The sequence below is a fragment of the Plectropomus leopardus genome, chromosome 10 (assembly GCF_008729295.1).
Source record: "Plectropomus leopardus isolate mb chromosome 10, YSFRI_Pleo_2.0, whole genome shotgun sequence".
In the NCBI taxonomy this organism is placed as follows: domain Eukaryota; kingdom Metazoa; phylum Chordata; class Actinopteri; order Perciformes; family Serranidae; genus Plectropomus; species Plectropomus leopardus.
In genome coordinates, this window is record NC_056472.1 from 14,415,219 (window position 1) to 14,661,701 (window position 246,483).

Below are 246,483 nucleotides of genomic sequence, written 5' to 3' on the forward strand. Positions count from 1 at the left end.
TATACCCATCTCCTCCTCTGTGATTATTGAAAATTTAATGAGGAAAATCAATATGGGATGACAGATTTTGATTCAGTTAACGTCATCAATGAAATACCCCTCAATAATTTACAATATATGTACATAAATGGCATGATGTACCACACCTGTGCTGCTACCATTTTCTGAATATTGATACATGTATACTGAATATGCATGGGCGGATAATGAGATAGTGGATCCCTGGGCACAGAAATGCAAAAGGCACTTCTCCTACATAGGAGCAAGATGTACAGACATTGTGATGTTTTTGCCTCTTTTATTGTTTGCATCTCATTGTAATTGTAATCATGTTTTTGTGGTTTTGTGTCTCTTTGTGGTTATTATGTGTCTTTTTGTGGTTGTTTTAACCCATTTTTTATAGCTATTTTGTCTCACTTTGCAGTTCCTTTTCATGTCTGTGTTTGTTTTTTGTCTCTTTTTTTCAGTACCATAGACTGTATAAATAAGCGAAGAGTTACCATTATATCATACATTGGTTTTTGGGTTAGGCGGCCTTGAGTTTTGCATTTCAACCATCGCCATCTTGGGTTTTTTTTGGAGTCAGAACAGACCACGTTTGGATGAGATTGGAGTTATGGAGGTGCGAAGGGTGAATCTGACTCACAAACTGTGGTGACAACTCACAGACAGACTGTCACTGAAGCAATTCTGTCCTTAAATATGCGTAACTTTGAAACTTAAAATGCTAATGACTGAGTTATATAAAAAAATTGCTTTCAGTAAAGTTATCATGAAAATTGGCTAAAGAGACCAAAACTGTTTTTTGTAGTAGGCTGAAAACATGTCTATTTCTGTTGTGAAGTTGGACATTTTAACATGGGAGTCTATGGAGATTTACTCTGTTTTGGTACCAGCCTCAATTGGCCAGTCAGTGAACTGCAGTTTCTGGCACTTAAGTACTGGCTTCATTTTTCAGCCTCTGAGGTTGCTGCTTGGTCTGTATTTGTTTATTTGACTAACATTTTGCTGGTTAAGGCCTGGTGGGCCACTGACACTTAGGGGCCTGTGCCTAGTAGACAAGTGCAGTATGCATCCATGTTTATATGTCTCAGTATAAAACCATATAAATATTTTTAAGGTGTTTCAGTCAGGTACAAAATAGTGCAGTAAATTATCCAGAATTCACTGAATGCATTTTTTAATTGGGCTGTGTCCGTTGGATTTAACCTTTCACAGTGGGTCAAGTATGCCACAGATGTAACTTTATAATTTAAAATATTTTGTAGAGGTGAGTTTTTTTGACCGAGCTGCCTTGGGGACTGACAGGTGTTTCAAGTAAAAAAGCTATAGAATATCAGCTCTTAATCCTTACCCAGATAAAGGCCATAAACACATATTTGAACAAGGCAGGCCATAAGGTTGAGGTTGAAAAGATGCGTCTGGTTCCTTGTGGGAATACCTAATAAAGTGCTGGTCTTTTGGGTCTCAGTCAGTATGTGCTCAGACTGAATGTAGTCAGGCAGTGGCCCCTACGGGCTACCATCTGTAAAACAAAGTGGATGCTGCTCTGCAAAGCCTTACTGTATTTTCCTGTTGTTGTTGTTGTTGTTGTTGTTGTAGGGGGCTGACAAGTCAGACTCCCTTTTTTGCGTTATACCGTAGAATACAAATGGGTTTCTGTATGCTGTGCTGCAGATAATGAGTGACTCAGGGAAACATGCTGCGGGTCATGTGTGAAGACACTCAGGCGCGCGCGCACGCACATGCACAGGCGCATTATAACACAAACACAGGCGTTTACAGACACAAAAAGGCACTCACGCACATACCTCCAGCTGCTCGTATGGGGACATCTGTGACTACTAGCCACTTATTTCGTCATTTGACTTGATTTAGGCGTTTAACTCCTGCAGGAGCAGTTGGAGAAATGCAGTCGGTGTCCCCGGATCGTGGGATGTGAGCTGTTGTTGTGTCTGTGGGTGACGGAAGGGGGACGGGGGCGCTCTGCTCTGCTCTGCTCTGCTCTGCTCAGTGCAGGACGCAGGAGACAGTCGCTCTCCAAGGTGCTGAAAGTCGGAGCGCTCCCTCCTCAGTCTCGCCTCCTGACGATGAATGCGACCTCCGCCGAAAACCGAAAATCAAACAATGACTGGCTTCGATCCCGTTCGCTTTCATTTCCCATACTCTAACTTCTGCCCTTCTGGAATCTTATTTTTCATGCAACCGCTGGATGTACACACACATGCAACAAGACTGACTGCAGCTTTCTAACATTCACCTGCGTCGTTGGGAAATATTGAATTGATTCTCAGGGAACGCTACACAGGATTTTCTCGCTGTTTTCTCGGTCTCTCTCTCTCTCTCTCTCCGTACCGCATGCCTCTAACTGTTTGTCTCCAAAAAAAGGTGAGTCCGACGAGGATAATCATGAAGCAGACCTACTTTTACTCGGATATCGTTTTATTTCCACTGGAAAGGGGGAACCATTTCTCCAAAAGGCTGGTGTTTAATTGCTTTTAAACCCATCATCACAACCGGGAGGGAGGATTATAGTGTCTCGTGGAGTCTGGTGCATTTACCCTGTGGATAAAGTGAAGTTTCCAATAGGCTAGGGCGACTATCTTTAATCTGCTCTAGCCCCTCTATCTGTTGGGCTTCACACTAAGTGGATATCAGGCTATTTCAACGCGGTGAGTTTGCCCTGTCGTGTAATATATAAATACATCCCTGTTGTCACTGGCATTTCAATTGACCTGTCAAGACACGCTTCACTCAGAAATCAAACGGTTTCAAGCCAAAGGGGGTATTTATTTTTTAGCTATGTATTGCTTAACTGTCTAGATTCTGCTCTGTGGTTTTCCCCTTCCGAGTGAGGGATGCATTTGGGGTTAAATCATTGCGCATTTTTGATTCGGGACATTTGCATGTTACATGTATGGCTTAGTAAAAATGTGTTAATGTCAGAGAGTCGGAAGTGTAATTTGTATAATGATTGGCTTCAAAGAAAATAGACCAACCTGTTGTCTCTGGTCGCTCTCATAGAGTTTGAATGTATACAAAGATAGCACATAGGTTAATTTTTATTTAATGTGCAGATATTGTGAGGAGCCCACTCCACCTACTTCAGATAGTGGATGTTTTGACCTTTTTCTCTATAGTTGGACGTCTACCCATTGCTGAGATTTTGCACGAAGGGAATCATTTGAATCTGAGCCCCCCGCCCCCCGCCAACCCGCACCTCCACACGAGCGCACCGAGGCTATAGACTAACGCTTCTTATGTCAACATTGTTTTTTCCCTTCAGGAATAATGGCATTAGCCTGTTGAGTGCGCTGCACTGGAGAGTCATTTGTCTCGGCCAGATGATAACATTTTAATTAAAGAAACCTTAAATGATCCCTATAATGAAAACTGTTTGCAGCAGTACAATATAAACACAGGCCTGAGCAGTAATTAAAAGTATATGCAATGCAAGCATTATGAGGATGTGCAAAACAGCAGCAGTGGAATCATCATCCATCATCTCATCTCTTATTTCTCTCCACTGCAGTGTATTTCCTCATGATGCTGATAATGAAGCGCAGGACGGATCCGGAGAGGATACCGGGAGCCTAGGGATGACATCCACGGAATCTTGTTGAATGTGGATATCGATGCCGCGGCGAAGGATGGGCCCTCTGCTGTCGGCTGCCTTCGTCCTCCTTCTGGCCCTGCGCGCCGTGTCTCCGGCCTCAGTGGGTAACCCCGAGGATTACACCGCAGACGAGGCGGAGCGGACCGCCAGTGAAAACATTGTCTTCGATGACTACCGGGGGAAAGGATGCGTGGACGACAGTGGCTTCGTTTACAAACTCGGGGAGCGATTCTACCCGGGACACTCGAACTGTCCGTGCGTGTGCACGGAGGACGGGCCTGTGTGCGACCAGCCCGAGTGCCCTAAACTGCACCCCAAGTGCACCAAAGTGGAGCACAATGGATGCTGCCCCGAGTGCAAGGAGGTTAAAAACTTTTGTGAATATCGGGGGAAAACATACAAAATACTGGAAGAATTCAAGGTAAGATCTGACTTCTGAGATGTTTTCTTTTTATTAAAACAACAGCTTCAGTATATTTCTTACATTTTCACATCGAAAAAAGTTGTTTCAGATGCGTGATTTTGTAATAACTGGCTTAATTCTTGACATAAGTCGCCATCAGCACTTCCAATATGCTTCTGTCTAACACAAGAGCAGGAGCATTTATGAATTTTTAAAGATGCTCTGTCCAGTCTAATTAATGTCATCCCCTTTGATCTATGTCTTGCAGTATAAAACAGTTAATCCACTATAAGCTTCTTAAGGGGTTATAGTGCCCAACTGATGCCCAAGAGTTGGTTCCATCTTGCCAGGTCGATTCAGTCAAAGTCTGTATGCCACTAAAGCAACCATCTTACATGGCAATCTGTCTGGGCTATTCAGTTGTTGTGAAGTTTTTTTACAATAGCATGAACACCCCTAACTAGACTAGACAAAATCTAATGTCACAATGTCATTTTGATAGCAGCCACTGTCTCCGGAGAGGAGGAATATTAACACCCTTTTTGGTCTTGCAACTTGTTGACAGCAATCAACTCTGATATTTATGTTTTTTAAAATTCAAATAAAGCCCAACAAGAGCTTGAGCTATAGTGGCAGTTGTTAGGGTTTGGGTTAGTGAGGCTTCCTGTTAATGTGAGTTTATATCTTCTTCTTGGCAGACTGTAAAAGTATCATGAAAATGTGTTTATTGGCCAAGGGCACAAAGATGGCTGCTTCCCAGAGTGATGTCATCCCCCCCTCCTCCCTGCCCCATCAAGTGAACATTCACCCAGCATTACCACACTGACAGATGCTATAAGGATATTTAAATGCTTTGATTTGTGGACACTGAGTCATTGTTGGCAGATTCAGTATCCCTGTGTCTCCTGCGAAGGGAGCACTGTTTCTACCCATTTGACTAGTGTCTCAGCAGTTGTTATAGAGCATGACAGTACTGCTTTATTAGAAATAACACTATTAGAATGACAACTGCAGTCTGTGTTTAAACTGTTGCTGCCCATGAGGAAACTTCCTCATTCAAATTCCTCACAAGTGGATTGAGGCTGTAAGTGATTGAAATATAATATGACAATGCGGCTAAACAACGTTAAAGCTCTATTGCTAATAAAGGCATTTTATCATGTGCAAATACATCAGTAACCAGTTAGGATTAGTCTGTCCATTTTAGTTGTGTCAGCCAAATGCTTAAAACCTCTAATTGAAACCTGACTTATGTTTCGGATCCACTGATTTGAATTGCAAGTATTCAAGGATAATGATTAGGTTGAAGACTCCTTCACATTTTTATACATATGACATTGCTTCTGACATAATGTTAGAGGCCGAGGACACACACAGCGAGCCCATTGAATTAGACAGCAAACTTGTGTACGGTATGGTGACATGGCCAGTGTCCTCTCTATTATTCAGTGTGGGATTTTTCTAAAGCCAACCACATATATTCAGAAACTGATTTCTGTGGCTACATTTTTTCTTTTTACCATCAGCCACCAACAAACTAACAGCAGCTCTGCGACTAATGGATTATCTCAATCAGGTGTAGAAAGGAGAGAAGAAGAGCACTTTTCAATCATCTATTTTGTGCAGCAAACTCGAAATGAATAGCACTCCAGCACAAAATGAATACTCAAAGCCTTTTAAAACATCTTGGACATTAACTAGCATTCTCTGCCCTCTGCCTGTTTTTCCCTTTTTTAAAATTTTTTTGTATATTTTTTTTTTTTAAGATTTACTCAAATTATCAGACACAACAATGTGTCCATATGCATGTATTTGGCCATGCAGAGGCAGCGGACCAAGTTGTAAACACAGCGGTGACATATTCATTGTTAGGTTATGACCTTTAGTGGGTAAAGTATTTATGATGGGATCAAAGGAGGAAGTCAGGTGATGTATTATAAAGTGTGACAAAGTCCAATTACAGTGAGAGGACAGGGAGGTGGACAGATCATGCTAACACAGGATCTTACCTAGAAGACCACTGTTAGTTTCCTGTGAAAAACCAAAAGTCACATTGACTTATTTAAAGAATGTGACATTGTATGCCACATGATGTACATGATGTATGTCATGGGAGATATCTCATCTTAGATCTCTGTGGTAACAAACATATTTGAAGCCAAACCATGATCTTTATTCTTAACCTAACAACATAGTTTTGGTGAAACTGTGACTTTTTCACAATGTTAACCCCATGTTTAAAACTGCAACCCCAAATGTCGTCCACTGGTGGGTGGCAATTTTAGAAAAAAGCCTCTGTGGGTCATATTAAAGGGAAGGAACATACGACCTATGTGGTCGTATGGGTTGGAGGACTGGTTGTGAAGTCGTTATGGCATATTTGCAAACTTCTTCCTATTAACTAATTCCAGCAAACACAGAACAACATTAGCATTAACTTCATGTCATGTTCCATGCCACCTGATGAATGGAAGTCTCTTCTAGCTTTGTTTTTGGTCTTTACCAACAACTGGAGAAATATCTTATTCTTTAGATGCTAAGTGCTCCACTATGTTCACTAGCTAGCTGCAAACTGTGTCTGCTGTTTGGTGTTGCACAGGTAATGTGCAGTTGATACAACAGAGCTTTTCCATTATAGACTGCTGTCTGATGTGGCCTGAGGTGATGTTAGTCTGCATACCAAAACATATGGTTTTGGTGATAAAGCCAAAATCATTTGATGGTGAAATTCCATAGAGCTGGAGGAATCTGCTGCCTATTGTCTGTGCATGTGTCACCTCAAGCAACCCCTTTAATGATACACATAGTTGTGGACCCATTATTAATACACAAATATGATTATTGCAGCTTTAAAGTCAGGGAAATACAATAACTATGCTTCACTAAGTAAAATGTGAAGACTGACTTTTAGTAGCATGGGTTGCCCTCGTTGAAGGAAAACACTGATTATGCTTGTTTACAAACTGATATCACTTGTGCAGAATAGTTGGATACAAACATAATTTGAAGTGGACATTTACCCAAACAGTTTTTATTGACAATCTCATTGCAGTCTACCTGCTTTGCAAAGCTTCAACAGAATGCTTTGTAATTTGTTGTTACACAGTGCATTTACTCATTCAGAACCCAATTATGCTCCAAACACACAAAACATGTATATTGTAATGATGGATTTTCACTCCAAATGCACTTATAAACCATTAATTAATCTTCTTTCCCCCCTTTTTTTATAGGATACTGTATGTGGGTTTTTTTTACGGTGCATTTCAGTGGACGGACAATCTAAATGCAGGAACCACCTAATAGTAAAAATGACAATAAATGGTTTTAAAAGACCTTTTTTTTAAACAAAAAAAGATGTTTACTCATATTAATCATTACATGAGGCTTGAACCACATTTCATATATATATTTTGTATTGTATTTTTGATTACAACTCAAAATATTCTCCATTTCTGAATTACCTCCAGAAAACGGTGCTTTGAAAACCTTCTGAGGTTAATGTTCTGTGGACATAATTGATAGGATTCAGTATAAGCTGATTGTATCATTATGAAAAAATCCTGGGCTAAAGCTATTACTGAGCTATTAGTGATTTGCAAAGGTAATATAACATCTCATGTTCACTTTATTACATGAAGTAAATAATATAGCATCTCATGTTTACTTTAAAACACAAATTATGTAATTATAATACTATAATTATAATATAATATACATAATTATTACATTAAATTATGCCTTGTGTTTCCTCATGCCTCACTATCAGCCATTCTTGTTAGAAAAATAAGGGTGCGTGTCTCTACTGCAGTCCACCTTAGTTGATGTGATTGGCTTACAGACATCCTTTCAGATAAATTTGTATATTTGAGTTGAGTCAGATGCCAGTAATCATAGATCTAGACTCCCTAGAGAAAAGGTATACCTATAGGAATCGACAGGGAATCTGAATGAAGCATTAGCATTAATCATTCAGCTACAGTTTATCTGTGAAAATGCACCATTCAAAAACAGACAAAATCAAAAACAAGAAGGGGAAAAAACAGTCACTAGGAATTGTCTATCAGCTGTTAATGTAAAATCTCGCTTTGTTGCTTTTCAGTTGCTTTTCATTTTTCATGTGTCTGCCTCTGGTACATTATGCTAGTGCTAAATGTGAAACAATATAGATATGCAAGGAGTCAAGATATTTATTATTTTCTGTGATTTACTATCTAATTATAATACTAGTTATTATTATTATTTTAAATAGCATGCATTTGGGCTTTGTATTGTTAACTGGACAAAACAAACAGTTGGAAGACGGCCAGGCATTGTCTTTTTTTTTTTTACATTTATGTTCAATGATTTGTTTTCCAATCAAAAAAATAATCATAATATAAAAACTGATGATGAAAATAATTGTTTGTTGTGGCCTTGCATTATGCATTAGTACATCAGCATGACAGTGACATAGTGTTGCTGCTAATAAGGGGTGTGTGGGATCAGCCCATTTAAAACCTATGTACTTAATCTGTACTGATTGGTGTGTTTGCACGTCAGACAGTATCAAGCTCAGTCCTGCATTGGGATGCAAGCCCACAGATTTTGCAAGGGCCGCTGTGAGTGCATAAGCCTCGCAGTTTGATGTGAGATCAAGTCCATCAATAGTGCAGCTCACCCTCTTGCTAACCTTGACTGGAGGGGCCCAGAGAGGGAAGGACATTTATTTGCAATTGAGGGAGAAAAAAAACACATGAATTTGTTCTAATAGATCATCTCAGTAGAAATTACACAACAGAAATAAGGAGAGAGGAAATCTCTGAGGATCCGCTTCCCCTATCTTCGACCACACAAGTAACTCTGATGTCTTAGTCCGCATCATGTGGAAGGGCTGTCTCCTCAGTGAGAATATGAAAGCTGGGAACCCTGCAGTGTTCGAGGAAATCAAAGGCCGTCAGTTTCTGGTATACAGACCCCTGTTTAGAGATGCCGACAGGTTAACCTTTGGTGTGGGCCTCATTGGCATTTCCTTTGCATTGTGCAGACGTTTGCATTTATATTCAGTAGCACATGATGGAGAAGAAGTGCAGCATCACAGCATGATAAGAGGAGAGATGAGGTCAATTTTGAGCTTCTGGGATGCTTGGATGTTTAAGTCTGAATGAAGAATTGATGTAGGCGTAGTTTGGCAACACTTTTTAATGTCTCCAGTTTCATTCTGTTGAAAATCCCATCATGCAATAGATCAGTCATTAAGTTCCATGTAAGGAGAGTATGCAGTAATTTTCGGTGCAAGTGGTATTGGGCATTCATTCAACACAAAGCAGCTGACTGCAGTGCAATGTCAGCCTGTCATTTGTTGAATATAATGCTGGTATAACTCATGCATCAGCAACCTGACAATTAAATCTAAAGTATATTTCCCAATAACAACTCATCCACTGAGGTATTACAAAATAGAATTTAAACAATGCAGTTTTTTGTAGGTGCAGATTTACTACCAGTGGGTGTATTTTCTACTCTTTTGTTTTGTTGCCCTGTGAGAGAGTCATGCCACTCAACCTTAGTAGGTGTTTCACCTACAGGGTTCCCCATCAGATGAGGAAGGGACCAGTCTGCCCAGCATGGCTGCCGGCGTCCCTCTGGCCCCAGCACAGCTGCAATCAAGAACCAGGAGATATAGGGTGAGTTCAGATCCCAGATCGTCAGGCTAGGGCTGGGATGTGAACTCAAATGTGAACAATCCCGTCCGTGCTTCCTGCGATCCCGCTAGGGAAGGGATGCAGAGTTGAAAAAGGGGGCATTTTTGGTGACAAAGGCACACACAGTAGATTTCAACTGTCAGACTGTGTTGAATAATTTCTTTAATTCTTACAGGCAAGTAATGTTAATTGATTCATTTGCAAGAAATTTAACTGCTAAAACATGCAGCCTTAATACTTCACTCACCTTTCTTTAAATCCCCTAGAGACAGGTGCTAATCTATCCAGTGCAGTGCAGTTAAGGCATGAGTAAGGCTTAAATACTGAGGCAATTTTATTTTCACAGAAAAAAATTTAGCCTATACATACAAATAAAAGAAAATGCTATTGTTTTTTTGTGATTTGTCCATTTCTCATAACTTTTAATTGTTCTCTCATTACAACAAAAGTCTTTGCAGAACTCGATGCACCGCCATTGTGGAAACGTGCCGTGAAAGCACATCTACAGACAATCACGGCTGCCTACACAACACACACGACAGTAATTAGTGACTCCGCTTTTAAGCACTGACACCTATGAGACATAACAGCCATAAAAGCTGGAAAAAATGATTGCTCAAATTGGTTTTCCTATCCAATTTGCCAGAGGCAACAAGGGCCCTAATTAGTAGAAATTATTAAGTGAAAACAATTAGGCCACAAAGAATTTTCAAACTTTTTTTCTGGTTTGAACTTTGTTGCTCTTAAAGAATCCCTGTACACGTATAAAGGGTGTTTTTAGCATCCAGCTCCCCTCATCCACAAGTCCTCCTCTCTCTCTCTGTACTCCCTGACCACCAGTGAAATATTGCTTTGACTTGGACAACAGCTGCATGCAGTTTGACTGTCAACTCATTCCCGTCACTTCTATTTACCGCATGGGTGAGATTCCTGTGACCCTGATGTCCAGCCTCAAAGTATTTTACATTACCATTTGCCCCGCTGAAGGTTATTTGACTATTCATTGCTTCCATGCCCCATCTCCATTTGTCTCAGAGTGGGAATGAAAAGCATGACAGCCGATTCTCTCTAATACCCAGCCAATAAGACGGGGACAACAGGGGACTTTTCTTCACCTGAACATCTGGCAGCACGTCTAAGTTTGGTGCTGGTGCTCCATTTTCTTTTGTGAGTCTGGGCTAAGGCATGACTGATCCTCTTCACGGTAGACCTCACACAAAAGGACGCACTCAAAGCACCAGGCAACACTGAATACATTGAAGGAGTCTGCAATGTCTCATAGCTACATTGAGTAGGTTTCTCTTTCGAATTACATTTTTAACACACTTGTCAAAAATTATTTCTTTTAAAAGGCAAATTGCGAAATAAGTGGTAACACACATTCCTTTTGAATAAATTCACTTTTTTAGAACTGTTGAGACAGTTCTCTTTACAGACATGCAGCTCAGCACAGCAGTCACTCTAACACCTACAATGCATCAATGAAATCAAAACTCTTTGTACACACCTAAGAATCCACTCAAGTATTGTATTTAAGTAGACATTTTAGGTACTTGTACTTAGTATTTCCATTTGATGCTACATTTCACTTCTGCTTCATTGCATTTCAGGGAGAAATATTGCACTTTTTACTTCATTGCATTTATCTGGCAGCTGTAATTGTAACAGTTGCATTTCAGATTAAGATTGTATACCCAAAATAAATTATAAAAAGTAGCCCTACCTTGATATTTAGATGTTGCAAAATGGTAGTTTTGTCATTCAGATAATAGGTATAAAATAAATGGTGATAATATGCTGATGAAAACACAGTTATGAATATTTTATTCCATTTCTGTCAAGAGATGTCTCTGAACCCTACATACTGGAATTTTAAGTAAAATTAAAGGATTTGTACTTGAAGTAGTGTTTTTTTGTTTGATTGTGGTATTGCGATTTTTAAGTAAAAAATTGTCCACCTCTGTCATGATAAACTATTCTACCAGAACCCTGAAGATTTGTCTCTCAACTGTAACACTTACTCACTCATTACAAAATTAGCCCCCCATAAACTTATTTAAATACTTATGTATTTAAACTATAATTTATTAATTGTTTTTAGCATAAGCAAAGTTTCATTAAAACAAAAAGCATGCAAAATTTGACTTTAGGATGCATGGATTGTGCTGCCCCAAAGTATATGACATGGAAATAAACCACAAATGTTCTTCCAAAGAAGTCAATGTGGAATACTCTGTGGACACAAAATGCATTCATCATTCAAAATGACCACACTGTTAGTTGCTGTCTCAGAAACTCAACCACCATCAAAAGTATGTGTATTTACAGTCCATTCTGCCAATGTGTACTTACTATTGTAAAAAACAGTTGATTTTTTTTTATATAATATTCATGAATTACAAATTACTTTAGACAGCAGTTTGTTACATTCTGCTACATCTAAAAGTGGACCAAAAACATAAATAAAAAATAAAACACTGGGACCCAAAACACTGATCTCATTCCTCTATGACCCCCATTAAAGACTCGTGAGGGCAAGAGACATAAGTTGTGATGTAAATGCAGAAGACAGGTTTGACTAGCACTTCTGTATTTCTATCTATCTGTGGCTGTCCTATAAAAGTATGAATAGTAAATAGTAGGTTTGTACAGCATTACTCGAATTACTTTTGTGTCATTTTTTGCACTGCATGAAGAAAAATGAGTCAAGATGTGTGTATTACCAACTGTAAAAAAAAAAAAAAAAAAGAAAAAAGAAAAAACATCTGTAATACAACATGGATTAAGTGTAAGTTAGAGCTCAAGATACACCGTTAGATGACAAAACTCCTAACATTGCATTCAGAATGCAAAAAAAAGCCAGCTGCCCATTTCTTGCCAGTTTGACAACAATAAAAATTAATGTGAGCCATAAACAATAAATCTAAGCCTTAGTTCTGTTGTTTCTGGCACACATTCATTTTCAAATATATTGATTGCATTGCCTCAAACCACATGAATAATATATGTTAATTCTTATGTTGAGTTTAATTCCAATTTATCCGTACACTTTACCAGCAGCAACTATTCCAGACAATGCATTTTGCTGAGAAAAACAAATGAAAGGTTCAGCAGATTTACATTTTTACATCACTAATGTGTACTTTAAGAGCTGCTATATGATGTCTTATCGTCTGCTCTGCTATCCTCTAAAGATAGTAATATGCCTCATGGGGGAAATGGGAAGTTGTATCTGTGCCAGATGCAGACTCCAGTGAAACTGTGTCTAATTGTTCCCATTGTTATGTTTTAGAGTAATTTCCTTGCTGTGTGTTTGGCAGCTGATCAAATATTAATCAAAATTGGTGTAAGCTGGATCCTTACATCCACTTACCTAATTGTCCTGCTCCTAGAGTGAGTTCATGATTGTGCTGTGCTTTTACCCTTAATTAGATACTTCAAACTAACATGTAATTGACCATCATCTGCTAAGTGAAGGTTCTGTTAAGAAATGTTATGTTTTTGCGTTGATCCTGTTCATAGCTGCTTTTGTTATGAAGGACATGTTTGCATAGACATTAGTATCCTGGTACTGATATTAGGGATATAAACTCCCATCTAACACAACGAACCTGGTTATTCATATCCGTTTCATTTCAACTTTATCCAGGTCTTTGAATGTCAGCATCAATGCAGGTCTGTCTGACTCCTCCACACCCAGACATTCTCATTTCTGCACCAACTGAGCTTTTTCAGCATTTAAGAATGAGCCCATTTTTGTTTCTGGCTCCCAGGACTCTGCTGAATTCTGGTTTTATTTTCTCCATCTTATCAGCAGTAATAAAGGACGAGGGAGACACAATACAGTAAATTCTCCGCATTAGATTTTCAGACTTTCTTTGTAGGCGTTCGCTTTCTTCTCAGAAAGGGTTTTAATACATGGGCCAGACGTGACCATGGAACCCCACGTAGTTCTTACAGCACCTCATCTTCTTGCATTCTTCATATAGGATGGAAGTAGAGTAACGTTGGTTCAGCACATCAATCAGAGGTCTGTAGGTGTAAGGCAGGAGGCCATCCAGAATAAGGACATGAGTCAGCTCCTCCATATGGTCACACTTTGGATCAATTGGAATGCATCCCATTTTTGTGTTTCATTGACTAATAATTCAATGATTCAAGTTGAGGACATGTTTGTCTGTGATGAGGAAGATGAGGCCACAGAATATCTTTGGGTGGCGTACCAAAACCAAAAGGCATAAATGAATTTCAGGAATTCCATTTTTCTGTTGTAGTATGTAGGCCAGATTAAACTAGCTAACTCTCTTAAAACTGTCAGTATGAAGAGTTGAGAAATCAGATACTAATATACTGGGGTAGATACAGTTTATGTTTTTTTAATTATTTGCATAGACTAACACTGGTAAAGTTAACATTTTGAGTTCCACAGTTATCCCTTTTTTTATGTGTTAAGTGTCTGTATACATGTGTTAGTTGATTCATTGTTCTTAAAATAGGTTGCTGGTTGTCCTTTTCCTTAAAAAGACAAATGAACAGCTTTAATTTGAATTTAAGGATCAAAACATTTACTGGGAACAAGTCCTCTCAAGTTAAGGGGAGACTCGTGGATAGACATAGAACCCATTTTTATTCAGATATCTTGAGGTGAGAGTTCAAGGGACCACTTTGAAAATGGCCATGCCGGTTGTTTCCTTGCCAAAATTTAGCCCCCTCTCTGACAGCTATGCTGACATGGTTGATACCAAAGGATGGCTTTAGTCAGGCATGTTCAAAGTCCAATTAGGGGCCAATCATGGCTTGCAGTCAGATTTTGAATGGCCCGTGGCTCATCTTTCAATATGCGCGGCCCCCACCACACAATATTGGCTAATCAAGCAAGATCACTTTGCACTTTTTCCATGAGCAGTACTATCATACAGTTTGTAGACATGCATCAATTACTATGCAGACAAAATTAGGGTTTCTGTATAAACAGACAGTAAACAATAGACGAAAGTCGTCAAGTGAGGGCCACTGCTGTCAGGAACAGTGGATAGTTGAATACTTTTTCAGTGGAAGATGAAACAGTTTTGTTTTTTTTTTTTCCAAAATAACCTATTTGATAAAAGAAGAAGCTGGCCCCCAGGTATTTTTCTATTATCTAATCTGACCCCATTCAAAAAAGTTTAGACGCCCCTGCCTTAGGTTGTCTAATTTCACAAGATAACACTACCTTTTTGCTTGCTGAAAAAGAGCACCTCAGCATGTTAAAGACAGTGATATCAGCTTCCAGGTATTTTTGGTGGGGATGCAGCAAATGTATCAGCGGGCCATGGCCTCCCCTGGTCCCCCTTGGGGGTGCCAATAACTTTATCTCACTTTTTGTTGCAGAACTCCAGCTAGCATATTGGCTTTATCAAAAACAAGATAATTCAGATTTCTGAAACCAGGATAAGATGTTTGAATGCAAAAAACACTGGGATTCTAGAAAGGCCTAAAATGAATATCAGTATGCCTGTAAACACGTTAAGTAGGCTTCAGCCTCCATTTAAAGACTGTAATAAACACTCAGTTTGAAACTCATTATTACAAACTGCTGTTGCTTCAATTCCCTTGCGAGACATATTTATTATTACATAATCATGACTGAACCTGGGTTTCTGCTGCTGGAAGTGGTAATTTAAAGTGAGGTATAATTGATTTTTTATGTTGCTCATGGTTAAGGTATCTTCACTCAACCCAGAAAGCTCATGGACAGCAAAGCTAAGCAAGCTTTATATATTCATGATGCCAAGACAAGCCAAATACTCCTGTTAGAGCTATGACATCCTGAATGGAGATTGTATGTGTCAGACACGGCCCTATATGCTCCACTTCTGACCCTGAGTCCCACCTTGCCAGCCCCCACAGATTAAGTCTGTCAGGCTGGCAAAATGTAGTCCATCCTCCATATGTATGAGACAACAACTTGCTGTGTAATTGGAACGTTTCTGTTTGAGCGCTCAAACTGACAGAGGGGAAGATAGCTGTAAGGATGTTTAACTCTGCGAGAGGGAAATATTTTTGCCAGGGTTTATTTACATGAGCGCACTGGTGTCAACTACTTGTGTGGGTATGATTTAAAAAGAATTTCTGACAGGAATTTCTAATGAGAGGAGTTAAAGATGTTCAGGTTCTATCTATATGTGTATTTCTTCTTCTTTTTTTTCTTTCATTTCAGAGCAGCTTTACTACATTCGAAAAGGAAAAGCGTGCTTTTACATCAGGGAGCAGCAGCTCTAAAATATGCAACAGGCGAAATGAATGAGCAGATGAAATCTATCATCATTAACACCACTAAGAGTGTGAATCTTTTAACACTAGATACAAAACAAGTTTTTATACCAGCACACGAACAAGTTACAGATTTCCACACATATTTGCTGTCACAGTTCCTGTACTTATTAATTTTCTTTTAAAGAGTCTTATTTTTTACTTTTCGTTTCCATTTATAAACATCTTATCTGAGAGACAGTTTCACGTCTTAACTTTTACTCCCATCAGACATTTGTCTGACCTGTCAGGAAGTACAGCTGAGACATCATACATCAGACAACATACATCATACTATCTTTATTATCTTCTAGGAGGGGAATGATTGAGGTTTAACAGTCTCAAGTTGATTTCTGAATTGCCCTTGGAGATTTCATTTTACATATAGATATAGAGAGTTTGAAGATAAGGATGTATGGCCACAATCAGAGAATGGGTTATGCATTCACTTTAATTTCTACAGTGCCCCTCCCCACTCACCCGGCCTTCATCTTTTGATTCTGTTCGTATTCAATTTATGGCTGCAGAACATCCAGACTGCCATAAATTCAAATAAAAAAGACAAGCCTGGCCACTTCCCACTTTAAACCACTTAATGCATCCTGGCAAAAAATGGCTGATAAAAGTCGTTTTAAAGCATCCAGTATTACCACGGCCCTTTCATTTATGAACTATGGTACTATTGTCGTCGCTACAATTCAGCTTTACTAGCAAACTGTCTGGAAGTGATGTAGTTTGGGATAGTAGATAGCATAATGACAAAACGATCATTTATTCCACAGGACAACATCCAGCATTTAAAGGAGTATTTTGACATTTTGGGAAGTAGACTTTGTTACTTTCTTGCAGAGAGAGAGATAAAAAGTTTGACATCACTCCCTTGAATGTACATTAAGCTGGAGCAAGCGGCTGGTGAGCATAGTTTAGCATAAAGATGAAAAAAAAAGTGGGGAACAGCTAGCTTGGTTCCACCCCCAATTAAAAAGGGATGGGTATTTTGAGTAACTTCCATATATGAGTACCGGCATTAAATTACAAGTGCTCGCATAAAAAAATCTAACTATCTTCATCTATTTGACAACAATGCTTCAAGAAAAAAATCCATTACTTCCTGAGGGACTTTTTCCAAGGCGCTGTCCTCCCAGTCAGATTAACATCAGCATGGTAAGCATGCGCTAACACAGCAGCAGCGGCTGATATCTTACACCTAGCTGTTTAGCGGTTCCAGCAAACTCACAATAACACAGAAACAGCTCGGCTCTGTTCCAACAACAACTGTTAGGTAATGTTAGCCGTGTAATAGTACTCAAGTACCCTAATTATGCTCATCCCCACTCTAAAGCTCACTAATTAATATGTTAAATCTCATTTGTTAAATTCATACAGAAAATAACTGTATAAAATATTACTTTACCAGTTTATGCAGGGTTATGAGCCTCTGCTGTTTACCTAGCAGCAATTAGTGAGCTTTGGTAGACCTTTGGGCAGAGTTTCTCCCAGTTTTATGCAAAGCTTAGATAAAGCCTCTTTCCCAATGGACACACAAAAGAAAAAAACACTAACACCCGCTATAACGTCTGGCCGTCATATTTATTTGGAAAGGTAGCAATCAGCTTTTACTCCTGAGACAAATGTCTCTGCAGTAGTCATGGGTATTTATTGGATCCAGCTACAATCAGCTTTGACTCCCAGTGATGGAAATACAACACCCATGCTCATTTTAGCCTCTCTGCAGGCACAATGCAATGATGGGCCAAATAAAATACCTAGAAAATAATAAACTAGCAATCAGCACTCTTACATGTTTCAAACTTTAGTCGGGAGACAGAAAGAGCAAAGTATATAAATAACTAACTACCGTAACATTTTCACTGCCCTCCATGCTGCTGTTTGCTGACCTGTTTATCAGCCAGTCCTTGATGCTTAATGTGACACATCAGGAAAAAAAAAGAAAGAATACACAGAAAGGCCTACTCGTCTACTGCAGAGCCGTATACACAGCTCTTGTCTGCTGGCAATGGGAAAGCAGTCCATCGCATTTTTTAATGGGTTTTCCATGTTAAAGGAACCCGTAGACATGCAGTCATTTTGGTGGAAAAAAACTGGATTTGCCACACAGACCTCTGAGTGGTATCAATCTCCCAGCAAGAAAGTGAATGAGCACATATCCCAAAAATATCAAAATACTCATTTAAAAATGTTCGGAGTACATACCAGTATTACATAGCCTAATTAAAGCACATCATTAGTCACCTAAATGCCATTCACGAGTCAACATTTGCTCACAAAGTATCTGCTTTCTAATATAAACTGATATGCGTTAACACATTGACTGCAGCAGTCATTGTGGAATTCAAACCGATAACTCACCCAAATTATTATGACTCATCTAAACCATTTTTTTTCTTGTTGCTGCTCTCTACATACACTGACTTAACTAACCCCCCCAAAAATTTATATTTTATTAAATTTAAACAGCAATTGGTTATCAAATATGAAACATTTAACCTCAAAGATTAGTACAGCGTGCAGAGTTGCTGATAAAGCAGAGATGCCCTCAAAAGACTGTTTACCATGATGAGCAGAAAGAAAATCTAATATGATGAACAGTTGACCTTTCGTGATATGGAAACAGTTTGTGTTTTTCTACTCCATGTAATTGCATTACAGTTCATTTTCCGGTCAAGAGACTTTGTAAAGATAGAGTCAAGTAAGAGGCAGCAGCACGGAGAGAGCTGCATAGCGCTGATTTACATGTTGCAGAGGTGGTAAGATAAGCCTCTGAAGTGTTTCCTGAGGCAGGCCGCAGCAGAATGCAGCAAAATACTAAATATCATGAACACTACTTTATAGACTCCCTTATTAGTTATTTCTGGTGATTTTTATTCAACGTCAGCTACAGGCTCTGTTTGTTGAGATGCAAGAAGCCAAATAAAACTGGCCTTGTGAATAATTTATAAACTTGTTTCTTTGTTTATGAAGACAGCATGAGATGCATAAAATAAGAACACTTTTAACCAGGGGAACATCAGCCCAGGAGCAGGCTGTTTCTTCAGCTAACCAGTGGTAATCATATAAAGCACACACACTGATAAAGGTGAAACCTACTGAATCATCTAACCCAGATTTTCTCCCCCTCTCCCCACAGCCGTCACCCTGTGAATGGTGCCGCTGCGAACCAAATAATGAGGTGCACTGTGTGGTGTCCGACTGCGCCGTCCCAGAGTGTGTCAACCCTGTGTACGAGCCGGAGCAATGCTGCCCCATCTGTAAAAATGGTAAACACTCATCTCCTCTGCAATTCATCGCACACTCCTCAGAAGTCATTAAATTTTCATTAAACCAATGACGGCAAGTTTATCTGTGGTATCGCCATTTGATGGCCGCGCCTTTAGCGGATGAGGATGTAATTGATGTTTTATGAATTAAAATTATTACCTTGGGCCCGTTGGCCACTAATGAGCAGTACTAGTTTTAATTATAAATGACACACTAAGCAGAGTAAACATTAGCCCATTGATTAAAGGCATGGTAGGGGGGACTAATGGGTCCTGGGAGAGCCTTTTATCTCCTAGTGCCCTAACGCCCTTGTCACACACAGCCAATCCCTAAATTAGAATTATAGGATTCAAATGGTTCATTGGCTATTTACAAGGCGAGGTGGGAGATTTCCCCATGCCAGCACCAATCCTGAGGGACAGATGGAGCTTTATGACTGAAATACAGTAGCTGCACATCCGCAATGTGATCCTGGCTGGTACGTTCAACAGCACAGAGGGCTAGTGGGTAATATTAGATACAGTTGCAACACAGTGTTGCATTCTCTAATCAAAGATTTTTATTTTGTCGTGTTACACACCTCAAATGAAAGCTTTAGATCCTTTACGAGCAGTGAGACCTAGCGAAGAAAGTTTTCCTGAACTCAGATGAAAACCTGGTAAATAATAAGATGTGCTCTCTTGATTATAAGCCTTGTTATTGCATTCAGTCTTCTCGTTATGTTAAACTCCACACCAATAATATAGACATTGTTCATTCCAGCTGAAAGGTGGCAAAACAAATATCATGAAATATATTTTCTTTTCCTTTCAAAGGGTGGTTGACCTATTAATGTAATGAGAGGAATTTCATTTGAGGCAGATGCCAAATGGCTGTTTCACCACATCTACCCACATTTTCTTTCACACTTTCTCTCATTTCCTCTTTTATCCCCCTTGCTTTCTTTCTTTTATTTCAGCACACATACACACACACACACACACACACACACACACTAACACACAAACACCCACTCTAACAAGGCTGCAGAAGCTGCTAGGAGAGAGCTAATCCAGGCTGACAGGACACGGTGACACCCTTGGCATTTCAGGGTAGGCCTGCCGTTTCCAGGCTCCCCAAGGGTGCCTGGTCAGGCTCTGGCAGCTAGTTAAATCTCTATGGGAGCTGAGGGCTGTGGGGAGAGGACAATGAAGAAGGCTGTTTAGCTCTCATTTTTGGCCAAGGGACAGGGGGCTGTGAAAGAAAGACATCTACTTAGGCCTATGTGCTCCAGTTAGACATGCAATTGTGGAAGATAGTCACACATTTTGCTTTTTACTTTACCTGCTGTGTTTGGTTTCAAATCATTTTGTGACATTAGCACAAACTTTTTAAAATATCAATATGTTTTCTCACAAGGGAGCGATTTTAATGCTGTGTTTACACTATGAGCAACACAGCAACAGGCTTTGAGCAATTTTCAGTGGAAGCTGGTGACATGAAGCTACAAACTGATAGGCATGATGCGATACAAACGAATGCTGAGCTGGCCTTAACCTTTATCAGCGCTCAAATGACACATTGAATTGTCAGTTATTTATGTTTTTGTTTCAAGCTGTAGTATTTGGTTATGTAGCTTAGTTAGCTGACGCTGTGCTAGCTGTCTGTGTATTGCAGTGTACACAGGGGTGTAATGGGGTGGCAAATGTAATGTTAAAATAAGGCTCAGACATTGATCAAAAGATATTGTACAGTGATACTTTGATGTCTGAAATTATGTAAAAAAAAGTGATAGAAAAGTATATTATATTATGTTGTAAAACAAATCATTAAAAAGGCATATTATAATATGTTGTCAAAATCATAAAAAAGTCAAACTATATTGTGGCGTAAAAAAATAAATAGATAAAAATACAAAGTCATAGCATTGCATGTCAGCAAAAAGAATCAACAAATGGCCAAGTATAGTTCGTTGTCAAAAATGATAATAAAGGTATGTCATCCAAAATAAAAATTTAAAAAAAAGGTTATGATGAACCATGATGACCAAAATCACAAAAAAAGTCAAAGTATGACACGTTGTCCAAAATAGCATAATTAAGTCATAGTGTTGTATGTTCTTTAAATTCGCATTGAGAAGTCATGCTATAAAAAAAATATAAAATCGTTATTGTATACTGTGTCGAATAAAGGACCATGAAATAGTATAGTATAGTATGTCACCCAAAATCACATAGAAAAATGAATTGTTTAATGTGTCGTCCAAAATAGCATTAAAAAGTCATATACCTCTTCCAACGTGGCAATAAAAATCATAATATAGTATGGCACCCAGACTAGCATGAAAACATCATAGTATAGAATGTCGCCCAAAATCCTATAAAAAAGTCATACTGCAGTATGTAGTTCAAAGTCGCGTAAAAATAGTCATAGTATACTATGTCGTCCAAAATCCCAAAAAAGCCATAGTATAGTGTGGCGCCCAAAATTGCATAAAAAAGTTATACTATAGTATGTCTTCCAAAATATCATATTGAGAGGTAATTCTATAACAAAATATAAAATCCTCATTGTATAATGTGTCGAATAAAAGATCATGAAATGTCATAATATAGCATGTCATCCAAAATAGCATAAAAATGTCATACTGTAGTATGTCGTCTAAAATCACATAAAAAAGTAATACTATAGTATGTCATCCAAAGTAGCATCACAAAGTAATGCTATAGTGTGTCATCAAAAATACCATAAAAAAGTCATACTATAGTATGTCATCCAAAGTACCTTAAAAATGTCTTTTATATTATGTCATACAAAATAGCATCAAAGTGCCATAGTATACTATGGTGTCCAAAATAGCATAGACATGTTGTAGTATAGTATGTTGTCCGGAATAGCTTAAAAAAATCAATAGTATGGATTCCAAAATATGATAAAAAGCCATACTATAATATGTCATCCAAAATAGCATAAAAGTCATAGTATAAATATGCCATACTATGGTATGTCAAAATCCTGTAAATAAGCCATCAGCAGTTTACAGCTGCTTTTTTGTCATGTTTGGTCGTTTTGACCACTGACCACATTTTCATTAGGATGAAAAGGCGAACACCTAGGGATGGTGGAAAAAGGTTTAACCTGCTCGAGGCAGGCTTTATTCAAAGACAAAAATGTCACAAGCGTAAATCAAAAGCAACAGTTACCTCAGTCCCTTTGACAGGAGTTACAGATACTGTCTAACACAAGGTCTAGGCTAGATTAAGCAGAAGCACACAAGCACAAAAAGTCCCAAAAAGCCCACACAGTGATCTGTTGTTCCTCTTTATCTGGAGGTCCATTGCATTATCACTTACCCTTCTCTTCGTCTCCCCTCATTGGCTGGCCTTGGGGTGGCATATTCGAGTAGAAACGCCCGCCTGCTTCTTGGAGTGTCATGAATGGGTAGAAGCTTCCTTCTCCTGGTGCCAGCCAACCCTCCACATGTGGTTTCCTGTCCCTGATTGCTCAAACTGTTGCTGCTACTGCTGCTGGTTCATGAACATGTTAAACATGCTCATAAGCCAGGGTGCAGCTGCTTGCATGTTCATGAAGGGGTTAATTTCTCTTGGGTGGGAATGAACAGCTTGGATTAGGATGAAGGTGTGAGTTTCCACTCTTTGCTGGTCTCTCAAATCGCTTTTTCAGTTGTTTTTTTTTGTATGCTATATAATGATGTTTTTGGCCATTTCTCTGTTTTATGTGGTTTTTAGCTGTTGTTTTGACATGTCATATTTTGACATTTTTCGCCATACTGTATTATGGCAATTTCGCCATTTTTCAAAGTGCTATATAATGGTGTTTTGGGCCTTTTTTTGTAACATTCTATGCTGTGACATGTCTTGGCAAGCTATTTCACATGGTTTTCAGCTGTTTATGGGACATGTCATAATCTAACATTTTTTGCCTTTCTATAACCTTGCTTTGTGGGCAATTTTTTTTAAAGGACATTGTATTGTGTTTTTTGCCATTTTTGCAACATCTATGCTATGGCGTGTCTCAGCACGCTACTTCACGCAGTTTTCAGCTATTTTTGGGACATGTCATTTTTTGACATTTTTCACCATACAATAGCCTTCCATTTTTGGTCATTTTTTGAACATGACATATTATGTTGTTTTTTGCTGGTTTTGCAACATTCTGTGCTATGGAGTATCTCAGCATGCTATTTAATGCAATTTTCTGTTGTTTTTGGGACATGTCATTTTTTGACATTTTTCACCATACTATAGCCCAGCTTTTTGGGGCATTTTTTCGACATACCATATTATGGTGTTTTTGGCCGTTTTTGCAACATTCTACGCTATGGCGTGTCTCAGCATGCTATTTTATGTAGTTTACAGCTATTTTAAGCTGTTTTTGGGACATGTCATTTTTTAACATTTTTGCCATACTGTAGCCTTGCTTTCTGGGTCATTTTTTCAGCATTACATTTTCTGATGTTTTTGGTCATTTTTGCAACATTCTATTCTATGGTGTGTCTTAGCAAGCTATTTTACGCAGTTTCCAGCTGTTTTCAGCTGTTTTTGGGACATGTCATTTTTTGACGTTTTCGCCATACTATAGCCATACTTTTTATGTCATTTTTTCAACATGACATATTATCGTGTTTATGGCCATTTCAGCAAAATACTATGCTATGGCCTGTCTTAGCATGCTATTATTTTTGGTATCAAGCTGTTTTCAGTTGTTTTTGGGACATGTCATTTTTTTGCCATTCTTGCCATACTATATAGCCTTGCATTTTGGGTCATTTTTTCAACATGCCATATTATGGTGGTATGGCCGTTTCAGCAAAATACTATGCTATGGTGTGCCTGAGCACGCTATTTTATGCAGTTTCCAGCTGTTTTCAGCTGTATTTGGGACATGTCATTTTTTACATTTTCGCCTTGCTTTTTGGGTCATTTTTTCAGCATGCTATATTATGGTGGTTTTGGCCATGTTTGCAAAATTCTATGCTATTGCGTGTTTTGGCATATTATTTCATACAGTATCAAACTCTTTTCAGCTGTATTTGGGAGATGTCATTTTTTGATCTTTTCCCCATACTATAGCCTTACTTTTTGTGTCATTTTTTCAACATGCCATTTTATGGTGTTTATGGCTGTTTCAGCAAAATTCTATACTACGGCTGGTCTTAGCACACTATTTTACATGGTTTCCAGCTGTTTTCAGCTGTTTTGGGAGATGTCATTTTTTGCCATTTTTACCATACTATAGCCTTACTTTTTATGTCATTTTTTCAACATGCCATATTATGGCGGGGGTTTTTTTGCCATTTTTGCAAAATTCTAAACTATGGCTGGTCTGAGTACGCCATTTCATGCGGTTTCTGACTGTTTTCAGCTATTTTTGAGACATGTCATTTTATGACATTTTTGCCATCTATAGCCTTGCTTTTTGTGTCATTTTTTCAACATGCCATATTATGGTATTTTTGGACATTTTTTCACAATTCTATGCTATTGCATGTTTTAGCATGTTATTTCAACAGTATCAAGCTCTTTTCAGCTGTTTTTTGGACAAGTCATTTTTTGACATATTCGCCATACTATTGCCTTTATTTTTGGGTCATTTTTTCAACATGCTATATTTTGGTGTTTTGGGCCATATTTGCGAAGTTCTATGCTATGGCTGGTCTGAGTACGCTATTTTACGCAGTTTCTAACTGTTTTCAGTTATTTTTGGGACGTCTTTTTTTGACATTTTTGCCAAACTATAGCCTTGCTTTTTGGGTCATTTTTTCAACATACCATATTATGGTGTTAATGGCCGTTTCAACAAAATACTATGCTGTGGCATGTCTTAGCACGCTATTTTACATGGTATCCAGCTGTTTTCAGCTGTTTTTTTTTTCTAGCATGTCATTTTTTGACATTTTCGCCATACTATAGCCTTGCTTTTTGGGTAATTTTTTCAACATGCCGTATTATTGTGTTTATGGCCGTTTTAGTAAAATTCTATGCTATTGCGTGTTTTGCATATTATTTCATACAGTATCAAACTCTTTTCAGCTATTTTTGGGACATGTCATTTTTTGACATTTTCACCATACTATAGCCTTGCTTTTTGGGTCATTTTTTCAACATGCTGTTTTATGGTGTTTATGGACGTTTCAGCAAAATTCTATACGATGGCTGGGGTTAGCACACCATTTTAAATAGTTTCCAGCTGTTTCCAGCTGTGTTTGGGACATGTCATTTTTTGATATTTTTCACCATACTATATAGCCTTGCTTTTTGGGTCGTTTTTTCAGCATGCCATATTATTGTGTTTTTGGCTGTTTTTGCAAAATTCTATGCTATGTCAAATCTCAGCATGCTATTTTAGGGAATTGTCAGCTGTTTTCAGCTGTTTTTGGGACATGTCATTTTTTGACATTTTTGCCTTGCTGTTTTGGTCATTTTTTCAACACGCAATATAAAGATGTTTTGGGCTGTTTTTGCACGTTTTAATGCTATGGCGTTTCTCAGCACACTATTTTATGGAATTGTCAGCCTTTTTCAGCTGTTTTTGGGACATGTCAAATTTTGACATTTTTGCCATACTATAGCCTTGCTGTTTTTGTCAATTTTTCGACAAGCTATATTATGGTGTTTCCGGCCATACTTGCAGATTTCAATGCTATGGCGTGTCTCAGCACTCTACTTTATGCTGTTTTGAAGTGTTTCAGCTGTTTTTGGGAAATGTCAAATTTTGACATTTTTGCCATACTATAGCCTTGCTGTTTTCGTCAATTTTTTTCGACATGCTATATTATGATGTTTTTGGCTGTTTTTACACATTTTAATGCTATGGCGTTTCTTAGCACGTTATTCTATACTGTTTTGAGGTGTTTTCAGCTTTTTTTGGGAAATGTCAAATTTTACCATTTTTGCCATACTATAGCCTTGCTTTTTTGGTCATTTTTTCGACATTCAATAATATGTTGTTTTTGGCTGTTTTTACACATTTTAATGCTATGGCGTTTCTTAGCACATTATTCTATACTGTTTTGAGATGTTTTCAGCTGTTTTTGGGAAATGTCAAATTTCGACATTTTTGCCATACTATAGCCTTGCATTTTTGATCAATTTTTTTTGACATTCAATAATATGTTGTTTTGGGCTGTTTTGCATGTTTTAATGCCATGGCGTGACTTAACAAGTTATTATATGCTGTTTTGAGGTGTTATCAGCTGTTTTTGGGACATGTCAAATTTTGACATTTTTGCCATACTATAGCCTTGCTATTGTCGTCAATTTTTCGACATGCTATATTATGATGTTTTTGGCTGTTTTTACACATTTTAATGCTATGGCATTTCTTAGCACGTTATTTCATACTGTTTTGAGATGTTTTCAGCTGTTTTTGGGACATGTCAAATTCTGACATTTTTGCCATACTATAGCCTTGCTGTTTTGGTCAATATTTCGACATGCTATCTTATGATGTTTTTGGCTGTTTTTACACATTTTATTGCTATGGCGTTTTTTAGCACATTATTCTATACTGTTTTGAGATGTTTTCAGCTGTTTTTGGGAAATGTCAAATTTTGACATTTTTGCCATACTATAGCCTTGCTGTTTTCCTCAATTTTTTTCGACATGCTATATTATGATGTTTTTGGCTGTTTTTACACATTTTAATGCTATGGCGTTTCTTAGCACGTTATTCTATACTGTTTTGAGGTGTTTTCAGCTGTTTTTGGGAAATGTCAAATTTTGACATTTTTGCCATACTATAGCCTTGCTTTTTTGGTCATTTTTTCGACATTCAATAATATGTTGTTTTTGGCTGTTTTTACACATTTTAATGCTATGGCGTTTTTTAGCACGTTATTCTATACTGTTTTGAGATGTTTTCAGCTGTTTTTGGGAAATGTCAAATTTTGACATTTTTGCCATACTATAGCCTTGCTTTTTTGGTCATTTTTTCGACATTCAATAATATGTTGTTTTTGGCTGTTTTTACACATTTTAATGCTATGGCGTGTCTTAGCACGCTATTTTATACTGGTTTGAGGTTTCATCAGCTGTTTTTGGGACATGTCATATTTTGACATGTTTGCCATACTATAGCCTTGCTGTTTTCCTCAATTTTTTTTCGACATGCTATATTATGATGTTTTTGGCTGTTTTTACACATTTTAATGCTATGGCGTTTCTTAGCACGTTATTCTATACTGTTTTGAGGTGTTTTCAGCTGTTTTTGGGAAATGTCAAATTTTGACATTTTTGCCATACTATAGCCTTGCTGTTTTCGTCAATTTTTTTCGACATGCTATATTATGATGTTTTTGGCTGTTTTTACACGTTTTAATGCTATGGTGTTTCTTAGCACGTTATTCTATACTGTTTTGAGGTGTTTTCAGCTGTTTTTGGGAAATGTCAAATTTTGACATTTTTGCCATACTATAGCCTTGCTTTTTTGGTCATTTTTTCGACATTCAATAATATGTTGTTTTTGGCTGTTTTTACACATTTTAATGCTATGGCGTGTCTTAGCACGCTATTTTATACTGGTTTGAGGTTTCATCAGCTGTTTTTGGGACATGTCATATTTTGACATGTTTGCCATACTATAGCCTTGCTGTTTTCCTCAATTTTTTTTCGACATGCTATATTATGATGTTTTTGGCTGTTTTTACACATTTTAATGCTATGGCGTTTCTTAGCACGTTATTCTATACTGTTTTGAGGTGTTTTCAGCTGTTTTTGGGAAATGTCAAATTTTGACATTTTTGCCATACTATAGCCTTGCTTTTTTGGTCATTTTTTCGACATTCAATAATATGTTGTTTTTGGCTGTTTTTACACATTTTAATGCTATGGCGTGTCTTAGCACGCTATTTTATACTGGTTTGAGGTTTCATCAGCTGTTTTTGGGACATGTCATATTTTGACATGTTTGCCATACTATAGCCTTGCTGTTTTCCTCAATTTTTTTTCGACATGCTATATTATGATGTTTTTGGCTGTTTTTACACATTTTAATGCTATGGCGTTTCTTAGCACGTTATTCTATACTGTTTTGAGATGTTATCAGCTGTTTTTGGGAAATGTCAAATTTTGACATTTTTGCCATACTATAGCCTTGCTGTTTTCGTCAATTTTTTTCGACATGCTATATTATGATGTTTTTGGCTGTTTTTACACGTTTTAATGCTATGGTGTTTCTTAGCACGTTATTCTATACTGTTTTGAGGTGTTTTCAGCTGTTTTTGGGAAATGTCAAATTTTGACATTTTTGCCATACTATAGCCTTGCTTTTTTGGTCATTTTTTCGACATTCAATAATATGTTGTTTTTGGCTGTTTTTACACATTTTAATGCTATGGCGTGTCTTAGCACGCTATTTTATACTGGTTTGAGGTTTCATCAGCTGTTTTTGGGACATGTCATATTTTGACATGTTTGCCATACTATAGCCTTGCTGTTTTCCTCAATTTTTTTTCGACATGCTATATTATGATGTTTTTGGCTGTTTTTACACATTTTAATGCTATGGCGTTTCTTAGCACGTTATTCTATACTGTTTTGAGGTGTTTTCAGCTGTTTTTGGGAAATGTCAAATTTTGACATTTTTGCCATACTATAGCCTTGCTTTTTTGGTCATTTTTTCGACATTCAATAATATGTTGTTTTTGGCTGTTTTTACACATTTTAATGCTATGGCGTTTCTTAGCACATTATTCTATACTGTTTTGAGATGTTTTCAGCTGTTTTTGGGAAATGTCAAATTTTGAAATCTTTGCCATACTATAGCCTTGCTTTTTTGGTCAGTTTTTCGATAGGCTTCAATATGTTGTTTTGGGCTGTTTTTGCACATTTTAATGCTATGGCGTGTCTTAGCACGTTACTTTATACTGGTTTGAGGTTTCATCAGCTGTTTTTGGGAAATGTCAAATTTTGACATTTTTGCCATACTATAGCCTTGCTGTTTTCGTCAATTTTTTTCGACATGCTATATTATGATGTTTTTGGCTGTTTTTACACGTTTTAATGCTATGGTGTTTCTTAGCACGTTATTCTATACTGTTTTGAGGTGTTTTCAGCTGTTTTTGGGAAATGTCAAATTTTGACATTTTTGCCATACTATAGCCTTGCTTTTTTGGTCATTTTTTCGACATTCAATAATATGTTGTTTTTGGCTGTTTTTACACATTTTAATGCTATGGCGTTTCTTAGCACGCTATTTTATACTGGTTTGAGGTTTCATCAGCTGTTTTTGGGACATGTCATATTTTGACATGTTTGCCATACTATAGGCTTGCTGTTTTCCTCAATTTTTTTTCGACATGCTATATTACGATGTTTTTGGCTGTTTTTACACATTTTAATGCTATGGCGTTTCTTAGCACGTTATTCTATACTGTTTTGAGATGTTTTCAGCTGTTTTTGGGAAATGTCAAATTTTGACATCTTTGCCATACTATAGCCTTGCTTTTTTGGTCAGTTTTTCGATAGGCTTCAATATGTTGTTTTGGGCTGTTTTTGCACATTTTAATGCTATGGCGTGTCTTAGCACGTTATTTTATACTGTTTTGAGATGTATTTCAGCTGTTTTTTGGGACATGTCAAGTTTTGGATCATTTTTGCCAACTATAGCCGTTGGTTTTTGGTCATTTTTTCAACATGCTATATTATTGTGTTTTTGGACGTTTTTAACATTTTTAATGCTATGGCGTGTCTTAGCACGCTAGTTTATGCTGTTTTGAGGTGTTTTCAGCGTGTTTGGGACATGTCAAATTTTGACATTTTTGCAATACTATAGCCTTGCTTTTTTGGTCATTTTTTTCGATAGGCTTCAATATGTTGTTTTGAGCTGTTTTGCACATTTTAATTGCTATGGCATGTCTTAGCACGTTATTTTATACTGTTTTGAGATGTTTTCAGCTGTTTTTTGGACATGTCAAGTTTTGACAGTTTTGCCATACTATATAAGCCTTGGTTTTTGGTCATTTTTTCAACATGCTATATTTTTGTGTTTTTTGGCCGTTTTTACACATTTTAATGCTATGGCGTCTCTTAGGCATGTTATTATATGCTGTTTTGAGGCGTTTTCAGCTGTTTTTTGGGACATGTCTAAATTTTGACATTTTTGCCATACTATAGCCTTGCTTTTTTGATAATTTTTTCGAACATGCTATATTATGGTGTTTTGGCCATTTTTTACAGATTTTAACTACTACTATGGCGTGTCTCTAGCAACGTTATTTTAATACTGTTTTGAAGATGTTTTAAGCTGTTTTTGGGACATGTCAAATTTTGACATTTTTGCCTTGCTTTCTTGGTCATTTTTTTCGACATGCTATATTATGATGTTTTTGGCTGTTTTTACACATTTAAATGCTATGGCGTTTACTTAGCCCATATTTTATACTGTTTTGAGATGTTTTCAGCTGTTTTTTGGACATGTTCAATTTTTGACATTTTTGCCATTACTTTCGCCTTGCTTTTTTGGTCAGTTTTTTCCGACAAGGCTTATTATGTTCTATTTTGTGTGCTGTTTTGGAGATATTTGTGAGTCATGCCGTAGTGGCGTGTCTTAGCACGTTATTGTTTGCTGTTTTGATGTGTTTTCAGCTGTTTTTGGGACATGTCAATTTTTCACATTTTTTCCATACGTATAGCCGTGGTGTTTTGTTAAATTTTTTCGACATGCTACGTTATGGTGTTTTTGGCCATATTAAAACATTTTAATGACCTATGGTGTTTTCTTAGCATGTTGTTTTATACTGTTTGAGATTTTTTCAGCTGTTTTTGGGAAATGTCAAATTTTGACATTTTTTGCCATAGTATAGACTTGCTTTTTTGATTCATTTTTTTCATGCTATATTATGGTGTTTTTGACCATTTTTACAACATTTTAATGCTATGGTTTGTTCTCAGCAAGCTAGTTTATGCTGTTTTTGAGGTGTTTTCAGCTGTTTTTTGGGACATGTCAAAAATTTTCACATTTTTGCCATACTATAGGCCGATGCGTTTTTGATTCATTTTTTTCGACATTGCGAAGTATTATGAGGTGTTTTTGGCCAGTTTTTACAACAAATTTTAAATGCTATGGTGTGTCTCAGCATAGCTAGTTTATGCTGTATTTGAGTGTTTTTCCACCCAGCTATTTTTGGGACATGGTTCATTTTTCAAATTTTTGCCTTACTATAGTCTTGATGTTTTGGTCAATTTTTTCGACTTGCTATATTATGATGTTTTTTGGATGTTTTTACAAACATTTTAATGCTATGGCGTGTCTTAGCAAGTTTATTATATTGCTGTTTCAATGGTGTATTCAGCTTTTTTCGGAACATGTCATACATTTAGAGTACATTTTTGCCCTTACTATAGCCTTTGCTGTTTTGGTCAGTTTTTCGATATGCTTCCATATGTTGTTTTGGGCTGTTTTTGCACAAATTGGTAATGCTATGGCATGTCTCAGCACGCTAGTTTTTGCTGTTTTTGAGATGTTTTCATGTTGTTTGTGGGACATAGCAAATTTTAACATTTTTGCCTTTTGCTTTTTTTGATCAATTTTTCGACATGCTATATTATGATGTTTTTGGCTGTTTTGACAACATTTTAATGCAATGGCGTTTCTTTAGCACTTTATTTTTTTATGCTGTTTTGGGGTGTTTTCTGCTTTTTTTTGGAACATTGGGACATGTCAAATTTTGACATTTTTGCCATACTATAGCCTTGCTTTTTTGGTCATTTTTTCGATAGGCTTCAATATGTTGTTTTGAGCTGTTTTTGCACATTTTAATGCTATGGCATGTCTTAGCACGTTATTTTATACTGTTTTGAGATGTTTTCAGCTGTTTTTTGGACATGTCAAGTTTTGACAGTTTTGCCATACTATAGCCTTGGGTTTTTGGTCATTTTTTCAACATGCTATATTATTGTGTTTTTGGCCGTTTTTACACATTTTAATGCTATGGCGTCTCTTAGCATGTTATTATATGCTGTTTTGAGGCGTTTTCAGCTGTTTTTGGGACATGTCAAATTTTGACATTTTTGCCATACTATAGCCTTGCTTTTTTGATAATTTTTTCGACATGCTATATTATGGTGTTTTTGGCCATTTTTACAGATTTTAATACTATGGCGTGTCTCAGCACGTTATTTAATACTGTTTTGAGATGTTTTAGCTGTTTTTGGGACATGTCAAATTTTGACATTTTTGCCTTGCTTTCTTGGTCATTTTTTCGACATGCTATATTATGATGTTTTTGGCTGTTTTTACACATTTAAATGCTATGGCGTTTCTTAGCCCATTATTTTATACTGTTTTGAGATGTTTTCAGCTGTTTTTTGGACATGTCAATTTTTGACATTTTTGCCATACTTTCGCCTTGCTTTTTTGGTCAGTTTTTCGACAGGCTTTATTATGATATTTTTGGCTGTTTTGAGACATTTTAATGCTATGGCGTGTCTTAGCACGTTATTGTTTGCTGTTTTGATGTGTTTTCAGCTGTTTTTGGGACATGTCAATTTTTCACATTTTTTCCATACTATAGCCTTGGTGTTTTGTTAAATTTTTCGACATGCTACGTTATGGTGTTTTTGGCCATATTTAAACATTTTAATGCTATGGTGTTTCTTAGCATGTTGTTTTATACTGTTTTGAGATTTTTTCAGCTGTTTTTGGGAAATGTCAAATTTTGACATTTTTGCCATAGTATAGACTTGCTTTTTTGATCATTTTTTCATGCTATATTATGGTGTTTTTGACCATTTTTACACATTTTAATGCTATGGTTTGTCTCAGCAAGCTAGTTTATGCTGTTTTGAGGTGTTTTCAGCTGTTTTTGGGACATGTCAAATTTTCACATTTTTGCCATACTATAGCCTTGCGTTTTTGATCATTTTTTTCGACATGCTATATTATGGTGTTTTTGGCCATTTTTACACATTTTAATGCTATGGTGTGTCTCAGCAAGCTAGTTTATGCTGTTTTGAGGTGTTTTCAGCTATTTTTGGGACATGTCAATTTTTCAAATTTTTGCCTTACTATAGTCTTGATGTTTTGGTCAATTTTTCGACATGCTATATTATGATGTTTTTGGATGTTTTTACACATTTTAATGCTATGGCGTGTCTTAGCAAGTTATTATATGCTGTTTCAAGGTGTATTCAGCTTTTTTCGGAACATGTCAAATTTAGACATTTTTGCCATACTATAGCCTTGCTGTTTTGGTCAGTTTTTCGATATGCTTCAATATGTTGTTTTGGGCTGTTTTTGCACATTTTAATGCTATGGCATGTCTCAGCACGCTAGTTTATGCTGTTTTGAGATGTTTTCAGTTGTTTGTGGGACATAGCAAATTTTACATTTTTGCCTTGCTTTTTTGATCAATTTTTCGACATGCTATATTATGATGTTTTTGGCTGTTTTGACACATTTTAATGCAATGGCGTTTCTTAGCACTTTATTTTTTTATGCTGTTTTGGGGTGTTTTCTGCTTTTTTTGGAACATGTCAAATTTTCACATTTTTGCCATACTATAGCCTTGCTTTTATGATCATTTTCTCTACACACTATATTATGGTGTTTTGGGCCATTTTAACACATTTTAATGCTATGGCGTGTCTTAGCACGTTATTTTATACTGTTTTGGGATGTTTTCAGCTATTTTTTGGACATGTCAAATTTTGACATTTTTGCCTTGCTATTTTTTCATTTTTTCGACATGCTACAATATGGTGTTTTTGGCCATTTTTGCACATTTTAATGCTATTGCATGTTTTAGCAGGCTTTTTTTACACTGTTTTGAGGGGTTTTCATCTGTTTTTGGGACGTCAGATTTTTTGCAACATTCTATGCTGTGGGGTGTATTGACTCACTTTTCAATGCAGTTTACAGCTGTTTTTGGCACCAGTCATTTTTTGCCATACTATAGCCATGCTTTTTGGGTCATTTTTTCACTATGTCATATTATGGTGTTTTTTACTGTTTTTGCAACATTGTATTCGGTGGGGTGTCTCAGAATGCTATTTTATGCAGTTTACAGCTTTTTTTAAACTGTTTTTGGGACATGTCATTTTTGACAATGTTAGCCATACTATAGCCTTGCTGTTTTGGTCAATTTTTCGACATGCTATATTATGGTGTTTTAGGCTGTTGTTGAAACATTCCGTGCTATGGCGTGTCTTTGCACCCTATTTCATGGAGTTTACAGCTGTTTTCAGCTGTTTTTGGGACATGTTATTTTTCGACATTTTTAGCCATACTATAGCCTTGCTTGTTGGGTTATTTCTTCCGCATGTCATATGATGGTGTTCTTTGCCGTTTTTGCAACATTTTATTCCCTTGGGTGTCTCGGGACGCTATTTTATGTAGTTTACATCTTTTTTCAGCCATATTTGGGACATGTTATTTTTTGACATTTTATTTGCCATACTATAGCCTTGCTTTTTTGGGCATTTTTTGACATGCCATATTCCAGTGTTTTTGGCCATTTTTGCAACATTTTATGCTATGGCGTGTTTTCAGCTGTTTTTGGGACATTTCAAAAAGTCATACTATCATATGTTGTCCAAAATTGCATTAAAAAGTCATAGAATAGTGTGTAGTCCAAAATCCAATAAAAAAGTCCTAGAGATTGTTGTCCAAAATAGCATAAAAATGCCATTTTATAGTATGTCATCAAAAATAGCAAAAACAGTCATAGTATAGTATGTCACCAAAATAGCATGACAATGCCATACTGTAGTATGTTGTCCAAAATATTCAAAATAAATGCCATGTAGTCCAAAATAGCAAAAGAAAGTCATAGTATAGTATGTTGTCTAAAATCCTATGAAAAATAATACTTTAGTATGTCGTCCAAAATAGCAAAAAGGTCATACTATAGTATGCTGTCCAAAATAGCAAAAAAAAGTAATACCATAGTGTGTTCAAAGTAGCATAAAAAAGTATAAAATAGCATAAAATGTCGTTGACAGTTACACAACTAGATACTATAGTACATCGTCCAAATAGCATAAACATGCCATAACACAGTATGTCATCCGAAATAGCATAAAATGCCATACTATATTATGACGTCTAAAATCCCATAAAAAGTCATACTATTATATGTCATCCAAATTTGCATTAAAAGGTCATACTAGTTTGTCCTCCACAACACTAAAAAAATGTCATATTATAGTATGTTGTCCAAAATAGCATAAAAAAGTCATACTATAATATGTTGTCCTAAATAGTATTAAAAAAGTCATGTTATGTTGTCCACAATTACACAAATAGGTCATGCTATAGTACTTTGTCCAAATAGCATAAACACGCCATAATACAGTATGTTGTCCAAAATAGCATAAAAAAAGGTTATACTGTATTATGTCATCCAAAATTGCATAAAATACCATACCATAGTATGTTGTTTAAAATATCATAAAAAAGTCATAATATAGTATGTCACCCAAAATTCCATAAAAAGTCACAATTATCACATGTCGTCCAAAATTGCATAAGAAAGTCATACTATAGTATGTCATCCACAATACCCAAAAAAATGCCATACTATAGTTTTTCCTCCAAAATACCAGAAAAAATGTTATACTGTAGTTTGTCGTCCAAATTAGCATAAAAATGCCATGCTATAGTATATCGTTTAAAATTTCATTTAAAAAAGTCTTGTATGTAAGTATGTCCAAAATAGCATTAAATAGTAATATCGTAGTATGTACAAAAAAAGAAAAAAGCCATACTATATCATTGAAAAGAGGCATAGTATAGTTTGTGGAAAAAAAATGAAAAAAGCCATAGTATAGCATGTCAAGAAAACCAGTAATAAATGTCACCAAAAAATGTACTAGTATGACAAAAAAATAAATAAATTACAAAACTGCCATAGCATAGCATGGCAGCATTGTATAGTGTGTCAAAAACGTCATAGCATAGCCCTGAAAAAATGTCATGGTGCAGTTTGTTGAAAAGTCATATTGTTTGATGGAAATTTTGAAAAAAAAATGTTTTTTTGTTTTATGTCAAAAAATGGAAAATGTCAAAGCATTGCATGTTGAGAAACAGTCAAAGCATATTATGTCAAGCCATAGCTTGCCTACAAAAGTAAAAAATGTTATTAAAAATCCATAGTGTAGCATGTAAAAGCACATAAAAAGTTATGGTATAGCATGTCAAAAAAAATCATAGTATAGCATGCCAAGAAAGTATGTATAGCATGATAAAAATAGTCATTAAAAGTCATGGCAGTGCCTGTTTGAAAAAGTCCGAAAATAGCATGTCTGTAATAGTTTTTTAAAAAAGTTATAACATTTTTAGTATAGTAATTCGAAAGGAAAAGGAAGAGGTAGAAGGAGAAAGTCAGAAAAGGTCACAGTATAGCATGTATAAAAAGTCACAAAAAAAAAAAAATATTAGTGTATAATGTCATAATGTCAAAAAATGTCATAGTATGTCAACAAGTCCTAAAAACTCATAATATAGTACTTAATATACCATGTAAAAATATATATAGTATGTAAAATAAAAGGTTATAGCATAGCATGTCAAAACAATAATTTAAAATGTTTTGTATAGTCATAGAAAGTCATACAGTGTCTACAAAAGTTAATAAAAAATTTAAATGTATATATATATATTCTTTATTTTGTATGTTGGTAAAAAACAAAATATTTGAGTACTAGGTCACAAAACAAGTCATAGCATGTCTACAAAAAAAGTAAAGTTAAAAAAGTTAAAGTTAAAAAATAAAAAATAAGTCATAACATGTTGACAAAAATGTCAAAAAAGTAAACAAAATTGATGACAATAAAGTCATACTGTAGTACGATTAAAGTCATGGTATAGTTTGTCTATAAAGTCATAATAAAGCATGTCAAAAGGTCACAAAAAAATTTAAAAAGTCATTAAAAAGTCTTAGCAACATATGTCATAAAAAGTCATTAAAAAGTCCCAAAAGCTATTGAAGACTAGTAGAGTATAGTAAGAGTATAGTCTGACCAAAAAAAAGTCAAAGTATAGTATATTAAAAAAAATCACAGTATAGCATTTCTAAAAAGTCATAGTATAGCATAGCAATAAGTCATAAAACAATTACTAGCATAGCATGCCAATGAAGTCATTGTACAGCATGTCTGCAAAAGTAAAAAAAAAAAAAAAATTAAAGCTGCAAGCAGCTATGAAAGTGCCCTTGCACCCATACATATGTCCGGGTACTGGTGAACTCCAGCTAAAGCGGTCGTTCATTTCTGTGAAAGTTGGATACTGGACACAGAGAGTTTGGACCCTGGAGTGAAACATTTTACATAATATAGTACTTCCAGCACCCACTAGATGGCACTGGAGGGCACATAAATTCCACATCATCTTGGTGTACATCATTTGTAGACCAAACCATGAAAATTTCATGTACCTTAAAACATAACTGTCGCGCAAAGCTTACTTCCTTTTGCCAGTAAGTGGCACTATTACAACTAGTGAATATTGTCATACAGATGTGTTCAGGACGGGACCCTCATCAAATCAATACAGTTTCAGGCAGATCGGACAATGTACACCGAAGTTACAACAATTTCCTGTTTTATGGCGGAACGTTAAAATTCTACGCTGCGCCGCGGGAAAACCATAGAAATTTTGGTTTCACTTTTCACTTTTGGTCACTAAGGACTTAAGTTTGGACACACCGAATTTGAAGTTGATTGGATTCATCCTGTAGAACAGGTTTGTAATAGTACAAGAGGTGGAAAGTGCCAAAAGGGAGCACAAAATTCAAAATGTCCAACTTCCTGTTGGGTTTAGGGGGTGGGTCCAAGAGGATTTTTTTTTTTGTCTGGATATGATAGACACATGCACCAGATTTTATCGGCCTGACTCATATATCGGTTGAGTTTTTGCCCTAAGTACTGGCTCTAAAATATACTCAAGTAAAGAGAAGAAGATAAGTTTTTTTTTTCTTTCTTAAAAGGAACATGAAAAGGATCTTTCCGTCACCCGGTTAGTACCAACCACTGGTAACAGGCTGGTTATTTAAAGAAAATACATAGCCTTATGATACCCAGTGATTCAATGAAATATGTACGGATGTCTGGAAAAGCAATATCAGGGGATTGCCTTGGGTTATTGTTTCACTTAGACCAGGCAAGTCTGAAGGGGCATAATGATGATTAACCCTAAGGTATCGAGAAACCCCATGTTCAGACAAGGTAGCAGAATAAATATAAGACATACCTATAAAACAAATAAATGCATACAAACTGCATTGACATCTATTGCTTCTTCAGTTTTCTATCATCCAAAAAAGGGCACAGGCCTTGATGTGGCGTGAAGTACCTGTATGTGACAGTCTTGTCTATGATGTGTACCATGTCCACCTTCTTAAGTGAGCATGTTAGCATGCTAACATGTGCCAACATTAGCACTAAAAACTAATTACAGCTGAGGCTGATGAGCCATAAACCAAAGTATTGGACTTTTGGACCTTCTTTTATTTAAAATATGAAAGTGTCTAGCTTTCTATCATCCTCTTATAGTTCTCCCCACACTGCATTAGCAATGCCAAAGCATAGGTGAAAGGTCTGGCTGAACCCACTCATTCTGAAATAGTTAAAACAAAGCTTCTAGCTTGCTTGAATCTCAAAACCAATTATTTCTAAGAGCTGAAATATTATTGAGGTGGTTAATTAGCTCCCATTAAATATTGAGTTGGTGATTTGGAGGTTAAATAATGTCTCGGTACTTTGGTTAAAATAAGGCTAAATGTGAATAATTAGTGAGCATTTTTAATGACTATTTTAAGTTAAGGCAAGTACATACTGCATTTCAGCATCTGAAAATCTATCCAACTAAATGTACTCTGGTTACAACCTTGATGTGCAAATGTCCTTTGATCAGCAAATCACCAAATCAATGCTTATGGCTGCCAGTCGAACCTTTTTATTGCTAGGATGTAGCTTTTTAGCTCGTCTGCTTCTTGTTGTTTCACCCTGAAAACAGCGAGAAGAAGAGAAGAAGGCAGCACAATGGAATAGTCAGCCAGTGGGAGTGCTTATCTCCTAGAACCACGTTCGAGTCTGACTGATTCAGCTCTAATCTTTATCGTGAATTATATACAGTAAATTTATCAGGGGATACATGTAATTATATAATGCTCATGAAGAAAATGATAATGAGAAGTAGTGTGAAAATGGCCAGCGTTTCCTCACTGTGATGGGATTAAACCATTTATAGATCGGCTTATCTGTCTGAGGACTGTCATTGTGGGTTTTTTAACAGACATATCATGGAGAAGCAGTGCCACAGAGCTGGCTACAGTCAGGTGACATTCAGACTGACATTCCATGGGCAAGTTACAGATTTTTGTGAATTAGAGGTTTTTAGTTAGTTTGTGTGGATGCATTTCTTACCATTGGGCAAGAGCTACAATCATAGATAGAATAGAATGGACAATAATATGTATTTAGTCCCTAAGCCGCAGTCAGGGAAAGTATGATGTGCTGAGGGTTTTGACACAGGACAAACATTTTCTGACTTCACTAAATTTTATTGGCCATGAATCGATCACAAGTTCGGACGGGTGACAGTGTGTCCTTTGAGCGCTGACAGGTAGCTGAAACTGTGTCCTTGCGGCTCCAAGTCTGTCCAGCTATAAACAATCACACTTGGCAGCCAGAACCAGTCACCCTCTTCCCTCATCAACCTCTACCGAGTTTGTCCTGTAACCTGTGCCAGCTGTCCAGAGGCAGATCAATGAGAATTAAGACTTGGCAAGCGTTCTCAATGTCTCCTCTAAGCTCAGATCAAAGGGCTTTTATCAGGTCCGAATAGAGCATGGAACTCACCATGCCGAGGCAAAGGATGAGAATACTGGATAGCCAACACCTTATTTTGTCAGTGTCACAGGGATTTTTATGGCCTCCTGCAGAATTCTGCCCCCAGAAACTTTTTATAGGGGTGACTAGATTGGGGCCTCTGAAAATCTTGGGGCTGCATGCCAAAACCAAAAGCCATACTGGATTTAGAGAATTAAGGGATTCTTTGGAGCAGTCCTGTCACCTCTTGGCGCCACTGCTCCTAAATCTTGCAAAATCTTGTGAAATATTGGGATTTACTAGCCATCCCTTTTTGCATCTTTAAGCCATCGTAAAAGTACATTTACTCAAGTACTGCGGCATGTAAAAAGTTGAGGTACTCATACTTTGAGTATTTTCATTTTATATAAATGTATACTTCCACTACATTACACTTCAGTTGCAAGTTTGTACTTTTGACAGCTTTAGTTACAAGTTCCTTTGCAGATTGAAATTTTTTGGGTGAATGGTAGCATGCGAGACCAGCCCTATAAGCACAAAAGTCTGTGAGTGACTGAGTGATTAAGTTTAAGTAACATTACTCCTCATTCTCTGTAACTAGTGTAACATGGTAGCATGGTGGAAACAGCAAGCTAGACAGCTAATTAGCCATCCGCGGTCATTATGTCAGTATTGGACGGACGAGAGAGAGGATAGCTGTGTCTGCAAGTTACGAGCCATAGATTTATTTAGACGTTATTAATTAATATGTGTTACAGTGTCAGAATGGGTGGCGCTGCCGTGATAAAGAGAAGAAGAAAATCACTGATTGAAACTGAAGTTAATATAACCTGTTACAGTGTTGGACCGGGTGGCACCACAATGACAGAATTCTCAGTTTTTTTAATCAGCGACGATAGGACGATTCACTAACTATCAGCAGAGTTTGGCTCTGATATCGGTCAAAGGCAGCACAGCCTCCGCCAGTCACACAAGGACGTTTATCCCCGGGTCTGACCGGAGCTGCAGAGGGAGGATATGTTAAATGATCAGAGTAGAGCTCCAGAGAAAGCAGCAACCCTCTGCTGTGTGGCAGTAGGCGGGTTTCCATTACAGATTTGTACAAAAATGTAGCAATTTTTTCAAAATGTTGAAAAAACAAAATTGTGAGATGACTGCATATCCTTTGAGTGATGTTATGTACTTCATGCAAGCACTTTTTTGTGATAAATGGGAGTTTTTTCAAAATTGACATGTTTCTATAAAGCATATTATATATTCACAATGTCAAGTTGCACAGTTTGAGGGTTATGGATACCTGCCTAATGTCTTACATCAAAAAGTTTCAACAAATATCAGGAAAACTCATCTCTGATTTAACATTCACAGGAAATAATCTGCTCAAAATTAATAATTGCTAATCTAACAAAAACTTCCTGCAGTTAGGCATTTGGGTTAATTGTACAATTTATCAGTTGTTCTATACTGTTATTGTTATGAATTTGATATAATATGAAAAATCCCTAAAATATTTCATCAGTTTACTCAATGGTATTATAGAAGTCCCTGAAGGAGAAAGGTTGGGGACCAATGAACACGGTCCAGCCATACACTAGGATTTAACCCATTCTTGTTCATACCCCTCCTGTCTAATGAAAACCATATGATTTAAAAAAAAGAATTTTTCAGACATACTGAACAATTAGGTGTTGCTTTATGGGTTAAGAAAATTATCCAACTTCTAAAAAGAGCCCTGTAAAATATTCAGAGCATTAGTATAACAGCAAACAACTATTTGCTTTGTAAATATATATTGGAATAATGTTTCCCAAGTAAAGAATGAAGTAATGCTCCCTCTCTGTGCGTTGTAATCTGAACTTCTCTGTTTGTTGTTGTGGTAGAAACTCTGGCCATGCACGCATGTTAGTCCCTGTGCCTTTTCCACTGCTATTAGTAATCACCGCTGCTCTGCATCGTGCTATACGGCAGTTACTGCTAATATCAGGGCATTGTTTTAGCGGAAGTGTAGTGCCTACCCTTAAACCCCTCCCATAAACACTGTTAGCTCTGCCAGCACTGTTGCTGCTGTTAGCTGTTTGCTCAGCCACTTCCATGTTGAGAGCCATGTGTTGTGCAGAAAACCTCTGAATCATAGATATGCTCTGAATATCACATAGAGCTCCTTTAAGCTAAATCAACTATTTAAAAAGCCTCTTGGATCACTGGCAGAATGCATTTTCACAAAGCTGAAAACAAGGCTGCTTCTCTGAGTTCATGAAAAGTTGACTTTTTAGAGATATGTGGTTCTCACAGGACAGCGAGGCTACAAACATGATGAGCTCATAGCATATGATGCATTGCTGTAGATTAAACTACCCAACAGTATATAAAGCTCAAATGAGCACAACCATAAACATCTACAGCAGTGAAATTCAACATACACATTAATGCAGCAGTTATCCAAAAACATTATAGTAAAATACTAAATGGGTACATTTTACAGCAGAATGAGTACTTTTATTTTTGATACTTAAAATCACGCCAATAATACACACTTCTACATATGGTATTGTAATTCTTCCACCACTGACTTTAAGTTATTAAAAGTCATGTTCTTGTTTATATATTGAAAGAGTCAGTGTGACCTGCCTCGCATATAGTCAGTGTGACTTCCTGTATTTAACCAACACTATGATCTTCACCTAACCTTAATCGTGTCCTTTGAGTTGCCAAAACATTATCACAAATTAAATCAGCTGATTTTTTGACCTGAATAAAAAGCACCTGTGTTACTAATAACACAGGTCTGTCGCTGTACGCAGTGACAGTGAGCCAGCATGCACAACTCTGGGACCCTGAAATCAAAGCAGCTTAATTGAGGAGAGCTATCATTAATTTTAATAATTACACCTGTACCTTTCCTACCATGACATGTCAAACTGTCTCCTGTGAAAAAGGCCTCTGCTGTGCCCAGGTTGAGTAATTGTGCAGATTTGCATGCAGCTGGCCCGTGTCCCCAAATGCACCAGGTGTAAGTAGGCTCTGCAGGTAACTTAACTATACACTTTCACATTTACATTGCTGGCATGAAGTAAGCCCGTACTTAATCAAATTCACTGGGACACCAAGACTGTGTCTTCAAGAGTTATGAGACATATGAGTTTTTTATGACCACTCGTAGAGTCTTGAATCTAGCAGGTTTTACGGAGCTGAATGCTCAGAGCAATCCAAAGTCACCGTCGCACCAATTGAGCTACTGATTGCTTCATCTACATGATTAAAACTCGGAAGGATTCCAGGCACCTTCTGTGTGTGTTGTCTCAAGAAGTAGAGGAAGATGCACACCCCCTTAAGATGGGGAGAAACACATCACGTAATAACTTCATGTGGTATTTACCAATAATGAATGAACTGCATTCCCACAAAGGTAACAGCCTTTTTCAGCTTCCACAAGTACAGATCCTAAAATGTACCCAGGCTTAATCTGTCTATCTACTGAGATGATCAAATACATGGGTATGAGGTGTTCCAGTGGTACACAATCAAACACATTTTAGAATTAAAGGAATTTTATCAACAAAAAGGGATTCACGCAGGTAAATCCTACAGTGTTTCAAAGATAAATCAGACGTCAAATTTAATCTGAGTGCTTTATTGTTTTGGAAGTCAGCACTGAGCGCGCGTGTGTGTCTGCAGAGAAACCATGTAAGGAATTGCTAAGGAGTTCTGTGGCCTTTTCATACAGACTGAAGTGATTAACACCATCCTCCCTACTGCCTCTCAAAGCAGCTTTCTCTCCCTCTTCCTCTGTCTCTCTCTCTGTACTCCAGCCTCTCTGTACTGCCAAGCCAGCGCCTGGCAGGCTTCTCTGCTCGCAGCGCATTAGGATGCAAAGCGCTCCATGTCGAGGGAGAAGGGGAGACTAACAAAAGCGCTTTAGTGTTGCAAAAACAAGCCCATCGGTGCATGCCCGTGAAAAGATCTGTACGTCTGCTCTGACTCCCCTAACTCCCTGCAGCTCTCTGCATCACTCCACCACCCTTCCGAAAAGAGAAGCCCTCAGGAGAACCACATCCATTTCTTGTCGTTCTCATTCCTTCTTTCCTGTCTTTCTCCCCCTTCCCTTCCTTCCCATGCGGCAGGTCCAAATTGCTTTGCTGGAACAACGATCATCCCAGCCGGAATTGAAGTAAAGGTGGACGACTGCACCATCTGCCGCTGCCACAACGGAGATTGGTGGAAGCCGGCGCAGTGCTTGCGGCGGGAGTGCCTCAACGGCCAGACGTTGTCATAGAGAGACTCCACTGGGGATGGTGGAAAAGCTCAGGCAAGGCCCTGCCTACTGCACCATTTTGTATGATTGACAGGGCAGGAGCACAATTCCTAAGCAACCTGAGACAGCATTGCATCGCAAAGATGCTCTCACAAGCTTCACACAACACAAATTTAGCCACTGAGAAGAAGACAGAACTTGTCTCAAGGCTGTTTCCACCCTCCAGTTTTAATCGTCCTATATATTTTCAGAGGTTGACTTGCTTGACTCGCTGCTCTCTCACAAAAAGTTTCTAAGCTCCTTGAACTCTTTCCTAACCATTGGCAATGTTGAATTGCTCATGTTGATTTCTGTATGTATGCCATCTGCTTGTTGTACTTGTCTGTCACAATCACGCAGGTGTTGTAATATTCCAACAGCAGGAAAAACAAACCGTAAGCACACTTAACGGCACTTTTTCTTTCTGTCATACGAGGATTGACGGTGAAAGCACTGCAGAGGTGTGCTCGAGTTTCACGACTTCACTCTTAAGAGCTTGTTTACAAGATGCACATCACACATAAATGTTTGTGTCTTCATAAGACTTTAAGACTTTTTATCGCTATGGCAGGAACTCACTTCTAACACTTAGATGATGCTACTGTCAATTTTTTAAACTGCTACAAAACGCCAAAATGCTGGTTTTATTGATCAACACCACATGGTTGAGTCATGTCTCTGTACAGCAGCAGCACAGGGGAAGCTGGTATTATGGAATAAGGAAAGACAGACAACTATGAGGGGTTGGGGTAGATGTAAAATTCTGCAACGCTGCATCAAAACAACAACTTTGGGCAGCCTCTTCCGGCTTAATTGTCATTATTGTTTTCTCTCAGAGGTCCATATCCTCCAAAATATTCCCGCTAACTAACTGCTTGAACTTGTTATCAAAGCAATTAGCGAGCCAAGAGCAGCCTGCTTTAATTTCCCTTAATCAAGGAGTATTCTGTGATAAATCATCCAGCTGGGTGCTTGGCGCTGCCACAGCCTGCATGCTGGGCACACTCCACAAGAACCAGCAGACAAAGGGAGGAATTCTGCATATGTCTAAATGCTTTTAGGCAGCATTCACATGCACATTGTCCATCTGAGCTCACATAAGCACCCCATTCATCCACAGTCTCATAGCCACAGTATGTTGATCGGCACCCAGTGAGGCACTTAAACCTATAAGGCTCATTAAAATGCAGAGCTGTCACATTATCCCACTGTTATAGATTATGTAGTAGATTTTCAGCTTGTCCCCCTTCCTGATATGTTAGAACAGCTCCTTGGATGTGCTGTAGCCATATAGTCAGGGCCATAACATAGAGACAAGCTAATGTATTGCCTTGATATTTTCCCAGAGCAGAGTGGTCCTCAAGTGGTCCAGTCTGAAAGAAAAAGTACCCAACCAGGGCCCAAAACACGATATTTTTGAAATGATAAATACTAGTCATTAATTCAAAGGTGAATTCCAGTAAGCTTGTGCCATTCATCACTAGAATTTTTTCCATTTCCAAGAAATCCGTTCCCGTTAACCTTTTAGACCCTATTCCTGGGTGGTGATGGATGGGCTGCTTAATAGCAGCTCCCAGCACTCTGTAATGAGACAGAAATGAACATAGGATAAAGACCAACGTCTAAAGAGGTATATTACCTTAAAAGGCACTAAAACTAATTTTTGGAGGGATCTCATAGTGTGCAGCATATTCTACAGCTTCAGCACATGGTTGATGAAGGAATCACAGAAAGGGTGTGGGTGGGGTTCAATCCTAGGTGCAACAATAGAGCTGGGGTCATTTTCATCATTAAGCTACAGTGATTTAGTGTCTCTCGATGTGAAAAGACAGTCCTCATCTATCTGGCTTGAGGTCTGCAGACTCATAAAACAGAACTGACATCTACGGTTTATCAATCACAGCCTCCGTGCAGCAGACATTTTAGGATTAATAAAAGAGCTTCATTCATCTTAATTACCTCAGATGCCAAATAATTATTCAGGCTGCACATGTATCCAAAAATATATTGGAATTACTTAACTGGGTAGCAAAGACTGAAGTGAGGCTCAGAAGCAACGCTGCCGCCACAGATGCCTTATTGCTACTGTTCCTGATAAGATCCACAAAGTATGGCCTTTGGCTTCACAAAGTATGAACAACACTGACTGCTTAAGTGCTACCTTCTTTGCGATCCACGGTGCATTGGTTTAACATTACGGATTATCCAATACTAGTTATTGTTTTACCCTTCGACATTCCTCTAAAAACCAGGGTGACTTAGTAGGAGTACAATGACAAGGACAGACAGTTCTATCACAGCTGAAAATACAGAATTTACTTACCAGATAGATCTAAAATTACACTATTTTTTATAGAAGTAAATGTAGAAGCAGGTAAAACATCAGAGAGAAGTATCTAGGCAACTTGATCCAAATGACAGTGTGACATTGGAATTCATTTTCCTGTTTGGTCTGATTCAGTTTCACTCAATGCTTCTGAGGTATGTTACGTGTGCGAAACTAAACTGGGGTATCATTGCTGCTCATCTGCTTAATTTGCACACAAAGAGCTACTGCCATCAGCTAAGTGTGAAGATAGAAGTGCACAGGACGAAGTGGAGGTCAATGTAAAGTCAAACCATCCAGACCGAGCAAGGTTCAACACTGATGCTTTTTTTTCCACTTGCCTGGTCAGGCAAATGGGTAAAAAATGTACTTGCCCTCTAAGTGAATTTTTTTAGTTACTACTGGATATCAAAATTGTCACATTTATGATTTGTTTAAGAAAATAAATCAGCAGCTAATCTCCTGTTGCCAGGATAATTGAAATGCTCGCTTACACTTCAGCTCATAAACTTTGTCTTTACCCACTGCCTTTTTCTTGCGAGTGTCCGATTGGTACAGCGCGTGTGCAACTCTCAACAGAGATGAGAAGGAAGCTCTTGGAAAAAAACCACAATGTGTTTAATTCTTTTTTTCACCATTTGCCTGATTCGACATGTGATATGCTTGATTTACTAGCCTGACGTGGCATTTTTCTTGCCCTGGGCTATTCTTCACTCCCTCCAGGATGTTGCAATCACAACGATGCAACATCACAAATTCAGCCAATCCTCATGTATTTTTGTGAGAACTTGCAAATCTGTCAAATCACTGCAACTTGACCCCCAATTTGTCCATCTAAATGGATAAAATCTCATTTAACTGTAGAGCTACAGTTACACTCACACAATGACAGGGCTACCTATAAGCATCACATGGCTTATGTTACCCATCGGTTCTTAACAGGTTTAATGTCAGAGGAGAGCTGTGTCGGTGTCGGTGGGAGATTAACAGCTTGGTATCAGATGTTAACAGCTACTGTGGGGCTTCTGCTCAAGCAGTAAAAAATGACAAGTTGGAATAAGATCATGTTGTGCTGTGTTTGCTCGTGCTAAACGGTCAGAGAGATCAAGAAAAAGAGCGGTTCACTGACGTTCAGCACTGCGTCAAACGGCTGCAACAGCTGATTGGCAACTCCTCCACTACCACAAAAACACTGTAATTCTGTGAGAAACACTGAATACTTATAATAAGCTCCAAATCCATAATAGCAATACAATTAGGCAATTTTTTTGCAATTGTCACTTGTCCCTGCAATTTCATTGCATTAAAAATGCCTACAAACATTGCAACTTGCATCGCAACCATTAGAAAAGTTGCCCTGAAATCAGGCATCTTAGGTTACAATAATCCCAAAAACAGCCTGGGATATCCTGAGACTGATTCTTATTGTTGAGCCCTGCCAAGATCACGCTCAATTGCCCCTCCATACCTTTGAGCTAAGTTACAATGCAGGCTGCAAGGGAAGCAACAAAAGAAAACATGAAATTAAGCAGCAAGTATATTTTAAATATAATATATTTGCAGTAGCTAGTACAGTCAAAGAAGACTGTGGAAGGGTCTTTTTTTCACCCTAGCAAAGGTGATGCAGGCATGCAGTACGACTGTACTGGTGCAAACATTGCTCTGCACTGTAAGTAGGTTGACTCCTTGAACAGTTATCCTGAAAATTACTTTTATAGCTCTCATTGACAGCTAAACCGGATGAGTTAGGATCCACACGGATTAACATACTGTAGTTTCCTGTGTGTGCCATTTAAAGGAATGGGCTGTGTTCAAAAACACAATAAAAAAGGCATTTCACAGAGAACCTCTGCCTGGGCGAACCTGGGGAAATTACATTTCTCCTTGCAAATACGTGAAGCTGCACAGTTTCAAGGACAGGCCAGCAGCACAGTCTGTTTTTGTTCGTTTTCTGCCAAGAAACTTGAGTCTTTATGTCTATCTGTAAATGTCTATTCAGATTACCTCCATCTGTCCTCCATTCACACCGCAGGCTTGTACATGGGCATTTTGTAAAGGTATACCATTTGCTCTTTCCATGAGACACCGACTTACTGTAGCTGGAGACTACGAAAGATTTTTTTTTCTCACCTATGTTTTTTCAGCAACAAAACTGTTACATAAAGTGTGCCTGAAACCAACACAGAGTACTATGTGGAATACGAAGAGAGAAACACTGTTATTATACAATCAACTGTATTAGTTTTTGGGGCACCAAGGGTCTGTTCCTGAGGGACTCAAGGTGGGAGCGTATTATTTCTATATCAAATTTGAAATTTGTTAAAAGTTAAGAGCATCTTTGATTGTATATGACCACATGCTCTTACAGGTTCACCCTACACTGTACAAGAAATAAAAGGTCCACATTTTTAAAAATTAAACAACCCTTGGTGTTCCCCATGTTGTTCATATGTAAATATCTTCAAACGTATAATGTGTATTCTGAAATCTGAGGTGGAGTAAAAAAAAAAAAAAAAGACATAAAAAATGAGAAAATGTGTATTATTCATCGAGACAAAAACTATTTTGTTAAATAGACTTGAAAAGAAGTGTTATTCGGCAAAAAAGTGAGTGTGGATTTCTTTTTTAAAATGTTCTTAGTTTTTGTTTACTCAGAATTACACTGATGGTTCTGGACACGATCACTTTCGGTGTCATGAAAACATACCATTAACAACCACTGAAAAATGTGAAAGTCATCACTGTGGAAACCACAGCATTTCTTTGCATCTGAGTCTACTGTATGGTGAATGAAGCCTGTGAGGGGAAATTCTGTCGCACCCTGGAGGATGCTGCTGGGCAAATCTCTTTGAATTTAGCCTTTTTCTATGTTTTTAAACCATACAAGAAAACACAAACTATCAGCTGACCCAGGACACGGCCGGTTGAACAAACCACCATAAGTTACCCCAAGTATGACACTCAATTTCTTCTTAGCTGAGGGACTAACATCTCTCTCTCTCTTTCTCTCTCTTTCTCTCTTTCACACTTAAGCTGTCCTATCTCCAACAAAGGCAAAAGCCAAAAAATAATTTAAAAAAAAAAAACATTAAGGCATTTACATCATCAAAAGTGATTATACATCACTAAAATTTCTTGCACTTTTGCTGTTCACCTCACAAAGTTGGCCTTTATATAGTATAAAGAAAACAGCCTTTATATAGTATAAAGAAAATGGCATATGAAAAGAAAAAAAGGCCAAATACAGGAGGAATACAATAAAAGAAAGCACATACTAAAAGTAAATTTACAATTTGATCCCCTCTCTCCCCCGTCACACTCGAGCTGTGGAAGAAATTGAAACTAAATTGTATTTTGTCAAATCGACAGGATAAAATCACTTGATCATCGTAAAGAGTATCTATGTTTAGGGTTTTTTGTTTGTTTTGTCGTTACTTCCATGAACTTGGCAATGTTGTGGTTAAGACAGAGTGAGGATACCTTAAGTTTTTTTCCTTACTTTGGTTGGTCAGGTCTTTTCTACAATGACTGAACTAGCTTTAAGAAATTTCTTAAGTATAAAACAAGTATAAAATCTTAAATACTAAATACTACTAAGAGGAAACCTCAAGAGGAAGAATTGGTGTTTTGTGCAACCGATTCTATTTTAAGGAAACCTTAACTCAGCTCTTTTGCTGTTTTGTGCGACTGTAATATGTCTGTAAGCAGAACATTTCGGAATAAATCAAAAGTACCTTATTTTCCTGGGTCTGTTTGACAGAGAAAATAAGGAGATACCAGTGCTTAATGGTTTTGTAATGCTCAGCAAGTTCAAGGGCATTACTCACAGGTTGGTTCCTCCATTCTATTTCATTACAAGTCAGTCTGTGCTTCTATCTCGTCCGCACTACTAATTGCCTTCTCCCACCTCCCGCCGTGGACAAGAAAAGGGAAGCAATTTTATGCAGCACATAGCAATCAATAGCAATTAGGTGCATCCCTGACTAATCCTATTGAAAATGGCATCTTGGGAGATGGCCAGTGGAAGACCTCTTAAAGCACACATACCTTCAGGCCAGCATTGATGGTGGGGAACATACACACTCACCACTTGTGTACACAAAAGGTGGACACAGAAAGTGCCAGTGCTGTGACTGAACAATTAATCGCTTTGTTATTCCTATTCTGCACTTTATATTGAATCTCCATCGACCTTTTTCAGGGACCCACTCTCCCCATTTGTACCAAACAGGCATTCTCAATCAGATAATTAAATAATTAGATCTTCTGGGGTAAACCCATGCAAATTATGAAATGCAGTTCCACTCTTAAACCACATTAGATATTGCAGCAAAAAAGAAATTGTTTGAATGTGACACATATTTGGCAAACAAAATGCCAAAGGAACCAGAAATATGTGCGAAAGATAAAATTGCTATTTCTAATGCTGGATTGGTACAGGTTCTGACAGTTATGCAATGCACTGGGCTTTCAACATATTCTGACCCGAGGTCATCAAATACCGACAAATTTGTCAAGCCTTGTCCGTGTGTCATAGCAACGCGAAGGCCACAGAGCTGAAACACATCGCCAGTGAAACTGTCGGGGTAAGGTTAAGGCAACAAAAGTACTTGAGTATGTTAATAAAAAGATATTATTCTTTGGGTTAAAATAAGTATGTTGCGTGACATAAAAAATTGTGGTATCAGTTTTCGGTGACCATATGCATATTGACGATAAATGTTAAAAAAGTAGTGACTTTTGGTTTCACACTTGACACGAACTGTGGTGTCCTGGCTGTAAGGCTGGTTTTGTTTGACATATCCACCTCCCCTCCTGCCTGCCCTATGCAGACTTTCTCGCTCTTTGTACTATTTCAGTTGCTCACAGCTACAACTGTTGCCGCAGATGGGTTTACATCGTAGTTACTTGATGGGCTGTTACGTTTGATAAAGAAGTTGAAGGCTGCCTTCGGCATCGATAACACACAGACAGTGGCACTAAAGTGGCGCTATTGGATGCCATGACAATGAGAACGGGCTGGAGTTTCATGGTGAACAGGGAGTAATTAACCAGTTAAACTATTTTGCAACCTTCACCTGTGGCTAACAGCTTTGGGTAATGACCAAAAGAATCAGATCAAGACTACAAGCAATTAAAATTAATGTGGCTTCACGATGTGGCTGGATGAAAGAAGGTGGAGTGAGGTTGCTGCTTCTTTGCTTAGTCGATTAAGGTGGTTCAGGCCATCTAATAGGGATTCCTCCCCGTGAAGGATTTCTAGGCACGTCTAACCAGGTGGAACAACCTAAGCAGCCAGCATGTAGGAGACATTATCCTTCTAAGCTCTAAAAAAAATAAACAAACAACAAAGTGTGCAGATTACCACTTTAATTTTAGACTTTAAGAGTGACGTATTGCTACATTATTGTTTGTGATTCATGTAAACTTAATTATTGTGTATTTTAAAAAAAAACTCCAAGATGACCATACTCAACGAATAGATTTTGATTTTGTGAAAAAATGTTTAGATCGATGTTTGAGGATCCGGCACGGGGAGGAGGCGGAATGCTGTGATACAGTCAATGAGCCAGGTGGAGGGTGCTGACCACACCTTACCTCGCCTCACCACTGCCGGCCTGTGAGGTTCCTGAGGGTCATAGATGATGTACTGGGTGCAGAGGGCCTGGTCGGAGCCTGGCTGTGCGTGGTAGGCAGCGGCACTCAAGGTTTGTGTTACATCGCTGTCCGGCTTAGGCTGCCTGCTCAGAAATTGACCCCCTCCTTTCCGGAGCAGCTTGGTGAGCTCGTCTCTGGAAGGCGCCTTGAAGGAGCCAAGCAGGAAGAAGAAACAGCCATCGAAGAGCGGTGGGAGCTGCAAAAGATAAATTATCAGAAACAAAACATGTCAAGCATTAGTGAGAACCTTTAATAAAATCAAAACACAGTATCATATTCTTTCATTAAAACAAGTTAGTCACTTCAGCCAGCACCAGAAAAAACCTCAATCCTTGTGAACAGTGGCAAAAGAATCAAAGTCTCCTGTTTTGTTCATGATGAAGTTAAATGCTGATTCATTTCTTTTAAATCTAGGCGCTCAAATTACCAAGTGTCTGTGTGGATGCTTTGTATTTACTTCTTTGCGGCAGAGCCAAGAGATATTTTATCAGCGCCATTCTCCAGGCAACTCTGAACCACTTAGCACTGCTGTTTAAAGCAGCCGTGAATTAGGCCGCTGGAGACTGTTCTATTCACAGCATCAATGAACCCAACTGTTTTGTGGTGTAAACTGGCTCCCTCATGAGTTTCGAGTAAGAACGTTCTTTGACTACACTTTGGTTGGATTTCACTTTGGCTTGCATGCGCGAGTGTCCTTATTTTATGATGATTGATGAGACTGTGTTGTTCTAAAATGGACATTTTATTCTGCACAAGAGGGAAGCAAACAGAAGAAACATACAATCGGGACATCTTAGTGTGAATTAACAAACCCTGTATTAATCTGCTTGTTAAGCCTCACAAAGTGCTGGTATATTTCTGGAGAAAAAGAAGTATTTGCTCACAATTTAGTGTATACAAACAGCGCATGTAAGGAGTATTCAACCTCTGACTTTTTCATTACTTACTCCACAATGAATAGAAGTGGAATTTTTGACAATAATCAAAAGAAAAAGACATGAATGTCACATTACAATCAACTGTAATCTATCTAAACGAGGTACATTTAAAACAAAATTATTGACAGTGCAGGTATTCACCACCTTTGGTGTTAAGGAGCTTGTGTTTGTGTTAATAGGTCTGTATCCGCTTTGCCATCTACACAATGCAGTGTGTGCCCATTCTTTATTGTAAAACAGCAAACGCTCTGTCAAGTTTGACACCAGAGTTTGGTGAGGGAGCTGCGATGTTCAAGTCCTGCCACAAATTCTCGTTTAGACTTAGGTCATGACTCTGACTCGGCTATTGCAGGACATTAATGTTTTTTTGAAGTCATTTCTGTGTGGCTTTGTTTGGAGTTGCTGTCTTTCTGGAAAATAAATCCTCTCCCAAATCACAGTTCTCTTATAGACTGCAGTTTTCCTCCAGCCTTTTGCTAGTATTTTGCTGCATTTTACTCCCCAACCTCACAGGCCCTGCTGCAAAGAAGCATTCCCACAACATCATCCTGATAACACCAGGGGCCTGCACTATGAAGCAAGTCCAACATAACCAAGATATCTTTTCGTTATCTGGAGATATCCTAACACTGGCCGTCTGGATAACTGCCAACATGAAGCACGTTATCAACTCGCTCAGTCAGATCTGGGCTTTCGTATCCAGTCATGAGCGTGTTAATGTGAAGGAGGCGGGGTTTTTAATTATGAGCGAAATCATCAGAATCATGAAGTACTTCATATGCTATGAGATGAAACAGAGAAACTAATTACCTGAAAGAACTTAGGGACAGCAAACACTTATTGGAGTAGAATGTAAATGATAGCCAATATTCTTACAACAGAATAAGAAGATGTAGAGACACTAGGAATAATTTCCAGATGAAAAGAGGGCAATGGCTTAAATTCATGCAGGTATTGTTATGAATTAAGTATTATTTGTTTTAGTTGGATGATGAAGAAACTGTTCTGAATATGTCACATAAAAATACAAACTGATGGGAGACTGTTTCTGCTATCGAAGTAAAGAATGGATAAGTAGTTAATGACTGATGAGGTCTATCTGCCCAAAATGTTGCATTTATAATTGCCAGAGGCGATAGTGTGGGGTATTTTTCTATAAAAGACAAAAAAAAATGTAAAAGATCATACCACAGATCTTTTGTATTTTTCTAAGCTGCAGTGATGGAATCAGAATGGAAATTCAGCCACAATATCAGCTATCAGTGCAGGATAAAATACATTTTCCAGAATAAAAATAGATTTAGAGCAGAGCAGGTTAGCTATTCAGCATTAGTTACCACTGTGATTTATGTCAATCAAAAGTAAACCAGCTTCATAGTACTGAAAACCCAGAGCTAACTCTGAAGCTAACCCTCACTAACGTCAATTACTCCGTAGTGTAAGCATCCTTTTGGAATTGGGGATGTTGTTATGGTGAATGCAGTTTGGATAAAACTAAATATAGCCTTACACATCGTCTAAAACCAGAAAGGTACTTTTCTTTCTGTCTTTGTGAATACATCTATCTAAAACAGCTGGCTGCATGATCAGAGATGTACTGTATGTGTGAAGGAGTGAATACTCATGCTATCAGTTATTTTGTGTTTTATATTTCAGCAAATTGTGTATATAATGAATTTATTGAAACATTGTAAGTATTTTGTTTCTCTCAACTAATGTCCGAAAAGCCAAATTACACCAAGTTTTAAAACAAAACATGAAAAAGGTCCAAGGGAGTACTTTTAATGGCTGTCTATGCTACAATAACAATGCATCACTGTCTGGAATAGCAGATTTTCCCCAAGGACAGAGGGTCCAGACAATCTATACTCATCTATTTCATGTGTTTGTTTGTATGCCTCTCATTTACCAAGCTGCATCTGTTGACGCGACTGCGCTGGGGGCCTTCTCCCGCTTCGTGTTCAGTTTCGGGTATCCACTTGCCTGCCTGCAGACATGCCTCCACCCCTGGCATCAAAGGGAGAGAGAGAGAGAAAAAAAATTAAAGTAACAGCTAATTATGTTGACTTGAAAGAGTGTGACAAGGCAATTGCGAAGGGAGGATGACAAAGCTCATGTCTGTTTTATCGCGAGTTGGAAGATTTCAAGTATTGGCAGAGCTGCAGTTGTTGACAGAGAAAGATGCCCACAGCATGATGGAGTTAATGATGCAACCCTCGTTTTAAGTATCTCAAGCTTAAGCAGAATTCGAGCATCATCTCTTTCTCTCCGTCTCTTGAGCTTTTACAGAGTCAAATTAGAACTGTGTGACAGCCTGCATCCCAGCATTTTTTTGAGTTCGAAAAGAATCTTTTGTTCTAAATCCTTACATGAAGCATCTTGAAAGACAGAAAAGTTTCGTAAAAAAAAGTATAGGCAGATACGGAGAGAAAAAAGTCACACATTTTAATGACCCCTCACTGTCACAGATAAAAAATGCCTCTGAACATGACAGATCACAGTGCTGCTGCTCCCGTAAGCATTCTATTACTGAATATCATATGTTTGGGTATATTAAAAAAAACACAATTTAAAAGTTACACAACTGAACACACTGAAACTAGATTTGGTTAAAAATACTGCAGTTTGCTATAAAGGATGTGAAACAACACTGCCAACTGTGAAATGCAAACATTTCCACAGACCTACTACACATCTGCAAAAGCCTAATTTCCACTGAGCAGTCAGTTTACCTCAGTTAGGTACACATTTGAATGGTTATTTTTACAATTTCATTGTTAAAAGTTTAAGATTGTACCGATATAACTATTCCCTCCTTCTAAGTTTTTTCATTAACCCTCGTTGAGTTACCTAGCACACTGATCTGACATTAAAACATGGAAGTCCGTTTATTGATCAACAGGGAACGCCCATGGTTAAGTTGTGGCTTGTTTTTTAAAGTAACCACTGTTCCTACACAATGTTTTGCCACATTAGTTAACATTAACTGTGAAATAATGTTTTGCTGCCTTTTCATCTTAACTAGTTAACGGTTCGCAGCTATAGACTGGGGAAAATATTACTCAATTCACTGTACCATTTAAAGGCTATTGCCAGCAGCTACCATAAACTTTTATATTGTATACTGCATATTATTAAATGCATGGGTTGACAAGTGAATCAATCAAAACACCTTAAATGTCAATATAACAATTTGGACCATTCCATTTGTTTTTATTGTCTCTCTTACATGACATATGCTTTAGTGATGATTGGATTTTCAAGCGCTTCAAGTTTTTTTTTTTATTTCAACCAGTTTATGTGAACATTGAATATTTTATGTCTTCGCTTGGGAAAAAAATGGCAAAGCGCCTTTCCTCTGCACTCCAGCAGCACTATACTCATACTCCAAACACTCAAACTTGTTCTTTTTTTGTTCTAAAATGTCCCACAACACCATTCCACAAATGATCAACAAGGTGCAGACATTTCTTTGCATTGTTGGTGAGAACTTGTAGGTTCAGTAACGCGGCTATTGCTATCTGATACCAGCCTCACCTACATTGCCAGTACAGTCTGCTGAGGAAACACAGAACAGATCTTCATTTTAGGTACAAGTCCATACAGATTATGTATGGTTCTAAGATTACTATATCCAAAATGTTTGGTGAAAACATGGCTAAAGTATCTACATTTTGGCACACCCTCAAACATTGTTATTTATTTTACCATTAGCTGCAGTTTGGTGTTCCATATAGTTGTTCCCAGCTGTAAGATATGGTGACATGAACAGATGAGGGTGTGTGTGTGTGTGTGTGTGTGTGTGTGTGTGTGTGTGTGTGTGTGTGTGTGTGTGTGTGTGTGTGTGTGTGTGTGTGTGTGTGTGCGCGTGTGTGTCTGTGTACACCATGTCACAATACTACCATGAAACAGCACATAACACATACTGTACCCTATACGCTCAAAGTCTCCATAACTTTGGGTGGAGTATAATTACATTTCTTCATCCCTCTTAATTACAGCTTTCATTCACAGGGACCCTGACAGAGATTTGGGCAGAGAAGGGGGGAGATACCGGGGTTAATCGCTCCGGACGATGGCGCTCAGTACTGAAGAGCCATCAGCACATTTGCTAATTACTTTCACAAAGACTGAATGCAGAAACGTCTCAAACTCCTTCCTTCCTGAGTCAGTGAATGAATGAATGGCCAGATGAGCCCACTTCCTCGATTAACCACGAGACAAACTGGAGCAGTGCGGTTTGACTGATACAAAATTCCGAAGGTCTATACTTATGCGTCAGGATCAAGACGGCGTAAAATAGTTCATTCTTTATTGATTGTCAGCGTCCTAAAAACCAACCACTGTATTCAAGTGTGCACAGGTGGCATAATGGCAAAACACCGACCGACCGTTGAATCCCAGTTCAATCCCTAGTAGCATTGCCTCCGGCAGGGCTGTGTGTCTAATGGGGCAGGTGTTCGAGTGAAGCCTCTCACTGGCAGCAGAGAAGCAGCAGCTAAAACGTGTGTGTATTGGGAGGAAGCACATGGGTGCACACATCCTCCCTGGGCCAATGATGGGAGTAGCAGTGACAAGAACTAAAGTGCAGGGAAATTAGCCATCACAAATTGGGAAATAAAGAGAGCAGAGGAAGAAAAAATACATGTAAAGGCACAGTTCAACATTTTAGGTTACGCACTTTTTTGCTTTCTTTCCGAGCGTTAGATGAGACGATCAATAATTGCACTTCATGTCCGCATTAAGTGTGGAACTGCAGTCCGGACTTGTTTACCATTAAGACTCGAGGAAGGGGGAAACAGTTTGCCCAGCTCTGTCTAAAGTGGAGAAAGCATGCCTGCCAACACCTCTGAAACCGACTTAGTTACTCAATGTGTTTTATTTAACACATGAAAGGATGCAAATGTAAAAACCGTCAATCAATACAACACACCTCTGCAGCTATAGCGCAGTATACAGATGGCAAGCAAAAGCTTTTGGTTTCTGTATAGAAACCGGATAACTACAGCATAGTATTAGTACTAATTAGCTCCCTGCTAAAGCCACAAACTGTCTTTCTACTACATCTGTCAGCGATAACGAGTTAATCACAATGTTATTAAGGTCTGTATATAATGCATTATTTTTTGTTAATGGCGTTAATGGCTGGCCGACATTCCCGTCTTTCAGAGGCTGTACCAGGCTGAGTTTAAAAGCTAGTGATGATACAGGTATCATATGAAACTTGAAGACCTAAAGAATCTAGATATCCTGGTATCAACCATGTCATACTAGTTTCTCAGGAAGAGGGATGAATACTGCTCCAAAATTAGGCTAAATTTAGGCGATGGAATAACTGCATGGACACTTTTACAGGGACCTCTTGACCTCTAACCTCAAGATCTGAATGAAAATGGGTTCTGTGGGTACTCATGAGTCTCTTCTTTACAGAGATGAACACTAGTCTCATACAGTGTTTTGCTTGTCATTTGATTCCTAACCAAGACTCTATTTCTTAAGTCAACCTCCGCAATTGGACTCCATTTCTTAAGTCAAATGTTTCCAGAAAAATATTTTGGTGTACTGTTTAGATGTAAAATGAGAACATTTTGCTCAAGCTGGTGGGCAGTGCTTTGTTTCAGCTATTTTCAACATGGCAGCTAGGTCACAAACTTTCTCATTGTACAGCTAAACAGTATACTAAAATGTGTTTCTGAAAACATTTGAGGTGAGAAATACACAATGCAGTAAAAGAATCTTGATTCATGTTTGAGCAGTGCTGCCTAGTTTGATAGTTCAACTACAGTTCATGAGCAGGGATTGACAGCTGTGTTAGATACTCCTCGGCTCTGATTGTTTTTTTTTTTTTATTCACTTGTGGCAATGATATTAAAAGCACTACAAGGCAATAGCATACGCATGAGAGTATGATTTTGTTTAAAAAGAAATTCTGTCTCATTTAGAGCAGTGTGAATAGAGTGACATTTTTAGCAAATATGACAAAACCTTAGAGCCCTGATATGCAGGACGAAGTTGATTTTTTATGATAGGTTTCAAATATAACACTAAAGCTCCTTTTTAGAAAGAAAATGTGTTGCAATGACACAGAAAACCAATAAAGAGGTGAGCCTGAGTTTGGCCCAGATGACAGCGACAGCACACAAAAGCAGGTGACGGTGAGACTCAGCTGCACACACACAAAAACAAGGACAGAGACAGATAAGATGCCACAGTGATTGTCATGGGGGAGACAAGCTGTGTCAAGTGCTCAGCCTGCATGGAGAAAAGAGATGGGGAGGGGCTGAATATGGTCCCAAACACACAAAAATCTTATACAGTGACACAGCCACACGCCTAAACACACACATTCAAACTTGAAATGGCTTACTGGCAGAGAAAGAGACAAACGGCGCACTGTTTCACTCTACACACAAACACATGCACGCACACACTGAAGAGATGCTACTGACGGATACACCAGTCAAGGGCACGCCAAGGTGCCAGAAAACTCTTTGACAGCAAGTCTCTTTTTACTTCCCATAAAGCTGACTTCCTCTGAATATCTGCTTGTTGACTTGGTTCAAGGATGCCAGGGAGACTGGCTGGGAATACCTAAATTTCTGCTAAGTATTCATCTTGGTATAAATCACACAGGAAAAGAGAGTTAGCCATCTTTTCATCGCTGGCAATATTGAAGCCTTGAGGCGCATTGATTCTGAGACGCCTTCCCCCAGTCACCGACCCGCTCTTTTTGGCTGTCAGATATGTAATCAGGTGTGTGTGCACAGGTGTGCGCACAGCAGAAGGCACAAACAATTTATCTCAAAATTGCTCGCTGCAAAATGTTCCTAATGTTACCCAGGACATTTCATGTGTTGCAGGAAATAAAAAAAGTATTGCGTTTAGTTTGTATTCCAAACACAGAGCCCGATTTCACCTGAAAGGTTGCAGAGGAGAGGAAATACAAAATTGAATATACATGTCTTAAAGTAGTAAGGAGTAATTAATACTGGAGTCTCAATAGGATTTTACAATAAAGACAGCAGCAAATAGATACAGAACCCAAATAATAAAAATAACCTAATCTTTCCAGAAAAGTTTGCATGCCAAAGTCATATACTGCATATTACCCAACACAACCCCAACATAGGCGCTCCTGAGACAAAGATGGCAGGTCGAATGTTCTCTGGGATTCAGAGAAGAGCACAAAACCCATAAAATTACTCTAAACTGCTTGTGCAGCACAATCCATTTGTTCTGCACTGTGGTTCCAAGAGTCCAATATTTACCTCCTAGGTTTTTCATTTGTCCTACTGTATACTATGCCAAGTCACCTTACTGCAGCAAACATAACTTCAGATGCAGATGGAAATACTCTTTTTATGGTTACAGCAACCTTGACTGACTCAGTTAACTGAATAAAAACATGACCTTGCAAAAACTCATCAATGTACATCAATTGTAAAGCTGCTGCCAATGTAAACTGGTTATTGAGTTGTTCAGTTAGCTGGGTTGTCCAATCTTATTATGAATGTGTTTCCAAAAGGGGGTGACATTCTGAATTACAAGCCAATCAAATGTAGCATCAACAATTTAAATCTAAAATTATGTGCCAGACTATTTCCTACCTGAGAGCAGCTAAATCCACCACGTAACCCCACATAAACTGATAAACAGTCCCTTTTTAGTTTATTTTTTGTTTGGACTAAACAAGTAAGATGTACCGTGTTCATGAGTAGTAATTAATCTATCAATCTAATTAACTATTTTGGGACAGTGACAGGCTAGCTGTGTCCCCATTTCCAGTCCTCATGCTAAGCTATGCTACCCAGCTGCTGGCAGTAGCTCTGTAATGAACAGACATGAGAGTGGCATCGATCTTCTTCACTAAAGCCTTGGTCGGACAAAAAGATTTTTTAAATCGTAACAAATGTTGAAAATATAAGAGACCCCACACATGACAACACGTTATGATAAATTTAACAGTTTCAATTCCATACTATGTGGAAAGCTACAATTTAGCCAAAACAGCACGCCTCACACTAACAGATTCCATTCACAAACATCTAAAGTCCTGACTCTCAAAACTGGAAACAATCAAACGTGACTTTAAAGTAAACAAACACGGCAGACGAAAGGCAGAAATAACTAGCTTATTGTTTTTGCACAACTTCCTACAGAAAATTCACAAATAAAAGTGAAAAAAATATGAATAAGGTCATTGGGGCGGTGTGAACATGGACTGTACGTGTTACAGGGCGAGCTGGAAATATACATAACTACATACATAAGTCTGAGTTGAACCTAATCTGAAACTGCATTAAAACTGTCTGAGACCTGCCTGTCCATCAGCAATCCTTGGGCTTTCAAGATATCAAATCATAATTATTGAACATGTTTGATATTTGTGATTTAAAATCGGTGCAGCCAGGATGAACTTCCACTCAGATATGGAAATGCAAAGAACAATCTGGAAAGATGATCTTTAGAACCTTCAAAAAAATCAGAGCTTTGCTGACAATTGTCAGGAAGAGGCATCAGGGCAAAAATCCGATTGACTGTCATGCAGTGTATACCCAGCATAACTCTCTACAAGAAGGTAAATACACTCTTCTGAAATATCAAACTATTCATTTAAGGCAATAAATAAGTAGGCTTGTAAAGTAGCCTAGATTGCATGTAAAAAAATAAATTAACAACAAATAATAATAAATAACCAAAGCATTTCAAACACCAATAACAGTTTCTGACTGTGAAGAAAAGCTAAAGAAAAAGTTAGGGTGAGCAACATTTCCATCCACAGTTATGATGTCTGACTCATGTCATGTTATCCTCGGCTGCAGTGATGGAAAAATAATCTTCAAGCCATCTAAACTGAATTAATGACTGTCAGGAATGAAAGGAGCTCAGTGCAATACTCATCCAAACATAATTGTCATTCATTGTCATTCATTGTCAGAGCGAACTCTAATCTCTCCATTAGAAGCCTTTAAGTCTTAGAGATAATGAGGTAAATATTTGAGTTGTGGGTCTAAAGTAAAACAATTTAACTGAACAATACTTGGATTTACATGACATGAAGTGCAGGGATTTTCTTTACTTTTTAGAAAACATAAGGCCATGTTTGCAGCTGCAGCTGCTGCTTTAACGAAAGCCATCACTGTGTGATCATACACACTTCACTTGTGTTTTGATTGATGTAAAGGTCGGCACAGCATATAATAACAGAACCCATAATTTAAGGTTAACTTTTCCATTCAATTTTAAAACAGAAAGCCTGGCCAAGCATAGGCTACATTTAACATTCAGGATATTTTGGGAAAAAAATCTGCTTTGGTGTCAGTACAGTAGGAAGTTACTCAGGCTCCAACAGCAACATTGTTTAACATGACATCCCAAAATAGCCTCCGCAGAGAACTACTCCAGCTGACGGCTCACTCTATACTCACAGCTGAATCTGACAACCCAGCAGCCAGCAAGAAGACCCAGGAGGGTGGAGTTGGTGGTGGGCATGTGTCCTTCTGGCACCACGACATGGCTCACTGGAGGAAGACACAAACACACACAGCAGCCAAATTGAAAAGGTACAAATGAGTTGTGCTCCACATACACAAACACATGCTGCCTGCTGCTGTCCTTCTGTGACTCTCAGCGACTCAAGACCGAGTGGCAGACTGTCCTGCTACACAGTGTTTATACGCATGTTATCAGCACAGATTTAGATAGCCCAAGTGCTACAAAGTAATAAAGTTATAACATGGTCAAAAGCGTATTAAGCCTTAATTTCACATTTCAGATGCTGCATTGTAGACACTGCTTTGATTTCACTCCCAAGTTAAATGAGCCGTGAACAGACTTCTCTAGCTCGAGAGAAAAACATTAGAGCACATCCTAACTTGTTCCCTGACATGTCTGCAGTTAGATGACTTCCCTGGTGATACTAGCAAGAGCTATGGGCTGGAGAGGACACCGTCTGTGGAGACTACACCATAAGCAAAGGCTCATAGCCAGACACTTTGTTTAAGTGTAAAGGAGCTTTAACTGCATGAAGACACATTCAGGGTGATATAGCAAGGCAAGGGTGTCTAATATCAAGTTGTAATATATTTATCTTTTTAATCAAATACATTGTCTGATGTACTTGAGCATTTAAATCCTTCAATGAGAGACACTGCTGCACAGCTCATGTGGAAAAAGAGAGTTCTTGCTGTATACAGTGTCACTGTATTAGTTGTGTCAGCATGCTGTAAAGCTGAGGATGATGGAAATGTAGTTTTGAAGGTATTTACTCAGAAACCAAAGTGCAAAATTTTGGGTTGATATACATAGCAAGACATTAAATTTAGCCATACTGTATGTGTTCAGTCCAACTGTTGTGCATAAAGTCAGACAAAACTAAACACATTTGAATGCTCTGTCACTCATTTTGACAGTTTTGTAATAGGATAACCAACCCAACTGCAGAAAAAGACTCATACTTAGGGTTCTGATTCCTTTTTATGCCCCAAATATAGTGCATTTCCCACTCAGTTAATATTTTGCTTACTTTGCCTGGCTGAACAGGTAAGCATACTGAAAATCTGTCGAACAGTACATGGCAACACAACAAAGGCCAAGCAACAGCTTATTTCATTCAAATGCTTTAGATGATAATTAGAGGTTAATTAAAATTTAAATAGAAGCTTATTGCCATTTCATTCAACAAGTGAGCATAGTTGACAAGTACAAAATGAGCATAATTATATCTCCGGGGCAAAACCTTCTTACATTGCTCATTGACCGTGGATTTGCGTGGATTTGTAGCCTTGAGTTGAAAATGTAAAAAACATTTTCTGAAAGCACAAACTTTCACCCCTCCAGTCAGAGGCGGGAGACTTGTGAGAAACACTTCTGCTTTTCATTAGTGCTTATTCATCACCCTGACAGTACCTCCAAACATTTTATGAGGAATGATTTCAATTACTTTTGCTCTCTGGTGTTCTTCCAGCCATTACTATGCAACAGTGATGGAACTGCTGTATCACAATGATGTATACAGCTCTTAAAGCACTTGTTAGTTACTGTTGAACCGTCATGAGTGATAATGCTCAAGCACCTACTGTTGGCTTGTACAATACAAAGGGGTCTGTCTAAGGCAGTAAAGCCTGTAAGGCTTGGCTCTGTAGGAAAAGGATCACTCAGATAAAAATCCCATCTCTATGGTGGTAGAAAGTACTGTATATAACAAACAGCATGACCAGGGAAAGAGACTACCTCATGGCTACAGATCCCCTGGGTGCTTGAGCCTGTAATTTACCCATCTAATACATCTTTCAGTTGAACAAAGTATCCAAATGATGGTTGATTACCTATCAGAGTGTTTGGCAGTGAACCTACCAGCCATGGTCCCAATATACCAGTAGTTGGCTGGTAGCTGCTGTTAATTTGCACTGTTGCTGAGAGCCCATGTGTCTCAAACAACAGCATTAAAAAGCAATCATATGCGATCGGTATTCTAAGAGGCTTCGCCTGGAACATTAAGGAAGTTTAAGCCCCCCGAGGAGGTGTTTCTGCAGCACACAAACACTACCTGAGCCAGAGAAGGTGTCAGCCATACTCCCTCCCAGTAGCTCTCCCAGTTTGGCAACTTGAAGCTGCTCTGGCTGTGACAGCTTGCTGGCCAGAAACACCACCGTTTCATCCCTCCTCACACAGTCGCTCAACTAAGAAAGAACATAAAGACAAGGTTTAGAAATGTCTAGGCCTATGATGCAAAAATGTTAGCACTCTGGGGTTAACAATTTCTAGAGATGAGAAAAAAATAAAATAAAATCTTCATGTAGACGTACCTTAGAGAGACTGGCTGACGGGCTCAGAGATGTGTTAGCATATTGGGTTCCTTCTGAGGCTTCCTGGAAAATCTCCTGCATCTCCACACTCACTGCGTAATCTACAGGCCGCTTTCCATACAGATTACTGTGAAGAGGAAAATTCAGAAAGATATTGTGTCAGTGTCCCACAGGAAGCATACACATGTGTATTTGTGCATTTGTGGCAGTGAAGCCCATCTGGTGACCAAAGGGGACAGTTAGACATAAAACTGATAAGAAACACATGACAGCATACTGCCAAAAAAATAACAAAAAGAAACAAAACAGAGTGATGCAACAATCTATTGGCCAGTGAACAGAATCTATATTCAACTTGATCAACTGTGACCACTGAGTCGCCGCTCAGTCTAGCTGACTCTGTGCCACTCATCTTTACATGCACGGTACAAGTGGGGAACTTTCTCACTATAGATTCTGTGACTTTTCGGACCCCCTTAGCAACTTTATTTCTAAAAAGCAAATAACTGTGAATTAGGTTACTTATTAAGACCAGCAGGCAAAGGCTAGAAATATTTTTAAATAATATGAATTGAAATTAATTGCCAATCACGCTGCTCAGCATAATGATCGTAACCAGTTCTTCTGTCTCTTCTTGCACTGTGTGCAATGTGGGGCAGGCAGCAGTACATACACAGTATAATAGGTAAATAATTAATTTGAGCATATAGAGATCTGTTGTACTTTTTTCTCTTTTGGGAAAGTGAAAAGTGTTAGATGAAGAGGGATATGCTGCAATTTATTTTCAGTTGGATTTTTTTTGTACAAAAACTCTGTCCAGTAACCTGGGGCACTATTTCTTTATTTTGAGTCTTTGTTTGAGTGAGAAAAAGTCTACTGTTTTGGTCTTGGAGAAAATGTAAAAGTTATTTATAGTCTGAACAACATGTTTTATTATAAACAATTGAATTTCTATTTAATAGCACCTCTCTAGTCTTTTGACCACTTAAAGTGCTTTTATACACATTCACCCATTCATATACACATCCATACACTCGTGGCCGAGGCTACTGTACAAGGTGCCACATGCTACTCAGCTTTCGACATTCACACTCACTTAAACACTGATAGAACAGCCATAGGAAGCAATTTGTGGTTCAGTCTCTTGCCCAAGGATACTTGGACATGCGCACTGGATGAGCCGGGGATCAAACTGCCGATCTTCCTACACACTGGGCCTTTGGAGGTTAAGGCTTGAGACCTTTTTTTGACATGCACATGAGTAGTTTACTCCCACCTCTGTTATACTGGGCCAGATTAAAATAAATAAATAATAATGTTAAAGAATAGAAGATTTTAAAGGGGGTATTGACATAGCCAGGTCTTATTCTCTGCTCGGTGCATTCGTGAGTCTTGCGGCCGTGACAGCAATGGGCTGTTTTATGTCTCCTGCAGACGATGAGATTTTTTGCAATCTTTTAAGATGAGTGCAAGCTAGACAATGCGGCATGGATCTTCATAAACTTTGGTACAACATCAAGGTTAATGTATGCTGACTGTGTGATGACATCACCTATTGAATTGCAGACTGCCACCTAAGTTCATCCACATCAATACGCAAGAACAAAACGTAGTTGGCGTGCGTCCTCCATCTACACTGCTGTAGTGATAAGAGGATAATGTAATCAAACATGAATGGAGCCCTCGCTATAGTGGCTTTTATGTGTGTTGAAAAACATCTGAAGAAGAAGGGGAGGAAGAGAATGTGGAAGCTGTTGTTGCTGGAAAAAAGTGGCCAGCTTGGCATGTCGAGAGCTCAAAGTATTTATTTGCATCTACTAGCATTTCGCATTGTCGTCATTTCATGCTGGATTTCTATTGGTTATTTAGTAGACATAGGTCGTGAGAGCAGTCACACAAATTTTCATCCCAATCTTCTGACACTGTCAGAATTTTATCGCAGGCTGTCTTTGCTCGCGACAACAGCCATCCGTTTTAGAGACAGGACCAAAGATAACACATTTCTTTAATGATGGTCATCTTTTGTCTGAGACAGCCCAAGTGTATACCAGGCTTTACATATTTTGAATAAACTTTGGACGCCAGAACAGACAAAAGGTCTCTGCCCAAGGATCTCAAACAATCATCCATTTCATACATGGCAGAAATTAATGGAGGAAATCATGCCTTTAACCGCATCATAATGTGCCAAAGCACACTGTTCTGGCCAGTGAGCAGTTAAGCAATATTCCCTTTTCAAGTTGTATCCTCTTGTTCCCGTCTCTTAGCAACTAGCAGGAGACTTAAATATTTTAATCCTAAATCTAACTAATTAACCATACTAAAACCAAACTGTCTCTGTTCTGAATGACTGCCAATGTGACAAAGCTTTCACAGGCACTAGCGCAGCATTGATGGTACTATGTGATAAGTCCACAGCAAAGTTGTCTCCAACAAGATAATCATTCCCTTATATCAATTCATCACTTCAACAATCGGTGCAAATTTGGTTTGTTTTTTTAATCACCGACCAAGCAGAAAAAACAACAAAAAAAAAATCAATATTTGCCAGTCCAGAGCTCTGAGAAAAACAATTTGGCGATGTCACACCCTGCTTGTTCTGTGAAACTGTGCGCCCGTGTGTGTCATTCAGTGGAGTATAATTGTTTGATATGAGGACTGAGCTGAAATCTGTGTTTTTCCGGTCATGTCATATACAACACACCTGATTCCCTGCCAGCAAAAGAAAATCTCATGATAGCACAACGTTACTGAAAAGTGCTGACTTTTTTGCACATACGCTTTTTCAGTGACATATATTCAGGGGTGAAAAGACAACATTTAGCTTTGAGTACAGCTATTTAACTCTGATACAAAATAACCCCTCAGTACAGGTTTGTGTAACGGAGGCTTAGCATCATCATAAAAGAGTTTCAAAGAGATGAAATTGTGAGCATTCCCTGGTTACAATAAGTATATTGAAGAAACACTCAAGAATGAAAAATGTATGTTTAAGTTTGAGAGACCTGCATGAAACTGAGGTCACCTTGAGGAAAGAGAGAAAGGAGAAAGGAATGAAGAAAAGCACACAGAGGAGGAGAGGAGACAGAGAGAAGAACAGAACCCAGCAGGTCGTCTCTAAAAGATTAGGCGTCAGCAAAGATAACACCTGGGGGACAATTAATAGGTCCACTGGTCCATAAAATATTTCATTTGGATTCATACACCTCCCCTAACCCCATATACACACAAATACAAACAAACATAAAATGTCCCTGACACTTATACATATGCACACACACAAGCTGGTTTATGCAGCTGCACGTGAGAAGAATATCTGAGGAAGAAAAATAATAAAGCGTGGAAAATTGTGCTGGAGGTAAAGTCACAAACACTCTCCCACAAGCCTCTGCATTAAGTACACAAGTGGGAGGAAGGCGGTGGTGGTTCTAGAGGATACCCACTGTAACCGTGACTCTTATTCTAACTGGGAGGAGGAGATTCAAATATTCATTTCCAGCTGAACACAAGTACAGAGTTTAGTTCAACATAACATAAATGCTGATAATAACTGTAGCCTTTTATTCTGCTCAATTACACAAACTGCTGCTGTACCTGTACAGTATGCTTTGAACACATTTCTACATATATTTAATTATGAGAATATCTATATTTCTGTCTCCATTTACTTTTCATCAAAGAACACCATGTGTTAAGATTTTATGAGGTCAGTTCAAAATTCAAGCTAAGCTCATCCACACCCAACAGCTGACAGAGCTTTTGAACTGTCAGCTCAGCAGTGTGTCTTGAAAGGAGTCATAAGTCTAACGACGGAAACACGTGGCGAGCAACTGATGAGGCAGAGGGTGAGGCCTGAATGCATTTTTAATCAAAAGGTTCATTAGCTACATTTCCTTCTTAAACAATCCACTCTCAATTCTGCCCTGATGGTCGGATCAGCTGGGTGTTCCAGCATATAGTTGATAATGCAGTACGTGACTCACCCTGTGCTTCCATTTAACTCTGTAGAAGTACTGTGTATTGCATTATAATTGTTATGCAGATGTAAAACTGTGTAACATGATATAGTCAGGAGTAGCACTTACACTGTGCTTGATGCTTAATTAAAAAAACCTAACCAATGACAAAGTTTTAAACATTGTCATTGAGTAGAAAAAAAGGTTAAAGGTCCAGTGTTTAGGAATAAAATATATTAAATACAATTATTTCATGTTAACGGTGTTGTAACATTACAATAGTGCCCGAATTGCCCATGATTTCACCTTGTGAGGGAGCTACATAACATCCATCCCTGACATCGGAAATTCTGCCATGGAGGACGGCAAAAAGATAAAATATTGAACAGCAATAAGAGAAAAGTATATACCTAACCAATGACAAAGTTTTAAACATTGTCATTGAGTAGAAAAAAAGGTTATATAATATATATATATATATATATTTCAGAAGCACTCCTAATCAACAGTCTAGCTCCAAAAATAAAAAATGAATACATGGCGGGCTGCGACAAATAAATGAATGCATGGAAAACCCTGGTGATCAGTAAGATTCATTCATTTCCAATGACGACATCAACAACAATAATATCATTTATTTTGATTTTTATCATCATTATCATTATCATTATCACCATCGTTATCGTTATCGTTATCATTATCGTTGTCGTTGTTGTTATAACAACAATAATAATCATAATGTTAATAATCATAATAACAACACAGATAAGGAGGAAGACAGAGGAAGACCTTTAAAAAAAATTATATGCAATCAAATCATTAAATTGGCCTTAAAAAATAACATTATTTTCCCCCATGGTTCAGTCGTAGTGTGTAATAATATAAATGCAGGTGCTAATTGGTAAATGAAGTTACTATCGCTGCTAACATTTGGTGACTTGTTTGACTCAGTGTGTAGCATAATTAGATTTAGTGTATTAGATTGGCGTGCCAGTACGAGGCGCACAGGTGATGGTAATTAATGTCTGTATAGATTTAGTGCTTCGGGCTTTGGATGGTCATTAGGACTGAGCTAATTCAAATATGTCTTGTTTTTCACATCTCATCAGCACAAGTTAATTTGCATGCTGTACTCCATTTACATGAACTTTATTAGAGGTAATCTAAAAGCTATAGTATGATAAGGAAAACAGTTTGCAATAAAGTACACAAAACAGCAGTAAATGTATAAAAAAAAATAATAATAAATACCAGCATGGTCATTTAAGTTTGGAAACATATGCTACCTGCTAACACCTTGCAGGTCTCATCTTGGCTGTCCAAATGTGCTGCATTGGTAGATATTTATGCTTACAGGACTGAGACTTATAGTCAGGAGTCCCGCTGTGCATGCTGTGCAGCTTCTCAGGAAATGCTTAAACCTGTTGTTTTTGAGATAACAGGGAATCGTCTACTGCATAAAAAGCATTAGTATTCACTTGAGAATTAGTCTACATTAAGACTTCCGTCAGTACTTCTAATAGCCTGCACAGCAAGTCAAATACTTTCGCTTGATAGAAAGTGGACTCACAGCCACTGATTTAGAAGACAGGCCAGCCAAAACAATGAATAAATGCAGTCCAATCATTCAAACCTAATGTGCATACACACACATGCACAGAGGAACAATGGAAATCTGCAAAACCTGTATTTCCAAACCCCCGAGCTGTGTGCCAATCATTCCATTAGGGATTGCATTGGCAGATGTCTTGGTTTGCCTCTTGTGGGGGTATATGCTGTGTGTGTGTGTGTGTGTGTGTTGTGTGTGTGTGTGTGTGTGTGTGTGTGTGTGTGTGTGTGTGTGTGTGTGTGTGTGTTGCGTGTGTGTTTGCGGCTGGGGGCATGGATTGCATTCATCTTGCAGCGTCCTGACAGACAGTCCCAATCGCTGTCTCTTGTTTGCCTTGCAGACAAGCAACAAGGTAAAGAGGAGAAAATGTAAGACTAAGCAATCGGGAGCCATCAAAGCAACAACACAAGCACAATGAAATGAAGGAGGGAGAAGACAGAGATGATTGGCATAAATGATCGCAGGGAGCATTAACAGACCCAACATACCGACCCTGATCAACTACTCTATTGATCACACTTATTAACCAGCATCCTCTGCCTCATTATGGATATTTGTGCTACGCATCTACCCCGCCTCCGCAAGCCACAAATGCTGATACGGCATCAACTGATTGACCAGCAACTAATCAGCGTCAGTCGATTTTCCTACATCCATCCACCTACATACTGCACCAGTGTACGCCTGTCCTCAATAATAAATGGCTGAATGCCTGGAACACTGACCAGGAAACAGATGATTTCTTAAAGAAGTGCAAAATGAACACCAGTCTAGAATGACAGGAGCTTTTCTGATGTAATGCAATGAAAATACAAAAGCCGTGCAATAAATATGGACTTACCTTAAATGTTCAGTTTTTGTTAGGATTTTTTACTTGATCTCAGTTGAAACGTGTTTGTAATATTCTGTTCACCTCATTTATTTACACTATATCACAAATTAATGTGATCCAATGCAACGTCACATACTACCTCACTGACACAGTCCTAACAAAAGTACCCAGGCTATTCTATTACAAATTCAACAGGGCCAGATTTTGAAAATCAGAATTCAAATTTTATATGATTTATCCGCATTGTTGTTTTCTATTATGTGAAACAAATAAACTAAACTAAACTAAACCAGTGTCAAGCAAAGCATCTTTGTCATTCATTTGACTTGAAGTGACCCTGTATAAGTGTAACTCTCTGTCTGCAGTATTGTATGCGGTATACAAGTTGTTACAAGTAAAAGGCTTACAGAATCTAAAATGTAAAACCAATAAACTCTTAAACTCTAAACTAAACTCTTAAGAAATACTTCACCCACAAAATCACCATTTACTAATTATTGATGCCCTGTTACCTGGAATTGACTTGAAGTAAATGGCGAACACATTTACCAGCAGAACTATAAACAAAACATCCTTTTGCAACCTCTAACACAACACGTGTCTTGCCTTTTCTGAATGGGACTAAAAGTGAAAGCATAAGTTTCACTTTTAGTCTCAAAGAGGGCTAAAGGCAAGACTTGGTTTATACTGCACGAGTCATGTGAGAGTTTGTTGAATAGATGGTTTGATAAAGTTCTGCTGTTGTTAAACATGGTCCCCTGAAATGTTTGCTCTTTCTGGATTCTTGGTTCACCGGAGGCAAGCAAGAAAAACAAAGCTTTCTTCACGAATTCCAGGTGATACAGCATGAATAATTGATATTTAAATGGTCATTTTGTTGGTGTAAACTTTCTTTAAAGCAACTTACAGTACGTTCTGCGAGGCTCCAAGCTGTAGCAGCAGTTTAACAATGGCTGGGTGGCCGTTCCTCACAGCATCGTGGAGTGGTGAGTCATTTTCATAGCCAGGCGTATTCAACAGGGCTCCCCTAGAGACCAACACCTCCACAACCGCCAGGTAACCCAGGTTACATGCTTCATGCTGGAACAAAGAGGAGTAAGGCTCAGAAGTCATCCTGCTCTGCTTTGATCTGGTTTTTTCTGTCACACTAAAAACACAGCCTTACTCTCCATATGCATTTTAGATTCACATCCATTTTCCATCACTGTAATATTTATGTTTTTTTCTAGTTGATACTATTTTAGTTGAGGTGGGCGCTTTAAAGAGTTCAAGTGAATTTGAATCTTTGTTCTGAGATGTTTTAAATGCAATGTGTAGTTCTTTCTCAGAGTGTCTGTAATATATACCAATCAAATATTAAAGCTTAATCCCACTTCATTAGTTCTGCTGAATTCAACTCGTACCCAGAAAGATCTGAGAAGAAAACTTCAGTATTATCTCCACATTCTTTTCTAAAAATTAAAATGATTGAGGGGTGTAGCGTAATAAAGAGTGTTTTTAAAGGTTATGTTTTATACTTGAACCTGAAGTTAATTTGACAAGGTAAGAGTGTGAGAGCGACTCCCTCTGGAATGAGCGAATGCAAAAACTGCCCTCTGTATTAAAATTTAGCTGTGATTCTTTAGACAAAAAATAAAAATGTCATGTTCCCAGTCTTCTCAGATACAGGTCTGTCAAATATGAAGAGCTTATTGGAAACAATTAAGATCAGCTGCAAAATGTCAAGACTGAAGTTTGAGTAGAGCATTTCTCGACAACAGTAGCTACGCAAAGTGCTGCAATAACACAGAAGCACGGCTCTCATCTGTTAGTTCTCAAAGGAATAAATGGCTTAGAGAGGACTTCTACAGTCTGTCATTTGCAGGCAACTTTGGGCTAAATTAAAAGAGCATATGCCTACATGTTTTTGGGGAAGCCTAGCCTGCATAAAAATGGCTTATAGTACATGACACATTCTGGAGAGCTTGGATCCTGGCATGACATTTGGATTTTACCAGCTGAGCTTAAGTCAACTTAAAGTCTTTGTGGCTATGTTTCTCAACAGTACATATTATGGTATTGCTTTTGGTTGCAGTTTGACGCTATTACATCAAAAACAGCAAAAAAAGCCTCATGTGAAGGGATGAGACCATATATGATTTTATCACAAATTAGACATAGTCTGCCAGGAAGCAAATATATATATATATATTTGTGGTCATGAGTATCCTCATCACTGTGATTAAATTAAAGAAAGAACATAACTTTGGTATTTATTATAAGAAATGTAAGATAAAAAGGTTTGCTTTAAGCACATTTTGGTAATTATTGGGATATCATGAATCACACTTATTTGGGCCACTATAATTGTAACATGAAATGTCATACTGTCCTGTGCCTACTCACATAGCAGAAACAGGGGTTAGGATACAGAAAAAATAAATGAATAGAGCTATTTAGACAAGAAAATTAAGCCTGTGTGCATATTCATAAAAGCAAAATAATATGCAATGACTGAGCATGTTGCTTTACTGGAGAGGACAATACAATAATTAGTTAATGACAATATGCAAATGTTGGTAAGAGAAGAAAAGCTACAGTGAAAGAGCATTTGTGTGGAAATGTTTTGCCATCAGTCTGACAAAGCACAAAGTCATTGTGTGTAAAAAATGCCAATGTTATTGACACAAAAACAAATCAAAAAGGAAAGATAAAAGCCCACCAGTGTAGTAAAACAATGTGTGCATTCTGAGTCACACACTTTTTCTTTTTACTTTTAGTAAGTACTACGGCTTCCCTTACAAAGGATGTACTATTACGTGCTGTACACACAATTGCAAACAATCAAGACATACTACTTCTTCATAAAACTGCACCCTGAACTCTGACCCTCTTTCTCATTCATCAATTACCATGGAGACAAACACCAAACGCCAAATTTGGCAGGGACAGAGAGTGCTCTGCTGTTTTACTAGCAGTAGTTGCGACTGCGTACATTATGGATTCTAATATTTTATATTAATTTAATTAGCCTACATAGGCATTTCACTCTTTTCTTTTTATAATCTCTATGACTATTTTGTACAATTCATATTACTGTTATTACCATCAAACTGGTCAACAGTCACTTTAATGCACTGTCATCCATCACTGTGGCCTCTGTCAGCTTTAAACCAGAGCTCAAGAAGATGTGACATATCTGCTGCTACACAGAGGATTGTGGGTAAGAATATGCAGAAAAGCATGCTGGCTTGCATACTGCAAAACCAGATGTTGTAGAATATCCTAGTATCTGTGGCATACTGCACCTGACATACTATGTATTGGTACATACTAAATCTTTTTCTTGCACACAGTAAAGTAGAGTAGTGTGGGTATTGCAACACACAGTGTGTTCATTTAACTACAACTGTTTGGTTGATGAAACATTTTGTCACTGAGTTTTTGCACACAACGATTAAAGATCTATTACTTTAGTGTATTAGTCTTACCAGAGGTGTCCACCCAGCATTATCCTTCAGGTTTGGGTCAGCCCCCTGGTCCAGCAGTTCTTTGACAGCCTCTACATCCCCCTGCAGGACCCAGAGAGAACAACAAACCCGAGGTCAAAACTGTAGACCTGTAAACGCAACCCCTCAAACACAATAACTGATCCTAGTGTACCAAAGCTCCACTGTTTATCAATCACACTCCACAGTGGGCCATTGATTACCTTGTCAGGGATCCAGAGGGGGATTACAGCTGTGTTTACAAGGATTACTGCAAGACAGTTTATTCTCAGCAGACCTGAACATGGCTGTCAGATCATCTGAAGACTAATACGTACAACTGAGCGGGGGCAAGAGGATGGAAATTCATTTTAACAGGCAGATTTTTTATCTTAAATGCATTTTGAAAGTTTGCACCCTGCAACATATGCATTTGTCTTTTAGCTTTTAGTGCTGTCACCCCACTGCAGTCATATTTTAAAATGTGTATTTTTAGAATGCAACAGAAATAAGGTCAATTATTTAGACACCACTGAACCTTTATAGCAGCTAGATGCAGCAGGCTCTCTCCCTTGTGGTTCCTCTTCATCACCGCAGGGCTTCCTGAAGTGGGACGTCCAACAGATGCACCAGGAGAACAGGGAGATTTTCTATCAACAGTTGCTCGGGCAGAGGGGCTGTCTCCTTGCTCTCCTCTGGAGTTTTTGATTCTCTTATCAAACCTGGGGCTAGCAGAAGATGGGGGATTGAGAACGGCAGGAGACATCTGTGATTTCCTCCCCCTGCCTGGGGAAGCCCTGGGCCTTTTTGGTGTGGTCTCCAAGGTGGTGACCTTCTCCTCCAATCTGGATCTCTTGGAGGAAGACTTTGGGGGAGACACATTTCGGTGTTTTTCAGGCTTGTCAGTTTCACTCAGTTTGTCATGCTGGTCGACACTGTCTGACATTCTCTGACCAGGCTGGGTTTGGTCATTCAGTACAGTGGTGCTGCCTACTTGGAGACTCTCCCTCGTGGTGCTTCTGTTAGGGCTGAGTTCATTAGCACTCCCCTGTGGCACTACTGGCTGAGGCTCGTCAGACGTGACAGCGGGGCTTAGGAAGGAAACTCTTTTACTGGACCTCCTCGCCCCTTCAGCACAGGGCTGCTCCTTTTCCTTCAAGGCATCTGCCTCCTTGGTGATCCCCCATTGCTGGTTTATAGCCTCCAGCCTGTTCTTCTTCATCTCCTGCTTGGCCCGTTTTCGTGTGGTCCTAGTGGCTCCTTGCACCTTCCTGCTGGCGGCATTTTTCTTAGTTGACCTCTTCTTCCTGTTTTCATTCTTGCATGTTTGAGGGCAAGAAGAGCTAGAATCTTGGGAGGACAAAGTGAAATTGAAAACTGACAGGTCCTGGTGTTGAGCAGTGAGGGAGTCTGGCTGTGCCGCAGCTGTTTCTCCAGAAGACGTGCTCTCCAGTACAGTGACCTCTGAAGGCTTCTCCACCATGCAGCGCACCTTGCGGCTACGGGGGCTGAACCAGATCTTGAAGTTCTTTTTGTGTTTAAAGACGGGGCTCTTAGGTTGTGTTTGAACCTTATCTAGAGAGGAGTTAAAAAAAAATAAAAATAAAAATAGTTTCAATAATACAAAAGTTCACCAGCCGCATGTGCTTGATTTTTTTCCTGTCAAAAAGGCTCTTTGTGTTTTAATTACCTTGCAGCTGATGAGATGTTGTTGAGATGAAAAAAGAATAACAAACCTTAAAATGATGCACTCCCCACTAATAATAACAATATCTGACAAAAGTAGTGCCCAAAAGTGCCCATTCAATTCTTAAATATTTCAGTGTAAATTCAGAAAGCACAACAAGCTGCACATTTGTTCACATTTAAGCTACAGGGCTTAGAAAGTTGCCCTGTAGTTCTTTGTCAAAGCTGAGATCTACTCGCAAAACTAAACACCACCATGGTTAATTGCATTGCATAATGACTGTCATTACCAGGATGCTGGATGGGCGATAAAGATAATAGAGCACAGGAACAAGCCACTAATACTGTCATTCAGGGATTAGATTGGTGGAGGAAAATGTTAAATATTTCAGTCAACAATTGATAGAACGGGGTGTGGGCTGATGAGCGTGGGGAGAAATCTAATGCATAAGGCATCGATTTGAAAAGATAACTTGTTAATTATGCTTTCAAGAGGCTACATTACAGCGTCCATCTACCTGGATGTTTTATGGGATCAAGCAGAGACTCCAAACCACAGAAGAGCTGTATGATGCTGCTGAGCTGCCTGTTGATTTGGATGTCCTTCACCCACGCAGGACTCTGGCACACCACGCAGCCATCTCCTGCCCGGGGGCCAGCACAGGACCTGAGCAATAAACATATGGTGGATTAAAAGTTCACTCCACAGTTCAGTAAGAAGAAACACAATGAGCTTTATCGATTTACCTTTAAGGCCATTCAGTCATGAAGAGAAGGAATAAATTGAGGCCATAGTTTATGCCTAAAGGGACATTAATTGCTGTCAAGACTTTTAACACTGTAAACCAAGCTTTGTCGAGAATTCAGTATTTCATATGCACAATAAATAATAGCAACGTTTGCAACCAAATATCCTAACTAACAATATAAATTATTTATTTAAATAAATAAGAACACATTTTATTCATATTTAATTGATTTGTTTAATTTAATACATTTTATGTAAAATGAATCTTCCTTATTCCTCATATGTATGAAATGTCTGTGACAATATGCTATTAAAGTCGTCACTTTGGCCTTAACACTCACATATTATTACTGACTAGTTTAGAATATTAATCTACCAGTAGTATATACTTAAAATTGTGTAATTATCTTATTTCATTTTATTTCTATATGTAAGGCATAAAATCGTACTAAAAACAAAACATGTCTCAGTGTTAATATTTTGTTTTCTATACGCAGGATAAGCATGATGTTGGTGTTAAATACAAAAAATGTATTACGGCAACATTCCCTTTAATTGTGCCAGTGGACCAGCATGCAAAATCCTGGCAGTATCACACCGAAATGGAATGGAGCCACAAATAACATTATTAGTCACAAATGTGTTTGACAAATAAAACTGTCCACTGTGAGACAGGTCTGTTGCTAAGGAGCATGTCAGAGTAACGTCCATTTGGCTTAGGGTACATTACCTGCACAGCATATGCTCGCACATTCCTAGACACACAGGATCCGTCATTAAATTTGAGCTGGAACAAGAGGAAACATTTAAAGTGGTCAGTACAGTCACAGTAGACAAGACAACCTCCACCAAAACCTCCAGCACTGGTGGTGCCTCCAAGGATAAGCACAGAGTCCACTCCTGTTCACGTTCCATACCCACAAGTGGAGTAATAAAAAGATCCATAAGTAGCCATTCATAGGAAACTTTAAAGGAAACTAATCAGTATCTGTCAGTGCAACACATGCAACTACCCATTTATGATCTGCATGCAATTTATATGTGGAATGATGTTTCTTTTTGTAAAGCTTCTCCTTAACTAATCAAACTTAAGACAGAGTATGAATGAAAAGCCATCTCAGGCATTTTTTAATACATTTTGGGCTAAATGCAACAAGAATCAGAGTTTACAGATATGCTAGTGGTTATGTAAGGCTGGAGTTTGCCACAGCTGTGCTTTCAGTTAAATGCTAACTCAAGCATGCTAATACGCTCACAATGCTAGCATTTTTATATTTAGCAGCTATTGTTTTTGCCATGTTCACCTTCTTCGTTTAGTGTGTTAGCATGCTTGCTAATTAGCACTAAAAACAAAGAGTACGTTATGTCGATGGGAATGTTGTTTGAGTGGTAGTATTTCAACATGCAGCAAAGTATTTGATACATTTTGACCTAGTGATGATGCAAGATGAAAGGACAGAATTAATCCTCTGGCAACTATGAATGTCTATCAAATCGTCCATACAACAGTTGTTGGAATATTTTTAATAACCAAAAAACTTAAGCTCCCACTGTACATCAATTATTTACGATTTTTTTAAAAAAAAAAACAACTCACTTTTATTTTAGATATTTTCAAAAGGACAACATTTTATACATGCTTTCATTAATAAATGGTGTCAAGTCTTAATTATAGTGACTCTTTTTTTCAACCAAAACTAACTCTTCAGTTTTCATTCCTTTAAGGGTCATTTTGACTGATAATTATAATAATTCTTTAATAATGTGATAATGCGAAACCGCAATATTTTCCGAGATGGTTATTGTTCCATGAAAATCTCATAGTTGCAACTCTACCCAGTTTATGCTCTATTTCCTGCAGATGCTGAGGAGAGTTAACCTCACCGTCTGTCCTTCTATAGAGATCATCCTGAGCAGCCTGCACTACAGTCTGATTTGGCAATTGCATCAGGTAGTGGAGCCAGCAGGGTGCATCATTGAAGTCTCACACCCTACATAGAGTTCATTTAGCATAGACTTTGCATCTGAATAGCCACCAGCAGTGTGGCGGACCCCTCCTACACTTCTCTTATAGACTCTTTACCCTCTTGCCATCAGGCTGGAGTTAATGGAGCATCCTCGCATCCAGAATGTGTAACAGCATGTTCCTTAACACAGTCAGGTTCAACATCCTGCAATGTCCCATCACTAAACCTGCATTTAAGCAACTTACCATTACAAAATCACACAGTAACACACACCTTTATGTGACTAATTTCTTATTGGGCAGTATCCTCAATACACTTTGGCTTTTATGCAACCCTGTAAGCTCTATTATATCTAGGAAATGTTTACATCCAGCTTTCCCAACCTCAGGCTACTCAAGCTGTTACGTGGAGTGTGTACTTTGTTTATCACATTGTGTCTCATAAAATGCAGCATTACCAAGCACTTGGCTGTGCCGCTGTGTTATTGTCGCACAGTGGTTTTGAAAACCTGACCTACTATAGCACATGCATATAGTTGGATTAAACCTGAAAATGACAAGCAATACCAAGAAGTTAGCTAACATTAGGGACTGTACTTTTTTTTTTAAAACTAAAATGGGGGGGGGGGGGGGTACAAATATTTCTCCTTAAGCCCCCCTGCCCTGTATGATTTGGGGGAAAACAGGACTCTCCCTTCAACCATTTCACAGTTTCTGGCTACAATAAATATTGTTATTTCATTTCAGATATTTTTAACGCAAAACATGCCTTTCAAATACACTTGCAAGGATATTTAACATGAATACAGAAAACAACCATGCAAAGTTAAATGTCCTTCGCCAGGGCAAAATTATTATATATTGCCCCTCACAAAGTAGTTACAAAAAAAATATTTGACGTGCTTCCCCCCGTTTGACACCATCCCGCCCTTCTCAAAAATGACGAACAGTCCCTTAAGATAGAAACTTAGCGATCAACAGGCAGCATCATATTATCTTAAACTCTTAATTCTGCCTCTTTCAACTATCTGCAACGGTGATTGCAGAAGGTACAAGTTTTTTCAAACATCGTTTGAAAACGTTTTTCAGTGTCTTTGCTTTTATGCGATACGATTTGAGTTCCCATGTAAAGAGACTCGTAACCGTAGAAAGAATGATAACTACCATTAGCTGTGCATACGTGAAGCATCGTCCTCTTGCATTTATTAACCAGTAAGTTAGTCTGACAAACAAACGTGTAGGTTACGTTAGGTAACGTTGCTTGTTACACAACAACGGACTTTTTGCTCGCCTCTAACACTGACTTACCATTTGGAGCAAAGCAGCAGTCGTCGAAAGTTCGCCACCGCCTCCTTTGTATTCTTCCAGTCCTTTGTCTGCACGGGGACATCATTATCCATGATGAAAATAAAGGAAATATGTTTCCTTAGCCTCTTCTGTTATCAATTCGCTTATGAACTAAGACTGTGAAACAAACCGAGCTTGCTTCCTGGTTACTTGCATCTCCCGCCAAAGCTTTGCGGAAGTAGCCCGTGACGCCTGTCATAACCACGGCAATGACGTAGTTCGGCACACCCCTAAACATAGTGGTATCATGGATGTACTATAAGGAGGAGTTGTATACGTTTTAATTTATTCTAAAACTAATTGAAATATAGGCCTACGATTGAACATGTGAGGGGAGGGGCTGGTACAAAACGGGGAGGAACTTCAAATATTTTTTTTCACCACTGGAGAGGATATTATGTTCTTTGATTTGGTTTAGTGTGTGTGTGCGAGCGCGCGCCGGGGGGCTAACTTTAAATTGTTGCATTGTCTGTTAATCTAACTACTCTCAGAACCCCCAAATCTAGGTTTTAAAGAGCATGCTGTTTTATTTTTATTTTGTTTTTTAATTGACAATATTACACAATTTATAATAGTGAAAAATATTTATTTGGAATATAGTTATTTATGGTGAAGGGAGGGTTATGCATTTTCCCCCAAAAATATTTTAAGCTTCGAAAATACATTTTTATTTATTTATTTTTTAAAAGCACACCCCAGCTAACCCCTTTTCTGATAAATAAAGTACAGCCCCCACCCAGCTTGATTTTAGTTATTGTCATTCAGCATGTACAGATTTGGATTTAAGTATTCAATTTGATTCTGATCTGGTGCACTGCAATTTATTTCTGTGTGATAGCTTGCCCAAATGTTGACACTAGTTTAGTGCATTACCCAAATATAGTGACATAGTATAAATAAAGATGCTTTTATGTGCATTAATATTAGCTAGAATCAAAAAATGTGAAACAAAATTTATTTATCCTGTCAGGCTGAATGTCACAATGTGGCTTCCACTCTAACTGAATATCCTAGGCCCATCCAGGAAATATTATATTTGCCATCATGTCATCTGTGTAGCTTATGAACAGTAGTAATATTCTTCAAAAAGGAAATGATAATGTGTGTTTTATTGTATCATTTCTATTTTAAATGTGGCCTATGGCTGTATCTCATTGGCTGTCTTCGCCTTACATTTTTATGCTAGCCTGTTCTTCTCATCAGGACACCGACTATTAAGAAAATAACATGGAGCATGATGAACTCCTACTCAAACAATGAAAATGTCATAAAATAAACTGGAATGTCATTAAAATAAAACATTAAAGATCTTAAATGTGATCCAAGCTAAAACATCACATAGGCATGTACAATAGGGAAATGAACATAAGTTGCATTTGAAAAATAGCTTTATTAGAATAAAATATATGCTTGATACATTCAAGACAATGTGGAACTGGTCCATAAGAAGGAAAAAAAAGTCCATTAAATATTCAGTACTTTCATTCTAAAAAGTTAGGTATGCCCTTAGAGGAAGCATTAATGAGTAGGGAAAAAGTGCATATTGAAGATGTTCTTCTGAGTATGAATATTTCCTTTTGTTAGCTAAAAAAATAACATCTGTAGACACGTTATATATTTACTGTGAGTGCTTCAAGATGATGTAAAATCATGTTTTGCTAACTTTAATGTAAAATGAAAAAGATTCTATATAGAAAATAGTGCCTTTAATTTGCTATGGTACAACAATCAAATAGTCAATAGTGTCCCAACCACAAAGAGGAATGAATAGCCAACACAATTATATTTGTCCTTCATAAATAATAAGGCAGTATTAAAGGTACACAGGCGTGTCACCTGTTGGATAGAAAACTTTAAACGATCTACTTTTGTCATCTGTGCATGTATGCAAATCTGCATGTGTCCTTGTAATATAAGATATCTTTCATGTGATCAGTGAAGACACTTTCAACAAAAATGGTTTAAACTGTCATGTTGCAGGTATACAGTATATTAGAGGCAGATTGCTATGATCAGACATTGTGTTTCATTTATAAGGGCTGCAGACAAAACAAGATCACAGTCAGCTCTACGTTTCTACTGCCTTTATGGAGTCCAGGCCATCACATTCATCTTCGCAGTTAAGTGCTACAGGTTCCATGCCGATGTTTCCCATGGCAAAGTTGATGAAGACCTGTGAAGGTTCAGAAATAGTTTAAGTGCAATGCCAACAGAAAAGATTTTTCTCTGATCTCTAATTTTAGTTTATCCGCTGGTCAGTTTCCCTTCCCAATCCCCCTCTCTTTATTTGGCAATGGTTTCTTCCAATCCCAGAGCCCCAGAAGGGCAGAATAGTTGAAGAATATCAGCACTGGCTGCATATGAAGCTCATGGATTCTCTCCCTAACTCATATTCCATTTATTTTCCCTCAGGCATATCCTCTGTCAGTTTCCCTCTGCCTCTTTTAAACTTTTTCAACTCAGTCTTCCACTCCCACTCAGCTTTCTTCTGTCCCTGCTTCCCCTCCCACCCTCTCTCGTCTTGTCTCATCTCCTGTCCCTTTTTTTCTGTCCCTCGCTGCCATCCACCCACCCCTACAAAGCCTCACACTAGTCCCCCCTCTCTCTCTGTTTATGTCCTGTCTATTTCTCTCACCTCATCCAGTGTGGTCTGGCTCACAGAGAAGTGTTTGATCTGCAGAGCATTCTTGTTGGACTCCAGCTGGTCGAAGATGTCAGCCACCCCTCCTGGTGCAATTGGTACGTGGTACTCCACCATAGAGGAGTGCTGGTCCTGTGTATTGAGAATAAATTGCCGAAGTAGAAGGTTATATATTCTGATATATGTTGTCTGTGTAACCAAAATTCTGTAAAACACATTAAAAGCTGTTTCTAACCATTTGAGCAGACATCACATCTATCAAAAAAAAAAAAAATTCCCAGCTTGCCCAGTCTTCACGAAATATTTAGCAGAAAAAAACATACATACAACTACAATTTTTTGCAAACCAATATATACTAAGTCTTCCCTCTCTTCTCTTCCAAGTACTCTTAACTACGTTGGATAGCTGGCGAAGCTCACCTTGAGATAAGTGCTGGGAAATCGACGCTGCATGAAGCCAGTGATTGCCTCTGCATCACAGGAGGCCTTAGCCAAGTACATCTTCACAGTGAACCCGCTGCCGAACCTGCACAAAGGAGATTTTACAAACAAAGCACTGTGTTATTACATGTCTAAGAGGTGGGGGTTAGGTGCTGGCTGTCTGTGTGTGTGTGTGTGTGTGTATGCATGCGTGCGTGTGTCTGTGTGTGTGTGTGTGTGTGTGTGTGTGGAGCAGGGGGTTGCATTGTTACAAGTAAAGTTGAACAATCAGTTGCACAAAGTACCCCAGAGGGAGAAGAATACGAGGTTGTGAGCTCAGGGTGGGGAGAGCAGTAATGGCTGGATTGGAGGATGAGCAGAGGTCACTAACCTGTTCTTAATGTGCTGCAGGGAGCCCAGGCAACGGAACTGACCTTTCACCATGATGGCAAGACGGCTGCACAGTGCCTCACACTCCTCCATGCTGAGAGACAGAGACAAAGAAAGAAAGATAAAAGGTCACACGACGACCCTTTGAGCATACAGTAATTAGCCATGTCTGTCATCACACAGAAATAAAAAGAATACATTTAGTACATATCCTAGTTGTTATTTTGAGGGACACTCTGAAGGCACAGATATTCTCGAGGCCAATAGTCCAGTCTTCCATGATGCAAATTTGCGTGTGCAACTACTACATAGTCTGGATATAATTTCCAAAACTGTTGGAAAGATGTCAAAATATGGTTGTGCCTAGCTGAAGCCTCATATTCTCAGCTGTGCATTTTTTAAATACTTCTTAATAACAGATGGTATTAATGCTTGTTCTTGTGAATCGTAAATTGCAATCAATTTTCTTTAACATCTCAGGTAGAAATGATTGCAAACAATTCACATGTGGATCTGAGCGAAGTATTATTAGTTGCATGATATGAAAATGTGGATTGTGATATGGAGTTTGCGTATTTCTACAGTTGGCTATTGTTTAGTCACTACTGAACTTTACTACCATCTACTGGATGTTAAGATGTATAGCATTTGGGCCAAATGCCATACCTTGCAATTATAACAAAAGTGAAAAAAATGGGGAAAAAAGACATCCATTATAAAATTTGGATACCTTATGTAAACTTAATTGACAACCTTTGAATAATAGTGGATGAGGTCATTTGCCATTATGGGGCGTTGTTTGCAAATCTATCAATATTCACATGCTTTTATTATTATCATCATTTTTTCAGTTGCATTTGTAGCTATACCCCTAGCATTGTTTTGTTTGTCCTATTTGTTTTGCCCTGTCTGTCCGAGGGTATCCCAAATACATATCACATAGCAGTGATTCTTGCTCTGCACGGATGGCTTTGGGAGGTGGCATGGTCCTGTCAGTCCTCTCAACACTTTTTCAGATCCAAGGGAGTCTTGCAACATACTGTATTGTGCTGCATGCTGTCTTTCATGCTGTCTAAAAAATAAAAATGATGTATCTGCTCTTGGATTCAGATCTGTTCGAAAACTGAATGCGTTCTTCCCTGGGTTTTCCCCAATCCCGCTGACAAAGAAACCAAACCAAAAAACATAACTACTTTAGTGAAGGTAACTACAGTACTGTGGGGGCAAAAGCTCACCTTATGTTTTACCTGTAATTGTAGCCCTAATCCTATAAACAATATGTGTATACAAAATACTATAAAATAAAACAGAATTCGATCAGTGATGATGGACTGTAGCAGGTGTATGTATTTGGTACTAACCTGTGAGAGGTAAGGACCACAGCGCATTTTCCTTTCACTTCTTCAGAGATGATTTTCCACAGGTGACGCTTGGTCCGAGGGTCCATGCCAGAGCTTGGCTCATCCTGTGGAGAGAGAAGAGAATGAGAAGAGGAAAGAGGAAGGTTGAAATCAGGGTAGAGATATCAAGGGAAAACAAGCTGGGGCTAAATGAAAACAGTGTGTGGTACATACAGTAGAAGGAGGAGAAAACAAGGGGCAGGGTGAACAATAAAGAGTAAACACAAATGCACAGTTGCAAAACAGGAAAGGAGATGGAGGCCAAGTGTTACATACAAAGCAAAAAAAGGTAAAGGAAAAAGAAGAAATTAAGATGAAGACAACACCAGGCTGCTGAAAAGTTCAAGAGAGGATGTGGAAATTAAGATATACAGAAAAAACAAAATAGAAACCTGGTTGAGAACACAAGGAAGAAGAGAAGGGAAGAGAAGAGAGGATTTGATAGAGACATTAGGTAGAAGTAAAGTTAAAAGCTAACAGGGAAGGCCACCCCTGGGTGAGTCTGTGGAAACAGACTAATTAACTATATGAGATCTGTCAAGTCTCGGGGATCAATATCTATTTTACCTCAAGGACCTTTTCAGGAGGAACAGTAGTAAATAGTTAGTTTAATATTTGCTGTCTGGTGGCCAGTTAGGCCATTAAATGGACAGCGGCAGCAGTGTGAACAGGTGTTTCCTCACCAGGAGCAGGATCTGTGGATGCCCGATGAGAGCCAGCGCAGTTGAGAGCTTCCTGCGGGTGCCGCAACTGTAACCATCAGTTATGATGTTTCTGTGGTATCTCAACTCCAGTTTCTTCAGCAGGTAGTTCACCACCTTTAAAGGAAATATGCAGGGGATTATACAGTGAATGAACAAAATAATGAACACCAAATTATTTACATTTACAGTTAAGGTTTGTGGTTTGAAATGATAAAAAACTATAGTAGTCTGAGGTTTTGCTTTGTTTTCATGCAAATAGGCTTATATCTGAAGGTAGTCAATGGAAACCCCCTAACCTGTTTCTGCTGCAAACTGCTAATCAATGGAAGAGATATGTAATGGTCTTGCAGTCATATACTGGGAGTCAGTGGGTTTAATGACTGCTCTGCATGGCTCTATGACTATAAAGGAAAATGAGACAATTTCACAGACCAGTATCCCACTCCCTAATTTCATACGCAGGAGGATAAAGTCAACCCCCCAACTGTGGCTCAAACACAACAACACCGGACCTTTACAAGGAGTTGATTTTCCATCCCTTTAATCAATCAACTGGAAGACCTCTCTCTGGAGAAAAAATGTCCAATATCCCACAGCATACAGCAGGGAAAGCTGGATTTACAAAAAGCTGGCCCTACATCTTATTTGCTACTTTATATTCATGTTCATTTCTGCTATTGCCTCCTACTACTCTGTCCAGCTGCACTGCAAATAACTAAGGAATCTATCTGTCCCATGCCTATGCATATTTAATTTTGTTTGTACAACAATGATGATTTTACTTCGTGACTTTATTCTATCTAAACTCCATGCTGTCCCGGGGCTTTAGCTTAAGAGAACAGGAACTGACGCAGCATAATCTATTTGGTGAATATGAATTTATCCGGTGTGTTAAACCACACTGAAAGCACAGATGGAAGAAAAAAACCCTTAGTGGTTCATAACCATTTCAGTGGCTTAAATCTCTCTATGCTTGCCTATTAATCACATAAAATAGTGTGCTGTAAATACCAGTTCATTTTCAAATAGCTTGAGGTGATTTCCCATTGGTAAGCTTTGGCCTCTTTCCCATTAGTTGGCAAGTTTGAGAACCAGATCATTGAAGCAAGCAAATGCAGCTGATAGACTCTGTTCACTTAAGATTATCTGCTTGTTCTCTGTAAGGATTTACCTTTAGTGTTGATTTTTCAGTATGATTGTGAGTTTACTGATCCAGATTATTATTAGAACAGCGTAGGACATTACACAGGGTTTGTCTTGGCTCAAAATGAACATTTAATTCCTGGGTATTAAATGTTCATCTGTAGTTTTCTGCGGTCTCAGTAAGATTTGTTTGTGTAATGAAGTAGCACATCACATGACCTGGTTACATTTTATTTGAGACTGAGAATATAACCACAAATACTGATATACTGAATATCTTATAGAACTGTTTTATTCTGCTGTTAAAATATTAACACAAATGTGGATGCCCTCCTGTTTTTGAAGCATTTAAAAAAAACGTAACTAGAATTACTGCCTCTTGATTGTGTGCCATTGTGAACCAGTCAAGTTGCAATTACAGTTTACAATGATGTCTGTAAAAACATGGATGCTTCACACACATCTTCCCTCCAGCAGCGCAGAAGATCTATACAGTCAGCACAGTTTCAGGATTAGTTTCACAAATTCAGTACCTGATCAAATGTCTCCCCTTCTCTTACTGAGCTATAATGTTGAGTAATGGCCAGAGAAGGTTTTTTTGTAGAGCATTATTATGTTACAGAGAAGCTGACCTTTGACAAAGACGTTACTCGCAAAAACACTGTGGCGCACCAGACTGGACCCCTCATTGTTGTGGTCCTCAACAGACAGTTCATTTCTACTTCTTTGGCGATTTTGGTAGCGCCTGTCCTGGTGCATTGTGCTGATTACAACAGCGCCACAACATTGGCGTAACACCATAATTGCAGTTACAAACTACAGAAGTGCAGCACACCTAAATTATCACTCCTGTCAAATTAGTCTTGAGCTTGAGGTAGGACAAATTTTGATGGAGACTGTTGCCTCATAATTCTCTATGCAGGAAAAACCCTGTTACATACGTAAGTAAAAAACACAGAATCAGAAGCTAAAATCAAATTATCAGCACTGGCAACATGGCAATACCTGACTGGTTCACATCAAAATATGCTGTTTTTTTTTTTTTTTTACATTCCCTCATAAAAGCCACTTTCTATCACCTTTAATGTAACAGCTCATTAAGCCTGACAAAACCATGTCAATGCAAAATGACCCCATTAAGGCTTGTCTCATTATCCACAGCTAGGGGACTCTCAGTGGGAGACAACATAAGAGGAACTCTATATATAACCTCATCTTTGTGAATTAGCCCCACACCATTGCTGTGGCCATTATAACCATTGTTGTCGCTACCCAGACAAGAGATGAGGAGCTGTAACGACAGCAGCAATGCCGACTAGAGCCAGACAGATCCATTTCTCTGCCTCACTGCGTGTGTAAGTAAATGTGTGTCTGTGTTTCTACCAGCACCCTTGCTAATGTGTGTGTGTGAGCGCGATTCTGTTTGTAACATGACTGAGATTGTCGGAGGCAATCAATGTTTTATACTTCTGCATCCAAATATGGTGTAAAGAGAGAGACAAATATAGATAGATGTTTTTCTGCACACAATTTCAATTTGTCACGACGTTTTTGCACACATTTTTTGCACACCTCAGAGCTGTTTTTGTTCTGTTTCTTTTGGGGGGAAGAAAATCCAGATAGAAAATCAGAAATCACATCATGTGTTGATTGGTTGTTCTGTGGATTCTTCTCATGTCAGCAGCAGCAGCAGCAAAAGACAGGCACACTCAGTAATCACCACAGAGGCAAGATTGATTAGTTCTCAGAAAGATAAATGGGAAGAATGGGGCTAAAGTGACATGTCAAATGAGATCCTCTCATCATCAAAGTATCGTTTAAATGTAAATTTGTCTGCAGTGAAGCATACAGCATCAGCTTAATTCTGAAGTTTGGATTGCACAAGCTGACAACAAAAGCTTTTCCATTTTGCCCCAGATAGTACAGCTTTCAGCACACATCGCTCAACACTGCGCGCCCTCTCATTCAGTATGCATAGAAGCATCAACAGTTACTAGTCCTGCAGTGCGAGTGCACCTTTGAATTTATATCAGATCCTGTGTCATTTTGTGGATGGTGTTGTCACCACCCAGAGCTTTGAAAAGCAGCACAGAGTCTGCAGATCTTCCTTACCCTGTCTATCTCTCTCTTTGAGATGCCTCGAATGCGAGCGTAGAAGTACAAGTGTTCCTCTCCAGTGAGCAGACTGTCCAGCGCATCCACCTGGGGACAGTAGCCGATGTTAATTCCCTGGTTACGGCACTCCATGATGTCAACCAACCGCCTGGGAAGAAAGAATACCAAGAAAGACATATTCTCTTAAATGCCATCCAATGATCCTGCTGGGAATATCCACCAAACAGCTTAAAAACAGAGCTGTTATAAGTCTTGTGAGTACAGTGGTTTATACCCGTATAGTCTGAGATATGGGTATATGGTACAACTGCTACTTGCTAAAACCCAAACCATTTCCGTTAACATTTTGGCAGATAGGAGGCAATATCATTCCTCATTTGTGGGTATTTGTGCTATGCAAATTTAATCTAGCTCAGATTCATTAGACAGTGTGGCTCGGGCACCTGTAGAGATGAAATCAAAGCTATGTCCTCCTGTGATGGCTTCTGTTGTGTCCTCTATTGTGCTTTTCATAAATCAGGTTTGCAGGAATATATTTTAAGTAACCAAATATTTACCTGGTGTATTCAGGAGTGAGCATGGTATGCCACAATGGAAGGAAAAGCAAGAGGGCAACTGTGGCCTGTAGTCAGTTACCATAAAGCTTTACCAACAAACATATAAATAAAATTGATATTTGTTTTTACTCTAACATAAGTCTGACACCTTTATGTGTTTGATGTGCTGGTAGATTTATTTTGGACTAAAAAAGTCTGGGTAAGCTCTGTTGCAGAATCAGAGAAAGGGGATAGCAAAAACAAATCCATATCCTCAATAAGTAAAAGGCAAAAAACTTTGAGTTAATTTTTTTGCGCATTATATGTGTGTGATGATGAACAAATACATCCATAAACAGCTTACCCATCCCAATCCCTGATCTGTGCAGTGCCATCAGTGGGGCTAACATCTCCAGTCAGCATCTTGAAGGTGGTAGTTTTTCCTGCTCCATTCACTCCCAGCAGACCAAAGCACTGTAAGCGAACACTCATTGCTCAGTAATTCTGGAGCATTTGTCAACTTTACAGTGCTATAATGCTTTGGGCTTTTTCAAATATTATATTAACAAAATGGCCAGTATTCAGATCTACAGAGAGAAAAATCACCTAAGGATCTGTTGTTTTGGCTGAAGTGTTTCTACCAGGGAAATAAGGTGAAAAAAGTTCAACAGGCTGTTGATACTTTTTTGATTTATGGAATGTGCCTTCTAGTGGCACCTCCAGTATTGCAGGGGCATAGTTTGGCAGGTTATCAATGAATGTATCTATTCTGTGGAATAGTGACTCGTACCTATCTACAATAACAGTGATGCTGTTGTCACAGGATGTTGATAATAGTCATCAATTATGCAACGCCCCTTTCCTTATCCTTCTGACTTCCTACTAGGGGTAACGGCTTACCTCTCCCGCAGGGATGCCCACAGAGATCTTCTTGACAGCATGGATCTTCTTCTTGAGGTGTTGATAGACCTTAGACAGCTGGTTGACCTGCAGTATGTCCATGCTTGCTGCTCCACTGGACACCCGCAGGTGCTCAGCTGCTACATCCTCATCCTCGTCCTCACAGGTCAATTGTGGCACCTTCTTTTTGCTCCAAATCAAATTCCTGCAAAAAGTTGATTATTGTTATTTATTATTATTATTATTTTATAATACCTACACAGTGTTTTAAGGACCAGTGTGTAAGATTTAGAGGGACATATTGGCAGAAATAGAATATAATATAAGTTTGTTTTCTATAGTGTGTAATGACCTGAAAATAAGAATTGTTTTGTTCTCCTTACCTTGGAATAAGCCATTTATATCTACATAGGGAGTGGGTCCCTGGTTCTTGGAGATTGACAATTGCACTGCCATGTTTTGACAGTAGCTCATAATGATCAAACCAAACTCTGGCTCCAGGTAAGGCCATTTGCATTTTTACATTGCCCAACTGCAATAAGCAGCACTGGTTGCAATGTTTATAAAGTGAAAGTGCTTAATCCTGTTGCTTAAAACCTCCTAAAAGTCTGGATCTGAAGTTATCTGAGAAAAAAGGTGACTTCACATAAGCATGTGTTGGACTAGCAGCCCGCAGGGACATGCCAAATAAATTGAAAATGCTTTATTTTGTTTTTGATGAATTTAAACCACCGGGTCTGTTTGCTCTGGAAAAGAAGAAGTGTCTACAGATAATTTGGCTCACAGTAAAGACCTCCTGAATGTTTGGATCAGAAAAAGGTGAGCACACATAAACTTATGAGAGAAAAGGGGTGGGCATGTTGTGGAGTAGCAGGTGGTCACTGAGATGACAAACCGCACTGGAGATTCACTGATTTTACGTGAAACTGATTTATTCTGTGTTTATAGCTGTTTTAATTTCCTGCATTCTTTGTTTTGGAGAGAAAGAGACCTCTGTGGATTATTCAGTTCTCAATGAAAACCTCTTAAATAATGAACAATGAAAAAATTCTTGCCGGGGTAAGTTTTAGCTGGGTGTAGTCTACAATTCACAGCTAGACACCACAAAATCATCATAAATTTTACGCACTTCACCTTTATGTTAATGTGACTTGCAAAGACACAGAAAATGCCCCATTAAATATGTGATTGGCTGGTACTTTTTAAGAACATTCTTTTACTAAAGTGGTTCAAGAGTCTGCTATGTCTGGGCCTAAATATTCTTGGCATATACTTTTACAAAAGAGATTTCTGATATTGATCTTCATTAATTTAACCTTTTAAACACATGTATTTTCACTATGTATTTTATTTAAATACTTAAAGAGACTCATGGATATCAACTATTCAATTCCATATACTACTAAGAGAAAACAAAACTTCCAGATGTGCTAGAAAACCAAATGAAATTGATCTCAACCACACATTGTGTACATACAGAAGATTTACAATTCAATTACAAGGCTGGATGTGAATCACCACATCACGTCTGACTTATGTTTTCCTTACCTCACTTTGCGTATGAGGAACCTGTTGAGCAGGAGGCGTAGTGTGAAGAAGACTACGCCTTGGATGAAGGAGGAGATGAACATCCAGCCGAGGGCTTCGGTGGAGTATGGGTTCTTGTAGGCATCAATGCCATAGCCACTGAGCAGCTGGACCTCTATGTTCGTCCTGGCCAACTTTATCAGCCCGCCCCCAAAGTTGAACTGGGGGAAGATTAGGAAGGCATGGCTCAGCTGCTCGAAGACTTTCTGGACGAACTACAGCAGAAGACAGAAGAGAAGACATTGAGAAGGGGGAAGGATAAGAATAGAGGATATAAAACACTGCAGCGACCTGAGAGCTCATCCTGAATTGTAATCTTTCTCTGGATATGTAAGGTATGTTTGCCCTTCATACTCCTCTGTAACAATATCCCTGCATCTACAGGGAACGAACAGTCACACACTGAAGTGTGCATTTAGCTACTTCAGATATTCAGTTGCTAACAGAAGGCATCTTAACTCAGGTATGCTCACCTCCTGTTTAATCACTGTAATCTGACTAATGAAGTAAAGGACGGAGGTGGACATGATGGTGTTGACACTGATGAAGAGGTTGATGCACACATATGCGATGAAGGCCATCTCTGCATCCTTGAAGACGCCTGCTAACAGATACATCCAGGGGAAGGTAGAGAACCTAAAGAATTGACAATGACAGGACACTTTAAGCAAAACACACACTAGGGGTTGACTGATATCGGTTTTTCAGGGATGCTATCAATACAGATTATTAGTGACAATTTTTGGAACTTATTTTGCATTTACAATAAAAACGAAAATATTTCTGTCAAATTTAGAATTTGGTATATACAAACTCCAACACAAAACTTTGTTTAATTGCTTTTGGTAAATGTTTAATCAAAGTTTAAGCTTTCAACATTATTTAAAGCAAGTTCCCTGCAACTTTTTTTCTATAATGTTCAGTGAAAATGTACATAAAAAATGAATGAAAAAAAATAGCTCTCTGAGGTTTCACAAAGTAAAAGTTCCTCGCATGCTTGCATGTATTGCAAAATGCCAAACATCAGCCCCGATAATTGGCCGGGCCAATAATTTGTCAACCCCTACTAAGCACACACACACAACTTAAAATAGCACTGCTTTGATCTGGCTGGGTTGTTACCAACTACAGAAAACCCACAAAGACAAACACACAAAGTGGATATGGAAACTTCATACAGTCCTCCTCACAAATGCATCTTCTAAAATGACATGACCTTGCATTTCTTAACTGAAGTGGTTCAGTCCTTTCATAGACTAAACAGAGCAGCTGTGAGTCTGATGAAAATAGGCGCCAAAGAATACTGAAATGTAAGGGGGAAAATGCCACACCATGAGGAGGGTAAACATTCAGTCATCATGCCAAAAGAGAGGAAGATAAATTACTTCTCCCTTTATTCCCCTGGTGGTAGAACATCCTTTTCCTTTTTTTTCGTTCTCTCTTTTCTTTCACATAATCTGCTTGTTCATTTGATTGGGGTGTCTGGGTCAGCAAGACAGAGAAGGGAAAGAGAGGGAGGGAGAGTGAGATGAAGAAGAAAAAAGTAGTGGCGAAAGAAAGACACAGACACAAACTGAGTCGGACAGAGACAAAGCATCTGCGTGCAATGCCCAAAAAAAGGTGCTTGGTAGGCAGACTGCGGATGCCAAGCCATGACAAGGAACAGAAGCAAGAAGGCTGCAGACCAGACCAGGTGGGTGCCGCCTGACAGACTGTGATTATTCATTGCTTGGGAGGGAGACATCTGTCTGATAAATGAGAAGCAGAGTGCTGACTTGGCCCCCTAAGATCTGGGGCTCAGGACAAGGTTTGCGACAGCAAACGGAAACATAGGGGACTAAGTTTCAGCTACATTTAGGGAATGATGTAAACAATCTCAGTAATCCAGATGTGAGGAAACGTGGCGTGCCACTAGTTTGGCACCTATCCAAAAATCTAATTCTCAGTGTCAGATTCAATGTAAAATCGTGGTATCATGAAATCAGCCAAGTCATATTGTTGTTGTCATTAGCCCTGTTGCTTCCTGATCCCCCTCCATCCCTCTCTCTGGCGCCTTTGGCTTGAATACGATAAACATGTTGGAAGTGATTTTTCTATCATCCTTTCAGCCCTACCACCATCTGTCTTTGCAAGAAATTTGGAAAAAATTGAGCTGTGCTTGCATTTGAAGAACGGCAGCCACCGTATGCTCAGCGCTGTTAATCCAACCTGGTGGCACCCAAAGTAACACGCAGTGGAGGCTTGAAAATACAGTGGGCATGTGAGGACACACTTTTGAAAATTTAGAAGCCTTTCATTTAACAAATAACTTTGACTAAAACAAAAAAGTCCTTTGATTTGTTGGTGCATGGTGAGGATTATTGTCCTGCAGCATCAAATGGGCTTTGATGCATTCGATTGTTTCAGAGTCGATGAGATATTTTTAGTAGTTATTGAGATTTTGGTAGAAGGCATCATTGATACAAACATGTGCAATCCATCTTACTGGTTCAACTTTGATCCACCTGCAGTAGATGTGCTGTTGGAATCACTCCTGGCAATATAGGTGCATCCCCTTTAGTTTTACCATCAAAGTAAACTGTCAACTTGATTCAACCTGTATAACCATCTCACCACTGTGTTTGTTAAACAACTGGACCTATTTTTGTAACCTATTTTTATGTCAACTCTGGAGAGCAGTTTAAATAAATCGAGACAATGCACATCTATGCAAATCTGCAGCCGCTGTATATGCAGTTTTTCCCACAGAATAACAATCTATTTATGGCAGTAGCTGACGACGGAAGCACAGGCAGAGCTCCTCAAAAGTTATTTTTCCTAAGAATCCATTTGAGTCACAGAGTTAATTTATCTGCTGATCTGGTCGGAGCTGATCAGATCGATGAATGACAGAAGCAGCTGCTGCAGACGAACTGTTTGGTTCCCCTTTCACTGCACTTGGTGCTCTGCTGCTCTGTCTGTGCCCTGAGTACGCTCTGCACGCTGAGAGTGTGGTGGTAAGAATAACAATAGTCTATATATTGCACTAGCACTCCTAATTAATGGTCCAGCTCCAAAAATATGGAATCAATACGTGATGGCAGATGTTTAAATCATGTTAGACCACTAGAAATAAATTAATTTGTGGGACACTAGGGCTGAACCTGACTCAGAATTATGTCAGTCGAATCAGATTTGGCTGTTCAATACGAATATTTGATGATTCAGGGTTAATTTCATATAAAGTTTTAACGTTAGAACGATGTTATCAAGAGTAGTGTCAAAGTCAAGAGTGCTCGCTTCACTCCAAAATCTATGAACCAAACCATCCCCATAAATACTCTGCACAGCACAATGACAAGCAAAAAACAAAACAAAAAACTGCTCGACTTGAAGCAATCAAAGTCCACTGAGGGGTCTCTGACTGATGATTTGAATCTCCAACTTTCAGGCGGCAGCCCTATGGGAAACCCTGACATATTGTAAGTCCAAAATCACAGTGTGTCCATGTACAATATGGGAGGTATTAACTATTCTTTGCTTCTTGCTCCTAAGTCTCCCCATTGTTGTTGGCCCCTTGTAGGATTGTTTACATCGCACTGTTTTTGGTAGTTTGAGGCATTTACTATTGATGTTTTTCCTTAGGTTTAAAAAGCATGTAATCTTTTTTATTTTCTTATCCGTCCAGGCAGGGGAAAGGGACGGCAGTAGGAAAAAGCTTTTTTTTTGTAATGTGTCTTGAGATCTACACAATTGGTGAGTTCAATATCATCATAACTGATTGATCTGATGGCAAGGGCTACAGGACTAACACACCAGTTATAATAACACATAGTGTTCCTCTTACAAAGGACAAAACAGCTAATTTTGAAATAGTTCATTGGCTTTTGTCTCTGAATAATTCAGATGTTTCAGTCTCATGACAGCCTGATTCATCATCAAATCACTTTTGATCATGAACAAAACAAGCCAAAAGACCAACGATGCCATAAACTGACGGTCATTGTTCAGCAGGCTTTGAAAATCAATACCCCAAAGTGAAAACATTGTTAGACTGCAAAACACTCACACACGCAGTGAGGCCAAATTACTCACCCAAAGAGTACCAGAAGCAGGGTTACTGCACCCAAGTTTTGCCGATCTGTGAAGGCTGGAACCTGGAAGGCTGCGATCACACCAACAGTCAAGGTCACAGGGATCAAATACATGCCCTGTGGAAAAAGACACAATGGAGCACCATGAAGCATGTCATTTCATTGGTAAATTAGCTCCAAATCAATGTACTAATAATGATATAAACATATTTTGTTAAATGAATGAATGAATACATTATTAAGTAAGCCTGGGTATATTTTGCATTTACTACTGCAATCTAGAATCGAACATGGTAAAGCAATATATCATACATATGCTTGTGTTTTAGTGAGCATGATTTAAACACACAAGAGACTGACTATATTTAACTAGGGTTAGTGAGCTGTCCATTTGGGATGTTACCATGTCATAAAAGAAGTTCACAGCCCAGTAGAATGGCTCGCTGATGCCTGAGATGTGCTGGAGCCTCTTGGAGCCACTGTGGTGCTCAGAGACTTCATAGATGGCAAAGCTGGCGGTCGTGATCGAATAACCCGTCAGCACGCACATAGCCACGAGGATCTGGAGCATTCCCTGGACACTGCGAGGACAAAAATTGGATCATTCAGATGTCAGCGACAGCACTGGTGTCATTAATTACCAGCCATATCTGTAATTAGTGAATTATCATTCAACCACATCAACTCTATTAATGCCCATTATGTTACTGCAGTGCATGGTAATATGTGATGTACTCCTTAGAGGGGAGCTATTATGCCTTTCTGTATTTTCTGATATATAATGTTACAATGTTGGTTGTTCATATTAAACTGTAAAAGTGATCCCTGTGAGCACGACAGGGAAACATGTAATCTTGGTTGCTGATGTTCTTACTTTCTGTTTAGAAGCTTTTATTGGTGATTTTAATGGGAGGAAGTGTGTTGTACATATCCATTTCTCAGATTCAAGTACACTGCTACATGTAGCCAAATGCTAACATCAGGAAAACATATAATCTTGGATACTGATGTTTATTTCTTTCCAATTTTGAATCATATTTTTGCTGCATGTACATGTTGGCTTGTGTTTAGAAGCCTTTGATGGTGTTTTTTTTTCGCAGTAGAAAGTGTCTCTATTCTCCCCTGGCTGCAATAACAGTGCAGAGATGCCAAGATACAGCGAAAACGCTGACCAGAGGCGGCCTTTTTTGTGACAGGGACTGAAAGAGACAGGTTCTTGACTGGAGCCTTTTCAAACAGAGGGTGAGCGCAGGTGTTCCAACACAGACAGTATGAGGAAAATAAAGCGATTTTTGACTATTAAAGCATGTAAAACATGCTCTAGTAGAAACCCCAAATACAAGTATGAACCTGAAAATGCACATAAAAGGTATCCTTTGAATTCTAACTTTAAGGCGGTAGCTTTTTGGTAGCTGAAAGGTTTGATTCAATGACAACAAAGTGCACAAACAAATCAATATAGGCTACTCTGATGTGCTGAGTCACTCTGAGTGAGGCAACCTGGTTTAATTCCTTTCCAAAAACAATGGCCCATGATAAAGCCCTCCTACACACCATCATATCGTTCCCTTCTGGGACCTGACTCATTTGAACTACTGAAGTGGCTCGCAATAAATGCAATTCCATTAATAACAAACAGCTTCGTTAAAAGAGATGCTTGTGCCTCGCCTCTGACAAGATAATAACTGCAAAAGAAACAGATGGCTTCATGTTGAGAACATCTTCTTACTGCTTTTGCTGTAGAGTGAGAAGTGGTGCTGCCGCGAGGCTGCAGAGTCTATTGTCCAGTCGAGACCCCAGACAACCAGCTGAGGCTTTGATCCCTCAGTTACTCTTCAACCCAAGGCGCTCATTCAAACTTTCTTGATGCCACTACCTGTTCATCTCTCATGCTCTCTTTCCTACCCTGCATGCTACTGTAGTACTTTTACCTCTCGCCTCTGGCTGGGGCACACCACCAACCAAACAGAATAAGCTGCATGTGGCTGAAAGAGAGGACGAGGATGAAGCTGGCAGTGTGACCAAGTGGGAAGGAGAAAGAAAAGCACAGAGGGACGTGGTGGGCGTTTGAGGGCAGCATCAACTACAGAGGACAGCCAGCAGCAGCAGCTACTGAGCAGGTTGGTTACCAGTACGGACAACATAATTGTAGAATTTTTCCCGTGGGCAAAGCTACCAAGACAGTTGGAGTAATAAGCCTTTTGTATCTTTAACATATCTCAACCTGGATCAATACATCAAGTGAGGAAGCAGATACCACAGAGGGGTAATTGCAGCTGCTGCAGTACCTAGGCAGGCAAAAAGCTACGTAAATACTATACTCATAAAGAAATGTGGAGTATCTGGCGAAACTGAGGGGCAGTAAAAGCAGGGAAATAGCTAGTGAAATGGTTAGTGCTAATAAGGCTCAAGAGAGAACAGACCTCCATGAGGCCACGGCTTCAGTTCAATCCACTCTAGGAATTATGTGATTTGATCCTCTGGAACACGCACGATTGCAGACATACATGCAAGCACACACACGAGCACTAATTCCGCAGTCTGTGTCTCTAAAACAGAATGTGGAGTATTTTAAATAAACTCATTTTGGGAAGTAGGTTTAGAATCAATCCACCTCTGTGCCACCCTCAGGGTAAACACTCATTATATTGGGACTCTGATCAATAGTGCAAGCTCAGGGAAATCCATTTAGAAAATCAAATATGGGTAAATACTGCTGTCATGTACCTCCCTGCCCTGAGTCCACCCTGACTTTGATGTCCTGAATTGAAAAGTAGGATACTTCAATAATTCAACTTGGGCTCAGACAAACAACAGCCGAGAATATTCAGCATGACTTGACTAAATCTGGGATATTTAACCAATTTGAATGCTGATTTGAATTATTTTTGTCATAGTTGTTGTTGTTGTTGTTGTTGTTGTTGTTGTTGACATTGTTGAACATCAACAGTCAGCTCAGCAGAAGGAAGAATTTAAAGCACGGTCCTTACATTGATTCTTCATTATCTGCTCGGCCGAAGTAGGGGTGACTGGAAACCGAAATAGCTGTAATAGAAAGAAACACAGTATTGTGTTAGCAATAGAAAAAACAACAGCAAGTGGGCTATTTTTCAGCACAGGAACCAAATGAGCAATGATATTCTCTTAGCCTGAGACACAGTCAATTGAAAAATATAGAGCAAGATGATTTCATTTGCCAGTGCACACAAAGGAAATTGAATTTTCTTTATCATTTTTTTACAGGGTCTTCTAGATGCTCACAGACATGAACTGCTCTCCCACATGTCTCTGCTTACATTTCCTGAGATAGGAGAGTGTGAGTTAACCCAGAGCACAGCAGCCCCGGAGCAGGTCGGAGGCTCAGTGCTCAAGGGCACTTTGGTGGAATTGATGGGTTCTATCGACTTATCCAAATCTGACCTGTAATCATTAACACTTCATCACTAGTGCTCTAAGGTCGGATGTTCCCAGATCTAGCTTGTATCCTGTCCAATGGTGAATGGCTGCATCTGCAACGAGCTATAATTTTCATTTTCGATTAATGTGCTCATTTCTTGGGTGATCAATAAATTCTTTGGTCTGAAAATGGAAAAAAGAAAACAATAGGAAAAAAAACAGACAAATAGACCGAAAATATTTAATACACTATCGTGGACAGGGCTGGATATTGATACAAGATATCTTTAAGGTATCAACTGAAATAACCCAGACTCAGTTTTGCTCACAGCCAATCACAGCAAACATTCTTTAATTTAATACAACATGTGAACTGGCCCACCACTAAAACAGCAGCTACAATTCAAGCACTCCGCGATGATGTTGAGCACAGTGTATTTGACATTAGTTGGCAGTTCAGCATGCCGAGATGCCACCAGAATGTTTGAAATGAATGGCTATACAACACACCTGTGGCATCTCATGGTATCAAAGGTATCAAATGAAGAACTCTATTGGTATTGATATCACTTTAGGGGTACTTGCATTGGTTCTGCTATCATATTTTTTTAAACTGGGCCCAACTCAAATCATATAGGCCACCTAATACTCACATTGGAAAAGTTTAAAATTGGCTTAAACAATTAAATCATTACTAAAGTTGTTGCTTTTTCTGTTGATTCATTAAATTAAACAAATGTGTCATGATCCATAACATTTTTAGATTTTAGTTCTCACTGCTTCAAACTGAGGCTGTTTTCTTCCCTTTATCTTTAAAAGCATTAAATAAGCTTTCATTTCATTTCACGTCCTTTAAGGTTAGATTATTAAATGGTTGAGTAACTGTATATTTCCTCTGGGGATGAGGCAGACAGACATTCAATACAAAATATTTTTGCAGGTGGGAGCGATCAGAATCTCTCATGTGGAAAGTGGACAGGATTGTGATGGCACATCTGTGGCAGAGGGCAGTTCTGCCAAAGTGGCATAAAAACTGTTTGATGCAGATCTCTAAAGGTTCAGAACCCAGACTTGGAACTGCAGTACACAGTGCAAAGCTGGGGGCTTCAAAGTGGACAGATAAACCATCTCCTTGGATCTCCACCCCTGACACCACCCGCTACCTCTGTGAGTTGACTGGTATCATTCACTCCACCCTCAAGCACTTTTGTCATCCAGTGTGGAAGAAATGTGTGTGTCTGTGCGTATGCTTCTGTGTATGCACTGTATGTACCACATCATGTGTGTTTATGTGTATGCTCGTGTTCAGCTGCCTGCAGGCAGATGGTCAGGGCGATACAGATACAGCAGAAACAGCACTGAGAACATGGGCCAGCCTCTTTCTCTTTAGCACGGCTCCCCAGTGAGCAGCACTCATCAGTATTCATCAGACATACTGATGTGAGTCTAAGGACACACAGCACCCCCTGGCTTTAATCCAGTGAAATGAACCATGAGTAAACACACTGTTTACTGCTCTCCTTATATTTACTATACAAAATGCATTGGGTGTTCAAGCAGTAGCACCTTGCTGGGTCAATAGATTTTCGCAATACATGTGTGTGCATCCCCTCTACACAATTCCAGTCATGCCTTTTTTCCAGACCTTCTCCTCAGTTTATCGTCACCAAAAAACAATATGTACAGACGTTTTCTAAAATCACCAAAACATCACAAACTATGAGTGAAAGCAGCATATGTATATTGACATGGAAAACAATAAATCACAATGAGCTTTAGTATTAAATGTATATGTTGATAAATTAAACTGAAATCTCAGACCAAGTTATATATTTCACTCATAACTTTTTTTTCCAGCATTAACTCCAGCTTACCATATTTCCGTGGATCCTTGTCTGCTGGCAGATTGGAGCGCAGGATGATGTTGTTGATGCTGTTTAGGTATGCTGGCATTGTGTGATGGCCCTCTGGGTTGAACCAGACCTAAACCGATGTGAGCACAAACCCAGACATGCACAGAAACCATCATTCATGCAGCCACAGATCAGGATATTTGAGAATACTACATCACTACAATATATGTTCCAATGTTTTGAGGCTTTCAAGTTACAATAAATGCAGATGCCACCCATATGAGAATATGTACACAGTAAAACAGTGGCACGATTGCTCCAGTAAAGCACATTTATGATGACACTGATGCAATAAAAATGCAGCTCCTTCAGTGAGCCTGAATCATGAAGCCAAACAACTTAAGATAGGTTGTTGTGTTTTAACTCTCAGCTACTCAGCAGCACAGCCATTACGGTGATAACAAGACAGGCAGCAGGGAAGAAGGAGACGAAGTTACCTTAGCCAGAGTACGGTTTTTGGGCACCGCTGTTACATCCATGAGCAAGTCAGGAGGGAGGGGCATGCCAAAAGAAAAGCCACCATACCTGAAAAAAAAAAAACAAAAAACAAAACATATCGATAAAAACAGCAGAGGTCCGAATGCTGCTGAGAAATAAGATCTGGCACACTGTGTTGTTTGCTTGCTTGTTTTTCTTGTAATCAAAGCAAATTTCCACCTGCAGATAAGAAATTTTGGGTAAATTCTTAAGACCACACATTAAAAGCACAACTGCCGTGATTGACACAGTAGCGGAGGCTCATTCTTGTGAAATAGAGCAACTATGAGAACTAAGCTTTTGGTTGCAACTGATATTCTTGCGGTCAACAGCCAATTAGATTTACGCACAACCAAAACAATAGACTCTCCTTTCTCTCCAGCACTGCAAATTTTAACTATTTAAAGCTTCCTAGTCAACTGATGCCAATTTTTTCAATGACTGAAAGAAAGAAAAAAGTCGCACTTGGAGATACAAATACAATTTGTATTTGGGTCATTCGTCTACTCTGAATTAAACATATCGAAGAAAAAAAAAAGAACCCCATACATTATTTCAAACTTTCTCAAACTATGTTAATTCATCAAAATGATGTAATATTATGAAATGTAATTCTAAAATAGGAAATTATATGAATTAAGTACAACTAATTGGGTTCTCTTGGAATATTGCCTCATAGAGTTCACGCAATCAGTGTTAATTAGCACTCAGACTACAACAAACTATCAGTGAAGCCTGGGTTGAATTCTCAATGTGGTGACATTAACCAAATGTAAACACTGGCTGCATTCACCTATTCCTGATGAAGTCATTAGCTGTGGCAATCAGGTAGTCATCCAAATCGATACCAGTCACGTTATACATAATCTGAGACGAGGGGATCTGCTTATGGGGGGGCTGGAAGTTCTTCCCATCACAAATCTGCAGTGTGGGGAAGAGACAAACACATTATGCATGGCCTTTTTCAAACAATCGGCCACAGGATGACACATTCATGTGTACAAACGTAGATGCATGACTACAAATATCCACTCACGCACATACACATACAAACACACCGAGTGTTCTCAGTGACCAAGTCTCACCTGTTCCTGATGGGTACATTTACAGACACTAAATGGTTTGGAGCTGTTCCCTCTGGAACTCCACTTGCTTGTGCTTCTTGTGCAGACCCTTAAAATGAAACACTCACAAAGTGAAACAGTGGCTCAGTGAAATGATGAGAGTCTGCAGTGTGTGATAGTGCCACAAGACGATCCTTAGACACATCCCACAATACAACCTGAGACTGAGTTGAACTGATGGTCTGTAACAATGTTAAAAACCTGTTTACACATTGTGGCAAAATCTGCAGCCATTCACAGAGCAGCTGGGAGCTTGCAGGATTTTTGTGAGATCAGGACCCAAATATTTTCTCTGATATCGGGCGAAAACTGTTTTGAAAGCTGTTTAATATGTGTTATAATATCATATTGTGGGACATTTGCTTGTGTGGGTTGATGTTCAACTCCCCCACATTTTTGTTTTCAGCCAAATGCTTTCAGGGACATTTTGTGCAAATCACAAAGATAGTGTAGCAACAGACAAATCTTTGCATACTCACATGCACACCTGTTACTTTAGATATAATTTGGCCAACAACAATGAACCCAGTCATGGGACCATACGGTATATCATACTATTATTTATCTATTTAAATATATGTAAATGCTGCACTCTGCAATCCTTCAGTCATTGTCATGTTGTGAATATAAGACATCATGAGAGAAACATGCAGTCTCTTTTCTACCACAGGATCGTTGACTCTGTCTCTATTTCTTCTTCTTTTTTTTTTGGCAGAGCATTTTAAAATGCCTCCGAGGTCTGGTTCATGAGTGCCAACATTGATTTGAGTGCCTGTAAGGGGAAAATCTTCCCTATAAACATAGGGTGTTTATGGAATACAAATGATGCTCTCGAATTGCAGAGTCGCAGGCTTTCAGCCACATATGTTGAGCATAGCATCAGGAAAATAGAGAGAGGGACATAACAGACACCAAGGAGAGAGAGAATGAGAGAGAGAGAGAGCAGCATGAATTGGAGGGAGGCAGACTAGTAAAATGAAACAAGGTGAAGGAGGAGGCATGAAAAGCATGACAATGAGTGAAATATGAAAACACTGTACGTGTGGATAAGAGTGAACACAGACACTGAGCTGAGGTTCCCCAGGGAAATGCGGACAAATGTATCATTTTCGGAAAAAAAAAAAATACAGCTGGATTTGAGGTGTGATTACGTACGGGTTATTGGATCTGTCGATGCAGGTGTTATCGATCCCAGGGAATGACATCATGGTGTCCACCAGATGGGTGGAGTTGGGATTTTGGTTACTATGGAGACAGACAACAAACACTCAGTCTCAACTCAAAGGTTACACAGACATTTTAGTGAACTACAACGTATTTACAACAGTGATAACATGAAGTAACTCAAGAAGAAGGTTGGTTCATAACACTCTAACACGGCAGAGAGGTTTGGTTCTTGATTTATTCAAATCAATCTTGGTGGCTGGGGTTGCAAGGTTGGCATTTATCAAGGTTTTCTTAGTGGAGGAGCTGGTGTAAGAGCAATTCACTGACTCACAATATTGTCAATAAAGTGACCATGGGGGCGCAATCAGTGATTCTAATATCCTTGCTGTGGGGAGCTGGACAGATAAAAGGAGAGTGAGGACATTTGATTTGCCACTTTACATTTAAGAGGATTTCTTCCATCCTTCTCCTGCATTTTAACACATGCAGAGGTACACTTATAAATACAGATTCAAATGATTGCATTGTTCATACAGGCAAGTCTGAAACAGTGCTCTAAAAAAGTTCATAAAATGCAAGACTAGTTCCTATAACCTCCCTGAGCATCCCCAAAGATATCAGTGATAAATAGATAAATAACATTTTTCAATCTCTTTTGTATATCAAGCTGAAGAGGACTAGTGAGAGCATCCATTGGGTCTTTGATATGGATTGGCACCTCAGCACTTTCTCCCTTGCTACATATCCCCTTGATCAAACAACAGCATTTCTCAAGAATGAAGACATCTCGCAACCTCCTGACACTCTTAATCTCTCTCACTTTGATCTCACATCTCATCCGTCTTCATCATGATCATCTCTCTCCCTCGCGTTCTCTCTCGCTCCCTCTCCTTAAGGTCCGTCTGCCCTTCAACAAACTGCAGCTTCAAATTAGTTTTATAACAAGTGAGACATGTCATTCCCCTCTAACTGATAGAGGAACCCAACGGACCAATCAACGAGATGCATCAACCCTTCACAAAATGTTGCAGGGGTTTTGCAGCCAGCAACTCTGTGGTTAAAAAGTTTGATCTTTTACTACAGTGTGTTCTCAATGCTAGGGAAACACCAGAACATGGCATTGCAATACATCATCCTCCAAGCATTGCAACAAACCAAGTCAGTGGTATCAGCTGTATCATGATGATTTGTTCATAATATTTGCCATATTTCACCATGTTTATACATTAACCAGTTTCCAGGAATTGCTCAGAGAAATCACATCAAAATTTGCTTTGACAAGAACCAAGTGCCTTGGTGTGATTGCCACTTGAATCTTACTTGCATTTGTCTGACCTTGACCAAATAAAAGAGCAAAGCTGCAGAGTTCGATTGAATTGCTCCAAACATGCCTGAAGTAAAATCCCCCGAACAGTCTCGTTTACCCCTGGGCCGCCCCCCCTCCAATTGCTCTCTTGTATGTTCTTCACCATGGAGACTGACCTGAAGAAAGAGTAGCTTGGTCCAAACTTGTAAAGCGCTGGGCTGAGCTCCAGCTCTGGATAGTGCTGCAGGTCATTCTTGATGGAGCTCAGGCCCATAGCAGCCACCATGAACAGAACAGGGAGCAGGATCTGAGAGATCAGGCCCTTCCAGTCTCTGCGGCTGTGGTGGAACCTCTTGATCATTATGGCTGCCATCTGCTGCCAGGCTAGGGCCATGCCACGCACCATGGATAAACTGGTAAGCTCTGAAACACAAAGGAGGAGAAATGGAGACAGGATTTAATCATTTTTATACTAGGGCACTTGCCTTTTTACTGTCTTACTGCCTTGGTGTTGCCTGCTTTTTTTTTCTCAGGCAAACTGAGCTAAAGGTTAATGGGTAGAATGTATCACAAAAGATCGCAGTGCAATCCATCAGAATGTAAATGTTGTTGAACTAGATCAGCTGCATGTGTATTCTTTAAATATTTTAGGTTGAGAATCAAAATGTAAAATATGGGAAAAAAATGCAAATGTTTTGGTCGACTTGTGACCACAATGAGCACTACTGTTGATGTCACTGCACAAAAAGTAGTTATTGTATAACTGCTACGATATGGATAATAAAAACTTCATGCAAAATTTTCCTACATGCATCCTTTTACTCACTGATCTTGTCACCAAAGTTGGGGATGCTTCCACAGGAATCTGAAGAAAAACTGTCAATGGAATCAGTCTCAGAAATTGTCTCTGAGATAGACAGGGGGGTGTCCTCAGCCCCAGCTTCTGTGTTTCCATGAGTCAACTGGAGGAACACCTACGCAGATAAAAAAACAGAAACACTGGCATCTGTGCTTATAAATGAGACTGTAAGTATACTTTGACACTTGGTAATTATGCTTACATGTCAATATGATCACAAGAATGTTTTTATACAGGATATATTTAAATGTACCTCAGCATTTAAGCTATTTTTTATAGCTATTTTAATCTATTAAGTTATTAAGTTATTTTCTCCACTATGTCTGCAGTTTGAACCTGTGTTTTTGTGCGTGGGTGTGTTTGAGCTCACCTCTTCTAGGGTGGTGTCAGAGATACCATAGCCCCCCAGCTGCAGGGCGTCCAGGTTGGAGTCCAGCGCGGTCAGAAGGGAGCGGTATGAGGAGGCGTTGGATGAGGTGAAGGGGGGCAGTGAGTAGACCAGATCGCCGCCTTGGGCCTCCTTCAGTCGTGCGTCCGGTACATGAGCTTGGATGAAGGCCTTCATTTCAGCATTGTCAATAGGCTCAGATTCTAGGTTCTGCATCTGCAGACAGAAAAGCAGGAACAGGTTACAACATCTTTGTTCTCAGGATTTCACCAATTTACTTTGCACAGTTATAAATCAACTGCAAGTGGCTTAAAGGTATACTGTGCAGGATTAAAAAAATCCAATGTATAGACTCAGGGACGGTTTTTGCTATGGGCAATGTGGGCGACTGCCCAGGGCGCAATCTATTTGGGGGCGCACGAGCACCCGCAAAATAAATAAATAAATAAATAAATAAAAATCGCAAGTTTTCTACCGCTCATTTCCACGTCACGTTAGTGGAGTAGGTGCGGGGCGCCCTTACTATCATGTCAACTTTCTGCTGAGAGTCATGTCTACAGGTTGTGTGCGTCAGAAGAAAAGGCAGCAGGGAGACAGGAGGGCGATCAACTCACAACTGCAGAGGCTGAGAGCAGGCTGAGTTTAACTCTCAGAGGAAAAGCAAGGAGGGGGGTGAGGGATAGACTGACCTGTTATGATCCCAGCTGCTTCCAAATAAATTGTATTTCATTCATAAAATTAACATAGATACTTTTACATTTATTGCGCTATGTGAAAATGTAAAAACTGCCACAACTGTCGGGTTCGCCCAGGGCGCAAAACTACCCAGGACCGCCTCTGTATAGACTCAAACAAAAGTTATACCTCTCTGACTCTGCCCTCTGCCTGTATTTTTTTCTGACTTTGCTGAGTTAGGTACATCAATTGGCAAGTAAGTCACAGCCAAAAACAACAATGCACAGCAAAGGTTATGACTTTATAAAATGGTAGCGATTGTGAAGTAGCAGCAGACATCCAAGAGGGAGCTACTAAAATCACAGATAAAGCGCAGAAAAAGCTGCGGACTGGCGAGCACTAAAGGCGAGGTTGGAGAAAGACGTTGGGTGATTTTTCTGTTTGACTGTGCCAGCTGTTAGCTCAGTTAGCTTGCAAAAGTCCTGGCCTTTTCATTACAATACATGTGGCGTTTCTACAGTAGTAGCTTGCTGTGCAAGCAGTGCAGAGAGGACAGGCCAAGTTTGAACACTGTGTTTACAAACAGTAACTGACAATACCTGCATAGTAAACCTTTAAAATATTCTATGCTCCCCTGCTAACATCATACATGTCTGACTTTCAGTGCATATGGAGAGCATTGGATACGACCTGAAACAGATGTAGGAGACAGCCAAACACAGAACTTTAGGTTTGGCCGAAATAGTTAACAGGCATATAGGAAACCAAAAAGGACTATATTGTACACTGTATTCAGCAAGATTTCAGAAAAGAGCTTTCAATTGTTGCATTAGGAAAGCAGTTGAAGATATAGTGTGCTGAAAAAAGTCTAAGCCAGTTTGCAGCAGTCAGCAGAGCTTTATTTGTGTTGGATTTAGCCCGTTTAGCAGTTTTTCCAATGTATCAGATACAAATCATACTATTGCAATATGTATTGTGCAGCTCCAGTGTCCAATGTGGCAGAAATAAAACCTAGAATTTATTTAAACATGAGCAGGCCGGCTCCATTGGGAACACGTACAATTTATGCTGGCTGTGCTTTGTCCAAGATTGTTAAGAAAAAGTCTGAGTAAAGTGCATCAGTGATATGTTACTTTCTAACCTCTAAGATAAAGCCTGTGTCCTACATTCATATAATATTCACTTTATGCTAAAGGGTAAAGATAGTGCACTGGGAACCTTGAATTATTTGACCAGTTCAAAAGTGTCCAAAATGTGGTGACTAACTGAATATGAGGTTGAATACCTTCTTGGTGAGAGTGAGTTTGTAGCCTTGACCCAGCTTGTCCTTCAGGTGGAAGGGGGATCCGCAGCATTTTAATCCACCTCTCTCTAGGAAGGCAATGCGGTCGCTCAGTACTTCAGCCTCATCCAGGTGGTGGGTGGACATGATGACAGTGCGATCTGACAGGACACACACATATAACAATCTGAATTATTTGTTTATGCATTACAGAACCACTTCTTAACCTATAACTGTAACTCAACAGAAACTAAAAGAAACTGTATGAATATTTAGGGACTTGTGATTTGATGTCAGTGAAATGCGCACAGTGAGTTTATGTTTACCATCAAGCTAATCAGAAAAAAATTGATAGGAGTTTTAAAGTTTCAAAAGACATAAACAACACAGGCATACAGTAATTCTTAGAAGACTAAATATTACTACTTAAGTGTAGCTGCCGGCAATGCACGTCCAAAATAAACAACCAGACATCACAGAGACAAAAGTCACACACGAGCATCAACTGTATAAAAGAAGTGACAGAGTCTTCAGGTCTGAAGAGTGAAGCCAAGGCAGAAGTACCATATAGCTGCATTGGTTCTAATGGACAGCAGGGGGCGACTCCACAGGTTGCAAAAGGAAGTCAGAATGAATAAAATGACCATATTTGTCACTTGATTCATTATCACAGTACACATTTTTCTAATGATCTCAGGTATAAATTGCTAATTTCAAGTCTTCTTCAATCAGCAAGAGGTTCATTTTGTAAATATGAGTCCTATTTAGTGACAAACGGACAATTAAACAGGGTATGCTTTAGGGCTGGCTACCTTGTGATTGACAAGTTGCCACCACAGAGAACTGTCCATTAGGATCGAGGTGTAACAATGCTATCCTCCCAAGCTCCACTCTCTAATATAAATGTGGTCACTTTTGGGTGGCTACTTCCACTTCTTCTATACAATCTATGCATACAAGCTACCTTGTGCATATACAAATAATCAGAGAAGCAGGTGCACAAAAAGGAACCAATGCAAAATAAACCAAAGTTTATTTTGAAATAGACTCCCTTGGCACTAACATCAGAGACAGGGCCAATTACACAGGATATTTTTCCTCAGCTACAATTATATGACATTTAGCAGCCTCCCTGCCATTGCTGCTGCTACCCTAAGACAGCCTCCGGAAAAAAATACTGGATTTCTTTTAGATTAATTATATGCTAAATTTAAAGTCAAAAGTCTGAGCAGAGGAAAGCCCTCAAGGGGCGACTCCAGGGGGGGTAGGCGTCTTCAGTAATGTGAGAGTTTGCAATGTCTGTGCCATGTGAGTGTGAGCACTTTAGAATGTGAATTTCTGTGTCTGTACAAGGATGAGACTAATAATAAAAAATATATATCGATCCCCTTTATTGTTGTCCGTGTCTGATAGTATGAACATGATGCAATGTGATCATTTACACATTTAATGTGTAACTGTTAAATGTCATACTAGTTCTTTATGGAAACCCCCTACACTGAATAGCTTTGAATGTTACAAAGTGACGTACATAAACTTTATTTCTATACCTTTAAAAACCAGAGTTACAAGGTGCTTCACAGGAGCACATAAAATCCTAAAATACAATGAGAAGTTTGGGGACAGTCAAAACAAAACAAAACATAAAAGAACTACATAAAACCATTGAAGTAATACGTTTTAAAAATCATAGCCAACACCGGCAGGTTTTTAAATTTTTTTCAAAAATGAGACACAGACTTGTTGATTTCGCATGGTGCTGAAGGGGAGGTTGCTCCACAAAAGCATGAACTCCCTTTCTCCTAAGCTTCGACTGTGGAACTTGTCACAACATTTGGTTTGGGATCTTGGTGCAGAATGGTGAGTTACAAGATCATAAATATATAGCAGAGACAAACCATGGGGGGCTTAAAAAGTAATCAACAAAATCAGGAAACTGAATTCTAAAACAAATAGGGAATCAATGTAATTCAGCAAGTGCTGGTGAGATTTGCTCTCTGCATAGTGTTTGTCAGAAGCCTTGCTGATGCATTATGCACCAACTGTAGACGGGTAATTGCTGCATGATTGAGGTAAGTACATAATAAATTGCAGTAGTCAAGGTGAGACGATATTAAGGCGTGAAAAAGTTTGCTCGACTATGTTTTTGGGAAGCGCTACTTTGACTGTTAGTATTTCAGATTTATGTGAATATTTATTCTAGATTTCTAGCTTAAATCTTAAGCTTGTGGTTAGAGGGCATCTACTCCAGGGGTATTCAAATAAAATTCAGAGAGGTCCAGTCATTTAAATTTCCCCCCAGCAAAGGTCAGAACCTTCTAACATCCAAAATGCATCTATCTCTATGTCTATCAAATAAAGTCAATATACATTTCCAAATATTTCCTCCAAAACTGTCAATTTTCAAAGACGGATACATTTAACATACAGATACATTGAACTAGTTTGGAAAACAAATAGCTCTCTTTACCATACATAAAATTTGTCCTTACACAATAACCTTAAGACCTACATTCAACTAAATGAAAATATGACAGAATGCTTTGCATAACAAGCATTAAAAAAAGTGTATTCATCTCCTCCAGAGAGAGTGGGGCCTGTGACTTCCCTGCAATAGTGTTGTTCTCATGTACATATGTACGTGCTCACTGGTGAGCCTGGAACAGTTTCATTCATGTTTATAATGGAGAAAGCTGACTTGTGTAGTTTTATTTTGATTAGACCATGAAAATTGTGGGTGTGTGTGTGTGTGTGTGTGCGTGCGTGCGTGTGTGCGTGTGTGTAAGAGACTCACGTTGCTTGTTCTGAATAACAATGTCCCAGATGTTGCGCCTGGAACAGGGATCGACTCCTGTGGTGGGTTCATCCAGTACCACTAAGCGAGAGCCTCCTATGAAGGCGATGGAGATTGACAGCTTCCGCCTCATGCCGCCTGACAGGGTGCCCACTCGCTTGTGCCTGTGAGCATACATGTCTGTCTCCTCAAGGATCCTGGTAGGGGAGTAAATGAAAATCATTTAACATCAACTTCATGTTAACATACTTTTTCTTTGCATTACAACTCACTTTCTGAGTTTAAACTTCCATCAGCTCCATCAGTTACCCAGCAGGGGTTTCTGAACCACAGGAATAAATGGAGAGGTACAGTTTCTTGCCTTTAATTCCAGGCTGATTACTGCTCCTCTTGTTATGCAGAGACCCTCCAGAAATAGTCTCATGATGCAATTGGGGGTTCAACCCATAGCTTAATGATGCCATAGAATGAAAAATGATTTCTCTGATGCTTGCTCCCGTAAGCTTATCCGAGAGAAAAAAAATTAAATTCTTCAAGAACATGTAATCTTGAAACAGGGGAAAAATATTGTTCTAAATTTGTCCGAGCAAGCTCAGAGCTGAGCAGCACTCTCGCCCTGCGTTTCATGGTTATAGAAGAGTCTGATACATTTTACAGCTCTTCAGATGCTAAACTGGGGGCTTATTTTGAGAATACCAATTATTTTGTCCTTCCAGCATCAAGGCCTACATATATCTGTAATAGATTTCTCTTTTCTTTTTAAATAACCTTGTAGTCCAGTCACTGGTGTTAAGCAATGTCTACTTTTCACTGTTAAACTCTCATAACCCCTATCGAAATTTACTTTTTTATTGGTGAAACATGCCGTGAGCTGAACTATAGATACCTTTCCATGATGTCTTTAAAAAAATCAGGCCATAAAATATATCAAATGGCACTGCTATGCATTGCAAAACCCCAGACGTCATCTCAAATACATTAGCATTTGCACAAAAGCATTTTCCTTTAGTGCATCATGATATTGAGCATGCTCCCCATACTGGATGATTGGTCACTCACGTGTTGACTTGTTCGTGCAGCTCTTTGCGGGACCACTGTGGGGCCTTAATCTGACCGTACAGCAGCAGGTGCTCCTTGGCAGTCATGTGGTCAAAGAGGACGTCGTATTGCATGCACACTCCTAGCTCTCGGCGAACGTCATCAGTGTTGGTCTGCATGTCTTTGCCGTACACCTCAATGGAGCCCGAAGATGGTGCAAAAAGGCCAGTCAGGAGAGACCTAAGCACAAGGAACGATCATTTATTATGTGAGTGACATTACTGACTTGATTTAAATTAATTCTAAATTAACAGCGCATGTAGAATTATTTATGATTATCTTTGAGAATTTTTTCTTTTTGTTATTTCATGCTTCATAATTGGACAAAAAGTATATAATTTATATATATAGTTGACCTGTTTTTCCAAGTATTTCTGCTCATATTTGCTACCCAGGGCATTAAATGTTGAAAATACCCTTTGTTTTTTTTGTCCCATTAACTATATTTTGTACTTTCTTCCCAGCACATTCCTTTTAAATTATGATTTATTGGTCCCTGGAATATTGTAGGACATGAGATTGCCTCTTAGTTTAGGTTGTTTTTAACATTGTTGAACTTATTCTGCTGATGCACTCATTGTGTGTTGCTCTGGATAAGAGCATCAGCGAAATTAGTCACATTTAAAATGTAAATGTAAGTGCTCCAGTTGATGAAGACCTGTCAGGCTAATCTCTACTACGGGGCATTTGCTGTGCCAGATTTGGACAAAACAATCTCGCTGTCAGCAGCAGACCCTTTAAAAGGGCCTGTTGATTAAAAGGATGCACAAATCAAATTTAAAAGACACCTCATACAGTAAATGAATTGTCAAAATATATTTTGTATTCATCTTAGGACATGCTGATACAGTGAAAACAGAGAAAAATGGTGCCACACATACATGGTGGTGGTCTTGCCGGCTCCATTGTGACCAAGCAGTGAGGTGACATGTCCCTCGTAGAAGGAAACATTAAGGTTTTGAATAGCTACTTGGTCACCGTATATCTTGCTGAGGCCATGAAGGGCAACGCCCACTGGGAGCTCTGAGAAATCCTCACCAGCCTGAGAGGAAAGAGTGCTCTGGTCTGAGAGAAACATAGAGACAGAAGCAGCCTGTAAATCAGTCTCAAAGGGGACAGGAATTAAATGAAGAGCAAGGGTAAAATGTAAATATGGTATCAGGGTTAGAAAAAAAATGACAAGAGAGGAAAGACATCATGTTCTTCCTTCAAAACACAACACCGGAGGAGACAGCATTTCTTATTGTTATCTGCCACAAGATAGTAAAATGTCATTTCTTCCCCTATACCTTTTCCCTTGTCGTCAGAGAAGACAGGCTGGTTTTTCTGCATGATGTTGGAGAAGAGGAGTCCTCTGCCCACCTTACTCTTTGATTTAACGCAGCAGCACAGGTCAGACCAGAAGGAGGCTTTGAAGGGGAAGTACCATGGGGCAGGGATCCCATACTTTCCTGAAGGGTAAAAAAAAAAAAAAAAGATTTCTCATCATTACATGAAATGTATTTTAGAGATGAGTTTACCCAGCAATTGACAAACTGCTGCATTTGCTTGGATTCTCTAAAGCATAAACTTTAAGAGAAACATTGATTTTACTATGAAATAACAACACCTTAACACCCTGCAGTAATTCATTCAATCAGTGTTGGATTTTAATTTTGTCCAATCATCCATTTCAGGCATGTTTTCTCTCTTTTTTTTTTGTTTTAAGATAAAAGGTGAACAATAACTGTCACAGTCTTAGTAGGAAAAGAGTCGCTGTGTTTTGAAATAACTGACTTGACCTTTTGTGCTCTGTAATCATTTTGAGTATATATATGCAAACCACAGCATGGCCTGAGGAGGTCTATAACACTGGATTTGGAAATGGTTGTTAGAGACTCCATCTCTGTCACTGCAAGGCTAATGGCTGAGAGCTTATTTGAAATTGCCCGTGTTGGAATTAGAGCTTTGGATGTGTGGGTGATGAGGGTACTGGAGTGGTTGTGGATATGAGTTTGGAAAATGTTGTCCTCCTGTTGGTAATTCCTAATGGCAGGCTGATGAGAGCTATTGTGCTGTTCACACTTTCATTTGAACAGCAAATCAGCATACAAAAATCTTTGAATCATTACTGGAATTCTGTGGATGGATGTCCATCAAGACCAGTTTCCTCGAGTTTTTTAAGACTTCTCTGATTTTACAGTTTACCTGGGAATACCATGCGGATGTACCCCCCGATGACAAAGTAGAGTACAGAGTCGATGAGCATCAACCAGCACAGCCAACCGAATGAAGCTGTGTCTCCAGCTATTGGCGAGGTGTAAGAGTTGCTCCACTGAATGCCTGAATAAGCCAAAAGAAGATTTAATTTGCTTCCCTCTGACTAAAGTAGCGTCAAAGAGATCATATTTGATGCAAGTCAGATGTTTACATGCCCATACCTTCTCCTTGGGCTTCATACCGAGAGACGTATTGACTAGCATAACTAAAACAGGTCGGGGAAAACAATCCCTGTAGGAACATGGGAGACAAATTAGACAGGATACAGAAACAGGAACAGCAAAAAAAACCAGAACATCACAAAGGTATATCTTCTGTTTTTAGATGATGCCGTTCTGTATGGTAATTCCTCTCCTCTGTGCTCTTCAACTTTGTGTCCTGCGAAGTGATATACTTCAAAAGCCTTTTGCAATGTGCTTTTGTTCAAGGCAAAAAAGGCTTTTGATGTATGCAGTGATGTTATGTCTGACCTCCAATTAATGATTATATCAGGCAAAAAGCACCAAAATAAAAAAATAATAAATGACTGAAGTATATACTACGTCAATGTGCACAATTTATGTGTGCATAAGAAGGCAAGAAAACTGCTTTGCAAACAAAAACATTTGTAATCTGTCAGTTTATGCTCTACTGTGTTGCTACTTGTATGTCAAAATGAAAAATAAAACAAAACCTCACCATCGAAAACAACTGGAGGCAAAAGCCATTGTTTACTCTGACTATTTCATGAAGTAACTGCCTTTTTGAGGCTGCACTAATATATTTTGAATCATAATGGTAGTAAAATTGTTTTCTACAGTGGATTGAGTAAATAACATTTTGGAATAGGATGAAATGCCATTATATCGTCCTCTGGGTTCCTTATCTCTCCTTTCAATTCTTAGTATTTTCCAGAGCAAATAACAACATTTGCTGTTTAAATATATTACACATATCATAGAAGTACTAGTTTAACATATGTGAGTCATGACAGAGGGGGGTCAGAGGTGTCTCACCAGGGCGCTCTTCTGGGAAAAGGTGAGATTTGTCTCCACAGCCATGACCACAATGAAGGGGAAGAAGCACAGGATGTAAAGGAGACTGCCACTCAGGGCAGCGATGTAGGTCTGGTCAAAGAAGGAGCTGACCAGGTAACTGAAGGCCAGAATGCTCAAACCATAGTCGCAGAGGTACAAGAAAAGGAGGAAGCCATCACTCTGGGGCAGAATGCGGCCATACTTCAGCACCAGCGTAAGGATGAAGATGGTCACCACCAAGTAGAAGGCACACTCCAGGAACCAGGCGAAGAAGTGGCTGGCCGGGTTAACTCCCATCATTTTCATGTACTGTGGGAAAAGCATGAATATCAATAGATGGTAATATACAGGAATGTCGGTAAACAATACATTTTTTGTGTTTGCTTGCCACAGGTGCATATGAATGTTTACAGCAGAGAATAAACCTGGAGGTACAGAGTGAGGAAAAGTTCACATTTGTTGTGTTGAAAACTCAGAGAGGAAGGCTCTGCTTATCCTACAGCCAACTGTTCATTAGAAACAGTTTGAATATGTCAGTCGTGATGTAACAGTATGTGTATTTTTCCTGAACCTTTCCGTACAGGACGTTCAGTTCTGTATTTGACATATATGTTCAATATGCCTTGTGACCCAAACAGTCAAAACAGTCTGTTTATGTCTACTACTCACACAGACTCAAACAGTCAATTTCTGGAGTTTGAGTTTTCCCTGAAAAGGTTTGGCGGTGCACTAGTTCCTGTCTATCAACTGTTGCATGCTGGTCAGTTAAACCTGGTCAGCCGAGATAGTCAAGCTCAGCGGACAATGATTTGTGTCAACATTGTTCAACTTAAGTCAGGTATGTATGGGGAAACATTTTATTTAGGATAGCATCAAGTAAATGTGAGTTAATTAGCAGAATGAGACAAAAAACTGAGCAGATTGGGATCAGTATCTTGCCCAGGGATATTTCAACATGCGGACTGGAGGGGCCAGGGATTGAACCACCAATTTTCCCCAACCTGCTCTATCTCCTGAGCCACAGTCAAGGTACAATTCTGTGTACCCATTACACCGCTATTTGTCAATGAATGTAAGTGTATCTATTTGAATAGAAACAAAAACAATTACAAGAAAAGAAATGGAAAGTAACATTACAGGGCATGTTAGAAACGAAGACGTCAGTGTTCAATGCAAATACAGTAGCAAGTTTGATCATTTTTCATGTGAAATAAAAAAATGCTACCTCATGCAGCCTCAGCTCTCTCTCATGCACCAGCTTCTTCACAAAATCAGCCACAAACAGCACCCAGGCTATCATCAACATGAGTGGGAAGACAAAAGCAATGGCCTCCAGGTACCTGGGGAATACAGAGATGTCAACTGTCAGTCAAATTTCTAAGAAAACCTAACCTCCAATCACTGTCAACAACAGCACATTAAAAGGCCTATCATTCAGTCTCTGACAGAGAGACAGACACGCAGAGTGGAAGAGCAATATCGAAGTAGTGTTTGGAGATTGTTGGCAGCTGTGCTCTGATCCTGTTATTATTTACGCAAAATAAATGCCTCTGTGTTTTTTTTTAATATTTTGACCAAAAATCATTTCTGAAGCCTGATGCATAGGAATTTAGTGTTGCTGTTTTTCATACAACATTGCTATATTTCACAGCTTGTGTCTGAAAATGTGTTGCTGAGTAATAACTCAGAACGATCTAGAGGCGAAGCTCATCATATCTTATAGTTGGCCAGAGGCAGCCAGCCAGAGACCCATTGGTCCTTCTTAGATGAGATATCAGCACTCGAGGCCAAGCACAAACACAGGCATAACGGTCAGGCATGATTTATTGGAAACAATATAATGTATCGATGCACAAGTTAAAGCCCCATGTTTTGAATTGGATGGATACTGCAGAGATGAGTGGTGTTCCTGAAGAGCCTAAAGGCTGTTTGAGTGTATGCTTGTATGGTCTTCAAAAATGAATGCACAATAATGAATACGAGTGAATATTCATGCACATGGTTCCATGCTAGTTATAATGTGAAAGTCCCTGTGAATGACTACTTACTGTCAATCCCAAGTGGCAAATGAATAATGAGAAAGCATGCATTATTCCACATCAATGACTGTACTCCCCCTCAGATACACTATAGATACTTTCACATTTCTATGCAAGCATCGTTACTGTTCATACTACATGTTTGTGCTTGCATGTATGTGTGTGACAGTGAATCCATGCATTCAGGCAACTCACTCATCCCGGTAGCTGCAGGGGTAGGAGAAGGGCTGCAGCTGGACGGCCAGCTCTGTAACCCTCTGTCCAGTCTGGGTCTCGATGATAGCCCGCTCGATGTTCTCCTGCAGGTAGATAAAGCCCCGGCTGTAGCGTAGCGCCTGCTGGGACCAGATGTGGTTGTCCTTCACATAAATGGGGTCTCGGACTTTGTCAGTGCGCATGACGTTGTCCATATGCATGCGGATAGTGTAGCTGACATTGGGAGGAAGGGAGGATGTGGAGGAGGAAAAACTGTCCCTACGCTTCCTGGATGAGTCCTCATCTTTGGGAAGCTTGAAGATGACACCTTGAAGACAGATTTAATCATCTCAGTATACCCACTTTGTACTTGAGGACAAAATTCAAAAACCAGACTAGCTTTTATGTTCCTTGCCCTAGATAAACTGTTGCAGAGTCAGATCTCCTGCAAGTGTCCTCACCTCAACTCATTATCAACGGAGAAGACCCCTTTGGAGGAAGCACCACAGATTAAAATTATGTAAATGAGTATATGCTTAATGAGGTGGATGCTGAATGTACCTTTGAAGCTGCCAGCCTCTGTCAAAGGCTGGGCTTACACCATAGACTGTATTTAAAGACGGACGACATGTCAGCTTCTTTAAAGTGAAGCCAAAATATTGCGGTTTTCCCCTGCTGGCTGCAGTATATGTCATAAACCAAGCCCCCTTTATGGTAGCGAATGGGACATGGGCAAAACTAAAGAAGTGGCGTGCTCACTCAAAAATCCTTTTTAAAGTGTTTTGGGTGCCAACCTTAAAATCACAATAAAAAGAAGTCAGCACTCACCGATAAGTATTTAATACTGTTTATTAACGCACAGCAGCAGACAGACACAGAGATGTCTGTCTGCTGCTAATTAATCAACCAGTCAATAAATTCAGACAAAAAATTAATTACCAGCCTCTTTGATAAAAATGTAAGTCTTTTTGCCATTTTTTAAAATAATTTGAGGTTTTGGAAGGTTTTCTACTATTTTTTATATTTTTATATTATTTATATATATATATATATATATATATTTTTTTTTTTTTTTGCTTTTTTTGTCTTTTTTTTCTAAACAATTTAATTATTTGGGGGTGGGGTGTTTTTTTTCTTTCTACAACTTTAAGTTTTGGGGTGTTTTTTATATTATTTATTTATTTTCTTTTCAGTTTTTATTTTATCATTTAGATTTGTTTTTTTAAAGATTTTTTCTGGTTTGGATACGTTCCCTTTTAATACATACAGTATATTTTCCTGATTATACTTACTTACTTTTTCTTAGGTTACATTTCCAGTGCAGGACTTTTTCTTGAAACAAAGTATTTTCACAGGGTGGTATTAGTACTTTTACTTAAGTAAAGATTCTGCATACTTCTTCCACCACTGGTCATTTGATGCTATAAAAATGGGATATATCATCCTCATTGACAGCGGTGCGTGTCAAGCCATGTGCTCACGATCAAAGGCACTGCTTGTGATTGTTCAGATGGGTGTTGAGTGATCTTAAGTTCCTTCAAGATCACTATTGTGCAGACTCTGGCTCCAGCTCTGCGTCACCAGCACAAGATGGCAATAACAGTATCCGGGATATTTTGGCTTCATTTTTGTATAGCGTGGAATGTAGGAGACGCGTTGTTTATCTTTATATGCAGTTTATGGCTTATAGTCATGAAACTGATTATTTACCCACAAAATAAAGTTTAGTATAAGGGGGAAGATGAATCAGTATCAGAAATCATAGCAGGCCGTGGATGCGTACTTCTCTATCCAAATAAACCTGGAGGACAGAATGAGTCAGCTTATTTTACATAAAGTTCACCTATTACACTCAATATTTACTCACTTGCATAGAGATTGCGGTTTTTGGCGAGGTCCTCTGCTGCACTGTTAAGCTGGTCAGCAGAGTTGTAGCCACGGTAACGGTCAAACTTGATGCAGGAGGACAGGTTCACCATCAGGGTGGACAAGGTGGTGATCTGATTCATTATGTGTTTGTTTTTCTCCAGCATGACCGTCATGTTAGCTTTGGAAGAAAAAAAACACATTTAGAAATTTCCTGACAGGGTTGGAGCAACTTCATATTTGACTGCTCTAAAGCCAAATTAAAATAATGACATTTGTTTTGTCTGTTTAGTGTCATGCCCCGTTATGTTATGTGGTAACCAAGACAGATATATGGTCTGACAATACAAGGTAATCTAATTAAATACCTGTACGTCAAAGTCAGACCTTGTGGAGGAAATGACTGACATGTATAATCATATCAAGGGGAGACGCCCCAAGAAATTCATGTTAAAATGAGTGTAATGCTTCCTGTAAACCTGAGGAGCAGCCCTATTTTCTGACAGCGTGGATATTTTATAGGCAATAAGTGAGCTAGGAATATAAAGGTAAGCCTGGTATCTGCAGCTTACAAAAGTAAGACCTTCAAATGCTCACTCACAGAAGTTGCTGAGCGTCTCCTTCATTCTGCCGACATTGATGTCTGTCTGCATCTCAATGAAATTCTCAACAAAGGAATTGCCGAGGGAATTCTGATAGGAGGGAGGAGGGAGAGGGAGAGAGAGAGAGAGAGTAAGAGAGACGATGCACAACATCAAGATTCGGCTGCTGCAACTCGTCGCAGACCACTGCAAAGTTTATCTACAGAATTTCACATGATAGCGAGCCAGCTAGGATAATTAGATATAGAGGAGTTTTCACACCTGCAGCATTGGCAACGTGTGGCTGAGTAGTTCAGCAGACTTTATGATGTAGTTGGAGGAATCAATCCAGTCCTCTGAGTGCTTTCTTAGATCTGCAAAAACCTGCAACGTGTCGTTGGCCTAGACAAGGAGAGGACAAGGACGAGAACATGTGATATCTCTAGGTATCAGCAAGATTTCACAACCTGCTGTGTTTGAGTGAGTGTGTGTGCGCGTGTGTGTCTGTCTGTCTGTCTGTCTTTCATTCTGTGAAGGCAGCAGTATACTAAAAACAAAGTCAAACTTGCACAAAATAGAACCACTGTAGAATATGATGGTGCATGCAAATATGTGTACAGCCTCTATATTTCTTTTTTACTACATGCCAGCCAGGGTTGCATAAACATTGCACAGGTAACTAACGCCTAGAAGAGGCAGAAATAGCAGCGACAAGAAATATCTGTAAAAGTGTAGCAAAGTTAGAGGAGAGATTTCGGAGGATTTGGAACAGAGGTCAGCAACCCTGGTTACACATACCACCATTTGAACACTGTAGCTTAACCCTTTGGATTTCTTTAAAAGGTAAGGAGGGAAAAAAACGTAAAATAATATCAATACTTATAATAACAACTGAGTAACATTAAAATATGTAATTATTGCAATTGTAACTATAATTTTCTGGAAAAATTTCCCGGCTTTTATAGTAAAATGTTTATAAATTTACTCATTTTTATATCTAATGCCAAGTTGCTCACTGACTTTGATTTTGATTTTTTTCAAATCAAACCAATTTGCTCAGGTTCAAAGGTTTTAAAACTTGTGAACGGCCTCTGAGGGCAGCACAAGAAAACTAATTTCAATCCAGGTTTCAAAGGGTTAACATATGGCATAAAAGCAATAGGTTGATGAGTCGAGAAGTGCAGGGTTTCTCACACAGTCATTTACTTGGGGCCCGCCACAATAACAACAGCTGCCACCAGGAGTTTGTGTTTCTGGAGCTGGAGCGCTTATAAGGAGTGCTTTTGCAATGTATACAGCCTACTTTTTGGTTATTCATTGTAGCCTATGTGTGCCTACTCTGGGTACAGCTGGAGCAGCAGAACACCAGGCACAATGAAAGTTGACCGTATATTGTGCTGGGTCTAAAAGTTTGCTTTCACTCCCTCTGCAGCAGCTGCCTTTCACATCCATCAATCTGACCTGATTAGCTCTTGTCAGATTGACAGATCAATTATTACCCTGTGACTCAAACTCCTCAAACTACTGCTGAGGAAAAAAAGAAATCATGATAAGTTCTACCAGTTCATGAACCTGCAACAAGATCCAGATTTAAAAAGGGGAAACACAGAATTACACAAAGGGAAAGACACACACATACACACACACACACACACACACAAACAGAGAGTTTTCGGCTTTAGCATTGCACTGGATGAGAGCATGAATGTAAATGACATGCTGCGTTTGGCGGTCATAGCAAGATGCTCTGATTTCACTGTAAAGGAGGCACTGTGCTGCTTAAAAGCAATGTCTCAAACAGTTACATGGAGCATTTTGAGGAGCAAAGGATTTACATTATATTGATATGGCACACTGATTAACAAGAAATTTTAGAAGTGACACTTTATATAATAAAAAGCTTCCTGACTCCTAATTTAAAACATTGAGTTTATAAAAGGTAATGAATATGCTAAACCTGAGACAAGTTGGCTATAACATGTTTGGGTATGAACTGTATACCTTCTTCATTATGGCCCTGGTGACGGGTGTGTCAGGGGTATAAAGAATTTCTCCCATCAGCATTGGTTTGAGGAAGGCCCAGGCGATGGCTCCTCCTGTGGTGTTGACCATATCCAGGTACATATTCATACAGAAGGGAGCTTCACAAGAATGAAAGACAAGAACAATTAAAAAAACAGTAATCACAAGGGTGAAATGATTCAAATGTCCAACAGCTATCTAGTTTTTCTGTTAAAATATTTAGAGTTTAAGGGATCATGTTTTAACTGGTGTTATTTGATATTTTTCACATTGTCAACAAACCCCATGAAAAGACCAACAAAATCAGTCTCTGAATGCTTTCTCTACACTGTCTTTAGCACTCATGCCACAGCCCATTCATCCCTAACAGTACTGTATAATCTTTCACAATGGTCACAGATATGTCATTCCAACAATACAGGATGGTAGGATCAGTGAATTTGTAATTTGGGTCTGTTAATTGGATTTGCTGATGATAGGAAAAATATCACCACAAGCCTTATCCTTTAATCCTTATTGCTTTATGAATTGTGAAGTGAGCAAACTAAACTATACTGGAAGTGTCCACACATTTTCAAATTCACGTCAGGACAAATAGTTAGGGGGGTGGGTTACTCTACTCTGTTACTTCCAACTGTGTGACGTAGGCTGCGAACATCAACAGAATCTCTACTTTATAAACCAAGTTCTTTTTGATTGTCTATATTTTTTGGCTGTTTTATTACTTCAATGAAAAGATATAACATAATACTTAACATAAATGCTTTCTATCAAAAGGGAATTGAAGACCGAACATACAGTTAAGAATGACAACTGCACTGACAATAACAATTCTTTTGCAAAAGCCCCAAATTTTTCCTCCTACGAACATACAGGCGTTTTCTGGAATCTTGAACCTCTCGATCATCTCCTGCCTGTGGTCGTCGGGGAAGTATGAGTCAGAGTCCGGCATCGCAGGGAGTTTGGAGATTCCAAGCAGAGCCACGATACCTTTACTACACAACGCTCGAGACAGGGTGACAAATGTAGCTTTGCTAGACATTTGGGCCTTCCGTCCTTTTGCCATCTGGGAAAAGAAGGTTTAAAACTTTTAATACTTTATGATTGTCATGTATTTAAAATAGATGATTTGTCATGCAAATGTAATATCCTCAAAAAGGCCCCAAAAAACATTTAAAACAAGCCTAGGCAAAACAATTTGATGTTGCCTGTTCTTGTTTTGTGTTTGCAGTATGCTCAAAGGAGTTTTTTTGACCACTGAAATGTTTGCATTCCTTATTATTTTATATATTTTTGGTTAAGTGATCACATAAACATAGACACACATAAATTATGGGCAAAGTGCTGTACAGAGGCAAAGACAACATACTTGGTCAAATTCCTGTTCAGAAGCCAGGTTTAGGTTTTGGATGGAGTCCATGTAGTTGTGAAGCTGATCGATGGCAGGAAGAATCGTGTCCATCATGTTGGTTAGAACCTTAGCCATCTGGATCATGATTCCCACCAGACTCTGTATTTCTTCACTCAACACCACCTGAAAGACAGGAACCAACATTCAGACATGTTTCTATAGTTTAAACTTTGTCACTGTGACTCTTACTTTTTATTTCCTCTGTAGTCTTTACATCCAACAAGTTCATATTTCCAATGAACATATTTTTCTTTTGAGCATACTGCAGCATTTGCAACAAAACATACACCACATTGCTAACTTGCTGCTTGGAGCTGAACAGACAGTGGATAGTTGGTTTTTGAGAGCTTTTTCACTGAAAACTGCCAACTGCATCTATAAACTGACAAGAGCATTTAAGCAAACTACAACAGGTAAGATGCTGGCCATAAAAAGTAAAAATAACAATTAACTGAAACATGCTAAAAGCTTAACAGAACTAAGTTCATCTAATTTTCTGTTGGTTCATCTTTATCAGCGATGCCTTTTACATTACAATCAGTTGTTTGATCCATTCTTATAAAAATGTTGATTGCAGTAGCTTTAAATACAGCTGGAAATCAACAAATCAGTGATTAAAGTTTAAAAAAAAAATACATGTTTTATGTCCTTCCAACATATATTGGAGTAGTTATGTATAAATGTATGAAACAGGCACGGCTATTTACTGTAAGAGTTTCAACTGCAGCTTGATTTTTACTGTGTTGAAAGGACTCCACACCAGCAAGGTTTAAGCATGCTACTTTTTTATCTATGACTGCGGGAATTTGAATTTTGAATCAAAAGGCTTTTCAAAACCCAAATCAGTAAATTTAAAGAAATCCCAGGATAAAAATCATTCAAATGACCTTTTTATGGATTAACAAATAAAATGCTGCACTTGAAACAGAAAAGAGGGCTTTTCAAGAAACCTGTAGACATGTTTTTTTTAAAGACTGTACATAGGTAACTACATTAGTTTTTGGGATGGACAGATCAAATGTAAAAACATCAATTATGAAATACATGCTTTGAAATGTGCGAGTGAGGCAGAGCTTTGTCTAGTAATCAAACATCTTCTTGTCCAAAAGCATTTTTCTGTCTCACATGTTCCTCAAACAAACACACTGAAGCATAGACTTGTTTTCTGACTGCCCAACAGAAACAGTTTCTTTGGCCATTTAGCCATGACTGAAGAGATCACCACATTCTCACATTTTCCGGTATGTTTTACAAGTAAAGAAAAACACATTGACTTCTGAAGAAAATTTAACACATTATTTTTCTTTTGACGAAAGACTCAGTGTTGCTATGACAACGGCAGCACAGAAGCAGCAGCCAGTAGCTCCTCAAATCCTTGCTATTTTATTGCTATATTTTGTTATATTTTGCTATTTTTTCGACTCCATGACCCCTTGTGCTGAGGCACAACTTTTCTCTGATAGAGAAGCACTTATCAACATCAAGAAAAGTTATTTGGAGTTCGGACTAGATGCAGCAGACCATGAGAGGATCTCAACCAACGGCATACACCAAGCGGCCAGTCAGACCAGGGGGCAGAAACGAAATGGAAAGCGCCAGATGAAGAGTGGGAGGAGAACCAGCATCAGGGCGGGGCTCACTCAGCAATGGGGAATCAGAGACTGCTCTGCACACATCTTCACAAAGCCATGGTTAACCCCAAACATCCTGGACCAAGCTGTTGCACTGGACGGACGGACCTTGCTGGCAGCCAAAAGGACTCAAAACTTTGATGCAAATTCAAAAAATGCACTGCAGTAATTGAATGATGACATCAGCAGCAACATGTCCAAGCCACCGGATGGAATCTTCACAGTAGCTGCTGATTTTATCAACTCATCCTTCAACTCCAAAGATGTAGCGGGATCAAGGACAAATGTAATTTAATTTTTTAAACTTTGTTTAATAAATAAATCTACCTTCTACCTTCTAATATGAATGCAACCTTACTCTGTAGATGAGTTTCTCCATGTTGAGATGGCGAGCCATCAGCAGTGAGAAGCTGTACCACTGTTCAACAGACAAGGAGCAGAAGGTCTTTAAAATGGCCACATCTGTCTCTTTCATTTCCAAGGCTGCTGTGGAGCCGCAATGACGAAGGTTGAACAACCAGGACAGGATCTGTTTCAAAAGCATTAAAAGAGTATGGAAACAGTTGTTACTAACAACAGAAGCACGGGAGAAGGTACGTCATGAATAGAACAACAGACATATGATCCATATTCTGTCAGTGCATTTACATCACTGATATATCTTCTTTTAAAGTTTTTGCCTGAGGTTTTATACAGTAAATTGGCTTCTAAATTCCTGTTTTCATGCACGATTTTAGAACCAGCTGGATTTGATTTCTCCTCCATTTAGTGAAAACAACATGTATTATGTTAGTGGACAAATTAGTCTTGCTACTCTGAATGCTTGGCAAGAATGGTGTGCAATCAAGCATACATGCTGAGACAATGGTGAAGATTTGGAATGGTAAAACAGTGAAAAGACAGGTGTTATCCAGGCTTAACTGTTATTAAAGTTGGCAATCATGGAAATGTGTTTGTTCCAATTCAAGGGACGTGCATGAGTCACATCGGTCAACTACTATACAAACATATCCACCGCTGTTTTTCCTGTGAAGTGTGCACAGTATTGTGTTACCAGGAACTCTTTTAAAATATTTGTATGTGTACTTTTTTGCAAAATAATCTGAAGTGTGTGAGCAAAGACATAAAGAGGATTGCCTTTTATTCCACTAGGTCATGTCGGTTCTGCAGAAATGGTCCATGTACAGTGACAGTGTACAAACTGATTTTGATTTAGGCTTATAATTCAGTATCCACTGTAATGAAATGTTATTACACAAAACAAGCCTGCTTTATGAAATGCAACTTCTGTATCATTAGCTGAAGGTTACAGGGTTATCCTCCATTGTAAGTTACATTTAATGTAGGTTGCACCATGTAACACCAGCCTAAGGCAGAGTATATATGCTACAGAGGATGAGGATGAGAATGATGCAAGTCCACATTATATGCTACTTTATAAAGGGAAATATGGCACAGATTTGTGGGTATGGAAGCACGTCTCTTCAAATAATACAATAAGGACTTTGTTCCACATTATACAATCTTATATGTATACCCTGGCTCACCTCTAAGTTGTTGTTAGGCAGTGTGGTTTCCATCAGGAGGTGGAGAGCGACTGGATCAAAGTCCATGTGTTGTTGAACATCCATGATGAAGGCTGTTTTATCCCTCAGCATCTCACCAACTGTTACAACTCCTGGGAAATACAGAGATGTTAGTGTTTTTTTTTATTATGACATTGACAGTGTACTGTTGTGTGTTCAGATGTAGCTTTCTGTTTTTCATTCTCAATAACTGTTTACTACAAAAATGCTCCTTGCAAAGAGCTGCTGTTTTGTCAGTAGGGCTGTACAATTGAAATAAAAAAAAATATATAAATATATATATCACAGTCTCGATGTTAACGTTTATGCAATCTTGTTTCTAAATGACAAAAATTAATTCGCTACTATTTCCCTATGCATTGATGTCATGCTGCATTCACTTGTTGACTTATTTGCTACGGAACAATCCCACTTGTCTTTAAGTGTTTCCTCCACCAATGGGCTCCACCACCTCTCTGAAAGAAACAATATTTTATTCATGCTATTTACCAAATTCATGTGCACTAGTTTTATTTTAGTTCAGTGTGAAAGCTTTCACTGTCTTTTCCTGTTGCTCGGCTGCCTTTGGAGTAAGAGAAATGCAACCAACACAAGTTATGTTACTGGAGTTAACAACCTCTCGTCCCACTAATGTAAGTGCAAAAAAATCTAATTTATTGGTTTAATCCACCCGAAACCAAAGACAGACACATGTCAACCCCAAACTAGATGAGCCGAAGGTGGCGGGCTTCTCCCCCACTAACAAGTGTGTGTTGTGGCTCAACTCTTGTGTGTGCTGCAGCCCAGAGTTTTAAAGGTGTCTGTGTACAGAGGTTTTAAAGCTTTTGAATGACTCTTAGTGGTTTGAAGTTTTAAGTGTCTCTCCTGCACTGTTGTATGTACTTGCAAATATTTGCCCTAATTTACCGTATAATGTTCACTTTTAGATGGATAGGATTCATGTTAAGTCACTGCAGATGAAAAGCCAATATTTCCTGTTTTGACTGCTTCACATAAAAACAATTATATAACTACAATATGACAATGTGGGACTTTTATTGTGAAGAATGTAAAGGAAATAAAACGTTGACTGTTTTACAGCCGCTTAACTCAAAACAAGCACGTCATAGGGTCAGTGTGTGTGTTATTAATTGTAAAGCATTCAGCAGCATTTCAGTTAATAACTTTAATGCTCTGAACTAAAACATAAAATGAGACTTGTATTAAAAGCGACTTTTAAGTTTATGTCCAGCACTTTGATATATGTTATACTTAAGACAAGCAATTTGATATATCTCACGTTAATGCAATCTGTTTAAAGCTCTGTAAATATTTTTGATGAAAAATAAAAATCTTGTGAGAGAATCATGATCTCTTTTCTTTGGGAAAAAAAATCATGATTCACATTTTAGCAAGAATTGTGCAGCCCTATTTGGCAGAAAGGACACTGTCAAAAGCAAATGACATTAATTGTTTTCTCAGGCGGCAAATTACAATGAATGAGACACTGGTGCAATGTTCATTAGAGGAACAATCATGGACTAAGTGACAGTGCAGAAATTGCCCACAGTAGTAAGTTATTATTGATAGATAATCCAGCAACATGGACAGTGCTGTTATCAGGCAAGAGTGAGCGACAGGTAAGCTGAAATGAGTAGTCTGTTGCTATGGAAACAAGGTTTGTGATCTGCTTTTTTTCTGCTGCTAGCACACCATGAATTACCCTTTTAATACAAAAGTGACCACAGACCTTAATCTGAATTTAGAACAGTTCAAACCTTTCTTTATGGACTAAGTACTTGTTGTTCTCCTGAAAATATCTATAAATCAAATTTCTGCAAATTGGATTGTTATTATCAAATTGTTATTTTGGATATGAACTGTCATATGTGACTGTCTTTTCCTTATTCATAATTAGCCAGCCAAGAAAGCAAATAAAAACAATAGTAGAAGCGAGGAGTACAATTTGTTTGTCAGAAAACACAGAAAAGAGGGTGGTAGGTCTATGAAACAGTGTAGTGGTGGAGAAGGAATATATTATATATATTATCATCATATTGTGAAATACAGACGCTGTTGTGATATGAAGAAATGTCTCACCTGGGGAGGTGACGTTAATGTTTAAAGAGCTTAGGCTGCTGGTGTTGAAGCCCAGACCTTGACTCAACACAGAGGACCTGTAAACACAGACACAAACAGACAAATGCACTTAAATCAAGAAATACTAAAATACTTCTTGAGAGGAAACATTGCCTTTATTTCAATAAAATAAAATGCCGCCAGGCGTCCTGCAGGCTAAATGGGCTGAGGTGTAAATTCAGTTAAACCAAGTCGAGGAAACTTTGCCTATTGGCTCCACACGGCAGCAAGATCAAAATACTGGGAGCTGAGTTATGTAAAGTGCAACAGCCCAGACCACTCTGTGACACTATTGATCAAAATATTAAAAAGGTATAAGAGAAGTAAAGATCTAGACAATGGTGAGAGCAGCTTTCCCTGTATAAAGTGCTGCTCATTTCTATAGAAACCATTAAAAGACAAACTTTTAAGAAGAAAGAAAATGTTGTACCAGTCTGACTGGACATTGTAGGTTTTAGGGTCTCCGATGACGGCCTGGAAGATGGCATCTGTCAGAGAGGATGTGTCCATCAACAGACCCTCAACCAAGGTCTTCAGGCTGGGTAGATAAGTGTGACACAGCTGACCAGGCCCAATGGAGAGGGACGACATCAGCAGACGCACAGTCTCTGTTCCTTCGACCTTGCACACCTACAATAAATCAATCATGTAAGCACCAAATCTGGCAAAATCTAAATATCAAACACATGCAACACAGATTGGCTGGTTGGACATACGTGGCTGCCTACTGTGGCTTGGAAATGTTTTACTAGATTTAATTTTAAGGATTTAAGGGTTAAAGTCTGTCTCACTGTGACTGAAAGGACTCCAGGCCAACTAAAGAATTTGATCAGGTTTTTCTGAAAAGTTTTACTGGTGATGATTCTGTCTGGGCAAAACATTGAATGATTTTGATTTATGATTTGTGGCTTTTTTGGCACTGGCAACAAATAACAGCTTTTAGCATTTAATCAAAAACATATCATTGTCAACCAATGAAAATAAACAATTTTGTTCCAAACTGTCATTTAAGTCTCCAATCTGACCACAACAATAGTGTCATAACCACAACATAGCATGACCACCCTGACAACACTACAGCAACACTTTGAGCATGGGCACATACAGTTATGAGCTGGTCTAAACCCTGACAACATAAGTGTCATGTTGTATGAATTCTACACTATCAAAATCATCTTATTTCTAAGTATTTCTAATAATGTTACTGATTAAAACACTAAATGAACCCTTGCAGTCATTTTCAGATATTCTGAAGCACTATTCTTTTCTCTTTTGATGAATGTTTAATGTGTGAAAGTGGCTGGGTTAATAGAGAGACCTTGGATTCCAGGTGGCTTAGTTGCTCTATGAATCTTGGGTCTGTCGGGCTGATCTGGAAGAGCTCAGCTGCTGTTTCGATAGTCTCTTGCATGAGCATCAGGTTCTCTGTGAAGAGAGGTAGACAGTGAAGGAGAAAGGGGGGAAAAGTGAGGGTAAGAGAGAGGTTATTAGAGTTAGACAGGAAGATGGGATAGGAGAGAGAAAAGAGGGCAATAAGGTCTGTAAGGTGACAGAATAACATGACATCCCACTGGGTTTCATTACGACTCGCACCATTACGAAGCGGCGGCATCAGCCAGCGAGCAGCAAATGATGTGCTTAAAGTGAAGCCCAGTGCGGGACTGATGGGGCCAGAAGGGCCAGCGGTACTAGACGCTGTCGTGCATTAAAACACATCTGACAAGCCCTAAGAAAGGCTCCACCTCAGGCAGCAAGATGTGATGACAGAATATTTAATTAGGCCAAAATTAGACAATGGTGATGTTTAATCTCAGGGTGCTCAACACCTAGAGGCCTTTGCAATTACAACAGTTCACTCTGGATGTGTGTGTGAAGAATATGAGTGAGGTTGTGGACAAGTGAAGCTTCTGCAGCTGCTTACAAAGTGATTCTATGCACTAAAAACATTATCACACAAGCACAGACGCCAATTAAAAGGAGGTCATAGATGTCCACTTGTGTGAGTGCGAGGGGAGACGTTTAGCGAGGGCGGACAGGATAAGTGATTGAATTCTACTTTGCTAATGAGATTTAAAAAGGTGCTGAGTGGCTTTCTGCTGGAGAAGGGCCATATGGCCTTGGGCTCTTTGGGAGCTCAAGCTAAGCTGATGTGAAGCCTTATTCCTCATATCTCCAGAATGAATTATGCCGCACTAATCATGTATACAATAACAACAGCGTTAACAAAACCTTTTATGGTCTTCTCATGGTCCCGTAATAGCTATGAAGGTCAGAGAAAAGGGGTGGCATTCTTCCATGCTGTGCAGCTTTTAATGGCATGGGCTGGCAGATTGTTTATACATACATACTGTCACAGCAGGTTTGTAAACACAAGCTGCAGCAACAGTGTGAGCTCTACATTACAGCAACAATTAAGTATGAGTGGGAGGAAATTCACTGAGGAGTCAGTAGGTAAAGTTAATTTGGAAAAACTAAAAGGATAAAGCATCATTCATTTGGGGATTCTCTATTTAACTAATGGCTGCATTTCTCATTATAAAGCTGCCCTTGGTTAAAGAAGCCTCTGAGTGTCAAGACTGAAATAGTAGATCTGAACTGTTAAGTTACCTTGAGATTCAGTGGCAAGCATTCTGGCAATATTTTTAAGCATTGAGGAAAATGGAAAGTCGTCAGGAAGCATACTGACAGCATTCGTCAGGAGATTCATTGATGACCTAGGAAAGATAAAACAAAGATTGCTCATGAAACGGAGGCCAACAAAGCTGCATTATGGTGAAAAACAAGGCAAAAGGTGAAATTCAAAGCAGCTGTTTTTAGATGTTAGGGGCAAACAGATATCTGAATCAAGATTCTGATTTTACAAAACAAGAGAAAAAAAACATTTTTTTTAGTCTTTAAGGCATATTTAGGAAGATGCAAATAAGACTTACATCTGAAACGTGCCAGGGAGAGTGAGGAAGGAAAGCACCCCAAGGGTGGCATCAATGGTCTCTTCTCGAGAGGCTTCCAAGCCCCATGGCATGCCCCTTGTCGCTCCTTTCATCACAACATTCAGGTCACGATTGGCAAAGAACACGTGGACTGTCTCCATAATTTCTGCTGTGGTAACAGGGACAGAGATGGCTTTGAACATGGCAGGGTAGTCAATGTAGAGCAGGTCTATGAAGTCATCCATAGGCGTCCTTGCCAGCATCAATGGGGCCTCACGTCTGCTTCGAACCCTCATTGTATGGTTACCGCCTATGGTTTCCTGCCGAAACATACTCGGTGGGTTGTCCATGGAGATCAGAGGACCACTGCTGTTTACCAACTGTGTCAGCATTTCAATTATGTTTTCAGGGATATCTTCCAACAGCTCCATGTTTGCTGGCATGTCCATACTCATCTCGGTCAGAACAGACAAGAGACGGCTAAGGATGTCCCAGATTTTGGGCAAAGCCTGAGTCAGCAGATCCAGTCCAGATGCTTCAGTGGAGACCAACCATGCCAACATCTCCACCACCTCCTGCACGATCACCCCTGACTCATTGGATATCAAATATTTCTCCAAGGCATGGTAAACCATAGGTGCATCCCCAAACATCTTCATGTCCATCATCAGTTTCACAGCTTCTTGCATCATATCATAAATAGATGCTGCATCCAGTCCAGACACTTCAGTGGAGGCAAACCATTCAGACATCTCAGCCACCTTCTGCACGATCAAGCTTGAGCTGTTGGATGCCAGAAACTGTTCCAAGGCTTGGTAAACCATAGGTGCGTCCCCAAATATCTTCATGTCAATCACCAGTTTCAGAGCTTCTTTTATCATACTGGTAATAGATGCTTCCTGCGGTCCTCCAGAAAATGTCATGTCGTCTGACATGATGTTTGCAGAGGAAAGGAAGATCATCGCTGCTTCTCTGAAGAGCTCATGGGATACGCTGCTGTCTTGTATGAGATGGTAGTTGTCCAGGATGTGGCTCAGTGCTTTCTCCAGAGCTTCAGTGTAATGCTTCAGGAATGGAGCCACGCTTACCAACTCATCTGCGAGCATTTTGAAGTAAGACAAACTGAAGAGGGGAGAAAGTCAGTGAATGTTAAGTTCATTCTATACATAATGTAAAAAATGTCAATATAAATGAGAAAAATTTGAGACATCTGAAAGACCTAAGGGACCTCTAATTCTCACCCACCTCATTCGAGCAATGCAAGCCATGATTTTGAATTCATTTCCTGAATAGTGATTCCACAGAATTCTAATTTCTCAGCTTTAACCAGAAGTAATTTTTCTTCATCGTCTTGCCCTATACTTATTCGCATAGTTTCCAATTTTATCCTTTATAATAGTAGTCAGACCTGATTGATTCCCTGCAATATGCAAAATGCGATCCTTATCACCATGCCCGACTCATTATTGCAGCTGGTGTGTAAAGGGAAATCAATTTTAAGAGGATGTCTCAGCTAGCTGAATCATGATTAAGGTGCTATGTGTGAAGGCCTACCTGTTTTCAGGCAGAATCACATTAAATCAATTAAGTTGAACACAAATATGATACCTCCAATTCCTTGTACAATTAGGTATGAATTACATTGGCCTGACTGATGCATTATGGATAATGTAACAACAAAGGGAGAGTTCATGTATACATGGGTCTATTTAGAGATGCAACTGACTGTGAAATGTAAAGAACATTTCTACAGTCAAATAAAACACTGTCAAATATGACCAGACTGTGGATTTTGTTCTGTGGCTGCACTATTTTTGATATGATTGCATCATTGTCCTCATATCCTGTGGCTTCAGAGCTGTCTGGTCTGTCTGATCTACTAAGGCCTCTATTGGTGGCTGGATTTCTCCTCACGCAACTTATGAATGCTGCAAAGAAGCTGTTGCTCTTTTGTTCTAATGTACTGATCCATGCATATGTACGTTTTGAGAGCCTAAGGTTAATCTGATGTGATGTCAGTAATTACTTAATAATAACATTGATTTGGGATGCCAGATTTGATGACAAATAACTTTTTATAATAGATTTTCCTGTTTAGCACAGTATTTTATGACCAAAGTTGAGGGCACATCTTGTAAGCGATAACATGATGTTATTGCAGCTGTAAATAGTCACCTGTTTTGCATCTGCATGTCTTGGAGCTGGTTGTACCAGTGAAGCTGTGCCTCAGGGCTCAGTGGCTGGCCTGCAAGCTCAGAGAGCTGGCTGAAGAAAGCCTCGATGAGCTGCGCCGTTACAAGTGTGCTGTTAATGTTGACTTGGTAGAGAGACTGTATACTCCTGACAATCCTGGCAGCTGTGGCACTCACAGTCATTGGTCCCACACCCATGTGCTGTACAGAAAATATACAGGACACATGGACCATTAGCAATGTGTCAACTGTCAACTGTGTGTCAACACTGCCACCAAGTGGTCACATTGTGAATTGTACTTAAATATGGCACACATTTAATATTTCAGTGTGGTCTGAGATAAAATTGTGTAATATCCTTCCATCTAATTTGTTTGTTTGCAATTTCCTATTTAATTGGAAGTGCATCTACTCACACTCATATTCATGTGGGCATAGACATTCCCAGCAGCAGAATAGGCCTCAAAAACAGGTTTCAGGTTGATGTTGCACCACATAGCCATGGTGGCATGGCTTAAACCCGCTGCCTCTCTTATTGGCTCCCATGCTTTGAGAACTTCACTGCACTCCAATGTGCCATTAGCCTAGAGGGGAAAAATGTCAACATCTTATCGCGTTACATACCTATTGTTCACAGAAAACCAGTTCAGTTTGCAAGACAGAGATGCAAATAGAACAAAGTGTCTAGAAGACAAAAGGTAAAGGCACTAGGGAAATATCATGATCTCTGTTCATGCAGTTTGCAGAGAGGCAAAGAAAAGGCCATGAGTCTCACACAGGTATCATTGCTTCTTACAGACTGACAGACCAGGCACACACCCACACATACTGTATATGCATACACAATGTATCTAAACCAACAATGAGCTCACTATAGAGTTTAGATAGATTGTATCAGTGTTCCCTCTATGGAACACACAGGAAAAAGAATAATTTCCTATAACAATAAGAATGAAAATTACAGTAAATGTCAGAGCACATTTTGAACAGTGTACTAAGGTAAATGATACGAGTACTGATAATATATTTAAAGTCATAGTTTGACATTTTGGCAAACACGACTACTGGATTGGCGTCTATGCAGTTAATAAAATAGCACCAAAGGCTGGTTAGCTTAGCAATGCATGATTTTTGGGTTTAATTGGTCATTTTTGCCCTTTCAGGTTTTTCTTTTACAATTAAACAAAAGAGATACAACATGTTAGTAAATGAGCTTTAGAGGTTCTGGTATATGTATTTTGTTACCTTTGGACAGAGCCAGTCTAACTGTTTCTCCCTGTTTGCTTTGTGTTAAGCCAAGATAAGCTAAGCTACCAGCTGCTGATGGCATTTTGGCTTTATATTAACTATACAGGCATTAGAGTGGAATTAATCTTCTCATCGAACAATCAGCAATAGGTGTATTTTCCAGCATGTCAAATTATTCCTTTATGTAAAACACAAAAGATACCAAAGTTACCAGTTGACTAGATACAACTGCACAATCGAATGTGATCTTACAAAACAGCCCTGCAGTAAATCATATACTTCTTATCAACTTTTGTTGACACTAAAAATGTGATGATTTAACTTTATAGTATTTTTTAAACAATGTTTTACATTTTTTACACTGCATGAAAAAAATGACATTTTTTTGCATGCTAAACCACTTGCTGACTCTTGTGTATCTGTGATACATATCATTTTTATGTAATCCAAAGCAAAGCTTCAACAACATTGTTTTATTTCATTTTCAATTTCATCCACTGATAATTTAAGCACATTGTGAAGGCCTACAGAACACATGACTGTGATATATCAAGAGATAATGTTGTTGTTTTTGGTTTGTCTGTCTATGATGATTACAGGTACTACATTAAAATACCCACATAACTGTCTAATAGACATGAGTGTCATGCGTTTGTTTGTTTTTTTCCTGAATGCCAACATGCGCACTGTTACTGATATATCTTTGATAAATTAACATAGGTGGATAATATCAGCCTACCCATGGCTCACACTCTAGTTTGGTGAGTTTGTGACTCAAATCTGCCTAGCATTTAAGTTGGTTTTGCTTGTCCGTTGGTTCTTTCATATTGTAAGAAGACGTTTCAGCATCACCAAAAGCAACACGTTTTTAATAATGACTTCTTATCACTATCTGAGGTATATTCTTAACTTTTGGATGAGGCATAAATAACTAAAGTGACAAATTCCAGTCAACATCCAGTTGACAGCTACTTCATGATAATGTAATTCTAAGTGCTAACTAGCGAAGTCAAACCCACATGCTATTTGTGTCCTGTTCTGAGAATGTCAAAACCCCTTTGAGGGGGTAAATAAACACGCAAATGGCTATGCAGGCAGGTGGAACAGACAGATTTTAAAGAAGAACACACCCTGACTCTTACGTCAGCTCTTACATCAGTCAAGTGTTTGGACACTACTGATAATTTGGTGTGACACCGATATGAGAGATAGGTATTGTTAATTGCAGTAACGCATGAAGATTAATGCATTGGTACAGTAGCTCCCCTTCCCTTCTCAGACACGCAAACATGTACCAGCAAATGACTGTGAAGACACTCAACCATAATGATAAAGTATGAACAAAGGCCATCCCAAAGAAAAGACTAACCTGTTCAGCTGCCTGCAACGTGTGTTCAATGGCACGCTGCATTCTTTTCGAGACTTCAGTCAAGTTAAAATGACTGCTGTTGACAGAGTGTGCAAATTCTCTCATCAGGATAACCACAGGCGTCTGAAGGCTTAGTATCAGCACTGGGAGAAAGAAAAGACAGAGGGTTCGACCAGTATAAATGGCTTTCCAAAAATGCTAGGTATAGACAACAAAATTAGTTATATTATTTAAACAGGAGACACTTTTGAATAGTTGTACCTGATGTGTTTAAGGTATGTCATGCAGTAAAGGTTGTGGTTTGTAAGGTGTAACTAAATCAAGTTTAAAGGTTACATTTAATTATCCAATTATCTAATTATCTAATTATCTTATATGTGCTGAACATGGTAAACATTCTTCCTTCAGTCAACAAGTCTTGTTGTTTCTTGCTGTGTAACAGTCAGTGCATCTACATGCACAAACATTTTTCACTATCATTCTGATTATAACAGTATCATTATGATTTTTTTTCTAAAAATCTTTTTTGATGCAAAGAAGCAAGATGGCACAAGTGGCTCAAGCCATTATAAAAAATGTTGTGTCCTCACCATTCTGCGCTTGAATGCTGTTCACCGTACTTCCTACGATTTTCTCAAACGCTGGAATAACAGATGGGACGCTGTCCCATATCTCTGTTCCTTTGAGGGTTGACAGTAAGGCCTCTAGTATCTTTTCAAGTCTGTCAAAACACACATGACATTTGGTTTAGGGCAATCACAAATGCAACTAAACAGCAGTTATGAAATTTAAAAAATAATATTTTCATCTCGTACAGACATGCAAGCCATTCAGTGAAATACTTACCTCCTCAATTGATATCAAACAATAATTACCTTTTGGTTTGTTTCCATTAAAACTGGTAATCAAACTTACTTGTTCCATGTGTCTTCGTCTGCTTCTCCAGTCATAAGCTGCTCCAGGACTGTAGCAAGATATGCAAAGCCCTCCAGAGATGGAGCAATTGTTTGTGAGTCTGGGCCTCCCATGAAAAGTGGCCAAATTATGTTTAAGAGTTTGCCCATCTAACAACAAAAAAAGGGGAAAGAAAAAAGGGAGGGGACAGGGTTACATTTTTCACATACTAATTTTATGTGTCTGGATGCAAAACTTCCACTACGAGGGTTGTTTCATGTAGCATGAGGTATGATGAAAACACAATACAAAACAATGAGTTCAGGACAACAACAGCTTATCTGATAAAAGATAAGATTTTTTTTTTGCTTTGTCTGTCTATGATGATAAATGAAACTGCCTTTCAATAACATCAAACACGCCTTTAGACATTAGCGTTTTGGAATTGGGTATTGGCCAATAGCTTATCTGCATTTTATTTTGAATGTAATGTAATTTTTAACTTGTAGAACTTTTGAATGCTTAATTTTAATTAAAACATAACTGAATCGAAAGGAGTAAAACCAAACAAACATAATAAACTTCTCATGTGGTAGCTTTTTAAGTCTTACCTGACCAAAAATGAAAGGCAAATTTTCTTCTGACGGACTCTCAAAACTTGCCCAGAGACTCATGTTGCCTGAGATGACAAGAAATATTGTTAAGAATGTGGACCTTGATTTTAACACCATACATACAAGCATAACAAAAAATGGCTGAACCTGGAACGAAGCATCTTATTGTTACAAACAAACAGAAACATTGCTCTACTTGGATCCAGAGCTCTTAGCCTGTCTGGCATTAATGCTTGAATAATGAAGTGCACAATGCGACCTCCACTCCATCAGAGTTCATCAGAATCCAACATCTTGTCTACCTACAGTGACACAAAGAAGCTGACTTGCCTTGGCCAGACTCCAAGATAAAGCGAGTGATGTTAATGAGGACAGAGATGTAGGCCTGGACTGGGCTGTTTGGCGGCAGGAGGCTCTGGACTGTCTGCATCTCATCCAGAATCCTTAAGAAACAAAGAGCATCAATATTTCACATCTGACCATGTCTCATCAAAAGGTCATCAAGTCTCATCTGATATTATCAATAGATAGCAGGACTGCATGAACTTCATCTTTCTGTTTGGTTTCAGTTATCCATCTGGACTAGTAGTTGTTAATTATGATCCCTGAAATGCAGAATCCTGCAGATTTTTATTATAGGTACCTGGTTAGTGCTGCAGGAAAGATGTTAATTTGTAGGCAAATCATGAAGTTATAATATGATTATTTTTTCTTTTTTTTTGTCAGTGCAAATTTGCATCAACATTTGCTAATTTTCAATCCTTTTTCAACTGCATAATGTAACATTCAACAATCTAGTAATTTGGTCTAATAGAGTTTTAGAAAAATAACAGCATCACTCACAACTGGTTCAAGCTGTCTGGTCCACCACTTGCAGAGACGCTCTCAAAATATGTGGTTGCTATTTTGAGTCCAGCGAGCAGGTATTCAGCAAACATTTCTGGTACTGTCTCTTGGATGATGCTTTTAGCCCTCTTGAGGATGAGGAGGGAGACGTTACGTGATGAGGCGAAACTCATATCTGGTTGGACAATGAGACTAAGTGAGTCCTGTACGATTGCCAAGATATTCTGCTGCACAGAGAGTGGCGGGGTCATGAATATGGACAGGATCTGCATGGCACTTTGGACTCCTTCCAAGATTGCACCTGAGAAGTGGGGACTCTGTAGGCCACCTGGTTGCTCTGCCACCATTAGGGCTTTGCTCAGCGGCATGGTGATATTGTGAATAATGGAGAGGTAAGCCAGTTGATCATCACTGAGAAAATTAACCATTGTTTCCATCAGCTCTTGGATGTCTTTCACAGGAGTGGAGACATTTATGGATTGGTTTCCCCATTGGAGCATACTACTGAGGACTGACTGGACATTAGGCTGTTTCAGCCATTTCTCTATGATGTCGAGGTAAAGCTTAATTTGGCGCTCATATTCATGCAGAGTGCTTGTGTTAAACAGGAGATTACCAAAGAGTTTATTCTGAGCCTCCAGGTTGACCTTTATGAGTTCATATTGATGCCTGAGAATCTCAACTGTTGTCTGGCCAATTTTACTCACCCCTGTACCATCTATTGGGTACCTGAGGTTGTTCATCAGAAACTCAACCTGCTTACTGACAAACAAAGAGAAATCCCCCTGTGCCAGCTGCAATGTCACTTGCATTTGTGTGATGAAGTAAAAGGGTTGGAGGAGCTCTGAGACAGAACTTGCACTGGTGATGTTTTCCAGCTTTTTCAAGTACCATTCCACAATCTCCAGATATACTTTCTGAGCTTGAATGGGATCTGCAAGCAAGTTGGGGTTCAAATTGTTAAATGGTTCCATGTTGGTGACCAGCTGTATCAGACCCTCTACCACTTTGATTTCATTCATGATCTCTGGAGTGTCCAGCTGGTTCATCTGGAGGGTCATCTTAATATTGGCCAGGGTACTGTTCAAGGTGTGTGCAAGAGCAATGTTTGGGTTTGAGCTGAAGTTCACTTGAAGGACATCACTGATTGTGTTATTGACGATGATCGGGATGAGTGAGATGATAGCTGCCTCATTACGGAGAGCAGGTATGTGTGTCAAGAAACTGCTGACACCATCAATTAAACCCATAACACACTGGGCTGTCACCATCTGGCTGCGCTGTGGTTTGAAACACTCGCGAGCATCGATAATCTGTATTATATTTACCACCAAGTCATTTACATTGGCAGCTCCAGCCAGTGCAGTAATGTTGTTTAGCTCCTCAATTGTTAGGTTCGACTGTCGCAGAGCATTCATGACATCCGACACAGTAACATTTGGTTTAGCCATGATTAATCTGGCAAAATGAAGAGCCTGTTTAAATGTTTCCACGTTGGCAGCATCATTTGAAGGAAGGAGGAGAGGGAAGAACAGCGATGCAATTTCCTCATATTCCTGTCCCAGCAGAGTAGAGTTGGTTGCAGCTATTTTGATGGTGACATCACCATTGGCTGAGAGTACTTTGTCTAATATCTGATCCAGGAACGTGAAGAGTTCTGAGATTCCAGCCAAACAGTTTTCTCCTGCTGCGCATTTGTTAACCTGATTAAGCAGAGCATTGAAATCCTGAAGAAAGTGAGCAGCTTCCTCTTGGACCTCAGCTGGTAGGAATGCTATAAATTTCTGTGCAATGAAGGACAGGGCAGCATCTGGTCCAGCCTGGACAAGGTTCTGAAGGGCCTCTGGGGTGAGAAGGCTAAGAAAGTCCTTGGAAAGCAAATGGAGGTCAGTGACTTGGGCCGGGCTAAGCTGCCCACCTGGTAACTGGATATGTTGGATTCTTCGCAGTCTGTACAGAGATATTATGAATTCTTGAAGCTGACGTAAACAAGCAAAAATGATGTCAGCTGGGTCACCGTTTGGAGAATCCATTACTTCTTTCAGTAGCTCCATGGCATGAAGGATGGCTTCTACAGAGCCTGCTGAGGTCTGGTTGGTGAAAGGCCGGATGGCTTCTCTGAGACGAGCCACATCATCAGGGTAGAAGTAGTTTGAATAGGTAAGCAGAGTGTGTCCCATGATATGGCTTAGAGACATGGTGAGGTTGCCCTCCAAGGAGAGAAACTGCACTATCAACCGTTCCAGTTCAGGCAATGTTGGGTCTGTCTCATTGAAGGTAAAAATGTGCTGGTTGAGCCTGCCAACCTTGGAGGCAACATCGATCACTGTGGAGACATTGACAGGACCTTCACTGACAAGCAGAGGCAGCAGTGGACCTAGACCTACGGACTGTAACATGTTGCTAATGTGGGGAAGCATGACATTAGGGTCAGCGATGTTTTGGTCAGGAAGCCTGGAGATCATGTTGACAAAGTCAGCCAGGTTTTGCATCAGGTTTATCAGGTAGGCAGAGAGCGCATCTCCACCGTTGATTTCTTGTTTCAAATATGATCCTATCATTTGTTGAAAGATGTCACCGTAAACATGCTGCAACAGATTCACAGCTCCTTTGAGAGACCTAAAGGAGAAATGTGGAAAAGAACATGTCAGAACTTTGGATATTGCTATGAGTAATTTGCAATTGGTTGTTTTTTTGTTAGTTTGATGAGCATCTTGATAGCATTCTCAGATATAAGAGTGGTTTATATATAATCATATGAGCCTAAATAGTTGTTTTAATAGGCCAACATTCTATCAACAATTGAAAGTCAATCAGTGTGCTTCCATTGACATGAATAACCCATTTATGATGGGGTTTTGGACTATTCATCTATTTATGTGTTTGAGCATGTAAACAGCATATTCCGTTTGTGAGAAACCTGAAGATGATAGCTGGAGTACTCTGAAAGAAACTGGAGCGTATACACAGAATGTGAAAATCCCAATTTCTCTGTGCTCATGTAAACACCATACTCTGCATATGATCATAACCAGTATAGTTCTCATAAAGGGGTTATTTATGTCCATTTAACCACTGTCAATGATAGGACAATAAATTCTGTTCCAGAGCATACACAATACTTGCATCATCTCCATGTTAAAAAGACATCATTCATTTAAACAAACATACTACAAGCACGTACTTCACTAGGACATCTTGGCTTGGTGACATCAGAGCCCGAGTCATTGCTTGAACAAACTGTGGCCAGTTCAAACCGGTATCACAATCCAAGTCTTGGTTGTAGATGTTAACAGAACCTAGAGTAGGAGGTAAGCATATCATATACATATGTGAGAACTGGTTTTGTCTGTTCTGCTTTCTTAAATAAATCATTACTCTGTTTTGGGTGAACTGGTTTTGGCACTTACTGACTATGTGTTGAATCATTTGTAGAAATATTTACTTCACATATTCACCCTACACATGTTCCAGTGAGCTGCACTGTAGCATACCAGTGACATCCTCTATTAATTAATTTGCACATGACCATGTGAAGAAAAAAACACTGATAAAATAAATCTGGTCATATATTTTTTTTGGTCATGGTTTACTGGAAAAGGAACAAATCAAGGACTTAATCCTTCAATTGATTTTTAGTTGCTGTGCAAAGACGATGACAAGACTTTACTGACTAAAGGAGTACACAGACTATGGATAAGTACCTCATATCACCCAATTTCAAAATCCATTTACAAAGCTAGATATAAACACTATTACACCCAGGTTTTTTATGTGCCAAGGTCTATTTAAGTAGCATGTTGTGGTTTTCCTTTGTTGTCCTTATTTTCTACAAGAGCGTGTCACTGTTTTTTATCACCCACACAAAAAGGGCTTTTATTTATATTCTATAAAGAAACCATACAGTTAATGACAGTCAGTGCATGCCCTATTTGGAGAAGTAGGATACAGCAACGCCACAGAAAAAACTATATTTGACAGTACAGAACACAGGAACTGCTGTCTACTGTTGCCCTCATTCCTTGTTTTATTGTGTGACATTGTTGGTGGTTAGTTTGGATTCACACAAAATCTCACAATCACACAAACAAACTCACTGATGAGCTAAAAGTACTGCTTTTGTCTATGGAGTCTGGCTTTGACAAGAGCTTAGATGGGGAACTGAAACAATTTCCAGCTGAGTAGTACTTTCACAAGGTGTTTATTGGAAGAAAAAAAAAGGACAAAGGTTGGACCAGACCAAACTGAAATTCAGCTTGGCTGGCTTACACCCAGGGGCTTCTCTTGTTCATGTTATTACGCAAGGAGTTGACTTGCGCTGGCTGAATGAGATTTAAAAAATGTCTTTTTGTGCTTCCCATTTGATATTTTAAAGTCTCTGCAGCGGAAGCATTGTAAACACCACCAGGAGTACAAGACCTAAAATATCTGTCTGAAAAATGCAAGCGGCACGAAAGCAGTATGGCCAATGGTAAAAGTGTAATTATTTTTGGCAGGCTTTGCATTACTGAACAGCTGTCAGTAAGTGAATGCATGGATTACTGAATGCAACACTTTTTTCCTATTTTGCTGCCCTATGTAATACCAAAGCTTTCTGTCGATTGTTTTTAAGCTGTGTTTTTTTGTAAATATTAGAGGTAGCTTTAACCTGTTTCTCATTTGTGGTTAAGAGAAGTGTATTTTGTTGATGTTTTTTTGGCTTTCTAGTGTACATGAGCTGTACATCCTGTGATGTTGAGATCCAGGTGAGTTTATTTCTAGTTATTTTGCTTTTGGCTTTGAGGATTCCTGTACTATAAATCCTGTTAAGATACAGGTTAATGTATGTCTTGATGTACCGTTTGCGTTAATTGTGTGAAAATCCTATTGAACTTATTTATTGTGCTATTTGCTGGAAATCAGTGTATCTACCCTTAGGCTAAATGCATTGTTCATGCTGTCAATGCAAAAGAGACTAGTGACTGAGATGATTAACTTTAACCGGACAGGCACTGAGAAATCTGGAGGCCAAAGAAAAAGTTAAGCTTCTTTTTTAGAAAGAAAGGAAAAGAAAAGAAAAAACTCACAGTTTGCTGGCTGAGTTGTGACACCAGGGCTGTAGTTCAAAATCCAGTAAAGTGCATTGAAAGAGTCCTTTACCTCAGGCCACAGTTGACTCTTTTCAATTCTTTCTCCCAAATTCACCATGGAAAAGAAAACACTACAAGCAAAGCAAAGGACAACACTGTTAAGACAATGGAATGATAACAGATGCATGAACTGAGACATTGCGCACTAGACATTGAGACAACACGCAACTTTTTTTTCTATTAAATTAACTAAAATGGGCCATTCGACTAGCGTTGTCTATCTTAAAATAAATTTTGTCTCCTTAAAGTGTTTAAGTTAAAAGCATTAAATGACTGTGATATTTTCCATCACTTGTTCACATCAATATGTAGAGCACTGCAGCGCTCTGGAATGAAACCGTGCAGGTAAATATTCAATGCTCTTTCAAGACCTTTTTTGAAGAGTCTCTGTAACACTATGATTGCTGTCGTCTGGCATCCAGTTCATCCAGTACGCTCCACTTAGCTCTGTGGCCACTCTGTCCAAAAGCACAGCCAACTGTAGACTGTTATTGCTCAGCTTATGCCACTCAGAGAGAATCATGGGAAGTGTCACATTGTAGTCTTTTTGGTCAGTGATTGTGTTGTACACCTCTTGTGCCTGTGGAAACATATGAAACAAGATCTAAATCTGGAGCAATTATTCATAACAATAATATTTATATGTGATTATTTAGGACATCATGGACACCTGTAAATTTCTACAATACAAACAATCTGACCCTAAATGAAAGCAATATGTCCCGAGAGTGATGCATTAAGTTTTTATATAACAACTGAATATCAGTCTGCACATCTCTATTGAGTAACACTCTCTAAATGCAGTTAAGTAACTTTTACCTTCTGAACAAACGAAAGCCGGCCCATCTGTAGCGCCTGTTCTAGAGGGGCGATGTCCTGACAGACCGCTGATCTCCACACCTCAATCGTTACGCTCTCTGTTGTTAAGAGCCACTCAAAGGGACCCAACACGTCCTCACATGTAACCGGTGCATTTGACAGTATCTAGCAAAACAGAGGTAAAACAGCACCAACTGAGACGTGTTTGATACTTAATTGTTTTTCATACTGTTATCATAAACCTCAAACATGACACAACTGACAGTGAGCTGTGAGAGGACCATTTGTTAAAATAAATATGGCAGACAGGTGTTCAGTAAGTCGTCTCAAAATTCTTGCATATAGTTTCATAATAAAGCTGTCTGAGTCTGTACAATGCTTAGCTCTGAGCATGTTCTTGAAAAACTAAAATAATAGTGAGCAAAAACAGCTTTAAGTAAAATTTTGTTTCGTTGTATTGTTGCAATCTGGGTCTAGTTTTTTTGCTTTGTTTTTTCTTTTTGGATTTAGCCCCATTTTCCTGTTTATGATAGCAATTTACACTGAGATTTCAATCCTGAGAAATGTGAGTGTGGAAATAGCCTCACAGCCACTGTTCATTAACAGTCAAACAATCATGCAGTATTAAAACCAAGCCCACCTTCAGCAAATTACATAAGGCGCAGTGAAATTAAATCTAATTTTCTATCATAACCATGAATTACATTGTAAATTTGAGTGCACAAACAACCATGGGAAGTACAAAATGTTGGAAATTCCTTTCCATTCCTTGTCTGGCCATCTCCACACACCAATGACACTAAGTTATTGCCTTAACTATGATGCCTGAAACTACAAGAATAAGATCTAGGCTGTAAAATAACATCATTGCTCTTTAAGGGCCATGAAACACAGGGCTGACGGATGGCTGTTGGTCAATCAATATTGGTCCATCGTTAAGCGTCTTACTCCCTAGCTTTTGTTGTGTGTCCTGCACCACTGGCACTAGTCTGCCCCTTTCACCTTTTTTTGACACATTCAGCATGTTGATTTGGCTTTTGTGACAACAGATGAGAAACAGATGTGAGGAAAGCAAACAAATAATTTATGTCAAGAGTGTGTAAGGTCAAGACATACTTGTTATGAAAGGTATGAATTAGTTCTTCAGCAGAAATGGTTTTCTAATTGTTTGTGTTATTGTTCACTAGCGCATGGTAATTATCATTTGTTCTGTATATATAATCGGTTACATTGTTTATGTGCTAACTGTCTGACTAGTATCTTGAATCTGTCCAGTCGGTCTTTTGGTTCTCTTTGTCAATATCAAATACAGACTAACACCGCCTGCTGGAGTTATTTCCTCTCAGGCAGGCACAGAACGCACGTGCCAATCAGCTGTTGGCTGTAGTCTCTGCAGTGTGTTCATATGCAACTTTTTGAAAGATTAATAGCCAAAGGTGTATAATTAGCTGAAATACTACGAGCATACCTTCATAATCACTTCCATCGCACTGTCCATGACACGACCAGTCCAAACGCTTGCCTCAGATTGGTTTGTCAGCAACGTTAGGTAATTCATTTGGAGTTGATCCGCATCCTTCAGGACACTACCCATTATTTCTGCAAACCAGGGAGAGTTAAGACAACAAATACACAACATACACAAAGCCTGGTCATTCAACTACAGCCATATTCAATGATATGCCGAAAAACAAAATATTCAACACAATTTTAAAAAAGTAATGCACGCTTGGACACTGTTAAGACACCAAACTGTCACACAATTTCTGATGTACAATACTTTCTAGGGGATTTTTATAAAGTGCTATAATTTTCTGTTTTGTGTGTGTTTCCATTTCCCACATGGTAACACCTCTTGTCCTACTTCAACATCTTCCATCAGTCCCCTGAGAGAGGGTGTGAACTCTTTCCACTACCTCTGGCTTACACAGTACGTGGATTCAAAAGTAGAGAAAACAAAAGTGACAGCAGAAGTATTTGAAAAAAGTATGTCATATTTCTTGCACTAAAAAACAATATGCTCTGTGAATGGGTCAACTTTTAGATTTAGTCTCTTTGCTCTTACTCAGCCATCATGAGGACTAACAACAAAAGCTCATGTTTACTGTTTTAGATCAGGTCTCTGAAAAAAAAATCTGTTAAATTCTAACTTATCTTGACAGGAAAAAATGTTGTTAACTTGCGTGAGTGAAAAATAGTAGAAATAACAATAACACTTTTAAATTGTGTTGAAAGTATTTTTTAATTAGGCTTCACTGTGAGCAGGGTGTTTTGTAGTCTTACCTTCTACAGCATCAAGTGCCAGTATCGCTGACTTCATGCACTGAAAACCACTTCTGAGGACAATCTGTGCAACCATATCCACCTCCGGCACAATTTTTATGATCTCCATCACCACTTTACCGGCCTCCAAAAACCTGCAAAAGCAAAAGACAAGACTGAAAACAAGGCACAAACTGTTCACATCACATTGGACGCTAGACTATGTGTACAGTTCTCTGATATTTAGCCTGATGTGTGAAAAGAGATTTTTAAAATAAAACACAATTTGGTTCCCAGTTTGTTCTATTTAGGTATAATTTATAAAACAAGAAAGGTTGAATGGACAAGAACAACTTCTACAACACAAGTTAAAGAATCATATAAAAATGGCTCTATTATATAATATAAGAAATTGTTTCATTTTTTTACCAACACATTTTTACTGAAAATTCCTTCCACTTGTATGAACATGTTTGTGTCATTTACAAAATCCATTCAGGTGCTTCAGTCTAATTTGCTTTATTGTTTGTGCAGCATTAAAAAAATGGGTAGCCTTTAATGGATTTGCTTCATAGCTGATTGTTAATGTATGGTACTGTACTTACAGCTCTTCCTCGATGTTTTGTGGTTGTGTATCCATGCTAGTCATGGTGTTGGAGCCTCCCTTTCCTCCGGGGAAAGAACCTCCCATCAGACTGTATAGCAGCCCTTTGGCGAAGGACACGTCATGTGGAGCAACATGCTTACTCCATGCCAAGAGAACCTGAGAAAAACATATAGGAGGAGAAGGCGTGTCAAGTTATTTTACTCGCTAAATCCAACAGTTTTTCTGTTTTACTGCTGTCTATTTCGGCCTCTAAAGAATTATCAATACATGTCTCCAAATATCTCTACAAAGTGTTGTCAGGGCAAACATGTAGCAAAATTTTTAAAAATACATGGTTATTTCTTTCACATCTTCATTTCTCTATTTGTTTTGAAATCATATGACAGTAGAACTTCAGTGTTGGAACTCAAAAAACAGTCACTTTTATGGCAAATCTTTTGTGCTGTCATAAGATTTAAAAATGATTTAAGTACAACATTGTGCGATTTAAAAAAAAAAAAAAATTTTGTACACTTTGTTAGTAAGAAATATTTTGTGTTATGTACATTAAGTGCTAAATGTTAAGCATGCTAATTGTAACAGTTGCTACGTTATGTCACTTTAATCTATAACACTAAAGTTAATCACAGGTATATAAATAATCAATGAAGTTACGCTGCTCCTTGTGCGTAAATGCACAATGTTTTATTTCACACCCCATTTGCATGTAGACGCATGTAGATGCATGTAGACACATCTTACTATCTCCATAATGCAGCCTTTACATAGCAGAAAAATACTGTGCCATGGACTAAAGATCAAGTTTTTGTTGGTCAGCACTTTTTTTATAATATTTTCTCATTTTTTTCTATTTTATTTTATTTTATTTTATTTTTATCAGTTGCAGCACTTGCATTTTTTCTCTTATTTTATAGTTTACCATCATGCACCAAAATACCAAGGCAAATACCTAAATGTGACAACTTCCTGGCAGTGAACCTGGTTCTGATTTTAATATGTCTGTCTGATTGATGTCCGGCTGACTGAGCGAATACACAACGTGATGACAGTTTTAGCTAACAGCCTCTGATTGGGAATTATCTCATCAAAACACGTCTACCATAGCGGCAGCGCTAATTGGATGTCTTTGAGGTTTCTGTTCCCCAGGTGCGACCCAGGAGTCGCAGTTACTTGTTGCTACGGCTACTTGTAGACTAATTATTTGGTACTCTCTGAATCTAATTAAAAGTGAAGGTGGCACTTGAGAATGTAAATTAAGAGCAAGGACAGAAGAGCAGAGATAAGTTACATGAAAGAATGTGAGTGAAAGACAGTGAGAGGAAAAAAAATCTCCAACACACATTAAGTAGCTGACTCATTTCTGTTGTCAGTGATTGTCTCTCTTGATGACGCTAACATTCATATCACTCTAACCTACCTGCTTTGCTACCTCCTCAGGATCGATCCAGCCCAGAAGCATGTCCACTGTGCCGGTGCTGCATGCTGCTGTTAGCCACAGTGGGTTACTGCTTTTGTTACACACATACATGTGCACCATGTTTCTGTCCAGTGTCAGGCCGATAGCCTAGAGAGGAGAAATACAGAAAATGTACAGAAATGATCTGGTAACCTTATCTTAGCATATACTTGAGACTTTGATAAAAGGAAGAATATCAAAACCAAATCATACGGGAGTTTCAGACTTACTTTCCTGCATGCTGGTGACTTTTAAAGAATGAAAATAACAAAAAAAACTTCACTGCATCAGCATTTTTATGTTAAATACATTATATTTTGTTTTTGGATCATGTTCCTGGTACTCAAGCAGAGCATCAGGAGTAGGGAAGGGGGCCAGGCTGTGGGCTTTTGCATGTACCAGGTACCACAGCCGGCCCTCTTCCGTGGGCCCAGACACACCCAGGTTCTTGATGCCTACACGAGGCGTAACGGGAGGCTCATGGTATCTACATACAGCTATGTATCTTGTTGCTGCAGTTAATATTTAGTGCAAAAGCGTGAGAGCGGCATTGCTCTTATCATCTATCTCTTGGCAAGAAAGGTAAAAAAGAGTAACTGGTAATTCCCAATGTTAAACTAGTCTTTTAAGTTATTCAGCTGAATTTGACTTTCCTGTTTCAAATCTGGTTTCTTGACTCAAAATGAAGCTCACATGAGGCACAAGAGACTTACACCACATGCTGGCAGAGTTGAAATCAGTTTGGTAACCCTGAAGACTAGAGCTGTTGTGCTTTAATAGCAGTCTTGAAATTGGCAATATGTCATGAATTTACACAAATCAAAAATATGTATGAAAAGGCATCAAATTCAGATTAATATAAAAGTTTTGCCACCACCATTTTGCTATGTTACGCCATCTCTTATTACTGTGTTCAACACCTACCTTGTCCAGTGGTATTTCGACTCCCTGTAGAACAGGTTTCACCATTTCAATAAGTGAGTCATTCTGCAATGTGACAACCGCTCCGAGAGAAATGGACACAGCTAGGCAGAAACAAAATCAAAAGGTCAGATTTTAAACTCTAATTACGTATCAGCACAAAACTTGACTGACAGTATTTCTACAATGTTTCCATATCATTGCGGCTTCCCTAAAAAAGCAGGACTTCATGCCTTCATTGTAATCATTTTAGTAGCATTTTAACAATCCACACTGTAAAATAAACGTCTATTAGGTTATCAGCAGTTTATTTACCTGAATAGTTCTAAATTAAAAATGACACTTAATGTGCATTAATGCCATTTAATTTGAATTTGTATGTTTTAGGCTGACATATGTTGTGTTCAGTATAACTGAGGAACAGTTACCTTTGCCTGGCCAGTTTTGAGCATAGTGGATCACGTTGATGCCTCCAGCGAAGACGGGATACACCGCAGAGAGTGAGTCACTGGCTTCAGGGAAATTGGTCTGGATGACATGCATTGCACTAGAGAGACCACAGGAGGGAAAAATGACTGCCAAAAACAAGACAGAACCTGCAGTAATCGCTTGACAGAACTACTAATTAAACAAGCACACAGTTTGACCTCCTGCTGTTCTAAATCCTTAAGTCTCATATATTGTGGGTTTCAAACAAGACAAGACCAAGTCTTTGAAAGCCAAAACCAATAGAATATTCTGAATTGAAATCGCCATGGTTCAATTTAATTGTACCTTAGTTCAGTCATTTTTAAACTGGAAGCTATTTATACCAAAACAGCCCTTGGCACTCATGTTTCCCACAAATCTTTAATAAAGGTCAAAAATGTTGAAACCATAATATGAAAATAAAGCTATTGTCTAGCAGCTCTTCAAAGATTCCACCATAACACTAACAGACAACGCGCTGTGGCCTGTATCAAATATTCAATATAACGCGGCATACTTCAACTGCTCCCATCAGAAGCTTTTTTTTCTAAACTTACTAAATAAATAAACACATTCATGCATCTGCCCCTCATTTATTTTGCATTGCTCCATCATTGACAGTACATTACCTCTGTATGTTGGTGAGCAGGTCCTCTGCAGTGGTCAGCGCTTGGTCAACAGAACCAGAAGTAAAGAGCTGGGGAATGGCAAGAAGGCTTTCCCACAGTGATGTCTGATTTTGCAGATAATCGAACAACAACACTGCCGTCCCAGCCACCGTCATTGTCTCATTTGGTTTTGTCAGCAACAGATCCTTCAGTATCTGACAACCAGAGGAGATTTCAGGGTCAACAACATCAATGTGACAGCATTCATTTGGAATATTTAGAGATGTGCATTTTCTTTTTTTTTCTTTATAGTTTAAAGTTAGCATGCAAGCAATCAAACACACACCTGGTTGAATGCGTTGAGCGACACTTCAAACAAAGTGTTGTTGGACTTGCAGAAAGAGACCACAGCATAGGAGAGGGCATCGGGTGAGGTTGTGTTCATCATGGGCAGCGTCATGGAGCAGATGGCTCTCTTCAGCAGGTTCACTGACTCTAGCATTTCGTTCAAGGTCTCCTGGATTTAGGTTATTAACATTAAACATTAAATCAAGAGATTCATTCAAAAAGTACATAAGTTGTAACTATTACCTTCACATCACACTGTTTACATTTTCAATGTCAACTAATGAAGTATTTAAGAGACTAATCCTATCTATGCTCAAATATGCAATCTACCATATATTGTTCAATTCTAACATATACTGTTCAACTTTTATGATATACCATTTAATTGTACGATATACCTTACATTTTTACCATGAAACATTACATTTTTACCAAATAGTATTCAATTTTTACTATATACCATACGATTTTATCATTAACCATTATGTTTTTGCCATATACTATACAGTTGTATCATGTACAATTACATTTTTACCATATACCATTCAATTTTACCATAAACCATACCATTTTTTTATGATATTCAATTCAATATTTACCATGTAGGCCTACCATACAATTTTCCCCTATATTTAATTCTATTTTTACTGTATACCATGTTTTTTTTTACCATATACAATTACATTTTTACCATATAGCATACAAAGTTTATTTGATTTTATGCCTTATCAGTGTTGGTGTTAATGCTTTAATAAGTGGCTTGAATACTTTATACCAGAAAAGAATCTTTATTGGCTACTGCTGCAATAACACCTTTTCCATTTTACTGAAACTATGAATTACCACAGTGTTGCTTACAAAAGGGGAAATAGAATAAAGATACATTGACATTTTAAATAAACTTTCAAGTTATTCCTATGAGTGCTTTTTAAGTCAGAGAATGAGAGCTCATCTGCTGACAATGACCCACACAGAAGAGGCCAAACAGGCTGTTCCTTATTCTGAGCAGTTTTGTTCCTCCCATTATATTTTAACAATACCCACCTCATCTCCCAGAAGAGTTGTATTCATGGTGTTCATGAGAGTGGCATTATAAGAGCTTCCTTGGTAGGATGAACCTTTAACAAAAGAACACACTGTTGAAATGTAGCACACTGGCTGAATGTGGTTTTAGTCATGCCTAATATCGTAGTCACCTTATAATTTAAACATGATAAGGCACTTGAGTAAATGTCTACATTTTTTGGACCAATAGTCAAAAAATAGTCAAAAAAAAGACCATGAAGTGTGGTTCTAAACCTTCAACATTTGGGGAGATGTTTTTATTTGCATTCTCACAGAGTTAGAAGAAAATATTATTGAATGACCTCTCTTATATGTGTGTTAAATATGAACAGGAGACAGTTAACTTAGATTAGCATAAAGACTGCTGATTGTCATCAATCAGACCAGCTGTCATTGGTCGGAAGGCGGGATACACCCTGGACCGTTCGCCAGACCATCGCAGGGCTGACACATATAGACAGACAATAAGGATAACATACCCACAAATTTGTTTAAGGCTTCAATCAGTGCTGCAGGATCATCCCTGGAGTCCTTGGAGAGGTTGAAAAACTCTGCCCCCTTGATCAAGGTAGCTAACGGGTGGCTTGACCTGTCATACACAGTCAAAAGGATCAGATGAGGCGATTTCACATTCAAATTCTCTTTTTTAGGATGTCCAGATCTGTGATTGCTGTCATCTGACATCCAAATGCACAAAATTATTTGATGGGATGTCAGTAAGCCAATTACAGTCCTCTACATAAACTAAAGTGGACCACATTCGAGCCAGGACTCATTTTTAACAGGCATGGTCGACAGTGAGGCAAGGAAGGGGAGCAAGGCATGTTTCAGTCTATTAATCATATTGTTAAAGAATATACTTTTTGTTTAAACTCTATTGGAAGCAAGCATGAGATGTTATATAACTTAAACAAATCAAAAAAATCAAACCATAAGAAACACGTACAGAGTTTAATGAGGAGTTTTTCAAAAAACAACTCACAGAATATTAATCTCCAGAAATTTTCAAACAAATTTTGAATATACTGTTTGAGGAAATACGTCAGATATTGAGGAGATATATATGTATATATATATATATATATATGCAATGTGTTTTAAATCATCCCTTTAGTCATTAAAATTTGTAAAATTTGTAAAGTTCAAATGTCTGTTAAGATTATTTATTGTCATTTTTACTATGAGGTGATTACTTGCATTCAAATTCTCTTTTACACTTACATGCGTGAAATGGTTTATTAATGCATTTAGAATACAAATCCACTATTCCAATATTTTTTATTCTTGAAGTATAATTGGTTTTTAAATAAGTTAAATGATGCTCAACCAAATGTATGTGATTTTTATTAACACAAGACTGTCTTCAAGGTTTTTTTTTTCTCAAAAATAAGCTGAAGATTTGTGTAAAACAACACTCATCATCAGGCTGAGGGCTGCACAAACAGGTTTTTCTACCAGCTTCATTCCTGAGTCTGGAATTTATATTTCTGTGACAGCACAAAAGCTTCCGTAACAAAAGTAAAGGAAACAATTCTCCGCTTTTCCCACCAACTGAGCTATAAACACTTGAACCAAAACAAAAGTAGACATGTTTCCATCAACAAAGAGTCTGCGTTAAGATTGCACAGCTCCAAGTTGTTGTTTTCCAAGAGTTGTTTTAAGGGAAAATGCAATGAAAAAGTTACCAGTCATCTACTGATTTGTAAAAAAAGGGGGAAAAAAAGCCAAACAAAGAAAAAGAAACATTCAAAACAGACTATGCTAAATAAAGATAGAATATGGTCATTATATTAATTTATTTTCATATTTATGACTGAAATTAAACTGTAGTGGGTTATTAATAGGCTAAGAAGACTTCCCTTCCTCCACAGGGCGATATCTGTTGTTTGTACATTTCCATGCTCACAATGACAAATCATCTCATGTGATGCTGCTACACTGAGGTGTGTCCTTCCTTTATACCTCAGTGGACTTTTGGAAACTGTTTTCTTTAATTATTATTATCATTATTCATAATTATTATTATTATCAGCAGAGCCAACTGAGACATTCAAATAATATGTGGAAGTTTTATAAAGCTTTACTACTACAATCAATATTTGGTATATCTGCAGTATGGGTAAGATAATAGATTTTATACAATATGTACTGCTGAGTGGTGGTACCTTGCAGCCCTTGACGTTCTCTTAGGTGACCTTGATGCAGCTGAGCTCACCAGGTGGGATTTGTTGTGACAGTTGCTATCTGTGTTGCACATGAGGGTCTGCAGGAAAGGAAAGAAGCCTGTGCTGGGTAGGTTTCGGGCTCGCGCATAACCTGGAGGAGAAGTAACAAAATTGTTGTTGTAGTTACTATGCTTGAGAACACAACTTCCATTTCAGATGGAAAATTTAGAATTCCCTCGAGGTCATCCTTAATTATGTAGATTTAGCAAGAAAATGATTGCATCAGGGCTATTTGAAGTGAGTTACTGGTTGATTACAAGCTTAAACATTACCTAAAAGTAAATGTCATATCATTAACTATATGTAGGAAGTAGAAGAATATCATTAACATAAACTGTTCAGCAACAATGTTAAAGAGAGGCTAAAAAAGAATAACCCTACTGCTTCAGAAATACACTCACAAAACACACTTTTTAGTGCTCTGTGTTTGGGCTAAGATTGTTACTCATGACATGGCCTAATTTGTTATTTGTTCTGTTTGACAAGATGTTGGCTTGTTCTGTATATCTGACCAGAAGATCAAGAGAATGACCTGATTTCCATTTCCCTGTATCAGCTTTTATCAGGAACTGATCTCTGCTAATGCTTTAAGTTAATAAATATATGCACCCTGTATATATATATATATATATATATATATATATATATATATATATATATATATATATATATATATATATATATATATATATATATATATATATATATATATATATATATATATATATTATGAGATGAGCCATTTGAGATGAGCCAGACATCGCCAAATAACTTGCAGCCTACAACAAAGCAATCTAGATTGCTATGTAGCACTACAGGTAGGACAAAAATATGTATTGTTGAGTTTGTAGTAAACTGGTCCTTTAACTTCAGAACAAACAGAAATCAAGATATCAGCTATCAAGATCAAGTTCAGCACAGTCGCTGTGACTAGACTGACTGCATGGTACAAAATGGTACATGGTACAGAATGGTATAAATACCATTCTGGTATTTATTATGATTATATCAGAAAGCAATTTGACACACCACATTTCTCTGAAAGAGAATAATAGCCTTGCAAACAATGTTTGAATGAGCTCATTAGAGAAAGAATGAAATGAAACCTATAGCATCTAAACTAACTTTGAAGAATTGAATTACGTCAAACCTTGAAGTTAACACATCCACTCTCACTGCCAATTACATAGGATTTTAACGGTTTACATATCAAGAGAGAAAAAAGTGAAATTGTAAACTTGGCTCATTAGAGATAACTGAAGTGAATAAAAAGGCAAGTTGAACAAGGCAAACAACTAAGTATCCATTCATTCACACAAAATGGAACTGCAAGAGGTGCGAATCTCATAATGGGAACAGCTTTATATACTTCATTAATCACAGTGAAAACTAAATCTAACAGGGTGCATATATTATTATTACTGACCAACAATAGCATTTAACAGGGAAGGGAAGGTCCTATTGTTCACATCCACTGGATAGTTTCTTTATTCAAGGATGCTATTAAGTTACATGTGCCTTGCTGCATCCACAGAATCTGAGCTGTGAAAAAAACACTAAACAAACAAAAGTGGGAGAGTTAACATGTTACCCTTAATGCAAGATCTAAGTCAGATGGTCCTAATTACAATGCTGATTTCACTGATGCTGCATTTAAGAAGAAGATAAACATCACTTAAAATTTTGCTAAAGCTGTTATCAAAACGTACTTTTGTGAGATGGCCATTTATTTGATGCAAAATCAAGCTTAGTGGTAAGTGAAAAGCTTTGGATATGTCTTTTTTTCTTTTTTCCCCAAACAAAATGTTTGTAATTTCTATCCCCATTCTCTACAACCAACTACTCATCTCTCATCTTCGACAATCTGCAATGGCGACACAAAGGCAGAAAAAATGTATGTGACACTCCCTCTTTGAACGCCTTTACCCACATTTATTGCAGCTAAATAAGTGTGCTCTCACTCAGCTGGATTTTAAAAATAAAGGAGTACAAACACCATGTCAACAGTGTAGGGATAGGCTCAGTTCTGAAAGACCATTCATGTTTGAGTTTAACTTTCCATTTGTTTGCTTCGATTGTGAAATTGGAGTGTCTCCATTTGTTCACCTGCTATTCTTTAAGATGCCAAACAAAACCCCTTGCAGCCCATGTCAAATGTCAAGAGTTAATGCAAACTTTAGCCAATTGGATTTTTTCCCTTTAGGTCCCCAGTTTCAGATTTTGCTTTAATTTTTCATGAAAATAAAGTTTCCGATGTTTTCAAAGAGACGACAGCCATTTTTTGTTTTTTTTACTGTAAGGTCTGAAAGTACATCATATAAATTAAGATTCATAAAATGTAATGCTTTGTTTGAGCTTATACACTCATCAGGGCTGTGACTCCTTTTCAGCACTTGTTGAAAGCTTTATTCTGTTTGCTTGCAGTTTATTTTGTTTGCACAGAGTCATCTGTCCACGATTGATTATGCAATGGTAAGCTTGTCTTTGTAAAGACAGTTGCGATGAAAGGCTTACACATACACATTGTACGTAACGTGGACCTTGATTAAAGCACTTTTACACTTACATGTGTCTTTCAGCACTGGAGGGAACTGGTCGCGGGTGACAGCAATGATGATGAAGATGATCAGAGGCCAGATGATCAGAGTCAGGGACCATAGCTATAACAGAAGATACAATGAAACAGTAATAATCAGTTTATGAACAGTATATAAAGGCTATATACTACACATTTTGACTGATACATGGTTTAATATGTTACTGAAATATGGAGTATCCCAGCTGTAAAGGTACTGTTACTAATGTGATCTATTCCCCACAATTTCTATTAAAAATCTGTGTGCTTATATGGAAATAAAATTTTAGCTCCCACTGCAGTTGAAAATCACTCTTGTGGCTCCCCATGTACAGAGTCTACGTCTTCGCCGCAGCGGCTGTAGGTTCAGTTCTGACCTTGGCCCTTTGCTGCACGTCATCCCCTGCCTCTCCCCCTTTTACACTTAAGCTGTCCTATCTAATAAAGGCAAAAGCCCAAAAAATAATCTTAAAAAAAAAAAAGAAAAGAAAAAGAAAGTCACTCACTGGCTGTCTGATGATCGCCAGCCCATTCTTCCAGAGAAGAAGTTTCAGCTGCCGGAAGAAGGCCATCAGTAAAGGAGGCTAAAATGAAAACACAATTATGAGATTTTGTCTATTCACCTCTTAACTGCATGTATACTAAGCAATAAAAATTAAGCAATATAAGCAGTTGCTTGGGGCCTCCTGGTGTAGACTAGAGGAAAGATTTAAACTGTATGCCCCATTTCTTTGCCATTTGCTTTATTGTATTTTAGGAAGCCTCATGTAACACCTTGGCAAGGGGACTACAGATGAAAAAAAGCCTCCTGGCTAAATCTGGCATTTTTATACCTTTGTATATTTATTAATTGGCACTGTCCCTTATTAAATAAGCTAAAAAAAATTAATGAGCAAGAGCGATAAAAGAAATTGAACTTCATTTTATGCCGTATTTGCCAACAAATAGCGGCAAAAAATAAACAAACAATAAGACCAGAGACAGGCAAATTGGACAATCTAGGCAGACTAAGTAAGTAATTTCCATTCCACACTTAACATGCAATATAGTACTCGTAGAAAAATAAATGTATTAACTGTAGCCTGTTTAAAAGACGGTGTTGCAGCTAACAGGTCTCTCTTCAGTCTTTACATACTTATTAAAACATTATGTGTGTAAACTATTTTTTTTTTTTAAATACAAAAGTTGGTTCAGTGGCATATTGATACAACAAAGGGGGACCTCAAACTTAATCTAGCCTTGGGCCCCCAGTGGTCTAGGGCCAGCCCTGGATGTAACAGATAAATATAAAATGTTTTACAGGGAGAAAAAAAAGCAATAAAAAACTACATATCTACATATGACCTGATTTTGTTTTAGTTTTTTAATCAAACTACAACTAACATTAACTGTAGGTCCTTCCTAACTATATGGTGCCACAAGCCCACAAACCCACATGCATAAAGCCATAGAATGCCAGAAAAAAAGGAGTTAATTCTTTATAATAATAATAATAATAATAATAAAGTAAAAATGTACCAATAAACCATGAGACTTACCTGGTTGCGTTTGTCCTCTAAACTGGTCAAATTATCTGACTGTAGCTCGCAAGTTAACGAAGGACATGGCGCTAGGTGCCCCCTAGCAGGATGCCCTTTCCATCAGTCGATTAATGGAGTAAAACGGAGTAAATTCACAGCTCAAAATCAGATATAACGCCGCCGTAATGGTCAATTGAACAATAGCCCTCACCTCTCCTTTGCTTGCCTCGCGCACTGTGAGTAGCTCCACCTGTTTGCATCAAGGTACATCTGTGAGGAAGGGCGTGTACTCTGGCTGCAACGTGCACTGCCCAAAACAAAGGAGAGCCGCGTGAGTTCTGGGAAGAATAAACTGTACTGAATGTAGGCACGAGCAGTTATGAAATGTCACGGGATTTTATCTCTGTTAGCTCCGTTATCATTTAAAACAGACAGCAACAAACAAACAAACAGCTTCAGGCTCATCATAATTAACTTGGGCAGCAAATATTATAAGTTTACAATAAATAATAACAAGCAAATAATAAATAATAAGCATATCTATGATAAATCAAGGTCTATGAAAGAAGTTTTGCAATATTTTTTTGCTCTACTGACCTGATACCTCCAAACGGTGGTATTAATGGTCTTAAATTTGCATTTACATGAGTTTTACACATTGTCTAATATATTCTTTAAGACTTACGACTTCTTCTTTTTTTACACAATGACCCATAATTGCAATAATTAATCACTTATTGTATGTTTGGAGGCTTTTCACATACCTTTTTAATACAAGATAAAAAATACAGAGTAAGTTGAGGAATGACTGTACAAAGACCAGGGCCGTGCACAGGAATGTCAGGGGGCAGGAGCACATGCAAGAAAAAAGGGCACCCCTCTAAAAATTAATATAGTTACATACAATAGCATATCTTTTACTTACTTTTATATTCATTTATTTAAATACCCATACACAACAGTGACAAAAAAAATGCCAGGCATAGGTCTAACACTGTTGTTACCTGGGTGGATGGCCCGTTCTCGTTCTGAATTGGTCAAATGGCATCGTTCTGTCAGTGCTTTTGGCATAAGTGCGCAATGCCAAAAAGGCTCCTTTCACATATGCATGGAATGCTGCCAGATAGCGTCAGGTGAGCACCAGACAAACCAGACACAACTTGTCACGTTGTTATTATACTCCAGCTGATGGCCTTACGGCACCTGCTGCATCTGTCTGATTCGTGCACGGGGGGCATCAATTGAGAATGCGGCCAGATGGAACCTGCCCTGTGTGCATGAAACGCATTGGGACGGCGTTATGGCGGCGTCAGGTTGTGATCTGCCAATAACAACATTATAGAAGGAGCGCAACGGTGCCTACAGGGCAGGTGGAAGGGGGAGTCTGGTATTTGCTTCCTGTTTGAATGTGATGTTTATTTCTACAGCTTACCATGTGCCTCCTTGCCCTTAACCAAACCATCTGTGACTTTGTCACCTATACCTAACCAATCTGTGCTGTCATTGCATGTTGCCTAAACACAACCACAGCACGTCATCCCACCATGTGCATTTGTTGACATCACAGTAGTGTCATTCCAGAGCATAAACAACAGATGCAGAAGGATATATAAATTGTAATGCGTAGACACAGAAGTCCGCTGACAAAGCTGCAATATGTGACAAGTTGGGATGAGAATGTGTTGGATTGGCTGTCAAAAATCAAAGCAGGTCAGGAAGACGAAGATGCGCCCTCAATTTTTGTGTGTCAACTGTAGTGGCTGTGACGGGAGGAGTGAAAGTCGGAGTGGTATTGGCTCGTCAGGTCTCGCAGAGTTAGACCTTAAACCCTAAGTATAAAATTAAAAAAGGAAATGCATAAAAAATTCCTGCAAAAAGGGCACATATCTAGTTAGCAGCCAAGAGGGCAGGTGCATGTGCCTAACAAAGACAAAGAATAAAATTTCACTACAGTTATGGAAATGATGCTACAACACAATCAAATACAAAAAGGGACAAAAGAGGTTCCATTATAGAAAATCAAGAGAGAAAAGCCTTTTGTTTGAAAAACAAAAGGCAGGCTTTTCATAAACTACCTGAAGTAGTAGTATACAGTAGTTCTATATCAGAGTGTATTTCTGGGTAATAAAGTGATCAATGGAGAGAAAAATTACCTTTTGATTAAGATTATATGTGAAAAGGTTTCAAAATATGTTACACAAGGTAGAGCAGGGAGGGGGGCAGGGCACACTCAATGACTCAGGTTTGTATGGTGTTGTTGGGGAAGGTCTCCACAGGGAAAAAAAATCACACTGATATCACAAGGGGGATCCACAGGGAAATGTAAGAACAATGCAGTAATAATTCTCTTGACGCTGCATATCGTGTGACTATGTTGAAAGGACAAAGAGAAAAAAAGAAATCCAAGTTACACTGACAGAAAATTAATTATGTAACCAACAAAAGGTGTAAAGATCCTATGGTGTAAAGAATAAAAATTACTTTTAAAATGACCATCTCAAGTGGTCAACACTGAAGCCAGAAAATGTAAGCTTTTTATGTTACTAAAGATGATGTGGCTGAGCCTACACACACATTAATACATAACAATATTTTCCATTCAGAGCCTGAACCTCTGCGCTAAGTACAAGTATTCAGCAACATGACACACAAGTCTGCAAATGCCTTTGTTTGACAGTAACATCTGCCAGTCAGGCAAAGTAACTATATGCAGATTCTTTCCATTGCCACACTTTTAAAAAAGGACAGTAGAAAGCATCAGGGTTGGGCCAAAACAATAGCAGGGGTGACATTGACACTTTTGTATTGTTAAACATCAATAAGAATTCCATCATCAAGGTAGTCCTACTGGTTTTTCATCTTGATAAGAACTTGTGGGGGAAAAAGTGAGTGCTGCTGGTGAGCACAACGCAGTTAAACCACAAGAGTCAATTCATCAGGCCGCAGAAGCTGATCTCCAAAATGGCTCTGAGAACCAGTGGGGCTGTGAGGGATTTCCAGGAGTTCTTAAATGCTTAAAATGGACTTTTCTCTGCATGACAAGAGGAAACTAAAAAGAACATAAAATAAAAACTTCCTCATAGTACACTTAGCACTTTTTCACACACATTTGGCATACATAAACAAGTAATACTAGAAATGTCTACTGCTGTTCCCAAGGACTACATCTCCAGATTATATAAATGTCATTTTCCTCAGCATGTGAACTGCCTCAAGCAAATGCACTTCTTTTTGACTTGACTTCTTCTTAGCTACCACTTAGTGAGTACATAGACATGTTCAGCAATACTCAATATATGGGAATATATCAATGAGTCTGAATTTAAGCAAAGAAATTAGTTTCTCTGTATCTTAAAGCATTATGTTTGGTAGTACAGGGACTCTGAGTGGTAAATTTAACAAACCTAAGATATATCCTCTTACAATCATGACATCATTATAAGATTAAAGGCACACTAAACTCAATTGATTGCTTCTTGTTTCTTAACAATCAAACTTGGCACCCCCTTCTTGGCTCAACCAGAGGCTGTCAAGCAAGCTACAGAGTGAATTATAAGAGGGAGCAGTAGTGATTCAGAGGGATAATATTTTCTGATTAATTACCAGCAGTTCCGTCATAAAGCACAAAGAAACACACCCACACTTCTACACAACCCTGTCTATGGCTTCCCTACTGGATGTGTGTCAATCAAACAAATAACTAGACACATGGACACAGACACACAGAGTTGCAGCTTGCATCCAGTGGTGTAAACTGGTCACCCTGTTTTTATAGACTCCCAACCTTGTGCTGCTATTGGCTGGGGGCTACACACAGCTAACCCAGAGCTGACAAGCAGAAACATCTTAAGACCAAATTAGACAGATATAAGAAAACACAGGTGGAGAGCTGATTCTCTGCAGATACAGACACTGACACACACTGCTAAATGGGTCATGAGTGATGATGAGAGGGATTACTTTGGTGTGAGTCAAACTTTGTATTTAAAAAAACTTCACAAAACTGCTTTCTGCCATGTTTAGAGTGTGCTAAAATCTTTTATTCAACACTAAAATTCTTGCTGTACAAAGACGGTGAGGAGATAATGTTCATACCAGTAATCAGATGGGCATCCTCAACAATGAAAAAAGACAGCAGCTTTAAAGCTGGCTAGTGTTGACAAGACACACTGGCTCCTTTGTGGCATTTGAATTCCTTTCAGTGGTTATAGCAACACTATTATGGTTGATGCCAAATGAACAATATATAATCTATAGCTTACAGAAAAAAAGGCTGACAGATTTAAGCAGCATTAAACTTCATTGTGATATTGTTATTTACAAAGCCTGTCATACTTCTTTAATATCATTTGTACTGTAGTCCCATGTAACAAATGTTAATACTGGCACTGCATAAGATATGAAATAAGGGAGGAAAGTCATGTCACTCAAATACTGAAATACAATGAAAGCAGAGGCAAAGATGCACCTCATTTTAACAATTTGTGAGCTGGGAATCATTCGCTTCTTTCTGTTTTCTATTCTTAAAGGCACCCTGTGGAGTTTTTGGCCACTAACTGTGCTGTGCAGCAATGTTTTTGTGAGCTGATCCACTTTTCATGTGGATCTCGAGCAAAGGCACAAAGAAGCATGTGCTTTAGAGTGTGGCGATGCAATTCACATTACTCTAGCAGGTTTAATGCTAATCCACTGATCAACAGTTAGTGGCAGTAACGCTACGAAACTAAGCTAAGACTGTAAGACTGCAAGCAAACATGAATTAAAACACTGTAGGTTTCAGAGTACTTCAAAAATAACGGCTGCAAATGTCTGAGGAAGGAAATTCATTCAACATGTGCTTTGCTTTTTGGTAAGAAACACGGAAATGTAAACAAACCTTTACTTATTTACAAAAAAAACTCCAAAGAGTCCCTTTACTAATTAAAAACATCATCTTCACAGTATGTTTATGATCTCTGAATGCCCTTTGATTCTTATCTGGTGTTATTTTTTAATCCTCAATAAAGGATTATCTTATCTTATTTTTGAAAACAAAATCAGATATTTAAAAAATAACAAAGTTTAGATGCTCAACATCTTTCAATCTCACAAAATGTTAAACTGAGAATACTTCCTTTCTGCCACAGCCATTCCTAGATACTTTCTCACCAGTGGTGCTGGTCATAAATATCAGAAATCATTATTATTATTCAACATACAACCTAAAAATATATCCGCAGATTTACTTGTTGAACATAACAGTAATATGTGTTTGGCAGCCCTGTCGTGGCCTTTGGAGGTTCAGTCACAGTGGTCACTACGGGACCTGATTGCACAACTCTGAAACCATAAAACGTAAAAAATACACCATAAAATACAGCCATTAAAATATATATTCCATAGAAATAAATGTCACTTTAAACACAGCTTTTGGCACTTGTGTGTGTCAGGAAAGTGAGAGGTCACATCAGTAAACTATTTTCCAGTGTGTGGGCTGTTCACATTCTTTTTCAGTGTCCCCACAGAAACGATTGTATGTAGTTTTAGGGTCAAAGCCCAGGATCTCCCTCTCTTCATGAATCCGGAAAGAGAAGGTGGACACTGACGTTCCTATGAAGAATCTAAAAAATATATAATAAATAAATAAATAAATACATACATAGATACATAGATACATAAAGCAAACAGTTATGAAAGAGATGAGTTGGAAAATTACCACAGTCACATGAGAGTTGAAAAACTATTCAGGGTTACTGTACCCTGACTAGTTTTTCAACTCTCATATGACTTCATCTTAAGGTATTTTCAGTAGGTGAGATTAAAAGTGACAAGGCTCTTATTTAGTGTTAAAAATCTTTCTGTCCAAGCTGGCCATGGAAGAGTAACTGGCATACGTCCTCAATAATTACCTTTTTGAAAATAAAAGTCAGCAAAAATGCATGTTTTTTTATATTATTCTATAATGCTTTCGGAAAAAAAACACTTAACTATTTCATATAATTTGTCCTGTTGTTTTCTTTTTATGTGAAACTGCTATGAATTACGTGTTTAAAAAAACAATTTCATGTATATAGAATATAGAATTATCCAAAATGATAAAGCAACAACAATTTAAGCAGCTGGCTAAACTTTGGCACAGTGGTGCTTTAAGCTAAACACTAATATTTATGCATGCTAGCATATTCACTGCAGGCCACTATCTTAGTTTAATGTGTTAGGATGCACCAAACACAAAGTAGAGCTAAGGGTGACTGGAGTGCTGTTAGTTTAACAGTTTTTTGTGGTTGTAAACCAAAATATTGGACAACTGACTTTGATCCGATCATTGTGCAAGATGAAGGGTTTGAAGGGTGTGGCTAACTTTTTGGGAACACATTTCTGAAGGCAGAAGTCACACTTAATCACATGGAGCTGAACAGAGCTGTTAAAACCTAAAAGACCTGGGTTTGACTGGAAACCCAGCTTAGAACTAGCGTGCAAAATAGTCTTATACCAACTGAAAAACTGTTTTGTTAATTATCACATAGAACAAAACTGTGAGAATTAAATAACCTGGCATGGGCACATATCCACTGGTCAATGATGGCCACCCCTCCATCTTTAAAGAGCTCCAGGTCTTCTGTGGATGGCTCATACCGCACCATGTCTGGCAACAACCTTTTCAGCTCCTTTAATTCTACAAAATAGCACAGATTAAACAGAGTTATAAAAGTATTCATAGTGACAATGATTTTATTGATACATGACTACTACTTACTAATATTATTTCTACTACTAGGTGTTTTATTATAGCATAATTCTTTATTATAATGCTAAATTCTTGTGTTATTGTGTCAGTGCCATTCGGTTTTAGATCTAAATATTTTTCCCAGATTAAAAAAAGCTTCAGGTATATATTTATGTAATATATCTTTCGCAGTATCGCCGTTCATAGCAATGTTTCATAAAGCTGCAAAATTCTGAAGCACTTTATGTCAATATTACAAATGAAATTTCTCCATGCCATTGGGTTATTTAAGTGTACAACAAATAGGAATTTGTCTCTGAATGTGCCAGTATATCATTACCTTCCTCGTCTGCATCTGTAGCGACAAACACTTTGTCGAGTTTGTGCTTCTTCATCAAGCTGCGCATTTTTTTCACTGCCCCTTTAAGGCTGGGTACATCCTCCCTGTGACCCCAGATGAAGTCCTTCCTGCGTAGGTGGACTCCCAGATATGGGCCACCTTTAGCTAAGCCCAGCTTGACCTAAAGAGAAAATAATGATGATTGCTGTTTAATTATTGCTGGAAACTGAATAAGGTTGAAATGAAGGGTTCTTTTCATAATGAAGTGAATGCAATATCAATCTATTACAAATTTAGAATCAACAAATGCAAACAGCACATACTTATACACAAATGATTCGATAGCAACTATGGGAGCTTTTCACAACACTACAATACAAGAGAACTCAGAAGGTGAAAATTCAAGTGTTTGAAACCACAATAAAATTTGACAGTAAAGAGGTACTGAGCAGTTAAAGGGTATGACTGACTGATCTGATGGCACGATTAACACACAAATTCAATATATTCTCAAATATGCAAGAGCCAGAACTTAAATGATGCACATGCAATCACATGATGAATACTGAAATATCTACTGTACTTTTACAGTCTTAATTCCACCCGTGCAATCACATAATCATGCCATAATCAGATGCACTGACTCACTTTCATGCGAGTCCAGTCTTCACTGTAAACAGTATGGTCTCTGTCATCTGTAGAGTTCAAGTTTTTTGCTCTGAAGTCATCTCCAATAAGTCTCAGGTGCTTGGCAAAAACCATACTGCGGCGCGTCTATGTCAAACACAGACAATTACAGAGACTCCCACATCAGGTTACGGGAAAAAAAAATAGGCCAATAATACCCGACACCAACATTACAAAAAAAAAAAAAGGCATGACATTAGCCAGTTGTTTGACTTACATCCCAGTAATCCTTCCCAGCATAGTGATCATGGAGGAGTGTCTCTGCTCGGTCAAGCATAACAGACCTGTGAAATGGCACCGTACAAACAAGATTATCCATGTCAGCATCGCTAAGATCTAAAAGAACAATCTGTAAGTAATACCACACTTAGACAACAATGGAGTTAGATCATTTTTCAGCTATTCACAGAGAGATGAATCAGCGACTTCACTAACTTACAGAGGATGTGTGCTTACACCACGGCTGTTTGAAGAGGAGACTGACAAGTTTGAAAACATATGATCAATGTTGTGTCTACATAGTGTCATCTTTCTAGTTTAACTCATTTTGCTACATATTTCATCTTGTGAGCACAATGGAATCAGTAATGGTTAAAGTGCCATATTAAATTTAACTTCAGTCAGTTAAAGGGACAGTTCACCCTCAAATCAGGAACTATTTTCTTTCTACAGAACTACATCCATCAACAGTATCACCTCGCAAAAGGTAGCGTGCATCAACTGTATGAAAGGCTCGCACAAGTGACAGCACAGTATTTAAACATTAATGGCGTCCTGCTCGGCTGAGCTGTAATGTCACCTAGCTTAGTGATGCTATGTGAGAATTATATGCACGCCTCCTTCTGCGCAGTGATACAGATGGTGGGTGTAGTTTGATAGAAAGAAATTAGCTCCTACATGAAACTAGTCACAATAAGGCCTGCAGATTATTTTGAGTAACTGGGTCATTATTTCTGGAAAGAGACATTGGTGCTGAGTTTTTCAAATGTATTCTTCTGGCGCTTTGAGAACCATAAATGCCATATAGTTCCATTATATTTGAGAGAAGGCAGACACAACATTAATGAGCAAAAACATTAGGGGTTCAGAAGCGTGTGATGCTGCTTGTACCTCTATGAATAGTTTGGATTTATCTGCCGCAGACACGCTTTACCAGTCACTGGCATGTGACAAATGTCCACATGTATGTACTGTATGCTTGTGTAGAGTCAGTGCGTTTCATATCAGCATGTTGCTCTGTAGACTTACGTCACTGTGATGTTTTTCTGGAGAACCGGGGCCATGATGGAGGCATGGCCTTGTGCTGATATGCACGTTACATTTCGAGCTCTTGTCTCCTCATAGCCCCAAAACCAGCCCCTTGGAAACACACACAAAAAAGATAAATGACACAGTTGATGATGGCTGGAGAGGAGAGAGGTGTGCGAGCTGGAAGGTAGAGATGGATATCATTAATGAAGAAATACTGGGAATGTGATCCATCACTGTCTGAAGTGGCTCTACTGAGTTATTCAACTATAATTACAATTCATTTTCTTTGGCACTTAAGCTTAATAAATCTCTTTCATGCAGGGACAATAAACAAAGCAAAAATATGCTTCCACAGGAGGGCATGACAGAAAAAGGATTTAGGTCATGAAAACTAGGATATGTTAGAAAAGAAGGAACATGAAACCTGTCAAGACAGGATAAAAACTCAGTCTCTGGCTTTAAACTATTTCTTCACATAGCAGCCACATGAACTCCTCATCCTTCCTTTTCACTGTCCTAGAAAAATTTTAAACATTACATTCTTTACATTATAACTACTTCAAATTTATTGTGTATGAGGTGAAATTGTATACTTTTTTTTTTTTTTAAATAGCGGGGCATTGTGCATTGTGTTGCTTTACCTGTAGTAGCCATGTTTATCTTTGGAGTACATCAACTTGTCGATGCACGGCCGCTCGTCAACTTTTTCCTCCCATTTTCCATCAGCCCATCCCTCAGCGTAGTTTTGAAGTACTAGAACCTGGTCTATGAATGGACCTCCGTTCTCTAGATCCAAAAGAGGAACGATACATACATTACACTGTAAAAAAAGTCATAGTATAGCATCTTAAATAAATTGTTTAGAAAAAGTAATTGTACAGTATGTTAAAAAGTACAGTATGACAAGCTATGAATAGCTTGTCATACTCAATACTCAATAAAACTGTACAAATGGCATATTTGAAAAAACTTGGACAGTATGTCGACAAAAAGAATCATACAATAGCATGTCAAAAAACTGTAAAAATTAAATCAATAGTATAGCATGTTAATAAAACAGTAAATGGTTACAGTATAACATGTCAATAAAACTGTAAAGAACAATTATAGCATTTTATGAGGTTTCTGTAGGCTTAAATGCCAGATAATGAAAAACTTCAGAAAATGTAACTCTAGTTTGGCTCACCCAAATTAAGAGCTTACCAGCAATGAATTCCTCATACTCTATGACAGGCACATTGGCCTGCAGGCTTGTGAGGCTGAAGAATTCTCCCCATGGGATGCGAATCTGGTGGATATTGGAGCTCTGCCAGTGGTAGAGGCGACCCCATGGGGGCAACACCAATACCCAGTCATCCCCCTCCTTCCTCAAAGTCTTTACCAGGGAGGCCATGCGGATATAGACATCTCTCCGCAGATTGAACCCCTCTGGTGGGTTCACGTCATACAGGAGGTACCTGAGATGACGAGAGAGGACAGGGGATCTTGAAGTTTAAAAAACACTTTGGAAAGATAAACAGTAGCATCAAGCTCTTTAGTTAGTAAACACAAGTGATGGCTGGCTGTCTTTACAATACATCAAGCCTAACACATACAGTAACAAAGCAATCATCTGTAGAACAAAAATTGGACTTCATCTTCACAATGCATCAAATAGGATATACCGTTGAAATTATGTTTATTCTAGGACTGGTAAAGCCTCATATAAATCTGTTCCTACTGTGGTTCCTACTATACTGCAGCTTAAATAATCTAGCCTTTGGCTACCCAGGCACTTCACATCCTGTGCCAACATTTTTGGAGTGGTTTGTTGTTGGAGTTAGATGATGGCAACCGTCCAACCAGAAACAGTATACTGGAGCTTCATAAAACATCGAAAAAAAACAGTGCCACGACATGATATGAGGTCAGAGAATTGAGTGAAGCATTAGCATTATACCAATAGGTGTATTTTGTGCTGTAAACTATATACTGTGGTCATTTTTATTATTTATTCAATACTATCAATATTTATTTTTTTTTTTTGGTCCCACTTGCTGCAGTTGTGCTATATTTTTGTTATATGTCCAGAGCACAATGACATTAATCATTATTCCAGTTGTAAACTAATGATGAAAAATGCATAGGACAATGCATATGAAAAAAAGAGCACAAACAGTTGTTTCGGGGAGACCACTACAAGATGTTGGATCAGCATTCATACTGCAAAAATGCTGCAAACAAAAGCCCATGTACCACCATATGTCAACAAACCTCAAAATTCCTTTTGATAGTGACATCAGACACAATGTCGTTACAGGTGAAGGCCTGCATACCACATCCCCTGACAAATTGTTGTATAACTTTGACCTGAGAAAATTGGTGGCATTCCTTTCAAAAACACAGGAAATAAAGGCAACTTGGTAAGAAATGATCCACAAATTGCAAAAAAAGAGAAAAAAAAGTAGATTTACAAAATTGTTTTTAAAAGAAGCTGGGGAAAATATCTACGGAAAAAAGAAAAAGCTAGGGAAACTATATTACTAGTTATCACAATTACCTATTTAAAATTATGTTACAGAATTATCATAATATTTTAAAGCATTTTTTCCAAGTCTTGTTCATCTTCTTTTTTAACAGTGCTGCTTAGGCTGCTCATTGCCTTCTTCCCATGTTTTTGAAAGAAATCAAGGCCAATTGCTCAGGTTTCAGAGGGTTAAACACGAATTTGGTGCATCATTTCTCACTACCACAATCGTCGAAAAAAACGACCTTTTTAAATCATATAACATTTCTGTCCTGATCAGATGAGCCGCATACACCCAAATTCTCAAACAGAGAACATCGTTATTCCTGCGCTTTCAGCGGGAGGTAAAACAAGAGATTCAAGTGCTGCTGAATGAACCATTACACGCCGAAATCCTCTACAGCACGCGAGCGTTTTGCAAATTGATACTGGGACAGATCTGCAAACAGTGTGCGGTCCTAATACGCAAAATCTAATTAAACTGACAACTTTTTGAATGGAGTCAGGTAACGTTACACCAGATGCGATGCCACTCATGAAGAATACAGAGTTTATAAAACAAGCAGTCGAGTCTGGCACACGGGATAGAAATATAGTCTTAAAAGGGCAAACCAGTTACCTGAAGATGTAGTTACTACACACATAAACAAAACATAACAGTTAAACAGAACCTGATAACTGTAACGTGTCTCACTTGTTAGCATAGAGAAGCTAGCTTACAGTAAGTGAACATGTCAGGAAACTCACCGTAGATCCCGAGCGGCAGCGATGGGGACAGTCGCCGTGTGGCTTGCACTAAAGACATTGTCGGCGTTTACTGTTTCAAATGCTGCAAAAACGACAAAAACAGACGAGCAAAATGCGATAAACGAGTAGACTGAAGCAATGAATACCGCTGGTACATGCACTGGTCCGTGCGCCATATTTCCTCAGAGCCACGCACTTCCGGAAGGGTAACAAGCGTCTGTTCGGTTGCCAAGCAACCGTTAGGGACATGCAGCTAGCACCAGAACCCTTTAAGAGATTTTGGCCTGTTTATTCTAGTGCACTAGCTAGCACCAATGATGTCTGAGGTGACATTATTGTGCAGATAGGTTTAAAACCATAGCCTACTGTCTGTACGTATGAACGTGAAAGCAAAAATTTATTTTGAAAATGAAATATTTAATTTCATATTTTTATCTATGACAACAACCCAGTAGATAAGAGACTCAAATGACTGTGAGCATACTTGAAAATTAATAAATGAAAATTAAAGCAATAGTACTATTACAATCTCAACCCCTTAATTCCTTAATAAGAAAAAAAAAGCAATGTGAAAAAAATCTTTTTTTTTCCTTTGGGCAATACTAACAAAAAAAAATTAATATTCTTCTCTTTAAATCCCCTTAGACCCCTTAGTTTTTTTTTTAATGTAGGTGTTTTTGTCTAGATAATTACCATTAAGTACTTTGAAATATCTTAGAAATGTTGGAAAAAATCATACTGTTATCTTATATATTTATATATATATATATATATATATATATATAATATATATATATATATATATATATATATATATATATATATATATATATATATATATATATACAAATTGCTTGGGATAATAAAAAATCATCCAATACATACATACATACATACATATACATACACATATATAAACAAAAACATGAAATATATCATTTAACAACAATGACTGATCAGAAGTTTATTTATTTAGTTTAGTATTTTAGCAAATAGTCATTTTTTAATAACAGTAGCTTACCTTCTACACCTTTACCATAAAAAGCCAAATCGACCATTTGGTAGAGAATGTTTTTTAAAATTTTTGACCCCTACTAGATTTGTATTTTGTGAACTGAATCCAAGAGGGAACTTTTTTCCGATTTTGTGATTCTGCATGCTGAAGAACAAGTCCCTAGCTGTCAATGAGAGGCATCACTGGATGTTATCCTGCTCATATGTCACTCCCAGCTGTCTTCTGGCCTCATCTATAAGTTCTGCCGCCAGGCTGGAGTGAGCCCACGGCATCCCCGGACTCTCCTTCAATCCTAGAGAGGAACAAGTGATGACAAACAGTTATGAGAAACCAAGAAACCACAACATCAGACATTCTAGATTCAAATCGTTTTAAAATTATACTCGAATATAACAAAGGGCAGAAAATGTTAAAACTGATCAGATCAATACAGATCAAAAGTAAACGCGACAAGTATTCTACTTGTATGTATTAGAGCTTCTTACCTTTCAGCAGACAGTGGCGGACCTCCTCCGCTTCATATCGTAGACCTGTGCTGTTTTTGAGGTTGAGTGGCATGCCAGGCTCTGGCAGGGAGAACTGCATCTCCTTCCCATTCAGTTCCAAGGATGTTGGGCACCACATATTATTGGGTACCTGATGATGAAATCAGTTCTATGTAATTCACCTTGCGTGAAGTTTAGAGACATTCATACAAAGCACAAATATTTGTAAATAGTTTATATTTTACATTAGCTCAATAATGTTAACTATGTATGTATCTTTATTTGCCATCAGGTTTTTCTGTTGTATTAAATATACAAGTCTCTGTAAAATCCTATTAACAATCCACCTTACTATGCAATACTATAATATACCTGCATTAAACAGCTTAAGTGGGCAATTTCAAACAATAGAGCAGCATCGCTAAACAAGGTATGAAAAAACTCACTTTTCTATCACTTTAAATAATTATGTAATAAATCTACCAGACTAAAAGTCTAAGGCAAACAAGCAGCTACACTGACTGCAAAACTCTTAACACACCACAAAACAATAATGGATAAAAACATAGAGATTTCGCTGTTCCTGCTCATCAGTTGTATTGCAAAAAGCTAAAGTTTGACTGTGGTTCGTCAGTTTCAGCTGCACTTGGGTTTAACTGTGTTTGGAGCTCAATGCTAACACGAGTAACGCAAACAACAGCCTACTGTTAACACTGATGTTAGCCAATATTATCAGTATATTAAAATACTTGTGTTATTCAGTGTTTTGATTGCATGCTGTTACCTTAATGGTGCCTTTGGTCCCAGTGATAACCGCTTCACAGCTCAGCATCATGGTGATTGAGCAAGTGGAAATGGCAAGTCTGTTTCCAGAAAACTTTAGGACCAAAACTGCTGTTCCATCAACACCTGGGCAAAGGTGAGGGATTTGATAAAGCTCTTAAGAGCTTTGTTATAGCCTTCATAAAAGGATCTCTGGATTCAATAGTTATTCATCAAGAAATACAGGTTATCATTTACTGAAATATTTTCTTGTAAAATTGACTTCTTCAGATCACCTGTGTCTATGCAATGCCCTGTGGTGTGGATGGACTCAGGCCTCTCCCCATTAAAAACCATGAGGATAAACTGCAGAGAGTAGATGCCCAGGTCCAGCAGCGCCCCCCCTCCCAGATTCTTCTCAGAAAAGCGAGGAATGTGGGTGAGCGGAGCCCCGAGGTCAGCCCTCACCATCTGAACTTCACCCACCTCACCCTGGCCTAGCAGTCTCCTGACTTCAAGGGATACAGGAAAGAAACGCGTCCAAATTGCCTGGATGGAGACATGGAATAGTTTTAACAGCTAAATGGTAGATGTGATCTTAGTTTAAAAAAATAAATAAATAATTACTGCATCATGGTTGTATGCCTCCACGAACCAGTCAAGTTGTACTCACGGTTTACATCCATGTCTGTGAAAAACATGGATGCTTCACACACATCTAAAACCTGGGAGCACAGAAAATCTATATAATCAGCACAGTTTTAAGGTGGGCACCCAAGATAGGTGTCACCAATGTCTCCCCTTCTGTTCCTGAGTTATGATGATGAGTAATGGACAGAAACGTGTTTTTGCAGAACATTATGAAATCAATGTGAAGTTGATCTTTTATGTCATCACTTCATCATTATATCATATTAGACATGTGTGTAAGTTTGTCATAATGCCAGGATGAATTCTAAAGTTGTAGCCAAAAACATGTTTTGTGAAGTCACAGTGACCCTGACCTTTTACCTTCGACCACAAAATTTGAATCAGTTCCTTCTTGAGTCCAATTTGACATTTGTGCCAAATTTGAAAAAAAAAAACAAATCCTCCAGGAATTTGGGATATCATATTAATAAGAATGAGACAGACAAGGTCGCAGTGACCTTGACCATTGACCTATGACCATTACAATTGTATCAGGTCAACCTTGACTAAAAGTGGACGTTTGTGCCAAATTTGAAATAACAAGGATGCAAGATCACAGTGACCTTGACCTGTGACGGCCAAAATTGAATAACTTCATTACTGAGTCATAATTACAGCATTAATTATAGAGTTACAGCCAAAAACATGTTTTGTGAGGTCACAGTGACCTTGACCTTTGATCACCAAAATCTAATCAGTTCATTGTTGAGTCTAAGTGGACATTTGTGCCAAATTTGAAGAAATTCTCTGAAGGCATTCTTTAAATATCATGTTCACGAAAATGAGACCTACATAAGGAGAACCTGATGACATAATGCCTTCAGTCAAAGTTACTGCTGGCGCGAAGACATAAAAAAGACCTTTAGGTACCTCCATGAGAAAGACACTGTTGTCTCGGGCTGCAGTGATGAGTTCCTCCACCTCCCTTGAATTCATGGCCAAAGGCTTCTCAATCAGCACATTCTTTTTAGACTTCATAAAGAGCTTGCCAGCAGTCAGGTGGTACGGGTGGATGGTGCCAACATACACCACATCTAGAGAGAGTGTGAGAGATAGCAGTGTTTTAGAAATATTATTTAAATACTCCACTTATCCAGGTAAGGGAAGTATGTAATGCAGAGTGCAATAAAGATCAGCAGTTTAGACGCTGGTTGAGATTCAGTGATTGCCCTAAAGACACTTCAGCTGAGAGATAGAAATTGTTGAATCAATTTAGACAGAAACATTGCACCATATTCTGACAAAAGAACCCACCGATGTCTGGAGCATTTGCCAACTCATCATAACTTCCATATGCTCGAGGGATGTTGTGCTTTTTGGCAAATTCTTCAGCATGCTGTAGGTCCCTCGCTGCAACAGCCACTATCTGAGGATGAATACAGTTTCAGTAATGCAGCATGTATTTGCAGTTATTTATACTGAATGAATATTTACCCAAATCCAATATGAATAACTATGTGTGCATGTTGACACGTAAGCACAACCATAATATGAAAAATGAGTAAAGCAACAAACATAGGATGATAATTTTACTTATCACCTGATTTCTGGACACATTTTTTGTACTCCCTGTTTAATGATGCAAACAACACAATTAACAACAAGAACAAGGTTTAATTGTATTTGTGGGAAGTGGCTGCAAGGAGCATCTACTGCACATTTCCTCTTTCTGGTATATGAGGCTCTGTTATGCAAAAACACATTCAGAAGTGTGCAGTGGTCAAAGGGTGACCTCTGTGTCAGCTGCAGACAGAAGTTAAAAGGCAAGCCATTTTAACATTAACTGAACTTCACCCCTATCTGTACTTGCAGTTTAGATATCTATAATAGCATTTCTCCTCATCAAAATTGTGTTCTTACGAGTCAAAAGGACAATTAAACATATCAGCAGTAACATTCTTCCAGTTAGAAACTGTATGTCAAGATATCTACAACTTTGATAGTACTAAAACTAAATGTGTATATGTAAATACTTAAAAAAAGGTATGAGTGGAAGTTTTAACATTCAACAGATAGACTGGATATTGAAGAAATCTGTAATTCAGTTCCTCCTTTCAGATATCTACAATGACATTCTTCCTAGGGAAACACTTATATATGTGTCTTCAGCTTTTAATTTCAGATATCCACAAATGCATTTTCTATGCCCAGAATAATGTCTTGATATCTGAAATATCATTCTTACCATAAAAGACGTCCATTTCAGTTATCCACTGCCCAGCTGTTACTTGTCATAATTTTAATTTCAGATGGCCAAAATGAAAAACCATTCCAGATATCCATGATGTAATTTTGAATATCCAAAATATATATATTTTTTTACTGGCAACTGTTACTGTGTTTTTTTTACTGGCAAAAATGTCATAATCCATATTCACAATTGCCATTATGACCAGTAAAAATGCATTTAAAGATACCGGCAATTAGAATTATGACTAGAAACAATGCAATTACAGATATCCACAAATGTATTGTGGGAGTTCTTCTTTATATGAATTCCTCTGGTGAGTTTCCTGACATGTTCACTTATTGCAGATATCCATAAAAAATAATAGCAAAAGTGGCTTAATTTCTCCATGTAACAATGACATTTTGGACTCGCATTCCTTTTTTTGACCAGGAAGAATTGAATCACGGATTTCTGTAAATTTAGATTATTCGGAGGGTTATATTGTATCAGACAGGTAGCCATCCACATTAGGCCACTCTTTACACTTGTTTCTCTCAGTCTCACAAAGGCTGGTGACCTCTGGGTTAGCTAACGGGGACAGTGGTTGATGTCTCTCTGTGTGTGCATGTTTACATTTTTATTACATTAATCAAAGCTTAGTCCACCGTTAAAACGCACAGTTTACGAGGAATTATTTACTCCCTTGTGACACAACCTACTCGCAAAGAACACACATATGCACAATCGACACTTTATGCACCGTGTTTGCAGAAGTGTAGCTGCATTAGCCGAAATAAAGCTACTTAGTCAAAAGTTACCTCGTGGTCTTCCGGAGACAGTGTCCGTAAAGCAACCGAAAAGTCATGACTAATTTTGCCTGCACTGCATATTCCCCAGCGTGTGGCCATTGCAAGTCAGCTATTAGTAACAAAGTGAGTGAAATTCGGCCAGTTTAGGGCAAACCCGGCGTCCTGTTGAACTCTGCACTTCTGAGAATCTCATCACAGCCTCTTCGACCTCAACAGCCTCCACTAGAGGGCGCCTCTACACTGTATACTCTACATTGTATGTCAATATGCAGATATAAAGCCTGTTATATTTATATTTTATAAGATTTCAAAATGACAGAAAATGACTTCACTGTAGCACCACGTGTTGATAAAGCACAATAGTTAGATTATTTATTTAATATTTAAATACTGGGGGAAATCTGTATCCGTCATTATGTATTATAATTACTGCCTAGGTAAAGCATATAAGCTTTATAGATTGTGTTATAGTGCAGTATATAGGTATGCAAAGGATATGCCTTTATGTTTTAATATATACACATCAATTTCCAATGAGGAGGCTGCATAATTAAGCATAAATGGCATTAATTATATAAAATAAAAATTTGGCATACAGACTAAGTGGGAAAGAAATACATACTGAATTTGTTATTGGAAGTCCTAGAAAACAGTTCCTTCTTAGGTGTCTTTATAAACTAGACTTTACTGAGCTCTAGTGGCCAAGCCGTGAAACTATAGACAATTGAACAATTTTTCCAGCAATGACACACTTGCTCAACACTATTTGTAAATAGTTATATATATATATATATTTCATACGAATTCAGTGTGTACAAAATATGATACAGATGATAATTTTTTTATCATCAAAATATTTTTAAAAATTATTAATAACTTACAGATTTGACAGATAAATTTAAAATTTGGGCCTACTTAAAGTAGAAAACAAACAACAAAAAACAACAGGCAATATATTTAGGGGAAATATTTATTGAGCAACAACACAGGTTTCAAACTTATAAAAATTAGGTTACTGCTGCGCTCTCTCTTTTCGATAAAACAAATTAATAAACAGATACAAACCAACACAAAAGCTGTAGCATCTAATAATTCTTATGGCTCAACAAAGAACCTGTGCAGGTAGGTACATTTTTTATTTAAAAGGGTAAAAATAAACTAATATTTTTAAATTTGAAACAAAGCGATATTGTCTATTAAAAAATAGACCAGTTTTATCCCTGAAAATTACTGATGCCACCTAAGCCTGTCTAGTATTCCTCTCCTTCCTCATCTGAGTCAAAGGAATCAATCCCAACCTCTTCATAATCCTTCTCCAGGGCAGCCATGTCTTCTCTGGCCTCTGAGAACTCTCCCTCCTCCATGCCCTCTCCAACATACCAGTGGACAAAGGCTCTCTTGGCATACATGAGGTCAAACTTGTGGTCAAGACGGGCCCAGGCCTCAGCGATGGCGGTGGTGTTGCTCAGCATGCACACGGCCCTCTGTACCTTGGCCAGGTCTCCTCCGGGAACCACTGTTGGAGGCTGGTAGTTGATGCCCACCTTGAAGCCAGTAGGGCACCAGTCCACAAACTGGATGGTGCGTTTGGTCTTGATAGATGCAATGGCAGAGTTGACATCTTTGGGCACCACATCACCACGATACAGCAGACAGCAGGCCATGTATTTACCATGACGAGGATCACACTTCACCATCTGGTTGGCTGGCTCAAAGCAGGCGTTTGTGATCTCAGCAACAGACAGCTGCTCATGGTAGGCTTTCTCAGCAGAGATGACCGGAGCATAGGTGGCCAGAGGGAAGTGGATACGAGGGTAGGGCACCAAGTTGGTCTGGAACTCGGTCAGGTCAACATTCAGGGCTCCATCGAAGCGTAGGGAGGCTGTGATTGAAGACACAATCTGGCTGATGAGCCTGTTCAGGTTGGTGTATGAAGGGCGTTCAATATCAAGGTTCCTGCGGCAGATATCGTAGATGGCCTCGTTGTCCACCATGAAGGCGCAGTCGGAGTGCTCCAGGGTGGTGTGGGTGGTCAGGATGGAGTTATAAGGCTCAACTACTGCGGTAGAAACCTGGGGGGCTGGGTAGACGGCAAATTCAAGCTTTGACTTTTTGCCAAAGTCAACAGAAAGTCTCTCCATCAGTAAGGAGGTGAAGCCTGAGCCAGTGCCTCCACCGAAGGAGTGGAAGACCAGAAAACCCTGGAGACCAGTGCACTGATCAGCCTACAGATACAGAGAAACAATTAAAAGGACTGTTAAAAAAACAAAAAAAAGCAATAGAAATAAAGTATTAATTTGCATCCATGATCAAGCTCTTTCACTGATGTCTGATGTATTTGAGTTCATAAAATTTTATTGTTTGGAGCCATGAAAATCAGCTGTTAACTAGATGGAGCACTGTTAGGGCCCTGACACACCAAGCTGACTGTTGACCGTCTGTCAGACTGTCGCCCTCATTTTTGTAGTGTGTCCAGCACTGTTCACACCAGTTTGAGAAAAAAAAGAAAACAAACAGCTAAAGTCAAAAGGGCAGAAGACAACCTTCAGGTAAGATTATTTTTTCTAACCACTGAACTCTTTAGTAGAAACGGGTCGTATTTATTTAATTGTTCACTAGCGCATGTTGAATATCCACTGTTCTTTCAAGACTGAGTTGTGTTGTTGATGTGCTATCTGGCTAACTAGCATCTTGAATCCATCAGTCTTCTGGTCTCCCTTTTTGAGGATCAATTCAGACTACCCCCGCCTGTTGGTATGGAAAGTTACTTCCTCTCACGCAGGCACAGAATGTACATGCTTTTTGGCTGTTGGCTGTAGTCTTTGCGTTGTGTTCAAGTTTTGGCCGAGACACAAGCAACATAAGGTGACGTAATGGCCTTCATTGCCACTTGTCTTTTAATGTCTGTTTTGTATGTCTAGGCCTTATAGGACAAAGCAAGTATAAATGTGAATTAAAACGACATTTACTGCTTAAATTCCTTACCAGTTTGCGGATTCTGTCTAGGACAAAGTCAATGATCTCTTTGCCGATGGTGTAGTGTCCACGGGCATAGTTGTTAGCTGCATCTTCTTTTCCCGAGATCAGCTGTTCAGGGTGAAATAGCTGACGGTACGTTCCTGTGCGCACCTCATCTGACAAATGAAAAGACAAAAGCGACAGTTGAGCAAACAAATTCACCATTTATATAAAGTGCTACAGTATGAGTGAATCATTTCAGAGACTCGCTAAGACATCTGAATCTTTAAGCTACCACGCCATGCAGATGAAATTTTGTGTGGTTTGGTAAAATATATGAAAAGGTAAAAAGACACAACCTCATCTTCAATAGATAGTTCAACATAACCTATGTTGTGTATACTATTGACAACTGAATGGACAATGTCCAGAGAGAATGATCAATAATTGCAAAACATCAAAACACTCTCTTGTTATGGTGATGCACTGAACTTATTTGTGCCACAACGGAAGATACTACCATCTTCTGAAATTTCTCATTCTTCATAAAAACCTACCAAGCTCCATATCAAAGACAGTACTGACCAATGACAGTGGGCTCCAGGTCAACTAAGATTGCTCTGGGGACATATTTCCCTGTCCCAGTCTTGCTGAAGAAAGTGACAAAGGACTCGTCGGTTAATTGATTCTGTGTGTCGGGCATGAGGCCGTCAGGCTGGATGCCGTGTTCCAGACAGTAGAGCTCCCAGCAGGCATTCCCCATCTGGACACCAGCCTGGCCTACGTGGACAGAGATGCATTCACGCTGGAAGATAAGAAGAGGAGAAGGTGAAAAAAGGGGCAGAAAAAAGGAGCTAGGGGAAATAAAAATAAGGGTAGATAAAGATGCAGTGAAGGGAAAGGCTTGCATACTATCAGAAACTGTGTGTTGTTTTGCTTTGCAGAATTGTATCAGTGGCAAATTGTTTATAATCAGAAAATATCCAAAGGAGTCATTCTGAAACTTCGCCACTAGGTGGAAGTAAAGAGATATATGGAGGAAAGAAGGCTTAGGAACAAGCAAAACAGATTCTCTGCAGCTGTCACTTGGTCTCATGTGACTGTGAGCGAGGGTCATGAGCTGAAATAGAGGTTGAGTTCAGAGAACCGCATTCACACTACAAAGATGACCCAAAAAAAAAAAGAAAAAAAAAAGACGGCACCAATGGAATGACAAAAAAATTAATGCAGTACATTAACCACACATAGTGTTGTGTTTGGTTACTATGTTGAAAGCAGTATCTAACATTAGATAACTGGGATTGCAGTATTTGACAGATCTCCCAGGGCTTCCAAATGAGGCACTGGAGGATTTAGAAAGCCCAACAGTACTGACACAAATTTATCAAACAATTCTGATAACCTGAAAAACACTGATTAAATATAAGCTATGGCATCTATACGAGTTGTAGGATCTAATTACATTTGTATCTCTGTGTCTGCATTAGCCTTTTGCTACAGAATTTGCCCAAAGATATACTACAAGCCTGATAGTCTATACAGTGCACATTGTGTGAGTAAGGCACTGACAAAGAAACTCATATGAAAGTCTTACAATAAGCTACAATTTTTATACTTGACTGTTTCTGTAACGCTGTAAAAGCTTTGGTAGTATCATAATTAAATCTAAACTTTAAAAAAAAAAAACAAACCCAAATCCATTAATTTTCCTTAATTTTGGATATTGCTAGACATAACTTAGAACTCTAAGGCTCAGAATAAGTTTGGGCAAAGGAACTACATTCCTGAAATGAAAGAAATTAGTCACCCATCAGAATTACACAATTATCAGGATTATCGTAAATATCATACTCAGCAACACCCAGACTGCTGGGCAATCAACAATAAAAGAGACTGAGCCAGAGAAAAACGTAGTAAATATTTGCATTCAAAAAGACGCAAGGTACAAGAACGCATCATAAAACTATCTACCCATGACTTTATTCCACATCAGTAACTACCTTTGACACACTATATATTCCCACCTTGCTTCATGTCAGGCTGCTATTTTTATCCTTGCCCCAACTCTCTTCTTCTCAGTGATCAGACTGATGAGGGAAGGCGCTGCTGGGTGAGGGCTGGGGGGACTGTGTGGCTGGAGGGTTTTAAAGTATCACGCTGTATAATTTTAGAGTCTGTAAAATCTCCCGAAACCCATGTTGATTGATAGGGATTTTTTTTAAAAAAAGATATATTTAATACTTCATCACCAGAAGCTATCCAAAGCAGAGGTGACCCTGCACAGACTGGCCTGCGTATCCAGGTTAGCAGAGCGCTGTGCAGCAGCTATTTTGGGTTCCCCACTAACCTGACACCTCTCAGCAAAGGCTGACTGTTTCAGTAAACACCGCCTGGCAGTCCCGAAAATAGTGGCCACTACCAGGTTGGTTTTTACACCTGATCTGCTGAAAGTTTGCTGCAGTCTACAAACTATTTATTAATGTTGCAGCTGAAAATGAAAAATGTAAAGTCTGCAGATATTTTCTGTCAAAACTAGGTTGTCACTTATTTTTCATCTCCATAAGTCAAAGTAAATTCAAGATTTAAGACGAAGTACTGTCAAACCAAACCTCTCCTGCCCCTGGAACCTGTTAGGGTGTGTCTGTATATGACGTAAACAAGGGCACGTCTGAGCCCACATGGACTTGAGATACCAGTTTTGTTGGTGACTTAAACTAACAGAATGAACACTCTACGCAGATAGAGAGATAGAGGGAGAGAGAGAGGAAAAGTGAACACAAAAAGAGAGCAATCAATTTGTTAAAAGCTTTTTCAGGTCAGCAGACATGAGAACAGAGATCCCTTAATACCCCATCATCACAGTGCATTCTGCCTCTATAACAGGAAAATAGACATGATGTATCACAGAGACAAGCTGAGAGTGGATCATGATTTCATGGAATCTTGTCCACACCCAAACTGCCATGTATTTAGTTTATGACACAGATGTAACCATTATTCCAGAGAAAAAGCAGTGATATTGAGTCATATCTTCAATTTTGCATGGTAATACTTAGTTTATTGTCTTTTTTCATTCATTCGATTGTTCTGTCTGACCCTTTAGTCTGGTCCAGAACGTGTTGACATCTGTAGGCCAGATTGACATGATATTTGTTATGGATTTTCTTGGATTTTAAGGATGATAACTATTGAATTTAGAGATGCTTACCACTTCACAGACATCAGCCTGAAATCTGCCACCCAAAGACCAAATCGGCATGAACTTATTTATCTTATTGTAGATTAAGTCTCCAACTAATGATTATTTTCATCACTGACTAATCTACAGATTATTTGCATAATCAACCTATTAATCATTTAGTCTATAAAATGTCGACAAAAAATATAAATGCTCATTACAACATCCTCACCTTGCTTCCTTTTCCCACACTACACTCCAAATCTCTAAAATTATTCATGTACCATGAGAAATGACAAAGAAAAGCAGCCAATTCTCACTTTTAAGAAGCTGGAACCAGCAAATGTTTGATATTTTGACTTGAAAATTAAACAGTTATCAAAAATGCTTTAGATTTCTTCTGTTACCATCCTCAGCCCGAATCACCCCTTGAATATGTTTAAAAACTATAATTAAAGCATATTGTGTTGCTGGAGAATTACTGCCAAGAGCGCCAGACAACTAAATAACACTGAGTCTTTCCTGTGTTGGTGCCCCAGTCTTACTCAGTTGATATGTACCAACCTGATAGGCACTGACTCGCTGACTGTTTTACATCTGTCACTCTTACAGTTTCCGTTTGTAAACTGGACAAAAAAGTGGTCAAACAAGCTAAAAAGCAAAATGCTAAAGATGGAAAAGTTAGCCAAACAAGTTTAATTGTGCCATAGACAGCTAGGTTATGCAATAAAAGACTAGATCCACTATTGCACGCAATATAAGGTAACTGATTGGCTGTCATGTCATCTGCAGAGCACATTCATGATCCCAAGGTAAGCCTCTCTGTTGAATTTAGTGCATAATGTGTCATTCTGAGGTTGTACAACAGGCATTATGACAATACTAAAAACAACATCTTGCACAATGAGTGGAACAGTTGTGTGAATTTAGTAGTGATCTTAGGTGTTTTCAATTTAAACCTTTACTTTATGTATAAATTATTATTTACAGCCACTGATCAGCTTAAATAACTATTATAGGCTAACTCCACACCATGTATTTGGTGTAGCTCTTCAGTGTAGCTCTAAGATTTGATTTCTAACATTAACAGTATGATCTAAATTATAGAGATCAGGATTATTTGATCAGGGCGGGTATGCTGTAGTCTTGTTCTTAGTAATGATACCAGTTGTTTTTTTTATGAGCTCATTGTACTGACAGTGCTAACAGCCTGTGTTTATCCTACACCGTGCAAACAGGACACAGGTTAGTGGTGTGTATGTGTGTGTCAGTTCAACTCCTCAAGCAGTCGTAAGACTAACCATGGCGTATGTCAAAAACCGATACAGTCAACTTCACCAGTAACATTCCATTCACAGAGGCTGCAAGGTTATCTTGGTTTCATTTGACAGAGATAAACTGTCAGTCCTATGTTACACTGAATAACAAGTGGGGGGGGTTGCTTTTTACTGCATACAAGCAAGTTTAACGTTGTTAAGTTACTAAAGGCTTGGGTCACTGTTATACCATCCATAACTGTTTAATTTTGGAGGGAAAAGTTTCAGTCCTGCCCTGCAGAAACACTTGTCTCAATCTGAACTGACTTGTTGATATTTGTACTAAGGGACACACCTAAATTCCTTACTATACTGACGCAGAACTCACTGAACTACTTAGCAGCCTAGCAAAAGGCATTATGAATATTACAACAGTATTTTTTAGAGAATATATTTCACTTTATCTGAAAAAAATACTGGACTATTGATCCAATAAATGTTAAAACAAAAAAAAAAAACACATCACACTGGGCTATACATCATAATTATCTGTGTTTAATGTCTTTCTCCTGATGTGCTGCAAATGTAGACTGATCATCACCACCTGCTCATCCAGGCCAGCAGCCAGCTCAGCTTTACTGCCAGTCACTGAGTCTATTTCTGACTGAAGAGTCCTACAGGAGGGCTCATAGGGAGCAGCTCTGAGTTGCTACATCGCACCTTCAATCTGCCTCATTTCCCAGCACATTTAAATCAGATTCACTGAGTCACGATGTAAACACTTAAGTGCACAAGCTATATTTACTGTTTTAAGAGTTTTCACAACAAACAACCTTTAAGTGAAAATTCCTCTCGAACCAAAACTGAAACTATACTTACCATTGTGGGTTCTTTGTAGAGTTTCCTTTAAGAGAAGAGTAACTTGCAGCTGGAGTTTTGTTTTGGATCTGGAGCTTCTCACAGCGGCCGTCAATGTGGTCGGGGTGAGTGAGTAATGCCAGGTGGGTGAGGAGCTGCCACGCTATATTCAACTGCAAACCACTCCCACCCGTCTCTTTGACGTGACGCGCACTGTGAGCACGCAGACCACTTTATATATTGCAAGATATTGTTTGTTAATATAGAAATCCGTCATTACAAAAATGTTGAGAGGCCATGAGTCCCACTTTTAACATAAACCTATATCAACAAAGTAACTATATGGAAGCTCCGATATGCGAATTCAAAAAAAAATGTAATCAATTTTCTAATGTTTTAAATAAGGTGCTTTCTTTCCTGTGTTAATGATTTAGATAAAAGCCTTGAGAGGCAAGTGAGAAAAATAATTAGTGATCAATTTTCGAAAACATAATATTTTTTCATTTTCAGGTGATTATGAACAAATGAATACATGGTTATGAATTTTATATATCATCCCTGCCAATAGATGTCACTAAATCCAACGCTTGGAACCTCGGAAGAACAGGCGAAAATGAGAGGGAAATTTGCTTTCTGCGCCCTCGCAACACAGTGTAAAATAGACAGTTCTTACAGACATGGGTTTCTTTTTTGTTTATGGACCAGTTGTGCAGGTTCTGGGGTTGCAAATGTTTATTCTCAGTTATCTTGTTAGCCTGGTTAACCTCCTGGATCACCTTGTTCTGTGTTTAACTAAGAGGTTCCAGCACCAGGAGAAAATGTTAAGGGAGAAAATACTCTGAGAGATAGGCCTGCAGACCATGGCCAGGGTGTAGCTATTTGCTGGCACCAAAACTCCAAAGTTTCCTAAGGAGAGAGAGATGCTGCTTTGCCTTTTTGTCTGCATTTGCCTCAGGGGTTTGGTTTGTCTACTCTGGGCTACTGTACACTGTACTCTACACTATGTATGTAGACATAAACAGCTCCTTTAAGTCATAAACAGAGAGAGAAAATGATTTAGATCAGGAGCAGGGACCCTCTGCTACATATATAGTATAAAATTGCATTGCATAACCACAGTCTGGAGGTCTTCAGGCAGAAAGCCATATCGGCCTCTGGCTGCAGTCTTGACCTACATTCTTTTAGGTGAGGAAGGACACTCCACTTTCACAAAGTTGTTGCAAAAGGCAAAACAAGTTGGATTCATATTAACGTGTATTTTTAAACATATTTTAATCTTTAAAAAGAAAAGAAAAAGAAATCAAACAATACTTTGGCACCCTCCCTGCAGTAACCTACATGACCCCCTAGAGGTCCCTGTTGAAGACCCAGTGGAAATGTGTGGCAGGTGAAGGGGAATCCTTTAGGTTTGGGGCAGCTTTTGAGAAAACCACAGTGCGAAGTAATGTACAGTGCAAACAGGCATTTTTTAATTTTTTTTTAATTATGAGGGCTGTGTTTCATGGTTAGAAAAGGGTTAGGCAGATTTTTAAGATTATAATTCAAAGTATTTCTAAAATAAATCATCTTATTATTTCACATCTTCCAGACACGCTGCTCCACTGTTAAAGCTCCTACCTGATTAATCACCAAATTCAAATTGCTATGAATTTCTATTTTGTTTTTGGAATCTTTCTTGTTTATTTAACTAATCCATTACATTGCCTTACAGATTGTTTAATTCATATCCACCAATAGGCCTATGTCTCGGAGTTTCCTCACATGATGGTAGTCCAAATTAGGTTAAAGTCATCTCCACACTGTAGCCTAAATGATTACACTTGGGTAGGGAGACACCAAATCCCCCTCTTTCTGCAATTACATACATCCATTTTATTTCCCAATATATTACTTAATCAAGATTGTAATGCCCTGCTGTAATTTCAAAACTTTTGGTGCTAAGGAAATTCTATCCCACCCAGCCATCAATTCAAACTGGCCCTCTTGCCACTTGTATGCATGTGTATGTAAGGGTCAGGCCCACAGTCAGTTATCTTGTGGGTGGGACAAACATCCTGCAAACCAATCCCAGACTGTCATGCTGTCAGTGTAGTCAAATGAAAGCTAGAGGTCGTAGTTGCTTCACCATGAGTCACTGAATGAGTAAAAAAGTGCAACAGACAATCCATGTGACATCTTATGAAGAAGCCAGTATTTTTCACCACTACAGAAGCTCCTGCAGAGTATCTCTGTATTTATGTCACCCTTCAAAGACTGCTTTCTGTGTAAACTAATTTCTAATGTTATATACCATATGTGGCTAATTTATTAAAACCTAAAATATTTTTGCTGCATTTTTCCAAAATATTTATTTACTGTCACTTCAAAAAAGTATCTCTTTATCTTACTTTTTGTTCTGCCCTGGGTCTCTTTCTTTCTTGCCAGCACTAGCATTATCCCAAGTGAAAAGACTTAATTGTGGGGCGTTGTTTGAGACTTACACTCTCAAACAATGGAAGTGGGACATAGCTTTATGTCTCAGGAAACGGCGAAAAATGACAGCAGTAAGATGTGAGCTTTCCTGGTAAAAGCTGACAGTACTCACAGATTATGAACCAGACTTACAGTTTGGGGGAAAACGTTTTTAAAATTTGCTATAATTTGTGTTTTTACAGTATAAAAACAGATAATTATTATCATCCAGTCATCTGTACCATGTACTACAACACACTGCAGGTACATGTGTGAAGCACCAATGTGGAATCAACATGTTTTAAATTGACATAAAATTTCAAATAACACCATAGAGCTTTGTGAGTCTGACATCAGTACTGATACTGACATCAGCTTTCTTTGTGTTACAGATGAGTCTCACAGCCTCAGGAGAGAAGCTCATTGACATATAATGAACAGCGGTGCAGTTGACAGTGTGGCATGACTTGTAGCTTTCTGGCTGCCACAAATATGTTCACTACCAACAGACTTAAAGGTCTAATTCTACTTTTGCCTGGCATCCACTGCTTTTTTTGTGTGAAAATAACTCAGCATGTGGTGAGAAATAATGATCGTCACAGCAAGTAAGAAGTCCACATGACATTTTCTGAACAAAGAAGCCACAGTTTGCCACAGTGTTGTATCTCAAAACAGTGGATTACACTGAATCAACATTTCCATATTACAGTGGAAGCCTGTTGTCCTGAAAGTGGTTTGACTTGTTTTATATATAACAGAGCATTCTGCCTTTGACCATTGGAGTTGTATCATTAGATTAGGTTATTCCTGCCAACTGAAACAGGCTGTTCTGCCTCTGCCAGCCAATTTCAACTCATGTTAAGCAGAATTGTAAACATGTGAACTGTACAACCTATTTGGTGTGAATAGTTTTCTGGGCTTAGAAGTATGAATGGAGTGAATAGGAAACCCATGGTAGACTTAGTACGCATGATTTTGCTCCATGTTTGCTTTAGTTGTGCAGTTTCTGTGGTAGACTTTTATGTGGCACAGTGGAACCAATCTGGCACACAGTTGCTGTTTACTCCTCTTGGTCAGCTGACGCCTTATAAGGCGGTTCACTTGTATTGAGTTTCTCTACACTCCCAAGAGGCTGAAGAACTACGGAAGGAGGAGCAGGTCTCATGTATATTGTATTGCTTAATAAAGACTGACAGTTCATTCCAGCTTAGGTAGAGGAGTGTGGGAAAGTGGCATGCTTGACAAACAAGGTGTATCATTTCAATAAAACGGTATATTTTAGTTCAATAAAGGCGCCATCAGGGTTCAGAACAGCTGTTACCTGTTTGGAGGATTTTGTCTTTCCATTAAAATACATGTTAACCAAAAATTTGAAGTCATTTTTTATTTTTAGCATAAATTTTGCATAAGTATCCATGCAATTCTCTAGAAGAATACAATAATTAATGGCACGGTCTATTTTTTTTTTTTTGCAATTTTTTTGTTTAAGTTCATGAGTTTAAATGATCAAATTCAATTATATTAACACATAAAAGTAATAAAACATGAAAATAAAAATAATCTCCAATTAACAAGATTTTTTTTTTTATCCTTACATGAGCTACATCACACATAAGCAACTGCCAAGTGAAACTACTTTAGGTTACTTTGCCCTCATCTGGGTTTCAGCTTCTGCCCTCTGAAATATGAGGTGCACATACACACCAGTGCTCATAGATTCACACAATGAATAGGGTGGTGACCTGCTTTTGCATTGTGTCTATGTCTGTCAAGCGGATGATCTTATCCTGGTCACATCAGTAGGTTCTCTGATTACAGCTCAGATCAAATCACGGTTCACCTTAAGCTGCAGGTAGCCTATAAAAAAGCAGAGTAGCACAGCTGTCTCCAGCACTGCATCTTCTTACCGATACCTGGACATTGGAGAAGAGAGATTAACTATGGTAAGATCTGGTTTGATAGTATATATCTTGTGTGTATGTATTTGCTAAAAATTGTGAGATATAATGTATTTGTTGAAATAATACATTGATTTTCTAATTTAAGTGTGAGATATTGTGCATTTAAACATTGAATGAAATGTTTTTTTCTACATCCATGTAGACAATATTATATGATAGCTGGGTTTCAGCAGTTAAATTCTGCGCAGCAAAAATATGGAAAGCAAACAGATGTTTCTGGCAATTGAAGTGTTGCTCACTCTCTACAGCGTGAATGTATCTCTATTCATGTGGGCCAAGCTGGGGCTCAGATTGGCAATGCATGTTGGGAGCTGTACTGTCTGGAACATGGGATCCAGCCAGATGGACAGATGCCCAGCGACAAGACCATTGGAGGAGGAGATGACTCCTTCAACACCTTCTTCAGCGAAACAGGGGCAGGAAAGCATGTTCCCAGAGCCATCTTTGTTGACCTGGAACCTACTGTCATCGGTCAGTGCCTGTTATAATGCTGATGTCAGATAACTTAGATTGAATTTTTCATGTATGTATGCAGTTTCATCATGAACAAAGCTATATCTGTTATTGGAGAATGAACATCAGACTTGATGCATTTTTTATCAATATAAATTTACAGCTCCGTCTGTTAAAAGTAATTTTATGTAACAGAACAATGTATTTTGTATGATACAAGGATCACAACTTCAATAACAAAGTCTGTTCTTTACAAAAAATATATATGGGTTAACATTTTGACAAGAAATAAAATCCAAGGATAGCATAGTAATTAAGATTTTCACTACACTAAAAAAAATGTGAATTTATGCAGATGATAATTTTGTCTTTGAAAAAAAAAATTGCTAGAGTAACGTTTTCTTTTCCATTGTAGAGATATTTTAATGTCAAGCTCTTGATAGTGATTCAGCTTTAGAATGACTTATTCAATAAATCTTTTGTACCATTTTTCTTTCTCCAGACGAGGTGCGAACTGGAACTTACCGTCAACTGTTCCACCCTGAGCAGCTGATTACAGGAAAGGAAGATGCTGCCAACAACTACGCCCGAGGACACTACACAATTGGCAAAGAGATAATTGATCTGGTTCTTGACAGGACTCGCAAACTGGTGAGACAATCTGGGAGTGCTGAGGATGCATGTTTCTAGTATATTAAAAATGTGTTTTGCTAGATTCAATGATTTGCAAATTGCTTTTTTACAGGCTGATCAGTGCACTGGTCTGCAGGGATTCCTCATCTTCCACTCTTTTGGTGGAGGCACTGGCTCAGGGTTTACCTCCCTGCTGATGGAGAGACTCTCTGTTGACTATGGTAAAAAGTCTAAGCTTGAGTTCGCCATCTACCCAGCCCCCCAGGTCTCCACAGCCGTAGTGGAGCCTTACAACTCAATCCTGACCACCCACACCACCCTGGAGCACTCTGACTGTGCCTTTATGGTGGACAATGAAGCCATCTATGACATTTGCCGCAGGAACCTTGATATTGAAAGGCCGACTTACACCAACCTGAACAGGCTCATCGGTCAGATTGTGTCTTCAATCACAGCCTCCCTACGCTTCGATGGAGCCCTGAATGTTGACCTGACTGAGTTCCAGACCAACTTGGTGCCCTACCCTCGTATCCACTTCCCTCTGGCCACCTATGCTCCGGTCATCTCTGCTGAGAAAGCCTACCATGAGCAGCTGTCAGTTGCTGACATTACCAACACTTGCTTTGAGCCAGCCAACCAGATGGTGAAGTGTGATCCTCGTCATGGTAAATACATGGCCTGCTGTCTGCTGTATCGTGGTGATGTGGTGCCCAAAGATGTCAACTCCGCCATTGCATCTATCAAGACCAAACGCAGCATCCAGTTTGTGGACTGGTGCCCTACTGGCTTCAAGGTGGGCATCAACTACCAGCCTCCAACAGTGGTTCCTGGAGGAGACCTGGCCAAGGTGCAGAGGGCTGTGTGCATGCTGAGCAACACCACCGCCATCGCTGAGGCCTGGGCCCGTCTTGACCACAAGTTTGACCTCATGTATGCCAAGAGAGCCTTTGTCCACTGGTATGTTGGGGAGGGCATGGAGGAGGGAGAGTTTGCAGAGGCCAGAGAAGACATGGCTGCCCTGGAGAAGGATTATGAGGAGGTGGGTACTGACAACATAGGGGAGGAGGATGAAGGAGAGGAATACTAAATTTTGTCAGGCCTGATTTTAACTCAAAGTTAATTGGTGTTTAATCCTGGTTTTAAAATGGTATATTTTGTTTTTTAGTGAGGAGAATGTAGAGTCAGATGTATGGATAAACAAACAATTGGGTTAAGAAAATAACACATTTAATTATCCTTATTATTATCAATATCTCGTGACAGAGCACAATGGTGACTTAAAAAATATCTTCTTTAAATATGTTGTACCATGGGGAACTCGGTACTATGTTCTACTTACTATGAAACACATTCACAAAACAAACCTACTCCTGAACATTTTAAAGTTTTAAAAAAAGAGACTTACATTTTACAGAATAATTGGTTATGGTACTGTGTAAAAACATCATTTGTATTCAACAACTACAAACTTGTGGTTAACATACCTTGTTTTGGGCCTATATAGATCTTTTCTTTCTGCTGTATCAGACTGAGAAACTTAGACCAAACCCTCTTTTTTGTGCACCTCCCCCCACTATCCTCTCCCATGAGGAATGTAAGTTATGAAAGGGCTCCTATGTCAGTTTCTATATGCCATTCAGCTGTGACTGTGTGAGAGCGGCAGGGAGAGAAACTAAGAGACTAACTCACTGACTGGTGTTGTTTGTGTAGCTCATGCTCAGACAGTGGCCTGCAGCAACAATAGGATCCTAGTTGTGTATGAATCACAGCTCTGTGATCCTAAGAGGGCTGTTGAAAAGTTGTAGTGAGGATAAGCAGAAAACTGGCCGTGAGATTTCATAAAGTTTTGTTTGTTTTGAAACTTTTACATTTCAGTGGTGTGTTCATTTACAATGTGATTTTTCTCTGTGTATTCTGAATTAGCTCATTAAACTGTAACACTGCATAATGCCATGTCATTTGTGTCATCTCACAGTACTTGTAAGGACTCTTACTGCTCACCATTTACTTTTGCTACCTTTCATGCATATATCTTCAATGTTTGATTATTGAGAATAAAAAATTTACTGAAAAAGACTGTTCCTTTTTTTCTGGATCAGTATTGTGTTATTATTTATTTATTTATTTAAAGTAGCTGTATGCGACACTGAGAGCATAACTATAAGACATTGTCTGAGTCAGGGATTGCCTGCACATGGCTCTCAACCAAGTAGCAACCTCCGAGGCTGAAAAATGAAGCCATTCAAAAGAACTGTTGTTCATTGCATAGCCACTTGAGGCTGGCTTCAAATAGAGTCAATCCCCATGATAAATGCCTGACTTCACATCAGAAATAGGCATGTTTGCAGTCTAGTACAAAAAATGGTTTTGATCTATCTCTAGCTATTTTTAACTTTCATGAAAACTGTACAGGGGGTGATTTCTTCAGTCAAATTTATCATTTATCATTTAAATTTATCAAGGCCCAAAGTTACACATATTTAAGGGTGGGGCTGCTTGACTGACAGGGTGTCTGCCGATAGTGATCTCGGCTTCTCAGTCAGATCCACCCTTCGTTCCTCCACAGCTCCACCCTTTCATCCAGATATGGTCATTTCTGGCTCCATCCAGAATGGCAGTGCACAAGAAAGTAGGTGATGTCACTGCAGCTACATCCATTATTTATACAGTCACCTTCAACTGGAGGTGGAAAGCAGCTTACAGTGTTAATGTTGCCAAAAGTGCTAACAGCATCAACAATTCTGACAGAGCAAAAATTGTGAATATGTGGGAGAAACCAGAGGGCAAGCTTTGCATTTTTGCTCCTACGCAGTTCTGCCACCGTGGGTTGGGACAGCGTTAACAGTAATTTCCATATAAGCACAGTGCAAAGAGGTGTTAATTAGCTAGCCAGAGAGATACACACACATGGACTCACATGCACTAACATGCATGTACAGCTCGAATAATTAGCACAACAAAAAACAGAGAAGCTCAGATTACGACAAAGCACAGTGGTGGTGCGACTTCATTCCCACTCAGGACTCTATTCCATTATATCTTTACAAAGCAAATAGTTGTTGGCTATTATCCTAATGTTCTGAATGTCTCCTAAAGCACCTCTAATGATTTAATAGAGACAAAGTATGTTTGCATGATGATGAGTGTGTGGGTGCAGATGCATGCATAAAATAAGCATAATCATTCTCTTAGTCCACAGTCCTTATTAACTAGATATACTGTATATTATATGTTGAGAGATCTTCAGGAGTGAACATTTAAGCTTTGTATTTACTTAAACTAAAGAAAGAACTTAAGAAAACAGAAGATAAGTGATTATAGATAAAATGAAAGAGGGTTATTGTTGCAGACATGAGCACTTAATCTTAAACTGACAGACAAAGCAGATAAATGTTAGGGCGGATAACATGACACACTGCATTAGGGACTTCCCTCTTTTTTTTTTTAAACTGCTGCTCCCTCCCGCCAATGAGCTATGCAGCTGCTTGCGGTGGTTTCCTGCCTGCCCCCTCCACATCCTTGCCTATATAAACCCTGACTCTCCCTCTCCTCCGCACTTCTGCCTTTGTATCTGAATCCTCAACGTCAGTCGAAGGACGAGCAGACAAAATGGTGAGTAACAGCCTGGCTGATGACGTAGCCTTGAAATTTCCACTCTCTCTTCCCTTCAGCCTCCCTTTGTCTCTGTGTCTTAGCATTAGATGGATTAAACAGCCGGGCCTCCTTAATGCTCAAAAGGCCTTTGCTGTGGAGTTGAAGGTTACTGATACAAAAGCATCTTTATCCTATTAAGTTAGAATAGTTTTGAGCTGAATTTATGTAATGAAACTTTTTAGGGCATGTCTGGTGAGAATGCGAGGAGAAGAATGCCATGGGATTGTTAGTTAGGACTATGATCTGTACTCTTGGACAATCTAGGTCAGATAACACTTTATGACTTAGACTGCTTTGTCATTTTCATACTTGTTTGCTGAACTACATATGGTCATACAGTAGGAAACGTGTTACTAAAGGGAAGGAGACTTAATCATGTGCTTGTTGAGGAATTAAAGTAATCTTTAGTAAGTAAGAGTGATCAGGGTAATCGTGGCAGTGGGTGGATGGTCAGAAAGAACAGAGAAAAGAGGAGTGGTCTGGCCTAAGCAGTATGAGTTTGTTGGCAGCCATTTTGCAGCTGTTAGGAGTTTTTGGTTGGGGAGAGATGTGGAGAGAGGGAGAGGGAGACATCCCTGACTGTTACATAGCACTATGCAGCTGGACAGGATGGGGGTGGAGAGAGACACAAAAGGGGAGGGGATGAGGAAAAGGGAGGAGGTACAGGATGGAGAAGTGGGGGAAGGTTTTTCCCATCTTCTTGAGGCATGGACTTCCCGTCTGCCACATAGTGCTTTATTTGAGATGTTCATTTTTTTCTTTGGAAAAACTCCATGAAATGGGCTCTCAGGACTTTTAAAACTGCATTTCATTTGTGGCTGCATTTCCTGCCCACATTTGCTGGATTATTCTGTCCAGCAACCCTAGTGCAGACTATGGACTATCTAGTAGCTGTTTTCATTTAAATGCAGGCTTGTTTGTATGCACTTTGGGCAGCTGGAGGCTTCAGCAGTCTGCTTTGGCACGCAGCATTCAGCAGTCAATATTTTTTGTCAGCAGAGCTAGTTCCTCTCCAAACTGAGTGCAGACAGTTCAAAGAAAGAAAGGGTGCAATAAAGCGATAATGAAGTACAATATATATTCTTTGTTCTTTTTTGCCTTTTTTATAACAGCATGAAACCACTCAGCTGAGCATACTCATGAGCTAAGCTGACATACAGTGATGCACACTATAAAAGTCATCAATTATTTGTAACCAGGTAGTGCTGGATCAGGAAATACTTCAAGTGTATACAGTAATACATGAATTTAGACAGAGATATAGTGATAATATATTAGTTGGCAGCCTCCTTTAACTTACCTCTCTCTTACCTCAGCGTGAGTGTATTTCCATGCACGTCGGCCAAGCCGGAGCCCAGATGGGCAATGCATGCTGGGAGTTGTACTGTCTGGAACATGGGATCCAGCCAGATGGACAGATGCCCAGTGACAAGACCATCGGAGGTGGAGATGACTCCTTCAACACCTTCTTCAGCGAAACAGGGGCAGGAAAGCATGTTCCCAGAGCCATCTTTGTCGACCTGGAACCCACTGTCATTGGTCAGTAATGTGTGAATAGTGTGTAAATAACCATAAATGTATACATTTGACTCTGCTACAAATGCTGTACAGTAAATGCATATTTGGTAACATTTTCACAGGAAATTTAACAAGAAGATAGCTTACAATTATTACGATTTTCATTACACAAAAAATGTTCATTTATGTAGATGTTAATCATCTCTTTATTAAGAGATTTACAAAGTTTTCTGCTGCCAAAAAGTGAACAAAAAAATTACATTCAACATATCTATTTTGTCTTTCTTCAGATGAGGTGCGTACTGGAACTTACCGTCAGCTGTTCCACCCTGAGCAGCTGATTACAGGAAAGGAAGATGCTGCCAACAACTACGCCCGAGGACACTACACCATTGGCAAGGAGATCATCGATCTGGTTCTGGACAGGACTCGTAAACTGGTAAGAGCTTCATGAGTTTGCGAGGCAGGTTTATTTCTTTGGCAGTTTTGGGTAAACATGATTTAATGCTCCTAAAAACCATATTTGCCCAGCTGATTTCAGGGAAAAAAAAGAAATTAATCCAGTTTGGAATAAAATGTATAGAATAGTGACTTTTTTGTGTGTAATTTCTTACCTTTTGATTTTGCACAACTGAAGTGGGATTTCAAATAATCAAGGCAAATTTTCCTTTCAGGCTGATCAGTGCACTGGCCTGCAAGGATTCCTCATCTTCCACTCCTTTGGTGGAGGCACTGGCTCAGGGTTTACCTCCCTGTTGATGGAGAGACTGTCTGTTGATTATGGAAAGAAATCAAAACTTGAATTTGCTGTGTACCCAGCCCCCCAGGTCTCCACCGCAGTGGTGGAGCCTTACAACTCCATCCTGACCACCCACACCACCCTGGAACACTCCGACTGTGCCTTCATGGTCGACAATGAAGCCATCTACGACATTTGCCGCAGGAACCTTGATATTGAAAGGCCGACTTACACCAACCTGAACAGGCTCATCGGTCAGATTGTGTCTTCAATCACAGCCTCCCTACGCTTTGATGGAGCCCTGAATGTTGACCTGACTGAGTTCCAGACCAACTTGGTGCCCTACCCTCGTATCCACTTCCCTCTGGCCACCTATGCTCCGGTCATCTCTGCTGAGAAAGCCTACCATGAGCAGCTGTCTGTTGCTGACATTACCAATGCTTGCTTTGAGCCAGCCAACCAGATGGTGAAGTGTGATCCTCGTCATGGTAAATACATGGCCTGCTGTCTGCTGTATCGTGGTGATGTGGTGCCCAAAGACGTCAACTCTGCCATTGCTGCCATCAAGACCAAACGCACCATCCAGTTTGTGGACTGGTGCCCTACTGGCTTCAAGGTGGGCATCAACTACCAGCCTCCAACAGTGGTTCCCGGAGGAGACCTGGCCAAGGTGCAGAGGGCTGTGTGCATGCTGAGCAACACCACCGCCATCGCTGAGGCCTGGGCCCGTCTTGACCACAAGTTTGACCTCATGTATGCCAAGAGAGCCTTTGTCCACTGGTATGTTGGGGAGGGCATGGAGGAGGGAGAGTTCTCAGAGGCCAGAGAAGACATGGCTGCCCTGGAGAAGGATTATGAAGAAGTCGGCACTGACAGCATGGGAGAGGAAGATGAAGAGGGTGAGGAGTATTGAAGGGCCAAACATCATCCAGGCTTTGTCATCACACATTCCGAAAGTTATCATGAATGTAACACATTCCCAACAACACTCTGATAACCTGTGGTGGTGATCAATATCAGTATTATCAATAAAATGTTCTCATGAACCTTTTAAATGATGAATTGTGGTTATTTCTGAACTTGTCCAGCATAGCCATATTTATATTGTAAATTATTACAACAACAATAGCTAAACACCTTGCTAGCTGATAATAAACCTTTTATACTGAATAATCTGGAATGATCTCAGACTATAGACCTTTGCATTTAACATTTACAACTGCCACAGATCATACCCAGCCTTCAGAGGCAACCCGTAATATCGTTAGCACTGTGATGAAATTTATAAAGACCGCTGTCTTTAAAAAGTAAACATACACAATATTTGAGCAAGATCAAATCAATAGTAGCGCCCAAATAAATATATTTATCAGAGTAAACATAGATTAAAAAAATCTTCACTACGTATTTTGTTAAATTTCCATTAGACAGGACTTCAGAATGTGTGCTTACATGCAGTTCCCATTAATATACAAAGGAAAGTCCAACTTCCTGCCTTTTTGTGCCTTGTTGATGATTAGCCACAAAGTATACAATGGGGCCAGACAGGCCTTGAACCCGCAGTTACTTCCCTCAGCCACCAGATGGGAGAAATGTAACCAGTTGGTAAAGTTTGAGTTACTTTGGTCCACTGACGCAGCATGCAAAGAAATTTAGAGTTTAAACATGACTGACCAGTCCATGAGCTCATCATGTGATCCTGATGACACACACACTGAACTACAGACCTACTTTCTGGTGAGCTACACTTCTCTGGTCAACTAACTTTGATGTACTTTATACTGTACTTTGCTCTCACTGAACAGTGAGTTTATAAAGGGCTAATACTCTTCTATCACTACAATATGTTCCTCCTTCATATACTCCTTTATAAGGACACTTAACTGTAGTTATAAACAGCAAAAAGTTCTCAGCTCCTTTACCCAAGTAAGAACATTAGTAACCACTAGGTAAAAACACTTCATTATAATTAACTGTTTAACTGTGTTCAAAGTCTTAAGAGCAGAAAAACTGTATTTAAAGAACTCATGCAGCAGAATCGTCCTTTTAGAATTATAATAAAGATTGTAGGTTGAATGAATAATTACTGAATGATTATTGAAACATTGTAGCTGGTCCATGTTGACTTATTTTTGACTGAAGATTTATAGAAACTGTCCTTATGCATGTATTAATCTGCATAGTAGCTATGGCTGTCAAATAAATGAAGTACCCATAAAGGAAAATACTTAAGTGAAGTATACCTAAAAAATTGAACTTAGTTGCCTCCTTGAGTAAACTGTTCATTTCCCCACTGCATTTGTAACACTATAATTAGCATTTATCTAAATAGTTATTTTTAAGATGACATGAAATTAAAGTGTTTCCGGTTAAAAATTCATAAAAAATTATACATTCATAAAAATTCATAATAAACATAGATATATTTTTTTTCAAAATACTTATAATAAATGACTATTCTTACTATTCTTCTTCTTCTTCTTCTTCTTCTTCTTCTTCTTATTATTATTATTATTATTAATGTATGTATTTGTTTGTATATTTATTATGTTAATTTTTTCTAATTTGTTTACTTTTTGGGTGTCTGGGGAGTATGGAATATGTGTGTTTTTATGTTTGTGAGAATATTTACTAAAAAAAAAAAAAAAAAAAAAAGTTTAAACAGAAAAGAAAAAAATATGTTAACAGCTCTTGTAGGCCTAATAATTTGCTCCATGTGTCTATCCTGAATGGTCGGCCATAGTAGGTTTCCGTGACTACCATGAGAAGTTGCTGGTCTTATGGGTTAAGCCACATTATGCATTAGCATGCAGAGCAACAGGCGGTTGTTGAGGCAGGGCGGGTCTGACGACGCTTCCAGTCTCTTCCAGACGCTCTATTTTTTTGCTCTCAGCTGATAATGACGTAGCGCGTGCAGCTTAGACCAGCACACGAGACAAACAGGGCTGTAACTGTCCACTTGCTTGCCAGATAGGGGGGCAGTGGAGCAGGGCGCAGAAGTATAGCGGTACACTGCAGACATATCGTGTAGTTAGAAAATATTTGTGTCGTGGAGGCGGAGAGGAGGACTAAAGGAGGAGGCTGACTGTGCGGCCGTCACGAAAAGAGGGGGAGCGCATACCAGAGGCACCGCTACAATAATAACTAATTCATTGTCGCTCCAAACCGGTGGACAAACGTAGGCCAAAAGACTCACACGGTAGGTCCTTATATCTTTGGCTAGTCTGGATAAGTTGTGGCTATCAATCCACCATGTAGCTTAGCTTCTACAGTTTATTGACGCTCAACTTTACCATAATATGTGGGATGTGTGAATCGAAATACCAAATAATGCAAATGGTACCCATAATGTTAATGCTACGTAATTTTTACAGCAATAAAGACAGCACCCGTGCCTGCAACTGCATCTGTCCGTGTATGTAAGTTTGTGTAGGCCCACAGTCATGTCAGCAGCAGTTGTCAGATGCCATGACGCTAGAAATAACATAGTTATAATATTCGTGTCAGCACATGACTGTTCCCGAGGGGACACAGAAAGTTAAGTTTAGTTATTTTACCTCGGTTTGGAAATCCCCCTCAGACCTAAAACTGTTGATGTCCACTAATGCGATTGGCATGGGGCTGACTAATTGAACAACTGACTGTACTAAGGTCTAATCATTTTAAGGTTACACTTTATATTAGCCTACTTATTTAAAAAAAAAAAAAAGGTTAAAAATTAAAAACATTTTGTACAGCATTTTAATCTAAGTAATACATAAATAATACTTGGGCATCCATCCAGCCCAATCCAAAACTTCTTTTGCTGAACATGAAAATATGTTTTTCCCTATAAAACACAACTACTACACCATAAAGCCTTATTATGATTCACTGAATTAAAATTATCTGTGTTATTACATCAGTGTATCAATAAGTATGTCACATTAACTAGAACTTTCTAGTTAGCTTGTGAAAACAGTTTTATAAATTGTATTAATACATAAAAACAAACACTGTTGTCATAGCAGGATAGTCTACAGCAAACACTGGGTATGCTAATGGCCATTTAATGGGCTGATAATGCCTAAGAACCTTATAGTAGGTGTGGCAAGTCCCTTCTAACCCATATCTTTGAGTCAAATAGCGGCCTTTCAGTGGGCTGATAACATCCATATTGGGTGACAATATGCTTCATATTTGGGCTAAAATTAAAATACATAATTGCATAATTGGGTAGTGTCGTGTCTCTGAGAGTTCACGGATTGCTTAATGAAACACTAATTGTTTTTAAATTATGGCCATAGATTTGAGACTTGAGTACAGTATTGATTCTGGTCTAAATCAATATGGCAGTCAACATCTAATTACTCATTGCTTGTGTGAATCATGATGGCTTATCTTGTCAGTGCAGATCACGTGTTGGTTCAACTTAATGTGACTTTAATGGCATTACATTGAATTATTTGGCAAAATGTATTTTAGATTAATTTTGTGGGAACTTTTGATCAGGCAAAAGATCAGTTGAGGTAAATTTCAATTACTGTGAAATGGAGATAAACACATTATTGTCACAACTCTAATAAATTCAGATGTTGGCAGTTACTCTGGCAGATTAGTGCTCTGCTTTGGTTAAAGCTGTATTTTGGTAACTTTTATTAAAATAATAAGTCATATTTGCTGAAACTGTCACTATATTTTTAAAGAAGTACATGAAGTGGTCTGTGAAAAATCATGGCCCTCCTCCTCTTCCTACTGCTCAAATGTTTTCAGAAAAACATTTTAGTGGTCTGTTTAGTTGTAAAATGAGAAGTAGCGAGTGTGAGAGGCAATACAGTAACAGAATCTTGATTCATATTGGATCAACGCTGCTGAGTTTGACAGTTTGACCACAGCTCATGAGCAGTGACTGACATGATTAACAGCTGTGTTAGGCCATTAGAAGCACTAAAACACAATACATTAGGCAGATGAATATGATTTTTTTTTCCAGAGATTATCTGTCTCATTTAGTGCTGTTTTAATATAGTAACAGTTTTAGCTTAATGATTTTTACCACCTACAGCTTAAATGTTGGGCAGAGCATGTTTGGAATTACATGATGTTATCAAACCACATGTACAAATAGCCGATCATAACAGATATAACAAAACTAACAAGCTAGTGAGGGAGATGTCCTCGTTAGTTTTGTGTGCACACGCCCACACAGTCCTGAGAAAAGGTCTAAAGAGACAAAGAAAGTGGAGGCGCTTGTGTGTGGGATCTAGATCTAAAAACGGAAATTATGCTTTTCCAAAATCTGTTTTTGTCAACACTTTAGAGTGTACAGAAGGAAAACATCCGTTTACTTTACATATTCCCATCTTTAGCCATTTCTCACTCAGCCCATGCTGTAGTTTTGTGTGAAAATTAAATAAATAAGTATAAAGCTGTTTCTTTTCCTTTTTTGGATTTTAGAACATACCACAGATTCCAAGGATTTATAAACTCTTTGGCATCAGAGACTGTAATTTGAAAAATGCAGAATGTGTGTATCCAATTAGAGTTGAGTATGTTCTGTGTTTAAAAGAAATCTTATTTGTATTTTCTTTCCAAGGGTGGTGTGGTGAGGAGTGAAAGGAGGCAACATGGTGGATTACTATAACATCCTGGGAGTGCCCAAAACAGCTTCTCAGGATGACATAAAGAAGGCGTGAGTATTCTAGTTCAAGTCTTTATAATTATTCATAAAAAATACAGAAATATTCCTCCTGAATATAATTTTAGATGCAACATCCGTTTTAAAACTGCCAGGTTATATAAGCCTTAAAAAATGGAGTTTGCTTCAAAAATAAGCAGTTTCTTAGTTTTATGTGTCTGGGTTTTATGGACTTCAGACCAAATTTGAATTGGATTTCAAAGAAAAATGTTTTCAGTCAGAACATGTGTAAAAGAAAAAAACACTAAATATATAATAACTCATTCTACATTGTAACTAAACCCATAAATAGAGGGTTGAGAACCACTGGTTTGAAAAATACAGACTTCTCTGAAGCATGAAATGGTCTTAGTTGGCTGGTGTCTTTTTTCTCAAAGGTTCTCCACAATGCATTGTCTGCTGTTGTAGTAGAGACCATAGTACAATGTCACTTTTATGTATGAGTCAGTGTTTTTGTTTGTGTGCTCAGGTACAGGAAACTGGCACTTAAATGGCATCCAGACAAAAATCCAGACAACAAGGAGGCAGCAGAGAAAAAGTTTAAAGAACTGGCCGAGGCCTATGAAGTCCTATCTGACAGTAAGTCGGGGCGTTTCAAACATGACAACATAAACTTTCTAAATGGGTCCAAGTGTATTTCAGTGTTTGTTTATGCATTAGTTGACAGGAAGAAAACAGGGACCAAAGCTGTTGCCATAGCAACAGAATAGCAGTGAAACAGTCTATATATTTATGTGTGTGTGTGTGTGTGTGTGTGTGTGTGTGTGTTTGTTAGATGAGTGGCATTTATCGAGTGTCTGTTGGAGGCTGATCTTATGTGTTATGAATCTGAATCTTAACTTCATTCTTAAACAGTTTTTTGTTTGTCTACTGCTGCACAGAGAGTAAGCGTGACGAATACGACAGATTTGGAAGTGAAAAAATGCGATACACAGGTAAATAAACCTTGCTTCAGTGAGATACTGAGATGTTACTGCATCTGTTACCACTCATTCTTCCCTCCTCACTCTGCTCGATTGCTCTTTACCTACCTAACCCCTACGACTTTATTTTCCAGGTTCCTCCAGCTCAGACTTTTCATCAGATTTCCCGGGATTCACCTTCACATTCCGCAACCCAGATGAGGTGTTCAGAGAGTTTTTTGGCAGCCAGGATCCTTTCAGTAACTTCTTTGGTAAGTCAATATTCATGTGGGGTTTAATCAGCACTTTTTATTATTTTTGTACAAATATATCGTGCAGGGTGGTGGTGGTGGGGCATTGCTATAATCGAAGTAATCGATCATGACTTTGGGAGTCAGCTTATCCTACTAAGAGTCTTTGTATTCATTAACTCATGGGGCAATATTTACAAATACCAGTAAAAACAGAAGATCCCATTCTTCTTCGTGAGTTGGCATCACAAACACTCACTGTAATATTACACCTAACTTAACAGCAGAGTATTTAAGACATTTTAAGTCTCTCTTTCTCTCATCCAGATGATTTCTCATCGTTTGGAGGCTCATCGTCTCGCCTCGGCCCTGGCCGGTTCTTTTCTTTTCCATCAGCAGGAGGTAAACAGTTACATGCTGAAAGTTGCATGGGGAATACAGTATCCTGTGTAGCTGTTGAATTAGGTATCATGGCATATTATACTGTGGCATTGTGCATGTCTACCAATGTTCTCAGTGAAAATCACACACGGTTGGTATTAGTGAGATTCCTAAATGAAATAAATCTCCTTTCCTCTCATCATCTGCAGCTGATTTTACCTCCTTCTCCTCTTCCTTTGGTGGTTTGAATGGGATGGACAGCCTGGGAGGAGGCATGGGCAACTTTAAATCAGTTTCCACCTCCACTCGCATTATAAATGGCAAACGCACCACCACCAAGAAGTATGTAAAGCTGTCCTTAGGAAATTTACACATCCTGGCAGATGTAGTACTTTCAAATTTTTTATGATTTTTTATACCACTAGGAGCACATGGTCAAGAGAGTATTTTTTAGAAAATCATCCGAAATCTGTCATTATTGCACAGTTTTGTTTCCTACACTTTCAAAACTCTTTTAATGTGATACGTCACTGAAACTACATTAAAATTATCATTAATACAGGTTTTCAGCATAGTACACTGGTTTGATTTTTTATTTTGAGCGTATTCTCAAATTCCTAGGTTTTTCTTTGCTTAGGACATCATACATGTTATATAACTGCAAACCTGAAGATAAAAGTGCAAACCAAGTGCTAACTATTCTTTCTCATTGTGTTTTGAATTATACATAAATGCAACTTGATATTTGGGTAATTTTTCTTTTCTCAGGATGCAATTTGCTTTTCTTTTTTTCAAATACAAGGTACAAGGTAGATTTATTAGTCATTTTAACATAGTTATAAAATAACTACAATGTATGGCTGTAGAGCTTTCATAGTAGCTCTTTTTGTTGGTGCTATTTTCTAAACTGACTTATAGTAACCCACACAGATAAACAAATAATTCTTCTGTGCATTTCCTTTCTAACAGGATAAAAGAGAACGGACAGGAAAGAACAGAGATTGAGGAGGATGGGGTGTTAAAGACTGTCCTAATTAATGGTAAGGTCACACACACACACACACACACACACACACACACACACACACACACACACAAGTGTAACAAAGAAACTTATGCAATATTTTCTACCCCTTCACTGTTTTCAAATTGCTTTTGTCAAGAAAAGTTCAGCCTTGCTGCATGTGTGTACATACCGTATGTAAGTTGTGTTGTTGTGTGTATTGTTCCAGGTGTGGAGGACGAGATGGCTCTCGCACTGGAGCTGAGTCGACGAGAGGGACAAACGCCTCAGAAGCCACATATCCAAAACAAATCATCTGCCGAGTCTGACAGATCTCGCTCCAGCTCTGAAGCCACACGTCGATCATTTAGCTCCGCCCCCTTCTACAACTACGGCGTTGCGGGCAGCAGCGAGGATGACGAAGACGATGAGGAACTGCAGATGGCTTTGGCATGCAGCCTGTCGGAAATGGAAGCCCAGCAGAGAGCAGCTGTTACCAACATCATAAAAGGTGCTGTGCGTCAGGGCAAAGCCATGAGTAACAAAACCATGAGTGACAAAACTGGAGATAAAGTTTTTAAGACTACAAATATTAATGCGGTTCGCACTGAAAGGGTTGTTAATGGGGGGAATGTTGAGGAGAGGAAGTTTAAAATGGGCTCTGACGGTAGGTGGGAAGAGGTGAAAAAGGAAACCAGGGAAGAGGTGGGAAACGAAACCAGGGAAGAGGTGGGAAAGGAAACCAGGAAACCAGACTTGTCTCCCGAGTCTTCTACAACCGCCACCACTACACCATTAAGCCAAAGCACTGAAGAAGAGTTTGAACCTGCCATGAAAAATAGTGATGGCAGTACAAAAAAGAAAAAGAAGTGCGGGTGCATTGTGTGCTAATGCAGTGTGTGTGTGCCTTATTTTTTATACTTACCTCAGTGTTCTGCCTACAGTCAGACTAATGTGATGTGGTGTGCAGACTCTTAATTTGAGGCAGTGCCGTAGCTGATCACACAGCTTTCAGGCTTCTTAACACCTCCAAAAGAGACTGAGTTTGACAGGGTGCCAACACAGTCCTTTCCATATAATTAGCCAGTACAGCTAAAAGATAAAACAGAATGTGAAGCAGTATAGAGGACTGTATCTGAACATACTGTATATAAATTTGCCAAATATTTACATCGACTGAAAAGAGAGGGATTAACATGGAGTTCGATGTGGCCAAGTTGGGACAGAGAGTGGTGTGTGCACGTACATGTTTTCTGTCTGCGTCTCTGTGTGTTTGGGACAGTGGAGACCGTGCCATAGAAGTTTCTCATTCTGACTCTCTGGCAAAGGGAATGTATCAGAACTGACTCCGCCCGGTCTGAAACAATAGATAGATCGAAATCTAAAGCAGGCCGCAGAACCTTCTCTGGTGATTTTCATCATGACAGAAAAACTAGTTTAATTAAAAAAGACCTCTGTTAATTGGCCTGCTGAGACACACACACACACACACACACACACACACACACACACACACACACACACACACACACACACACACACACACACACACACACACACACACACACACACACACACACACACACAGAGAACACTCGCTCCCCAGTCAGAATTGTTCAAACTGGTAGCTTTCTAACTTTCACACTGTTGCAAAGCTGCAATGCACTGCTATCACGTATCCCTGAATGCAAGTCTTGGCATTTATACACTTTTACTAAAATATCATGACCGTATTTGGTGTGATTGAAGATTAGGGAAAAGGAGGAATTCATGAAGCTGGAAGGCAAAGCACAATGCAGAATGTATGCAGCATCATAAGTGATTGTAAACCACAGTTGCAAATCATTATTATATAAATCTTTCATACTTAGATCCTTTTGGTGCCTTACTCCATTTGAACTACTTTACTATGTTTGTATTTTGCTTACATGAACACCACAAATGTGCCAAGTCAGAAAAACAAGCTATACATTTGTGACTGGGTGTTTTGAGTGAGAGTGGTTTAATTCGATTGCATTGTGATGGTTGTGTGAATGTTTAAAAACATGGAGCTTCATCATCAAGTCAGTGCTAGGTATGATTGGGCTTGGACTGGTTTGAACTGCTAGGGAAAGGGCTGTAGCTTGCTTTTCCTTCTATCAGCATCTGTTGATCAAGTGCAGCGTGAAAAAACCTAATCTCAGCCTAACCTAATCCTGAGCTGCTTAATGTGCAAAATTACACAGACTGTTAGCTGCTGAACTTGGAATACATTGATACTTAAAAATAATTAGCAAAAATGCCAAAATTAAGAACATAGCTTGAGATTAAATCTTAATAGTTCCTGTTTTGGTTTTAGATTCTGATGTGATATTTTTGCATTCAACAGTTTTTCATTTTGCCATGTCAGCCACAGCTGGGATGAGTTTTGTGTCGTATTAATATCATATTGTGTGTTTGTTGCCATATACAGTGTGTCCCCACCCTTATATCAGAGCAAGACATACTTTCAAAGTGACAGTGTAGTGAATTGTTTTAGGAACAGTTGTCTTTGCAAAGTCCGTGCTGGTGTGTTATTTGGACAGAGAGACTTCAATGAAGTGAAAAGAACTTTCTGAATTTAGTCTTATTATAAGGCCAATCCAATATGTGAGCTACCCTACCCAACACATGCATACATATTTTTGGGATAGAATAATAATAACTGCTGTAAATGTAACCATTTTCTGTGAAATAAGTTTGGAAGTCACAAAAAAGTCCTGTTGGTGCCAAAACACAAAAGGGTAAAAGAAAAAAGACTAGTGCCAGTAACGTGTTTAAAAAAATAGTTTTTTTTACTAATGTTCAAATACGCATCTGTCTTAATAAGTACCTAACAGCATTACAGGCAGTGTCCCTACCCCTTCCCTGCTTTTAATTGCTCATAGAGCACAACTATAGGGTGGCAGTGGTGTGAGATTTTCAGGGTACAAAAAATGTCCTCGAAAATATCACGGGTTCACAGTGTCACATTTTATTATTATTATTATTATTATTAATTACTATGACCCTTAAAATAATAAAATCAAGATTTTGGGGATTAAGCAAAGGTTTTATTATAACTGGAATGTGAAACTATTTTTTAATGGAGTTTGTGCAAAATGTTTAACAGGCAGTTGAGGAGGAAATGAAACATGCATGTAAGATTTTCCATCCTCTGTCATTTATTTTTCAATACCATAGATCTGCAAATGTACATGGTATAATGACCGTCAATCTTTATACAACAGTATACTGTGAAACTGGAATACTACTGCAACCCTATAGTTTATGTGAGTGTATTTTTGAGCACTTGATTTATTTTGCATTGCATGAGTTTTGCTCTCACTTTAAAGGATAACCATCTTCACTGGCAAAAATGACGCACAGCTGCGAGAACACATCATCAGTTGAGACAGATTCAAAAAATGTTATTGTCTCTGAGTTGTTTATCATTTCTCCTCTCCAAAGTGTTATTGCGTGTGGAGAGGGAATAAGAAAGAGGCAGATGGTTTCTTTTATAAATATATATCTGCCTGTATTATTTGTACTACACTGAACTGAGTTTTTTTTGTTATTTTTATTTCAAGATTGTTAAAAAGGAAATAACAAAATAAAGATTGAGCCCAAGAGGATATTTGGAATATTTGACTTATTTCAGAATATGGCAGTAGGTTTTGCATTTTCCACAAAATGTCACTCATTTCTTGCTATCCTTGTACTGCCATTATTATTTCAACTGACGATACATAAAACAAACTGCAGTTCTGCTTGCCCTCGTATTGAATTGTTCTTCATTCATGTAGATCAGTCATTTTAAAAGTAATGAAAATATTTAATTAGTTTATTTACATTTTTTAGGACCAACAAAACATGATCAGTATGATCACATATAATTTCACCTAGTATGTTGTCCAAACCGATGTGTCTCTATTTACTTACTCAGTTTTTAGTGATACTGACTCTTTACACTTCCTTTAAAAGCTGATCATCAAAAATCTGCCCGTTTCTCATTTATTTATCTCTTTGCTCACCATGACCCAAACCTTATTTAATGCCATTAGCTTTCACCTGTTTTCACTACAAACTTAACTGTTTTAAGATTTTTATAACTATTATTTTAATGTCATCCAAACCATTCGAAACAAAAAATCCCACGAACAGTAGATGTCCATGTATAGCTATCCTACACCAATCATCACACATTTTATTTGACAATTTGTTATCAAACATCGTTTGCTAATATCTTCTGCTTACATTTTAGTTTTATCCCTCAGCTAACAATATGCCACTCTTACCTTTTAATGCCTCTCGCGCTGTCAGGTTGTGAGCTCTTACTTTCTGTGTCTAGATCTCACTGTGACATAGAAATAAAACGTTATTTGTTAAATTGGTAGTGTGAAAAATGCACTTGATTGTAAGCACACCATTTGGCCTTCAACTGGAATTTATTGTCTTACACTTCCTGCTTCCTGTTTCAGACTCAGACTTCGAGGCCTTCACAAGCTAACCTGATTGGCTCATGCTGTGCTGTGCCCTAAGCCCTGCCCTGAGGTAACGACCCAGTGTTCACCTGAAGCACCTTGAAAGTCTCCACATAAACCACATGCAGATGATGAAGTCCCATCTTTCATAGAAGTCACATTTATACCTGGTGATTTTTGCAGTATCTGCAATATTGTTAACATGTCCTTGTACATTTACTCCTACAGGTGAAAGGTCAATTCCCCATGATGCACTTGTCTATCTCTGCCCACCACAGCTTCTACCTGCTGAATGACACTTAAAAAAAAGATAAAAATGTGTATTTTATATTTATGTGTGTGAATGTGTGTACATAGCTCATGTGGAGTAAAAGACTGGAAACTTTGTATTTTGAAACCCAAGGAAATAGTTCTAATCATCTCTGCATTAACATACACTGTGTCAGCTGAATTTTGAGTCATGCCTGGAAGTAAAAACTGATCAATAAGATATATAAAGCAGAGAAAATAAAACATTTCTTGCTGACTTCTCTGCATCAGTCCGTGATAGTTTATCTCTGCAACAGGCAATGTCAGATCTAAAGGAGCTGCATGAAATATTCAGAGCATATGATTTAGATTGATTTAGAGTCTGGAGCAAGATTATCTGCACACTGTTCATGGAGATAACAGAGTCTGTGGCAATTCAATAAACAGTGCTAACAACAGTCCTGACAGAGCTAACAGGGTTACCTGGGGGAAAACTGGAAGCTGGGCGCTACACTTCCAAAGGGATGTTGTCCCGGTACCAACAGTAACCACCGTATGAGCCCAGTGCAGAGTGGCGGCGATTAGCTAGCCGCTCAGAAACACACACAGGGACTCACATGCACTAAAATGCACGCATGGCTGGATTGTCTGACACAACAAAGAACAGAGAAGCTGAGATGTAACACACACACATGAAGCGTGACTTCATTCTCAGCTCAGGAAGCCACTACTCCACTACACTCCTATCTCCTATCCTCCACTACACTCCTATCTCCTCCACTACACTCCTATCTCCTATCCTCCACTACACTCCTATCTCCAAAATTGCTATTTTTTGGGAATTAGAAAAAAATGCTGTGTTTTTAAAAGGATCCAATGGAGATAGGAGATTTAGTCACAAGCTTTTTTAAATACATTTCATTGGTTGAGAAATAGTAAAACCCACAGATAGACTTGGAGAACCAACAGAATTAATTTATGAAAAAAAGAGATGTTTGCGCCCAACAATGACGATATCTTTATACAGCAAATAGTTGTTTGCTTCTGTGGAAATGCTGAGTGTCCCATGTTGTTACTTTTATATCCAAGAATTAAAAATAAAGCAGAGAGCACTGTCTGAAAAGGTGTTGCTACTACTAAACTACTGTGTTAACTTTTTTTTAAAAGATAAAGAAAAAGTAAACCCGCTGAACAACACTTTGGTTTTGAAAATGAGAACTTGAGGCTTTTTTTTTTTTTTAGTTTTTTTGCTGCATCACGTCACAAATTTATTCAGGTCAAGTCAAAAATACATTTTTATAGATATTTTCTATCTGTCTGCTACATGAAGTAAACACAATCATTGGGATGAATTATTTACATTAATCACAGGGTCATACGCTGAGTAAGACGATAAAAGGACCCAAACAATGTCACTTTGTGTGCGGAAAGAGCGAGGGAAGGCGAGGTGTACTTGGTGGTCAACACACAGCATCCGTAACAAAAAGACCGGTGCTTAAAGCCAACAATCATGATGTCAAGGCAAAGACGAGCCTCACAAATAAAAATCTGCTGGAAACCAACACACACTAGACAGTAGCATACAGTATTCTGGTGGAAATGAAACAACACATTCTGAGAGTTAAAAAATACATTGAAACCTTACTGTGTCTCAGCCAGATGGATGTCTTACAAATTGGATAAGTTTGTGAAGCGACTTAACAATATTTTAACATTGGTCCAAGACAATTGTAATGTTTAACAAAATTGTTGGTGGTTAATTATCTTGTGATATTGATTGATCAATTGAGGTATTCATGTCATCAGGTCCAGTGAAAGGGCAAATGAGGCAAAGATGTAATATATTATTGTAAGGACATTATGTCATTACAACCATTGACAGAAGTGTAGTCTCTCCTGTCAGACTCAGGCAAAAGTTAATGTGGCTAGGGCACAGTATATTCTTTAGTCTTTTAGTCTTTAGTCTTTACTTTTTGTAATGGCCTCACTGTTGTCTAATTAGATAGAAAGTTGAGACAGAAAAGACCAAATTTATGCCATATTTGTGAAAAAAAGATCTTTTGTCCATATTAACATCCTGTCATAAATCATTTAATTATGTTCCAGAAATGTCAAAAACCCAGACAATGACGAGAAGGTAAAATACTGCATGCTGAAAACGAGCAGTTACTGCTCCAAGTGTGGTAGAGCAAATTCTTATCTACAGTGATGGCCAGACATACATGACTGGATGGTATGTGGGTGTCCTCACGAGTATTTCTTTCAGTGTGCCTGCAGATGTCCTCACTGCGTCCTCAGATCACTGTGGCAGGGCTTTCAAGATGGCATTCACCTCCTCTGCTACTGCTGTCAACGCAAACTCAAACTGGTCCTGGTCAGGAGGAGAGGTGGGGAGAAAAAACAGTGAGATGGGAACATAAGAGTGAAAGGTTTGACGGGGTTGGTTACAGGTAGGAGGGAGACAGTTGGATTATGATGTACGTCATTAAAAGTGCTCCATCAGTGCTTTACCTTGATCCCTGACTCCTTGAAATTGACGTTTAAGTGGGTGTGGGAACACTTAAAAACAAACACACACACACACACAATTGATGGTACCTTGGTGCGGACCAAGCCAGGCCTCTGGTCTCTGATGTGCTCCAGTGCGGCTGCGATGTCGATCTCCTTCACTCCTGACAGCAACAACAGGAACAGTGAAAGCGTCACGACTACAGTTTTTGAGGTATATTCACACTGCTTTTGTGCCATGAAACACAAGACTCCTCTGTCTAAATCCACTCAACCGATAAAACAGTAAGTAGGGAAAAAAGGATTACAAATGTATCCTGACAACTGAGAAAACAATTATTATGCTAGCCTGCTGATTTTAGGTTGAAACACTGAAATAAACCTTCAATGTGAAGATTTTAGATTTGGTTATACATGTTGAAATTTAGTTGTAAAACTTTATGAAATAACTGTCATGACTGATTGTGATTTTGTCCTTATCTCAGAGTGGAATAACACTTCAAATAAGCAGAGGTATTTAACTACATTGAGACTATAGCTCCCTCTGCTGTCCATGATAGGTAATGTATCAGTGAGCTCCCCTGAGCAAATGTTGACATAATTCCACCCTCACCCCAAAACAGTGATCTTGTTGACCATCTAAAAATGTTTAGGCACTAATTTAAACCCTGTCTGTGTGTGTGTGTGTGTGTGTGTGTGTGTGTGTGTGTGTGTGTGTTAGTGACTCACCCTTGGCCATGCGGTTCAGCACCATGTCAATGAGGATGTAAGTGCCAGTCCTGCCAGTGCCATCACTGTAGGAGTGCAACAGAGAATCAATGCACATGGAATTTTTCAAAGTTTTTCACCTCAATCTCCTTTCCAAAGACATATTATTCATAATAATTATAGGGCATGATTCAAATTCTGCTGTTCCACAATAATCTGACACACTTTGGATTATTTAAATTTCTTTTTACCCGCAGTGAACGATGATTGGGCAGGAACGACCTCTGTAGCATTTATTCACCTTCCTGAAAAGCAGAAACAAGGGACAGCAGAGAAGGAAAGGAGAACAAGGAACAGAAAAAAAGGCTTTATTATAAATGATTTATTAGAAACATTGTCATTGCAGGTAACCTTGGTCACATATTATAATTACTCAATGTCAGTAATCAAGACATTAATAAATGCATAAAACACATATTAATGTCCCTTTTGCAGCTTCAGGTACTTGGAGGTTGTGAGTCAATTAAAGGCAATGAGAGGAAAGCAGAGCAAGTAGGAGGAATAAGGGATAAAATGATAAACGACAGACAAAACAGCAAGATCAGGAATGAGGTAATGGATGTCTGGACAGGAAAAAATGGAAACTGCATGAGGAGTTGGAGGACAGCGGGATGGTAAAACAGGAAAGAATAGGTGGAGAGGAAGCCACAGATTCACTGTCCCTCTTGCAGTAGCCAGTCACACCTGCCAATGCTCATTTTTGTGACTATGCAACTGGAGCCAGAGTACTAGCTGCAAACCACAAAAATGACACTGGGAGATGTTCAAATACAAACCCATCAACCTGCACACTGGGAGAGAGGGAGAGAGAGACAGAGCTAGGATGACGGTATGAAATGTAGAACACACTGTGCAGAATGACGGTGAAGACTGGAAAAAGAGAAAAAAGATGGATGTGATGAAGGCGAGCAGGAGGATTCAGGCCCGTTGGTGTGTCAGGGTACCAGTGAGTCATTGCAACATTACACACACGCCATCTGTTTGCTTCATTTTGGGCTTACTTAGTGAGAATGACTAAATCTTTGTGGCACCTGTAATAACCAAGGGAACGTGGGGATAGCGTGTGTAACTGTGTAGTTTTTTACCTGCGGAAGTCGAGCAGCGGTCGTGTGGAGGTGGGGATGCCGTCAGCCGGCCAGCTCAGCAGGTGAAACTGCGTCAAGGTTCTGGTCTCCTGCGTCTGCACATTTTTCAGGTAGAAGCTGCGCACCAGGAAGTCCTTACACCAGATGTGCTCTGACACCAGGTTCACCTGATGAACACAAAGAGATAGAAAGGGAACGAAATAAAGGGGGGAGGGGCAGAAAAACGACATGGACAAGAGGGTAAAAAAAAAAGGTGAGCATTTCAACTTGCAAGGTCGTTCGGTTCCTTCGTCAGGCAAACATCCATGTGAAAATAAAGCCAGCTGTGTATTGTCAGGACTCAATACAATGAGAAGATCACATGATACAAAATACCTGATTGACTGACAGGATTCCAAAATGATTTACTATGCACATATAAAGCACAACTAAAGGGGATTCTAGCATATACAGGCCATACATGATACTATTTTCTTTTCTGAAACCTAATTTTAAGGTCATATACCATTAAAGAGGAGGGAATTGAAATTTTTGTTTGCTGTTTTTATAGAGAGGATTTTATGTCATATGAAATGGATATGTCAAAGTATTTGTTTAATCTACAAATTTTGACTCAAAGATGGAGTACAAGAGTTTTTCATCGAAATGAACAAATAAATGAATATGTTTTGTTGTTAACTTTACCATGCAAATGTTTTTTTCTATTAACCAGCTTCCATTCAAAGGGGCAGAAAGACGACAGAGCTTAATTTATTTATTTTACATTAGATAAAATGTTTTGTCTGTTTCTGTTTGGAACTGCGCTTCATTTTGTTTTCTCAAAGCTTCATCTGCATGTGTGTGATTCCAGTGTTTTCTTTCGATAGTAAGCATGTTAACAGGAAGGGAGGGGAGTGATCATAGCAACAGTAGCTAGGAGTAGGGCGGAAAACCCTGCGAAAGATCAAAAAACAAAAGTGTCTGGAGTGGAACTCCAGATAAAAAAGAAACTTGGCGTTCAGAGGAAGGATTAAAGTCAAGCCATACATTATAGTCACCAATTGATGGTATTTGTGTAATTACTGTTACTGCCAGAAAAATTCTGCACTCAAGCTTTAAATATCTTTTTAATATCTTTTCTTCTTTAATACATGACCCTGCCCTTTCACAAGAAGCAAATCATAAAAAGACGCTTTGCTAAATGTGAAATGAAAGGTTGTGAGTTACGATAGGAAATTAACCTCATAAATGTGGTAGAGCGATGAGCCCTCATCAGGCCAGTATCGCTCGCACTGTTTCTCTCCGTCCTCCACCAGAGCTGTCATCATCACTATCACCGTGCAGCCGTTCTCCCACACCATCTGTGGAATGTAGAGAACATGCACGCACATAGATGTACACACACACACACACACACACACACACACACACACACACACACACACACACATCTGAGTTCCACATTAAAACATATCTGTAAGTCACAAGGCAGATTTCCTGCAGATAAGCTGAATGGTCCTACAGCCGACATGTTTCAATTTGTCCAAAACAGTAATTAAAGCGAGAACACAGGGAGAAGATGGCACTGACCTGCCAGAAATCAGCAACAGTGTGAGCCAGTGGTCCCTGTGTGGCAATATAAGATGGCTGGCGAGGGTCGTGATCGAACTGGGTTAAAAGGGAGAAAAAAGAGAGCGAGAGAAACTTTATTATTATTGAAATGTTTGAACCCTGAACCAATTTGTGCAATTTCTTTCAAAAACGTGAAAAAAGGCAATGGGCAACTTGGGATGAGAAATGCCAAAAAATGCAAGCGTAACTAACTGGTAACTAAAGCACCAATTATCAATATCACCACACAGTGGAAATGTTTTTAAAAGCTTGAAGAATTCTTACAATTACGCTGGCATTGACGTAGTCCTGTTTATTGGGGTTTACTTCAGTCTTCAGCTTCACCCGAGAGTGATCATCTGTAAGAGAAAACCCGGTGTCCAGAATGAGTCACTGAATGTATGAGTAAGCAGGTTGATCTATGATTGATGTATTCACGATACCACCACAGAGAAACACAGCGACACATTGATGAACTAACAGGGGAGGGATTCAGCGTGTCTGTTTTTGTCCATGTTGCTTGGGAGTTGAGCCACAGCCACTGAACTGGGTTCAGCCTGGTAGGAGCACAAAGCCTCCCACTCCCTCTGAAGGCGATCTTTATTACGCAGGTGATCCTCCATATACGCCTGATGAGAGATGACAAACAAATTGTAAGTGTAGGAGGTAAATATCTAAGAAACAAGGATGCTTTTTTAACAGCAGGCGCCTCATTCGCTACACCAGGAAGCACTTTTTCTCTCCACTGTGATATTAACTCACCAGTATCATGTGACCAGTAGAGATGTCCATGTTAGACTGGGCTGGCTCTTCGCTCCAGGATGGGGTGGAGCTGTGGGTGGAGGACGGGCTGTGCTGGGGACCGTCGCTGAACTGGGAAGAAACGCTGCTGACGCGGGACGTGTCTGTACCCCTTCGACCGCCAGCACCTGTGCCAATGGCGGAACCCGCCATGCCGGTGCTCACCCCACCCACACAGTCCTGACGGCATAGGGAGGATTTGGATGCCATGTGCTGCCGACACAGCTCCTAAGTGGAAAGTAAAGAGAGGGAGCGATAGTTAGGAAAAAAAATGTAATCAATTGTTGACAGGGCTGCAAATAGTAATAGTAGTAATATTTAATAACTGAAGTATCAGTTACTGTAAGGTTTTGTGTTGAATTAAACTGTTTAGTGTTGATAACTCTGATTAAAACATTAATCATGTTGCAGTATTACTTTAGGCATGTTATGCTTGCTGCATGTCATTAACATTCTAGGCATAACATGCATAACCTGTACTCATTCATCTGCCTGATCTAAGAGACGTTTCTCCGTCCTAGCTTTTATGCTCTAAATAATCCTTTTCTTTTAAAACATACCCTTGCACCCCTATCGATAAACTTAAGCACCCCTTCATCGCCACCACTAATCAGATTCCAAAGATACTTAAAATATTTTACAATCTTGTTTTTTTTTTTTCAAACAATAAAAGTGTCAGGTTAGAGTAAGTTTGGATATATACACTACTTATGGCAAACATGAGAGCTTTAGCCATTATTACCTGTAGTTAACTATTTGAACTGTAAATTCATTATTTTTTGCATTTTTTAAAACCATTTACTTCACTTCTAGATAATTTTTACAGGATCGTTTCCCTCTTGCTAACTACTTTTCAGGCACTCTCAGTTGCAACACACTGTGTTCAGGTCACAGCTGACTCAATATGTGTATTTATTTATTCTTTATTACGTCTGCAAAGCAGGTTAAGTTTTCAATTTGGTTTGCTTGTTTGTCAAAAGGATTACAGAAAAAAACAGAAGGCTGATTTCTATGAAACTTCATGAAAAGGTGTAGCAGGGGCAAAAGAGGAACCCACTACATTTTGGAGTTGATCTGAATCACGGGACAGATACACAAATTATTTATCACATTTTTTAACATTGCAAGATTGGAGAGGGCGTTCAGTCTTGGTGGAGGTCTGTGCTTTTTTTGTCCTTTTAGTTTTGTTATCATATTGTTTTTTAAATTTCTTTCAAATTAGTTGAGCTACACCATAATATTTCCATGTACCCCTTGGTAACTGCACCAATAAAACTACCCCGAGTTGGGAATAACTGGATTATACCATCAAGACACTGACACCAAGGTAAAAATAAAGAAACAAAACCTCTGGAAAAAATAGCCTTTTCTCAGTCCTGAGTCTCTTAATGCTGCCTTACCTGGTAGTCAAAGTGTGTCTCTGCTCCTCCCTCTGGCCCCAGTCCAAGCTTGCCATTGGCCACTTGCTGAGCGTAGTGCCTGAGACAAGCTACAGCCATGGCCAATACCAGCACGCCTCCTACGACTGCCATGGAAACAAGGGTGATGACTGTGCCACTGGAGCCCTGGGAAACCCTGGATACCTGAGGGAGACCCCGTGCATCTGTCCTCTGGGATAAACACATCAGAAAGAGCAGAAAGTAAGATAGGAAGGAACACAAAGAAAACAATATTATCTCACCAAAGGGCTACCTCACTGTGTTGACATGCACATCTTGCCCTAGGAGAGTACTATCCGAGCTAAGCTACTCCGGGGAATCTACCCTCACCGCTGAAATTCAAAGGTCACTCAATTCAATTTAACAACATGTTTGTTTCTGTGTAATTGTACATGACAGGTGAGAGGCTGATGGTGAGTTTTAAAAACAGAGGTCTCAGAAGTCGAGGTACTGTGAACCAGGAGTCCACTAACATGACAGCAGAGGCTCCTCTGGGATCAGTGAACCATGATAAAATACAAGTCACACATCCATGCTTTATGCTCTAGATTGCCACAGTGTGTCATTCCACCTCCTTTTCATCTGATAAAACAGTTCTCACTATGCTGCCAAGAACCATATACAGCAGAAGAAAATTTAAAGTTGTAATGCTTTTTTCCACAGGAACACACTGCCCCTGAATCACCACACTCAATGTCACTCAAAAAAAAATGCATAAAAAGTTAAATAAACTGACTAACTGACCAAAAAAAATTATTCATTTCCTTATCTAGAGCTGTAAGTAAACAGATGACCTGAACACAAAGAATGTGAAGAATCGTGTAAAACCTAAACCATCTATAGCATCAACAGCTTTTAAATAGTTTGTTAAAAGCAAAATAAATTGTCCCGTGCTTTATCATCAATTTGGAAAAAAATCTTTCAGCTTTACTAGCACATGTTTAAAAACATTTTGTACCTTGAAGGTCTAGTGTGTAGGATTTAGTGGCATCTAGTGGTGAGATTGCAGAACTGAAACTTCTCCAGTGTGCAAAGTGTTTAGCAGAACTATGTCCCTATCTGAAACCATCCGATTTCTCTGTTCGGGCCACTTTATGGGAGAGGACCCGCCCAATTTTCATGTGAGCAAACAGCCACTGCCATGTGATGCCCTGTGGCCATTTTCCCATTGACTGAAATGAAATCAGTGGATACATTCTTTTGAATGTCAGAACACCAAAAAATGACTCATTTCAGTATCAGGATTTGATCTATTTGGCCTTCAAACATTTGGAAAGTCTAGAGGAGCTGCGCAAATTAACAATTTTATCCCAATTTAAGTTAGCGGGGGGCTAAAATGAAAGCATCCTGCTTGACCTGATGAAGTCTCTAGTGCACCTGCTCTATGAACCACATGATGCTTATCACGCTGGTAATTTTACATGCAGCAGTTGAACTTTTTTGGCTTAATGCACAACTGAGCAACTTTCACTGGAATGAACGGCCAGCTTCAACTGCTGTATCTGGTTTTCTTTATACACCCATGAAGTGGAGCTGCTCTGTATGTAAATATAAACAGCTCATTCTAAGGTAATGAAAACAATTATTATTTTCACATGATTATAAACAAATAAAAGCATTGGTACTACTATATACTATTTCTGCTATCATAGATGCCTCTAAATCCTACAAACTAGAAATTTCAGTTAATATAAGAACAGAGTTTATTGGAAAGATAATGACATTTCTGAATGAATTAACCAAAACTTACACACGTGTTCCAGTTATGTATTAACTGCAGCACTGAGTTCAGTTAGAGTGTGTGTGTGTGTGTGTTTTATCCTTATATTCAGTCATTATGGGCATTTTGCTATCAGTCCACTATAGACAAAGTGTGAGATGCAGGCGACGATTCAGAGACCTAAAATCAGCGCTGTTTGTGTGAACAGCGGATAATGAGGTTAATGACACCTGTGACTGTTGCCATAGCACCTGGGATCTGGGAGCCACAGTAGTGGATGGGGGGTTGGGGAGATAAAGCACCATGGCAACAAGTGAAATGATGGTTGTAATGAGGTGTTGACTCACTGATTTGCTGTGGCCACTTGCCCTCCAGGTGGCCCACACTCACAGGGGTTTACGCGTAGAGACAAACACCCACACACTCAATGTTATTACAGCACAGCAAGTGTAGTGCTGGACGGAAAATGAGCTTTTTAACTGAGATGGATGTGCTGCCTTTGTCTGTGCTGCATCACAGAACAGTATGCTGCTTGTGCTCATAAAGTAATTATTCTTACAAGCTGGGCTCATTTTCATCACTGACACATTCTGTTGATGGTATTTGATGATGGAGCCAGCCAGTGTAGATGTTTGTATAACCTCCAATTCAGAATTGGATGTGAAATGTCCACATCTTTACCACAGTAGGGTTAGTATGTGTGAAAGTCTACTGACAGTAATAAGAATCGAGTTAATCAAAATATTTCCACTGAGCAATACCAAGTACACACTCTAAATCAGCAAACACACCATATCTGAACCAGTCCTTAATCCTGTGCCGTGTGTTGGGTTATTTGTAGTCTTCCTCAACACTAACACACCCGACCATTTCACAAGCGACCATTTTATAGTGCTGTACCAGCAATATGACCCGATGCAAATCACTTAAAGGGAAAGTTCACACCAAAATCAAAAATACGTATTTTTCCTCTGACCTGTAGTGCTATTTATCAATAGAGATTGTTTTGGTGTGAGCTGCCGAGTGTTAAAGTTATTGATCTGTTGAGATGCAAGAGTGTAGGAACTATTTTCCTTCTGCAAGCTGGATTATTACACAGGAGGAACTGTGTTCCTACTATATATTTTAACCAGTAGTTCGATACTTCCAGCTCCACTGAGCTAGCTCATATCACAACTCAGCCTTGGAGGACGCCATTAATATTTACATCTCTCGTCCATGAGTAGATTAGGGGTGGGGGAAAGAAAATCATTACAGCATAGTATTGTTTTTTTGGATGGCAATATTATATCAATGCACGGATGCTCGATGCGAAGTATCAATTTTGTAAAATATCAATTATTCATAAAGCAAATACAAATTCAAATTTTGGTAGCCTACTAAGATAATAAATCAATAGCTTTTTCAGTCCACTAGATGCATTTTGCCGAAATAAAAAGGATTAAATGAGATGAACAGATTGATCATACTAGATAAAACAGAAAGTTTATCTTTGGGACATAATTTGCAGTTGAAAAACGTAATAAGTCACATTAAATTGCAAAATATTTTACTGCAATACTCATCAGTATATCAGAAAATGTTTAAAACTGCAATAGCATTGTATTGTGACTTAAGTATCATGATAATATCGTATCGTAGGTCGTAGGTAGTAAGCAGGTGCATGTCAGTAAAACATAAAAAGAGATATCTACCTCAAACTGCTGACAACAAGGTTTGTAGTTGATCTTGAGTAACCAGGTTATGATTTCTGGAAAGAGATGTAGCTGTTGAGTTTTTCAAATGTATTTTTTGATACTATAAGCCTAATGCCATCTAGTTTCATTATACTGAAGAGAAGGCAGTCATCTCTATGGCTGATATTTCCAACACTCTGCATCTCACACAAAACAATCTAGACTGATAAAAAGCAATACAGGTAAGAGGAGAAAAGGTGTATTCTTAACTTTGGGGGGGGGGGGACTGTCCCTTTAGCATGCTTGTGTCAATATATAGAATCAAGGCACACTAACAACAAAAGACAGCCACAATAAAGTAAGGAAGATCCAGACCAAAAATACAGTAACAAGCTGGGGGTCTGTCAGTAGTCTAATTTGACACCAGCAAGTCTGATAATCTGTCGAGACACGGTCCATGAATGAATACATGGGAAATGGAGAGGAATACAGGGGAGTGATTATATCTTTGTTGCCTTGACAACTGCTTCATATGTCACTGATAGGAGGGAGTTACAAAGGAAATTTTCCTCAGAGGCTAAGTGAGTTGGTGTGTATCAGTTACCTCTCCCACACCAGTCTGCACAATCTTCAGGCCTGTCTCAGACTCCAGGAAGTTTTTCTCAGATACTGTCGGGGCGGAAAAAAAACATTTTATTATTGATGTGAGAAAAATGCAAGTTGTGAGAGCGACAGCACCATGCACCCACAAACTTTTCACTTCATGCTTGTGTGTATGTGTGGGCAGATAGGTGTCTGTGTTTCTTTGTGTGCTTTTGAGGCTCACCAGCTTTAGCAGCCACCTCTGCAGCCGTCATGTTGTGTTCATTCTGGCGGATACGGAATGTCAGCGCAGGGCCCACCACACTGGCAATGCAAAACCACAGCAACATACATGTGGATGCTTCGAAACTGTGATATATATTCTCATTGTTTAGAGTAAAATAATAACATTTACCACTCTCTCACAAACTGATGTTGTTACCTGATGTTGATGAAGCTGCTGGTTGTCAGATGAATCTTGTCAGCCAGTAGCTCCAACAGCTTCACTCCATCATACAAACTCAGAGGACTGCAAATGAAAAACACCAATATCTTTGAAAACATGTTTAATAAATGTCCTATTTGCTGCTCTTTAGTGGCAGTTAATGTTGTGATAGTGCTTTCAGCTATCACTTAACTGAGCCTTTCATGGTACTGATTATTGGCTCCACAGGAAAAGACGTGCTTCATCTTTTAACTGTTTATTTGCAATAAACAGATGAGCTGAAATTTTGATTGAGTGCTGACCTCTGGTTGGTGACAATGTACCCATACTCCTCCTTCGCTCCTGTGCCCTCAACCAGTGGCGGTCCCGTCTCCTTCAAGCCTTGTCCAGCTGCAGCAGGAGCTGCCTGCGGAGGCTGGGAGGCAGAAGGGGGGGCGCTGTTGGCTGGAGGTGTAGCTTGGGCTGAGGCAGACGAGGGGGCAGCAGGGACGTCAGGGGGACCGGGAACAGGGGCAGGCTTCTCTGGTTTGTGGGACACACTGTCTGTTTTTAATAGCTGCGTCTAAAGGGGAGTGACAGAACACCTGTCAGTGATTAAGGTCTGTGATTGCTTCTTGTGAACACTGCTGACAATAGAAGCTGACATACCTCCTTGAGGGTGATGAGGTCTTTTGCAATTGGATCTGTGTTGAGAGAGACAAGCTGATGTTTTTAAACAATTACTACAATAAAACTGAATGCGAAATCTGCATAATTTGTTTTCCCTGTTTACTCAAGGGTCAGCTATCAAATGTTTTGGGATATTTATAAGGTTTTATTCCAAATTTAGATCTCCACCATCTTAAAATAACAACACTTGCTTGACTGGCACATGATGGTTAAAAGAATGAAATCATAAAGGAATAATAGTCATTTCCAAAGGTAGCATGCTGGGGTGGGCCACATCATAGTGTTCACAATTATACCACTATAATTTAAAATGTGATGAGAAAAATTAATATTGCAATAATATCCCAAATTGTTGACATAATGACATCATACCGTTGCGCAGGGCAACAACAACCATGTCTGAAAGTGAATTGCCACCAGCTCCACATTGATGCAAAGTTCAGAGCAACTTCTGTCATGTAGAATCAGTGGCGTCTTTAGGCCTGGGTGTCCTAAATATTTTATGAACAGCCCCAGATTTTTCAGTGTCTTTAAAGACTTATCGCTCAGAATAAACTCTGTCAGCAGTTGAGTGACACATGCTCTATACATACTATTTATAGATTCAAGGGTACTCTTTCTGTATTTGGTAACTATTTAGATGTGTAATTTGTGGTTGATTTTATCCCCTTTGTACCGTTTATACGGAACCTGAATCTAATTCCGAGTTACAGTTACTGTTATAAAATAAAGAACTGAGAGATAACTTTTATTTGGTAATTAGTGAATATTTGAAGTGACTTTGTTATATTTATGCTGACATGTCAACTTACTTTGCTGCAATTGTATGTTTTTGATATGAGTGTCATCAATCAATTTTTCATTGTTTTGTCATATCATCAAGAATATTGTTATCGCAATAATACGCTGAAAGATCATGATATTATTTTAGGGCTATATTGCCCACCCCTATTAGCAGACTGCAGATTTTTTACCTCAAACCCTCCGTATATACAGATATAGATGTTAAAACTCAATATAGTAGCTTCGTAATCCTAAATTTATGTATAGGACTCTATTTAGTTGTCTATCTGAAATGAGCGACAGCTTACCTGTTTTGTCTTGGGGCTGCATCAGCTGCAGAATGAGGGCTAGCTTATAGAGTTGCTCTTGACTGAGCTCTCTGGGGTCAACTCCATACCTCTGCAAGACTCCTGACATCCTCTGCAGCAGGCCATCTAACACAGGACAGCAACGTTAGCACTCTCTTTGCAATGCCCAACTTAGAAATGATGGATGTTCTATATGTGCACACTGTGTAAGCATAGCCATATCTTAAATCTGTAGAAGCATTTATTTTAACTTGTTGCAAAGAAATTGTGTAATACATCAATACAAATTTGTTTTCCTCACCGTTGTTTCCAGACAGAGTGCTGATGTCCTGAACAACTTTTTTATTCTGTGGCGATTGTTGTCTGCCAGCAGTGCCAAGTCTCTCCTCTAGCGTGTAGTCTTCCACATAGTCCACTGGTATCTCCAGCTCCAGGTCCTCATAATAAGGCAGACCTGCTCATAGCATTATCAGTTTTAATGGTTAAGATTATTGTTTAGTTATTATTCATTTATTAGTTTTGACAAAAAATTTGTGTCATGTTTCTATTTTTCCTGAGCAGCTTTTATCCTCTGTTTTATTTTGGGAAAACAGAAAGTCCTGTTTACCTGCAGGAGCCATTGACGCAGCTCCTCTGTGGCGATAAGAGGGTTGTGCAGATGCAAGGTACAGAGACAAGGCTTCCTGTAGCAGCTGCCTGTCACGCTCTCGCTCTCTCTGATTGGCTTGGGACCTTGAGGAGGGGCGGGCATAACCACCTCCTGCACCAATGAGTGATCTCTCTACTTCATCTTGATATCTATGCTGAAATTAGGAGACACATTACACTGATTTAGTACTGTGTACATGCATGGGTGATATCTGCAATTTTTTTCACATTCTTCATATTTATCTGTGTCTTCTCTTCTTTGATAATACAATAATAATCTTTTAACACAGAAACCTGATATATATACCACTATTATAATGTTCTAGGGTGATTTACAATGTGTTAAATTCTAGATTGTGATGCCGTTCTATAAAATTGACACACAAAAAAAATGTGTGTGAGTTTGTGTGTGTGTGTGTGTGTGTGTGTGTGTGTGTGTATGTGTACCTGGTGGTATGTGTATGGATCCATGGAGGCTGTCTGCATGCGTAGCGGGGACTGAGGAGGCTCCAAAATCATGTAGTCCACATAGTTGCCACCAGGAGGTGCGGACCCCGACTTAGAGCTGTGGTGGTGGGGGATGTTCTGTTTGGACCTGGCAACGCAGAGAGACACAAAGAGAGGATATGGATGGATATGCAGGAGTTGAAAGGAGGGAAGGATAAAGGACCAGGTCCAGAGGGAAATAAACGGTGAATCAGTGTGAAATGAATGGATGGCTCTGACTCCGTCCTTTGACTCATGTGTTTTGTGTGAGTGGTGCATTCCTCATTGGATATCACTGTAACTGTAGCGTACTTACGGAGACGAATGAGAAGAGGAGGAAGAGTTTGGCTTAGAAGGTTGAGTGGTGTGAGGAACTCTCTTCAGCTCCTTTGATAAAATGTATTGGGTGATGTCATCTTGCCAGGAAAGACCTGCATACACACACACACACCCACACCCACACACACACACACACACACACACACAGTAATTAAAGAAGCTGCGGGTGCAAGACTGAGGTGTGTGTGGAGAGACACATTCTCTGAAATCAATACTGTTTCTTATAGGAGTTGTGTTAAAGTGCTTGTACAGTTAATGGATTTTAGTGGTGGTGTTTAGTGGTCTTAAGTGGCAGCATGCTTACACGCTAAACTAAGATTCATTGTAAACATCAGCCTGTTAGCAGGGTAACATTAGCATTTAGCTCACAGCACATTGACTAAGCAGGCTGTAATCTCACAGAGCTGCTGGTATGGCTGTAGAGTATTACTCTTATTTTGTATTGACTGTCTTTAAATAAGACCAATAGTAGACTGAAATTTAAATTCTAGGCACATTAAAGCACGAAAGCTGCAAGGATGACTTTTTTTGTCTGGTCTAACCCAGAAGTTTGCGTTGCCCTAGTTCCCTCAACAAAACTCAATGCTACTTTTCCATTGGATTTTGGGTTATTCCAGAAAATGAGATCTTTGGCAAAGAAAAATGTATGATACTTACACATTATGTTCAACAAGATAATCTTCACAAATGAACACCACTTATAGAATTTTTGAAGTGTAAATGCAATCAACCAAAAAAAAAGCAAACATACTACAAGACATTATTATCACTGACAGTCTCCGTTGTCTCATTTAGCCACTTTTTAGCAACCACCTTTTAAGACATAAAAGCTTCAAAATTAACAAGTGGGGGATTTATTGACCGCTTTTATGTCATAAAACAAAACATGAAAGTCTTTTAAACTTGTGTTAACCACAGACCTTATTTCAGGCATCTAAGCAAAAACTACTGATTTTAAGACGAGGGAACCCGAAAGTGCAATGTTAATTAATTGCCAGGTTTTTTGAGTAATTCCTGCACCACACTATGATGCAGATGGAATGGACTTGTAATTCACAAAAAAACCTGTTAAAACTGATTAATAAAGGAGATACACACAACCACACACAACTATATTAACATTTGACTTCCTTCACAGAGCAATGAGGTATTTACTCTGACAGTTTTAGCTTCATCAAGGAATGCTGCTGACTCTTTCCATGTATCACCTCACCTTGTAGCATGAGCTGTTTGAGGACTTCCTGCATCCTCTTCAGAACGGGAACGGACACCTGGTACTGGACCAGGTCCTGCTTAGAGCTACGGCACTGACCAAACAGCCCATCTGGAATGAACACACACACACACGCACGTTCACACACACACACACACACACACACACACACACACACACACACACACACACACACACTTAACTCTTGCCAGTATAGTTTAGATTTCAAAACAGTTAGTTCCGGGTCACTACAATAGAGCTGAGCCATTGCTATGTCATAAATAACACCTGTCTTTTCATACTAATTCCAAATTCCTGTTGTAAAATAAGGCCCAGAGAAAATACAGTCTCTTAGAACAAATTAACCAAACATCAACTATTTTTCATTTTCTCTGATTTTCAGTGAAACTGCCCTTGAGGTACAATACAGAACTTTGCAATAACATCAGTAATTCTTCTGGTAGCCCACACCATACAAGCCCACAGCAGTGAGTCATAGTTTTAAAGTGCAGCCCACACACTTACAGCGCTTGTCACTACTTTTGACAGTGTCAGTGTTTGCTTTAGAAATTTCCTTTGAAATAGTTGCTAACCTGCAGGCAGCCTCATGGCAACAGAGGTAATGATAGCATTGATTCAGCATTGTTTTCTAAGAACTGTTCTCATTGCAAGATCACAAAATAATACATTTTTTGAACTTCAGTACATAAAAAAGTACCGATTCTGAACATTATGTCAGTTGTAGACCACACAATTTTCTGCATTCGATCTTAAACCTGGAACACGTTGATTGGGTACATGATTTAGATGGTTCATCACTTCTCAATGATAAATGAATGACTTAAATAACTACTTTGGAAATTAAAGCCAGAATGAAAAGTGGCAGCAGCCACGGGATCAAGTGGTTCATACTAGAAAACTTTTGACCAACACAGTGTTCTGCTTCTGCATCAAATACAAAAGATTCAAGTGGAAAGAACCAGAAAGAACTTTGTACATTTCAAAGTGGTTAAACAAGTGAATTATACTGCAAAATCTTATATTTCTTACTTTATGAAGAGCGTTTATTATTGATATCACATCAGCAAAAACTGTCTTTCACCTCAAATCTCAGCGACTGAAAATGAGTTTGTTTCTGAAGAAAAAGATAGCTTTGCGATGTGATGGGAATAATGACAAGGCAGAGCAGACTATGTATTATCTGGTGCACTGATGAGTCACCACAGTCTTTCACCACACCGGCTAAATCTCACACATCACGACCTGTCACAGTGAAACGATGAATTGTTCCACACAACACTGCTACTTGATGTACTCAACAGTACTTTATCTCTGTTTTGCAGAGAGTGGGTACACAATCAGGTAAATGTTTTAGCCTTGTGTTGGTGTTATGGTTTAACCAAGCTGATCCTCAGTCTGAAAAGACACACAGAATACTGATTACAGATACAAACCTGTGCATCTTTTCCCCACTGTTTTACTATCTATCTGAGTCAGTTAAAACCCAAAATCAAATTACAAACAGTTGATGCTGATGATGTGGGGATATTGTATCCTGGCGATGGATTGCGCTGTTAGGGTGGGGATACAGTAGCTCGTTGTATTCCTGGTGGTGAACTGACTGATGACAGAGAGGAGAGGAACATGAGGAGGAGGAAATGGAAGATGAATGGGGAGAAGACAGCAAACTGCATGGATTGATTGGATTGGGACTATTCCTAGAGCTTGGGTTATTTCTGCAGATACCACTTTTGTGCAGGGAGAATACCATAGTTTTCAGTTTTTGACATCTGTTATATGTGAAAGAAAAAGCAATATATTATTGTCAAATTAATTATGATGACAAGCATTGGTAGGTCTAAACGTAGGTGAAGGTTCAGCCCTCGGTGAAAAAGGGTAAGTAATCACAATAAAGTCATAGGGACATAAATAAGTGGTATACCAGATGGTTTCTTGATTATTTTTTTATTCATTTCAGCTCTTATTGATTTCAATTGACAGCTAAACAACACCATCCATCTGACGTTCTCACAGACTTGCCCACTCACTTATGTGGAGCACCACACACATGTGCTGCTGCTGTATGGCCAATTATGTCATTCCCACCAATCCTTCTGTAGTGGGCAGCCAAGATACAGGCTACATATCAACCTCATATCCTCCAAATCAGGACCTCAAGGAGCAGCTGGCTGACAAGGTGCTACACCTGTGCACAAAAGGTATAGATAATTTGGATGAGATGCTTCACTTAAAGGGATACTATCATAAAAATGTGGGTATTTGTGTAAATGAACTGTGGTAAACTTCCTTTAATCTAACCAGCACCAAGATCTCACTGCTCATCTGTCAACTCCTTCTCTTTGCATGGCTTTAAGTCTGTTGCTACAGATTATACTCCATTTATATTATACTCGAATTTTCGAATGTCCGCCACCACAGACACAAAGAGTAAAAAAACAGATTGAGACAGAAGCCCCCCCTCTCAAACTCTGATGAAACGGTAAAACTCATCAGTGCTAAATAAATTTAAACCAATATTCTGTTACTATATTGTCTTTTTCTCCCCTAATATGTCTTCATAAACATATTTTAGTGCACCGTTTGGCTATAATATGAGAATTTGTGAGCAGGAAGTGGCAGCCATATTGTTTCCATTGTTGTGAAAAACAGTAGCTGAAAATACTGAGATCAAACTAAGCAAATATTAACCAAGACTCTGTTACTGCTTTGCCTGGTTCTCGCCTCAAATGTTTTCAGAAACATACTTTATCTTACTGTTTTACTGTGATCTGAGATAGTCTGTAACAAGCAGGTCACCATAGTGTTTCTTGTGTCAAAACAAATAAGCTGCATTACATCACCCACCAGCAGGATTGTTTATTGGTCCAGTGCGGCGCAGTGCATTCTTTTTTCTAGCTCTTGAGCAAAAGCAGATGCCGCAACCCTTTTTCTGTTTTCTCTGGTCATATAGCACCAATTTAAAATAGCTTTTGCCTACTGCAGACAGCCTAGCTCTTTCCAGCAGTGAAACAGACCTTTAATTAAGACCCAAAAGACTATTAATGTTCTCAACTGATTGAACTGTTGCTCCGAGTTGTTTCATGCACTCAAACGCATCTTCAATCTCTTTATCTAAACTCAACACGGTTACTGCTTATTATGTATGTGGGGCACCTGTGTGTATCCATGGAGACTGCTGGTGCTTGCAGTGTGTGTGGACTTTAATAGTTTACAAGCTAGAAAAAAGCTACAAAATTCGGTCAATTAGTGTTTGTTGGTGTCTAACAAACACATGAATTTACATCTTATTTGGCATTGAAGGCACTATAATTACCTGTTGTACTTTGACCTAGTATCCCCCAAGTATGCACCTCAAGGGGCAGATAACTGACATGGTCATGGTGCTACACATGTGCAAACAGAACTCAGGTGAAAATGTATGACCTTGTTCTGTCTGAAACAGGCCTTGCACTCTAACAGACTATAAAAGCTGACAGGGGGGATGCCTGCAACAACATAAAAACGTGACCTTGGCCCAGGTTTAATTAAATTATAACCCAAGATGGCAAAAACAAACAGCTCCACCTGTGACTGGGGTGGAACAGCTCCATGCCAAACATTGCACGCTCCACTGCCTCTACCAAATGTATTAAAACTGTGGGCAGTCTCAACCCGAAATTTTTCTATCTGCCTGTCCCAGATACAGATAAACAACTGCTAAAAGCAAAACATGCTGTGCATTACATACAGCACACCAATACACACAGAACATAATCCATCTTCCATTTGATGAGAAAGTATCATTTGAGATTTTTCACAGAGGCTTTTTTTAAAAAAAAAAAAAAAAATCTCTCCTAATTTCTTGCAAAATTCCTTCCAATGTTTTTTTTTCAAAGAAATCAAACCAATTTACTCAGGTATAAAAGGGTTAAAGACAGCTTACAGCAATGCACTCATTGTGTAATACTATTTGGTTAAAAGGGACTATAATGAGCACAGACAGACATTAATTATTTGGACGTGATACTGTTGCTTCAGTTAATTAAGACCCAAAAGAGCCTGAATGTTTTCTATTGATTGTGCTGTTGCTCCTCGTTGTCTCAAGCAGTCAAACACATCTTCGACCTCTTTTAAACTCAACACTAGCTGCTTATTCTTTATGTGGGAGACCTTTGTGTGTCTATGGAGACTGCTGGTGGGTATTCTCTCTGTGGACTTTAATATTTTCCTCCCACAAGCTAAAAAATGAGGTCAATCAGTGTTTGCTGGTGTCCAAGAAAAACACAGATTGTTTACAGCTTATTTTGCACTGTTTTCTCTTGAAGAGACACAGAGACAGAGAGACAGACAGAAAGACAGAGGGCTCATTTCAGCCAATCAGACCAGTAACCTTTGACTAGCTGTTATTTTTCTTTCCTCAGACCCACAGATGTGCATAAACACAGTGTCTGTGTCTGCTTCAGAACAGTACGCTGATCCATTTTGTATTCCGTCCAAAGGTTGTTCATGTGCGTAAGTGCAATTTCCACAGAGAAGTGCGTAAGTGTGCGTCAGTGACTCATCGCTGCATTAGCACAACAACTGTGGGGGTGTCGACCTCACAGTGATGTCAGTGTTGCCATGGAGACAGAGGAGCGGGGGAGGGGCTTAGATAAAAGTGAGGGAAAGGGAGAGGGGCAGGTGACGGTGAGAGACAGACCTTCACTATAATACATCCACGAGACAGACACATGGGGCTGACAGAGGAAAAATCCTTGACTCGTGTTTGTATCTTTTCACACACAGTCTTTGTGTTGACGTCCTTACGTGTGTGTCTGTGTGTGTTTGTGTCCGCTGCAGGGTATATCTTTTAATATACTGTAGAAGTACATAAAGTATTGAGAGTGGACTGTCTTACAAGTTTAATGTTTAAGTTCAAGAGACATAGTTTTTGATTGTGAATGATGTGTGTGTACAGTGTGTGTGTGCAGTGTGTGCAGTGTGTGTGTGTGTGTGTGTGTGTGTGTGTGTGTGTGTGTGTGTATGTTGTACTCACCATCTAAGCAGAACTGATCCCTTGTGCACAGTTTCCTCTCAAACAGGCAGCCTGAGGTAGAAAGACAAAGAGGGGGCTAACAGGTACTCAGAGTAAAAATCTTTCACAGCAATTTCCATGACAACAACAGCTTTAACTCACATTTAGAGGGTTGAAATGAGAACACAACAACGTGAGCTTAGCCCTGGCTCACTCATTACAATCAGCTTCAAATGTACTGCACAATGGTTACTAAAATACATGTACTGTCTACCGGTGTCAAAGCCAACCTACGCTGCACTTAATGTTTGTAAGACTTTTATATAATTGCACAAGCACATTTTAAAAGCTGCCTCAGCTCGAGTGGTGTCGTCATTAAACCTGCAACTTCTGAAAACCTTGAAATGCAAAATGTTATGTTATGTTATGTTTTTTTCTCATTGAAATGTGTTACTGGTGGAAAAGGCCATCAATATTTCTACAAACATCTTTGATAAACATGTCTGAAGATAAAATGCTGACTATGAAGATATACTGTTATACTGACAGTATCTGTGGGTGACAATGTTATTATGACTTGTAATCTAGTTTGTACAGGTACAGGTGGTATCACCAGTATTTTTGGTAATTCCTTTGCATTTTGTTTTTAGCTGTTTCACTATTTCCTATTTTGGGGTGGTGAGTAAGACCTTGGAGGGCAGTGTGGGAAGGAGCAGGTGGCTGACAATAGATAAGAGCATAACAGAGCAGAATATTCACGGCTTATGCTCACACGTCACAGCTCACTTTTTGCCCCCAATTAGGATCACTTTTGGTGTCTGTTTGCATGTATGAGACACAAATAGGTGGATGTGAAGAAATGACAGATAAATGCAAATTATTATCCAAAATTAAATGCAAAATATGGCAGGTGAGCAGCTGTTTGGCAAAATGGATTGATCAGTGGATTGAATGTTTACCTGAATGCAAACATGGATTGAAAAGACTAAAAAATATTTTCTCTACCATTAACTAATATGACGCAAAACCTAACATCAGTCTCAGTGACTCATCTCTACTTTCTTTGAAGAGAAAAACACACTCTGCACACACACAGTGCAAATGTGTATCTTGTTTTTCAATTCCTTCTCACCCCTTTTACTTAAAAGCCTCGGGCTATATGTTAATGGATAATATGGGCAAATTATTGGTTTTCATATCATTTAAAATTATTTTGAGCATCTTACACACAAATATGATGACAAAAACAACATCAGAGTTTCTAGTTGTTGTTTTGCAGAACAGCATGCCCATTCTCCCGGAGACCTGCTTCTATAAATTACGGCAGGTTAAGCGAACCTTTATGTGAAATAATGAGGTATCTGAGAAATTGTAGCACACAGGGGCTTGCAGATGGACTGACACATCACTGCAATGTTGACAAGACATAAATGCCAGTCTTAGTCATAAAACAATGATGACTGGTTGTCCAGAAAAGGACATCTGGTAGTGTTGAGCCAACAAGGAACATAGAGCTAAAACAAATGACAAAAATATGTCGACTTTTTGTCCATTTGTGGATCTTGTTTTAATGTCTGATCCACTCTGGTTTGATAAATAAATGCAACATTGATAAAGAAGTAAACATTACAAGCATTGATAAAGAAGTAAACGTTACAGGCATTCTCTCGAAGGCCAACAGTCAGGCTGGCAGTAGTAGCAACAATAAGTTATTTTTGTTAGAACAATTATATTCATTTAAAATGAAAAAATGTGCACTCTAAGCAACAAAGGGAACAAAGGTTCCAAAGAATCTCACAAGTCTGGTGAGCAATATGAGGACAAACCTGACATATAAGACAGTATTTGTCATAGCAACAGGACATCTGTCCCAAGGGAAACAGCCGGTTGCAGAGACCTCATTCCTGACACAAAACCATACAATGAGTGTTAGGACGGACAGTTGGACATAAGGATGGATGGCTAATCAAATGAGCAGATGGATGGATGCATGCGTGAAAGAAGAGAGGTGGAAGCAAGGAGGCGTTAATGGATGAATGGACAAAGGGAAGCAAAAGTCGTTTCTCTCCATGGTGCTGAAATCTGAGGCACTTGCAGAATGGCTTCTTATTGAGCTGTCCATTTGTTCACTTTTAAGTGTTTTTTTTTGTTAATAATATTGTAGGTTCTCATAGGTTTTCTATGATGTTGGATTTTAAATGTTTTCTCTATGAGGTAGGCATTTTTTTAAAATGGAAAATATGTAAAAATCTTAATTCTTTTTTTAATAGACGTTTTTTTTTTTTTTTTGTTTTATAAATGTCATAGAACCCTGCAGCCAATGTAAAATGATTTATTTATAAGATGTATAATGCATTACATTTGAGTGATTGCACTTGCATGACAAAACTGAAATATATCTCACATTATTCAAGTGATGTCATGTTTACTACAGCTGCAATGATTCGCAGATGTATCAACAAGTTGTCAGCTATTAAATTAATTGCCAACTAATTCAGCTGCTTGTATTAATTTTTTTAACTAAAAAAAAAAAGTCAAAATTCTCTGATGCCAGCTTCCCAAATGTGGATGTTTTCTGTTTTTTGTTTACTGCTCCATGATGGTAAACTGAATATCTGAATATGTTGGCTCTGAGAAAAACTGATTGACATTTTTCACTATTTCCTGATATTTTATAGAGTATACAACTAATTGATTAATCTATAAAATAATCAACAGGTTTATTGAAGATGAAAATAAAAATAGTCAGCCCTTGAATATACAGCACAGGGGGGGAGGGGAGTGATGGGGTGGTAAACCCTTCTGTGAAAACAGTCTTTTTGTCTAAGACAACCTGAGGGTGAGAATAACATTTAACCTTTCTCAATCTCACTCTGAATTACTCATTGAATTCACTCCATACTTCACAAATCTTCACCTGCACGTGTCAGACAGATTGTGTTTTTTTGGGAGGAAAAATAATTTAAAAATGTAAAATTTAAAATGTAAAATTTGTATTTTTACCCCATGTAAAAATACACAGGGGGTGTAACAGTTCACTTGTTGCATCATTGTGTTACTTCCAAATTATGCCAGTTCAATACATCAATCTACACAAAAAAAAATAATGATATCAGAATTTGCAACTGTCAATATGTATTAGTTAAGCCGAAACTAGCACTGCTGCCATCTTCAATAATATAGTCAGTAATACAGCTGTGACTGCTGCTCTCACTGCCCTCTCTACTGCTGAGAGGGGAATGTGAGGTTGACACTGAGGCATCAGTAAACACATTTTCAAAATAAAGGAAAAAGTGTCATTTATCTTGTTTTCTGTCTTTCTTTTTGAATTCAATACAGAATATATGCAGCTTACAGCATATCTGATTAAAAGCAGTCTTTTTTGTTTACTGGAATCTGTCCTCATCCTACTGTATCATACAAATTTTACTGGCACATAACTTTTTGTCTCTTAATTTATTTTTTGAACATATTCCTGCTATTTCTATTTTTTGAACTGTGTAATGGACACTCTTGGCATTATTCATTTATCCTCAACAACTGGATTTGGCAGGTCTCCTATTCTCTTTTCAATAGAAAAAGACTGCAAATGATAAGGCAATGCCAATAAGCATCAGCAGTGTTGTTGACAGGACATGGATCATAATTCAAAATGACCCAAGGCTCTACAAGAAAAAGCAATCAAACACCCATTAGACTCCCTGTCACTCTTTGCATCCACCATCTCCTTCACCTCACTATAATCTCATTATCAGCCTCTATGTTTCCCCACATAGACCATATGGCAAATCAACATAAGTACACATATCCCTATATTTAGTCTCTGTTGGAACATCACAGGATAGTGACAGCGATGCCACAGGGGATAAAGTATGGGATGAGATCACTGTAAAGTCATTAGCTACTTAGCCTCACCATGTACCAGTGGGAACATTACAGGAATATGACCGTGATTTTCTGATAAAGACCGTGTCATCATCATCATCATCATCATCTTACCGTATTTATCTGAGATCCCTGGATGGCACAGCACGGTCAAAAGGAGCAGAGCTCGCCATGGCTTAAGGTGTTGCATGATCCTCCTCTGAAGCCTCCCAACAGCGGAGGAGATGCAGACAGAAAGATGCGGAGTTCCGATTTGCTCTGGTCCCTCTTTTAAATTCCCATCATTTTCAAACGAGACGCAGCCAGCGTCGACAGCTCACATTGCACCCAAAGAGCCCATGTGACGGAAAAATATAAATGAATGGCTGAAAAAACTAATTCCTCACAGTGAAAAGGCGGGGCGTGAGGATGGGGAGGAGGATGTGAGAACACGTAACGTGCTGTAGGCCTATGTATCGACTCAGGCTGCACGACGACTGCGGAAATAACGTATCAGAGGTGAAGCAGCAGGGATCGACCTGCTGCTACGTCATCATCTTAATCAAACAGTCACAACAGTCAGAGAGATGAGCTCTGAGTATTACACCTACTCGCAAACGTCATGCATTCATTATGCATAAGCGCGCATGCATGCATGCACAAAACGTGGAGAAACATCGATCAGGTTACAGGTGTGCACAGGTGGGCTACATACGTCCAGGTTTCTTAAGGGTCCAGGGCAGTGTTGGGTTCGTTACTCTAAAAATGCAACTTATGACTAGTTACTCTTTTTTTAAAAAAAAAGTATTAGTGGTAATTCATTAAGGTTAGACTACCCATTACATTACTTTTCCGTTACACCCCCAAAAAATGTTTGACATCAGTTGCGTCCTTTCACCTTAAAACTCAGCTTGCAAAAGGCAAAGGTTGTTTTTATTTTTTATTAAATAACACCAGTTTTTGTGACACCGTTGTAACGAGGACCGTCTACCCGTCGACACCCGTATGTGTTTCCGTTATTTAAACCTAAACTTTAGGCTTTAAAAAAAAAAAAAAAAACAACAAATAAAAGAAAATAATACATTACAATCTAGGCCATAACCACTGGTTTTGGGGGGGGGTTAATACTTGCACATACCACTATTTGGTTTTATTATGGACCCAGGTGTTTTAATTATTTTAGCACTTATTTTTACTTGAAGCACTTACACAAATTTATTTTAAATTATTATATATTAAAAAAAAAATAAATTACATATTTTTAAAATATATAATTCTCTTATATTTCTAAAAATCCCTATTCTATTTCCCCCCACTTCTCATCTTTTCAAGAAATATTCATTTTACATATTTTATAACATATGATATATTTTATATAATTTAAACTATTAATTTTAACACTACCACTTTGATCAATACACGCACACAAAGGTACACCATACAAGCAACATAACTGAACCTTCCTCTGCCTCTCCTGAACATGAGGACCAAACCCTTTTTATTAAAATAAGCAAACAAAAAATACATACTTATTAAGGAAAATTTGAAGTATCTTTTACTCACCTAGTCCTTGTGTGCTATGCAAGGTTAGCACATATTTCCCCAAGGCTCTGTCTAAAAGATGGAGAGTCAACAGTGGAGATAGGCAACATTTTACCAGCCACATATCCAGCCACAAGCTTCATCAGTTCTTTGTTGTTTGTACCGTGGAGTTGTCCAAGTAAAAAATCCAGTTTTGGTTGTTTATCCAGAGTAGAGCTGCAGCTATCCTCCACAGCCAAGGAGGGCTCAGCCAAGGAGGGCTTTGGTGGGGTGTATTTTCTGGAGCTCCACCTTTTTGTGCCGCCGCTGTAGTAGGTGTTTTCGGGAGGTTTGAGGACATCTACTTTGCGGTTGAACAGCAACAGTATTCTTGTCATCTCTCCTCTCGACAAAATCAAACTATTGGGACTATTTCCAGCTGCTAGCTAGACAACATTAAGCATATTCACCTTCCAAACTGGCTTCCTGCTCTGTAATAATGCTGGTCCAGGGTGTAGGACTTAGGTGGATATATTAGTGTGAATTGAGTATAATGCTGATAACTATTTAATTACTTCACAGTGACTCGATATCAAGAAACGTTGTGTTTTTGTTAGTTTAGTGAGCCTTTTATATCCACATGTAGAGCAAGTCCTCTTCCACAAAGTCCACCATGTTGTTTCTACAGTAGCCCAGAAGGACCAAACTAATCACTGGCTCTAAATAGGGCCATTCACAATCTCAGAGGTAACGTTAATTTCCTATTTACATGAACACTCCTGAACTGTTTATTTTGGGATGACACAAAAAATGTGCTTTGTGCCCCCCCCCCCACACACACACACACACACATAAGATAAGAGAAACATGCCTAAGTGCCCTGCACATGCAGAGTAGTCTTTACAGTTCACCTCAGCATTCACAGTACAACAACATCCAATGTGCAAAGTTAACGATGTTTAACCATAAAGACCATTTCCAGTGTACAATAAAATTCTTAGTGCCCTGATAAATGTGATAACTCAGCAATGTTTTGTCCTTAAATCATTCCTGTTGTCACTGTAGGTGGTGTAGATATATTGGAGATGATCTAACACTTGTGATGTTTACACTGAAAGCACTGATCATTTCTAATTGTAACTGCACTAAATAAGGCAGAGGGGCCAGGTTTCAATTGAGGAGGAGGTGTCACAGCAGTTCATACTGTCTAGTTGTCCTCTTGCTCCCTCTTGTGTTTATCAAAACCAAACAGATGATTTCTGAGCTCCCATGCTGCAGCTTACTGTATATCAATTCATAAACTAGCCTATTTAATAATTAATCAAAATATTTACTTACATTCCAAGTGTAAGTCCTTGCTTGATAAAGCTATACAGATTTTTACTGTTTTTTATTGCATCAGACTGAAATAAGTGGAATAGGCTACAATGTCCAAACTTTCATACTTTAAGCTGGATACACAATGATATGTTTTTCTCGTTTTGCATATTTTTGGTGAGCTATGTTCTGTTGATGTGACTTGAGTTTAAGTCACATCAACACATGATCTTTGTCCAAAAATATTCAATAAATAATAAAATAATATAAATAATAAAATTATCTGAAACTGTAAAATGATTAAAACTACCATTTGAGAAAAACAATGTTTTGCCTGTTTTCCAGCAGTAGTGAAAATGTACTAACTTTTTGGAAAAATGAGTCAACTGTTGATGAATTGAAGATATATGGGTCTACATTCATTAAAACTATATCAAAACATCCATGTGCAAACCCATTTTCAAACTCTGACACAACTTGTGCATTGTAATCCAAGTCTCATTTATCTAGTCGGATGCCTTTTTAACTTTGGTGGTTTGATGGGCTAATGTGGATTCCGCAAAGTCACATGAGTCAAACGAATTTTGTTGCGGTAAATGCGGACCTCTTTTACCTCAATTCATCGAGAATTTTATCAATTTTTGGATTCTTCGCATGGGAGAAGTAAGTAATGATATACAAATGATCATTTCCTTTAAGCAAACTAATAGATGTACAGACAGCCCAATGAAAGACCAGATTCTTGGCTTTGACCCTGATATTTGCACAGTGATCCTGTCCTTGGCGAACTGTGGGCAGCATCCAATTAATGTCTGATAATGTCATCACTTTGGCTTCTTAGAGTTTACTTGTACTGAATGTTAAGTTGTGCATTACTGACAGAAGTCTGGGCCAACTGGACTGCGATAAAACAGGAAGTTGTGTGTGTGTGTGTGTGTGTGTGTTTACACATTGGTTATTGCATGCAAGCGTGCAACATGGAAACCAGAGCATCTTTATAGACATATTTTACGAGAAAACTTGTTCCAGATCTATTTTAGGTCTATCTTAGAAGATGCTCTGGTTTCCATGTTGCACGCTTGCATGCAATAACCAATGTGTAAACACACACACACACACACACACACACACACACACACACACACACACACACACTGCCTATGACTATCTCTCTTACTTCCTCCCTCCTTTACTCTCATCTGCTCGTCCTTGTGTTACTCTTGTGCTGCGGCGGCTCAACTCATTGGCATGTGTGTACGTGTATTTGGTTAGTTGCCGGGCAACTTGCATTCAGCATTTATGAAGGATGAAGCCAGCTGAACACCCTTCACCTACACCCTGTTTAAATCGTAATAAAACATCATAGGATTTTCACCATCTTTCACTCGGCGTTCTATCACTGTCACTCAGTAATATACTCACTATCTCCCTATTATCACATTCTTCGTGCAGCTGCCAGGTCTAATCAACAGTATGTCTGTGAATGTATAAATTACTGTTTGTTCACCATGACACAAATTTATACAGAGTTGGACACTACACAGAGTTGTTTTTGTAGTGTTGTTTGCATATTTAAAACACAGATTGTCCTCTTAGTTTCATGTGTCCGGTGGTTAAAAAAAGCATCCTCAAACAATTTCCCATCATGCCATTTTACCACCATGTCATCCACACTGCTTGGCTCCTGGCTGCCCTGGCATTCCACAGACCTGAGACCCCGCACCCTACCCCAAAAACCCCACCCTTGGGACATGGTGAATGAGTAAAGTAAAGATGGCCAGATTGATTTGACTTTCACAATTATGTCTTAATAAATGTCATTGTAATACAAGAAATGTACTAAAAGGTGATGCCTGTCACACTGATGGTGGAGGGAAATGTGTGGGAATATTATAAATTTGATGACGAAATCCAGTCAGCATGAGAGGCTGTGGTAATATTTCATTGTGAAGGGGGTTTAATCACAATCTTTCATCAGAATTTTAATAATCCAGACAAAACAATCACATAGAGATCTGCAGTGTTTAATTAGCTTTTTCCTAAGTTTGGGAAATTACCACTGATATTTATATATTCCAATATTGCATTATTCCCAAAATAGAATTGTGACATGGCTGAGTAGAGTTTGGCTGCTATGTACTGTTGATATTCTCAGACTTAGTGCGTGCCAGTGTCTGACTATTTTCCCAGCCGTGCCACGATCTGGATGCTAATTTAAGAGTGTTTTAAGAGGCTACGGGTCAGGTATTGCTCCTGTGTCTGTGGTTGTTAGGCAACTTGTAGGTAGCTCATTTTCTCTGCTGTGCTGATGATGTGGTCTTCAACTGGGAAACTCCAGGATTACTGCTCCAATAACATCATGCTCATATCAGGTCATTTTTCATCACCAACGGCAGGGAAAAGCCCCTTCATCATTTCTGGTGTATGAGTGCAGTAGAGTGAGAAATCAAGAAACAGTTTTAACATATGACTTATGTTGGTGAAGTGTCTGCATCATACTTTTTTCAATTCCAAAACTGAGTCCTTGTCTATTCAGGGATCCCACCAACACAACATGGGCCTTTGGCATTAGATCAAGCAAAGTCATGGTCCTGGAGGGGGACCTGGCAACTCCTATATTCTCAGAGCCACAAAGAACAGAACGATCTGATGATGAGGAACACACATCCGTTGTATATACTTGGGTGGTGTCTATTTTACTTCTTACATTTCACCAGGGTATACCACATATGAAAAAAAAGTTAAAAAAAAAAAAAAGTAAAAGTGGAGCTACTGGTGATAGACGTCATTGTAGCTTATATGACACTGTCCAGCCTACAGTGCTTTGTTTCTTATATGCACTTAGGCCATTAGACAAGTCTAGCTGGGTTTAAATATGGCACATAGAATAATGAATAGATAGAGGAAATAAGTGCCCTTCTTGCTGGAGGAATTGATAGCGCTTGTTGCAGCACATACCAATGGGCTAAACGCCAGTGATTATATGTTGAATAAATAAAACCATGTTGCTGATACACTGATTTTGTAGTTGGAGGAAGTCATCTCAAGATAAAGTTATGCAATGAAAAACTCCCAAACAGGGGCAGAGGCTTTTTAGTTAGTATTAAAAGATCACACCTTTGGGATTTCTGATTACCATTGTTTACTGTAATACCTTGATAATGCCCAAGTCTAATCAATCGTACATTAAAAGCTGTTTTAGCATGGTGGCATCAAGTTAGAAAGCTGAGCAGATTTTAATGTTGTTGATATCAACTTAATATTACTGATTCTAAAATGTCTTCAAAAATAACTTGCAGTTGTGCTTAGACACCAAATATTTACTGTTATCTGATATGTGATATCAGAGTTTGATTGTTACCAGTTATATTTATCCTCGGGCATGTCAGTAAAAGCAACATCATTATTCTTATTTTATTGACGGAGTCAGACTCTCTCTTCAGTCCCATGATCCTTTGGGAAAGTGGCTGGACAACAGACTTCAAACGGAAAAGCTAAATATAGAGTTGACACCACCAGCAGCTGACAAACACACACACACACACACACACACACACACACACACACACACACACACACCCACACAACACATATACATCACCGACCCCACACGAACACCCTACCCCCTACCCCCCCCCAAACTCTACCCACACAGAACACATACACACATTAACACTTCTGCATATACACTACTGTTGTCTCTGTAAATTCATTTGACAGGATAAACACAAATGATTTGCTCAAGTAACTGCAAAACATCTGAGCTCAAACAGATGCACAATTTACACCGCCCAGATCAAACTTTCATCATCATGTCATGATGAACTAAACATGCAGTTGCATTGCCTCCCCTTATGAATTCCCCTTTTGCATTCAGCTTCACAATAGGTTTTGTGGCTATGTGTGGGGATGTGTGTGTGTGTGTGTGTGTGTGTGTGTGTGCGCACTTGCACGTGCATTACAAAGAAAAAACCTCCTTGTGACTTGCTCTAGTGTAGCCGAACATTTTGATATGTAAAATGTGTTGTTCATTATTATTTTAGGCTTCTTAACTGGAATTTCTAATTACATCTGAATGCTTCACTGGCAGCAAATATTGGCTTCACTCTAGGGTTACACAGTCAAATTGATGGTGACACAGTAGATTCTGAAAATCTGAAATTGTTGATATGTCATAGGCCATTAACCTGTTATTTAGACAGTATGAAAGTAGAGAAGACAGAAAACTCTAAAGCCTTGTTCATCCATAGTTGAGAATTTCTGAAAAGGTTTTCCATTCTCAAAAAAAAAAAATCATGTCCACACAAGCACTATTGAGAGCATGCCTAACCAAAAATCGCTGAAATAATCATAACCCTAAAGCAATGCAAAGAAGATGTTGGCCAATCAGCTGCCTGAAATAAAGATATTACCAGAAGGCTACCTGGGGCAGTGACCTCCGCAGTGCATTCTGATACCTCTGTTCTTCAATATAGTGGAAGAGGAACTGTATATTTATGTCTAAGCATGTACAAAGTCCTGTTATCAAGGTTAGAGCCAGCACTGTTTTGGTCACATCTGCAGTTGCACAAAGAATATTTGTCATTTGTGATGACTCACAAAGGAGATAATGGCTCTCACTCTGATGTCACAAGCCAAAAACTGTCTTCCCTGTCTGAAACAGAATTTCTGAACACCATCACACTGAAGAAGTTACACAAAACACATGGAAAAAGCGTTGCATTCAAATATACTCATGTACATGGGGACCTTAATCAAAGCCTCTGGCCAACGGTCTAACCAGGGAGGTGATTTCACCTATGTAGCCCAATAAGTCCTCTTCCCAGGACTGTGTTGGCATGTAAAAAGTATACGCTCCTTCTCCCCCTGTGGCAAGTCAAACAAATGTTATGCCTCTATTCAGCTCTCAGAAGAATCTTTAGCATCTTACAGAACTACAGCCGTCATCGTTATCATTATCATTATCACCAACACATTCATACACAGCAGTGTCCTATGACACCCGGTAGGGCAGAGATGCCTCATGAGTCTGGGCTTGCTTTCAGCTGCAGCCCTGTGGGTGTCTGACATGAGCAATGTATGTCTGCTATAGACATAACCCTAACATCATTCATTTAAAAACTCTCTCATACACACATATAAACATGCACACAACTTATACTATGCTCTGCTAAGGTTAGTGTACTTTAATCAAAACATGAAAGTCTCATAGGCTTGTGTTACCACAGAAACTATTTCAGGCATCTAACCAAAAACCCATTCAAAAAACCCATTGACTTTGAGACGAGGGAACTGGGAGTGCAAAAGTGTTAACTTATATCCAGGTTTTAGGACTCATTTCTATTATGGTTGTCTTTAAGCTGCTCAACCATGTTTCCAGCCATTTTCACCAAACAAGCTCTTATTAACCCACTGTATGCTGACTAACCAGCACCAGATGGGGTAAACTATCAAGTAAATCAAGAGAAACATTTAGAGAAATAAGTAAGTTAAGAGACGAAAATAGATGCGACGAGACAAAAAAAAGCGAGAAAATGCAATTTCAATGTTGCTCCATATCTCCTGGATGTGTAATCAGGCAATTACAAGCCATGTTAGCCATTACAGCTTTAATAATTTAGTAATTATAACCATAATAAAAAATGGTTGCCAACTTTGTAACGACTGAATTTTTGTCTTCCAGTGGTGAATCCCCATAGTAACATGTTCTTGTCCCTTAACATCATGAATATACATGCAAACTACTAATTCAAATACCGCATTACTAAATGTTCAAATTTAGGCAGATAGTACATTGCTGCTGCTGCAGAGATTTGCCCACCCTCTCATTGTGTGTGAGTCCAGTGGAGAGCACTTATGACAAAATGGAGAGTGCGAGTGACCTTCCCAAGAGCAGCTCTATCAGTCAAACTGTATTACTACTTATGTAACCAAGGGTAAACACATAACTCCATCGTAACTCTATAGTTACTGGCAGGGTAGCAACTCAAACATTATAAAAGATAAATCCTATTGTGCCAGTTTTGCAAAGTCAGTAACATGTGATGTGTAATTAAAAATCAGGCTGTATATCTTAACAGAAAGAGATATGTGCTTTTATGATCTGGTTTCTTTAGCACCATTAAACTTGCATGTCTCGGCTATTTCAAACACGTTAAGCTATTTAAAACTGACTTAAAATGGGATGTGATCTATTTTGGTCTACTGACATACAGTGTAGTCTGTAGCTCCCCAGTGGATTATCTTCTCTCTGGCTGTGGTATACTGATAGTGTTCACGAAACAAGCCCATGCACTCTCTTCAACAACTGCAGAGACTGACTCACTTAGTCATTCACTCATGCATTCATCCAAAAGTGCCCCCCCCCCACACCCACCCCCCCCCCACACACACATACACACACTTACACAGAAGGCCATCGCCCTTTCCAACAGTTGACACCAGACCCCTTGGACAGCTGAATCGAGGGCTCGCTGTAGGCATGACATGGGAACAGGAATGAGAAAATAAGAGGAGCTGGAGAGTGGGAGGAGAAATGGAGGAAAGGCTTGCAGAATAGTGGATGACATCAAGATACTGCATCAGATAGATTTACATAAATGTAATCTAAGTAATATAACCTTTTCCTATAAACCAAAAGAGGTCAGATTATGGCATTCTCTGTAAAGTTCTAGTCTGTAGGATTTAGCAGCATCTAGTGGTAAAAGTTGAAGGTTGCAACCAACTGAAACTGCTCCCATGTGTTAAGCATTTAAGAGAACTGCAGGGGCCAACGTCAAAACACATATGGCTCTATCTTGAGCCACTGTTTGGTTTGTCTGTTCTGAACTATAGAAACAACATGATGAACTATGTGGAAGAGGACCCGCTCCATATGTAGACATAAACAGCTTGATCTAAGGTAGAAAATCACAAGAATTCTTAGTTTTACTTAATCATATTCAAAACGAAAACTATTATTTTCTATTTCAGCCAATATGCCCACTAAATCCTACACACTGGACCTTTAAAAGGCAGTCATTTCTACAAAATGTTACTGATTGTTATTATTGTTAT

At 38.8% G+C, this 246,483-nt stretch overlaps 10 protein-coding genes across 11 annotated transcripts; 4 read left to right on the forward strand and 6 right to left on the reverse strand.

Moving 5' to 3' along the window:
* Window positions 1-3,577: 3,577 nt before the first annotated feature.
* On the forward strand, window positions 3,578-44,314 carry vwc2l (von Willebrand factor C domain containing 2 like). The gene is made up of 4 exons (XM_042495239.1): window positions 3,578-4,037; window positions 9,572-9,685; window positions 19,143-19,272; window positions 44,163-44,314. The coding sequence occupies exons 1-4, from the start codon at window positions 3,624-3,626 to the stop codon at window positions 44,312-44,314; spliced, it is 810 nt and encodes a 269-aa protein (XP_042351173.1). The 5' UTR covers window positions 3,578-3,623.
* Window positions 44,315-52,052: 7,738 nt separating this feature from the next.
* bard1 (BRCA1 associated RING domain 1) lies at window positions 52,053-80,816 on the reverse strand. Its single transcript, XM_042494865.1, has 11 exons — window positions 80,634-80,816; window positions 78,090-78,146; window positions 77,130-77,278; window positions 75,464-76,500; window positions 74,929-75,009; window positions 72,366-72,538; window positions 65,062-65,188; window positions 64,803-64,935; window positions 62,683-62,775; window positions 55,164-55,261; window positions 52,053-52,512 (listed from the first exon to the last, which is right to left on the reverse strand). The coding sequence occupies exons 1-11, from the start codon at window positions 80,723-80,725 to the stop codon at window positions 52,165-52,167; spliced, it is 2,388 nt and encodes a 795-aa protein (XP_042350799.1). The 5' UTR covers window positions 80,726-80,816; the 3' UTR covers window positions 52,053-52,164.
* Window positions 80,817-82,042: 1,226 nt separating this feature from the next.
* Window positions 82,043-160,101, reverse strand: abca12 (ATP-binding cassette, sub-family A (ABC1), member 12). The gene is made up of 71 exons (XM_042494168.1): window positions 159,899-160,101; window positions 158,867-158,944; window positions 158,352-158,445; window positions 155,726-155,876; window positions 154,040-154,149; window positions 153,540-153,613; window positions 152,494-152,664; window positions 152,169-152,362; window positions 151,500-151,618; window positions 151,075-151,175; window positions 150,112-150,258; window positions 148,693-148,850; window positions 148,109-148,242; window positions 147,294-147,424; window positions 145,826-145,990; window positions 145,378-145,586; window positions 144,944-145,077; window positions 143,062-143,176; window positions 139,875-142,496; window positions 139,362-139,474; window positions 139,029-139,096; window positions 138,439-138,587; window positions 138,114-138,244; window positions 137,524-137,666; window positions 135,323-135,490; window positions 134,890-135,107; window positions 132,715-133,836; window positions 132,392-132,498; window positions 131,103-131,209; window positions 130,215-130,414; window positions 129,746-129,822; window positions 127,628-127,758; window positions 126,439-126,609; window positions 124,408-124,572; window positions 123,912-124,104; window positions 123,018-123,157; window positions 121,299-121,418; window positions 121,037-121,127; window positions 120,437-120,616; window positions 118,570-118,897; window positions 117,561-117,675; window positions 116,315-116,644; window positions 115,481-115,550; window positions 115,248-115,382; window positions 114,350-114,511; window positions 113,942-114,125; window positions 113,022-113,240; window positions 111,963-112,159; window positions 109,172-109,329; window positions 107,194-107,427; window positions 106,791-106,938; window positions 106,141-106,387; window positions 104,647-104,736; window positions 103,453-103,540; window positions 103,161-103,288; window positions 102,328-102,415; window positions 101,852-101,960; window positions 99,572-99,626; window positions 96,985-97,162; window positions 96,583-96,698; window positions 92,982-93,144; window positions 92,470-92,723; window positions 90,922-91,126; window positions 90,386-90,495; window positions 89,483-89,633; window positions 86,207-86,341; window positions 85,485-85,588; window positions 84,125-84,217; window positions 83,734-83,839; window positions 83,308-83,445; window positions 82,043-82,845 (listed from the first exon to the last, which is right to left on the reverse strand). The coding sequence occupies exons 2-71, from the start codon at window positions 158,930-158,932 to the stop codon at window positions 82,741-82,743; spliced, it is 13,632 nt and encodes a 4,543-aa protein (XP_042350102.1). The 5' UTR covers window positions 158,933-158,944; window positions 159,899-160,101; the 3' UTR covers window positions 82,043-82,740.
* Window positions 160,102-163,898: 3,797 nt separating this feature from the next.
* Window positions 163,899-172,293, reverse strand: pofut2 (protein O-fucosyltransferase 2). Its single transcript, XM_042494888.1, has 9 exons — window positions 172,118-172,293; window positions 170,068-170,321; window positions 169,506-169,650; window positions 168,862-168,972; window positions 167,831-167,897; window positions 167,575-167,700; window positions 166,927-167,107; window positions 166,412-166,535; window positions 163,899-165,480 (listed from the first exon to the last, which is right to left on the reverse strand). The coding sequence occupies exons 1-9, from the start codon at window positions 172,291-172,293 to the stop codon at window positions 165,327-165,329; spliced, it is 1,338 nt and encodes a 445-aa protein (XP_042350822.1). The 3' UTR covers window positions 163,899-165,326.
* Window positions 172,294-173,084: 791 nt separating this feature from the next.
* On the reverse strand, window positions 173,085-178,250 carry LOC121949449 (trans-1,2-dihydrobenzene-1,2-diol dehydrogenase-like). The gene is made up of 7 exons (XM_042495138.1): window positions 178,058-178,250; window positions 176,324-176,435; window positions 175,940-176,103; window positions 174,676-174,928; window positions 174,402-174,526; window positions 173,618-173,768; window positions 173,085-173,424 (listed from the first exon to the last, which is right to left on the reverse strand). The coding sequence occupies exons 1-7, from the start codon at window positions 178,145-178,147 to the stop codon at window positions 173,312-173,314; spliced, it is 1,008 nt and encodes a 335-aa protein (XP_042351072.1). The 5' UTR covers window positions 178,148-178,250; the 3' UTR covers window positions 173,085-173,311.
* Window positions 178,251-179,002: 752 nt separating this feature from the next.
* LOC121949423 (tubulin alpha-8 chain-like) lies at window positions 179,003-186,450 on the reverse strand. The gene is made up of 4 exons (XM_042495107.1): window positions 186,320-186,450; window positions 181,592-181,811; window positions 181,034-181,182; window positions 179,003-180,273 (listed from the first exon to the last, which is right to left on the reverse strand). The coding sequence occupies exons 1-4, from the start codon at window positions 186,320-186,322 to the stop codon at window positions 179,299-179,301; spliced, it is 1,347 nt and encodes a 448-aa protein (XP_042351041.1). The 5' UTR covers window positions 186,323-186,450; the 3' UTR covers window positions 179,003-179,298.
* A 4,569-nt stretch (window positions 186,451-191,019) lies between these two features.
* LOC121949428 (tubulin alpha chain-like) lies at window positions 191,020-192,908 on the forward strand. Its single transcript, XM_042495113.1, has 3 exons — window positions 191,020-191,181; window positions 191,666-191,814; window positions 191,909-192,908. Exons 1-3 carry the CDS (start codon window positions 191,061-191,063, stop codon window positions 192,881-192,883), a joined length of 1,245 nt encoding a protein of 414 aa, XP_042351047.1. The 5' UTR covers window positions 191,020-191,060; the 3' UTR covers window positions 192,884-192,908.
* Window positions 192,909-195,327: 2,419 nt separating this feature from the next.
* LOC121949426 (tubulin alpha chain) lies at window positions 195,328-198,762 on the forward strand. The gene is made up of 4 exons (XM_042495110.1): window positions 195,328-195,408; window positions 196,767-196,989; window positions 197,259-197,407; window positions 197,643-198,762. The coding sequence occupies exons 1-4, from the start codon at window positions 195,406-195,408 to the stop codon at window positions 198,618-198,620; spliced, it is 1,353 nt and encodes a 450-aa protein (XP_042351044.1). The 5' UTR covers window positions 195,328-195,405; the 3' UTR covers window positions 198,621-198,762.
* A 1,687-nt stretch (window positions 198,763-200,449) lies between these two features.
* On the forward strand, window positions 200,450-211,112 carry dnajb2 (DnaJ heat shock protein family (Hsp40) member B2). Of its 2 annotated transcripts, XM_042495112.1 has the most exons (11): window positions 200,483-200,906; window positions 203,283-203,378; window positions 203,854-203,963; window positions 204,266-204,319; window positions 204,442-204,558; window positions 204,865-204,939; window positions 205,128-205,260; window positions 205,888-205,958; window positions 206,151-206,432; window positions 210,400-210,472; window positions 210,631-211,112. In XM_042495112.1, the coding sequence occupies exons 2-10, from the start codon at window positions 203,314-203,316 to the stop codon at window positions 210,426-210,428; spliced, it is 936 nt and encodes a 311-aa protein (XP_042351046.1). In that variant the 5' UTR covers window positions 200,483-200,906; window positions 203,283-203,313; the 3' UTR covers window positions 210,429-210,472; window positions 210,631-211,112. The 2 variants fall into 2 exon arrangements, with proteins under 2 accessions (XP_042351045.1, XP_042351046.1); XM_042495111.1 differs by lacking the exons at window positions 210,400-210,472; window positions 210,631-211,112 and having other exon boundaries at window positions 200,450-200,906; window positions 206,151-207,427.
* Window positions 211,113-211,881: 769 nt separating this feature from the next.
* Window positions 211,882-237,098, reverse strand: ptprna (protein tyrosine phosphatase receptor type Na). Its single transcript, XM_042495120.1, has 24 exons — window positions 236,725-237,098; window positions 232,747-232,797; window positions 227,712-227,822; window positions 226,476-226,590; window positions 226,121-226,268; window positions 225,633-225,828; window positions 225,327-225,479; window positions 225,026-225,151; window positions 223,914-223,948; window positions 223,568-223,827; window positions 223,263-223,349; window positions 223,065-223,144; window positions 222,843-222,907; window positions 218,804-219,013; window positions 217,365-217,631; window positions 217,084-217,231; window positions 216,888-216,961; window positions 216,582-216,659; window positions 216,233-216,352; window positions 215,013-215,179; window positions 214,119-214,172; window positions 213,889-213,953; window positions 213,250-213,323; window positions 211,882-213,022 (listed from the first exon to the last, which is right to left on the reverse strand). The coding sequence occupies exons 1-24, from the start codon at window positions 236,798-236,800 to the stop codon at window positions 212,951-212,953; spliced, it is 2,832 nt and encodes a 943-aa protein (XP_042351054.1). The 5' UTR covers window positions 236,801-237,098; the 3' UTR covers window positions 211,882-212,950.
* Between the last annotated feature and the right edge of the window lie 9,385 nt (window positions 237,099-246,483).

Bases quoted from the DNA above. Each gene is read 5' to 3' on its own strand.
- vwc2l (XM_042495239.1), top strand. From the start codon at position 3,624: ATGTGGATATCGATGCCGCGGCGAAGGATGGGCCCTCTGCTGTCGGCT. The intron at 9,686-19,142 runs GTGAGTTCAGAT...CTCTCCCCACAG, and splicing joins CAAGAACCAGGAGATATAGG to CCGTCACCCTGTGAATGGTG. The intron at 19,273-44,162 runs GTAAACACTCAT...CCCATGCGGCAG, and splicing joins CTGCCCCATCTGTAAAAATG to GTCCAAATTGCTTTGCTGGA.
- bard1 (XM_042494865.1), bottom strand. From the start codon at position 80,725: ATGGATAATGATGTCCCCGTGCAGACAAAGGACTGGAAGAATACAAAG. The intron at 78,147-80,633 runs GTAAGTCAGTGT...CTCTTGTTCCAG, and splicing joins CTGCTGCTTTGCTCCAAATG to CTCAAATTTAATGACGGATC. The intron at 76,501-77,129 runs GTAGATGGACGC...ACTCCTCTCTAG, and splicing joins TGATCCCATAAAACATCCAG to ATAAGGTTCAAACACAACCT.
- abca12 (XM_042494168.1), bottom strand. From the start codon at position 158,932: ATGGCCTTCTTCCGGCAGCTGAAACTTCTTCTCTGGAAGAATGGGCTG. The intron at 145,078-145,377 runs GTCTTGAAAGAG...CTTTGCTTGTAG, and splicing joins ACAGAGACTCTTCAAAAAAG to TGTTTTCTTTTCCATGGTGA. The intron at 90,496-90,921 runs GTAAGCCGTTAC...GTTCGCTTACAG, and splicing joins TGGGCATCCCTGCGGGAGAG to TGCTTTGGTCTGCTGGGAGT.
- pofut2 (XM_042494888.1), bottom strand. From the start codon at position 172,293: ATGGCGCACGGACCAGTGCATGTACCAGCGGTATTCATTGCTTCAGTC. The intron at 169,651-170,067 runs GTAAGCTCTTAA...TTTTGGATCTAG, and splicing joins GTATGAGGAATTCATTGCTG to AGAACGGAGGTCCATTCATA. The intron at 168,973-169,505 runs GTAAAGCAACAC...TGTGTTTCCAAG, and splicing joins GATAAACATGGCTACTACAG to GGGCTGGTTTTGGGGCTATG.
- LOC121949449 (XM_042495138.1), bottom strand. From the start codon at position 178,147: ATGGCCACACGCTGGGGAATATGCAGTGCAGGCAAAATTAGTCATGAC. The intron at 176,436-178,057 runs GTAACTTTTGAC...ATTCATCCTCAG, and splicing joins TGTCTCCGGAAGACCACGAG to ATAGTGGCTGTTGCAGCGAG. The intron at 174,929-175,939 runs GTACCTAAAGGT...GTCTCCATCCAG, and splicing joins ACAGTGTCTTTCTCATGGAG to GCAATTTGGACGCGTTTCTT.
- LOC121949423 (XM_042495107.1), bottom strand. The intron at 181,183-181,591 runs GTCAGTACTGTC...TTCATTTGTCAG, and splicing joins CCTGGAGCCCACTGTCATTG to ATGAGGTGCGCACAGGAACG. The intron at 180,274-181,033 runs GTAAGGAATTTA...CTGTATCTGTAG, and splicing joins TAGACAGAATCCGCAAACTG to GCTGATCAGTGCACTGGTCT.
- LOC121949428 (XM_042495113.1), top strand. From the start codon at position 191,061: ATGCCCAGCGACAAGACCATTGGAGGAGGAGATGACTCCTTCAACACC. The intron at 191,182-191,665 runs GTCAGTGCCTGT...TTCTTTCTCCAG, and splicing joins CCTGGAACCTACTGTCATCG to ACGAGGTGCGAACTGGAACT. The intron at 191,815-191,908 runs GTGAGACAATCT...GCTTTTTTACAG, and splicing joins TTGACAGGACTCGCAAACTG to GCTGATCAGTGCACTGGTCT.
- LOC121949426 (XM_042495110.1), top strand. The intron at 196,990-197,258 runs GTCAGTAATGTG...GTCTTTCTTCAG, and splicing joins CCTGGAACCCACTGTCATTG to ATGAGGTGCGTACTGGAACT. The intron at 197,408-197,642 runs GTAAGAGCTTCA...TTTTCCTTTCAG, and splicing joins TGGACAGGACTCGTAAACTG to GCTGATCAGTGCACTGGCCT.
- dnajb2 (XM_042495111.1), top strand. From the start codon at position 203,314: ATGGTGGATTACTATAACATCCTGGGAGTGCCCAAAACAGCTTCTCAG. The intron at 203,379-203,853 runs GTGAGTATTCTA...TTGTGTGCTCAG, and splicing joins CAGGATGACATAAAGAAGGC to GTACAGGAAACTGGCACTTA. The intron at 204,940-205,127 runs GTAAACAGTTAC...CATCATCTGCAG, and splicing joins TTCTTTTCCATCAGCAGGAG to CTGATTTTACCTCCTTCTCC.
- ptprna (XM_042495120.1), bottom strand. From the start codon at position 236,800: ATGCAACACCTTAAGCCATGGCGAGCTCTGCTCCTTTTGACCGTGCTG. The intron at 225,829-226,120 runs GTACACATACAC...TCCTAATTTCAG, and splicing joins ATCCATACACATACCACCAG to CATAGATATCAAGATGAAGT. The intron at 223,350-223,567 runs GTCAGCACTCAA...TTTCATTTGCAG, and splicing joins TACATTGTCACCAACCAGAG to TCCTCTGAGTTTGTATGATG.